The sequence below is a fragment of the Mauremys reevesii genome, linkage group 22, assembly GCF_016161935.1.
Source record: "Mauremys reevesii isolate NIE-2019 linkage group 22, ASM1616193v1, whole genome shotgun sequence".
Taxonomy (NCBI): Eukaryota; Metazoa; Chordata; order Testudines; family Geoemydidae; genus Mauremys; species Mauremys reevesii.
This window is the reverse complement of record NC_052644.1, coordinates 22,314,263-22,567,835: the sequence shown is the minus strand read 5'-3', so window position 1 is coordinate 22,567,835 and position 253,573 is coordinate 22,314,263. Positions and strand designations below refer to the sequence as shown.

Sequence of the window (253,573 nt, the reverse complement as noted above, 5' to 3'; positions counted from 1 at the left end):
GCTGTAGAGAACAGGGAGCGGAGAGAGAGGCTGGGAACCAAGGGGAGAGAATTCCCTGCAGCAAACACCCCGTAGCCTGACAGCGAGGCCGGGGAGAGGGGGACCGGTATAGCCCACGACCGGGCCTTCCTTTGGGCCAGGCTGAGCCCCAGCGCCTCCGGGCCCGGCCGCTCCGAGCCCCCCGGCACCTCCGGGCCCGGCCGCCCCGAGCCCCCCAGGACCTCCGGGCCTGGCTGTTCCGAGCCCCCCGGCGCCTCTGGGCCTGGCCGTTCCAAGCCCCCCGGCCCCTCTGGGCCTGGCCGTTCCGAGCCCCCCGGCGCCTCTGGGCCTGGCCGTTCCAAGCCCCCCGGCACCTCTGGGCTTTCTCTCTCGGTTAGGAAAGTAACCAAATAAAAATGGCTTGAGCCGCGGCCCTGCTTTCCTTGCAAATCAACCTCTGCCCAGCTCCAGCTGGGCAGACGGGAAGCGGCTGTGGGGGGGAGGAGGGGGCTGCCGAGCCCAGCACATTCGGGGGGTGGGCGACTGGGGTGCCCCATTCCCGCTTCCACAGGCAGGCGGCTGAGACCCCCCCCCCCGCCTTCCCACTTCCCGCTCTCCCGAAAGGCAGGTGGTGCCTCTGCAGACCACAAGGTCGCAGGGAGGACACGGCCCAGCCGGTCACTGGAGCATACGGGGGGGGGGGCGGGGGCTGCGGAAGGAGGGAGCAGGCCCCTGGGGGGGGAGCGCAGTGGGGAGCTGCCCGGTGGAGATGCCAGAGATGCTGAGAGTGCCCTTCCTCCCCCCCCCGCCCACCCACCCCCTCAGAGCAGTATGGTGCCGGGGGCACTCAGGCCCTATGCTGGAGCCCTGGGGCTGGGGGGGTGGAGGTAGCTCTGACTCAATCTCCCCCAGGCCCAAGTATTCTGCTCCCTGTGCGTCTCTCTGTCCTCCGGACACAGGCGCCCATTGAAGAATCCCCCCCCACACACACACACACACAGGGACACACATGCACGCACACACACATACACCCCACACACAGACACACACACGCACAGAGACACACACACACACACGCCCCTCTCCCCCACACCCCAGCTGGGTTTTGCAGACAACAGGGCCTGCTCCCGGCTGCAGTGTTGCTACCACCTGGAGCCTGTGGCGTTGCCATGGTGATAAGGATCTGCAGCCGCAGTTGCCATGGCGATGGGGATCTGCAGCAAAGAGGTTACCCTGGTGACCGGGATCCACAGTGCTGCCCCCCCCCCCCCCGCCCGGAGTTACCACGGCAACTGGGATCCACAGTGATGTTGAGCATCACAGCCCCCTGGCTGGGGGCACATGGGGGGGGGGTGTCTTGGCATGGAGAGACACTTACCTCCCGTTACAGCTGGGGCTGTGCCGGGGGGGTGGGGGGGCAGGGGATCTGCAGAGGGGCCCCAGGGCCCCGAGGGGCAGGCAGAGAGCAGAGCCTGGGGGTCCCACGCTCCGCCCGGAGAAGCCGGTTCACACCGCACACGGCACCGGCTGCCTGCCAGTGGGAAACGCCTGGCTCCCCGCTGGGGGCCTGCCAGCGGGGATTTAAACATTGTGTGTCCCCCCCCGCCCCGGGGAACCTCTCCCCAGGAGACACAGAAACGCTCTCCCCAGCCCCTGACCTCCTGCTTCTCCCAGCCCTGGGAATCGCCAGGCCGGCGGGACGGCCCCCAGGCGCTGGGCTGAGATCACTGCGGGGGCTTGTTCCCTTTTGACCTACGCCAGTTTGGGAAGCCAGAGGCCAGAGAACAAGAGCCCCCTTTGTGCTTCCCCCCCTCCCCGTGCCCCCTGGCCGATTCCTGGCCCGGCTCCGCAGGGACAGACGGGCCTTGAGGCAGTGCCTGGCGGGAGCCAGCAGAGGGGGAGTCATGGGTCAGCACGGGAGGGGCTCTGCCCCCCTGCTGCCAGAGCCAGAGATAGAACCCAGGAGTCCTGGCTCCCAGCCTGCCCTGCTCTAACCACTAGACACCACTCCCCTCCCAGGGCCAGGGATAGAACCCAGGAGTCCTGGCTCCCAGCCTGCCCTGCTCTAACCACTAGACCCCACTCCCCTCCCAGGGCCAGAGATAGAACCCAGGAGTCCTGGCTCCCAGCCTGCCCTGCTCTAACCACTAGACACCACTCCCCTCCCAGGGCCAGGGATAGAACCCAGGAGTCCTGGCTCCCAGCCCCCCCTGCTCTAACCACTAGACACCACTCTGGCCAGTGATAGAACCCAGGAGTCCGGGCTCCCAGCCCCCGAGCTCGCTGTCTCCCAGCTGACTCTTGCAGGGCTGCGGCGCTCATTGCCAGGCTGCAGGCAGTTCCTGGCCGCGCTGCCAGGCCGTCGCTTTCCCTCTGCTGGGTTTATGCGATGAGGAGGAGCTCAGAGGGAAAGGAGGCTGCACCCGCCGCACGGCAGCCCAGCCCGGGAGCGGGAGGCCGCGACGCAGCTCGCTGTGCCAGGCTGCAGAGCAGCAAAAGAGATGGTAATAGAGGAAAACATCTGCCACAGAGAAACCCCCCCCACCCCAAAACACCTGCTCCTGGCAGCCCAGCGCCCACCTCGCGCCGTGCCACGGCATTGGGGCCTGGCCTGACCACCAGGGGCCCCCGACCTGCAGCCCAGCGCCCCCTAGCGTTGCCTTAGGGCATCAGGGCCTGGCCTGACCCCCCGGGGTCCCCGACCTGCAGCCCAGCGCCCCCTAGCATTGCCTTAGGGCATCAGGGCCTGGCCTGACCCCGGTCCCCCGACCCCGACCTGCAGCCCCTGCAGCCCAGCGCCCCAGCTGCCTTAGGCATCGGGCCTGGCCTGACCCCCAGGGGCCCCCGACCTGCAGCCCAGCGCCCCCTAGCGTTGCCTTAGGGCATCGGGGCCTGGCCTGACCCCCAGGGCCCCCCGACCTGCAGCCCAGCGCCCCCTAGCGTTGCCTTAGGGCATCGGGGCCTGGCCTGACCCCCAGGGGCCCCCGACCTGCAGCCCAGCGCCCCCTAGCGTTGCCTTAGGGCATCGGGGCCTGGCCTGACCCCCAGGGCCCCCGACCTGCAGCCCAGCGCCCCCTAGCGTTGCCTTAGGGCATCGGGGCCTGGCCTGACCCCCAGGGCCCCCCGACCTGCAGCCCAGCGGCATCGGGGCCTGGCCTGACCCCAGGGCCCCCCGACCTGCAGCCCAGCGCCCCCTAGCGTTGCCTTAGGGCATCGGGGCCTGGCCTGACCCCCAGGGCCCCCCGACCTGCAGCCCAGCGCCCCCTAGCATTGCCTTAGGGCATCGGGGCCTGGCCTGACCCCCAGGGGCCCCCGACCTGCAGCCCAGCGCCCCCTAGCGTTGCCTTAGGGCATCAGGGCCTGGCCTGACCCCCAGGAGCCCCCAACTTGCAGCCCAGCGCCCCCTAGTGTTACCTATGGGCATTGGGGTCAGTCCTGGCTGCCAGCGAACACCCCCAGCCATGCTCCCTGCAGCCCAGCGCCCCCTGGTGTCTCAGTGAGGGTGGGAGCCTGGGGGGGGGGCTGTAGTGAAGCTGGTGGGGGGAACTTTGGGGTTTTGCACCTGCGGCTCCAAATCCCCTTCCAAGGTGCGAATCCCAGCCTGGCCGAGGGGACTGACATTCCCTGTTCTCCGCTCCTGGCCCGCAGCCCCCCGCCACGCCCACCAAGCACACCTCCGCCCCCCTCCACCCCCCAAAAAACCCCTCACTTCGCCAGCCACAGAGAGAGGGCGGCGTACGGGAAGATTCTCCATAGCAACGCCGCTCACCATGGTGACAGAGGGATGCTGCTGTCTGGATAAAATACATATATTCTACGAAGGAAAGAGGAGTGTGGGGGTATCCCATAATACTCAGCTCCCCTGGGATCCCACCCCACCGACTGGAGAGCGAGATGGGGTGGGATAGATAGATAGATGGATGGATGGGGTGGATGGGGATGGATAGATAGATGGGGTGGATGGAGATGGATAGATAGATGGATGGATGGATGGATGGGGTGAATGGGGATAGATAGATAGATGGGGTGAATGGGGATAGATAGATAGATGGGTGGATGGGGATGGATAGATAGATAGATAGATAGATAGATAGATAGATAGATAGATAGATAGATAGAGGGGGTGGATGGGGATAGATAGATAGATAGAGGTGGTGTATGGGGATAGATAGATAGATAGATAGATAGATAGATAGATAGATAGATAGATAGATAGATAGATAGAGGGGGTGGATGGGGATGGATAGATAGATAGATAGAGGGGGTGAATGGGGATAGATAGATAGATAGATAGATAGATAGATAGATAGATAGATAGAGGGGGTGGATGGGGATGGATAGATAGATAGATAGATAGATGGGGTGGATGGGGAGGGGGGCTGGATGGGGATAGACAGACATCAGTAAATAGGTGGGGGGTGACTGGAGAAACACAGAGCTCCCCCCATGGCCAGCGCTCCTGCCCCGCTCCCCACAGCGCCCCCTGCTGGGAGAGGCCGGGACTGGCCTAGGCGGGAGCTCCCCCCCCCCCACACAGTGATTTCTCCCACTCGCGCCTCTGAGGCTATTTCCCTTTAGTCCCAAATTCCCCTTCCCTCCCCCCGCCCCCGGCCTGTGACGCGTGGAAAACCCAGTTTCACTCCGCAAACACAGTCTAAACGCAGCCCGGAGCCTGGTGTCACCACCTGTGGTGCAGGATGGGGGATGGGGAAAGGCTGGGGGGGCTCTCAGGTGGGGGCTGGGTCTGACTGTCCCCTTCCACCCTAGGGGTACATTGCAAAGGTCACCCCCAAAGCCTGCCCCCCCGGACAGCATCTCCACAGCTCCCTGCCCTAATCCACCCCCCACCCCCTGGCCCCGGGGAGGGGGCAGCAGACCCACTGCCTCCCGGCATAGACCCCCACCCTGCCCCGAGCAGAGCAGACCCAACTGCCTTGGACACCCCCCACTCTGCAAGCCCCAAACTCCCAGCAAGGCATGGGCCCCTCACAGAACAGCCTCCCTGGGTGTGTCATGCTAGCCACGCGGCTGGGAGCCCCAGGACTCCTGGGTTCTCTCCCCAGCTCTGGGAGGGGAGTGGGGTCTAGTGGTTAGAGTGGGGAGTGGGCTGGGAGCCAGGACTCCTGGGTTCTCTCCTTGCACGTGAGTGGCAAAGGAGATATGGTGGGGGGGGGCCTAGTCCAGTGGCAGGTCCCTGGGGTCAAACCTGCAGCACAATTGGGGGCTGGGAAATAGCTAATAACCCCCTCCAGACTGGGCACCACCCCACATCCTGCACAGCCCTCCCTGTCTCTCCCTGACCCCCTCCCGTACTTTGGAGGTCTTCCCCCCAGCCCCAGCCGCTTCGAGAGGGTGGTTTTGCCTCCATTGGCTGGGGCTCCCCGAAGGCAGCTCCCTGGCCGAAGTGTGTACGCTTCCCCTCTCACCGGGGGGGGCGGGTGTTGAGAGAGAAGAGACACCCAGCCTAGGCAGACCCTCTCCTCCACCCCCTCTCTGCTGGCCCCAGAACGGAGCATTTCCCGCTGCAGGCCTCCATGTGTGAGGGCGGCTGTGGGCACATGCATCCGGTGGGGGGGCAGGGTTGGTGCCGAGGGAGGTAGGTGTGAGAGTGGGTGTGCTAGCTGCTGCATGTGAGGGTGGGTGTGTGAGCGAGAGTGAGCGTGCGAGCTGGTGCATGTGAGGGTGGCCGTGCGAGCTGGTGCGTGTGAGGGTGGGCGTGCGAGCTGGTGCATGTGAGAGCGAGCGTGCGAGCTGGTGCATGTGAGGGTGGGCGTGCAAACGGCTGCATGTGAGGGTGGGCATATGAGCTGGTGCACGTGAGGGAGGGTGTGCGAGCTGGTGCGTGTGAGAGTGAGCGTGCGAGCTGGTGCGTGTGAGGGTGGGCGTGCGAGCTGGTGCATGTGAGGATGGGTGTGCGAGCTGGTGCATGTGAGAGTGAGCGTGCGAGCTGGTGCATGTGAGGATGGGTGTGCGAGCTGGTGCATGTGAGAGTGAGCGTGCGAGCTGGTGCATGTGAGGGTGGGCATATGAGCTGGTGCGTGTGAGGGAGGGCGTGCGAGCTGGTGCATGTGAGGGTGGGTGTGCGAGCTGGTGCATGTGAGGGTGGGTGTGCGAGCTGGTGCATGTGAGGCTGTAAGGGTGGGCGTGCGAGCCAGTGCATGTGAGGGTGGGCATATGAGCTGGTGCGTGTGAGAGTGAGCGTGCGAGCTGGTGCGTGTGAGGGTGGCCGTGCGAGCTGGTGCATGTGAGGATGGGTGTGCGAGCTGGTGCATGTGAGAGTGAGCGTGCGAGCTGGTGCGTGTGAGAGTGAGCGTGCGAGCTGGTGCATGTGAGGGTGGGCGTGCAAACGGCTGCATGTGAGGGTGGGCATATGAGCTGGTGCGTGTGAGGGAGGGCGTGCGAGCTGGTGCATGTGAGGCTGTAAGGGTGGGCGTGCGAGCCAGTGCATGTGAGGGTGGGCGTGCGAGCTGGTGCATGTGATGGTGGGCGTGCGAGCTGGTGCGTGTGAGGCTGTGAGGTGGGCGTGCGAGCCAGTGCATGCGGCTGGTGCACACTCCCTCCTTCCCCCATCCTCTCCCCCACCCCCACCCCTGCCAGCTCTCGGAGAGACGCTTGTAAACACCTTTATGGATTTTATTAAAATAGGAAACTCGGACGAGACCCAGAAATGGTTGGGATCACAGGCTCCGGGGGAGGGGGGCAGGAGTGCACCCCCTGCAAACCCCCCCCCTTCCCGGCTCCGCCCCTCCCAAACCCCGCCCCTCCCCAGATTATTACAAATTAAAAAATACCTCTGCTCTGCGTTTCGCGCGAGGAGCAAGGGCTGGGGTGCCCGGAGTCACATAGTCATTAAAAAACCCCACAGCCTGTGCCAGCCATGGCCCCATGGCTGAAAATAGACTCTCGACCGAAACAGCCGCTACCACAAAATAATATTTTGTCGTCCCCCCCTCCCCCACCACCTCTTTCTCTGGGTGCCGGGTTTTTTTCCACCCTCCCCCCCACCCCGTTTAATCCCACGACCACCAAAAAAAAAAAAATTATTCCAGGGTTGGTTGGTTGGTTGGTTGGGTTCCTTTTTTTCGCTTTTAGTAACCTGGCAGCCCAGGCAGGGCCGGGAATGCCCAGCGGTATCAAAAGAGTTTCAAGTTTTGGGGAGCGGCGCGGGGTGGACACGCACCTTCCCGGCCTTTGATTGGGGCGAGGGGGAGAAACGGAGACATCTTGGTCAACTGGGCCCTGAGAAAACTGCCAACGTAAAAGCCAAAGGGTAAACCAGAGAGAGGTGGAAATCTCAGGGCAGGGGAGGGACAGACAGATAGGGAGGGGGACAGGGACGGGGCAGGAGGGACACAGAGGCAGTTGGGGTGGGAGCCAGCGGGGGGGGACATGGCGTCCAACGGGAGCCGATCCGTCATGGGCGGGTTGCGGGGGGGTCTCTCTCCCCGGAGGCATTTCCCCGCTCCCCCTCCCGGGGCCGCCGGGGGGCGGGCGGGCCGCGTGGTCGGGGCGGGCGGAGGGGGGAAGGCAGGCCGGCCGCAAGGGGCGTCCCCGTCCTCAGATCTGCGTCTCCTGCACGTTCTCCTTTGAGCTGCTCTTGAACAGCAGAGGTTCGTGGATGGAGTTCAGCAGCGGGTTCTTGGCGCACGCCAGGGCCCCCGCGTTGTTGTTGTAGTGGGCCTTGAAGGCCGCGTAGTGGTTGAGGTGGTCGTGCTCCAGGGCCGGCAGGGCCAGGTGGCTGTCGCCGGGGGCGCCGGCCGCGGCCGGCAGCTCGTCCTCCACGTTGATGATCTCGATGGTGCGGGTGGGGCCGTGGTGCTTGTGGAACTGGTGCTGCTTGCGCAGCTTGTAGAAGACGATCAGCATGACGGCCGCCATGAAGGTGATGGCCACGAAGCAGCCGATGATGATCTTGGTGGTCTTCATCACGTCGTCCAGGTCCTTCATGCCGCCCTCGGCCGCGTCGGTGATGGGCACGGTGTAGGGCTTCTCCGTGGAGCGGGTGGAGCGGGGCGTCAGGGAGGTGGTGGAGTAGGTCACGTCCCAGCCCACGGCGGGCGTGGGGCCCGGCTCCTTCTTGGTGGGCAGCGCGTCCTCCTGGGCCGTCTCCAGCGTCTCCACGGTGACGGTGGTGAAGTAGGTGTAGCCGGTGGCGGCCGGGTCCACGGCCGAGACGTTGAGGGTGGCCGAGGCCGTGGTGTTGCCGGCCGAGTTGGTCACCATGCAGGTGTACTGCCCCGTGTCCTGCACCGTCACGTTGGTGAAGTTGAGCGTGCCGTCGTGCAGCACGGAAATCCGCACCCGGTACGAGCCGTGCGTCATCAGCGTCCCATTGGGCGTCAGCCAGTTGACCGAGGTCATGGAGGTGCCCGTCCGGCACTTCAGCTCCGCCGCCATCCCCTCCGTCACGTTGAGGTCGGTGGGCGGCTCGACGATGACCGGCGCGTAGCAGGTGAAGTGGCTCTGGTCCAGCTCGCCGATGTAACGCCCCTTGAGGTTGGCCGGGGCGTGGCAGCGGGCGCAGCAGGTGGTGTTGTTGGGCACCGTCTCCTTCAGCCACCAGCTGAGCCAGAGGACGTCGCAGTTGCAGTGCCAGGGGTTGTGGTTCAGGTGCACCCGCTCCAGCCGGTGCAAGGGGGTGAAGAGGTCGTGGGGCAGCGACATGAGGTTGTTGTGGGACAGGTTCAGCTCCTCCAGCGACTTGAGGTCGTCGAAGGCGTTGCGCTCGATGGTGGACACCTGGGCATGCATCAGCCACAGCTTGCGCAGGCTGGTGAGGCCCTGGAAGGAGCCGGGGCGGATCATGTCCAGCCGGTTCCCCGACAGCTCCAGCTCCTCCAGCCGCACCAGCGCCGTCAGGTTGGGGATGTCCTTGAGGTTGCACATGCCCAGGTTCAGGTACCGCAGGTTCACCAGCCCTTCGAAGGCCGCCTCGGAGATGTACTCCAGCTTCTTCAGCTCGCCCAGGTCCAGGCGGCGCAGGGAGGGCACCCGGTTGAAGGCGTAGGACGGGATGCTCTCGATGGGGTTGTTGCGCAGCCACAGCTCCCGCAGCTTGGAGAGGTACTCGAAGGCCTGGGTGGGCACCGTGGCCAGGCGGTTGTCGAAGAGCTCCAGCGTGTTGAGGTTGGGCAGCCCGTTGAAGGCGCCCACCTCGATCTTGCGGATCAGGTTCTTGCTCAGCTGCAGGATCTCCAGGTGCCGCAGGTGCTTGAAGGTGTCGGTCTTGATGAGCTGGATGTTGTTCTCCTGCAGGTTGAGGTACCGGGTGTTGATGGAGATGCTCTCCGGCACCTCCACCAGCTCCCGGCGCGTGCAGATCACCCGGCTGGCCTGGTTGCTGCAGGAGCAGGCGGCCGGGCAGGAAGTGGGCGACGCTCCGGCCCACGCCAGCGAGGGCAGCCACAGGCCCAGCAGCAGGACCGGCTTCCAGAGCATCCTAGAGGGACGGGGAGGCGGCGGCCCCCTCCGGGAGCAGCAACGGGGGGCAGCCATGTCCAACGTTCATGCTTTAATGGGCAAAACCTCCTCTGGGCAGGCTCTTGAATACCTAGAGACTGGAGACACAACGGAAGAGAGAGACTCGTTAGCGTCATCCCTGCGCCTCGGGGCCCATCCCCACGGGGAGAGACCAGGTAACATCGTCCCTGGGCCCCGGGGCCCATCCCCACGGGGAGAGAGACCAGGTAACATCGTCCCTGGGCCCGGGGCCCATCCCCACGGGGAGAGAGACCAGGTAACATCGTCCCTGGGCCCGGGGCCCATCCCCACGGGGAGAGAGACCAGGTAACATCGTCCCTGGGCCCCAGGGACCAGCCCCCCGGGGAGAGACCAGGTAACATCGTCCCTGGGCCCCAGGGACCATCCCCAGGAGGAGAGAGACCAGGTAACATCGTCCCTGGGCCCCGGGGCCCATCCCCACGGGGAGAGAGACCAGGTACCATCGTCCTTGGGCCCCGGGGCCCATCCTCACGGGGAGAGAGACCAGGTAACATCGTCCCTGGGCCCCGGGGCCCATCCCCACGGGGAGAGAGACCAGGTAACATCGTCCCTGGGCCCCAGGGCCCATCCCCACAGGGAGAGAGACCAGGTAACATCGTCCCTGGGCCCCAGGGACCATCCCCAGGAGGAGAGAGACCAGGTAACATCGTCCCTGGGCCCGGGGCCCATCCCCACAGGGAGAGAGACCAGGTAACATCGTCCCTGGGCCCCAGGGACCATCCCCAGGAGGAGAGAGACCAGGTAACATCGTCCCTGGGCCCTGGGGCCCATCCCCACGGGGAGAGACCAGGTAACATCGTCCCTGGGCCCTGGGGCCCATCCCCACGGGGAGAGACCAGGTAACATCGTCCCTGGGCCCTGGGGCCCATCCCCACGGGGAGAGACCAGGTAACATCGTCCTGGGCCCTGGGGACCATCCCCACGGGGAGAGAGACCAGGTAACATCGTCCCTGGGCCCCAGGGACCATCCCCAGGAGGAGAGAGACCAGGTAACATCGTCCCTGGGCCCCAGGGACCATCCCCAGGAGGAGAGACCAGGTAACATCGTCCCTGGGCCCTGGGGACCATCCCCACGGGGAGAGAGACCAGGTAACATCGTCCTGGGCCCCAGGGACCATCCCCAGGAGGAGAGAGACCAGGTAACATCGTCCCTGGGCCCCGGGGCCCATCCCCACGGGGAGAGAGACCAGGTAACATCGTCCCTGCACCCCAGGGACCATCCCCAGGAGGAGAGAGACCAGGTAACATCGTCCCTGGGCCCGGGGCCCATCCCCAGGAGGAGAGAGACCAGGTAACATCGTCCCTGGGCCCCAGGGACCATCCCCACGGGGAGAGACCAGGTAACATCGTCCCTGGGCCCCGGGGCCCTGGTTGAATTTCTCCCTCCATCATATATGCCCTGTGGATCCCAGGCCCGTCTTTTTGTGCCCCAGTTTCTAGCTGAAGTGCAGGGACCGTGCTGGGTTCTGGGGCTGGGGTGGGGGGAGGTACATGAAAGGCCCAGTTATTCTGGCAGGGGGGTGACAGAAGGGGCCAGCTATAGTTAGCCTGAGACGCGGGGTGAGGGCCGCACCACCTCCCTCAATGGCCCAGTGACCTTCCCCGCCACTCGCCACAATGCTGAGATCAATATCGCAACAGGATCCACAATTCCCTTGGGGCTAAAATCACCTGCAACAATATTTCCTCCCTCCGCCATCCCCCTTTTAAAAAAACAAACACAAAATTTCTCTCCGTGAACAGTCTGCAAAGGCCCCAAACTTTCCCCCCCTAAATCCTTATGGAAACCCGAACACCTGCCCCCCCCACCCCGCCCGCTCCAAAACACGGTTTTGGAATCTCAACGTTTCTTGGTTCCGCATTTTAAAAAATGGAAAGTTTTCGATGGAACGAGGAGGAAACCAACCCTCAAGTGTTTTGAATTTCCCACAACGAGCAACTGGCCCGTTGTGGGCAGCTGCGTCGCCCAGAGGAACCAGGACTCCGACGGGGACTAATCCGACGCCCAGGACGGTCCCGTCCCAAGCTGGAAAACGCCTGGCTTACCCCCTAGAACCAGGGCACCGTCCCTCTTCGAACCCCCAGTGCTAACGGGTTTGCCTCTGAACATCCCCGCGACTCTGGCTGAATTCTTGGCTTCAAAGCCTCCAGCCCCACAGATGACCCATAGCTTCATAGCGTTTAGGGCCAGAAGGAATCATCCAACCATCCAGGAGGTCTTGGATATCACAGGCCATGAGATCTCGCCCGGTTCCCCCACTACTGAGCAGGGGCGGCTCTAGCCATTTCGCCGCCCCAAGCACGGCGGCACGCAGTGGGGGGTGCTCTGCCGGTCGCCGGTCCCGCGGCTCCGGTGGCCTCCCGCAGACGTGCCTGTGGATGCTCCACCGGAGCCGCCTGCCGCCCGACCGGCAGAGCGCCCCCCATGGCAGCCGCCCCAAGCACGCGCTTGGCGTGCTGGGGCCTGGAGCCGGCCCTGCTCCTGAGCCCAAAGTCTTGACCTGCGGTTCTCAAACGGTGGGTCGTGACTCCGTGTCGAGCAGGGGGCTGAAGCCCCGAGGGACTACACTATTGTGCACCACAGGGCCCCGTCTCCTCCTCTCACCCTCCCCAGCCCCTACTGAGATATAGACACGACACACGGGATAACAACCTACCATACCCACCAGACCAACCCACGGTAGAGCAGCAACCCTTCAGTAACAACCGGCTCTTCACAGGGTATATCGCAACAATGCTACGGGAACAACTACCCCAACACACAGTGTATGTATACCAGCAACCCGACCTTAGCCACCATCCCCACACCCAGCACACAGCAACACCCCCCACGGGAACAATCGTGCTCACGCAGGAGGTATATAGGGTGACAGCAAATGTGAAAAATCGGGACAAGGGGTGGGGGGGTAATAGGAGCCTATATAAGAAAAAGACCCAAAAATCGGGACTGTCCCTATAAAATCGGGACGTCTGGTCACCCTAGAGGTATAGTAACACCCCAATATTAAAACCTGTCCCCAGGCAGGATGTAGAGTAACAACCGTGGAGTAAAAATCATCCCCACACACACAGTAGACCATCAACCCTCAGACTTCCCCCAGGATCACTCCATAACCAACCATACACACACACACACACACACACACACACACACACACACACACACACACACACACACAAGCAACAATCCTACATTATCAACCATCACCACAGTATATAGCAACACCTCTACGGCAGTAAACACACACACACACACACACAAGCAACAATCCTACATTAACAACCATCACCTCAGTATATAGCAACACCTCTACGGCAGCAAACACACACACACACACACACTAGCAACATCTTACATTAACAACCATCCCCACAAACAGCATTTAGCAACAATCCTACATTAACAACCATCACCACAGTATATAGCAACACCTCTACGGCAGCAAACACACACACACACACACACACACACACACACACACACACAAGCAACATCTTACATTAACAACCATCCCCACAAACAGCATTTAGCAACAATCCTACATTAACAACCATCACCACAGTATGTAGCAACACCTCTACAGCAGCAAACACACACACACACACACAGAGTGCATATCGGCCGCACACACTGCATATTGACTTCTTAGCAATATAAGCCATCTCTATATACTGGGTTACAGCAACAATCTGACCTTAAATACCACCAGGGGGTGGGTGGGGGGGTGTAGCAACATTCCTACAATATCAACCGTTCCCCCGGTTATTGCATAGAAGCAACCACACGTTCACCACCACCACACCCACAGTGTGGAGCAGCGATCTGACATTAATAACTATCCTCACACACAGGGGATAGCAACATCCGTCCCATAGCAACCCTCCCCACGTGGACTGCAGAGAAACAACCCTACACTACTAACCAGCCCCACACACAGGGGATAGCAACAGCTCTACAGTAACACACATTTGCACACACAGTACAACAACCCAACATTAACAACCATGTATACACACACTATACCTGATGATAGGGAAAATTTGCCCCCCCTGTCCAGCCTAGGTTATTATTTGCTTGCAGCATTTATAGTATTAGGCCCAAAGGCCTATAGTCTAGACAACTGTTATATATAAAGCCAAGGTTTGCATTTCTGCTTTTAATATGTTTATCTGTACAGAGGGCATTCAGGGAAAATGAGGAACCAAAAGAAGGAAATAAGATAGGAGTGTTCAGCTTGTTTTTGCTTTCTGTATGAATTTTAGCTGGCATAAGTAACCGCAGAGAAGGGGTCTTAAGACTGGCAGACCACCAACGAAAACTGCCCAAAAACAATGAAAGGAAAAACCATATATGGAAGAAGATTGCAGTAGCTTGCTTATGTTATAAGTGTTACTCCCAAATAAGGGAATTTTAAGAAAATGCTAATTTGCGGTTTTAACCTATATAAGTGTGATAAGAATTGAAACAGGCAGAGGGGAGCTTAACCCTTATAGGGGAATACGCTACCTCTCTCCCTGCATGCATGCTTGTACTCCAATAAAGTGCCTCAGGCTGCCTGATTCTAAATTCAAAGGTGTGGTCAATTTTTCCACAACAATTTGGGGGCTCGTCCGGGATCCACAGATGACATCCCTGAATCGGAGGACTCCTTCCAGACCCGGGCCCATCTAACAGGTAAGAGACCTTTTGAAATCTCAAGAGGGGTCTGAAGGAGGACTGATCCGTAGGCTCCGGCAGGGTAAGTCACAAGCTGGATCTGAACTTTTAACATCAGGCAGGCCAGACGCCTTTTCTTGAGGTTGGTTTGACCGTGTAAATCCCGGCGTGGTAACGAGTCCGGAGTTGGTTGGTTGGTTGTTTGGAAGTGCCGGCAAGCTCAAGCCTCGGACCCGCTCCTTTTCGTCCGAGGAACTGATAGCCTTTTTTGGGGTTCGGGGGTCCCGGAGCCACCAGGTTGGGAGGGACCAGAGCAGTATTCGCCCTGGCGACTGTGCCAGGAACGTGCCTGTATGTGTGAAGGCCATGCGGCCAGTGTGATTGTCAGTTGTGGGAAGATGCCCCACAACCCTGCTTGAAGAGAGACTGTGGAAGCTTCCCCGACTGGCAGGCCTTGGTGAGTGGCTAACCAGTCAGGGTGCTTGTGTGTTCCCCATCCTGTTGCCCTTTACCCCTCCACGTCCCCATGATCCTGTGACCGCTCTTTGAGCACTGCCTTCACCGAAGGCCGCAGGGTCCCTTTGTTTCCCCCCCGGAGCTATAAGCTCCCTTCCCTTCTCGGAGAGGAGGGAAGCCCCAGGGAAACTGCACCGTCAGCTCGGAAGCTGCTGCAGCACCGTTGGCTTGAAGGCTGGTGCTCAGGGCTGAAGAGAGACGTGCGGAGACCACGGGCTTTTCTGTTAGCCCGCCCCCCTTACCCGCTCGCCCTGTAGGTTTGGCAGAGGTGGTATCCCGAGCCTCGGAACCTGCTCCCTTGTGTTCCTGCCATGGGCAGGTCGGTGGGCCACTGGTGATAGAACCGGGGCAGTCCTAATAAGCATTCCTTGTGTGATTGGCTTGAGTAGAAGCAAGAGCTGGAGTGAGAATGCGGTCCGGAGGGTCAAAAGCCATTCCGGTCCCACCTAAAGGCACGCCTGCTGCTTATATGTATGTACATTATGGTTCGTTGACGTGTGAATATTTAGAGAAATGGAATTGGTATACTAGGGATGATTTGAAACTGCAGTTTCCCCTGGAGGGAAGTTTTGACCTTGACAAGATTGTACACCTCAGGGGTGCACTCCTTGTCAACGCCATGCTTGTGTTGTGAAGGTTGTTTTGTGTTGGTTATAGGTTTGGGGTTAGAACCCCCTCCGAGGTAGAAGCCACTATGGACCCTGGGAAGTGAGTAACCCCAGAGTGGCCCTAGAGATAAGGTTGGCCAAGGCTCTCGTCAGTAATAGGCAGACAGTGGAGGGGCCGTAAAACTAGCTGCCAGTAATTGGAGCTAAAAGCCCGTAGGTGTGTCAGTGAATCCTGAAATAATTAAGAGTTACACCCTGACTGATGGTGACAGGGGCGGAAGGGCACATGGTAAATGTGGTATGTTTTATTGTGTGTTTTGTCTACTGTGCTAGCATGTCTGTTAGGTGTTTTATATTTAGCCCTTTAGGGATGCCTGTCAGCTGGGTTGTAATTGTCTGCCCGGTATCCATAATGGGGGCATGGGGGAATCTAAGCAGATTCCCATGCCAGAGAAGGGCACTCCTGCCACGTATATATACCCAAATTATGGTCCTAGGAAGTAGATAGGAAGCTGCTGCCCAGCCCCCACAGGCCCCGAGGGTAAGAAATATCAAAAAGATTTGTTTTGTGAATTAAATTCTGTAATCACCAAATGGTGTGTATCTGGATGTGTCTGATCCCGCTCACAATGAGGTCCTGACAGGTTTTCAGAAGGATACTCTACAGGAGCAGACCGACCCCGGCCCTTCCTCGTTGCAACAGGAACAGCTGGTGAAGGTCTCTCCCTCCCTGCGGGCATTGTGAGCTGATCATGCCAACCAGGTTGGGCACATTAGGGCTGCCCAACTGGCTGAAATTTTGCCTAAACCCAGCAAGACCACTTCCCAAAGTGTAGTAGAACCCTCTCTCAAAGTGGACCGAGAAGGGAATTTTACTATGCTGTTGATGCTGTTGTTTTTTTTACCTTTCCCATTGTCTGTAGCCCTGTTATTATTCTTTCTTATAATGTACCGGTGCTGAGGTGTTGTTATCGCCTCAAAAGAGGATTGTATCAAGTCCGGACATAGAAAAATGTTGTTATTAAATAAAATGCATCAAGATGTAATGTGGGTATGTAAATAGCTGTATATAAATAGATAAATGGGGGTTCAGTCAAAAGGCCCACCCTCCTTGCTAAATTGGTAGTGAAACAATGCCTGTGCCCATGAAAAGAACTAACGTAGCAAGAAAAAAAAGGATCGGGCCCATATAAGCAGGCAACCGCAGTTTGAGGAAGTTAAAAGAAGGAAAGTTAAAAATTAACTCTGTAGTTATTGGAGGAAATTAAGCAATAAGACTGTCTGTGAATAATCCAGGCAAGAGGTTATTTAAGTAAAATCATTTGACTGTAAAAGATAGTAAATTTTGTTAAAACCACGTATGGTAGGTACAACCTGTGTTTTATAATAAATTGGTGTTGTTTTGGGGTTATAAAAACAAACAAACAGAAACTAGTGTTAATTTTGGAATTTAGTATTTAATCCTTAAGGTAATGTAATGTGTTATAAAATTTTGGTAAAAGATTTTAAATCTGTTTTGGTAACAAATAGCAAATAAAAGCTGTAGTAAGTACCCCACACTAAGCCTTAAGGTGGCTCTATGCAATCAACGGTTACGTTGTCAAGGGAAAGCCAATATGGATTGTGTTTTCCATTTAAAAATCAACATGTATTTAAAAACAGAAGTTAAAAGATAAAAACCATTAAAACCTGACCTGTCTATAAAACAAATACAGGAAATATGGGGAGTAATTTGAGTAATTCCTCAGTTTTGCCTACAATCAGTACGGGTATTTATAAAGGAAAATTATTTAGATTAATTATATGTTTAAATGTTTTAATTGTAAGTATGTGTTAATTTTAGTAAAGTATTTTCTGTAAAAAGACAAATGCCAAAACTGCTGTAAAACTTTGGCATACCTGTGAGTAGCAACAGTGATTGTGAACTTAATATATTGGACAAATTGTAATAAGTTATGTGCAGCTTCATAGATCTAGTATGGTAACATGCCTTTTGAAGGCCACTCCCAATTGAAAGGCCTAATTAAGCTTTTTTACAATTTGTACCAGGGCACCTAATGCAACTATCAACAGTGCCCTGCTGGCTTTGGCTCAGATGGACATTTATTTAATACATAACACAATGCTTAATTATTGCAAGAGACTAATGAAATGTGTTAGGTCTTTTTATATATAGTAGCTCTGCTGCTTGCTGAAACCAGAAGGCTGAATCTACATGGAGGTCCACCAGTGAGAAACTACCCTGGCCTCATTCTGAAAGACCCTTATCAAATCCTGTTAATTGCCAACACCGCTGTGAAGTGTCGAAAACTGACTACCTGCCCATGTTTCTCACTGTAATGGCTCTCCGACTGATGATCGGTCTATCCTTCCTTCTGGCGTTGTTGCTCCTTCTAAACAGCAGGAGTGAAGGACAAGGTAAAAATGTGGCAACCTTTCCTTTGTCGGCTGACAGACCCACTGAGCCTTTGAATCTTGCTGAGAAAACAACCTCTCCACCTAAGGACATAATAAAGCCTCCAAGCAGGCAAGGTGATTGTACTAGTAACCTCTCCCTTGCCGCCTCACTGCCGGACAGCTAAGTGAATTAAGACTACGAAATCTCGAAGAATAGCTTGCGGAAGCTAGCCAAAACTACCTGAAAATGAAACTTGTTAAAGACACCCTGCCTGAACCTGCGGATACTTCATGCCACCTGTTGCAGCCAGGAGATTGGGTCTACCTTAAAGTGCACCAACGGAAATCCTCCCTGGCACCTCGGTGGAAGGGCCCTCACCAGGTGCTGTTGGTTACTCACATGGCAGTCAAGTACCAGGGATTCCCACGTTGGGTCCATGCCTCTCACTGTAAAAAGGTTACCCCACCTCTGGATCCCACTACGGCACCCTTCGTTCCTAAGGTTCAAAATCAAGTCGCTAAAAAGGACTATAATCCAGTAGGACATTCTTTAACACCTAAGCCCCAGGACGAGGAGCCAAGATATAATCTCAGGAAAAGACTTTAACGGAGAACTAGGAAAAGACTTATTTCCAATCTGTTAAGAGACTCATTGCAATGGCTGATCCAAGAGCAAAAATCAAAGAATCAGCCATGGTGCGAAAGTGGCTTATGCCGTCCCTTTGGTTTATTTGTGTAACTATGTTTTTTTATTGCTTTTGAATCTTCATGATACCCTTATGTTTTTTTGGATGTCAGGGAAAGTTAATGCACCCGTTACCCCGATCCCTATAACATCTTTAAGTCCCCCCTTACGGAAGACCGAACCGATCTTGTACAAAACAAAACCAACCCCACCCACAAAGCCATGTCCAGCCCCAGTAAAGAAAAGGATAGCGCGGTCGGCTGAGGTGAGGAAGGGAATTACACCTTTGACCATGAAAGATATAGAGAATTGGCCCTGGTATAAAGGACGCAATATAGTCCACTGGCAGGGGGGAACATGTGGAATATATTCTTGGGAATGTGGTACCGAATGGCTGGCAGGATTTATCCCACAAGCTGCACATTGTACTAAGGGCCAAGTACCATACCCATGTCAAACTATTCCCTACTTGTTATCGGAACCTAATCCTTCCTTTTTAACAGCCCCAACAAGACAAATTGTTCCTACCCTCCATCCCCGCCCCCACCAAGAACACAACATGACCTTTGACGATTTTACATGGCCTAGGCCCTCTTCTATTAGCAATTTATTTTCTTATTGTTCAACCAAATTAGTTTTTTGCTCAAGGCCACCTTTACCAGCGGGTAATGGAGTGGGAACCTTTGGGAACTGTACGTGTTCATTCTATTAACGTTTCTGTTTATTATACTACCACACCCACAAAAACCGTTTCCTTTATGCAACAGTGGGGAAAGGATACAGATGCAATGTTATTCCCTGGCCTGTGTCAAACCCTTAATACCCAGGGTACCTTTTGTTTCCTAATCACCCAGGTGACAGTAGATGCTGTAACCACCCATAGACGATGTTCCACGCAAACCAAATTTTTGTGCAAAGAAACTTTCCCTCTCACTGAAAATATTATATGTACTCTTGTTCAATTTACCCCTACACATACTGTTAACGAGACCATATCTAAGCAGGGTGTACAAGTCCACCCCCAACAGTTGTGGTATGAACCTTTGGAAACTATTGATCCCGAGGGATTTAAATGGACTATACTTAATGCCACATTAGGGACTATTAGGTTTATATTGCTTTTGACATTAGGGACTATTAGGTTTATATTGCTTTTGACTCATTTTCAAATTGCCACCATTTATCCTAATTGTACCCGGGGGGTGGCCATCCCACTAGTATTATAACGTGTTTGGATCCATAAGTCTAGGAAAAGGAGGGATCTTCCTAACGCATTGTGGAAGGGGGCAAATAGTGTTGCCTCCGCTTGGAGTGTCTATAAGACCTATCAACATGAAAATAGATTGGGACAATTGGAACAAGCAGCGGGTTTTATTACCGGGGCACAGATCACTGGGATCAAGGCCGGGGTTGGAGAACTACATTTAATCTCCACCCTTAGTGTCATCACCCACGACATGTTAAGCCAAATGATCCGGAGCGTTTCTGAAGCTGGGAAGGCATCGCAGTGGGACCACGCATGTGCAGAGGTACAAGAATTCCTTAATGCCCAATTAAATTCTATTCAAGAAGACCTCAAGCACCAAACTTGGCCCACTGCCCTTACAGATACTTCGGGCGTGCCACCTGACTTATGACCATGGAAACATACATGGAGATTCTCAGGATGGAATTGCTTAAGCTCATATTGCTCCTTCCAGGCTTATGGTCCTGTGAAAGGTGTTTGGGCCCCCACTTACCGCATTCTCCCTGGACCTTGGGGAGGTTGCTTGTGGGACTGGGTAATCCACCGAGATGTGTGGGAAGTTAAGCCACCCCACGGCCCCAATCGGTTTTTGCTCGGTGCCACGGAAATAAGACCTGATCTTTGGATAAGATTGGGTAATTTGTGGACTTTATGGCCTTTAGAACCGCCCCAATTGCAGTGTATTCGTAAGCTTAGCCCTGGAGAGATTATTACTATACATGAGCACATATGTTGGGAAGGTAGCGGAAACTTAACGAATCTCGCTCCCCAGCCCATTATCCAATCCAATAATAGTTGCATAATAGTTAACTCATTTCACTTAAGGGATTCAATTTTTAATTTAATTACTGACTCTGGCACGCATGCAATTTATTGGCCGGCGGAAAAAAAAAATATCAACTTTTTTTGTCTTTTATTATTCCAGTTAATTGGACTGCCCTAGTATATGATCGATTTTCCTCTTTAATGTCTCTTTTATCACAAATTCAACACATTTTTTAACTACAAGGGCGGATTTACATCCTTGAAAACATATACAACACTGAACTGCATGCCTTTCAAACAACTCATAGAGTTACAACTCTCTGTACAGACACAGATATCCTTTGTTTTATTATTCAAATTTTATACTCCCGGACCCATAGGTACATTTTATGGGGTCTCTTAGGCGGATTGTTGTTGTGTTTTTGTCTTTGTTTTTGTTGTTTTTGTTGTCCCCGTTTAATACCCATTTTTTATAAACCCTCTCCCCGGGTGACCCTCGTTCCATTGAGAGAAATAGATGTGGACCTTTGCCCCCCTGACTCCCTTCTTAACCTGAATATACGCCCCATTGCTGAAAGTAATTTTTTAGAGAACCTTCAGGAAATTGAAGTTATTAACCTAGACATTCAGGACCTAATGCATATTCAGGTCTAAATGGGTTGATGCCTATGAAAATAGGCATCAAAAAGGAGGGGATGATAGGGAAAATTTGCCCCCCCTGTCCAGCCTAGGTTATTATTTGCTTGCAGCATTTATAGTATTAGGCCCAAAGGCCTATAGTCTAGACAACTGTTATATATAAAGCCAAGGTTTGCATTTCTGCTTTTAATATGTTTATCTGTACAGAGGGCATTCAGGGAAAATGAGGAACCAAAAGAAGGAAATAAGATAGGAGTGTTCAGCTTGTTTTTGCTTTCTGTATGAATTTTAGCTGGCATAAGTAACCGCAGAGAAGGGGTCTTAAGACTGGCAGACCACCAACGAAAACTGCCCAAAAACAATGAAAGGAAAAACCATATATGGAAGAAGATTGCAGTAGCTTGCTTATGTTATAAGTGTTACTCCCAAATAAGGGAATTTTAAGAAAATGCTAATTTGCGGTTTTAACCTATATAAGTGTGATAAGAATTGAAACAGGCAGAGGGGAGCTTAACCCTTATAGGGGAATACGCTACCTCTCTCCCTGCATGCATGCTTGTACTCCAATAAAGTGCCTCAGGCTGCCTGATTCTAAATTCAAAGGTGTGGTCAATTTTTTCCACAACACTGTATAGTGCCCGTCATCCACACCCACAGCATAGAGTTACAATCCTATATTAGCCACTGTTGACACGTACAGTTTATTACAACCGCACCCACACACCATCTGTAGCGGCAACCCTACAGTAACAACCGTCCACAAAGTGTACATGAGAACAGCCAGACTGGGTCAGACCAAAGGTCCATCCAGCCCAGTGTCCTGTCTGCCGACAGTGGCCAATGCCAGGTGCCCCAGAAGGAATGAACAGAACAGGGAATCATCAAGTGATCCATCCCCTGTCGCCCGTTCCCAGCTTCTGGCAAACAGAGGCTCGGGACACCATCCCTGCCCGTCCTGACTAATAGCCACTGATGGACCTGCCCTCCATGAATTTATCTAGTCCTTTTTTGAACCCTGTTATAATCCTGGCCTTCACACCGTCCTCCGGCGAGGAGTTCCACAGGTTGTCAGTGTGTTGTGTGAAGAAATACTTCCTTTTATTTGTGTTAAACCTGCTGCCTGTTCATTGGGTGACCCCTAGTTCTTGTGTTATGAGCAGGAGTAAATAACACGTCCTGATTTACTTTCTCCACAGCAGTCATGATTTTATAGACCTCTACCAAGCCCCCCCCACCCCAGTTGTCTCTTTTCCAAGCTGAAAAGTCTCAATCTTATTAGTCTCCCCTCATACGGCCGCCGTTCCATCCCCGTCACCATGTAGAGCAAAGACCTTACCATAAAAGTGGTGCAGCCACGCGGCTGCCGGGCATCGGGTTTGGATCATTTTTGGTGGTGCCCAGAACGGGTCCAAGCAGAGCCGTCCCGTCCACAGGACGGAACAGGGCAACCACCCCGGGCCCCACGCTTTGGGGGGATGTGGGGTCCAGGACGGCCTGGGGGCTTAGCGAGGGCAGCAGCGAGTCGGCCCCAGCCCGCCCCTGCTCTGCTCTCTCCCCGCCCCCACTTCCCCCGTTCCCCCAAAGCCCCCCCTCTTTCCGGTTTCCGCCCCGAGTGACACCAGGAGCCGGCAGGGCGGAGCGGGGCAGGCTGGGGCTGGGTCACTCGCTTGCTGCTCCCCCGCTAACCCCCCAGGCCAGAAGGGACCCACTAGATCGTCTCCTCTGACCTCCTGTCCCACCTCACAGGGCCCCACACGCTAAAGCCAGCGACCGAATCGAGACCCAGGGGGTCTCCCAGGCCACAGGAGACTGGGCTACGAGGCGCCACAGGCAGAGACGGGGGGACCGAGGTGACCCAGTGTCCGAGGCAGGGAGAGCCGGAGAATCCTGGCACATGTCCCGCACCCAGGGGAAGGCGAAAAGCCCTCGAGGCCACTTCCAATCTGACCTGGGGAGGGCGCGGGGGGGTGAGTTAGACCCTGCATGCCAGCAAGTCCCACCCAAGAGGGACAACGCCCTGGGCCACCCCGCCCAGCGTCCCGTCTCCAGCCATGGGCATCCCTGAGGTTTCAGAGGAAGGAGATTTTAAAAAAAAAAAAGTTACCCCTCTTCCACGCCCCCACTGCCTCAGAGGGAAACTGAGGCAGCGGGTGGGGCCTGACCCTGGATGAAGAGAGACCCTGCCCCGGACACAGTTCCAGGGCAGAGTGTCCCTCCGTCCCCTTGCAGGTTTCAGCCCCTGCATCTTCACTGCTTACGGAGACCGTGCCCAGGGCTACCCCCCCCCCCGGGTACCAGTGCTGCGGCCCCCGTGGGTCCGACTGGGACTGGCCCCCGTGGGTCTCCCCTCTGTGCCCACGGGGGAATCCAGTGCCCCGGGGCAGCCTGCTCCAATCAGAGCCTCCCCACCCCGCAAGGGGAGGACCCAGCCGGTCCAGCTCCGTCGGCCCCACCAGTGGTGTCCGTGCATCTGTCTGTCCCCCCCTCCCCGCCCCCACCTCTGGACACACAGGGCCCTTTTAACGAGTTATCCGTCGGGTTCACGGCCTCGCCGAGGCCGGAAGGGTCTTCCCAGCGGCGAGCTCCGGGCTCCCTGTTCACCCTCCCCCCACCCCCCAGCCCTGGACGTTTAACCCACTATAACCACCCAGCCGCCACTTGCCAGATCCAGCCGTCCGGCGACCTGCACCACTATCAGACCACCTAGCAAAACGCCCCACTATTTAACCCGAATTCAAGCACCCCCAAAACTTCACCCACGACAGCCCTCACCCCCCCCCCGAGGGATTCGGCGACTGTTTCACACCACAGTCCATCGACTCACAGGAGCCCCACGGCGGTTAGCGCACGGCAAGCTAGCGGCGGGCCATAGATTCACTCGCTGTGCTCCATTGACAGGGTCTGGAAGCCGCTCGCCAGACCCAGGGTCTCCAAGAATACAGAACGGGAGGTGGGAGAATTTTCCGTTTCGCCCCCGGGATTCGCATCCAAAGCGACGGGGGCGATTCTTCCTCTTTGCCAAAGAGCAGGGGGAGGAGACCAGGGAAGACCCCTGTCTCTCTGGAAAAAAAATCCAAACTTTTTAACAAGGGGGAGCTTCAAACCGAAAGGGAAAACTCTGCATGGCGTTTGCCCCCTTCTCCAGCGGCGAAAACAATGGAGAAAAGTTTTCCTTTTGTTCTCCAGTTCGTTCGCAGTGGCCCCCTCTCTTTTTAAAAAAGTTTTGATTCAAACTTTTTCCTTTCTTCTTTTACAACAAAATAAAAAAAGAAACTTCTGGAGGGAAAAATGAATTTTCTTTGTTGACAATTGGTTTTTTTTCCCAGCAGCCCCTGGGATAGCCATCAGCCCCTGTCACCGTTATCAGCTCAGCTCACCCTGTCTGGTTCGACTCCCATTAGATCCTCCTCCCCACCTCCGACCCGCTCCATTTTCAGCCCTTTTCAGCCCCCGGTAGCCACCAGAGCCAGGAGGGACCATTAGCTCAATCTAGTCTGATCGCCGCTGTGTCACACAGGCCGGAGAGTCCCACCCAGTTCCCCCTGTGCCGAGCCCAACGACTTCCCGAGAGGCCCCCAAGTCTGGAGCTGAAGACGCCAAGAACCGGAGAATCCTTAACAAGCTCACAGCCAAAGCTGCGGCTTTAAACCCATTTCGTTCAGCCGCTGCCAACCCTGGGCGGACGCCGCTTAATCCAATTGAAACCCGGCTTAGCCGTATCGATTTAATCCGATTTCTGCCAAGCCCGGTTGAGCCAGGTTTAAGGGATCTCGAAGCAGCTGCACTTTTCGCCGGGGGCTTTGTCGGCGCGCCGCGCCCGCGTCGTTTGCCACGCAGCCCGCCGGCGTGAGAGGCGGCATCCTCGCGGTTTCAGGCTCAGGGGAGAGCGACCCCACGTGTGTGTGAACGCAACCCAGATCCACCCGCAGCCCCCGCCACGGCTTCCCTCAAATTGGCTCAGAGGTGAAAATCTGCGCCTGGCCGACGCGCCGCTCCATTTCCAGCGGTTCGCTGGCGCGACGCGGGTGCTCTGGCAGCTCTCACGCAGTATCTGGTGCTCTTCCCGCCCAGCCCTGGGCTCCATATCCTTAGAGAGGCCCAGAGCCCAGAAGGAACCATTAGATTATCCAACCTCCTGTACATCTCAGGCCATAAAATTCCTCCCATCTTCCACGTCGCTGCGAGACGGAGGGGGGTCCATCAATCCCCATGGGAGTTCAGCCCAGCGGTGAATCCCCCCTGCCCTGCCCCCGGTTCAAAATTGCACCCAATTTCTTTTTAGATATATATAAATCTCGTGATTTTTAACCCAACTTGTGGTTTTCAGGGACGCCATCACCGACGCGAGCTATCCCACCACCGCGAACCGGATTCACACCGGTTTGCGAGTCCACACTCAAACCGGGGCCAATGGCCACTGAGGCAAGGTGGGGATAGAGGGTTGAGGGTCCCCCTGGGAGGGGAGACCCACATTGTGGGGTATTGCTGGGGGCAGCACCCTAGGGTAAGAGGCACCGGGGTCCGGGAGGGACACGGGGCCCTGAGGCAGGCGAGACTCCGGACAGCAGAGGGCGCGCTGAAGCTGCTGAAGAGCTAATTCCCAAGACGACCAGCAGGAGGCGCCGCGGCAGTGAGTCTCACTTCGCCACAGCAAGACAAATCAGCCTCCTGAAAGGGGGAGGGTGGTCTGGACAGGTTGAGAACCACTGTGCTATGGTCATACAAAGAGTTAAATAATAACAGTAAGGTAGAGAAACCGCAAACTTTAGCGCTACGAGCCCTTCATGCGGATATTGGCAAGCAAAGAGCTACATTAAAAAAAAGTTAAGGTTGCAAAATCAAGCCCTGCAAAGTTTGGGGCTGCCAGCACGAAGGTGAGTACCCTTAACTCTGACCCCCAGAGCGTCTGCATGATCATACAGTCAGTAATGCCACGGCCACGTACCATATTTTCCACAAGGCCCCTGCCCGATTCAGGGCACAGGAGAGAGAGGCCTCGCGGAATGAGCAGCTATTCAATAGATCTTTGCATCCGCATTTCTCAAGACCAGATTTACTGCACACCATTCCAGTCCCATTCTGAGGACAGAATTATTCAGGGTCCGACAGGTTTTCCAATGGCCTTCAGCACGCCCATCCCAGAGCGCTCCGTGAGCACGAATAAATGCACGCTGTGGGGCGAGGGGTGGCATTCACCCCATTTTGCAGACGGGGAGCGGCGAAACGCCAAAATCTGCCAAAGCACTCGCTGATTTCGGGTGCCCCATTTGTAAACCAGAAATTTCCTCGTGTGTCGCCTCACAGACCATCCCTACAGGAGACCACCAGCAGGGCTGGGACCTTCAGAGCCACCCCGCGTGCCTCTGCACTTGAGCTGACCAAGTGACTGGTAGCACTAGAAGGCTGTTATCCTCTCCGTGGGCCTCGTCTCCAGAGGGTGACGGAGACACACACGTGGCCAGGGGCATTCACAGCCACCTGGGAACGTGGGGACTCAGGACTAGGGGTGGTCGATTCCCAGGGCTGGAGGGGAGCATGCTCCAGTGGTTACAAACCCTTCTGCCCGAGTTCCCCCCACCTCTCCCTGTTCCCTTCTGCTCCTAACCCACCGCCCAAGGTCCTGCCCCTGTTCCCTTCCCACTTGTACCCCTCTCCGCTCCCCTTATTCCAAAGCCCTCCCGCAGACTTCTGACCCTTCTGCTCATCCCCTTGTTCCTCACCACGCCAGATTGGGCCAGGTTCTCACCGCAATGGCAAAAGGCACTTCCCTGGCCCCAGGGCAACCCCAGCCAAATGCTCCGAAGCGTGGTGTTCCTGGGAAAATCCATCCAGCTCGGCCGAGTGATTAGGCTCTGAAAATCGCTGTTCACACATAAAAATGGCCATAATGGATCCAACCGCTGGTCCATCTAGCCCAGTGTCCTGTCTTCTGACAGTGGCCAGTGCCAGGTGCCCCAGAGGGAGTGAACCGAACAGGGAATCATCAAGTGACCCATCCCCTGTCGCCCATTCCCAGCTTCTGGCAGTCAGCGGTCTAGGGTCACCCAGAGCATGGGGTTGCCTGCCTGGCTAATCACCATGAATTTATCTAATTCTTTCTTGAACCCTGTTATATTTTTGGCCTTCACATCTGCCAGCAACAAGTGCGCCAGGTTGCCTGTGCGCGGTGTGAAGAAATACTGCCTTACGCTTGTTTTAAACCCCGCTGCCTGTTCATTTCATTGGCTGACGCCTGGTTCTTGTGCTGTGTGAAGGCGTAAATAACACTTCCCGGTTCCCTCGCTCCACGCCAGTCATGGTTTTACAGCTCTCGCTCATATCCCCCCGTAGCCGTCTCTTTTCCAAGCTGAGCCGTCCCAGTCTTTTTAATCTCGCCTCACACGGAAGCCGTTCCGCACCCTTGATCGTTTTTGTGGCGCTTCTCCATACGGTTTCCAATTCTGATATATCCTTCTTCGAGATGGGGCGACCAGAACTGCACCCAGTGTTCAAGGTGTGGGCGTATCATGGATTTATAGGGTGGCAATATGACCTTTTCTGTCTTATTCTCTCGCCCTTTCTTAATGGCTCCCAATATTGTTTGCTTTTTTTTGACGGCCGCTGCGCACTGAGTGGATGTTTTCAGAGAACTCTCCACAGTGACTCCAAGATCTTTCTCGAGTGGTAACAGCCAGTTTAGACCCCATCATTTTGGATGTGGCGTTGGGATTCTGTTTTCCAACGTGGGTTATTTTGCATTTATCAACACTGAATTTCATCTGCCATTGCCCTGCCCAGTCACCCAGCTTTGTGAGATCCCTTTGTCGCTCTTCGCAGGCTGCCTGGGACTTAACTATTGTCAGTAGTTTTGTATCATCTGCCAACTTTGCCACCCGTTTTTCCTGTGCATTTATAAGTAAGTGAAGCAGCGCTGGTCCCGGTACAGATCCTTGGAGGACTCCGCTGTTTACTTCTCTCCACTGTGAAAACTGACTATTTCTACCTCCTATTTCTCATCTTTTAACCAGTTACTGATCCATGAGGGGACCTTCCCTCTTACCCCCAGGACAGCTCACTTTGCTTAAGAGCCTTTGGTGAGGGACCTTGTCAAAGTCTCTCTGACGGTCTAAGTCAGGGGTGGGCAACCTATGGCATGTGTGCCGAAGGCGGCACGCGAGCTGATTTTCAGCGGCACTCACGCTGCCCGGGTCCTGGCCACCAGGGTCCAGGGGCTCTGCATTTTAATTTAATTTTAAATGAAGCATCTTAAACATTTTAAAAACCTTATTTACTTTACATACAACGATAGTCTAGTTCTATATTATAGACTTATAGACAGAGACCTTCTAAAAACGTTAACATGTCTGACTGGCATGTGAAACCGTAAATCAGAGTGACTAAATGAAGACTCGGCACAGCACTGCTGAAAGGTTGCCGACCCCTGGTCTAAGTACACCATATCCACCAGATCACCCTGGTCCACGTGGGTGGACCCCCCTCAAAGACTTCTAGTAGATTGGTGAGGCGTGATTTCCGCGTACAAAAGCTGTGTTGACTCTTCCCCACCATATCATGTTCATCCGTGTGTCTGGGAATTTTGTTCTTTACTAGAGTTTTAATCAATTTGCCTGGTACTGAAGTGAGGCTTATCGGCCTGTAATTGCCAGGATCACCTCTGGAGCCACTTTTTAAAATCAGTATTACAATAGCCACCTGCCAGTCATCTGGTACGGAGCCTGATCTCAGCGATAGGTTAAATACCGCGGTCAGTACTTCTGCACTTTCCTATTTGACTTCCTGACGAACTCATGGGTGACACCATCCAGACCTGCTGCTGGCTAATGTGTTGAATTGTTCCCAAAGCACCTCTATTGGCAGGTCAATCTGGTACAGTTCCTCGGGTCTGTCACCTTACAAGAATGGCTCAGGTGTGGGAATCACCCCCAGACCCTCTGCAGCACAAACCGACGGAAAGAATTCATTGAGTTTTTCCACCACAGTCTCGTTTTCCTTGAGTGCTCCTTCAGCCCCTCGATAGTCCAAGCTTCCTCCATCTGAGGGACTTACAGCAAACATTGTTATTTTAGTTTTTGCATCTTTTGCTAGTTGCTGTTCACATTCTTTTTCGGCCTGCCTAATTATACTTTTACACTTGACTTGACAACGAGCTTTTTGTTCCTTTCTCTTTTCCTCAGGAGCATTTGACTTCCAATTTTTAAAAGATGTCTCCTTGTCTCTAATCGCCTCTCTGACTCTGTTGTTTAACCGTGGCAGCATTTTTTATTTATTGTTTTGGTCCTCTTAGAGAGAGAGAGAGAGAGTGTGTGTGTGTGTGTTTAAATCTGAGATACATATACAGTTTAAGCCTCTTTTATGGTGGGTTGTTGGGTTGTTTTTAAAGTTTCCATGCAGCTTGCAGGCATTTCACCCTGGCGACTGTCCCTTTTCATTTCCATTTAATTAGCCTCCTCGCTTTTGCGTAATTCCCCTTTTTGAAGTTAAAAACGACTGTGGTGCTTTTTATTTTCGTATTTCCCCCCCTACAAGGATGTGAAATTTAAGTCCATTTGGTGGCTATTACCGAGTGGTTTAGCTACACTCACCTCTTGGACCAGATCCTGGGCACCACTTAGGACTAAATCAAGAATCGCCTCTCCCCTGTTGGGTCCCCGGCCCAGCTGCTCCAAGCAGCAGTCATTTCGGGTGTCTAGACATTTTCTCTCTGCCTCCCGGGCTGAGGGAGCATGTGCCGTCAGTCTGGGGCTAGCTGAAATCCCCTCTCTAATCTCCCTGAGTCACTATCACCCTCCTGCTAGGTGGTCAGTCGTATACTCCTGCGGCTGCACGCTTGTTATTCAAGCACAGAATTGCTATCGATATAGATTCGACGGGACACTTGGATTCATTTACTATATGACTCGATGTTTTCTTTCACGTGTAGCGCCGCCCCCCCACACCCACTCTGTCATTCTGAGATATTTTTAATCGCTCTGCCCATGCCGCAGGGATTATCGTCAATCCACCAAGTTCCTGGTACATCAGTCGCCTCACGATGCCAGGCACTCAACTTCACCCCTTTTAGTATTTAGACTCCTTGCACTGATCAGGTGGGTCAATATGTAGTTGCCTGCCTTCCTGTGGGGTAATCAAAGGGGACTCTCACGTTTGACGGTTTGTCTTCAGTTCCTACCTGTTCTTTATCGACTTCTCTCCTCTCCTCTTTACTAGGAGCGAGAGATTCCCTTTTAACAGCTCATCCCCTAAGGGTGCGTCCACCCAAACCACATGCACCTCCGCACCCGTCGGCCCTTAGTGTCAAAACTCTTCTGGACTCATACGACCTCAGGGTTGGAAGGGACCTCAGGAGGTATCTAGTCCAACCCCCTGCTCAAAGCAGGACCAAGCCCAACTAAATCAGCCCAGCCAGGGCTTTGTCAGGCTGGGCCTTAAACACCTCTAAGGAAGGAGATTCCCCCACCTCCCTAGGGACCCATTCCAGTGCTTCACCACCCTCCTCGGGAAATATCCAACCTGGACCTCCCCCACTGCAACTTGAGCCCATTGCTCCTTGTTCTGTCACCTGCCCGCACTGAGAACAGTCTAGATCCATCCTCTTTGGAACCCCCCTTCAGGGAGTTTTTAATTTGACATGACAAGAATCTGGCTCCAGTTTGGTTTAGGTGGAGTCCATCCTTCCTGTCAGCGGTGGCTCCAGGAACCAGCGCTCCAAGCGTGTGCCTGGGGTGGCAAGCCGCAGGGGGAGCCCTGCTGGTCGCTGTGAGGGTGGCAGTCAAGCTGCCTTCGGTGGCTTGCCTGCGGGAGGTGCCCGGTCCCGCGGATTCGGCGGCAATTCGGTGGCGGGAACACTGAAGCCGCGGGACCGGCAGACCTCCCGCAGGCATACTGCCGAATCCGCGGCACCGGGGACCTCCCGCAGGCGCACCGCCGAAGCCGCGGGACCGGGGACCTCCCGCAGGCGCCGCGGCCATGGGACCGGGACCTCCGCAGGCGCGCCGGCCACCGGACCGGGGACCTCCCGCAGGCGCGCCGCCGAAGCCACAGGACCGGGGACCTCCCACAGGCACGCCGCCGAAGCCGCGGGACTGGGGACCTCCCGCAGGAGCGCCGCCGAAGCCATGGGACCAGGGACCTCCCGCAGGCATACTGCCAAATCCGCGGGACCGGGGACCTCCCGCAGGCACACCGCCGAAGCCACAGGACCAGGGACCTCCCGCAGGCTGCCACCGGCCGCGGGACTGGGACCTCCGCAGGCTGCCGCCGAAGCCGTGGGACCGGGGACCTCCCGCAGGCGTGCCGCCGATGCCGTGGGACTGGGGACCTCCGCAGGCATGCCACCGGCCGCGGGATCGGGACCTCCCACAGGCGTGCCGCCGGCCGCGGGACCGGGACCTCCCGCAGGCGTGCCGCCCGAAGCCATGGGACCGGGACCTCCCGCAGGAGCGCCGCCGAAGCCTCGGGACCGGGGACCTCCCTCAGGCTCGCCGCCGAAGCCGCGGGACCGGGGACCTCCCGCAGGCTGCCGCCGAAGCTGCGGGACCAGGGACCTCCCGCAGGCTGCCGCCGAAGCCGCGGGACCGGGGACCTCCCGCAGGCTGCCGTTGAAGCCATGGGACCGGGGACCTCCCGCAGGCGCGCTGCCGAAGCTGCGGGACCAGGGACCTCCCGCAGGCTGCCGCCGAAGCCGCGGGACCGGGAGCCGAAGGCAGCCTGCCTGCCGTGCTTGGGGCAGCGAAAAAGCTAGAGCCGCCCCTGCTTCCTGTACAGGTGCCTCCTTTCCCAAAAGGTTCCCCAGTTCCCTAATATACCTAAACCCTCCTCCCTACAGCATCGTCTCATCCACGCATTGAGACCCCGCAGGTCTGTCTAACTGGCCCTGCGCGTGGAACCGGGAGCACTTCAGAGAATGTGCCCATGGAGGTCCTGGACTCCGATCTCTTACCTAGCAGCCTACATCTGGCCTCCAGGACGTCTCTCCTACCCCTCCCCATGTCGTTGGTACCTACACGTCCCACGACCACCGGCTCCGCCCCAGCACTGCGCGTGAGTCCGTCCAGACGTCTCGGGAGGTCCGCAACCTTCACACCCAGCCGTCAATTCACCCTGCAGTTCTCCCGGTCATCGCGAACCCAACTCTCTATATTTCTGATGCTCGAATCGCCCCTGAGTACTACCTGTCTCTTACCTAGCCTCAGTGTGAGAGGACACCATGACCATCCGGAAGGAGGGGCCCAGCTACTGGACTGTCTCCCTCTGCTCCAGCTAGATGTTTTCCTTCCCCGAGACTTTCATCGTCCTCCGCAGCACAGAGGGTGTCAGACCGGGGGTGGGTGAAAGTCTAGGTCCCTCTCTGTCTCCCTCAGCTCCTCCAGTTCAGCCACTCGGGTCTCCAGAGCCCGACCTCGGTCTCGGAGGGTCATGAGCGGCTGGCACCGAATGCCCACGTCCGCCCCCTGCCCAGACGGCGGGTAAGCGGACTCTGCTTTCAGTGCTATAAACCGGACGGGCCCTGCGCTGCGGCTGGACGGCCGCCTGAGTTCAGTTTACTCGTGCGGGGGTTTGTGGGTTTGTGTTCTTTGTGTGTGGGGGGGGGGGGTCTCTGCAAGGGCAGGAAGGGGGTCATTGGCCTAAATTTAGAGAATGTTTATTAGGTGTCTCTGGCTCGCATGCACCCTCTCTCAAGGCCGGGTCTGGCTGCTAAATTGTCCAAAAATGATGTCTGCACGGAGCATGCTCCCGCCCTACAGAGCTCCATCAACCCCACAGAGCATGCTCCTGCCCCACAGAGCGCCCTGAAAGCTGCATGGAGCATGCTCCCGCCCCACAGAGCTCCATCAACCACACGGAGCATGCTCCCGCCCCACAGAGCGCCCTGAAAGCTGCATGGAGCATGCTCCCGCCCCACAGAGCTCCATCAACCACACGGAGCATGCTCCCGCCCCACAGAGCGCCCTGAAAGCTGCATGGAGCATGCTCCCACCCCACAGAGCTCCAACAAGCACACGGAGCATGCTCCCGCCCCACAGAGCGCCCTGAAAGCTGCACGGAGCATGCTCCTGCCCCACAGAGCTCCATCAACCACACGGAGCATGCTCCCGCCCCACAGAGCGCCCAGAAAGCTGCATGGAACATGCTCCCACCCCACAGAGCTCCAACAAGCACACGGAGCATGCTCCCGCCCCACAGAGCGCCCTGAAAGCTGCTCGGAGCATGCTCCCGCCCAGGGGTGAAAGTAACTTAAGGGACTTACTGGTCCGCAGGGCGGCCAGGGGTTCTGAGCAAGGGGGAGGGGGGCTCAAGCAGAAGGGGCGGGGCTTCAGGCAGAAGGGGCGGGGCTTCAGGCAGAAGGGGCGGGGTGGGGCCCTAGGCTGCCCAGCTGGTCTCGCTACAGCTGCCCCTGCGGGTGGCACCAGGCACCAGAACTCAGAGCCCAGACGCCCTCGCCCCGGGGCAGAGGGGAGAGGAGCAGGGGGGCAGGAGAACAGGGCGACCTCTCCAGAATCTGCAGCCGAACCCAGGAGCGGAGGTCAAAGGTCCCAGCCACAGGATGAAATTTCCATTTCCCCCCCACCCCAGTTTATTTTTAACAACCTAGGAAATTAAAGGCAAAGAACCACGTCGCCGAGCGTTACGGCGGCAAAGTCAAGCCCCCAAAAGGTGGGGGAATTCCAGGGTTAATAATAGGGAGTTAACTCTGCCCCCCGCCGCCCCCTCGCTCCGACCTGCTCCGGGGCCTCCACCAGGATCTAGTCTCACATCCGACTTCTCTGCAGGATCCCAAACCGCGGTGAGCGCAGAGCGCCCTGAGATCAGGGTCCCCCAGCTGCTGCCCGGACGCGCCCCCCCCGCCCCCGAAAATGAGATACCAGCCCCAGCGAGCGCTCGGTGACGCGACAAAGAATCTGACCGGCGCTCTCTGTGCTGCCAGCTAGCGTCCCGTGGAGCGCGGGCCAGAGCCCCCGACCCCCCCCCACCCATCTCCCCTCATCCCCCAGCGGGGGAACATCCCTGTCCCTCTCCCAACCCATTTGGAAAGGGCAGACGCTCATGCGGGGCTGGGTTCCTGAGGGAGGGGCTGGGCATTGGGGCTGGGGGGTGTAGGCTGGGTGGGATGGGGGAGGGGCTGTGCAGCAAATCCACGCTTCCTGCCCTCCCTCTGAACCCCCCAGACGTGCCCTGCCCCAAATAGCCACCTGTCGTTCTCCTCACACAGGGGACCCTGATCCCAATACACGTCCCCTCTGCCCCCCGTACAAGCCCCACACCCTCCATCCCCAATACACCCCCCACACCCACTGTACAGACGTGTCCCCTCCCCAACCAGTACAGCCTGCACTGCCCACCCCCAGCCCCAATGCACAGCCCCTCCCCCCCCCCACACAGCCGACACCCCCAGCCCCAATGCACAGCCCCTCCCCACCCACACAGCCTACACCCCCAGCCCCAATGCACAGCCCTCCCCACCCACACAGCCTACACCCCACCCACACAGCCTACATCCCCAGCCCCAATGCACAGCCCCTCCCCACCCCACACAGCCTACCCCCAGCCCCAATGCACAGCCCTCCCCACCCACACAGCCTACACCCCAGCCCCAATGCACAGCCCTCTCCCACCCACAGAGCCTACACCCCACCCACACAGCCTACACCCCCAGCCCCAATGCACAGCCCTCCCCACCCCAATGCACAGCCCCTCCCCACCCCACCCAGCCTACCCCCAGCCCCAATGCACAGCCCCTCCCCACCCCACCCAGCCTACACCCCAGCCCCAATGCACAGCCCTCCCCACCCCAGCCTACACCCCCAGCCCCAATGCACAGCCCTCCCCACCCCACACAGCCTACACCCCAGCCCCAATGCACAGCCCCTCCCCACCCCACACAGCCTACACCCCCACCCACACAGCCTACATCCCCAGCCCCAATGCACAGTCCCTCCCCACCCCACACAGCCTACCCCCAGCCCCAATGCACAGCCCCTCCCCACCCCACACAGCCTACACCCCAGCCCCAATGCACAGCCCTCCCCACCCCACACAGCCTACACCCCAGCCCCAATGCACAGCCCCTCTCCCACCCACACAGCCTACACCCCCACCCACCCAGCCTACACCCCAGCCCCAATGCACAGCCCCTCCTCACCCCAGCCCCAATACACAGCCCCTCCCTCACCCCCAGCCCCAATACACACACACACACACACACACACACACACCAGAACAGTTTGACCGCAAACCCATTAATCTCTCTCACACACACACACGTGCTATTCTGGGGCCTATCAGCCCCCCTCCCCTCAGCCCTGCCCCCCCCTCCCGGAGAAGATACCAGCCTGGGAGGGGGAGGATTAGAAGCAGCTGGGGTGGCGGGGGGGAGAGGAAATGGGGGGACGGATCAGTGGGGGAAGAGGCTTCAGTGCAGGAAAAAAGGAAGGAGAAACCCCCCCTTCCCCCACCCCCACAGCTCAATGGGTCGGCCCGGGCCGCGCTCACCGTCCCCCCCCCCCGGCTCCTCGCAGGGCTCGGGGGCAGAAAGGATGGAGGGATGCGGGGAGGGGGGGATGGAGGGAAGGATGCAGGAAGGAGGGATGCGGGGAGGGAGGGAGGGAGGGAGGGGGGCTGCGGTGACGGAGGGAAGGATGCGGGGGGGGAAGGATGCAGAAATCAGCACCTTGTTGGGGAGGAGGAAGCGGAGTGGCCCCCCCCAGCCCTGGTCCCTCGGATCCTGCTTCTTCCCCTGCTCCGACCCCGGATCCTGCCCGTCTTCCGACGACACAACGCGCCTCCGTCCCCCCCCTCCTCCTCCGACGCTGCTCCCTCCCCTCCTTCCGCCGCCCCCGTCCCCCCCCCCGCCAGGAGCCCGAGCCCCCCCCAGCCCCGAACCCCGCTCCCGCCCGGCCCCTGCTCCGGGCGCTAATTAGGGTTTCCAGTCACACTGCGGTGCAGGGGCCTGCGCTGCTCCCCGCCCCCCCGCCCAGGGCACGTCCCCCCCCAGGCCCTCCCACCCCCGGTTCTCCCCAGCCCAGGGCACGTCCCCCCCCCGGCACTCCCCCCCCCGGCACCTCCCCCTCCCCCCGGTTCTCCCCAGCCCAGGGCACGTCCCCCCCCCAGGCACTCCCCGGCACCTCCCCTCCCCGGTTCTCCCCAGCTCAGGGCACGTCCCCAGGCCCTCCCCCTCCTCCCCCGGTTCTCCCCAGCTCAGGGCACGTCCCCCAGGCACTCCCCCGGCACCTCCCCTCCCCGGTTCTCCCCAGCCCAGGGCACGTCCCCAGGCCCTTTCTCCCAGCCCAGGGCACGTCCCCCCAGGCACTCCCCGGCACCTCCCCTCCCCGGTTCTCCCCAGCTCAGGGCACGTGTCCCCCCAGGCCCTCCCACCCCCCGGCACCTCCCCCTCCCCCCGGTTCTCCCCAGCTCAGGGCACGTCCCCCCCCCAGGCACTCCCCGGCACCTCCCCTCCCCCGGTTCTCCCCAGCCCAGGGCACCTCCCCCAACTCAGGGCACCTCGCCCTCCCCACCCATGGCATCTCCCACCCATGCTTCCTCCCCAGCCCAATGTGCCTTCCCTCCACCCACCCCGCTCTCCTGCCCCCATGCCAGCTCAGGGCACCTCCCCCCCTCCATTCCCACATGCTCCATCCCCCTCCCCAGCTCACTCTCCTGCCCCCGTCCCCCAGCTCCAACCAGGACATTTCCAAGCCGATTAAAACGCAGCACCCCGACCCCAGGCAGGGCCCGTCTGGCCCAGCCCTTTGCCTCAAGCTCTCAGAGTAACCGGGCTGCTCCCCGGTCCTTCTCCCCAACCCCCCAGGCAGATCAGTCACTGGCGCGGCCCCCAGCCCCGGAGGAGCCGGGTGACTCACTCTCCTCACAACCCCGCAGGAGGCAGGGCAGCACCACTAGCCCCGTGTACAGGTGGGAAACTGAGGCAGGGGGAAGGCTAAGGGGGAGCCGAAGGTCCCACCAGAACAGCAGAGCCCCAAATCACTGGTCTCCGCTTCCTCTGGCGACCTTGGCATTTTGAACCCAGGACCAGACACAAGCCCCCGAGTCCCAGGCCAGCTCAGGACTGGGTCCCGCTCTCTCAAAGTGCCTCCCTGCTCGACCGCCCGATATGGGCTGGAGGCAGGAGGCGCCGGGCGACGTTCCCCGGCCGAGGGCTACGGAGGCAGCCAGACTGGATGACGCTATCATCACCGTGAGCTGGGTCGAATTTCCCAAAGCGCCCGCGCGGCTTCGGAGTTTTGTTTGATGCGGGCACCTGGGGCGGGAGAGGGACACGGGCCCCTAGGGGACGGGGTCACAACGCTCCGGCCTGCTGGCTGAAACGGGACGTCCCGCTCACTCGAAACCAGCGAGCCAGCAAGCCCGGGCTACCTACCTCCGGGAGAGCATCCCATCCCATCCCATCCCATCCCCTCAACCCGGGGCCACCAGACCGTCCCTAGCTCTGCGTCTCACTCCGGCTCTGCTTGCTGGCTTCGGAGGAGCCGTCTCCCTACAGGAGCCTCCCGGGCCCTGTTCTCCCATAATCCCGCTCAGAAACATCACCAACTCACCCTTAAAACCAGCTCAGCCCCATGTCCCCACCCAGAACCTCCCCCCGGCCCGGCTGCAGGTTAGAAACCTGCTCATTTCCAGCCTAAACTTCCTCCCGGCCGGTTCTTGTGCCAACGGAAAAGACAAAAGGCTCCTCCACTTCCCTGGTGTTTCCCCCACCTGATCCCTTTCCCAGGGCTGCTCTGCACTAGGAACTCACGTCCATCCGGCTGCGTCCCTCCGGTGCAAAAAACCCACAGCCCCAAGAGACGGAGCTAGACCGACCAACCCCCGGCCCTGGGTCCGACTTCTTCTGCCGCCCTAGCTAGCGCCTCACCGGCATAGGTCGCGCCTACGCGGCACCAGGCGGGAGCGTTTTAAGTGTAGACACACTGTTAGGTCCCCACACCGGGGAGCTGAGGATCACACTAGGCCGTGGGCTTGTCTCCACTCAAAACAAAAGTGCAGAGCCACCGTAGCCGCGACTTATGCCAATTCTGCCCTCAGCAGAGGTAATCCGTCACCCCGAAAGCCAGGAGCTAACTCGAGTGAATGCGCCCAGCGGCGTAACACTGTCTGCACCAGAGCTGCAGTGCGTCCAGCCCCGTCTCTCAGAGGCGGGTGGGTTTTTCCCCGGAGCGATGCCGCTATCAAACCCTCGTGCAGACCAAGGCCGCAGGTTAGGCAGCATCGCGCCAAAGTACCTTTTGTGCCGCCAGCCCTTATCCGCCTTTGAAAGTTACTTCCCGTGTGGACCCCACCCCAAAACGGGAGGAGACCCTCGCCCGACCCAGGAGAGTCTCTTTGAATTGTTGTTGTTGTAATCACGTCCCCAGCTGTGTCGGACGACTTTTTAAACACACACAGAGTGGGTGCGTGGGAAGGGGGGGGGGAAATGAAACAGTTTTGCCACCTCTCACCCATCTCTGGAGAGGGAGGCACCCTACCAAACCCATGTCCCCGAGGGGACCCCCAAGCAGCCAGGAGGTGGGAACAGCTTTTTAGCTTCTGCTTGACCGGGCAGGATTCATCCCGGGGCCCTGCCCGCTCCGGGCGTGTCCCCACATGCACCCCCACCCCCGGGAGAGTGACAAAGTTCTCGGGACACAGGAGCAGCATCTCCCACACACTGACACCCCGCTCGCACCCCCAGGCCAGCTCCCCTTAGTCAAGCGCAATTCCTGGGAAAGCAGCCGCGAGAAGCCTAAGACCACAACATCCAAAGCCAACCGTTTGCCACCCAGAAACCACTCCAGCTACTATGAATATGGATGAGGGCTGCGTAGGGCTGGCACAGGCCTGCCGGCTGATCGCATCTGGGGCTGCCATAAAGACACCTAATAACAGGTTCAAACTCAACCTGATTCAGAGATGAGGGTTTGGTTTTTTTCCTGGAGAGAATCCCAACCCGGTCTGGCGATCGGAGCTCAGGTGCTGGAATCTGGGGCCCCTTCCCGCTGGTTTCATACAGAACCACGGTCCAACTCCCGCCCCCCATCGCAGAAGGGACTGAACCAAGGGGGCGTCGCCCTGAGCAAGTCTCACTCGCACCGCGTCCGGTGTCTTTCATAAAGCCCCAGCTCCCGGAGTCAGGGGATGACACGAGTTGCTCTGCGGCCACTTTTTTAAGCGAGAGTCATTGTCTCACGCGCGCAGCTGCAGAAAGGGGCTTGGAAAGCTGACGTGAGCACAGCCTAAAGCCTCAGAAACCACACGGCACGGAGAACACACTCCGAAACTGTACTGCTTTCTTAAAAATAAAACTCTTGGGCTTGACAACGCCGCATCCTCCTCGTTTCTTTTTCACCTTCTTTAAACCACAACCAAGCTGCTTGTCTGACTCCTCGGGAGCAGCGCACCATGACTGACGAGCCCTCGACTGACCCCCGTTTACCCCAGCCGTGACGGCAGTCCACAGCACCCATCAGCCCCCTGTCCCGCAAACACTCTGACGTTTCTCCCGTGGGGGCACTTCAATCTCCGCAGCCTCCCCGTGCTCGTGAATCATGGGTCAGGCCACAGAAATCAAGAGATTGGCTGACAAATCATGAGATTTGAAAAGACACCAGTAAGAACACTGTGTCCGTCTAGCCCAGGGTCCTGTCTTCTGCCAGTGGCCAGTGCCGGGTGCCCCAGAGGGAACGAACAGAACAGGGAATCGTCAAGTGATCCAGCCCTCGTCGCCCATTCCCAGCGTCTGGCTAACAGAGGTAGGGACCCCATCCCTGCCCAGCCTGGCTAGTAGCCATCGATGGACCTGTCCTCCGGGAACGTCTCTAGTTCTTTTCCGAACCCTGTTCTAGTCTGGGCCTTCACAACTGTGACAAAGTTGGGGATTTGTGTGGTGTTGTACATGAATCGCGGGTGCGCGCCTCAGTTTCCCTGCCTGCTGCGTGTTTAACAAGGTGGTGGGAGAGGGTTTGTTGCTGCAGAGGACCAGGGGTGACCTCGTCTAGCGGCTGGGACCCCCAGACAAGGGCCTGGGGATGGGGGACCCTAGCGACTGGTGACCAAGGGGCCCGCCCCAGCTTGGAAGGCAGCCGGTTCTGGCCAGTGGGAGGACAAAGGGCTGAGGAGACAGGACCTCGGTGAGCTGTTTACCTGGGACAAAGACAAAGGACAGGGGAGGAGCTGTTGGGGCCGGGGGTATCAGATGCCAGCTGGGAAGCAGGGGGGCTCGTGGCTGAAGAGGGGGAGCAGGCAGAGCCCACCTGGCTGCAGGGGGACTGGGACGTGCTGGGCTGAGGGGGGCCAGGCCTGAGGCCAGAGAGTTTCCTGTGCTGGGTTCAATGCTCAATAAACCCTCCGGTGTTACACTGGCTGAGTCGCTCCGGGCTAGAGAACAGGGGGCATCGGCCCCTTCGGAGAGTGGAGGCTCCGGGGGGTCCAGAGCGAGGGGACTCCCTGAGGGGGCCCACGGCAGAGACGGACGCGCTGAGGCTCAGAGAGGGGCGGCTCCAGGAGGTGGAGGGGCCTGACCCCAAGAGAGAGTGGAGCCCCGGGAAGGGGTGTCGCACTGAAGGGGGCACCCCCCAGGGGCCGCACAGGGCCAAGAGTGGGCACGACCTGTGAGTCCGTGACAACAACATCCTCCGGCGAGGAGTTCCACAGGTTGACTGTGTGTTAGGTGAGAAAATACTTCCTTGTGTTTGTGTTAATCCTGCTGCCTGTTCATTTCATGGGGTGGCCCCTAGTTCTTGTGTTCTGAGCAGGAGTAAATAACACGTCCTGATTTGCTTTCTCCGCACCAGGCATGAGTTTATAGACCTCAACAATATCCCTCTTTAGTCGCCTCGTTTCCAAGCTGAACAGTCCCAGTCTTCTTACTCTCTCCTCATACAGCAGCCGTCCCAGACCCCGATCATTTTTGTTGCCCTTTTCTGAACCTTTTCCAATTCTAATCTATCCTTTTGGAGACGGGGCGACCACACCTGCACACAGTATTCAAGGTGTGCGTGTCCTGTGGATTGATATAGAGGCAACATGATAAACACTGGGTTCATTTAATTCGTCTTCTGTTTTCAGGTCCTGTTTGTAAACTTCTCTCTCCCACCCCCTAATTCCTGAGTCTCCTTAAATCCCAGGACTCCAGCACCTGGCACTTTAGGAAACCCAAAAGACCACAAGACTCCCAACCAACCTGCGCCCCTCCCCTCTAAAATCCCCTGCAGATTCACCTCCGCCTCGAGTCTCATTCCCTGTCTTGCGGCTGCGCCTCGAGACCCCGACTGAGATCAGGGCCCCCGTCACACCAGCTGAGATCGGGACCCCACCATGCCGGGGGTGGGGTTCCCCCCGCCCCCTCTTATGTTTAAAAATACCATCCTCCTTTTTCGTCTGGCACCAGCTCCCATTCCCCCGCCAGCTTAAAGAGCCCCGTAGTGCCCCGGGAAAGTACGTCCTCAAAAATCTCCTTCGCTGGATACCGACGAAACCCCAGCAACGCGCAGCCTACGTCACTACGCACGATGCCAACCACCGTCGTCTCACAGGGCGGGAAAGGAGCTCGAGACGTCATCTATCTAGTCCCCCACCCTCAAGGCAGGACTATGTATTCCAGTGGCTTTCAGCCAGGGGGACGCACCCAGGGGAAGACCTCTGCATACCCCCAGGTTCGTAACAAGGGCGAGGTGACTGAGGCACTTGCCTCAGGCACGCAAAGCAGAGGGGCGCAGCTCTACCGCGATCGGCGGCAGCTCTCCCGCTGCCACTTCTTTGGCGGAAATTCGGCAGCGGGTCCCTGAGTCCATCTCGGAAGGAAGGACCCGCCGCTGAATTCCTGCCACAGCTTCATTCATTCTTCAGCGGCGGGTCCTTCTCTCTGAGAGGGACTCAGGGCCCTGCCAGCCCTTTGCCTTGGGCACAAAAATTTCCTTGTTACGGCTCTGGCGTCAAGTCCTCTAGAGAGTCACCTAGTTTTACAACCAGCGACGCAAAAAGCCCGAGCGAAGTTTGCACAAACTAACCTTTCATCCGGGCCCTGGCTCGTCCGTACTGCTCAGTGCACTCGACACTGGAACGGCAGCCCAGGATTTCTGTGCCAAGGGATTTCTTTCATCGTTTTACGGTAAAACTGAGAACGTGAGGCACTTCTCAGCACGAGGGTGGCTGGGACACGTCTGTATTTCGACGCCGGGTTTTGTAAGGAGGTCGTTTTTCAGGGGGAGAAACTTGGGGTACGCAAGACAAATCAGCCTCCTGAAAGGGGGGGCAGCCATCTGCAGAGGTGAGAGCCGCTGACAGGGGTTTGTCCAACCTGCTCTTAACGATCCCCAACGACGGCGATTCCACCACCTCCCCGGGCGATTTATTCCAGAGCTTCCCCACCCGACAGGCGGGACGTTTCTCCAGCCGAACCCTCCCTGGCTGCAGGTTAAGCCCGTTGCTTCTTGTCCGATCCTCAGACGTTAACGAGAACAATTTTTCTCCTTCTCGTAACCACGTTTTCTGGACTTGCAAACTGTCCCCCCCCCACCGGCTTCTCTTGTCTGATATTTTGTCGGCAGGCTCCTTGGGGCAGGTTCTGTGTCTGAACGTGCCCAGCGCAACGGGGTCCTGGCGCGTGACCCGAGCGCCGAGCCCCAGGCACTGCCGGGAATAACCCCCCAGCCCCCTCCCCATGGGCCCTGAGACTCACAGGCACTGACTTCTAGTTTGCTCCACCCCCACTGCAGCCTGAGGCTCCGCCCCTCGCTCCGCCCCTCTCCTGAGGCCCCGCCCTCTTCCCCACACTTATTCCAACCCCCTCCCCGGGGCGTTCAAATGGGAGAAGAGACATGCAAGTGCCCTCCCCATTACGCCTGGTTGGGGGGGGGTCTGACTCCCCCTTTCTGAATTGTTGGCGAGGGGGTGCAGCCGATGGGTGGGGATGGGGGGCAGGGAGATGGGGATGGGGATGGAGTGGAGGCAGCGGGGGGAACCCGTGTAGCAGGTTAGTGGTGGGGCCGGATCTGTTGTGGTTTGGGCACATACTCATCTGAGGAGAAGAAACGGCGGGGGGGGGGGCAGAGGATCAAAACGTAAATGAGTTAATTAAACAGCCAATGAATTATCCAGCCAATTGGTTCTGGGGCCGGCGAATGACCAGAGGGAGGCGGCTGGGAGGCTCGATATCGAAATAATCGCTCAGTGGGGCTGGGGGGGCAGCGCTGGCACCGGTCAGGGGAGGCTGCGGGGGGAGGGGGCAGATGTTTCCCCCAGGGTTTCTACCCTCGCTCTGGGGTCCGGACGCTGTGCACCCAGCAGGACCCGCCCCGATCCGCACAGGGTCACAACGCACCGAAACCCGGGGCCGCTGCCGGAGAGGATCGGGGGGACGAGCGCGGACCAGAACGGGGTCCCTGCCGGGGACCAGAATCTGGCACACGTGCCCCCCCGCCCTTGCCCCCGGTCACCATGGACCCTCAGCGCTAAGGGGAGCCGCTCGGGGGATCTGGCGCAGGGCAGATAGTGGGTTTAGGGGGGTCAGGAGTCCTGGAGACTAGGGTCCATGAATGTGGGGTTACAGGCATCAGGGCCGGGCACTGGGGGCTGGGAGTTCAAGGGTTTAGGGGTTTGGGGGGTCAGGCACCCGGGTTGGGGGTTAGGAGGGTGGGGGTTGGCGGGGGTTCGGGATGTCCCCCTAGGGCACCAGGCGCTCCCTCGCACGTGTCCCCACACGCTGGTACACAGGGAACAACGGCGAGCACAGGTCCTGCCGGCGGGTGGCTCCGTTACACACACACACACGGCCACGGCCCGAGAGCTTACAGCGAGCCCACAGGACCCCCGGCAGGGTCACCCGGTGCCGTGTTCTCTGCACAGCGATCCCACGAGGAGCAATCCGCACAACGCGTCCTCCGCATCGTCACCCGCAGCACATTAACCACACAGTAACCCAAAGTACACGTTAGCCACATGGTAACACGCAGCACACGTTAGCCACACGCAATTCCTTGGGCTCAATCTCAGACACCTGTTAGCTACAGGGTCACCCACAACGTATTATCCACACAGTAACCTCAGTACGCATATCCACACACAATACATCGGGATCGGTGTCAGACACGTGTTAGCTACACAGTAACCGCAGTACACGTTATCCACACACAATTCATCGGGATTGGTGTTAGCTACACGGTAACCGCAGTACGCGTTATCCACACACAGTGCATCGGGATTGGTGTCAGACACGTGTTAGCTACACGGTAACCGCAGTACACGTTATCCACACACAATTCATCGGGATCGGTGTTAGCTACACGGTAACCGCAGTACACGTTATCCACACACAATGCATCGGGATCGGTGTTTCGGTGTTAGCTACACAGTAACCGCAGTACACGTTATCCACACACAGTGCATTGGGATTGGTGTTAGCTACACGGTAACCGCAGTACACGTTATCCACACACAATGCATCGGGATCGGTGTTAGCTACACGGTAACCGCAGTACACGTTATCCACACACAATACATCGGGATTGGTGTTAGCTACACGGTAACCGCAGTACACGTTATCCACACACAGTGCATCGGGATTGGTGTCGGACACGTGTGTTACTCACACACCTTCTGTTGCGCTCGACTGCAAACACATGTTATCCACACGCAAATCCCCAGCTCCCGTGTTCCCCGCACACCAATCCCCAGTGGTTCCCCACTCGGCGGCCGCCTGCCAAGCAGGGTGGGGCACATCCAACCCCACTGCGATACCGGGCCCCAGTTCCGCTCCCCGTCGCCCGCCATCTCTCCCTCTCCTTTACTGCCAGACCCCCGGCCGGCTGCTCCCCCGTCCCGGCAACAACTCGGCAGGACACAGCACATCCCGTGGCGGAGTGCGGAGACCTCGGCCCAGCACAGTCCTGGGAGGGGAGTGGGGTCTAGTGATTATAGCGGGGAGGGGCACTGGGCGCCAGGACTCCTGGGTTCGATCCTGGCTCTCAGAGGGGAGGGGGGGTCTAGTGGTTAGAGCGGGGAGAGGGGGCTGGGAGTCAGGACTCCTGGGTTCTAGCCCTGGCCTGATCTCCCCGACCTCACACACGCAGGTCTGTGTGCAAGAGGACAAGACAACACCTGCGTGGAGTGGGGGGTGCAGCAGTGCGCCTCCCCCCATTGCCAACCCCACCCTCCTCGATGGGAGACGGGAGCGGGGTGAGATGCCAGGGAGCAGGTTAGCCCCCGAGCCAGGAATCAGCATCTGATCCGGTGCCACGCTGGGGGCGGAGCGAGGGGGGGATGAAGAACCATCAGAGAAGGGATGGTGGGGGTGGGGGTGGGGGTGGGGGGGTCATCAGGATTTAGATGGGGGGGGTTGGGTGGAGCAGTTACCGAGCCCGGCCTGGGGGGGGGAGCGGGTTCTGTAACTCGGACCACAGCCAGGCTTCCCACTTTCTACCCTCCCCAAAGCTGTGTGGCCAGACGCGTGACAGGGTGACAGAGCCGGGGAGAGAACCCAGGAGTCCTGGCTCCCAGCCCCCCCTGCTCTAACCACCAGCCCCCACTCCCCTCCCAGAGCCAGGGAGAGAACCCAGGAGTCCTGGCTCCCAGCCCCTCCCTGCTCTACCCACCAGCCCCCACTCCCCTCCCAGAGCCAGGGAGAGAACCCAGGCGTCCTGGCCCCTCCGCCCCACTCCCCTCCCCTGGCAGTGCTGAGGCAGAACGGGAGGATTCCAGGCTGGCAGAGGGGACTGGGGGGGCTGGGCAGGAGGCAGAGGGGAGGAGGTGGGGGGGGGATTCCCTCGCTGTGGGGCCCATCCCCCCCTCGCCCCCCACCCCGTCTCAATGTCAGCGGCTGGAGCAGGGCTGCCTGGCAAACAGGACGTGAGGAGCCTGCAGATGCTGCACGATGCAGAGAAACTTCTCCCAGAACACGGCTCCCCCCGCCCCCGCCGCCCAAGCCAGGCAGTGCGGGGGGGGGGGCAGGGGGAGGGCAGGACGCCTGGGTTCCAAACCCCTTCCCCCAGTTCTTGTCGGATACCAAACACCTGAACCCCCTGCCGGTGCCCCTCACTCCGGACCCGCAGCCCCCTGCCAGCCCAGCCCTGCCGGTGCCCCTCACTCCCGACCCGCAGCCCCCTGCTAGCCCGGCCCTGCCCCCCCCAGCCCTGCCAGTGCCCCTCACTCCCGACCCGCAGCCCCTGCTAGCCCAGCCCTGGGCTCCCCTCAGCCCTTCCGGTGCCCCCCACTCCCGACCCGCAGTCTCTATCCCCAGGCTGTTAGCCCCAGATTTGCCACTTCTCACACTTGTGTCTCTATGGACACGTACATTCCCCCCACCCCACCCCCCGCCACTCACAGCTGCCCCCTGCTGGAGTGTGAGGCCAGCCGGGGGCGGCTCCAGCGCTGGGCCCAGGGACTGTTCCCCAGAGCAGAAACCGTCCCCGCCCCCACTGGTCAGCCCCTGCCCCTCCCCAAGACCCCAATTCTCCCTTCCCACTGCCCCTGGGACCCACCAGCCCTCCCCCACCTCTCCCTTCCCCACTGCCCCTGGGACCCACCAGCCCTCCCCACCTCTCCCTTCCCCACTGCCCCTGGGACCCACCAGCCCTCCCCCCCCCACCTCCTCTTCCCCTGAGCGTCCCCTCCCCCACTGCAACCCCCCCATCTGGTCCCAAATATCTCAGGCCTGCCTGATACACCCTGCCCCCAACACACCCAGTTCCCTGCTGCCCCCCGGTCCCTCCCACTAACCCCCCCAATGGCCTCTGACCCCCCCAACCCCTCCCCCCAGCTACTCCCCCCCAAAACCTCCCCAGCCATCCTCAACAGCTGCCCCTCCCCCCTCCACTGATCCCGGGGGGATTCCCGCCCCACCGCCTGCTCTGTTCCCCGGCACTGCGGGGTTGGTTGGGGGTGTCCCTGGGACTGGGGGGGCAGCTCCCATCTCAGCCAGATTCCTGGTGGAGGGGGGTCTCAGAGGCGCCTGCCGGGGGGGGGAGGGGGAGTCAGGTTGTGATTGCACCAGTCCGGGGGGGGCTGCTGTTTAACTAATGGGGGAGGAATGGGGGGCGTGGGGCCCATTGCCCAGCAGCGAGGGGGGGAAGCCCGACTGTTTGGGGGGCCCCACTGCAGCATTGCCGCCCCACACACCATGTTTCCATTTTCTGTCCCAACCCCATTTTCATGAGCTCCAGTTGCCGTGGAAACAGCTGCTGAGTAGCACATTGGGTTCGCCCTGGCGACTGCTGCATCCCCCCCGCCCCCCACCCCGACCTGCCCCCCATCCTCCCATGGACCCCTCCCCCAGGTACCCCTGACCCTCCGATCCTCCCCGTGTACCCCTCCCCAGGTACCCCCGACCTGACCCCCCACCCATCCTCCCCTGCGTGCCCCTCCCCAGGTACCCCGATCTGCCCCCACACAACTGCCAATCCATTGGATCCGAGACAGAAAATCTGCCCCCCCACCCGAGGATGCACTTCCAGTCTGCCCAGCCCCCCAGGCTCCCAGACACATGGACTCCCCCACCCCCAATCCAGCCTCTGAGACAGGGTCCCCCCACCAGAAGGCCCAGGAGCCCCCAGCTGCCCTCCCAGTCCCCGTCCCCCAGAACTGACTCAATTCCACCATCATCACCCGCACAGCCCCCTCAGATGTCTCAGTGTCCCCAGCTCGCCTCCCCTACAGGTCACCCCCAGCGATAGGTCAGTCCCCACTCCACCAACATGGCACCCCTCAGCTCATGGGCACCTCAGCTCATGGGCCATACCCCAGTGTCCCCGTGTCCCAGCACCCTCAGCTCATGGGCCGTAGCCGCAGTCCCCCGTGTCCCAACACCCCTCAGCTCATGGGTCGTAACGCCAATCCCCCATACACAACCGATCCCCCCCCCAGCTGGCCCTGATCCCTCCCCAATGGGTCACACACACCCCTGGCATCCCACCACTCCCCACCCCAGCCCCACCCAGCTTCCACTCTCAGTGGGTCCCCTCGCAGCATCCCCCATCTCCCCACCATGGATCACTCCCCCACTACAGGCCAGACCCCCCCTTCCCCGCCAGCAGGCTCAGCACCCCTGGACGGATCACACTCCCCCACCATGGGTCCACAAGCCCTGATCCCCCCCAACCTGAACATCCCGCCCCCCCCACACACCCACTTCCCCGCTGCTGCACCAATGAGAAGCAAGACCAGGCTGCCCCCTTCTGGAAGCCCAGGGACCTGGGGCAAGAGGGGCCAGGGCTCACTGGGGGGGGAACGGGGGGCGGGGTGCTGAGGCAGCAGGAAGGGAGAAGCAGCTGGCAGGCTGGTGGGGGAGGGGGATGCTGCGGGTTGTGGGGGGCGGGTGTTGGGCCAGCCGGGGGTGCAACACAGAGATGCTCGACTGCGGGGGGCAGGGAGGCTTGGGGGGACAGAGGCCTGGTGGGGAGTCTCCGGGGTGCAGGGGCGGGAGGGGTTAGGGATGCAGGTGGGGGCCCTGGTGCAGGGGCGGGGGCAGGCAGGGGCCCCAGGGTGCAGGGGCGGGGGCAGGCAGGGGTCCTGGGGCAGAGGGCGGGGCAGGGGCAGGGGTCGGGGGCAGGCGGGGTCCCGGGGGCAGAGGGGGCAGGCGGGTCCCAGGGGCAGAGGGCGGGGCCCCAGGGGTGCAGGGGACGGGGGGGCAGGCGGGGGCGCCAGGGGTGCACGGGGAGGGGGGGAAAGAGGGGGTCGAAGGCGGGGGCCCCGGGGTTGCAGAGGGCGGGGGCAGGCGGGGTCCCGGGGGCAGAGGGCGGGGCCCCAGGGGTGCAGGGAAGGGGGCCGGGATGCGGGGGCTGCCGGTCTCCGCTCCAGGCGCAGGAGCCGGGCACTCACCGGGGCGGCGGGCGCGGCGGGGAGCATCCCCTCCCCTGGGGCCGGCGTGGGGGGTCCCCGGCCCCGGCCACTCAGCGGGCGCTCGCCAGGGGGCGGGGGCGGGGGGCGCGGGGCGAAGGCGGCGGAGCAGCTCCCCGGCCCCGCCGCGCAGCGCTGGATGCGGCAGAGTCTGGCAGGGCCGCGGGGACGGGAGGGAATGTTAATGGGGGGGAGAGCGAGAGCGACGGGGGAGGGAAGGAGTGAGAACAAGGGGAGAGGGAATGAGAGGGGAGAGAGAGAGAGAGAGAGAGGAGAGAGAGACCCAGGGGAGAGAGAGAGAGAGACCGAGGGGGAGAGAGAGAGACCGAGGGGAGAGAGAGAGAGACGGGGTGGGGGAGAGAGACCGAGGGGGAGAGGGAGACGGGGAGGAGGGAGAACAAGGAGAGAGGGAATGGGGAGAGAGAGAGACCGAGGAGGGAGGAGAACAAGGGAGGGGGAATGAGAGGGAACCGGGAAGGGGAGAGAGAGACAAGGAGAGAGATGGAGGAGGGGAAGGAGAGAGAGGGAAGGAGTGAGGGGGAATGAGAGGGAATGGAGGAGGGGCGCTAAGCACACAGACGGTGGGGGGGGACCGGAGGAAGGGGTTGAGCCTGCAGCTCTGGGTCCCCCTCAGCTACAAACCCTCCCACCCCAAAGGCCGTTAACTTCTGGTGGCGCTGGGAGAATGGGGGGAACCCGGCCTGTCAGACCCCTGGTTGCTGCCACCAGTAATCCCCCCCGACCCAGCCCAGCGCCCCATTCCCTGTTACCCAGAATCCCCCGGGGCCCTGCCCCAGCGCCCCATTCCCTGTTACCCAGAATCCCCCGGGGCCCTGCCCCAGCGCCCCATTCCCTGTTACCCAGAATCCCCTGGGGCCCAGCCTGCCCCAGCACCCCATTCCCTGTTACCCAGAATCCCCCGGGGCCCAGCCTGCCCCAGCGCCCCGTTCCCTGTTACCCAGAATCCCCCGGGGCCCTGCCCCAGCGCCCCGTTCCCTGTTACCCAGAATCCCCCGGGGCCCAGCCTGCCCCAGCGCCCCGTTCCCTGTTACCCAGAATCCCCCGGGGCCCTGCCCCAGCGCCCCGTTCCCTGTTACCCAGAATCCCCCGGGGCCCTGCCCCAGCGCCCCGTTCCCTGTTACCCAGAATCCCCCGGGGCCCTGCCCCAGCGCACCATTCCCTGTTACCCAGAATCCCCCGGGGCCCTGCCCCAGTACCCTACTACCTTTTAGCCACAATCCTCTAGGGCCTGCCCCAAGAGACCCATTTTCTGTTACCTAGAGGCTCTGGGGCTCTGCCAGCTGTAGTGGTCCATTCCCTGCTCCCAGAATCCCCCAGGACCCAGTGCCATATTCTTTGTTACCCAGAATCCCCTGGGGCACCCATTTTCTCTTACCCGAATCCCCCAAATGACCTCCCCCGTCCATGTGACCCCAGGCCGAGAGCCCCCCCTTGACGGAGGGGACAGGGCTGCTCCGGATTTACACTGAGTCCCTGTCGCAGCCCCGGGCAGAGCTGCAAAGAGCAGCCACGCGGCGCAAGGTGTGAGCCGGAGCTGTTGTTGACGCAGAGCATAAATTAGCAGGGCCGGGTCCCGTGGTCGGGCCCAGCCCAGGGGCAGAGTCAAGCACAAGAGGGCAGCTGGCTCTGGGGGGGGGGAGCGCAATACAGCATGAAGCCCTGGCACCGTGGGAGGAACGCCTGGGACCACCACAAACCGCAATAAACGAACAATGCAGGGAGCGGGGTTCAACCGGGGGCATGCTCCCCTCGAAGTCACTGCTGACCCCCATGTCCCAGTGAGGCACTAGGGGGCGCTGTGCTGCAGGGAGCGGAGCGGGGGGGGGGGGTTCGCTCCAGGTGTAGGGGCTGCTGTGCTGTTGCTGTAGGAAGGGAAGTGGGGGGGGTCAGTCTCCAATGGGGAACCCAGCCTGTCAGACCCTGGTCGGTGGCACCAATAAATCCCCCAGAACCCAATGCCCCAGTCCCTGTTACCCAGAATGCCCCAGGGCCCACCCCATGCCAGCACCCCATTCCTTCTTACACAGAATCCCCCAGGGCCCAGCCTGTGCCAGCGCCCCATTCCCTGTTACCCAGAATCCCCTGGGTCCCCAGCCTGCCCCAGCGCCCCGTTCCCTGTTACCCAGAATCCCCCAGGGCCCAGCCTGTGCCAGTGCCCCGTTCCCTGTTACCCAGAATCCCCTGGATCCCCAGCCTGCCCCAGCGCCCCGTTCCCTGTTACCCAGAATCCCCCGGGGCCCAGCCTGTGCCAGCGCCCCGTTCCCTGTTACCCAGAATGCCCCAGGGCCCCAGCCTGCCCCAGCGCCCCGTTCCCTGTTACCCAGAATCCCCCGGGGCCCCAGCCTGCCCCAGCGCCCCGTTCCCTGTTACCCAGAATCCCCTGGGGCCCAGCCTGCCCCAGCACCCCATTCCCTGTTACCCAGAATCCCCTGGGGCCCTGCCCCAGCACCCCGTTCCCTGTTACCCAGAATCCCCTGGGGCCCTGCCCCAGCGCCCCGTTCCCTGTTACCCAGAATCCCCCGGGGCCCCAGCCTGCCCCAGCGCCCCGTTCCCTGTTACCCAGAATCCCCCAGCACTTTTCCCAAAAGCCAAGGACAAAGTCCTGGCCAAACTCTGTCTAGCAAGAACAGGGCTGACCCACGTCACAATTGTGTGGCTGGGTAAGGGGGTGCCTCTGGCGGGAGGGGAGGGGGCTGCTTCCCACTGAGTAGAGGGGGCCGTGCACACTGCCTGCTGCGAAGCTGTGCTCTGGCTGTGTGTGTGGAGTGGTGTCTAGGGCTGTGTTGTGTATCCATTCATGCACGTGTGTTAGCGGGGGGGGGGGGGGTTTGCAAACTTCATCGCACCACGACTCCCTTCTGACCACAAGGTTACTGCATGTCCCCATATGGGGGGGAGCGAGAGGGGGGCCAAGCCCGAGCCCCTCGGCCCCAGGTCAGGGAGCAGCACAACCCCAGCCCTGGGCCCCAGCACGTCTAATGGTGGCCCTGGTGACCCCATGAAAACGGAGTCGTGACCCACTTTGGGGTCCTGACCCACAGTTTGAGAGCCGCTGAGTTAGCGTGTGGCTGCTCAGGGTGTGCGGCCCTCAGTGTGTGTGTGTGTGTGTGTGTATACACACACACTCTGTCTTCTGCACACTGCTCTGGGTGGGCCAAGGGGAGCTGGTGGGTGTGTGTTTGTGAGTGTGTGCACTGGCACAGGACTGGGGAGGTGTGCAGGGGGGGGACTCTGTTACTCTCTGCCCCTTCCCCCCGCCCTCCTGCCTCAGGACCCTCCGGCCCCCCCCTCCATTGCTCCCCATAACCCTCCGCCTCCCACCCTGTCCTCTGCACTATTTCCCCTCTGCCCCCCCTGCACCCTCGCTCTCAGCTCAGAGACCCCCATTCCTGGGGCCCTTCGACCCCCTGCCAGTGGGTCAAGTTCGGTGCCAGCCCAGCCGAGGGCCCCCTGGCCCCGGGACGCGATCACACCGTGACCCCCACCCCGCCAAGGGGCCGGGCCCCGGGGTTAGGGTCTGCGCCCACCGCAGCCGCCCCATGGCTGAGGAAGCAGCGACACCTGGTGGGCAAATCGCTCCTCTGCAGCTACCGCCAGGATCCCGCATGCAGCGAGTGAACAGTGGCGCAGTGTCATAAGCCCCCACTTCCCCCAGTGGGGCGCCAGGGGGCGCTGCAAGGAAGTGGGGCAGGGGCTCCCTAGGGGGCGCTGGCCCCCAGTGCCCCACTGCGACGCTAGGGGGCACTGTGCTGCACTCTCCTCCCAGAGCTTGGGATAGAACCCAGGCGTCCTGGCTCCCAGACCCCCCTGCTGTGCACGCACACACCCACACACACCCACACACACACACACTCTGCACCGTGGAGTGTGAGGCTCTCACATGCCGTGTTAGCGATAGTGGCGCCAACCGGGCTGGGGTGAGGGGTGGGTATCCCCCATTCGACTAACGCTGGGATCCAGAGTGGGGTCCCGGGATCAGCGCCGTGGACTTTCACTGCGCAAGGCCCCCAAGGCTCGGAGCCCCCTGACACCATCCAGCTAAAATTCGTCCCCAAATACCCCTCTACCTACTCAGCCATCTATCCCCTTCACCCATCTAGCCATTCCCTGCACCCATCTACACCCTACACCCATCTATCCCCCTCACCCATCTAGCCATTCCCTACACCCATCTACACCCGACACCCATCTATCCCCCTACACCCATCTAGCCATTCCCTACACCCATCTACACCCGACACCCATCTATCCCCCTACACCCATCTAGCCATTCCCTACACCCATCTACACCCTACACCCATCTATCCCCCTACACCCATCTAGCCATTCCCTACACCCATCTACACCCTACACCCATCTATCCCCCTACACCCATCTAGCCATTCCCCTACACCCATCTATCCCCTACTCCCATCTATCCCCATGCACCTATCTATGCATCTATCTCCCCATAAACCCATCTATCGCCCTACACCCACCCATCTATTCATCTATCCCTCTACATCCATCTATCCCCCTACACCCCCATATCTATCTGTCTATTGCCATAAGCTGGGAACGGGCGACAGGGGATGGGTCACTTGACGATTCCCTGTTGGGTTCACTCCCTCTGGGGCACCCGGCACTGGCCACTGTTGGCAGACAGGACACGGGGCTAGATGGACCCTTGGGCCATTCTTACGTATCTACACACATGCACACACGCACACACACGTCCACACTTCCAGTGCGTGTCTGTCTGTTGAGCACATCCTGGGCCTGTTAGTGGAGAGAGCAACAGCCCGTGTGTGTGTCAGGGAGGCACCTGTTACTCTGGGGGGTGTCTGGGCCTGTCTATAGCAGAGGCCTTGTGTGTGTCGGTACAGACAGTGCTGTGCGACGGGGGGGGGGGGGTTGGAGAGGGGCCAGGGCTCTTTGTCTGTTCCTGTGTCTCTCCCCACAGCGCTCTGGCTCTCTCTCTCTCTCACACACACACACACACACACCGTCTCTTAGACAGGAGCAGAGCCCCACGCTGAGCAATACGCGGGGGGGGGGGGTGCATAGCCCCCGCCCCCTCCCCGCGGGGGCTGGGGACAGAAAGCGGCGCCCCTCACCGCAGCGCCCAGAGAAGAAATGCCTGGCGGCGGGGTGGGGTGGAGTCCGTGGCTCTGGCCGGAAGCCGATGATTTGCCGGGGCGGGACAGACAAGGAAGCCCTCAGCCGGGGGTGGGCGGAACTGGGAACCCCCCCACACACACACACACAAACACCCGCCCCAACACACACACACACACACAGGGGTTACCGCTGCGCCTCTGGGGGGGGGCTCGCTCTGGAGATCCGCATTGTGGGGGGGGGGATACACGGAATAACCCCCCTTCGAGGGGGGGGTGTCCTCCCTTTCTCCTCCCCCCTCCAGCGCCTGGGCTTTCCCCAGCGCGCAAGCAGCCAGCTCTGGGGAGGAGCGCAGGTTCCTCTCCGCCCCCCCCCCCCCGCGGAAGGGGGGCAGGGCGAGTCCCAGCGGCGGGGCGGGGGGGGGGGGCTGATGACAGCGGGGAGCGCAGGGCGCAGGTCTCCCCATATAAGCTATAAACGCTGGGCCGGAGGAGACGCGGGAGTCCATGGGGGTCCACTGCCCGGAGAACTAGGGGGGCCCTATGGGGCAGGTCTGGAGGGAGTCCCGCAGGAGGGGTGGGACTGATCTCGGGGGCAGGTCCTGAGTGGTGGGGGCGGGGACGCTGGGGGTCGGGGGCGCTAGGGGGAAGCTGCTGGGTCACTTTTGGGGAGCTGGGCTTTCTGGCTCTGCCCAACCGCCGTGTCAGACAGCCCCCCCCGACCCCCCAAAACATTCGGGGTTGCACGAGGGCATCGCTGGAGCGGCGGCGGGGGGGGGCACGATGTTTGGGGGGGACTAGGGGGGTCTCCTCCCTCTATGGATCAGTGCGGGGGAAGATTAGGTGGAGCCCAAGCCCTGGGGAGCCCCCCCCTTCCCCCCGCCGCTCGTCTGCGCGGGTTTTAGGGACGCCCACCCTGATCTCATCTGAAAATAGCTCACCCCTTGTGCGCCTTTCCTGCGCTGCGGCTGCGCGCTATTTTCAGCTGAGTCCCCATCCCCCAGTGTTTGCGACGGGGGGTGTGTTTCCTGGATCTCTAGCCCGAGGCAAATTTTTTGGCCCAAGGGCCACATCCGGGTTGTGAAACTGTATGGAGGGCGGGGAGGGGAAGGCTGTGCCCCCTTCCGCCTTTCCACCCCCGACTGCCCCTCTCAGAACCCCCGACCCATCCAACACCCCCCCTACCCCCGCTGCTTGTCCTCTGACTGTCCCCTCCTGGGACCCCCGCCCCGATCGCCCCCTCCCGGGAGCCCCAACCCATCCAACCGCCCCGCACCGCTCCCCACCCCTGACTGCCCTGCCCCTATCCACACCCCTGCCCCGGACCCCACCCCATCCAACCCCACTCCCCGCCCCTGACTGCCCTGCCCCTATCCACACCCCTGCCCCGGACCCCACCCCATCCAACCCCGCTCCCCACCCCTGACTGCCCTGCCCCTATCCACACCCCTGCCCCGGACCCCACCCCCATCCAACCCCACTCCCGCCCCTGACTGCCCTGCCCCTATCCACACCCCTGCCCCTGACAGGCCCCGGACCCCATGCAACCCCACTCCCGCCCCTGACTGCCCTGCCCCTATCCACACCCCTGCCCCGGACCCCACCCCCATCCAACCCCCGCTCCCCACCCCTGACTGCCCTGCCCCTATCCACACCCCTGCCCCGGACCCCACCCCCATCCAACCCCCACTCCCCGCCCCTGACCATGCCGCTCAGAGCAGGAGCTCGCAGCCCCACTGCCGAGAGCACTGACGGGGGCAGTGGGGGAGGGGCTGGGAGCTCAGGGGCCGGAGTTTGCCACCTCTGGTCCAGGCCCAGGATTCCAGACGCATCAGAGCCCCCTCCCCGCGCCGAGACCGGCCTCACTGCAGCCTTGGGCTGCGCCACAGGGCACTGGAGATGGTTCTGCCTCCCCCAGCCCCTGCCGGTGCCCCTCCCCCACAACCCGCAGCCCCCTGTCCCACCCCAACCCTGCCGGTGCCCCTCACTCCCGACCCGCAGCCCCCTGCCTGCCCTGCCCCCCCCCCAGCCCTGCCGGTGCCCCTCACTCCCGACCCGCAGCCCCCCTGCCAGCCCTGCCCCCAACCCCGCCGGTGCCCCTCACTCCCGACCCGCAGCCCCTGCCAGCCCTGCCCCAGCCCTGCCGGTGCCCCTCACTCCCGACCCGCAGCCCCCCTGCCAGCCCAGCCCTGCCGGTGCCCCTCACTCCCGACCCGCAGCCCCTGCCCGACCCGCAGCCCCTGCCAGCCCAGCCCCTGCCCCAGCCCTGCCGGTGCCCCTCACTCCCGACCCGCAGCCCCCTGCCAGCCCTGCCCCCAACCCCGCCGGTGCCCCTCACTTCCGACCCGCAGCCCCCTGCCAGCCCAGCCCTGCCCCCCCAGCCCAGCCGGTGCCCCTCACGCCCGACCCGCCGCCCCCAGCCCCCCCACCCCGGCCCGTGCCCCACACTCCCGACCCGCCGCCCCTGCCAGCCCTGCTTCCCCAGCCCTGCCGGTGCCCCTCACTCCCGACCCGCAGCCCCCTGCCCCCCCAGCCCTGCCGGTGCCCCTCACTCCCGACCCGCAGCCCCCTGCCAGCCCCGCCCTGCTGGTGCCCCCCATTCCTGGTGTGGGGGGGCAGGGGGGCTGCTGGCCTGGTGGGTATTTTTAGTGCCTGGGCCTCAGCCCCGCCAGGCAGGAGGCGGGGGAGGGGCGGGCGCTGGGCTATTTTGGGCTCCCACGTGTCTCGCGGCCTGGAGCTCTGGTGCGTGGGCGGCCCCACGCCTCGGTCACGTTTCCTGCGGCAGCCACAGAAAGTGCCCCTCCCCCATCCTGGGCCTGGGGGCGGGGCAGAGGGAACGGGCGCAGCCCAGGGTATCCGAGCAGCCAGGGCAGAGAGCCCAGATTAACGGGGGGGCGGAGCCCAGGGCTGGGCGAGCAGGGGCTGCGGGTCCGGAGTGAGGGGCACCAGCAGGGCTGGGCTGGCAGGGGGCTGCGGGTCCGGAGTGAGGGGCACCAGCAGGGCTGGGGGGGGCAGGGCTGGGCTGGCAGGGGCTGCGGGTCGGGAGTGAGGCACCGCAGGCTGGGGGGCAGGGCTGGGCTGGCAGGGGCTGCGGGTCGGGAGTGAGGGGCACGCAGAGCTGGGGGCAGGGCTGGGCTGGCAGGGGCTGCGGGTCGGGAGTGAGGGGCACCGGCAGGCTGGGGCAGGGCTGGGCTGGCAGGGGCTGCGGGTCGGGAGTGAGGGGCACCGGCAGGACTGGGGGCAGGGCTGGGCTAGCAGTGGCTGTGGGTCGGGAGTGAGGGGCCAGGGCTGGGGCAGGGCAGGCAGGGGCTGCGGGTCGGGAGTGAGGGGCACCGGCAAGGCGGGGGCAGGGCTGGGCTGGCAGGGGCTGCGGGTCGGGAGTGAGGGGCACCGGAAGGGCTGGGCTAGCAGGGGCTGCGGGTCGGGAGTGAGGGGCACCGGCAAGGCGGGGCAGGCTGGGCTGGCAGGGGATGCGGGTCGGGAGTGAGGGGCACCGGCAGGGCTGGGGGGGGCAGGGCTGGGCTAGCAGGGGCTGCGGGTCGGGAGTGAGGGGCACCGGCAGGGCTGCGGGGGGCAGGGCTGGGCTGGCAGGGGCTGCGGGTCGGGAGTGAGGGGCACCGGCAGGGCTGGGCAGTAAAGCAGGCCCGCGGTGCTGAGGTCAGGCTGGGGGGCACGGCTCCCACCCAGCTCCACACAGTCGTCGTCCTGGCTGGATCCGAGTCCCTGACTCTGGGGATGTACGTGTCCAAGGGGGGGGTGCCCCGTGCAAGGCTGCGGAGCATTGGGGGGGCACTAGGCTGAGGCCTGGTACATAGACTCGTGGGGCAGGAAGGGATGTGGGGGGGTCACTGGTGGGGTCCGCCCCACGCCCCCTCTGTGCTGAAGCAGGACCAAGCAAACCTGGCCCAGCCCTGACAGGGGTGTGTCCGACCTGGCCGGGGACCCCCCAGCTCCCCCTCCCTTAGCGTTCGCTATTAGGAATCCTGCCCCGCTGCAGATCACAGCCGTGGCCTCTCGTCCTGCCGTCAATGGGCACCGCGACCCGCTGGTCACCAGCCCCCGCAGAGAACCTGCCACAGATTCGCAGACCAGATCCGGATCCGGATCCCTCCCCCTTTCTCCTCTCCCAAGGCTCAGCTGGAAGATTTGCTCCCGCAGCCGCGTTACGCCGCCAGGAGGGAGCTCGCCCGTCGCCTGATCAAACCAGCTCTGGGCCCCCGAGCGCTTATATCGGCAAAACTTATGTCGCTGGGGGCGGGGGGGGGGGTGTTTTCTCTTCATGCCTCAGCGACAAAAGTTTTGCCGAACTAAGTGCGAGTGTCGGCGCGGGGCTGGGCGAGCCGACCTGCCGTGGTCCCCTCCCGTCCTACACCCGCTCAGGGGGGCCCCCCCGCCTCGGCAGCCAGGTTTGCTAAACCTTCGGTCGGTTTGGGTTGCTCTTCTCTGGACTCCCAAGGCCCAGCGCCCCGACCCGGACACGCTCCTCGAGCCGAGCGGGACAAGGAGCCACGCGCCGGGTACGACAGCCCAGCTTCTTGGCACCACGGTGACTCACTTCCGCCTGTGATTCGCCCGGACGCCGGGGTCCCGGTTCTGCCGCCCAGCTCCCTCGCCAGGCCTCCGTCTGCGGGCAGGCGCCAGATGCCTCCTTCCTTCCCCGCGGCGTTTGGCTGGATCGCGTCGATTTCACGCCTAGAGCTCCAGGACCCTTTCGAGGGCTCGGCCCAGACGCCAGAGTGTTTCTGGTCCCAGTGCTGCCTACCCCGCGGCAGCGCCAGGGCCAGGTGGGCGAGACGGGGGGTCTCCCCTCCACACAGGAGTCCCCCGCCTCCCCCGAGGGGTCGTCGTCCAACGGGGACGGAGCCGTGTGCTCCCGGCCTGGGGGGTCCCCACCCAATGCACGGCCAGAGATGGAGCAGGACCAGCCCCCTGGCTGGTGAGGGTGGGGGTGAATCCTCCCCCCGGTAACCCACAGCCAGTGCAAAGTCTCCCCGCACCCCCCGGCACAGAACTGTCCCAGGGAAAGATGGAGCAACTCTGCCCCGGTGGTGAACCGCACCCAATGAAAGGGCCCTGCCATGAACCAGACACTCCTCCTTCAAACCAGCCCCCCAACAAATGAGTGTTAATTAAAGAATCCCCTCCCCCCTGAGCCAGCATAGAACCCAGGAGTCCTGGCTCCCAGCTCCCCCAGCTCTAACCACCAGCCCCCACCCCCCTCCCAGAGCCGGGGAAAGAACCCAGGAGTCCGGGCTCCCAGCTCCCCCAGCTCTAACCACCAGCCCCCACCCCCCTCCCAGAGCCGGGGAGAGAACCCAGGAGTCCCGACTCCCAGCCCCCCCCCCGCTCTTTGCAACCCAGGGTGGGTGGGGCAGCAGGGGGCAGTGTCTTGCTGGGGGGGGCAGGGGAGGGAGGGCCCAGACACACCAGGCCCAGCCATCACCTCTCACCAGGTTTATTGTTAAGGTCACATTAGCAGCAGCTCCGAGTTCCCGTGAGGCTATTGCAGAATGTTATGGACAGAGCCCTGCCCACCCCCCCGCCCCCCGCCCGGGACGCGGGGTGCCCTGGCCCCGGGGCTGGGGGGCGGGCAGGGGTCTATGGCTTTTCCAGGGCGGTTTCCACGTGGTCAGGTGGGCCTGGGCGGGGGGCGGGTTTTCCCCCCCACAGACACTTAAAGACCCAGGCCGGATCATGGGGGGACGGACAGACAGAGAAACACAGACGGACAAAGGTACAGACATGCGTGGGGGGGGATAGACCTGGACTGGATGTCGGGGTTCTCCGAGATGGATTCCCCCCACACCACCGTCCCTACACTCTCGGGGGGGGGGGGATCCAGATGCCTGGGTTCTCCTCCCCCTCCACACCCACCCACCACGGCTGGGGGAGGGTTCATGCAAACCACCGAGACACGTTGTGGGGGGAGACACTTTCCTACCCCCCCAAGTCCAGATCAAGCATGAAGTCCCCTGGGGGGGGGGCTGACCCCCATTTCAGTCAGGGGAAGCCAGGTGCTTTGGGGGTCGCTGCAGACAGCCCTGCCCCCCCCATGAGTCAGTCTTTGGGGGGTGACGCAGCCACCACACAGTGCAGGGGTCTCCTCTCAGCACTGAGGGGGGCAGCAGGAGCCCACGGCTGGTGGAGCGCGGGGGGGGCGGGGGGGAAACCAGGCCACAGGCCCTTCCTCTTCAGGATGAGAGGCAGATCCCCGGACGCCTGGGTTCACAGTGCGTGGGTGCGGCTAAAGCCAGGCGACCGGGCCCCCCCACCCCACAACATGCAAGTCACTGAGGAGAGGGGGGGCGCCCAGCCTGTGCCCTCCCCCGCAAATCAGTTCCAGGGAGGGAGGGGCGTTGGGAGACAGCTCAGTCCTGGCTTCTCCTATGGCTTCGAGAAAAGATGTCCCCCCCGCCACAGCCCCCCTCCCAAAACACACACGCAGCTCCTGACAGCGCCTCCCCCTGGACACGGAGAAGAGCGCAGAGCCAGAGAGACCAGCCACGATCCTGGGGGGGGAGAGAGAGAATCCACTCAGCTCTGCCGGTGCCCCTCACTCCCGACTCGCAGCCCCCCAGCCCTGCCGGTGCCCCTCACTCCCGACTCGCAGCCCCCCCAGCCCTGCCAGTGCCCCTCACTCCCGACCCGCAGCCCCCAGCCCTGCCGGTGCCCCTCACTCCTGACCTGCAGCCCCCGCCCCAGCTCTGCCGGTGCCCCTCACTCCCGACCCGCAGCCCCCCCAGCCCTGCCGGTGCCCCTCACTCCCGACCTGCAGCCCCCCCCCCACAGCCCTGCCGGTGCCCCTCACTCCCGACCCGCAGCCCCCGCTAGCCTGGATACTCACGGCCCCTGGGGGTCTCGGGGGGGCTAGTCCGATGGGACACTCTGCACGACGATGCTGGGCTTGTCGCGCTGGGCGCTCTTGGAGATGTAGCTGTTGAGGGTTTTCTCCTGGGGGGGGCAGCGGGGTCAGAGATGGCACCAGCCCCTTCTCCCAAGCCCCCATCCGAGCTCCACAGCCCCCCCCCGCATCCCTCCCTGACCCCTTCCCCATGGTACAGCCCTGCCCGTCCACCGCCCCTCTGCCCCAAAGCCTGCCCCCTCCCGACCCTTCCCCACCCCCTCTCCCCTGCACCCCCAGGGCCAACCCATGTAGCACGACCCCCCCATGTGCCCCCAATGCCCCACAGCACAACCCACCTCTCCCCTGCCCCCTCCCCCACCCCATTACCTCCACCAGCTGGTGCCAGTGCTCGATGGGTTTGCGGGGGTTGGCCAACATCTCGGCCCAGTGCTCCCGGCCCGGCCCCTCGGCGTCGCTCCCCACCCGGCACATCCCGATCACCTCGTTGTGCCCGATGCTGGGAGAGAGACTGACCGGTCAATGCTGGACCCCTCCCCTGCCATGGGGACCCAGAGCCGGGGGGAGAACCCAGGAGTCTGGGCCCCAGCCCCCTCCCCCTCGGACCCTACTTCTCTCCTCCAGAGCCAGGGCCTAGAACCCAGGAGTCCTGGCTCTCAGCCCCCACCCTCCCCCCCGCTCTAACCACTAGACCCCACTCCCCTCCCAGAGCCAGGGAGAGAACCCAGGAGTCCTGGCTCCCAGCCCCGCCCCCCGCTCTAACCACTAGACCCCACTTCCCTCCCAGAGCTGTGGCCTAGAACCCAGGAGTCCTGGCTCCCAGCCCCCACCCTCTCTAACCACTAGACCCCACTCCCCTCCCAGAGCCAGGGAAAGAACCCAGGAGTCCTGGCTCCCAGCCCCCGACGAGCGGCTGTGCTCCGGGCTCACCAGTCGTAGTCCATGACGGTGATGGTGAGGCTGACGTGCTCGGCGCTCTCGTGCGGGATGTCGAAGACGAGGGCCTCGTTGTAGCTGGGGTTCAGCGTGTTCTTCTTGATGGACGTCTTGCGCTTCTTCAGCCGCCGCCCCTCGCACATGAGCGAGGCCTTGACGTAGGGGTCTGGGGGGACCAGACATGGCCCGGATGGGGAGGGGAGGGGGAGTCCCCAGCTCCACCTCTCCCAGTGCCGGCAGCCCCCCTCCCCAGCCACCCCTTCGGTGCCTCCCCCAAGCCACAAGCAGCCCCATCTCCCCCTCCTGTAGCACCCCCAGCTGCCCCTCCGGCACAGCCCTGCCCTCCCCCAGCCCCCCCACTTCCCCGAGCGCAGGCCCCCGGCCCCTGACCTGAGAAGCCGGTCAGGTCCATGGCTTTGAGGTTGGAGGCCCGGATGATGGTCACGGTCAGGCGGCCGGCGGTGGGCAGGTAACAGAGGGAGAAATTCACCTCCCCCAGGTCGGCCTTCTCCTGTGGGGGGGGGCGGGGGGGTGAGTGACCCCAGGCGCCGGCAGCCGCTGCTTTCCCCAGCCTGAATATTTCATGGCCCTTTACCAGGCTGGAGCCACTTCCTGCCCATGAATATTAATGCCCCTCTGGCCCCGGGCACCGGCCCAGCCCGCGTGTTACAGCCCCTGGCGCCCGGCCACCACCGGCCCCCGGGAACGGGCCGCGGAGCGAGAGGCAGAGAAATGACGGGCCAGATTTCCTGAGTCAGAGCTGACCCGAACGCGGTGCCCCTCACTCCCGACCCGCAGCCCCTGCTAGCCCAGCCCTGGGTTCCCCCCAGCCCTGCCGGTGCCCCTCACTCCCGACCCGCAGCCCCTGCTAGCCCAGCCCTGCCCCCCCCCCAGCTCTGCCGGTGCCCCTCACTCCCGACCCGCAGCCCCTGCCAGCCCAGCCCTGCCCCCCTCCCAGCTCTGCCGGTGCCCCTCACTCCCGACCCGCAGCCCCTGCTAGCCCAGCCCTGACCCCCCCAGCCCTGCCGGTGCCCCTCACTCCCGACCCGCAGCCCCCTGCTAGCCCAGCCCTGGGTCCCCCCCAGCCCTGCCGGTGCCCCTCACTCCCACCCGCAGCCCCTGCTAGCCCAGCCCTGCCCCAGCTCTGCCGGTGCCCCTCACTCCCGACCCGCAGCCCCTGCTAGCCCAGCCTGGGTTCCCCCAGCTCTGCCGGTGCCCCTCTCTCCCGACCCACCGCCCCTGCTCGCCCCGCCCTGGGCGCCCCCCGCCCAGCCGGTGCCCCTCACTCCCGACCCGCCGCCCCTGCCAGCCCAGTCCTGGGCTCCCCCCAGCCCTGCCGGTGCCCCTCCCTCCCCACCCACACCCCACCAGCCGGGAATGGGGCAGGGACTCAGTAGGGGGTGGTCTCCCCTCAGCTGCTGCACTGGCTCCGCCCCCCAGAGCGGCGCTAGGGGGCGCTGTGCTGCAGGGGTGGATGCTGCCCCATGGGCTCCGTGGGGGCTTGTGGGGCCGGAGCTGTAGGGAGCAGGACCAGGGACTGTCTGGGGCTGGTTCCCAGCTCAGAGCAGTGGGTGGATTTTCTGGTGGGGAGGGCGTGGGGGAGGGGGGACAGTAGGGGGCTCAGATCCTGCTGCCCCCACCACCACCCCAGGGACCGACACAGCACCGTGGGGGAGGGGCAGGGCCCACCCCCCCCAACCTGCTCCTTACCCTCCCCCGCCCTTTCCCTCACCTGAAAATCAGCTGATTTCCAGCAGCTCAAACCCCAAACAGCCTCCAATTGATACCGGAGCGAGCGCATTATGGGACAATAATAACGGCAGAGCGGGGGGGCAGGGCCGGGCTAGCAGGGGCTGCGGGTCGGGAGTGAGGGGCAGCAGCAGGGCTGGGGGGGCAGGGCTGGGCGAGCAGGGGCTGCGGGTCGGGAGTGAGGGGCACCAGCAGAGCAGGGGGGAGCCCAGGGCTGGGCGAGCAGGGGCTGCGGGTCGGGAGTGAGGGGCACTGGCAGGGCTGGGGGGAGCCCTGAACTGGGCTAGGAGGGGGCTGCGGGTCGGGAGTGAGGGGCACCGGCAGGGCTGGGGGGAGCCCAGGGCTGGGCTAGGAGGGGGCTGCGGGTCGGGAGTGAGGAGCAGCAGCCGCTCTGGGTGGGGGAGGGGCGCACACATACCTGGCTGCCCTAATTACCCGACAGTTTCATGAACAACAAATTCAGCTGAAATATTCAAAAACACCCAGGCCGGAAATCCAGGCAGAATTGGGTGGAAGGCACCAGGCGCTGGGGGGAGGGGCAGGGGTGGGTGCTGCGGGGGCAGGGCAGGGTCCGGGGGAAGCTGGATGGAGGGTCGTTACCCCACCCCCCACTCGAGGCCGCCCCCTCCCCGAGATTGCATCTCTCCCGCCCTGGCCTGGGCCCCATCCCATCTCCCTGGGGTCTCACCACGCTGGCCTCCAGGGGGTCCCTCCAGACTAGCCACCTGCTTCCACTCCAGCAGCTCCAGCAGGACGGCTGGGTGTGCGCACTGGGGGCTGGGGCATGGGCTTGGGTAGAGGGGCTGGAACGGAAGGTGGGTCGAGTCGAGTTGGTTTGAACGTTGGACGTTGGGTTTGAGTTGAACTGGGTTGACACGGGGTTGAGTTGGGTCAGTCTCCCCTACGCCCCCTTTCCCCAAGGGGTCTCACCCATCGGGGTGGCCTGCAGGATGCCCCTCCAGATGGGTTCTGCTGCCGCATCTGAAGCAGGTTGAGGTTGGGGGTTGAGTTGAGAGTGGAGTGCGGCTTAGAGTGCAACTGAATTGGGTTGGGTTGGGCTGAGTTAAGGCTGAGTTGGGCTGAGTTAAGGCTGAGTTGGGTAAGGGCGCAGGTTGGGGCCGGGTTGAGAACTGGAGTTGAATTGAGAGTTGAGTCTGGGCTGGATTGAGATGAGTTGGGGTTGGATTTGGATTGGGTTGTGTGACGAACTGGGACTGTTCTTACTGTGGTCTGTGAATGCTGGGTGGGGGGTGTCGGCCTGGGAGGACGGTCTGCATTGGGGGATGGGAGACTGGCTGGAGGGAGGAGACCTGAGCATGTAACGTGGGAACCCAGGAAGGGGTTAGAGGCCAGGTGACACCTCTGCCCGGGAAGCTGAACAAAGGCTGGGGGGGGAGGAGACGCTGGAGAGTGGGAGAGTTTCAGGAGCTGGCTGGGGAATGGAGGGAAGGACAGACAGGACTCTGACCCCCCAAGGGGGCTGTGGTGCTCCTGGGACCCCAAGATGGACCTAATTGGGGAGGATCCTGTTGTCTGTACCGGCTAGACCTGTCTGGGACTGTGTTCCTGGTGTCTAAATAAACCTTCTGCTTTCCTGGCTGGCTGAGAGTCGTGGTGAACCGCAGGAAGCCGGGGGTGCAGGGCCCTGACTCCCCCACACTCCGTGACAGGTTGATTTAAGGTTGAGTTGCATGGAGATGGGTTGGGTTAAGGTTGGGTTGGGGTCAACCTGTGGAACTCCTCACCAGAGGATGTAGTGAAGGCCAAGACTATAACAGGGTTCAAAAAATATCTAGATACATTAATGGAGGATACGTCCATCAATGGCTAGTAGCCAGGCTGGGCAGGGAGGGTGTCCCCAGCCTCTGCTTGACAGAAGTTAGGAATGGGCGACAGGGGATGGGTCACTTGATGATTCCCTGGTCTGCATTGGCCACTGTCGGAAGACAGGATGCTGGGCTAGGTGGACCTTTGGTCTGGCCCAGTTGGGCTGTTCTTATGTTCGGGTTGGGATAAGGCCTTGCTGGGATTTGGATTGGGTTGGTTTGAGGTTGAGTTGCACTGGGATGGGTTGGGTTTGGGTTGGGATAAGGGCCCATTGGGATTGAATTTGGATTGAGTTGGTTTAAGGTTGAGTTGAACTGGGATGGGTTGGGTTTGGGTTGGGTTAAGGGCCCGTTGGGACTGAATTTGGATTGGACTGATTTAAGGTTGAGTTGAACTGGGATGGGTTGGGTTGGGTTGGGATAAGGTCCCGTTGGGACTGAATTTGGATTGGACTGATTTAAGGTTGAGTTGAACTGGGATGGGTTGGGTTTGCGTTGGGTTAAATTCGGGTTGGGGTGAAGAGTTGAGCTGAATTGAGACAGACTGGGGCTGAGATAACAATTGGATCAGCCTCCCGTCCGGCTCACCCCTCCCACAACCCACCCGTGATCTCACTCACCGAGCTGCCCTCCAGGATATCCCTCCAGATGGGCGCCTCCTCATCCCGCTCCGCCATCTCCAGCAAGTTGTCCAGCACCACCTGCCCGATGAGGTCGTGGCGGGAGAAGCGGTCGAAGTCGTAGACGCTGAAGTGCAGCTTGCGTCCCGGCAGCTCGGCGAAGGGGACGTTGAAGTTGAAGGTCTCGTTGAAGATGGGGTTGAGCGTCTTGCGGTGCACCTTGGTCTGGAACTTCTTCTTGCGGTCGGGCAGCAGGTACATCTTGACGTAGGGGTCGGAGAAGCCGTTGGCGTCCTTGGCCGGCAGGTCCAGTGCCCGCAGGATCTTCACCACCAGCTGCTCCGAGGCGTAGGCGTAGCGCAGGGCGAAGCAGATGCGCCCGCAGGGAGGACCCTCCGCCTTCCGGTGCTCCGCCTCGCCCGCCCGCTGCTTGTACAGCTCCGGCTTGATCTGACCGATGCTGGTGGCCTGCTCCGGCTTGTCCTCCCCACCGTGGCCAACCACCTCCGGGCTGGAGAGCTGCTGGGTCAAGGGGCGCGGCAGCGTGTTGTACCTGCGAGGGGTCGGGAGTTGGGAGGGGCGTACCGAGACACGGGGAGCCCCCAACCCACCTGGGACAGGAGCTGTGGGGCTGGGCGGGGGGGCATTTCCCCTGAATGCACTCCCCCAGGAGCCCCCGCACCCCAGGGCTCCCCTTGGGAAACCCCAGCTACGCCACCGGCCCCCCTGAGACAGAGCTCCCCTTCGGTTCCCCCTCCCGAGCCAGGCCCTCCCTGCTGCCCCCTAGTGGGAGACGAGAGCGGCCCCGGGCCTCACCTGGGGGCAGGCGCCAGGGTGGCCACCTGCTGGTGGGAGTGTGCGTTGGGCATGCCGCCGCCGCCGCCCTCCTTAGGGCCGACCTGCCCCTCCACCGGCAGGTCGGGCGAGGTCTGGCTCAGCTTGAGGGTGGCCTCGGGGTAGGAGTCCATGTCGAGGTAGGAGCGTTCGGGCATCTCGGGGCCCAGCTCGACCCGCTCCACCAGCAGGTCGCCGTAGGGCGAGTGGTGCAGGTGGCCGTGGAGGCCGTGGTCCTTGCGCGGCGCCAGCGAGGCCCCCTTGTCCCGCCAGGGGATCCAGCAGAGCTTCCAGGAGACGAAGAGCGAGACGCCGAGCAGCACGATGCCGCAGAAGGTGACGATGACGGAGAGCAGGCTGACGGAGATGTCTGTGCGGGGCAGAAGCTGTGAGCGGCGGGAGGGGACATGGGAGAGGCAGGCTGGAGACCCCGTCCTCCCACCGGTACCCCAGACCCCTGGGCACAAAGACAGAGCCGTGCCCCCACCCCCAGTATCCAACCACCACCGCCTGGAACGTCGACGTGACCACGTGTCCCCCCATATCCCATCACCCCCTGCAACGTAGACACGACAACGTCCCCCTGTAATATCCCATCACCGCCTGGAACGTAGATACGACCACGTCCCCCTGTAATATCCCAACACCCCCTGGAACGTAGACACGACAACGTCCCCCTGTAATATCCCATCACCACCTGGAACATAGATACGACCACGTCCCCCTGTAATATCCCATCACCCCCTGCAACGTAGACACGACCACGTCCCCCTGTAATATCCCATCACCGCCTGGAACGTAGATACGACCACGTCCCCCTGTAATATCCCATCACCCCCTGGAACGTAGATACGACCACGTCCCCCTGTAATATCCCATCACCCCCTGGAACGTAGATACGACCACGTCCCCCTGTAATATCCCATCACCGCCTGGAACGTCGACGTGACCACGTGTCCCCCCATATCCCATCACCCCCTGCAACGTAGACACGACCACGTCCCCCTGTAATATCCCAACACCCCTGGAACGTGACACGACCACGTCCCCTGTAATATCCCAACACCCCCTGGAATGTAGACACGACCACGTCCCCCTTTAATATCCCATCACCGCCTTGTACGTAGTCTCGTCCACGTCCCCGTGTATTATCCCATCACCGCCTGGAACGTAGACACGACCACGTCCCCCTGTAATATCCCATCACCGCCTGGAACGTAGACACGACCACGTCCCCCTGTAATATCCCATCACCGCCTGGAACGTAGACACGACCACGTCCCCCTGTAATATCCCATCACCGCCTGGAACGTAGACACGACCACGTCCCCCTGTAATATCCCATCACCGCCTGGAACGTAGACACGACCACGTCCCCCTGTAATATCCCATCACCGCCTGGAACGTAGACACGACCACGTCCCCCTGTAATATCCCAACACCCCCTGGAACGTAGACACGACCACGTCCCCCTGTAATATCCCAACACCCCCTGGAACGTAGACACGACCACGTCCCCCTGTAATATCCCAACACCGCCTGAAACGTAGACACGACCACGTCCCCCTGTAATATCCCATCACCGCCTGGAACGTAGACACGACCACGTCCCCCTGTAATATCCCAACACCCCCTGGAACGTAGACACGACCACGTCCCCCTGTAATATCCCATCACCGCCTGGAACGTAGACACGACCACGTCCCCCTGTAATATCCCATCACCGCCTGGAACGTAGACACGACCACGTCCCCCTGTAATATCCCAACACCCCCTGAAACGTAGACACGACCACGTCCCCCTGTAATATCCCAACACCCCCTGGAACGTAGACACGACCACGTCCCCCTGTAGTATCCCAACACCGCCTGAACGTAGACACGACCACGTCCCCCTGTAATATCCCAACACCCCCTGGAACGTAGACACGACCACGTCCCCCTGTAATATCCCATCACCGCCTGGAACGTAGACACGACCACGTCCCCCTGTAATATCCCAACACCCCCTGGAACGTAGACACGACCACGTCCCCCTGTAATATCCCATCACCGCCTGAAACGTAGACACGACCACGTGCCCCTGTAATGTCCCATCACCGCCTGGAACGTTGACTGAACAGGACCCTGGCACCTTCCCAGCCGTCACCGAATGCAGACGTAACCCCGCCCCCCTGTAGCCTGCCCGCGCCCCCGTGCGCTTACCCGAGTCGGTGGGCGGGGGGTGCCCCCGGTTGCGCAGCAGGTCGGTGAACTCCAGGCATTTCTCGTGTTGCTCCAGCGCTCGCAGGGAGAAGCAGAGCTCCTTGAGCAGGGTGAGCGCACCGCGACACACGTCCTCCTCGTAGTCACCTGACATGGTGCCGCACCATCTGGCCACCGCAGGGAGAGAGCCGGTGAGCTGCCCCCGGGCCGGCCCCCGCCAGCCCAGCCGAGAGCCCCAGGCAGCACAGCCGGGGGGCGCACACCCACCCTGCCTCACACACTCGCACGGGCACAAACACAGGCCCCTTTGCACGCCCATGCCCACACAAACACATGTGCATTTGCACACCCACACCAAGACACGTTTGCACATGCACACCCATGCAAACGTGTGTATCTGCATGCCCATACCCACACAAACACAAGCATTTGCACACCCATGCACATATCATGTCTGTATTTGCACAAGTGTGCCCATGAATACATGTACACACCCACTCACACAAACATTTGTGCATTTGCACACCCAAATGTGTGTTTACATGCCCTCACCCACACAATCCCAAGTGCATTTGCACACACACTAACATGCACCTTTGCACACCCATGCCCACCCACACCCATGCGCATTTGCACACCCACACGAGCATGTGTGCACTTGCACACCCACCCACACAAACACATGCCCACAAGTTTCCACCCACAGGGCCATCCAGTCTCCCGTGCGCTGGCACTTGTCCGCCCTCCTACGGGCTGAAGCAGCTACGCCCACGTGCAAACCCTTGTGCACTGACACACGGCTTGGGCTCCGCCGCTCACAGCTGCGCACCAGCCAACTGACTCGCGTTGACGCAGAGACACGTGGGCCCCCCCTCCTCGCCCGCAGACCCGCACGTGCCCCCTCCCGCCCATCCTCCCCACCCCTCCCCGCTCACCTGCTCAGCAGCCTCCGTCTCCTGCCGGCTCGGGGTGCAAGTGGGGTGGCTGGTTCTGGCGGAACCGGAGGCAGGGCGCCGGCCCGGGGAGGGGCTGGGGGTCAGTACCAGTTCTGGGGAGTCTGTGCTGGACGGGGGCAGGCGCCCAGGTCTCCCATGCTGGACCCTGCCAAAGCCATGCGGGGTGGGGGACAGGCCCTTGAGGGTGCCCCCTCCAGGCGGCTCCAGGATCAGCGGTAGAGAGCAGCCACCACCATGCTCCACGGGGCCTGGGGTGCAGGCACCCAGCTGGGAAATCAGGGGCCAGGTGTTTCCATGGAGGGGGGGCGGGAGGGGGCTCAGAGATTCTTCTCCTGGGGGCAGGGGGTGTTGGTTGGAGCCTTGGTATGGGGGTGGATTGCCCCAGATTCACAGGCACCTGTTGGAGTGGGGGGAGATCATTAGATGGAGGCATCTGCACCCCACCCCCCAAGCCCTGTCCCTGCCCACCCCCCTCGCCAGACCCCAACCTTCCCACCCCTTCTTCCAGCCCCATAACTCCATCCTCTGGCCTGACCCCACCTTTCCACCAATATCCCCTCTGCCCCATCCTACCCCTTTCTTCTCTGCTCGGCCCTGGAGACCCTCCCCTCCCCAGAGCCCGAAGTCACCCAGGGTTAGAGAGACAGGAGCTGAGAGCCAGGACTCCTGGGTTCTCTCCCTGGCTCTGGAAGGGGAGTGGGGTGTGGTGGTTAGAGCGGCGGGGGGGGCAGTCTGGGAGCCAGGATGCCTGGGTTCTCTCCCCAGCTTTGGGAGGGGAGTGGGGGCTGTTGGGTTAGAGCAGGGGGGGCTGGGAGCCAGGACTCCTGGGTTCTCTCCCCGGCCCTGGGAGAGGAGTGGGATGTAGTGGTTAGAGTGGGGGAGCTGGGAGCCAGGACTCCTGGGTTCTCTCCCTGGCTCTGGGAGGGGAGTGGGATGTAGTGGTTAGAGCAGGGGGGGCTGGGAGCCAGGACTCCTGGGTTCTCTCCCTGGCTCTGGGAGGGGAGTGGGGGCTGGTGAGTTAGAGCAGGCGGGGGGGGGCTGGGAGCCAGGACGCCTGGGTTCTCTCCCTGGCTCTGGGAGGGGAGTGGGGTCTGGTGGTTAGAGTGGGGCGGGGGCTGGGAGCCAGGACGCCTGGGTTCTCTCCCCAGCTCTGGGAGGGGAGTGGGGGCTGGTGGGTTAGAGCAGGGGGTGGGGCTGGGAGCCAGGACTCCCGGGTTCTCTCCTGACTCCTGCTGTCAGGGGGACGGGCGCTGTCTGTGTCTCCGGAGAGAGACGCCCCCCCACAGGGTCACTCCCGCTCCCCCCCCCCCCGCCCGCAGCAGCCTGGCCACCAACCAGCACGGTGCCAGCGTAGGTGTCGCTGCTGCAGCCACATTGGGCTCCGCTCAGGTTCTCGCCTGCCCTGAATACCAAGTACCAGGCCAGATTCCTCCCCGTCATCGCCCGCTCCAGCCAGCTCCCCCCCGCCCGCCCAGCACCCCCCTGGCCCCCCAGCCAGCCTGAGCCCTCCCTGGGCCAGAAGATGGGGGCAGGGCAGAGCTGGGGGGGCCCTGGGGGGGCAGTGGAGCTTGGGTTAAGGACCAGTATGGGGGGTGTTGGGATCAATGGGGGGGCGCCTGGCTGGCACAGAAGCACCAGGCCTGCCCGTGTCACTGTCTTTTCCCCGCCCCTGCCCCCAAGGCCAGGCCAGGCAGCTGCTCCTTGTCACATCGCGTCGGGGCGCCAGCGCACACGGCTTGGCCACGCTCCCACACGCGTGTGCCGAGACGGGCCGGGAAAGGTGCAATGCACACACACCTACACACCGCTCCGGGGCACGCGCTTGTGCGACACGGGCCGGGAGCCGGGGGGCACCCGCATGTGAACCCAGAGCAGGCTCGCGAACGCCCCGGCCCCACCCCACGCCCCGGGCTGGGATTTCTCCGCTCCGGCTCCCCCTGTCAGTCCCACGGCTTCTGCCATCGCTCCCCCGCACGGTGAGTCACCAGCGCCGCACGGGGGGGCTCGGCCAGGGAAACCCCTGTAGACAGACGCGGGCGGTCAGAGCAAAACACAGACCCCCCCCCGGCCTCGCCCCCAGGGGTCAGGGGATTTAACGCTGCTGCGGATTCGCCTGAGGCCCCAGCGTGTCGGAGGCTCGCCGGGGGGGAGTGCAGGGGGGACGCAGAGGGGCAGGGGCGTGTGGGGAGCGGGGCGTGGACGCAGCTCTGCGAGAACCCAGGAGTCCCAGCTCCCAGCCAGCCCCGGCTCCAGTAACCGGAGCTGCCTGTGGGGCACACCCAGCCATGCCCGGTCGATACGTCGCCTGGCGCTGGCAGGAGCCGCGATCCCCCCCCCCACCCACACCCCCCCCCAGGGAGATCCTCCAGTGGCCCAGCCATTGGGGGGGGCGGGGTAGGGGCCAGCCCCTCCAGCAGTGGGGCCAGAACCGATTCCCAGCATTCAGGCCTGACAGGTTTGTAGATAAGGAAGGTCAGGGGGGCTGGTGAAAGGCAGCCAGGCCTGGTGGTGGACAGAGTGGCAGGACTCCTGGGTTCTCTCCCTAGCTCCAGGAGGGGAGTGGGGTCTAGTGGTTAGAGCAGGGGGGAGCTGGGAGCCAGGACACCTGGGTTCTATCCCTGGCACCTGGAGGGGAGTGGGGGCTCGGGGGTTAGAGCGGGGGGGGGGTCGGGGAGCCAAGACTCCTGGGTTCTCTCCCTGGCTCCTGGAGGGGAGTGGGGGCTGGTGGTTAGAGCAGGGAGGCTGGGAGCCAGGACTCCTGGGTTCTCTCCCTGGCTCTGGGTGGGGATTGGGGGCTGGTGGTTGCGGCGGTGGGGAGAGCCAGGACTCCTGGGTTCTCTCCCCGGCTCTGGGAGGGGAGTGGGGGCTAGGGGGTTAAAGCGGGGGGGAGTGCTCTATGCCCTCCCCCTCCAGTACTGAACAGTTCCCCTGGCCTGGCGAGTCCCCAGCCCCAGCTCCGTGAACAGGCCTCAACCCCTCACAGCAGAGACCTGGGATGCGGCTGTGGGGCCCAGCACCCTCCCGCCATGCGCCGAGAGGGGCAGGGGAGTGCACCCCCCAGGGCGTGTCACCCACTATCCTGCCACATGCCAGCCCCAAGGGAGGTTTCTCTTGCAGGGACCCAACCGGGGAACCCCAGAGCGTGAGCAGCCGGGGGCGTCGCACACTCACCCCCTCCCTCTCGCACACCCAGCGTGAGCAGTGCTGGTGTCACGCACGCACACAGAGTCTTTGTCTCGCGTGCAGCCAGCCGGAGCGGCGCTGGTGTCGCACACTCGCTGGGGCGCTCGCACACTCACGTCCGGGGCTGGCTCCAGTTCTGCTCCTAATCACATTAGTGTGTTGTTGGCACAACAGCCGCCGGGGAGGCTGCTCCCTTGTCTGTGAACCGCCCCCCCCTTCCCCCCCCCCCCCCCGACAGGCGACTGCCTCCTAATTACACCCTGCGCTGGGGGGGAGGGCAGGGGAAGCCCCCTGCACGCAGCTACGCCGGGAGCGGCTCCCACAGCCCCCACTCCTGCACATCTGCCCCCCCCAGGGGCCAGGAGACCTGAGCCCCCCTCCAGCCCCCCTAAGCATTCCCTTCCCCCCCCACAGCTCCCTCCCCCTGGTCCTGGAGACAAGCGGGAGCACACGGGGGACTAGGAGACCCTGCGTCCCCCACACATTTCCCGGGTCTTGCCCGACCCCCCCCCCAAAACCTACAGACCCACCAGACCCCAGCACCCACTGCCCCTGGGCTAGAGAGCCTCCAGCCCCCCCCATCACACTGCTCCTCACTCCTATCCGCTAGAGACCCTGCACCCCTCATCCCCCCTCAATGCGCCCCAAATCCTCCCCTCCTCCACCCCAGCCCCTCAATGCACCCCCAAATCCTCCTCCTGCAGCCCAGCCCCTCAATGCACCCCCAAATCCTCCCCTCCTCCACCCCAGCCCCTCAATGCACCCCAAATCCTCCTCCTGCAGCCCAGCCCCTCAATGCACCCCCAAATCCTCCTCCTGCAGCCCAGCCCCTCAATGCACCCCAAATCCTCCCCTCCTTCACCCCAGCCTCCTCAATGCACCCCAAATGCTCCCCTTCCTGCACCCCACCTCAATTCACCCCTGAATACTCCCCTTCTGTACCCCAGCCCCATTCAATGCACCCCCAAATCCTCCTCCTACACCCCCATCTCCCTCTCCCAGTACCCCAAATCCTTCCCTACCTGCACCCCGAGCCCCCTCAATGCGCCCCAAATCCTCCCTTCCCTGTACCCCATCTCTCTCTGCCAGCCCAGCTCCCCCCTCAACCCCCTCCTGCACCCCCATCTTCCCCCTCAATGCACCCCAGTTCCCCTCTCCTTGCACCCCTGAAATCCTCCTCCTGCACCCCAGCTCCCCTCCCTGCACCCCATCTCTCTCTGAAAATCCAGCGCCCCCCGAGCCCCCATCCCTGCGCCCCACGCGCCCCCTTCAGCGCACCCCCAGTCCCCGGGCTGGATTCCCCACCTCCACCTCCTGGGCGCTCCCGTCCGCTCCGGTCCCTACCTGCCGGGGCCGCCAGCCCCGCCGAGCGACCCGAGCCGGCTGCGCGGGGACGATGCGCCTCCGCCCGCCTCCCCCGCGCCTGGGAGCGCAGCAGAGCCGAGCCGGTGCCGGGTCCCCCCGCAAAGCCCGCGCCGGCCGCCAGGGGGCGCCCGCGCCCGGCCGGAGCCGCCAAGAGATTGGGGCGGGGAGCTGCGGAACCCGTTCACTCCAGCCAAGGGGGGGGGGGACAGAGGGGAATGACACGGAGTGGGGGGGTTTCCGGATACCCAGCCCCCTGCGCCCCACCCCAGAGCCGGGCGAGGGGTCCCCGGATACCCAGCCCCCTGCGCCCCACCCCAGAGCCGGGCGAGGGGACCCCGGATACCCAGCCCCCTGCGCCCCACCCCAGAGCCGGGCGAGGGGTCCCCGGATACCCAGCCCCCTGCGCCCCACCCCAGAGCCGGGCGAGGGGACCCGGATACCCAGCCCCTGCGCCCCACCCCAGAGCCGGGCGAGGGGTCCTGATACCCAGCCCCCGCGCCCACCCCAGAGCCGGGCGAGGTCCCGGATACCCAGGCCCCTGCGCCCCACCCCAGAGCCGGGCGAGGGGTCCCCGGATACCCAGCCCCCTGCGCCCCACCCCAGAGCCGGGCGAGGGGATACCCAGGCCCCTCGCCACACCCCAGAGCCGGGCCAGCCCCTGCGCCCCACCCCAGAGCCGGGCGAGGGGTCCCGGATACCCAGCCCCTCGCCCCACCCCAGAGCCGGGCGAGGGTCCCGGATACCCAGGCCCCTCGCCACACCCCAGAGCCGGGCGAGGGGTCCCCGGATACACAGGCCCCTGCGCCCCACCCCAGAGCCGGGCGAGGGTCCCGGATACCCAGCCCCTCGCCCCCACCCCAGCCGGCGGAGGACCCCGGATACCCAGGCCCCTGCGCCCCACCCCAGAGCCGGGCGAGGGGTCCCCGGATACCCAGGCCCCTGCGCCCCACCCCAGAGCCGGGCGCCACCCCAGAGCCGGGCGAGGGGTCCCCGGATACCCAGGCCCCTGCGCCACACCCCAGAGCCGGGCGAGGGGTCCCCGGATACCCAGGCCCCTGCGCCACACCCCAGAGCCGGGCGAGGGGTCCCCGGATACCCAGCCCCCTGCGCCCCACCCCAGAGCCGGGCGAGGGGTCCCCGGATACCCAGCCCCCTGCGCCCCACCCCAGAGCCGGGCGAGGGGTCCCCGGATACCCAGCCCCCTGCGCCCCACCCCAGAGGTGGCTGCATGCTGGTCATGGGGTCTGTCTGAGGTTCCACAGCGGGGCGGGGGGGATCCTGGCAAGGGTTGGGGAGAGGCCCCAGGTCTGTTACACGCACACGCATGTGCCAGGCTTGTGTGTCCCTGCCTCTGGCACACACACACCTCATGGGGGACCCGCCCATCGCTATCTCTGAGCCACCGGGGGTCACGGGAACCACAGTGCAAAATCCCTGGGGCGGGGGGAATCTCTCCGCCCTACGATCCCCAGCGCCAGACACGGGGGTTCACCACAGCAGGATGGCAGCTGGGGGGTGAGGAGTGAACCATGGGGTGAGGCCACAGGCCTTGTTCGTGTGACTAAGGGGCTGTGGGGGCCAAATCTGACGGGGGGCATCGGGCTAAAGGCGGCCTCGTGCACACATAATCACACCCACCCTCACACACTCGTGTGTCGCACGGCTGAGGATTCAGGAGGGCATGCATGGAGCGCGGGCACCCACGCCCGCACTGCTACACACCCCTGGGTGCTGCTCCCAAAGGCAGGGGGAAGGGGGGCACCCTCCAGGCCAGAGCAGGATCTGGGGCAGCCCAGGAATCTGGATGCGGGGGGAGCCAGACCGGCGGGGGGGGGATCTGACCTTGGCAGGGGCACAGGATGGGGGCTTTACAGACAGGCAAGGGGGAGGTGCTAATGGAATGAACTGAGAGGAGGGACCCCCATAGGTGGGGCCTTGGCCAGAGGAACCAGGAGGTGAGTGTGCGAGTGATGGTGAACAACACACACGTGTGCGAGGCGGCCGTGTCGCTCCGGCAGAGTGGGGAGCCGCCGGCCCGGCAGATCACGGCCTGTCTCCGTCTCGGTACCAGACGCTGATGCCAAGCGACAGCCAGGCCTGAGGGGGCAGCCTGGATGAGAAAGAGCAATTACCCAGACCTGGGGCTCTGGGAGGGGGGGGGATATCGGGGGGGCTGGCGGGGCGCAAGCTCAGATCCAACCCAACAGCCAGGACCAGACGGATCAAACCACCCCACCCCCAATCTGACAGAGGACCCAGGTGTAATGGCTCCCTGCCCCCCACCCCCACTCTAACCCAGCAGACTCTAGTCCCCCCAGAGCTGGGGAGAGAACCCAGGAGTCCTGGCTCCCCGCCCCCTCCCCCAACCACTAGCCCCTCCCCTCGCGCCTCTCAGAGCCAGGAGAGAACCCAGGAGTCCTGGCTCCCAGCCCCGCCCCTGCTCTAACCACTGGCCCCCTCGCCCCACTCAGAGCCAGGAGAGAACCCAGGAGTCCTGGCTCCCAGCCCCTCCCCAACCACTAGCCCCTCCCCTCGCGCCTCTCAGATCCAGGGAGAGAACCCAGGAGTCCTGGCTCCCAGCCCCGCCCCCCCCGCGCGAACCTCTAGCCCCCCTCGCCCCTCTCAGAGCCAGGGAGAGAACCCAGGAGTCCTGGCTCCCAGCCCCCCTGTTCTAACCCCCAGGAGTCCTGGCTCATAGCCACACCCACTCTGCTCCAGCAGCCGGGGAGAGAACCCAGGCGTCCTGGCTCCCCGCCCCCCTCCCCACGAGTCCCCCCCTTTCCTGCACCCCTCCCACCCCCCAATTCAGCCCCAGATCCTCCAGGAAGATTGGCAGCAGGGGGTGAGGACCAGCCATCGCCATGGAAACAGTCTCCGTGGCAATGGGCCTATTCAGCATCTTTCCCCATGCTGCGCCAGGCAGCAGGGCCAGCGGAGAGCGGGGGGGGGGCAGGGTCAAGGGGGGGGACGGGAGGTGGGGGGGTGGGGCGGTCAGGAGAGCTTGGGGGCCCAGGGGTAGGTGGCGGGAGCAGCAGGAAGCTCTCACCTGTCTGGGGGGGTCACTTCTCAATGGACCCCCCCCAGTCCCTGTCTGGATCGCACCCCCACCCCCACCCTCAGTCCCTTCCCCACGCCCCACCCCAGAGGTGGACGCAGCGTCCTGGCCCCGGTCCCTGAAGATACATTAACGGGGTCCCAGCGGCCCCGTGTCCCCGGCACCCAGCCAGACGGGCCATTTAATTAAAAGCAGACAGCAGCGCAGAGCCCGGGCCTGCCGGGGGGCGGGGGCAGCGCAGGCCCCATGAACCAACCCTGCCCCCTGGAATCCCAGCCGTAAGCAGCCCCCTCTGCACCCCATGGCAGTACCTGAATGGGAGCCCCCAGTCACTAGGGGGCACCAGCCCCCCCGCTCCCCGCCCTGGCCCCAGGGCAGGGACTGGCTGGCTCGGGGGGGGGGGGGCAGGGAATGGGGCCCAGGCCTGTCCCCTCTGGGGGTGGCACCAGCTCCCACCTGGCCCCAGGGCAGGGACTGGCTGGCTCAGGGGGGCAGGGAATGGGGCAGGGGCCTGTCCCCTCCATGGGGCCCTGGCTTTGATCTGGCCCCAGCCATTCTGCGGTTCAGTCTCCTGCTTCAGCTTTTAACTTAATTAGCCAAGTCGCCAATTAATCTCCTGAGCTGCAGAGAGAATTAATGCGGGGGAGGGGGCTGAGGCGCCTGCCAGTTTGGGGAAGGGGGGGGAGCTGGAATACAGAGGCCCTGGCAGCTGGAGGGGGCGTTGCAGGGTGCTCCGTGGGGGTGTAGCTGCTCGCAGGGGTGCTGGGGGAGTGGGGGGGGGGCTGAGGTTGTGGGGCTGCTGTAGAGAGTTCTAGGGGTGCAGGGGTGAGTGGGGTGCACAGGGGGCGCATGGAGATTTGGGGGGGCTGTGTATGCCTGGGCCCTATGGACACCCATCCCATCCCTGCCCCCCCCGAAAGTTTACCCCCCCCTCACTTTCCACCAGGCGGGCTCATTAAGGAGGAGGCGCCGACGCTAATTACCCAGCTGTGAATATGGGTGTGAAGGGGGGGCGGGAACTCCACGAGTTCGAAATGCAGCAATCGCCTGGCTCCACGGAGGGGCTGGGAGCCAGGACTCCTGGGTTCTCTCCCTGGCTCTGGGAGGGGAGTGGGGTCCGGTGGTTAGAGCAGGTGGGGGGGGCTGGGAGCCAGGACTCTTGGGTTCTCTCCCCGGCTCTGGGAGGGGAGTGGGGTCCGGTGGTTAGAGCAGGAGGGCTGGGAGCCAGGACTCCTGGGTTCGCTCCCTGGCTCTGGGAGGGGAGTGGGGTCCAGTGGTTAGAGCAGGAGGGCTGGGAGCCAGGACTCCTGGGTTCTCTCCCTGGCTCTGGGAGGGGAGTGGGGTCCGGTGGTTAGAGTGGGGATGGGAGTTAGGACTCCTGGGGTGCCCCCCCCCACACGTCTCTCCGTGGCTCAGTGCTGGACAATGGGAGGGTCCCAGTTTGCGTCGGTTTTCTCTCTGGTTACCCTGCCCCCACCCCCACCTTCCTCCCTAGTTCTTAACTTCACAGGACAGGTCTCATATTAACCGGGACCCCTTGCTGCTGCCCCCCCCCCCACACGGCTACCCGTCCATTAGCAGACACCCTATCAAACAGGGGCCTAACCTGTGAAGCTCCCCTCCCCCCTCCCTGGGCACCCCTCCAAGTTCCAGCCCTGCCCAGGGGTACCCTGAACTCAGAGCTCCTGCCCCAGGGGTCTCCCCCTGCCAGCCCCAGGCGGGGGCTAAGATTCGGGTGGGTTCTTGCCCTGGGAATTGGGGATAATCCGTGAGCGGGGCAGGGGGACCCCCCCCAACTCTGGGGGAGGGGGACAGAGCCTCCCCCTCCGGGGCAGTGTGAAGGGGGGGCGGAGCCCTCTAGCAGTGAAGGGGTGGAGGTGGGCGTGACCACGCATGAGACTCCGCCCACCATCTCGCTCGGGATAGGCTGGGCGAATCACATGGTGCTGACCCCCCCCCCAAGTCCTGATTGGATGGATTAATTTCCCACTAAAACATTCCTGCTGGTGGGTGGAATATTGGCGGGCGGGGGGGCTAGGGAAAGGCCCGGACACCTGGGTTCCATGCGTGGATTCCCCCCTCCCACCCCGATGTTTCCATGGTTGGGGAGGGGGACAATGTCCTGCCGCAGGCAGCAGTATTAGGTTGTTACCCTCCCCGGCAGGGGGAAGACGGGCAGGCAGGAATGAGGGGTAGTTCTGGGGGGGTGGGGGGAGACACAGCACCATCCTGGTGGATGGGGGACAGACAGACACACAGTCCTTTCCCCATCCCCCCCCGCACACACTCTCCCGTGGTGCAAAGCCACCTTGCACACGCGCTCACAAACTCACGCTTGCCGTGAACCGTATCCCCATAGAGTTTATATTTGCAAATAAAATCAGTAAAATACATCGGTTCCTCTATACACAGGTCGGAGTCTGAGATGGGGGCCACCGGCTGGTGGGGGAGGGAAGTAACGACATTGCGGGGGGGATCAGTGGGGGGGTGGGAGAGGGGACAGCAGAAAGGGGATATTTGGCAGCCGAGGGGGGGGGAGACTGAGGATCAATTGGGGGACGAGGAGGGGGCGGCGAACGCATCGGTGGCGGGGGACAGACAGGGTGATGGGGACAGATGACAGCAGGAGAATTTGGGGGGAGAGGGAGTTTAGGCAGCTGCTCTCATCTGGAAATTGGCACGTTTTATTACATTCAGCCTCCGAGTCTCTGCTGGGGGGAGGGGGCTGGGAGCCAGGACTCCTGGGTTCTCCCCCCAGCTCTGGGAGGGGAGTGGGGTCTAGTGGTTAGAGGGGGGACTGGGAGCCAGGACTCCTGGGTTCTCTCCCTGGTGCTGGGATTGGGGGGTGGGGGTCTGGGAGCCAGGACTCCAGGGTTCTCTCCCTGGTGCTGGGATTAGTGAGGCTGGGAGCCAGGGACTCCTGGGTTCTCTCCCTGGCTCTGGGATTGGGGTCTGGGAGCCAGGACTCCAGGGTTCTCTCCTGGTGCTGGGATTAGTTCTCTCCCTGGCTCTGGGATTGGGGTCTGGGAGCCAGGACTCCAGGGTTCTCTCCCTGGCTCTGGGATTGGGGGGGTGGGGGTCTGGGAGCCAGGACTCCTGGGTTCCCACTGTAGCTAATTCCCTAGGCAAGGGTCTGAAGGGGGAGGGGGGCAGAAGCCTGGCTTGTATTGGGGGTGGGCGGATGTAATTATACCTGACACCCAGGTGCTACAGGGCTGGGCGCTGGGGCAAAAAGAGCATGAGGATCCTGCCCCCCCCTTCACACGGGGGATCTGGGAGGGAGCAGTCAGTGAGAGGTGTCTTCCCCCAGCAGCCCCTTCCTGGGAATCAGCCCCGCAACCCGGAGACAGACAAGCTGGAGAATTCAGCCCCGTCCCCTCCTGCTCCAGGGCCACAAGGTGGTACAGCGAGCCCCCGTCCCCGAGCCAGGACGAGAACCCAGGAGTCCTGGCTCCCAGCCCCCACTACTCTAACCACTAGACCCCACTCCCCTACCAGAGACGGGAGAGAACCCAGGAGTCCTGGCTCCCTGCCCCCCCTGCTCTCACCACTAGCCCCCCCCCCCCCGAGCTGGGGAGAGAACCCAGGCGTCCTGCTGCACTGTCGGGGAGGCGCTGAGTCCCAGCACTGGGGGGGCAGGGGAGGGGCAGTCGGGGGGGTCTGGAAGACATTCTAGTGTGTGTCGTTTCGCTCCCTCGCGGGGTTGAGGGGAGGCCGGCGCAGAGAGTCCGACGAGATGAGACGAGACGAAAGCCCTTATTGGTGGCCAGGAGGCCGGGGGAGGGGGGGGAGAGGAGAGCCAGGGGGCCACAGTGGGGGGGGCATGTGGGGGGGCCCCCAGCAGGGAGGGACCCAGCTTTGCAAGCCCTGAAGTGGGGAGAAGTGGGGGGGAGGACCCCCCTGGACGGAGCTGCACGCTGGGGATCACAGCAAAAAAACATAGCCCCCTCCCAGACACACCCCCCCCAGCAGTCACAACAGAGCCGCCCACGGTCCAGAGCCGTCGATCCCTGTGGTGCCGACCCAGCTGCAGGGCAGGTGTCCCGGGTCCCCAGCGACTCCCCAATTCTTTGGCAGCTGAGCATCGGCCGGGGGAGGGGAGCCCAGGGGCCCTGGTGTCCCCCCCCCCAATTCAGGGGGAACAGAACTTCAGAGACCAGTGAGTGTGTGGGGGGGTTAGAAACAGGTGAGGGTCCCCCTGGCCAACAGTCCCCCCTCTACCCCAGTTGGGATCACCCTCAGGAGCCCCCCCATCTTGTGCCTGTCCCCCCCACCCTCAATCCTGCTGCTCCCCAATTCACCCCTCCCCCTTGGAGCACTAGTGAGGGGTGGTTCACCCCAAACCCACAGACAGCCCAGCAAGGCACAGGCACATGCAGCCCCTGACACGTGCGTGAGAAAGCGTGACCCGGTCTGGGTAGAGCAGGGGCTAGCGTGCAAGGTGGTGGGGGAGAGTACGGTGATGGTGCACATACAAGCAACGGCAACTGTCCTCGTGCAGGCAATGGTGCAAGCCAATGCTCCAAACGTGCACGTGTGAGTGATGGTGCAAGCTGGGGCCCAGCTAAGTATGCTTGTGTGGGCAATGGTGCAAACTGGTGAGTAGCTGAATGTGTCCATGTCTGATGGCACAAGCAGATGAGCACATGGACAATGGTGCAAGCAGATATAAAGCTGAATGTGCAGACAAGCATTGGTGCAACCCCACGTGCAACTAAGTGTCCACATGAGCAATGGTGTGATATGGCAGTGAGTGTGCACACACAAGTGACAGTGTACGCTGATTTTCAGTGTGCAAATGTGCAAGCTAGCGCATAGCTGAGTGTCCATGTGCAACAGATGGTACATAGAGCATGGGTGCACTAGTGATGATGCAAGGGGGTGCACACGTGAGCATGCACGTGTGAGCAATGGTGCAAGCCGGTGCATAGGCAAATGTACACACGTGAGCAATACTGTGAGATGGCGAGTGTGCATGCACAAGCGACAACGTCCGCTGATTCGCAGTGTGCTAATGGGCAAGCTAACGCCCAGCCGAGGGTACACGTTGCAACAGACGGCACACAGAGCGCGCACACACTAGTGATTATGCTGGTGGGTGCACAGGGGAGCGTGCCCACGTGAGCAACGGTGCAAGCCGGTGCACAAGTGAATGCACACACATGAGCAATGGTGCACGGCGGCACGGAGCCAAGCCATTACACAAGGTTCCCTCCCTCGCCTGCCAGCCCCCTCCCCGGGATCCAAGGCCCCTTTCTTTCCAAGGGGGGGGCATCGCCGGGGGCCCCTCACTCTCTGGGGGGTGGGGGGGCATCGCCGCCCAGCTTCTCCTTGCTCCTGGCGTCATCTATTCGGGCCTCCGTGGCCTGGGGGCGGCCTCCCCTCTCTCCTGGGGGGTGGGGGGCTGGGGGCTCCCCTCTCCGGGGGCGGGGGCTTCTCTCATCACCTCTCCAGGAAGAGCTTGAGGGCGCGCTCAATGTTCATGCGGTGCCCGACCCGGGTGACGCCCAGGTCGATGTAATCCTCCTTGGTGAGCGAGGGCAGGTGGGAGCCGTCGATCTCGTTGTCCAGGAAGCGGTCGCGGTGCTCGCCCAGCTTCAGGTACTCCAGCCAGTCGGCCACGTCGAATTTGGTCCAGAAGGGCAGGGGCTTGGCGCCGAAGGGCTTGTCCGTGGCCGGGGGCAGGAAGTGGGTGGGCGAGAGGGAGCGGCTGCCGGAGGGGAAGTCGGGGAAGGGGCCGGGGCCGGAGGGGGGGGAGCCGCGCAGGTCGTAGAGGCCGCCGTAGAGGGGGCCGGAGGGCAGGATGGGCAGGGAGGAGGGGCGGGGGGCCGGGCTGATCTTGTGCTCGCTGGGCAGGGCGGCGGGGCTGGGGGCGCGGCGCAGCGCCGGGCGGATGTCGAACTCCACGCTCTTCGGGGGCTTGGGGCCCGGCCCCGCCTTGGGCCAGTTGTGGAACAGGCTGCTGGGCGGCTTGGAGGGGCCCGGCACGTCCTCGGGGAGCCTGGTTGGGGGGGGAGAGATGGTCACAGGGTGCTCCTCCCCCCCCAGCAGTCCTCCCCCCTCCTGCACCATGCAGAGGCCAGGGCGGGACGGCCCCGTGCCCCCCAGCTTGGCACGAGCAGCCATGGGGCAAGCGGCACACTTGTGGCACACGATGACGGGGGCTCGTCTGCAGAGCAGAGAAATTCACCACCTCTTGCACCCACGGCGGGGACCGGGTCCGGCACGGGGATCTGCTGCGTCTACCCCCCCCCCCGCCCGCCCCTGCTGGGACTCGGCCCAGGGCCCCTTCCAGCCCGGCTCTGGGAGAGGAGGAGGGCTGGAAGCCAGGACTCCTGGGTTCTCTCCCTGGCTCTGGGAGGGGAGCAGGGTCTAGTGGTTAGAGCAGGGGGGGGCTGGGAGCCAGGACTCCTGATTTGCCAATCTTTGCCACGTCTTCTCCCCAGGGTTACTCCCGTGGGGTTGCACCCCCAATACCCTGCCCCATGGGTGGGGGAGGGTCCCCATCTCCCACAGGTGAATTCTCCCAGTGCAGACAAGCCCTCGGACACACAACACAATGGAGCAAATTAAAGGCAGCAGCGCGGGCCTGGTGAGCGGCTGGGGAGTGGGAGCAGGAGGGGGCCTCTGTGGGTGTGCAGCGGGGGGAGGGGGGTACAGACTCCTTCGGGGGGGCTCAGTGGAGTCCCACGGCAGGGGGGGTCTGGGACAGAAGGGCCCCCTCTCAACCCGGGAATCGCTAGGAAACCGGGCACAAGGAGTGGCAGGATGTGGGAGGGCACTGGGGGGGGCGGTCGGGCATGTGTGCAGGGCGTGATGCCCCCCCCCCCCAATCCCTGACCCCAGCAGCCTCCTGGGAACCCAGCCCTATGGGTGAGTGCGTGCGTAGGAGGGAAGGTGAAGGGGTGGCCACATGCAGCGCCTGGCACGAAAGGGTCCTGCCCCCCCCCGCGCACGCACACACACACACACACACACACACACGTGCCGGGCGTGGCGGAGCGAGAAACCAAAACAAACCCAAAGCAAACATGAGTGACGGGCACGGCGGCGTGAGGCATGCACGGGCGCTGCTGGCTTCCTCCATCCATCCATCCATCCAGCCGGCCTCCTCCGGACGCTACCTTTGGCGCTGCAGGGAGCCGGGCCGGTCGGCGCCGAAGGGGCCCGTGGCGTCGGGGGGCCGGGCCCACGAGACCCCGCTCATCTGCTGCAGCTTGGAGCTCAGCTCGCTGATGATGCTGGCTTTCATGGCCGAGACGGGCGAGGGCTTGGCCGCCCCGCCCTCCTCCCAGGGCAGGGTGGGCGAGCGGCGGGGCGGGGCGGGCGGCTCCTGGGCCGGGGCGGGCGTGAGGGTGAAGACGCTCTCGGCGCAGGCCGCCACCGAGATGGTGGAGCTGGTGGGGGTGGCGGGGTCGCGGCGGGCGGGGAAGGGCCGGGAACGCAGCTTGCCGGGCTTCTCCGCCGGGCCCCCGAAGGCTTGGCCGTCCAGGTAGGTGACGTAACTGTCCAGCAGCTCCACCCCCTCGCTGGAGAGGCCCGACATGCTGGACAGGGTGGAGACGGAGCTGATGGTCTCCAGGTGGTGGTCGCTGCTGCTCCGGCTGTCGATCTCCTCGATGCCCGAGTCGGTCACCGCCTCGGGGGGCTCGGGCGCCGGGATCTGGATGGAGGACACCACCGAGGAGAAGTTGACGTGGGGGGCCTCCCGGGGCTCGGGCGCCCCGCCCTGGGTCAGCGTGGCCACCTCGCTGTCGTAGGAGGTCAGGCTGGAGGTGGTGGAGTCCAGGGCGGCGGTGGCGGGCGGCGGCGGCGGGGCGGGCGCCGGCTCCGGGGCGGGGACGGCGGGGGGCTCCCGGCCCGCCTTGGGGGAGTCGGGCTTCTCGAAGCTGTTGGAGAACTCCAGCGGCGGGGCAGCGGCTCGGTGAAGAGGAACTCGTCGTCCACGTCGATGGAGGGAGCCGGCGGCGGGAGGACCAGCAGGGGCAGCCCGTTCTCCTCCACCCCCTGGGCCGGTGCCGGCTCTCTCTCCTCCCGGGGCCGGCAGTTCTCCACGAAGCGCACGTGCAGCTTCTCGGCCCCGGCCCCCTCCTCCCCCCGCTTCTCCCCCGCCCACGGGCCGCCCTTCGGCTCGGAGGGGGCCCGGCGCCGGGGGCTCTCCGGGCGCGGCTCGCCCGCCGGCGCCCCCCACAGGCGCAGGATGGAGCCGCCTCCTCCGGAAGGCTCCGGCGCCACCTCCCCGAACCGGGGCGAGGACGGGCGGGACCGTCGCTCCTCCGCCTCCGCCCGGCCTTGCTGCAGCTGCTGGGAGTGCGATTCCTGCAGCGCCCGCTCCCGGGCGACCAGCGCCAGGCCCAGGGGCGAGCCCGGGTCCAGGATCTTGCCCGTCAGCGGGTGGATGAGGGGCGGGACGTTCCCGCCGCCCGGCCGGGGCTGGAGCTGGGGCAGGAAGCTGGAGCAGACGGTGGTGAAGGCGCTGGTGGTGCTGGTGCCCCCATAGCCCTTGGCGGGGCGCGGCTGGTAATAGGTGCCCGGCGGCAGGGGCTGGGCGTAATTCAGCTGCAGGTAGGGCTCGGCCGAGAACATGCCCTCGTCGATGCTCTTCGAGTGCCGGAGCCGGGGCGCCGGAGCCGGCTCGGGCGCCTCGTCCTCCGGCACCTCGGTGGAGAGGAAAAGGGCGGAGCGGCGGCGGGCCTCGCTGTGCCACTCCCGGTCCCGCCGCGCCGCCCCCACCAGGGCCGCGCCGAACTGGCTGGTGAAGTCCATGCTGTTGTGGAGCGGCAGGGCGGGCACCGGGGCCGGCTCCGGCTGCCCCTCGGCCTCCATGCTGCTGCCCTGGCTGCTGCGCCCGCTGCTGCTGGTGGAGGGGGCTTTGATGACGATGGTGGGGATGGCGATGGAGTTCTTCTCGGGGGCGGGCGGCGCCGAGGCGGGCGGCGTCGGGGGCGGCTGAGTCTGGGGGGCAGCCCCTTGCTGCCTCTGCTCATCCTCCACCTTGGTCTGCTTCACCAGCGGCCCTTTCCGGCGCAGCGGCTTGGCCGGGACGTACATGGCGGCGCTGGCCGCCCGGGCCGGCAGGTTGTAGTAACGCAGCTCCGGGTGCGGGTGGTGCCCGCGCCAGCCCCGGGCGGGCCCAGCCTCGGCCCCACGCTCCAGCTCCTGGCGGTACATGGCCAGCTTGTCGCGCCGGGCCGGGCCCTCGAAGGCGGCCGGCTCCTGGTGCAGCGAGGCCGGGTAGAGCTTGGCCTCGGCGGCCGGGTTGAAGGTGGAGCGCACGCCGGGGGTGAGGCGGCCGGTGGCGGAGGGGGGGGCGCTGTAAGGGGGCTCGGGAGGGGAGGTGGTGGGGGGCGGGGGGATGTCCTCCGAGCCGGGGACCGACAAGCTGCGGCTGAATTTCATGGCTGGGGGAGCCAGGTAGGGCTTCTCGTCCTCCACCGAGCCTGCGAATGGACAGACGGACAGTGGTCGGCCAGAGCTCCGGAGTCCCAGCTCCCAACCCCCCCGCTCTAACCACTAGACCCCACTCCCCTCCTGGAGCTGGGGAGAGAACCCAGGAGTCCTGGCTCCCAGCCCCCCTGCTCTAACCACTAGACCCCACTCCCCTCCTAGAACTGGGGAGAGAACCCAGGAGTCCTGGCTCCCAGCCCCCCCACTCCAATACACTGGGTCCCACTCCCCTCCTGGAGCTGGGAAGAGAACCCAGCAGTCCTGGCTCCCAGCCCCCCCTGCTCTAACCCCTAGACCCCACTCCCCTCCTAGAGCTGGGGAGAGAACCCAGGAGTCCTGGCTCCCAGCCCCCCACTGCTCTAACCACTAGACCCCACTCCCCTCCTGGAGCTGGGGAGAGAACCCAGGACTCCTGGATCCCAGCCCCCACTGCTCTAACCCATAGATCCCACTCCTCTTCTAGAACTGGGGAGAGAACCCAGGAGTCCTGGCTCCCAGCCCCCCCCCCCCGCTCTAACCCATAGATCCCACTCCTCTTCTAGAACTGGGAGAGAACCCAGGAGTCCTGGCCCCAGCCCCCGCTCTAACCCATAGATCCCACTCCTCTTCTAGAACTGGGGAGAGAACCCAGGAGTCCTGGCCCCCAGCCCCCACTGCTCTAACCCATGAGACCCCCTCCCCTTTTCCGCATGACAGACGGACCCCAGGAGTCCGGCAGTGACAGACGCTCACTGCCCCAGCCCCGCTCCCCGCCCAGCCCGGCCCACCTCACCGATGGATTTCTGGCGCAGCATGAGGCCCTGGGGGGCACCGGGGGGCAGGTACGACGGGCGCTCGTAGCTGGGCTGCCCCATCCGATGCGGCTCGAAGTTCGACTGCAGAGACATTGGGGTGGGGGGTGTCAGCGGCAGGCCAGTGAGGGCATCACCCGGCGCAGGGAAGGGCTAAGGTGGCACCACAGGGCAGGGTGATGGGGGGGGCAGTTAAGAGGCCAGGATAGGGGTAGGTGGGGGGTGACAGGCAGGGATAGGGGGATGGGTAGAAATGACCCACTCCCCTCCAAGACCCAGGGAAGGAACCCAGGAGTCCTGGCTCCCAGCCCCCCCCCCACTCTAACCACTAGCCCCCACTCCCCTCCCCGAGCCAGGGAGGGAACCCAGGAGTCCAGGCTCCCAGCCCCCCCTTCCCCCTCAGCGGGGCCCAGCCGTAGGGCCCGGGGGGGCCGGGCCCGTCCTACCTCGGAGGTGAAGTAGCCCTTGGGGCCTCGGGCCTTCCCCAGGGAGGGGAGCCCGCCGGAGCTGGGCCCCTCCCCCACGCTGATCGTCTGCTGAGCTGCAGCCAGGATCTCGTCCAGCTTGTCTGCGAGGGGCAGAGAGACGGAGGGTGAGGGGGGCTGGCCGGGGGGGGGGGGCAGAGAGGAGCCTAGCCCTTCCCCCACCCCAGGCCCAGATCCGGGACTTGGGGGGTCACTAAACACACACTGCAGCCAGCTTGGACTGGAGACAAGAGACCCTATGGATCGTCTGGCCACTCCCGGCACCGCTGAGGTGACATAGAACCCAGGAGTCCTGGCTCCCAGCCCCCCCTGCTCTCACCACCAGCCCCCACTCCCCTCCCAGAGCAGGGAGAGAACCCAGGAGTCCTGGCTCCCAACCCCTCCTGCTCTCACCACCAGCCCCCGCTCCCCTCCCAGAGCAGGGAGAGAACCCAGGAGTCCTGGCTCCCAACCCCTCCTGCTCTCACCACCAGCCCCCGCTCCCCTCCCAGAGCAGGGAGAGAACCCAGGAGTCCTGGCACCCAGTCCCCACCCCCCCCCCACGCTCTGACCCCCTGGACCCCTCCCTTACTCAGTGCCATCTGATAGACCGTCCTCTTCTTCTCCGTGGCCAGCGCCGGCTCGTAATCTGCAGGGACCGGAGGAGGGAGACAGTGACGCGAGGGGCGTGGGGTTGGGGGGGTCACTCTGAGTAGCGGGGTGGGGGGGAGAGTGAGACGGAGGAGCTGGCATGGGGGAGGAGCAGCGGAGCGGGGAGCGTGAGCTGGGGGGGCTTGTGCGTGGAGATTGGGGGAGGGTGAAGCAGGAGGAGGGGGTGCAGGGTGGCGGGGGGGGCACAGGCACAGGCAGGTGTGGGAGCGGCCAGTGGGGGCACAGAGGCTGGCGTGGGGAAGCAGTGGAGGAAGTTCATGGGTGGGGGGCTGGGGGGGGGCTGTGCCCGGCCCCAGCTCACACTCACCGCTCCTCTTCTTCCAGGGGGAGACTGGGGGAGACACCGAGAGGGGACAGCGTTAGAGGGGGGTGGGGGGCCCTGGTCCCCCACAGCTCTGGGGCAGACCCCTCGGCCCCCCTTGCTGCCAGGGCCCAGAGCCGGGGAAAGAACTGGGGCCCTCACCCCATCCCACCCACCAGGCCGGGCGTCCCCCTCCCACCGGCCTCCCCTCAGCCCCCCCGCTGCCCCCAATCCACACCAGGGATTCGGACAGGGGTACCCCGGGCGGAGATGGGGGGCACTGACCAGGGGGAGGGGACATACCTTTCTCCACTGCCAGGTGCCAAGGGGGTCCCGGGTCCCAGAGGGCCAGGGGGTGGGAGAGACAGAGAGTGTGAAAGTCCTGCCCCAGAGCCCTTCCCCCACCACAGACCCCTGCCCCAGCGGAGATCCCTCCCTCCCCCACACCAGGAGACCCCTCCCCCCCAACAGAGACCTCCTGCACCCCTCCGGGGGATCTCCCCCGTCCCACCACAGACCCCTCCCCCATCACCTCTGGGGACCCTCCCCACTAGACCCCTCCCCTGCCCCCACCACAGACCCCTCCCCATCCCCTCGGGACCTCCCGCCCCACCACAGCCCCCTCAGCCCTCCCCACTTCCAACACAGAGCCTTCCCCACATACCTCCCAATTCCCCCACCCCCACCCCTCCCGCTTACCCATCTCCTCCAGCTCGGAGGTCATGGATTTGGAGCGCAGGGAGATGGCTGGGGGGGGCAGTCGTTTCGTCTGCTGGGGAGCCGCTGTAGGGGGGCAAAGGGGCTCCCAGGTGAGGGGACAGAAGGAAAGACACTGAGATCCACCCCCAAGCACAGGAGCCCACTCCCCTCCCAGAGCTGGGAGAGAACCCAGGAGTCCTGGCTCCTAGCCCCCACTCCCCTCCCAGAGCTGGGAGAGAACCCAGGAGTCCTGGCTCCCAGCCCCCTCCTGCTCTAACCACCTGACCCCACTCCCCTCCCAGAGCTGGGAGAGAACCCAGGAGTCCTGGCTCCTAGCTCCCCCTGCTCTAACCACTAGACCCCACTCCCCTCCCAGAGCTGGGAACTGGCTCCTAGCTCCCACCCCTCCCAGAGCTGGGAGAGAACCCAGGAGTCCTGGCTCCCAGCCCCCAGCTCTAACCACCAGCCCCACTCCTCCCAGAGCTGGGAGAGAACCCAGGAGTCCTGGCTCCCAGCCCGCCCCTGCTCTAACAGCTAGAACCCACTCCCCTCCCGGAGCCGGGGGTGGAACCCAGGAGTCCTGCCCCCCCCGTGGGAGGAGGTAATGGGGGGCGGGGGAGGCGGCACCTTTCTTTCTCATGGCCTCTTCCATCTCAGGGTTCCTGGTTACCATGACGACCTTCACCATCAGGTTGTTGCCCCCCTGGCGAATCATGTTCACAACCTGCCGGTGCCCGACCTTCACCACGTTCTGCCCGTTGACCTGGGGGGCAAGGGACAGGGACAGGGTCAGGGGAGACGGTGCCCCTCACTCCCGACCCGCAGCCCCCTGCTCCCCTCCCCCAGCCCCGCCGGTGCCCCTCACTCCCGACCCGCAGCCCCCTGCTCCCCTCCCCCAGCCCTGCCGGTGCCCGACCTTCACCACGACCCGCAGCCCCTGCTCCTCCCCAGCCCCCGGTGCCCCTCCCCCAGCCCCTCCCCAGCCCCCCCACTCGTGACAGGAGGGGGTGGGGAGTGACCCCCCCACCCCCGTTACCTCGATCAGGAAGTCCCCCATGCGGAGGCCGGCGCGCCAGGCCACGCCCCCCTCATCCACGGACTCCAGGTACTGCAGGGCGGGGAAGGCCGGGGTGGGCGTGAACTCCTCGATGGGGGTCTGCGCTGTGGGGAGAGCGCGGGGTCAGCGGCGGGAAGGGGAAGGATGTTTGGGGAATCCCCCTGGGCAGCTCCTCCCACTGCCCCCTGCCCCCGGGACAGACGCCCCCATGGGCCCCCTCCGAGGCTCCCTTCTGGGCTGCTCCCAGCCCCCAGCACAGTGACCCCCTCACCCTTGGCTCCACGCAGGACGAAACCGAACCCCTCGTTGTCTTTCTTCTGCAGCAAAACCGTCTTCTCCTTAATGATGTAGTCACTGCAAAAGACAGGGGGCCTCATCAGCACTCATCGCCCCCGCCCCACACCACAGCTATGGACCCCACTGCACACCAGGGACACTGGCTGGAGCCTGGCTGCATGCAGTGCGCTCTCACTGCGATCACCCCTCCCTGCGTGCAGTGCGTGCTCACTGCAATCACCCCCTCCCTGCATGCAGTGCGCTCTCACTGCAATCGCCCCTCCCTGCGTGCAGTGCGCTCTCACTGCGATCACCCCTCCCCACGTGCAGTGCGCGCTCACTGCAATCGCCCCCCTCTCCATGTGCAGTGCGCGCTCACTGCAATCACCCCTCCCTGCGTGCAGTGCACGCTCACTGCAATCACCCCTCCCTGCGTGCAGTGCGCGCTCACTGCAATCGCCCCCTCTCCACGTGCAGTGCGCGCTCACTGCAATCACCCCCTCCCTGCGTGCAGTGCGCGCTCACTGCAATCACCCCCATGCGCGAGCACTGCAATCACCCCTCCCTGCAGTGCGCCACTGGATCACCCTCACATGCCGGGAGCTCACACTGCAGGGACAGATCCCACATGCTGCATGCAGTGCACTCACAAGACCTCCCAGCTGTGTGCAGTGCCCTCTCACTGCAGTCACAGACCAGCACAGTGTGCTCACACTGCAATCAGATGCCCCCGCTGGGTGCAGTGAACTCTAACTAAAAAAAAAAATGGGGGGAGGGATTGCTCAGTGGTTTGAGCATTGGCCTGCTAAACCCAGGGTTGTGAGTTCAATCCTTGAGGGGGCCACTTAGGGATCTGGGGCAAAAATTGGTCCTGCTAGTGAAGGCAGGGGCTGGACTCGATGACCTTTCAAGGTCCCTTCCAGTTCTAGGAGATTGGTATATCTCCAATTATTACCTTTTTTAACTACAATCACAGATAACCACTGCATGCAGTGAGTTCACACAGCAATCACAATCCCACCATGTTCCAATGTCCCCAACTCACACTACAATCATAGCCCCACACATGCGGTGTGCAGGGTGATCACAGCCCCTCTCCCGCACTGCATGCAGTGCCCTCACCCTGAGACTGTAGGGAAGATGGTGTCCATGCTGCCCACTGCTGGGCCAGAAGCAGTTGTGTGCCGAGCGCTCACACTGCACACAGACACCATGTGCTGCATACAGTGTGTTCACTCTCATCACACAACCACACTGCAATCAGACACCCACCCCCTTTTGCACTGGAATTACATGTCCCCCTCTATTTGCAGTGTGCTTTCACTGCAATCAAAGATACCACACACAAATGCTCCCTGCGATCAGACCTCCCCGCCCCACACACTGTTAGCAGTGCACTCAATCACAGATGCCAGACACGTTTTGCAGTGCGCATTCACTGCAATCACAGACCATCCGCTGTGCGCTCCTACTGCAACCACAGATCCGAGGAGGGTCCCGTGAACTCTGCTATCACACCTTCCCCCTCCTCACTGCTTGCAGTGTGTTCTCACTGCTTCCATGGCTAGCACACCTCCCCCGGGGCACTGCCAGCCCACACTGGCAGCCCACACTGGCATCACACTGGCATCACCGCCTTGAACTGCCAGTAGCCTCACCCCTAGGGGACCCCCAATCTGCATTTCCCTCCTGTCTGAGCAGGCCCCCAGGCAGCCACCTCCAACACTGGTTGCACAACCTGTGCACCGACCCGTGCATATTTGTGACCCTCCCCCCATCCCGAGACTTGTGCATTCTGGTATGTTCACACACACCCCTACCCCCACATAGGGCACACACACACTCACATCCCTCCCTAGAAGCTCACACACACACACAGCATCTTCCCACCCAAATCTGAGCACACAACTCAGTTAAGCAGCAGCTGCAGAAACAGAGTCTCTGAAGCAAGGAGGAGAGAGCTGGGCCCTCAGGAGGATGCACACATACAAAGGTGTGTGTGCACGCAAACACACACAAGTTACACACCCACTGTAACGCTGAGGGATACACACACACAGCTACACACAGAGAGCTGGCTATGCGCATGCACACACACACAGCTACACAGAGAACTGGCCGCACACACACACAGCTAGCTACACACACACACACAGAGCTGGCTACACACACACACAGCTAGCTACCTACACACACACACACAGCTGGCTATGCACACACACACACACACAGAGCTACACAGAAAACTGGCCACACACACACAGCTGGCTACACACACAGAGAGAGCTGGCTACATACACACAACTACACACACACAGAGCTGGCTATGTACACACACACACACACCTGAGCTACACACACACACAGACAGAGCTGGCCATGCACACACACACAGAGCTGGCTACACACACACGGACACCTGGCTACATACACACACACACAGCTACACACACACAGCTGCCTACACACACAGCTAGCTACATACACACACGCACACACCCCTGAGCTACGCACACACAGCTACACACACACAGAGCTGGCTATGTACACACACACACACCTGAGCTACACACACAGACAGAGCTGGCCATGCACACACACACACACACACACAGAGCTGGCTACACACACACACACACACACGGACACCTGGCTACATACACACACACACAGCTACACACACACAGCTGCCTACACACACAGCTAGCTACACACACACAGACAGAGCTGGCCATGCACGCACACACACACAGAGCTGGCTACACACACACACACACACACACACCTGGCTACACACACACATACACACACCTGGCTACACACACATACAGCTGCCTACACACACAGCTAGCTACATACACACACGCACACACCCCTGAGCTACGCACACACACACACACCTGAGCTACACACACACAGACAGAGCTGGCCATGCACGCACACACACACAGAGAGCTGGCTACACACACACAAACACACACACACACACACCTGGCTACATACACACACACAGCTACACACACACAGCTGCCTACGCACACACCCCTGAGCAACGCACACACAGCTACACACACACAGACAGAGCTGGCCATGCGCGCACACACAGCTACACACACACACTGGCTACACACACAGAGCTGGCTACGTGCGCGGCGCGCACACACACACACACACACCGGGCTGCGCAGACCCCAGGCCGCCAGGCCCGCGGGTGGGTGAGTGGCGCGGGGGGGGGGTGATGGTGCTGGGGCCGCGGGAGGCGCAGCGCTGCGCCGAGCCTGCGCTGCGCGTCCCCCCCCCCGGGTGCGCAGCGGGCGGGCGGGCAGCGCGGGGGATGAATGACTGGAGTGAATGGAGCTGGCTGTGAATGGCGGGCGGCGCTGCGCGGGGGGGGGCGGTGCTGCGCGGGGGGGGGAGGGGAGGGGAGGGGAGGGGGCGCTGCGCTGCGCGGGGGGGGCCCTACCTGTAGATGTACCAGACACTCCGGCGCCGAGGCCCCAGCGCGGGCCAGCTGGAGGAGAGCGGGGCTGGGTCCTGCATCGCGCCCCGCCATCGCCAGCAGCGGGGGCCCGGCGGCGCAGGGGGCCCGGCGGCGCGGGAGGGGGGGGCGCACAATACTCACATCATGGCCCCCACCGGCTGCGAACTGGGGCCGGAGCCGGGCGGGCAGCGCCGGGACTGGGGAGGGGAGTTGGGCTGAGTGGGGGCAGGACGCGCAAGGCAGAGACGCTGCTGCGCCGCCGCTGCGCTCCGGCTGGCCGGCTCCGTTAACCCCTTCGGCTCCGGCGGCGGCGGGGACCGACCCGGCCGCGGGGGAGGCTGCGGGGAGACGGAGGCGCAGAGCCGCGGCTGGGGTCCCCGGATATCCAGCGTCCCCCCCACACACAGAGCCAGCCCGTCCCGGCGCCGGGCGAGGGGTCCCCGGATATCCAGCGTCCCCCACACACAGAGCCAGCCCGTCCCGGCGCCGGGCGAGGGGTCCCCGGATATCCAGCGCCCCCCCCCACACACAGAGCCAGCCCGTCCCGGCGCGGCGGAGGGCCCCTCCCCAGCGCCCCCACACCCACACACACAGAGCCAGCCTGCCGGGCGCCGAGGTCCCCGGCGCCCCCCACCCCCACACACCACACACAGCCCCGTCCGGCGCCCTGCGCCCGGCGCCCCGTGCCCCACAGAGCCAGCCATCCCAGTGCCGGGAGGGGTCCCGGATATCCAGCGAGCCAGCCCGTTGGCGCCGGGCGCGGGGGCCCCGGATACCCAGCCCTGCCCCACCCCAGTGAGATCGCATCTCGGCTCAGCGGGGGGGGGGGGGGGAAATGTGCTGGATTCAGGCATCCACCCCCACACTGGCTGTCCCCATCTGACTCCCCCCTGCCCCCCTCACAAGCTCCCGGTCGCCCGGCCCCACTCCCACGCCTGGCCTGCCCTTTCTAGCCCCTGTTTGTTACTCTCTGGGCCGATCCTGAGCCCCTGCGGGCCCTCAGAGCCCCAACACTCAGCCCGACCCCACTGACACACATACCCCTCACAGAGGGGCGGGGCAAAGACCAGAGCTCCCTGGCCCCCATCTCGCTGTGCCCCCCACACGCCCCTCCCCCCAAACACACCCTGTGCCCCTCACCCCCCAGCCAGCCCCTACTCACCTAACTACCCCCCTCACTCCCCGCCCCAACTCCACTCACCCAGACACCTCTGGCCCCATCTCACCACCCTGCTGGGTCAGAGCATCGCCCGCGTGGTCGTGGGTTGGCTCCCGGATGCCCCCCGCGCCCTGGCCTCACGCGCTGTCCCCTGGCGCCGGGTGAGGGGGCCCTGGGGGAGAGGTTCCCCACAGGATCGGGGGGGGAGGAGGGGGGGTCTCGGCCTGGAGCCCAGCTGGAAAATCCTTTTCACCAAATGGGTGAACACGAACTGGGTCACACGCCCCGTGGTGCAAGGAGGGGTGGCACACGCTGGTGCAAAGGGGGCGTCCGGGGCAGGGTCTCCCCAGGGGGCGTCTGACCCCAAGTGACACCCCCCTCGCTTTCCAAGAGGCCCAACCACCCCACCTCCCCCCCACCCAGCCCTAGATTCAGCAGCAGCCCGAGCGTCAGCTCGCCTCAAGGACGTTTGCCGGGATATGGTGCAGAGACGGTGCCCGCGCCCGAAACACCCGAGCCGGGATGTGAGAGTCCTTGGGGGGTTGGGGGGGGAGGAGTGCAGAGCAAATCAAGGTGAACGCACAGCTTGGTGCGGGGGCAGGGCGAGCAGGGGGCTGGGAGTGAGGGGCACTGGCAGAGCTGGGGGGGCTGTGGGTCAGGAGTGAGGGGCACTGGCAGAGCTGGGGGGGCTGCGGGTCAGGAGTGAGGGGCACTGGCAGAGCTGGGGGCTGCGGGTCAGGAGTGAGGGGCACTGGCAGAGCTGGGGGCTGCGGGTCGGGAGTGAGGGGCACCAGCAGAGCTGGGGGGGTCAGGGCTGGGCTAGCAGGGGACTGCAGGTCAGGAGTGAGGGGCACTGGCAGAGCTGGGGGGGCAGCGGGTCGGGAGGGAGGGGCACTGGCAGACCAGGGGGGGGAGGGCTGGACTAGCAGGGGCTGCGGGTCGGGAGTGAGGGGCACCAGCAGAGCTGGGGGGTCAGGGCTGGGCTAGCAGGGGGCTGTGGGTCAGGAGTGAGGGGCACTGGCAGAGCTGGGGCTGGGCAGAGCTGGGGGCTGCGGGTCGGGAGTGAGGGGCACCGGCAGAGCTGGGGGGGTCAGGGCCAGGCTAGCAGGGGGCTGCGGGTCAGGAGTGAGGGGCACTGGCAGATCTGGGGGGTCAGGGCTGGGCTAGCAGGGGCTGCGGGTCGGGAGTGAGGGGCACAGGCAGAGCTGGGGGGGTCAGGGCTGGGCTAGCAGGGGCTGCGGGTCGGGAGTATGGGGCACTGGCAGAGCTGGGGGTCAGGGCTGGGCTGGCAGGGGCTACAGGTCAGGAGTGAGGGGCACCGGCAGAGCTGGGGGGGCAGGGCCGGGCTGGCAGGGGGCTGCAGGTCAGGAGTGAGGGGCACTGGCAGGAGCTGGGGGGGTCAGGGCTGGGCTAGCAGGGGCTGCGGGTCGGGAGTGAGGGGCACTGGCAGAGCTGGGGGGGGCCTGGTGGAAGCAGCATTTCTGGCTCCCCTCCCAACACCAGGTTCGGGGTGGGGGGCTCCCTGCTGTGTCCCATCTGCGCCGGCAGATGGCGAGCGGCCCATCGGCCCTGCCAGGGAAGGGGGGGGAAGGTCCCCGATGCCCTTGGAGGACGGGACACGGTGGGGCAGACAACCCCCCCACACCAGAGACACCCCCCCCCAGTCGTTCCCCTGAGCTGTGGGCCAGGCCCCCTCCCCACTCTGCAGCTTGTGGGGTGATCTGGGGATAGAACCCAGGAGTCCGGCGCCCCTGGTCCCCGCATGGACGCCTGGCACCTGCCCTGCCCCCCGGATGGGGTGTGGGCGTCTGCACTATGGGGCGGGGCTGCCTCCTTGCCCCACAATATGGAACCCATGTTCTCCCGGTTCCCAGCCCGGGGCCCCTTCCGGGATCCGGGGGGGGGGGGGTCTCTGAGGTGCCGCACGGAGCGGACACCATGCTGGGCTCCCAGCCAGATAGAAAGGGGCACTGCCCCCCCCCCAGCCCCTAGGCAGACACTGCAGTACCGACCCCTAACCCCCAGCACCCCAAACCTCCGTTCCCCCCACACCCACCTCTGACTTCCCAGCCCCCCACCCTGACCCCCCGCTCCTGAGTGACCCCCCCAGAGCCGGGGTCTCTCCTCGCTGTCCCGCAGACCCGGCCCGGCCTGCGACCGGCCCGGCAGACAGGGCCTGGGAAGAGGGGCTGGGGGCGGCGGGGGGGGGTGACCCGGGGGGGGGGATCTTACCTGGGGGCGTCGAAGCTGTCGTAGGACCCCACCGTGTAGTGTCGGAAGAGGCGTTTGGCCTTGTCGCTCCGGCTCTCTGCAAGGGAATGGGGGGGTGAGCGGGGGGGGGACACCCCCAGCCTCCCCCATTTCCTGAACCCTGCCCCCCATCCCCATGCATCGGCTGCCCTCTGCCCACCCCCATGCGCCATCTCTCTGCCCCCGTCCCCCCACTCCTGCTATCCTCTGCCCCCCCCCAGCTGACAGCCCAGGGCTCCCCCCTGCCACGTTGTTCCCCCCAGAAGCATTTCCCCCCTCAGCCACCAGGTGCCAGCAGAGGCTTGGTGCTGGCCGGGGGTGGGGGGCTGGGGGGGCTGGCCGGGGGGGGGGGGCTGGGGGGGGTGGCCCGCCCCCTGGGGCCTGGCGGGGGAGGGGGCAGCTGGGAGCGGGGGGGAGGGGGGAGAAAGGTCCGAGTGGTGGGGAGCAGGAGGGAGGGGAATGGGGGCAGCTGTTGCGGGGGGCAGGGGGCTGGTACCTTGTTTTCCATCCTGTGCCTTGGTCTGCACCTCCTCCACGCAGTCCGAGGGGAACCAGCCGACCCGGCCCTTCACCTGCCCCTCCCAGAACCCGCCTTCGCCCACGCTCAGCACTGCGGGGAGAGCGCGGGTCAGCGGGGGCCCCCCAAAACCCCCATCTGCCCCCCTGCACCCCACACGCCCCCCTGCACCCCCACACGCTCAGCACTGCGGGGAGAGCGCGGGTCAGCGGGGCCCCCCAAAACCCCCATCTGCCCCCCTGAACCCCTACATGCCCCCCTGAACCCCCACATGCTCAGCACTGCGGGGAGAGCGCGGGTCAGCGGGGGCCCCCCAAAACCCCCATCTGCCCCCCTGCACCCCACACGCCCCCCTGCACCCCACACGCTCAGCACTGCGGGAGAGCGCGGGTCAGCGGGGCCCCCAAAACCCCACCTGCCCCTAAACCCCACATGCCCCTGCACCCCACACGCTCAGCACTGCGGGAGAGCACGGGTCAGCGGGGCCCCCAATCCCCATCCACCCCTGCACCCCACACGCTCAGCACTGCGGGGAGAGCACGGGCCCGCGGGGGCCCCCCAATCCCCATCCCCCCCCTGCACCCCCACACGCTCAGCACTGCGGGGAGAGCACGGGTCAGCGAGGCCCCCAATCCCCATCCACCCCTGCACCCCCACATGCTCAGCACTGCGGGGAGAGCGCGGGTCAGAGCGGGGCCCCCCAAATCCCCATCCACCCCCCTGCACCCCCACACGCTCAGCACTCCCCAAAATCCCCATCCACCCCTGCACCCCCCCACGCTCAGCACTGCGGGGAGAGCGCGGGTCAGAGCGGGGCCCCCCAAAATCCCCACCTGTCCCCCTGCGCTTCCATCCACCCCCCGTGCCCTCATCCACCACCCCCCGCACCCCCACATGCTCAGCACTGCGGGGAAAGCGCGGGTCAGAGCGGGGCTCCCAAAACCCCATCCACCCCTGCACCCCCACACGCTCAGCACTGCGGGGAGAGTGTGGGTCAGAGCGGGGCTCCCCAAAACCCCCATCCACCCCCCTGCACCCCCATTTGCCCCAACAACCCCCAGCCTCCCCGCACACTTCCCATGGCTGGGACAGTCTCTCCCCACAACAGCCCCCCTTGCTGCCCTCAGCCCCCCCAAACCCCCGCAGGCCCTGACCCAGGAGGCACCACACCCCTCCCATGCAGAGAGCGCGCCTAGAACCCACCACACTCCCCCAGACCAGCAAACACGCCCAGCGCCGCCTCTCAGCACAGAGCTGGGGAGAGAACCCAGGAGTCCTGACCCCCGGCCGGGTCCCCCCCACCCCATTGGACCCACTCCCTTCCCTGGGGACAGACCCCAGGTCCCAGTCCTGCACTCAGAGCACGTGCCCCCTCCCCGAGATAGAACCCCGGCGTCCGGGCAGCATACCCTTGATCTTCTCGCCCTTGCTGAGGGACAGCTCGCCCTCTGCCTGGGCCTGGTAGGGTTTCATGGCCATGAAGGTTCGGCCCGGCACGGCCGAGTAAAGCTTCCGCTTCATTCCCCGGCTGTTCAGGGTCCCACCCGCCGCCGAGTCCCTGGGGAAACCGCTAGAACTGCAGAGAGACAGAGACAGCGTGAACCCAGGAGTCCGGGCTCCCAGCCCCCCCGGCTCTAACCACTAGATCCCTCTCCCCTCCCAGAGCCAAGACGAGAACCCAGGAGTCCGGGCTCCCAGCCCCCGCCCCCCCGGCTCTAACCACTAGATCCCTCTCCCCTCCCAGAGCCGGGATGAGAACCCAGGAGTCCGGGCTCCCAGCCCCCCCTGTTCTAACCACTAGACCCCACTCCCCTCCCAGAGCCAGGGAGAGAACCCAGGAGTCTGGGCTCCCAGCCCCCCCTGCTCTAACCATTAGACCCCGCTCCCCTCCCAGAGCCAGGGAGAGAACCCAGGAGTCTGGGCTCCCAGCCCCCCCTGTTCTAACCACTAGATCCCTCTCCCCTCCTGGAGCCAGGGAGAGAACCCAGGAGTTCTGGCTCCCAACCCCCCCTGCTCTAACCACTAGATCCCTCTCCCCTTCCAGAGATGGGACGAGAACCCAGGAGTCCTGGCTCCCAGCCCCCCCTGTTCTAACCACTAGATCCCTCTCCCCTCCTGGAGCCAGGGAGAGAACCCAGGAGTTCTGGCTCCCAACCCCCCTGCTCTAACCACTAGATCCCTCTCCCCTTCCAGAGATGGGACAAGAACCCAGGAGTCCAGGCTCCCAGCCCCCCCCCCCCGGCTCTAACCACTAGATCCCTCTCCCCTCCTGGAGCCAGGGAGAGAACCCAGGAGTCCTGGCTCCCAGCCCCCCCTGTTCTAACCACTCCCCTCCCAGAGCCAGGGAGAGAACCCAGGCGTCCGGGTACCTGGGGCGTCCACGCTGCTGCCTCTTGCCGTCCTCGGGGTGGCGCCCGCGGGAGGGGGAGCGGGTGCGGGCGCCGCGGGGGCTGCTGGCGCTGCGCAGGGTCCCCGTGGTGACCTTTGGGGCCTGCCCGGCCCCCGTGGCCGGCGGCGGGGGCGCGGCGGGGGAGCCGTACAGCATCCAGTCCGGCACGGTCATGCTGGTGTCACTATTGGCCCGGAGGAGGAGGTGGGGGACCCCCAGGCTGCGCCCCCCGTCTCGGCGCCGGGCTGCGTACTGCGGGGACTCCTGGAACGGGACTGCAGGGCACAGCGTCAGGGCGGGGCACCGGGGATGGGGAGGGCAGGCTTGCGGGGAGTCAGTCCTGGGGAAATACTCAGGGGTGGGCAGCCAATCACAGGGGCTGAAGGAGGCAGGCAGCGCTCTCCCTCCCTGCCGCTCCGCCACAAGCCAACCCCGTTCTCATAGGCGGGGTGAGGCGCTGTCCCCCAACACCAACCTGGGAGGGGGGACCCCACTACCGCCCCAGGCCTGGGAGAGGGGGGTGAAGATCCCCAGGGGCTGCAGGAGGGACGGTGGGGCTGGGGGGGGGGCAGAATTGTGGGGTGGACGTGGAGGCAGGAGCAGTATTAAGGGGGGGCGGACCTGGGGACAGGAACAGAATTGAGGGGGGCTGGGGGCGGAACTGGTGGGGGGCTGGGTGAGGGCAGAGTGATTTGCTGAGCAGGGGAGGGGCAGATGTGGGGTGAGGTCCTCCCACAGCAGGGGGTCCAGATCCCCCTACCCGATACATTTGACCGCCCACCTGCAGGGGTCGGGGGGGGTCAAACATCAAAACAGGCCCCTCCCTCCCCGCTCTCATATCTTGGTTTTCCCATTGTCCCCTGACGGCCGGGGTGCGGCACCTGATTTTTTAACGTTGGGGGGCTCTCCACAGAGGGGGTTCGGGGGGGTGGGGGTGGGGCTCTCCCTGGGGTGGGGGCATGGTCGGTGGCTGAATGCTGGGACCCCCCCCCCCCCGACTCACCCACATCAGCGTCTCGGTGGTTCTTGATCAGCTCCCCCAGCTCGAAGTTCCCAGCAATCACAGCCACCTGGGGGGGGGGGGACCATGGGGGGGAATGGATCAGAGCTTCCCCCCCCTTACATGTCCCCCCTAATACCCCCCCTGCACCCCTAAAGCCAGGCACCCTGCCCCACAACCTCCCCCTGCACCATGCTGTGTACCCTCCGTTCTGTACCCCATTGCCCACCCCCTCATCCTGCCCCCCCCACACACACACCTGGAAAGGCGTCTGGCCACCGTTGTTCTTAATCTCTTTGTCGGCCCCCCGGTAGAGCAGGATCCGGGCGCAGCTTTCCTGCAGGAGGATGTGGGGTGAGAGGGGGCGTGTTCCGAGGGGGAGAGGACAGCGGGGGGGTTGTGCAGTGGGGGACGGGCACGGTCTCACACACGCACCTTGTTGTAGAGAGCACAAACGTGCAGCGCCGTGTTGCCGGAGGCGTTCTGGGCTCCCGGCTCGGCCCCGTAGAAGAGCAGATGTTCCAGATGCTGGGAGTGCCCGTGCTGGCAGGCCTGGGTGGCAAGACAGACACACGTCAACAGAGGTGTGGGGGGCGTTGAATGGGTCACACCCCGCCCCCCTTTCCCCACATGGGCCGGGCAGCTCCAGGCCAAGGGGTGAGTGAATGTGGGCTGGGGTTCCTGAAACGATGTGGGGTCCGGAGTGGGGGGGGGCAGGGGTTCCTATCAGAGGGAGGTCCTCGTCATGGGGGTGATCCTACTGGTGTGGGGCGGAGGATGTGGCAGCATTGCAGGGGGGCTGGCTGGCTGGGTTCTCATGAGGGGGTCTGGCTGAGAGGGTCTCTTTTTGGGAGGTGGGGGGTGTCCTCATCGGGTGAGTCCTGGGACCCACGGGGGGGGAGGCGATTCTTGATTTAGTCCCAAGTGGTGCACAGCCTCTGCTCCAAGAGCCGAATGCAGCTGAACTGCTCAGCGCCCATAACACGGTTACATTTCACATCCTCGAGAGGTGGAGGGGAAAACACCAGAAAAAACCCACCGCAGTATTAACGTGAAAATTAAAAAGTACAGTCGCAGGAGTGAAATGCCTGCAAACTGCATGGGAACCTTTTAAAACCACCGTAATACAGGCTCACACTATATACACACCCCACATTCAAGAGACTAGGAGGACCAAAAAATGCCACCCTGGCTAAACATCAAAGAGAGGCGATTAGAGACAGCTTTTAAAAATTGGAAGTCAAATCTTCCTGAGGAAAAGAAAAAGGAACATAAACTCTGTCAAGTCAGTTGTCGAAGTATAATCAGGCCAAGATAGAAGTTGAAAGCAATTACCAACACACACACACACACACACACACGTGTGCTGTAAGTACATCGGAAGCGGGAAGCCTGGACAATCGAGGTGCTGATGGAGCACGCAAGGAAGACAAGGCCCGTTGCGGAGAAGCTAAATGAATTCTTTGCGTCGCTCTTCACTGCAGAGGGTGTGAGGGAGATTCCCACACCTGAGCCATGCTTTTTAGGTGACAAATCTGAGGAACTGTCCCAGATTGAGGTGTCAATAGAGGACGTTTTGGAACAATTCCAGTAACAAGTCACCGGGACCGGACAGGAATCACCCAAGAGTTCATAAGGAAGTCAACTATGACACAGCAGAAGTATGGACTATGGGATGTAACCAATCAGCCTCTCTACCAGGTCACTGGAGGACAGCTAATGTAACACCAATTTTTTTAAAAGGCTCCAGAGGCGATCCTGGCAATGACAGGCCGTTAAGCCTGACTTCAGTAGCAAATTGGTAAAAACTCTAGTAAAGAACACAATGATCAGACACACGGATGACCATGATTTGTTGGGGAAGAGTCAACACAGCTTTTGTAACGGGAAATCGCACCTCACCAATCTATTAGAATTCTTTGAAGGGGTCAATGAATACGTGGACAAGGGGGATCCAGTGGATATAATGTACTTAGATTTTCAGAGAGCCTGTGACAAGGTCCCTCACCGAAGGCCCTTAAGCAAAGTGAGCTGTCCTGGGATAAGAGGGAAGCTCCTCTCACAGATCAGACACTGGTTAAAGGATAGGAAAGGGAAAAGAATCAGTTTTCACAGTGGAGAGAGGTAAATAGTCGGGGGGGGGGGTCAATGATCTGTACTGGGACCAGTGCTGTTTAACATACTCATAAATGAACAGGAAAAACGGGTGGCAAAGTTTGCAGCCCATACAAAACTACTCACGATCGTTAAGTCCCAGGCAGCCTGCGAAAAGCTACAAAGGGATCTCACAAAATTGAGTGACCGGGCAAGAAAATGGCAGATGAAATTCAGTGTTGATAGATGCAAAGTAACGCACGTTGGAAAACAGAATCCCAACGCCGCATCCAAAATGATGGGGTCTAAATTAGCTGTTACCACTCAAGGAAGAGATCGGGGAGTCATTGTGGAGAGTTCTCTGCAAACGTCTGCTCAAAGTGCAGCGGCAGACAGACAAGGGAACAGATTGTTAGGAACCATTAGAAAAGGGATAGATAATAAGACAGAAAAGATCATAATGCCTCTATATAAATCTGTGGTCCGCCCACATCCTGAATATTGCGTGCAGTTCTGGTCGCCCCATCTCAAAAAAGATACATCGGAATTGGAAAAAGTAAAGAAGGGTAACAAAAATTACTAAGGGTACGGAACGGCTTCCACGTGAAAAGAGACAGTTAACGGGGGGGATACAGCAGAGATCTATAAAATGGTGACTGGCGTGGAGAAAGGGAGTAGAGAAGTGTTATTTACCCCCATTTGCGTAACACACAAATGAGGGGTCACCCGATGAAATTGACAGGCGGCCGGTTTAAAACAAACCGAGAAGTGGGTAGTTCTTCACGCAACGCACAGTCAATCTGTGGAACTCCTCGCCAGGGGATGTGGTTGTGACGAAGTGGGGGGGGGTTTCTGGGTTTTTCTGTGTTTTCCAGTGGGTTGCATGCAGAGGGAGGGGAACTTGGGACCCCGGCCGACGGCCTGGAGGATGGAGACCCAGCTCAGGAGTCACAGCCGGTTCTGGCCAGGGGGAGGACAATGGGCTGCGGAGAGAGGACCCTGGTGACCTGATCAGCCGGGTCCAGCCAGAGGGGCCAGAGGAAGGCAGAGAGGAGAGGAGTCCCAGGCCTTCCTGTTTACAACCCTGTTTCCCTGGAGAGAAGACAATGGACAGAGGGGGGGGCTTGGGGCCGGGGGTATCACATGCCCAGCTGGGAAGCAGGGGGCTCGGGGCTGGAGGGGGGGCAGGCAGAGCCCACCTGGCTGCAGGGGGACTGGGACGTGCTGGGCTGAGGGGGGCCAGGCCTGAGGCTGGAGAGTTTCCTGCGCTGGGTTCAACGCTCAATAACCCTCCTGTGTTACGCTGGCTGAGTCGCTCCGGGCTAGAGAGCAGGGGGCATCCGCCCCTTCGGGGGGGGAGGCCCAGGGGTCTGGAGCACGGGGACTCCCCGAGGGGGCCCACAGCAGAGACAGACGCGCTGAGGCTCAGGGAGGGGCGGCTCCAGGAGGTGGAGGGGCCGGACCCCGAGGGAGAGCGGCCCCCCGAGAAGGGCTGTCGCACTGAAGGGGGCACCCCCCACTGACCGCACGGGGGGGATCTGTGAGTCCGTGACAGTGGTGAAGGCCAAAAGCAGAACTGGGCTTCAAAGATACATTCACGGAGGGTAGATGCACCAATGGCGATTAGCCAAGACGGTCAGGGGGGCGAGTCCGTGCTCTGGGTGTCCCTAAACTCCTGACTGCCGGGAGCTGGGACTGGACGACAGGGGACGGGTCGCTCGCGGGGTTCCCTGTCTCGGCTTGTCTTTGCAGGGAAGGGGGTGTCCCCGTCTGCGGGCTCTGACCTGGTGGATCTCCTGCCAGCCGTTCTCGTCCACGGTGCCGATGTCGGCTTGGTTGTAGAGCAGAAGTTCGCAGCAGCGCGGGTCGCCCCCCACCATGGCTGTGTGGTACAGGGGGGTGAGGCCCCGACGGTCCTTGTAGTTCGGGGAGCCCCCAAGGTCCAGCAACGCCTGGGGAGGCAAGGAGCAAAGATGTGAGTGGGGGGGGTGAGATGGGGTGGCAATGTCCACCCAGGCACACTGCAGACACGGTACACCCACTGCATCAGCGTACGTGGCGCACACAGTGCAGTGCACTGAACACGCACTGCACAGCATCCACTGCATTCTCTGCATGCCCACTGCCTCATCGCTCACTGCACAGCGCACACTGTATTTGCTGCGTGCCCTCTGAGTCAGCAACCACTGCATTCGCTGTGTGCCCATTGTGCAGCGCACACTGCAGACGCGCTGCGTCAGCACCCACTGTATTCATTACATGCCTGCTGCGTCAGCACGCACTGTATACGCACTGCGCCAGCACACACTATGTTCATTCCATGTTCACTGCACAGCACACACTGCTGACACTACATGCCCAGTTGCCAGCCCATAGTGCACTGCACACCCACAACATGCATTGCATACACTACACTGCATATGCACAAAACCCACTATTCGCTGCATGCCCACTGGCAGCACTCATGGCACATCCATCCCACACTGCGCACAACCAGCACACCCTGCATACACACTGCACACGCAGCATTGCACACGCGATTCGCTGTCACTGCATGCCCACTGTGCCGGCCCACACTGCACTGCATGCGCACTGCGTGCCCGCCATGTCATACTTTATTCCAAGACAGAAAGGACTCGGTTAATGCAGAGCCCTGGTTGGCTGGGTCCAGAGCAACAAACGCAGTGACACTCAAACGTCTGACAGCCAGGAAATGCCATGGTACAGTTCGTGCCCACGCAACCTCCACAACGACTGCCTGGGTGTAAATCATACTGGTAGAATCTCTCGACCTTAAGAAATGCTGGGGTGTTTCCAGGGGACTGTGTCTGCAGACCCCCCCCCCCCGAGGCACGTTACCAGGGCACCCAAGTAAGCGTGCAGATTTGAGAGCACTAAAGAAGAGTCATCATTGAAACAGAAACAGCTTGCCCGCCTTAGCTAGAGCAGAATGGGTGCTCCGCAATAATACACAAACACACACACACAGACCAACACTCCCTGCACCATCACACGCTGCACACATCTGCTTCGTCCACACTGCGGGCACACCGCAATGACGCACACTGCAACAACCTGCCCACCGCACGCTGGGCGTGCGCACACTGCACCTGTGTACTGCACACTGTGTGTGCACACAGCACCTGTGTACTGCACACACCCCGCAACAACGCACACTCCAACAACCTGCCCACCGCACACTGTGTGCACACAGCATCTGTGTACTGCACACACACCGCAACAACGCACACTGCAACGACCTGCCCACCGCACACTGTGTGTATGCACACTGCACTCATGTACTGCACATGCACTGCAACGGCCATTGCAACAACCTGCCCACTGCATGCTGCAGCCACCACACAGTTCCATCCACACGGCACCTGCTCTCCGCACAGATCCTTTAGCCACACTCATCCCGCTCTGGGCCCCCCAGCGCCGGGCGCAGGCCGCCCCGGTGCAGCGCGGTGAGGGGACGTGGCGGGTTCTGTACCGTCAGGGCCGCGTAGCGCCGGGTGCACACTGCCCGGTGCAGCGCGGTGGCTCCGTCCCGTGCCCGGAAATCAATGTGGGCACCCCCGAGGCAGAGCAGCCGGATCACGTCGACAGTCCCCTCTAGCTGGGCTGCCAGCGTCAGGGGGGTCTCTGCAGGGGAGGAGCACAGGGTGGGCGTCACCGCCGAGGCAGGGAGGGCGGGATGCCCCCGCCCCCTCCCTGCACCCGGCCGCAGACCCCCAGGCCCCGATCCCTACACTCACCCCCCGTGTCTGAGTCGTGGTAGTTGGGGTCTAGGCCCTTGTCCAGAAGCCGCGCCACCTTCTCCGCTGCCCCGTGCTGCACGTACTCCAGGAACTTCTTCAGGCCAGTCTGTGGGGTGGGGGTGGGGGAGCAGGGACCGGTGAGAGACTGGGGGGGCGTTGGGGGGACCCGGTTCTCAGGACGGCGGCTGGGTGACCACAGAGGGCAGTGCCGGGTCAGCACGGTCGGTACCAGGCTGCCAGCCCTGGTACCAAGCTGGGGCGGACAGAGGTGAGAGGGGGGCAGGGAGGGGGAATGCTGGGGACACTGAGGCGCAGGGAAAGGTGAGAGCGGGGAGGAGGGACAATGGGAGGACAAGGGTGAGACCGGGGGTGGGGCACCGTGGGTGTGGCCAGGTATGGGGCCAGGGGGCGGGGCCGGGGGCGGGGCCAGGCCAATCACCGTGGTGGGCCATTTCGCCAGCGGCTTCTCGTCCAGGTTGGTCTGTTTGTAAACCCGGGTCTTGTAGCGGAACTGGGGGGGGAGGGGGGGAAGAGGGGAAACGGGGGGGTCACCTCAGCTGGAGATTCTGACCCTGTGACCCCATAGCCCCTCCCCCGTGCCTACGGCCTCGCCCGCAAAGCCTCTCTCCCTTGTGCCCAGAGCCCCGCCCCCTTTGTGTCCAAAGCCCCGCCTCCTCTGATAAAGCCCCTCCCCCTTGTGCCCAGAGCTCCGCCTCCTCCCACAAAGCCTCTCCCCGTGTGCCCAGAACCCCCCACACCCCTACCCCTTGGGCCCAGAACCCCCCTCCTCCCTCAACACCCCTACCCCTTGGGCCCATAGCCCCACCCCGGCCCAACAAGCCCCGCCCCTTGCTCCTGTAGCCCCTCCCCTGCCCATCCACCCCCTCCCCTTGCACCTGTAGCCCCTCCCCTGCCCATCAAGCCCCTCCCCTTGCACCTGTAGCCCCTCCCCTGCCCACCTAGCCCCTCCCCCTTGTGCCCGGAGGCCTCCCCCCGCTGCCCCGGCGGGGCGGGGCACCTCGAGGTAGGGCACGCCCTTCTCGAAGCTCTGGGGGTAGTCACGCAGCAGCCGCTCCTCGTCCAGGAACTTGGCGTCCCGCCCGTTGGTGGCCGGCTGGAAGAGCCCGTAGTTCAGCACGTCCTTCAGGCTCTCGTTCAGAGTGCAGAGGATCTGCTGCTTGGCCACCCAGATGGCCGCGTCGGGGTTGAACCGCAGGCATTTCTGGGGGGGGGGGGAGAGAGTGGGCAGGGAGGCCTGAGTCTGCAGGGGGTGTGTGTGGAGCACGGCAATGCGACCACCTCTGGGGTGGGGGCTGCTTAGATGGGGATCCCGACTCCGGGAAGCGGCCCCTCTGGGGTGGGGTCCAGGGGCTGAGTAGACAGGGACCCCTCGTTGGTGCTGGGCCGCGGCCCCTTTGCAGTGAGGAGCTGGTTATACCTCTCACCTGGTGCTGAGATGCAGCTGGCTCTGGGGTGGGGCACAGGGGCTGCGTATATGGGGCTCCCTCGTCATGCACTGGGATGCGGCTGGCTCTGGGGTGGGGCGTGGGGGCTGTGTATATGGGGATCCCTTGCCCTGCGCTGGGCTGCAGCCCCTCTGGGGTGGGGCACAGGGGCTGCATATATGGGGCTCCCTCACCCTGCACTGGGATGCGGCTGGCTCTGGGGTGGGGCGTGGGGGCTGTGTATATGGGGATCCCTTGCCCTGCGCTGGGATGCAGCCCCTCTGGGGTGAGGCACGGGGGCTGCATATATAGTGACCCCTCACCTGGCACTGAGATGCAGCCCATCTGGGGTGTGGAGCTGGTTATATGGGGACCCCTCGCCCAGCGCTGAGACGCAGCCCCTCTGGGGTGGGGTGTGGGGGATGGGTATACGGGGACCCCTTGCCTGGTGCTGGAACGCGGCCCCTCTGGGGTGGGGCATGGGGGCTGGGTATACGGGGACCCCTCGCCCGGCGCTGGGACGTGGCCTCTCTGGGGTGGGACGGTTTACAGGGGGACCCCTCGCCCGGTGCTGACTGTGAGGGAAGCGCCCCCCTGCTGGGACCCCACCCCATTCCCTACAGCTGAGGCCCCCTAGTGGGAGCCTGTCCCAACCCCCCCCACGGATGCCTCCCCCCCAGGCTCAGGCAGGGGCCTAGGCAACCGGCAGTGCCAGCAGGACCGGACCCGTCGCCAGGGAGATGACAATGGGTGATCCATAGCAACCGTTTCCATGGTGCGCCCGTGAGCAGAGAGGGGACGGATTTGGGGGTCGGGACCCCCCCCTCCCAGTGCCCGGGGCAAGAATGGGGCCCACCCCCTGCCTGTGCGGGAGGGGGGAGTCGGAGACAAGGCCCAAGCGGGGGGGCACATGACAGACAATGGGGGGCAGGTGCCCGTGGGGAGAGGGGAAGGGGGGCAGGCACCCGCAGGGGGCACAGCTCCCCTGCACTGCAGCTGCCCCCCCCCCCAGCCCCAGATCAAAGGGCCCGGCGGGGGGGGTTCAGCTGACACTGGCTCAGTGCCCTGAATTCTCAGCTGAGGGGGGGGGTGAGTTTGCTCCAGATCCTGCTGAGCTCAGGATTCATCCAGTTCCGCTAATGACCCCCCCAGGGAATGGGGGGAGGGGAGAAGGGGGGCGGGGAGCGGAGAATGGGCGGGGGAGGGGAGAAAGGAGCCATAAGGGTGGGGGGAGATACAAGGACAGAAGAAAGATGGAGATGGGGGAGGGGGAGGCTGGGGGGAGGGAAAGGGGGAGCGGAGAAGCTGCGGGAGGGGAGGGGGCTAGTCAGGGGGAGGAGGAGCTGGGGTAATTCTCCCCCCCCCCACCCCCTGTGGTGGGGGGCAGTGCAAGGGGCATTTTCCATGGAGGACCCTCCTCTCTGGTTCCTTCCTCCCCCCCCCATGCACCGTGACCCCCCCGCCCATCACCACGTGGTGCAGATCAGGGATGTCCCCCCCATATCCCTGTCGTCGGGAGCGGGTTGGGGAGCCCCCCCCCAGCCAAGCCCCCCCCCCTCACCGTCTGGTGCAGGTCGGGGATGCCGATCCGAAAGACCATCATACTGAAGCGGGCGTCGTCGGGCACCGACATGGGGGGCCCCTGGGTCCTGTGGTCCAGGGGGCCGGGGCTAGCGCCGGGGGGGCCGTCGCGGGAGCTTTCGGAGTCCGACTCCCCCTCGGGATACTCCGAGACCCTCTCCTCCTCGCTGGACCCGGGGCTCCGGGGCATCGTCCCGCATCACAGGCCAGCTGGTGGGGGGGCAGGAGGGGGCAGAGAGAGAGATGGGGGGGTCAGCATGGGGGGCAGAGGGGAGCAGGCTGCCCTCCCCGACACAGACCCATGCACTGAGCCATAAACCTGTCCCCCTCTGCTCTCCCCTGCCCCCCTTCACCTCTCCCTGACCCCCCCCCCCAGTCCCCTCAGTCCTGGCGAGTGACTTTGTGGATCCTTGTCCCAGTTCCACTCAGCGCCTGGGGCCCAGCAATCTGGAGCAGCCCCTCCCCGAGTCCCGCCCCCCCCCCCACGCCCTGGGACATCTGCCCCACTTTCCTCGCTCCCGCCACTGGCTAAAATTAGCCCGGGAAGGACGGAGGAATCGGAGCGGTCAGAGCCCTGGGCCCAAACTCCGCTACCACCTGCTGAAAGACACCTGCCTCTGGGGTGGGGGCTGGGTACACGGGGACCCCTCGCCCGGCGCTGGGACGCGGCCCCTCTGGGGTGGGGGCTGGGTACACGGGAACCCCCCGCCCGGCGCTGGGACGCGGCCCCTCTGGGGTGGGGGCTGGGTACACGGGGACCCCTCGCCCGGCGCTGGGACGCAGCCCCTCGGGGGTGGGGGCTGGGTGCACGGGGACCCTCGCCCGGTGCTGGGACGCAGCCCCTCGGGGTGGGGCTGGGTACACGGGGACCCCTCGCCCGGCGCTGGGACGCAGCCCCTCGGGGGTGGGGGCTGGGTACACGGGGACCCCTCGCCCGGCGCTGGGAGGCGTCCCCTCTGGGGTGGGGGCTGGGTACACGGGGACCCCTCGCCCGGCGCTGGGACGCGGCCCCTCTGGGGTGGGGGCTGGGTGCACGGGGACCCCTCGCCCGGCGCTGGGACGCGGCCCCTCTGGGGTGGGGGCTGGGTACACGGGGACCCCTCGCCCGGCGCTGGGACGCAGCCCCTCTGGGGTGGGGGCTGGGTGCACGGGGACCCCTCGCCCAGCACTGAGGTAACATTCTGGGGATCTCGGACTCGTATCTCCCAGCACTCAGCCCAGCCAGGCACAGCTCAGAACGGTGTCCGCAGCCCCACCCCATGGGAACGTCCCTGGGAAGGATCCTGGGGATGGATGTCAGGGTGTGTAAACGGGAGAGAAGATTAGGTACATGCACAGGCAGACACAGACAGACATAGGACGGGGGGGGTATAGGATGGCTCCATGTAAACAGAGGACTAGAGAGATGGGTGCGGGAAGGGACAGCAGGAGGGAGGGAGGGAGGGGTGCGCACAGGGGCGGAGGGGCAGATACAGGGTGCAGGGATGGAGGGTGGACGGAGGGAAGGATGGAGGGAGGATGGATGGAGGGGTGCGCACAGGGCGGCGGGACAGACAGGGTGCAGGGATGGCGGGATGGATGGAGGATGGATGGAGGGAGGGACAGAGGGATGATGGGGGATGGATGGAGGGAGGGACAGAGGGATGATGGGGGATGGATGGAGGGAAGGACACAGGGATGATGGAGGGAGGGGTGCGCACGGGGCGGAGGGGCAGACACAGGGCGCAGGGTGAGAGGGAGGGATGGAGGGACGGAGGATGGATGGAGGGAGGGAGGGACAGAGGGATGATGGAGGGAGGGGTGCACACAGGGGCGGAGGGGCAGACACAGGCAGGGGGGGGAGGGACGGAGGATGGATGGATGGAGGGAAGGACACAGGGATGATGGATGGAGGGATGCGCACAGGGGCGGAGGGGCAGACACAGGGCGCAGGGTCAGAGGGAGGGAGGATGGATGGATGGATGGAGGAACAGAGGAGGGATGGATGGAGGAAGGGAGGGAGGATGGATTGACAGAGGGAGGGATGGACGGAGGGAGGACCGTGCATACGGACAGACTGAGGGTCGCGCATAAGGACAGACAGGCAGCCCTGACCCCTCGCGCCCCCAGTTCACTCTATGCCCCCCCAGGTCCCCAAGTGCAATTCAGAGGCTCATTTTGCACCCCAGCTGGGCCTGGGGGGATTATAACTGACCCATGCACCCCTCCACCCCCACCAGCACCCCTGCCTCTCCTCCCCCCCACTGGCTTTGGCCTCTGCCCCCCACTCAAGACACCTAAGACCTCTCCAGTGACACTACAGCCCCCCCTGCACCCTCCATGACAGCTCAGTCCTGGCCCCCCTCCAGCCACTAACCTCCCCACCCGTGCAAATGCCGTGCAAATATCCTGCCCCCCCCGCCATGTGCCTTGGGGACCAGACCCCCCGACCCACATACCTCAAGTGCCCTCCTGCAGGCCTGGCTGCCCCCACCCTCGCCCGCCAGCCGGGCTACCCCCACTCCAGCCCCAGCCTTTCCCACCCCCACCCCCCAGCAGGCCTGGGGCCTGGCTTCTCTCCATCGCCTTGCGACGTTTCCATGGAGACAGACAGCCATCAAAGCAGCTCCCCTCGCTCTGCCTCTAGCATGTCTCAATCCAGAGGGAAAACCCCACCCCGACCCTGGGAGAGAACCCAGGAGTCCTGGCTCCCAGCCCCCACCCCACAACCCCCTAGGCCCCCCTCACCCCCTGACCCTGGGAGAGAACCCAGGAGTCCAGGCTCCCAGCCCCCCCACCCCACCCCACTCGGCCCCCCTCACCCCCTGACCCTTGGAGAGAACCCAGGAGTCCTGGCTCCCAGCCCCCCATCCCAACCCCACTCCCCTCCCAGAGCTGGGGAGAGAACCCAGGAGTCCTGGCTCCACCCCACAACCCACTCTCCATTAGACCCCCCTCCCCTCCCACCCTGGCGAGGTCTGAGCACTGGGGACCCCCCTCCCCAGGATGGGTGGGGTGGAACCCAGAGCGGGGATCCCGCTCCCCTGACAGCAGCCCCCCAGCTCCTGGTCACTCGCTGCCAGCAAACACGCCCCACAGGCGGTCCCGGGGGGCTGGCCCGATCTGGGGGGGATACCCGGGGGTGCCCCAGAGACCAGGGGGTGGGTGGGCCATGGGGCGAGCAGTTCCCCCGAAACTCCCACTGATGCCACTGCACGCCCTGACCTCTGACCCCTTTGACCTTGACCCTCTTCATCCACTGACCCGACCCTCTTTGACCTGTGACCTTAATCGCCCCCTGACCTCTGACCCCTTTGACCTGCGGCCCTATTGCCCTCTGACCCCACAGGGCCCCAACTCGCTCCAGCTGCTGGGCTTCAGGCCTCCCCTCCCCCAGGGCAGGACGGAGTGGGGGGGGCCTGGTCCATTTTCCCTGGGTTTAACTGCTCCCCCCGCACCCCAGCCAGGCAGATTATCAGCCCCCTACACACACAGTGCGGGGCCGGCCACCCCCTCTGCCCTGCTAGACACAGACACGTTCACATCGCTACACACACACACACACACACACGCTGGCACGCTCACGTACACACCTGCACAAGGTGTGCACGCGCACACACTGCCGCACTCGGCGCTCACACACACAGACACTGCTGCGCTCAGTGCAGGCTCACACACACACACTGCCGCACTCAGCGCTCACACACACACGCACACACACAGACACTGCTGCGCTCAGTGCAGGCTCACACACACACACACACACACAGACACTGCTGCACTCAGTGCAGGCTCACACACACACACACACACACACACACTGCCGCACTCGGCGCTCTCACACACACGCACACACACAGACACTGCTGCGCTCAGTGCAGGCTCACACACACACACACACACAGACACTGCTGCGCTCAGTGCAGGCTCACACACACACACAGCCGCACTCAGCGCTCACACACACACACACACACACACACACTGCTGCGCTCAGTGCAGGCTCACACACACACACAGAGACACTGCTGTGCTCAGCGCTCTCACACACATGCACACACACTGCTGTGCTCAGCGCAGGTGCACACACACACACACACACACACACTGCTGCGCTCAGTGCAGGTGCGCGCACACAGACACACTGCCACACTCAGCGCTCACACACACATGCACACACACTGCTGTGCTCAGCGCAGGTGCACACACACACACACACACTGCTGCGCTCAGTGCAGGTGCGCGCACACAGACACACTGCCACACTCAGCGCTCACACACACATGCACACACACTGCTGTGCTCAGCGCAGGTGCACACACACACACACACACACTGCCGCACTCAGTGCAGGCGAGCACACACACACACACACTGCCACACTCAACGCTCGCACACACTGCCGCACTCAGCGCTCACACACACATGCACACACACTGCTGCACTCAGTGCAGGCGAGCACGCACACACACACACACACTGCCACACTCAACGCTCGCACACACTGCCGCACTCAGCGCTCACACACACACTGCCGCACTCAGCGCTCATACACACATGCACACACACTGCTGCGCTCAGTGCAGGCGCGCGCACACACACACACACACTGCTGCGCTCAGTGCAGGCGCACACACACACACACACGTGCTCTCAGAAGCATGAATCAAAGGCGCGGCAGCTAAGAATAGCGCAGCCCGGCTGGAGCACAGAGAACTAAGGCCTCGGCGCAGGCGCCTGCCAAGGGCACAGAGCACCTGGTGGGGGGGAGATGGGACACAACCTGCCCCCCCACTCAAGCCCAGAACTGGAGAAACACAGTGCTCAGGGGTGGGGTTCACACTGAATGGGGGGCACAAAGAGAGAGTGTAAGGGATAGATAGATAGATAGATAGATAGATAGATAGATAGATAGATAGATAGATAGATAGATAGGGTGGATGGAGATAGATAGATAGAGGGGTGTGTGGGGATAGATAGATAGATAGATGGATGGGGTGTATGGCGATAGATAGAGGGGTGTGTGGGGATAGATAGGGTGGACGGGGATAGATGGATAGATAGATAGATAGATAGATAGATAGATAGATGGGGTGGATGGGGTGGACGGGGATAGATAGATAGATAGGGTGGACGGGGATAGATAGATAGATAGATAGATAGATAGATAGATAGATAGATAGATAGATAGATAGATAGATAGATAGATAGATGGGTGGATGGGGATAGATGGATAGATAGATAGATGGGGTGGACGGGGATAGATAGATAGGGTGGACGGGGATAGATGGATAGATAGATAGATAGATCACTACCCTGCTTATACATCCAAGGATTCCTCTCACCCTTTTCACCCCAGCATCACACCGGGAGCTCCTGTTCAGTGCCCCCGAAGTCAGTTTCCGCCCTGGCTCTCCAGGACACAGCCCCCCGGCCGCTCTCTCTGTTCCCGGCGGGGTGACCTTGCCTCTGTCTCTCTGCACACAGCCCAGCCCGCTCTGTGGGACTGCCCCGTGCTCCCCGGTATTGGCCCCGTGGGCCTCACCGCCCCTGTTATCCGGGGGGATTTTCTATCCACTCCCAGATCACCAAGGGAAATGGTGCGTGGGGCTGGGCCTCGTACCGACCCCTAAGCACCCACCCTTGGCCTGGCCTCCCCGTGGGTTAGCCAGGCAGAGGGGTGTGAGTCAGGCCGGCTCTGGGGGGGTGGAGCCGGGGGCAGGAGGAACGGGTGGGTGCAGGGTGTGTATAGAGATGGATGGACGGAGAGGATGGTGTGGGGCCGTGGACGGAAGGTGGATAGACGGACGCCAGGGGTGGATGGACGGGTGGATAATGGGGTATGTGGGGAGATGGACAGAAAAGTGACTGTGGAGAGGTAGGGAGGGATGAATTACACAGGACACAGAGCCGGGCGGGGGTGTCTCTACAGGACACACAGAGCCAGGCGGGGTGGGGTCTCCTACAGGACACACAGAGCCAGGCGGGGCGGGGAGTCTCTCTACAGGACACACAGGGCCAGGCCGGGGCGTCTCTACAGGACACACAGAGCCAGGCGGGGCGGGGGAGTCTCTCTACAGGACACACAGGCCAGGTGGGGGGCGTCTCTCTACAGGACACACAGAGCCAGGTGGGGGTGTCTCTACAGGACACACAGAGCCAGGGCGGGGGTGTCTCGCTACAGGACATACAGAGACAGACTGGGGGTCTCTCTACAGGATACACAGAGCCAGGCGGGGTGGGGTCTCTACAGGACACTCAGAGCTGGGGGGTCTCTCTACAGGACACACAGAGCCAGGCGGGGGGTCTCTACAGGACACACAGAGCCAGGGTGGGGGGTCTCTCTACAGGACACACAGAGCCAGGCGGGGGGATGTTGTGACAGAATGAGAATTTTCTGTACTATTGTTACCACCACAATGGGTGCCTCAGTTTCCCACTGCCCTTTGCATTGCAACTCAGTGGGTCCACAGGGCGTCAGACTACTGCCCCCGGGGGAACAGCAGGAGACAGAAGGGCTGGGGGGGGGGGGTCACACCTGCCTGGGGTGGGATGGGTGCGGTCGCTAGAGGACTGGCTGAAACGGGCCCCAAGAGACAACGGAAGCCCCACAAGCCGAGGGCCGGCTACTGCTCGAGGGAGACGGCAGCTCTCACGCCTGGGACTATATATGGGACACACAGGACCAGGCTGGGGGGGCAGGGTCTATATATGGGACACACAGGGCCAGGCTGGGGGGGCAGGGTCTATATATGGGACACACAGGGCCAGGTGGGGGGGGAGTGGTCTATATATGGGACACACACAGGGCCAGGCTGGGGGAGGGGTCTATATGGGACACCCACAGGGCCAGGCTGGGGGAGGGGTCTATATATGGGACACACACAGGGCCAGGCTGGGGGTCGGGGTCTATATATGGGACACACACAGGGCCAGGCTGGGGGTTGGGGTCTATACATGGGACCCACAGGCTGGCGGGGGACGGGAAGCTGGGGGGCCATACAGGGACACAGGCTGGCGGGGGAGGGGAAGCTGGGGGCCATACAGGGACACACCGGCTGGCGGGTGAGGGCAGCTGGGGGCCACATAGGGGACACAGGGAGGCGGGGAGGAGCTTGGGGGCCATACAGGGACACAGCCTGGCGGGGGAGGGGAAGCTGGGGGGGCCACACAGGGGACACAGCCTGGCGGGGGAGGTCCAGGCCGTACCAGCTGCCTTTATTCCCCTCAGTTTCCTCCTCCTTGCTCAGTTTCTCCCTCGGCCTCAGCCGCCCCCCCCACCCCCCCGCGCCTCCTGGGTCTGAAATGAGGCTAAAGGCAGCGCCCCCCTTCCCCCCGCCACTCACACGCCCGCAAACACCCAGGGCCCCACGTGCACAGATTTACACCAACACCGGCAGGGCTGTCAATCCAAGAGACACACCCAAGCACGAACGCACGTGACACACGCCCGTGCGATGACACCAACACTGCCCTGTGGAGACAAGCCCCCACTCTCCCTGCACTGGCACTAAATTCACACCTGCACTGATATTCTACACCTGTACGTGTGCACAGAGGGACACCCGTGGATACACGCCCAGGCACCCCCACAAAGCCAGGTAGCCACATGTGCTGAGATAACGCGGATGCACAGAGCCAGTGCATGCACACACAGAGAGACGCACACACGCTGAGATAATGCATGCACACACCCAGAAGGAGCACACACACACACACAGGTAATGCACGCACACACACCCAGAGATGTGCACACAGATAAAGGTGTGTGGGTGGGTGTGTATGCACACACACACACAGAGGCACACACACCCAGAGATAATGCACACACACACACACACACACACAGAGGCACGCACACCCAAAAATAATGCACGCACAGACACACAGATATATGCATGTGCATACACACATACACAGAGACATGCACACATACAGATAATGCATGCACACACCCCCAGAGATATGCACACGTTCCCAAAGATAACACATGCACACACACACAAAGAAATGAACAAAGGCTGCATGCACACAGAGATATACACCCTAGCTGGCCCTCTCTCTCACACACACACTAATAGATGCGTGCACACCCACTCACAGAGATAGTGTGCACACACACAGGTAATGCACACACACACACTCACAGAAATAACACACACAGAGATAATGCACGCACACCCACCCACATAAAGCGCGCACACACACACACAGATAACACACTCATAGGCATGCACACACACGGATAATGCACATCCACCCACCCACCCAGATAACACGCACACACACAGGCTCACATGCCTGCAGCACATGTGCACCGGCTGCTGTTCCCAGACAGCTTCCTGCATGGTTCTCCAGCACCCATTCAGCTCCCCCCACCGCATGGCGCTGCTCCCTGCCCCCCACCCCACCGCCCCCAGAACAGTTTCTGGAGTTGGGGGGTGGGGGATTCTGCTCTGAGCCACAAGCCAGGGACCAGGAGAAACGGGGGTGGGGGAGACCCCAGAGGAGCCAGGGCAGAGGGACTCGCCCCTCCCCCACCCCGAGTGTGCCCCCCAAGGCAGCCGCTCTCCGGGGTCCCCTCGCTCCCCAAATCTCCCGAAAGTCACCGCCAAGGCCATGCAATCTCCCCTCCCCCGCACAGGGACCCCGGCCAGCCCCTCTCCCCACGGGGACCCCCCCTTCCATTCAGCCCCCAGGGATATCAGCCAGCCCTTCCCCCTCACACCCCGCGGGACCCCCTCCATCCCCCAACCCCTCCCCTCATGGAAACCCCATCCATCCAGCCCCCTACCATTCCCCTATGGGGACCCCAGCCAGCCAGCCTCCCGCCCCTCCTCCCCAGGGATCCCGGCCAGCCCCACTGCAGTCCCCACCACATCTCTAGCCCCACATACACCCCAGCGATCTGACCCCCGCCCCCCACGGAGCCTCCATTCATTCAGTGCCCCCGAACACAGGGACCCCAGGCCAGCCAACCCCTGCCCCTCCCCACACAGGAACCCTGGCCCCCTGCCCTTCTCTCTACAGGGCACCCTGGCCAGCGAGTTCCCTGCCCTCCCCACACAGGAACCCCAGCCCCCGCCCTTCTCTCTACAGGGCACCCCTGGCCAGCGAGTTCCCCTGCCCCTCCCCACACAGGAACCCCAGCCCCCGCCCTTCTCTCTACAGGGCCCCTGGCCAGCGAGTTCCCCTGCCCCTCCCCACACAGGAACCCCGGACGAGATCCCCCTGCCCCTCCCCACAAGGGCACCCCGGCCCCCATACCCCTCCCCACACAGGGATCCCTGACCAGCCAGCCCCCCTGCCCCTCCCCACGCAGGAACCCCGGCCCCCCGTGGGCTGCCTGCCCCTTACCTGCCGATGGCGGGGGGGGGGGGCTGGGGCGCGCTCAGCACGACTGTCCTTTGGGGGGGACCATGGTGGTGGCCCCCCCCGTCTCTGCCCCCCCCCGGGCGATGGGCGGGTGTCTCAGCCCCACGCGCGGCGCGGTCCCGTCCCCTTCCCCATCTCCGTCCGCTGGCGCCTGGTCCCGGCTCCCGGGCTGCGCGCTCGCCCGGCTCCCCCCGCTCCGGCTTAGATGATGCTGATCTGCCCGCCCCCCCGGTACCACCCACCAGGTGCCACCCCCCCAGCTGCTGCTGTTCAGGAATGCACGGGTCCGCCCCGCCCCCCATTCATGCCCCCGGTACCGCCCCCCCCGGTACCATCCACTCGGTACCGCCCAGCATCCACCCGGTACCACCCCCGGTACCATCCACTCGGTACCGCCCAGCATCCACCCGGTACCACCCCCGGTAGCATCCACCCGGTACTCCCCCCCAGTACCGCCCAGCATCCACCAGGTACTGCCCCCCCGCTACCATCCACCCGGTACCGCCCCCCCCCGGTACCATCCACCCGGTACCGCGCGCCCCCTGCTGCCACCCAGCATTCACCCAGTACTGCCCCCCGGTACCCTCAAACCGGTACCGCCCAGCCTTCACTCGGTACCGCCCCACCCGGTTCCGCCCAGCATCCACCCGGTACCATCCACCCGGTACCGCCCCAGCATCCACCCGGTACCGCGCCCCTGCTGCCACCCAGCATTCACCCAGTACTGCCCCGGTACCATCAAACCGGTACCCCGGTACCGCCCAGCATTCACCCCGTGCCGCCCAGCATCCACCCGGTACCGCCCGGTTCCGCCCAGCAGCCAGCCGGTACCGCCCCGTACCATCCACCTGGCACCGCCCGCCCCCATTCATACCCTTGGTACCGCCCTCCCCAGCTGCCGCTGTTCAGGAATGCCCGGGTCCGCCCCCCCCCTCCATTCATAGCCAGCTCCGCCCCCCCCCCTCCACTCCGTTACCACCCACAATCCACCCGGTTCCAGCCCCCCACCCCCACCCCCAGCCTGCTGCTGTTCAGGAATGGGTCCGCCCTGATCCATTCACAGCCCCCCCTCCCCCCCATCACCTGGTCCCAGCCCCCTCCCTCCCCCCCCCACAGCATCGCTGCTATTCAGGAATGCATGGGGGGCACCCCACTCCCCCCAGCACTATTCACAGCGAACCCCTCCTGTACCATCCAACCCCCACACACACACCTTGGTACTACCCCCCCACACCAGCCTGCTGTCCCCTACTCAGGAACACAGATGGCCGCTGCGCCCCCTCCCCCTGCATTCATGTCCAGCACTCCCCGCCCCATGCCCCCCCCCCGTTGTTCAGGGACCCATGGGGCCGCCCCACTCCATTCACGGCCAGAACATCCCCCAGACACACCTCCCCATGCTGTCCACACCTATGAGACAGGGCACGTAGCGTGATATACCTGGGACATGCAAACACAGACACGGGGCATGCACTGTGACATGCATGGAACACGGAAATACACACAATACAGGGCATTTGCTGGGACATGCCTGGGACACACAAACACAGACACGGGGCATGCCCTGGGACATGCATGGGACACACGAATACATGTGGACACAGGACAGCAGCGCTGACACACCACGACACATGAGAAAGGCCGCACTGCCATGGAAATACACATGCCATAAGACGCCCGTGGGCTGTGGAAGTCCACACGTGGGGACAGGCAGATGCTTTGACATTCATCGGACATGCCACCGCCCTCCCAGATGTGGGGCCCAGGCTCCCAGGGGTATGGGATGGGCAAAGACACATGTACCCACTGTACGGCGGGGAGGGACTGGGGTTACACACACACACACACACACACACACACAAAACCAGCCTGGCAACCTCAGCCCCACACATCTGGTTTGGATCAGCTGCTCTTGGCCGGAGTCCCAGCCCCTCCAGCCCTCCCGCCGGCCCCAGCGGCGCCGCCCGGGCAGGCGGGACCAGTGTGTCTGGGACGGGGGGAACGGAGCGGGCATGGCCGTGGGGTGCGGGGTGCTGCTGCTGCTGCTGGGGTCACTGCTGGGGACCGGCCGGAGCCGGGAGCTCAGCTCGGAGGAGGAGAGACAGGCCCTGATGCTGAAGGTGAGGGGGGGGGCCGGCCGGGGGATGGTCAGCGTGTTCCTAGCCCCACAGGGTCCCTCCCCTCTCACCCCCCATCCCGATGTCCCAGCCCCTCCTTGGGGGCTCGCCCCTACACCCCCACAGCTCAGAGTCCCTTCCACTCCCTGCCCCACAGCTCGGGGTCCCATCCTCTCCCATCACTCGGCCCCAGGTCCCCATTCTCACAACCGCTGGCTCCGGGTCCCCCTCCGCCCCTGCCCAACCCCCCTGAGGTTCCCCTACCCTCATTGGGGTCCCCCCTCTCCCCGGGTTCCCACCCCCTTCCCGGGACAGCGACTCAGAGCTGCACGCAGCTGCCTTATGTAAGAGCCTCACCCGGCCCAACACCATACATGCGCTTCACAGAGCCGGGGGAGCCGGACACCACCCGGCACTGGGGGGAGGCTCAGACCCCAAGGTCACAGAGCTGGGAACAGAACCCAGGAGTCCTGGGCCCCAGCTCCAACCCACTAGACCCCACTCCCCTCCCAGAGCTGGGGAGAGAACCCAGGAGTCCTGGCTCTCAGCCCCACTCCTTCTTCCACACTAATCGACTGACTCTTAGGGGGAGACAGGGAGTCCCACATATCAATTCGCAGACACCACCACAAAAGGCACATGTCCCCCCCCCACACACACACACACACAAAACACATTCTGTGCAGCAGCCGTGGGGCAGGCCAAGGAGGAGGGATGGAGGGCGGGGTCTGGCTGACAGGAAGCTGGACAAGGGGGTAGAGGGGAGGCTGGCAGGGGATGGGGATTGGGGCAGGGGACGGATGGGGTGGGGGAGGCTGGCAGGGGACGGGGAGCGGGGCAGGGACGGATCGGGTGGGGGAGGCTGGCAGGGGACGGGGGAGCGGGGCAGGGGAAGATTGGGGGGCAGGGGAGGCTGGCAGGGCACCAGGGCAGGGGAACATTGGGGTTCTGGGCTGGCGGGGCACCAGGGCAGGGGAACATTGGGGTTCTGGGCTGGCGGGGCACCAGGGCAGGGGAACATTGGGGTTCTGGGCTGGCGGGGCACCAGGGCAGGGGAACATTGGGGTTCTGGGCTGGCGGGACACCAGGGCAGGGGAACATTGGGGTTCTGGGCTGGCGGGGAACCAGGGCAGGGGAACATTGGGGTTCTAGGCTGGCAGGGCACCAGGGCAGGGGAACATTGGGGTTCTGGGCTGGCGGGGCACCAGGGCAGGGGAACATTGGGGTTCTGGGCTGGCGGGGCACCAGGGCAGGGGAACATTGGGGTTCTGGGCTGGCGGGGCACCAGGGCAGGGGAACATTGGGGTTCTGGGCTGGCAGGGCACCAGGGCAGGGGAAGATTGGGGGCAGGGGAGGCTGGCGGGGCACCAGGGCAGGGGAACATTGGGGTTCTGGGCTGGCAGGGCACCAGGGCAGGGGAACATTGGGGTTCTAGGCTGGCGGAGCACCAGGGCAGGGGAACATTGGGGTTCTGGGCTGGCGGGACACCAGGGCAGGGGAACATTGGGGTTCTGGGCTGGCGGGAGGGCTGGGGGCAAACCCCAGGGCAGGAGGGTCACTCTCCCCCTCTCTCCCCACAGCACCTGCAGGAAGTGCTGCAGCTGCCAGAGGAGGAGGGTGAGGGCCCCCCCGAGATGACGCTGACGGAGCTGGCCCCCGAGGGGGGCGAGGGAGAGGAGGAGGGGGAAGATGGGGAGGGGGCACCCGTCGAGGGGGACGTTGAGCCCACCCAGCCAGCCCCGACCACAGCTGCCCCTCAGCCCGAGGAGGACGGATTCACTTACGTGTGTGAGTATGGGGGGCCCTGACCCCCACAGCCCAGCCTGGCCTAGGCCTGGCACCCTGCCCCCCACAGCCCCAGCTTCTGGCTCCGCAGGTCCCATGTGTGGGTCGGAGTTCGGGAGGAGAAGGGGAAGGATTGGTCTGTGGGGGATGGGGGCAGGGATGTCGGGGGGCTCCGGGGGAGGGGCTGCGTGGCTGTGGGGGATGGGGGGCTCCGGGGGAGGGGCTGTGTGGCTGTGGGGGATGGGGGCAGGGATGTCGGGGGCTCCGGGAGGGGCTGTGTGGCTGTGGGGATGGGGCAGGGATGTCGGGGTCTCCGGGGAGGGGCTGCGTGGCTGTGGGGATGGGGCTCCGGGGAGGCTGCGTGGCTGTGGGGATGGGGGCAGGGATGTCGGGGGCCCGGGGAGGGCTGTGTGGCTGTGGGGATGGGGGCAGGGATGTCGGGGCTCTGGGGAGGGGCTGCGTGGCTGTGGGGATGGGGCAGGGATGTCGGGGGCTCCGGGAGGGGCTGCGTGGCTGTGGGGATGGGGGCTCTGGGGGAGGCTGCGTGGCTGTGGGGATGGGGGCAGGGATGTCGGGGGGCTCCGGGGGAGGGGCTGCGTGGCTGTGGGCGATGGGGGGCTCCGGGGGAGGGGCTGCGTGGCTGTGGGGATGGGGGCAGGGATGTCGGGGGCTCCGGGGAGGCTGTGTGGCTGTGGGGATGGGGGCTCTAGGGGAGGCTGCGTGGCTGTGGGGATGGAGGGCTCCGGGGAGGGCTGCGGGGCTGTGGGGATGGGGCAGGGATGTCAGGGGCTCCGGGAGGGGCTGCGTGGCTGTGGGGAGGGGGCCTGGGAGGCTGCGTGGCTGTGGGGATGGGGGCAGGGATGTTGGGGGCCTGGGAGGGGCTGCGTGGCTGTGGGGATGGGGCAGGGATGTCGGGGCCTGGGAGGGGCTGCGTGGCTGCGTGGGATGGGGGCTCCGGGAGGGGCTGCGTGGCTGTGGGGGGGGCCCGGGAGGGCTGCGTGGCTGTGGGGATGGGGGCTCCGGGGAGGCTGCGTGGCTGTGGGGAGGGGCAGGGATGTCGGGGCTCTGGGGAGGGGCTGCGTGGCTGTGGGGATGGGGGCCCGGGAGGGGCTGCGTGGCTGTGGGGATGGGGCAGGGATGTCGGGGGCTCTGGGAGGGCTGCATGGCTGTGGGGATGGGGCTCTAGGGAGGGGCTGTGTGGCTGTGGGGATGGGGGCAGGGATGTCGGGGGCTCCGGGAGGGGCTGCGTGGCTGCGGGGATGGGGGCTCCGGGAGGGGCTGCGTGGCTGCGGGGTTGGGGGCTCTGGGGAGGGCTGCGTGGCTGTGGGGTGGGGCTCCGGGGAGGGGCTGCGTGGCTGTGGGGATGGGGGCTCTAGGGAGGGGCTGCGTGGCTGTGGGGATGGGGGCAGGGATGTCGGGGGCTCCGGGAGGGCTGCATGGCTGTGGGGATGGGGGCTCTAGGGAGGGGCTGTGTGGCTGTGGGGATGGGGCAGGGATGTCGGGGGCCGGGGAGGCTGCGTGGCTGCGGGGTTGGGGGCTCTGGGGAGGCTGCGTGGCTGTGGGGGTGGGGGCTCCAGGGAGGGCTGTGGCTGTGGGGATGGGGCCCGGGGAGGGGCTGCGTGGCTGTGGGGATGGGGGCTCCGGGAGGGGCTGCGTGGCTGTGGGGATGGGGGCTCCGGGGAGGGCTGCGTGGCTGTGGGGGATGGGGGCAGGGATGTCGGGGGGCTCCGGGGGAGGGGCTGCGTGGCTGTTGGGGATGGGGGGCTCCGGGGGAGGGGCTGCGTGGCTGTGGGGGATGGGGGGCTCCAGGGGAGGGGCTGCGTGGCTGACGCTCTGTGCCCCCCCCCCCCGGCAGTCTCGCGGCTGGACAGCCTGGACGCGGCCGTGCACCGGCTCAACGTGCAGTTCTACACCATGGACCTGCGCCTGGCCCAGTTCTCGCAGGGCCTGGCCGAGCTGCGCGGGCGCCTGGCCGAGGCCCAGGAGGGGCTGAGCCTCGTCAGCCAGACCAGCACCCGCAACCAGCAGGACCTCGGCAAGATCGACGGTGAGCGCAGGGCGGGGCAGAGGGCAAAGGTCAGAGGGGTGGCCCCATCCATGGGGTCAGAGGGCAAAGGTCAGGGGGTGGCTCCACCCTAGGTCAAAGGGGAAAGGTCAGAGGTGGGTCAAAGGGGGAAGGCCAGCCAGATAGCCACGTCCCAGGGGTCAGGAGGCAACAGTCAGGGGGTGGCCCCACTCCAGATCAGAGGGGAAAGGTCAGAGGGTGCCCCCCACCCTCGGTCAGAGGGGAAAGGTCAGCGGCACAGTCACATTCCAGGGGTCAGAGGGGAAAGGTCAGAGGGGTGCCCCCAGGTCAAAGGGAAAAGGCCAACAAGACAGCCACATTCCAGGGGGCAAAGGGCAGAGGGGTGGCCCCATCCCAGGTCAGAGGGCAAAGGGTAGAGGGCGTAGCCTCGCTCTGGGTCAAAGAGGAAAGGTCAATGGGGGCTGGGTCAGGGGTCAGCAGAGAGGGGGACCCAGCTGCGGACCGAAAAGGAGTCAAAGGGGACAGCAGCCCACCCCGGGTCAGAGGGCAAAGGTCAGCGGGGTGAGCCCACCCCTGTGTTACGTGGATCAGGCCCTGGGTCAAAGGGCAAAGGGCAGTGGGTCAAGCTGCAAAGGTCGCCCTCTCACCCCCTGCCCCATGGGGCGAGAGGGGTGAGGTTGTGGGGCAGGGCAGAAGAGATACTCACCTGTGGGTTGCAGTCCAGGGACGGGGGAGGAGGAAGGTCAGGGGTCAGAGGTCACACTTTGCAGAGCTGGGGGGCAATCAGAGGTCACAGACCCCCCTCCCCCCCATTGCAGGCTGCCTGCGGGGCCGGAGGCTCCACGCCAAATGCTTCCTGATCGTGAAGCAGTTCGAGGGCTACGATGGGGCGCAGGAGCTGTGCCGGCTGCGGGGCGGGAACCTGGCCATGCCGGCCGACGCCGCCGAACTGGCCACCCTGCGCCGCTACCTGCACGAGGCCTTCCAGCCCTTCAACTGGCCGGCCTGGGTGGGCATCCACGACCGGCGGGCCGAGGGCCTGTGGCTGTACGAGAGCGGCCAGCGCGTCTCCTTCTTCGACTGGTACCAGGACCACCTGGTGAGCCAGCCCAACGGGGGCGCCCGGGAGAACTGCGTCTCCCTCTCCTCCGACGACGGCAAGTGGTGGGACAACGACTGCGCCCGGCGCATGTACTACGTCTGCGAGTACCGGCTCTAGGGGAGGGGGCGCGGACGGGACTGGCACCCTGCACCAAGACACCCAGCACCCCCCCACACCCCAGGACCCTGCATCCCCCAGCCCGGAGACCCAGCAACCGCCCCCGGGACCCTGTGCCCAGAGACCCAGCACCTGCCCCCTAGGAACCCAGCACCTGCGCCCCCCCAGCCCAGAAACCCGGCACCTGCCTCCCCCAGAGACGCTGCCCCCCCCAGCCCAGAAACCCAGCACCTGCCTCCCCCTGAGATGCTGTGTCCCTCAGCCCAGAGACCCAGCACCTGCCCCTAGGAACCCAGCACCTCCCGCCCACAGCCCAGAGACCCAGCACCTGCCCCCCCCCCCGAGCCCCTGCACCCCCAGCCCAGAAATCCAGCACCTGCCTCCCCCAGGGACCCCATATCCCCCAGCCCGGAGACCCAGCACCCTCCCCTCCAGGGACTCTGCACCCAGAGACCCAGCACACACACCCTGGGACTCTGCACCCCCCCAGCCCAGAGACTCAGTAACCGTCTCCCCCGAGAAAATCAGTTCCCGAACCCCCATCACCCACCCATCTACTCCTGACAGGACAATGACTGCACCTATCCGTGAGTAGTACCAGCTCTGGGGGACCATGACCCCCAGCCCAGAGACCCAAACCCCCATGCCCCGACACCTGACAATCTATCACCACATGTATTTGCTCAAGGGGAAACTACTCCCACCCCCAAGAACCACCTCTGGGGAGCCCCCCTCCCCCAAAACCAGCTTTCATGAAGGAGGCAGCTGGCTGCCTGCTGCAGCAAGGAAAGGGTTAATCCCTCTCCCCCAGTGCCCCCCACCCAAGTCACAGGCTGCCAGGGCCACACACACACCCCAGGTCTGATGACCCATCACCCAGGTGCTAGGGGGTCAAAGGTCGTCACTGTGGGGGGACACACATGCTCCGGTCCCCATGTCTGGCACATGCGAATCCCTGGCCCCAGACACACACACTGGGACAGTCCTCCCCCCTCCCCACCCTTACACAGCCCCTTGGGCTGGTCCTGCTTTGACCTCGGCTCCCCCCCCCAACACAGTGCCCCCCCCAGTTACATTCGCCCCCCCCAGGGCAGCCCTCCCCCAGTTACATTCGCAGGCCTCGCTGGTAAAATAGAAACTCTTTTATTCGTTTTTAGTTTGGTTTTTGGTTTCTTTTCCTGCCATGGGCAGCCCAGGTCTGCGGCCGGCGGTGAGGGAAGGCGCCACAGGCTCCCCACCCACCCACCCACCAACCCGCAGGCCGGGCCTGGGCCGGGTTCAGACTCGTGGGAACGTTTCTGCTTGGACTTCAAAACTCTGGGTGCACAATCTCAGCATTCAGCTACACATGCGGGGTGGGGCTGGAGCAAAGGGGCCGGGGGTGAAAGGGACTGGGGGGGCCAGAGAACTTGAGGGAGGGAGCTGGGGGGGCTGGGGGTCTCCTGGGCAGGAACGGGGCAAGCGGGGGCAGGGCTGGGGGTCACAGGGGATGGGGTGGGGGAGCTCAGGGGGCTCCATTCTTTGGTTTGCAATTATTAGCTGCAGCCTGGTGCTGCTGCTGCAGAGGTGGGAGAGGGGTGCATGGGGAGTCCCCCATTGAGCCTGGGGGCAGGGGGATGCTGGTGGGGTTGGGGGGGGCACGACATTCAGTCATCACAGTGCAGGCGCAGGGGGGGTATCAAACACATCCCCCCCCCAGGGCTCCAAAGGAAAGTGGGGGAACCTCTGGCTCTGTCCTTGTGCTGTGACCCTCCCTCCAGGCACCCATGGACTATTCCTCCCTCACCCCCTCCCAGCTTACATGGACTATTCCTCTCTGCCACACCCCCTCCCCTCATGGTGTATCCCCCTCACCCCCCTCCCTCAGCACACATGGAGTGTTCCTCCCTCACCCCCCCTCCCAGCTTACATGGACTATTCCTCTCATACACCCCCCCTCACACACATGGATTATTCCTCTCAGGCACACACACACACACACCGCACATGGACTATTCCTCCCTCCCTCCCAGCACAAATGGACTATTCCTCTCTAACACAGACACCCCCCCCCACACACAGTACATAGACTATTCCTATCTCGCCCACCTCCCATTGCCTATGGGCCCCTCTCTCACTCCCCCCCAGCTAAAGAACTTGGACGATTCCTCCCTCTCCCCCCCCACTATTCCACCCCCCCACCAGCACTGGTGGACCGGCCCCTCCCCCCGGTAGGGGGGGCTGGCTGTTTGCCACCAGGGTGGTGGGCCCATGGGGCAGCCCCCCGCCCAGGAGGCTTGGAAGCGCTGGGTATGACGTGTTTGGTGCCAGGGGGTGAACATGGAGGGGGGGGTCCCTGCAGGGGGGAGGCAGCGGGGGCTCCCACAAGTCCCCCTCCCAGGGCAGGAGACAGACCCTCCCCCCCCCAGGCAGGAGGTACAGCCCAGGATCCTCTACCCCCCACCCCAGCAGTGCAGGAGGTACAGCCCAGGGTGTCCCCCCCAGGGAAGGAGGTACAGCCTGAGATCCCTTACTCCACCCCCAGAGATACAGCCTGGGGTCCCCCCCCCAAAGGCTGGAGGTACAGCCTGGGGTCTCCTACCTCCCCCCCAGGCAGAAGGTACAGCTCAGGGTCCCCCCCACTGGGGCAGGAGGTACAGCCCAGTGTCCCTCCCCCAGGGCAGACAGTCCATCCGGGGTCCCCCCCCAGGGCAGACGGTCCAGCTGGGGTCCACCCCCCCAGGGCAGACGGTCCAGCCGGGCTCCCCTGCCCCGGCTCAGAGCACGGCCCGGTTGCCGTGCAGGAAGAGCAGCATGTCGACGTGCTCCGGCGCCAGGGCCGCCCGCTTCCTGTAGACGGCCTGGCCGGCCTCCCCGAAGAGCCAGGCGGCGGGGGCGGCCGTGGCGGGCACGCACAGCAGCTGGCGGGCCGCTCGGGCCAGCAGCGGGTACTGGGCGTGGTGCGTCTTCCACCACTGCAGGGGCTCCTGGCCCAGGGAGGAGGCCCCGGCCGTCTGGAAGCTGGCGCTCTCCTGCTCTGCTCGCTGCTGCACCGAGCCCGCCCCGGCGCCGCCCCGCACGCTGCACAGGTCTCCCAGCAGGTACTCGATGGCCGAGTCCTGCCGGGGCTGCTTGGGGGGCGGGGGCGGCGGGGAGGGGCTGGCGCCGGGCGCCTCGGCCAGGCGGGCGGCCTCCAGCGCCAGCAGCCGCAGGGTCTCCGCGCGGTCGGGCGGGCTCAGGAAGTCCAGGCTCCGGAAGCGGGGGTCCAGGGCGCAGGCCAGGTTGAGGGCGCGCTCCACCTCGGGCTCGGCGTAGCGCCGGCTCAGCTCCCGGTGGGCCGCCCCCTTGGCCGCCCGCGCCAGCTCCGAGTCCCACTCGCCCGGCGCCAGGTGCTTGTACAGCAGGGAGGTGAGGACGGGCTTGACCAGCGAGAGCCCCGCGAACGGCTCCTTGGTGAAGGTGGAGGCGGCCACCGCCAGGGGCTTGAGGACGTCGGCTGCGTCCTGGAGCGCGGCCCAGTCCTGGGGGCGCAGGGCCGGCTCCCCCTCGGGCCCCAGCCCGCCCAGCGCCTCGGCCTGCTCCAGCAGCCCGTGCAGCAGCCCGTGGGCGCTCTGCCACTGGGCCCCGTCCCGCAGGAGCCGCTTGAGCTGAGCCCGGAGGAGGGGCTCCTCAGCGCGGCCCGGCACGGCCAGCGCCCACGCCGCCAGGCGCCGGCACCGCTCCAGGGCGCTCCGGATAGGCGGCAGGGCCAGCACGGCCTCCGTGGCGCCCCCCAGGGCCTGCCCCACGCAGGGCAGGGCCTGCCAGCCCAGCGCCGCGGCCGCCTGCCAGGCAGCAGGTCCGTGGGGCCCCACGGCGTAGGCCCCGCTCTCCCTCACCCCCCACTCCTCCGCCGCCCAGCCCAGCGCCCCCGCCAGGCTCTCGGGGGACGGCTCCTCCGGCAGGGGACGGCTGCCCAGCACCCGCGCGCAGGCCTCGAAGGTGTCGTCCACGTAGTGGAGGGTGAGGGTGAGGTAGGAGAGGCCGGGACTGTGGGGCCAGAGGTCCAGGCTAAGGGCGCAGTGGGGCAGCCCCCGCGCCAGCGCCGTCACCGTGGCCTGGCCCTGCAGGTGGCGCTCCCGCAGCAGGGTGTGGGCCAGGAAGGCGGCGGCCGGCGGCTTGTAGCCGGGGTCCAGGGCTTTCAGCATCTGCCCGAAGCCCTCCCCCTCCACCACCTCCAGCGGCATCAGGTCCCAGACCAGGAAGTCGGCCACGGCCCGGGTGGTCCTGGCCAGGGGGGCGGCGGGGGGCGGCGCCCCCTTGGGCGGGTCCGGCGCCCCCACCAGCTGGTTGTACTCCCGCCGGTGCTTGTAGATGAGGTGCTGGCGCAGGTTGGTGGTGTTGCCGCTGTAGGAGAGCCGCACCCCGCAGAGCTTGCAGATGATCTTGGTTTTGTCCAGGATGCGCCCGTAGGCGTCCCCCTGGAAGCCAAAGAAAGTCCAGTAGCGGCTCTGGGCCCGGCCCAGCCCCACCAGGTTCTGGGTGCCCTCCAGCAGCGGGAACGCCGGGGCCGGGGGGCCGGCCCTGTGCAAGTGCCCCCGGGGGGAGGCCACGTCGCCGCAGAGGTAGGGGGCGGCGGCGGGCGCCGGCTCGGGGGGCTTGGCCTGCAGGTCCTGGAACATCTTCAGCAGCAGCTCCTTCTCCCCGAACTCGTACTTGAAATGCGCCCCTGCGGGGAGGGGGAGAGTTAGATTGGGGGCGGGGCAGGCTGCGTGTGACCCCGCCCCCACAGAGATGCTCCCCCGCCCCCTGTCCCCAGGAGGTGGAATATGGGGAGGGCTGTGTGACCCCGCCCCCATGGAGATGCAGCCCTGCCCCCTGTCAGGGGTGGAACATGGGGAAGACTCTGTGACCCCGCCCCCATGGAGATGTAGCCCCGCCCCCTCTGTCCTCAAGGGGTGGGGAATGGGGGAGGTCTGTGTGACCCCGCCCCCACAGAGATGCTCCCCCACAGAGATGCTCCCCCACCCCCTGTCCCCAGGGGGTGGAATATGGGGAGGGCTGTGTGACCCCGCCCCCTGTCCACCGGGGGGGTGGAATATGGGGAGGAGTCTGTGACCCCGCCCCCATGAAGATACAACCCCGCCCCCTCTGTCCTCAAGGGGTGGGGAATGGGGGAGGGCTGTGTGACCCCACCCCCATGGAAATGCAGCCCCGCCCCCTCTGTCCTCAGGGGTGGAATATGGGGAGGGCTATGTAACTCCACCCCCATGGAGATGCAGCCCCGCCCCCTCTGTCCTCAGGGGGTGCAATATGGGGTGGGCTATATAACTCCGCCCCCACAGAGATGCAGCCCTGCCCCCTCCAGCCTCAGGGGGTGGGACATGAGGGCTGTGTGACCCCGCCCCCAAGGAAACACAGCCCCACCCTCTCTGTCCTCAGGGGGTGGGGTTCCAGGGGGCTGGGGGGGGTGCTCTGTCTCCAAAGGATTAGGATGGGGGAGGGGGGAAGCAGCCAGGACGTGCCCCGCCCACCCCGAGAACACCCCCCTCGAGTGGTTCCCCTCCCCCCCCTTACCCAGCTGGAGCCCCAGGGTGCGGGCGTACTCCTCCCCGATCCAGACGAGCAGCTCGGCGCCGGCGCCGATGGCCTGGCAGGCCCGGTAGTAGATGCGCCCGCGGTACTGGAACACCGTCAGGTTGTGCTCCTCCTCCGTGGAGGCGCAGGCCACATATCTGTAGGGGGGCGGGGGGGAGTCAAGGTCCCCCCCACCCGGTAGGAGGATGGGGGGGTCACAAGGCTGCCCCCCTGGAAGGAAGGGACTCCCCCAGCCCAGAGCAGGGACTCCTGGGCAGAGGGGGGGTAATGGGGGGAACCCCCAGGCCTGAGCAGGGACTCCTGGGCAGTGGGGGGGGTAATGGGGGAACCCCCAGAGCAGGGACCCCTGGGCAGTGGGGGTGAGGTAATGGGGGGAACCCCCGGGCCTGAGCAGGGACCCCTGGGCAGTGGGGGGGGTAATGGGGGAACCCCCAGAGCAGGGACCCCTGGGCAGTGGGGGGTAATGGGGGGAACCCCCAGCCCAGAGCAGGGACCCCTGGGCAGTGGGGGGGTAATGGGGAGAACCCCCAGCCCAGAGCAGGGACCCCGGGCAGTGGGGGGGGGGTAATGGAGGGAATCCCCAGCCCAGAGCAGGGACCCCTGGGCAGTGGGGGGTAATGGGGAGAACCCCCAGCCCAGAGCAGGGATCCCTGGGCAGTGGGGGGGTAATGGGGAGAACCCCCAGCCCAGAGCAGGTACCTCTGGGCAGTGGGGGGGTAATGGAGGGAATCCCCAGCCCAGAGCAGGGACCCCTGGGCACCCCAGCAGGGCCGGAAGTGGGGTGTCATGCGGGAGCCAGTGGGGTGAGGAGGGGGCCCCCCCAGGCCTCACCTCATCCAACTGGACTTGGAGTCATCAGAGGCATCAATGTAGAAATAAGAGCCGTTTTCCCGTACCTGGGGGGCAGGGGGAGGGGGTCAGCGCCCAGAGAGACCGACCCCCCCAGCACCCCAAGGGAGACCCCTGCTCCCCCAAGGGATCACCCCCCCCATGGAGGACGGGCTGGGGGGCCACGGGGGGCACTTACCGCCCAGGAGAAGAGGGTGCACTCCGCGTGCTCCAGCACCACCTCCCCCTGGTAGGGGCCGAAGATGCAGCCGCGGGGTAGGGCGGGCAGGGCGCTCCACACGCCCAGCCCACCCTGGGGCCGCTCCTTCACCAGCAGCCCCTGGGGCAGGGAGAGCAGGGCCCGCGAGGGCGCCCGGGCCGGCACGGGCGAGTCGGCGATGAAGGTGGGCGCCCCGTGCTGGGGGCAGGCGTCCCGGAAGTACAGCCGGCAATCCTCGCAGACTGGGGGGCGGGGAGAGAGGGTGAGACGGGGCCCCAAAACCCTGCACCTTGATCCCCGGGGACTGCGGGGAAAGGGGACCCCAAAATCCTGCACCCAAACACCCCCTGCACCCTGATCCCCGGAGACTGGGGGGGAGAGAAGGAACCCAACCCTAGTCCTTGCAGCCCGTTACACCCCTTCCACCCATGCCAAGAGGGAGCAGCAGCCCCTTTGGGGAGCCCCCCCTGCTCCTGGGGGCTTGGCATAGCTGGTCCCTGCTCCAGGGCAGGCAGCCTGGAATTGAGACCCGCATCGGGGGTGCGGAGGTCTCCCCACAGCCAGGTGGGGGGGGGGCAGGATGGACATGGGGGGTCTCAGCGGGGTCGGGGTCACACTCACCGAGCAGCTCATCCTCCAGCTGGGCACACGCATCCTCCGACACCTGCATCGCGGCCCTGGGGGAGGGGGGGCAGAGACTGGCAGGGTGAGGACGGGGCAGAGGCCGGCAGCCCCCAGACTGCCCACCCCTTTGCCCCCACAGTAACTGCCCTTCCCCATACTGAGTTATTCCCTACCCCAGGGTTATTCTCCCCACACCAGCCCCTCCCCACTAGATCAGCCCTCCCACTCAATGCCAGCCCTGTTCCCCACTGGTTAGGCCCTCCCCAACACTGGCTTAGCCCTGCCCCCTTTATAACACCCCAACTGATTTAGTCTCGCCCCTTGACACCACCCCACTGGTTTAGACCCTCCCCTTGATTCCAGCCCCGCCCCTTACTACCACCCCACTGTCTTAGCCCCGCCCCATTGATAACACCCCACTGTCTTAGCCCCGCCCCTTTGGCACCACCCACCGGATTAGCCCCGCCCCCTGGTTCCAGCCCCGCCCCTTGACACCGCCCCACCGTTTTAGCCCCGCCCCTTGATTACAGCCCCGCCCCTGCCTTAGCCCCGCCCCATGGGTGATTCCCCATCCTGCCCCCAGGTCTCCCGCCCCGCGAGCTCCCGCGGCGCGAGGCCGGCCCCGGCCCCGCCCCACCTGCTCGGCGCTCGGGCGGCACCGCGACGGGAGGCTCCGGCCCCGGCCCGGCCGCCTCATCCGCCCATATCGATCGGGAACGTGGGTCCCCGCTGACACCCCGGGCCAGCCAATCAGCGCGCTCCCTGCCTCTCTCCGCTAAGCCAATCAGTGGCCGACGGCGGCTCCGCCCGCCAATGGGAGCGCGCCCCTGGGAAGGGGCAAGGCGCTGTGACGAACCGCCAGCCAATGGGAGCGCGGGCCTGCGGAGGAGCGGGCCGAACCCCCCCCAGCGGCCAATGAGAGCGCAGAGTGGCGCGAGGCGGCGAGGAGTCCGGCAGGAAGGCGGGGCTACGCTAGGGGGCGCAAACGGACAGCGCCAACAGCCAATGGGAGCGCAGGAAATGAGACAGACAGCACCAGCCCCCACTTGGGGAGCTGGAAAATAGAAAGGGGGTGGGACCTCGCTTTATGCAGCGTAAAAAGGTGGGAGGGCGGTATGACCCAAATGGAACCCAGGCGTCCGTGCCCCGCCCCCGCGTAGCTCCCCCTCCCCTCCCAAAGCTGGTGACAGAACGCAGGTGTCACCCCCCCTCCCCCCAGGCGTTCAGGCTCCCCCACCCCCTCCAGAACTGGGGACGGAACCCAGGTGTCCTGGCTTCCCCTCCCTCAGTGCTGGGGACAGAACCTAGGTAACCACCGACCCCAGAGCTCGGGATGGAAGGAACCCAGGCATCCGGGCTCACCCCCACACGCCCCTCCCAGAGCTGGGGATGGAACCCAGGCGTCCGGGCTCACCCCCACAAGCCCCTCCCAGAGCTGGGGATGGAACCCAGGTGTCCTGGCTTCCCCTCAGTGCTGGGGACAGAACCTAGGTATCCACCCCCCCCCCCCCCAGAGCTAGGGATGGAACCCTGGCGTCCGGGCTCACCCCCACCCTAGCCCCCCACACGCCCCTCCCAGAGCTGGGGATGGAAGGAACCCAGGCATCCGGGCTCACCCCCACACGCCCCTCCCAGAGCTCGGGATGGAAGGAACCCAGGCATCCGGGCTCACCCCCACATGCCCCTCCCAGAGCTGGGGATGGAACCCAGGCATCCGGGCTCACCCCCACATGCCCCTCCCAGAGCTGGGGATGGAACCCAGGCGTCCGGGCTCCCCCCCACACCCACGCCAGGGGCTGGGGGTTCTAGAGTCCAGGCCCCAGGTTCCGGTTCTGTGTGGTTCCGGTTCCCGTGGTGCCAGGCAGCCCCCCTCCCCCTCTCCACGCAGGGGAGCGGCTCGGCATGGGAGAGCCCCCCGGGGGGGCACAGTCAGGTGGGTGCCGGGGCAGCCTCCTGGGTCCGTGGGATTGGATGGGCGGAGTCACAGCCCTACCCAGGGGTCAACCACTCCAGCCCCACAGCACCCATGGGGGGGAGGGTTTGTCGCATCCCCTGCACCCACCCCGTCACCTCTGGCAGCTCAGCCTCCCCCACGGTTTTCCCCACCCCACTCTCTCTTCTAGCCCCCAGCCCCCCATCCTCTCCACGCCCCCACCCCTCCCCAGTCTCACCCCATTCCCAGCTTCCCCTCCCCAGCCCCCCACTCACCACAGGAGACAGGAGTGGGTCCAGGACAGCCTTTATTTACCGCAATGGGGTCCCAGCCCCACACCTACACCCAGAGCCGAGGGCACGACTGGCTCAGCCCCTCCCCTGCCTTTTGGGGGTTCAGGCAGCTCCCAGGGGGCCCCCCCATTCCCCCGCAGCATAAGGGTGATCATCACCTGCCCCCGCCACCGGCTCCACCCCCATTGCCTCCACCCTGGCCCCCGGCGTCGGGCGCTCCGGACATCATGAGGAACAGCACCACAGGAATTATGTACATCCACTGTAGAGAGAGGGATGGGGGTGTTAGAGGGGGCCAGGGGACCCCCCCTGCAAGCACCACCACCCCATGGGAATAGCCACACAAGAGCCCACCCAGGACCCACAGGGGCAGGTACCAAGCTGCTCCCCCCCGCAAGTGATCAGAAAGCCCCAGCACCAGCGATTGTCACCGCCCTAGTGAGAGGAAGGGTGGGGTTGTCAGCCACCGGAGGGGGCACTGTGATCCTCCCAGGGCCAGCAGGGAGTGATGGGGAAGCCAGGGCAGTGACCCACCCCCAAGGCTGGACACCCCCAGGCACAGACAACCAAGACGGGCTGGGCCCAGGGCAGGCTCCCTGCTGGCTGGGGAAGGGGGTAATCGCAGGTGGGGAGGGGCAGCGGGGTGGGAGGGGTGGGGGGTTTACTTGGCTGCTCAGGGCTGGCTTCCGGGCTCCCGCGGGACTTTCACCGAGCCGGTGGCCAGGAGGAGCACGGCCCCACCCAGAATTAAATGCCACTGTGGGGAGAGCACATGTCAGGGGGGTGGGGCACGCCCGGGCAAGGAGCTGAGCCCCCCCACCCAGGTCAGGTTTGAGCAGGGGAGGTCCTGGGGCAGGAGAGGTTTGAAGGGGGGGTTCTGGGCGTCGGTATCTGAACTGGGGGTAATGCTGAGGGGTCCTGGGCAGCACGGTGGGTGGGGGCTCTTAATGTAGTACTGGGGGAGGGGCGGTCCCAGGCAGTGACGGGGAGGGGAGTTTCTTGGGTTTGTGTGTTGGGGACTAGATGCAGCGCTGGAGGGTAGTGGGGCAGTCTCCTGCAGTGCTTGGGGGTGGAGGGGATCCCAGGCAGTGCGGTGAAGGAGGGTGATCTGGCGCAGCGCTCGGGGGCACTGGGAGTGTGTCTCGGCACAGCGCTTGGGAGCCGGGGTCCCGCGTAGCACTTGGGAGTCCCAGTGCAGCGCTCGGGGGAGGCGGAATAGCGGTCCCGGCACTCACGTATTTAGCGAAGAAGGATTTCTGCTCCTGCGGGTTCTTGGCTCTTTGCGCCTGCTCCAGCTCCAGGCGCTCGATGAACGCTGCAGTTTCAGGGCTGGAGGGGGTGGAAACGCCCATCAGAGACTCCCCGACCCCCAACTGCCTCCCAAGGCCAGACCATTCCCCACCCCTACCCCAACTGCCTCCCAAGGCCAGACCATCCCTCCCACCCCTACCCCAACTGCCTCCCAAGGCCAGACCATTCCCCACCCCTACCCCAACTGCCTCCCAAGGCCAGACCATCCCTCCCACCCCTACCCCAACTGCCTCCCCAACTGCCTCCCAAGGCCAGACCATCCCTCCACCCCTACCCCAACTGCCTCCCAAGGCCAGACCATTCCCTCCCACCCCTACCCCAACTGCCTCCCAAGGCCAGACCATTCCCCACCCCGACCCCAACTGCCTCCCAAGGCCAGACTATCCCTCCCCCAACTGCCTGATCAGACCAGACCACGACTCCTCCTGCCGCACCCCACCCTCCGCCCCGCACTCACACGGCCGCCGGGACCGGCTGCTGCAGCTGCACCGTGGTGTTGAAGGCCTCCAGATCGACGTCTTCCACCTCGGCGCCGTGGCAGGACCCCGGCACGGTGACGATGGAGACGCCGATCACGTTCCCTGCCCCGTCCGTGTGCACCGTCAGCCGGTCCGACAGGTGGGAGTCCACCAGTGAGCACTGGGGGGCACAGGGGGTGAGCGGGGAACAGACCTGCCCAGCACCCCCCGCCCTCTCCCTGCCCCCACCCAACGGGCACTTGAGGAGGGGGGGGGGGGCTGGGACCAAGACCTCCACCCGCCCCAACCCGGTACACACGCGGGGGGGCTGGGAACCCCAAAGGGACCGGCCTGCAGGAAAGACAGAGAGCTAGGGGGGAGCAGGCCCTGGGGGGTTGGACAGGGGGCACCAGGGAGCTGGATCCATGCCACGAGGTGGGGTGGGGGCCGGAGAGGGGCATCTCTGCACAGGACCCAGGATTGGAAGAGAGGGGGAGGCAAGGGGGGGGCACTCACCGCTCGGACGAAGGAGGTGACATATTCCACTCCAGCTTCCTCCACGGCCCCGAGGGGCCGGCGCGGGATTCGCACCCGGTACAGCCCATTCAGCGCCGCCACATCCTGGGGGGGCCATGGGGATGGGTGAGAACTCGCCGCCTGCCGCCTCCTCCAGCAACTCCTCCCGCCCCCACGCCAGCAGCTGGGCTGCCCGAACCTCCCGGCTCACTCACCCTGAGCTTGGCGCGCTCCTCCTCGCACAGCTGCTTCTGGCTCAGCGAGAGGCTGGGCTCGGGCGCCGGGCTCCAGAGCAGGGTCCCCCGCTTCCGGAAGTGGATGCTGTCGTCTGGGGGCAGGCGGAGGAGCATTAGGACTGGGTAGGGACTCTCCCACCCCCACCCCCCCAATCCCTCCCCGCCACCTTCTCTACCAGAACAGCCCAGGGGCAGGAACCCCACCAACTCAACCCTCCCCTTCCAGCCCCACCCACGTGGGACACCACCCCGCCCCAAACTCCCCACTCACCCGGCTCAAATGAATGCTCCAGCTGCAGAGTGAGGACACAGGCCTCGGAGTCCCGACCGTCACCTGGCTGAGGGCAAGAGGGGACACAGATCAGCAAACCCACTCCCCTCCCAGAGCCGGGGAGAGAACCCAGGAGTCCTGGCTCCCAGCCTCCCCCCACTCTAGCCACTAGACCCCCCTCCCAGAGCCGGGGAGAGAACCCAGGAGTCCTGGCTCCCAGCCTCCCCCCACTCTAGCCACTAGACCCCCCTCCCAGAGCCGGGGAGAGAACCCAGGAGTCCTGGCTCCCAGCCCCCCCCCAACCACTAGACCCCCCTCCCAGAGCCAGGGAGAGAACCCAGGAGTCCTGGCTCCCAGCCCCCACCCCCAGGGATGGAACCCAGGAGTCCTGCCTATTCAGTCTATGTATTCGCAGACCCAGGGCCGGTGCCTGCCAGGTCCCCAGGCTCAGGGCTGAAGGCCGATGAAATGTTCACAAATATTTACAAGAGACGTATGAATATGCAGAGTATGCAAATTAGCAGCCTTTGCAAGACAGGGCTCGAGGCCCCCCCTATGAATATTAATGAACCCCTCTGGCCTGTGATTCGTTCTCTCACCTGCATGAATATTAACAACCCCCCCGGTGTGTGACTACGGCTGCCATGCATATGAATGTTAACAGCCTTATGAGTATTGATGAGAGAGTCGCACCTGTGGAGTGCGGAAGGGGGTGGGGGGATGGGAATAGGCGACCCTCATGCATATTAATATTGAATTTATGAATATTAATGAGCGTACCGTCCCTCGTGACTGGCAACCCCCTCATGAATATTAACGACCCGCTCATGAATATTAACCCCCGCTGCCGCAGCGCAGCGCCCCGCCCCCCGACTCACCCGCGGGCCCAGGCCCCGGCAGCCCCCGGCCCGGCAGCGCCCGGGCAGCAGCAGCAGCAGCAGCAGGAGCCGGCAGGCGCGCAGGGCAGCCATGGTCGCGCGCTGGCGACGTCACGGGCCGAGCCGCCGCGCGGGGCAGGCCGGGATAGGGGCGGACCGGACACAGCCCTGGGCTCGTAACCTCGCCGGGCGCCATATTGGATCCCGGCCCCGCCCCCCGCCTGACACCACAGCCCCGCCCCCTCGGATCCCGGCCCCGCCCCCGCCTGGCACCACAGCCCCGCCCCTCGGATCCCGGCCCGCCCCGCCTGGCACCACAGCCCCGCCCCTCGGATCCCGGCCCCGCCCCGCCTGGCACCACGGCCCCGCCCCTCGGATCCCGGCCTCGCCCCGCCTGGCACCACAGCCCCGCCCCTCGGACCCCGGCCTCGCCCCGCCTGGCACCACAGCCCCGCCCCTCGGATCCCGGCCCCGCCCCGCCTGGCACCACAGCCCCGCCCCTCGGACCCCGGCCCCGCCCCGCCTGGCACCACGGCCCCGCCCCTCTGATCCCGGCCCCGCCCCGCCTGGCACCACAGCCCCGCCCCTCTGACCCCGGCCCCGCCCCGCCTGGCACCACGCCCCGCCCCTCTGATCCCGGCCCCGCCCCGCCTGGCACCACAGCCCCGCCCCTCGGACCCCGGCCCCGCCCCGCCTGGCACCACGGCCCCGCCCCTCGGACCCCGGCCCCGCCCCGCCTGGCACCACGGCCCCGCCCCTCTGATCCCGGCCCCGCCCCGCCTGGCACCACAGCCCCGCCCCTCGGACCCCGGCCCCGCCCTCCGCCTGGCACCACAGCCCCGCCCCTCGGACCCCGGCCCCGCCCCGCCTGGCACCACGGCCCCGCCCCTCTGATCCCGGCCCCGCCCCGCCTGGCACCACAGCCCCGCCCCTCGGACCCCGGCCCCGCCCCGCCTGGCACCACGGCCCCGCCCCTCGGACCCCGGCCCCGCCCTCCGCCTGGCACCACAGCCCCGCCCCTCGGACCCCGGCCCCGCCCCGCCTGGCACCACGGCCCCGCCCCTCGGACCCCGGCCCCGCCCTCCGCCTGGCACCACAGCCCCGCCCCTCGGACCCCGGCCCCGCCCCGCCTGGCACCACGGCCCCGCCCCTCTGATCCCGGCCCCGCCCCGCCTGGCACCACAGCCCCGCCCCTCGGACCCCGGCCCCGCCCTCCCGCCTGGCACCACAGCCCCGCCCCTCGGACCCCGGCCCCGCCCCTCGGATCCCGGCCCCGCCCCTCGGATCCCGGCCCCGCCCCGCCTGGCACCACAGCCCCGCCCCCTCGGATCCCGGCCCCCCCCATGCCCGCCCCCAGACCGGAGCAGGACTGTGGGGTCACCCCGGCCCGGCCCCCCCCAGGCTGAGCCGTCTCGCCGCAGGGTGGCGTCCCCCGTGCGGGGCAATGTACAGCCAGTGGGGAAACTGAGTCACACCTGACCCAGGGGGCGGACACACCCATGTTCTGCCCCACCTGGGAGTGGGGCACCTGGTGCCCTTATGGGGGGCGGGGAGAAGGAGGGAAGGGAGTTTGGGGGCAGGCGTGTTGGGGGGGTCACTCTTACCAGCACTGACCTGACATACTCTTGCCTCCCCCCATCCCTGCAGGCTTCCGGCTGCCGTAACCGGGACCCCCCCAGCCTCCTGATGCCCGGGCCGCAGCATGGGTCAGCTGCAGCGCTGCCTGGCGCGCGGGGAGTACGGGCAGCTGCAGGAGTGCCCGCTCTTCGAGAGCGACTTCCTCCAGGTGAGGGGGTGTCCCGGAGTGTGGGGGCGTCCGGCCCTGCACCCCTCGTCCTGGCACTCCCAGGGACTCTCAGCCAGTAGAACAGAAGGTTTATTGGACAGCAGGAACGCAAGCGACAGCAGAGCTTGTGGGCACAGCCAGGACCCCTCAATCTGGTCCTTCTGGGGGTGCAGGGTGCTTAGACCCCAGCTTGGCATTCCCTGCGCTGCACCCCCCAGCCCCAAACCGACACTGACCCACCCCTCTCCCGCCGGCTCCCTGCCTTTGTCCAGCTTCACCCCCCCCCCCCGGCTCAGGTTACAGGCTCAGGTCCTGGCCATCACCTAAAGTCACCCCCGGCTCGCCCATGCACTGTGCAGACAGTCCCTACTCCATCACAGGGGGCACGGGCCTGCCCACGTCCCCTTGGTCCTCTGCTTTAAGGGATGTGCCACAGTATGTATTTTGTCTGGACATGTCTGGGAAAATACAGATGTACGTTAACCAGACTAAAGTTCTTTTTTTAAAAAAATGAGCCTGAACTAGAACTGAGAGGGTGTCAGATGTCCAGATTTTTTATAGGACAGTCCCGATTTTGGGTCTTCTTTTTCTTATATATAGGTTCCCCCCCCCCACTGTTCCAATTTTTTTTGCTCTCTCTCTGGACCTAGGGTGTGCGTGTGTGTGGGTCCCAGCCCCCTGCCCCCCCCCATGGAAGCAGGGGTACCTGGGAACTGGCAGCAGCAGCAGTGGGGGGGGGGCTGCTGAGCAGGGGGGCAGGGGGGGTGGCTGGGTGGAGGCTGCGGCAAGGCAGGCAGGGGGGGCTGGCTGGGGGGGGGGTGTGGGGTGGGCTGGGGGGTGTGGGGGGGGCTGGGGGCAGCAGGGCAAGGGGGGGCAGGGTGTGTGCGGACTGGCTGGGCTCAGGCTGAGCAGGCTGGGGTGGCGAGGCGGGGCGGCAGGGGCTGGGGGCAGCAGGGCGGCTGCAGGCAGGGCACTTGGTCCTGCCCCCCCAGCCCTGCCCCCATCCCCTTGGTCCTGCCCCAGCCAGGCGCCCATCCCCCAGACCCCATCTCCAACCCCACGTCCCCCAGCCCTGCTGCTCCTCTGCCCTCCACACCCCTGGCCCTACCCCCGCCCCCCTCAGCTCTCCCTGACTCCCCACAGGTGACCAAGAGCGGGGACGTGGCCAGCCGGGTGACCCTGGGCATCGCCGCCTCCAGCCCCCGCCTGGAGCTGCCCGACCTCCTGCTGCTGGCGCGGCCCGTCCTGGCGCCCGCGGCGGGGCTCTGCTGTTGCCGCTGCGCCCAGGGGCTGCCCCCGCCGGGGGAGGAGGTCGAGCTCTTTGGGTGAGTCCCTCCCCCTGGTGCTCCCCCAGCCCTACCCCTGCACCCCACCCCCCTCCTGGTGTTCCCCGACCCCCCACCCCTGCACCCCCATCCCCCTGCACCCCTGCACCCCCACCCCCCTCCTGGTGTTCCCTGGCCCCCACCCCTGCACCCCATCCCCCTCCTGGTGTTCCCGACCCCCACCCTGCACCCCATCCCCTGCACCCCTGCACCCCATCCCCTTCCTGGTGTTCCTGGCCCCCACCCCTGCACCCCATCCCCTGCACCCCATCCCCTTCCTGGTGTTCCTGGCCCCCATCCCTGCACCCCATCCCCTGCACCCCTGCACCCCCATCCCCTCCTGGTGTTCCCTGGCCCCCACCCCTGCACCCCATCCCCTTCCTGGTGTTCCTGGCCCCCACCCCTGCACCCCATTCCCTGCACCTCTGTGGCCCATCCCCTCCCAGTGTTCCTGGCCCCCACCCCTACAGCCCCATCCCCTCCTGCTGTTCCCTGTCCCCACATCCCCACCCAACAGCCCCATCTGCCCTGCACCCCCATTGTGATGCCCCCTTCCCGGTGCTCCCTGGGCCCCCACAGCCCTACCCCTGCACCCCCACCCTGTGCCCCGATAATTGATTCCCACATTCTCCCCCTCCCACCGATCCTCACGCCCGCCCCTCTACAACTACACCCCCATCCTCAACCTACTGTGAGGAAGTGGGGTTTTATTCCTCTTGTTATGTTGCATGTGAGTCTTACACTAACACTGTGCGCGCCTCAGTTTCCCTGGGTGCTGCACCAACACTAGGTGATGGGAACTGGGGGGGGGGGGTGACTTTCGCTGAGGCCCTCGGGGCAGGTGAGGCTGCCCAGCTGGGTGCCCCTGTGTGACCTGAGAGCCAGGAGGGGGTGCGGCCAGGTGCCACCTTGGGCCCGGGAAGCGGTCCAGGTCTTTGGCGGTGGGGGGCCCTTCAGTGCTGCCAAAGACGCGGAGCGACTGAAGGGCCCCCCCCACCTCCGAACCGCCGCCGGGTGAGTACAAGCGCCGCAGCTCCCCCACTTTGTCTGGGCAGCCCTGCCTGGGCCCCCGGTCCCTACGCCGGCGGGAAAGGAGCCCCTGGGGACAGGACCTGGCGGGGCTGCGGCCTCGGACCCAGCCAGCGGGAGGGAGCAGGTCCCCAGCCGCCGGATTCCAGGCCGAGCCGCGGAAGGATCCCGCCTCGGAGAAGCGGAGGGAACTTGCCGGCCACGGCGCGGTGAGGGCAGGCGGCTGGGAGAGATTCCTGTGGCAGAGGGATTCCTGTACCAGGAATGGGGGAAAGCGGAGACGTGGGGGATCACGAGGCAGCTGGTCGTCCCCCAGAGGTAACCGCCGCAAGCTACCGTCCCCGGCCCGCGATGTCCCACTCTCGGAACCAGGGCCGGGTCCAGGCACCAGCGCAGCAAGCTGGTGCTTGGGGGCGGCCGGGGCAGCTCTTCGGCGGCGGGTCCCTCAGTCCCTCTCGGAGGGAAGGACCGGCCGCCGAATTGCTCCCGAAGAATGAAGCCGGCCCGGCTCGGGGCACCAGGGGATCCGGCGCCCCAGGCAGCGGCTGCGGCAGAACTTTTCCTGGCCCCGGGTCTTTGGTGCCGTCCGGCAGCAGCGCAGGTCCCGCGCCCCCTGCCAGCAGGCGGGGAAGGCCCGGGACAAGAGACAGCGGCTTTGAGACCTTTGCCCACCCCATAGGAGCCTTTCCAGAAGGTGGCCGTGGCCGTGGGGCCCCTCTCCAAGGCAACGGCCAGGGAAAAAATGCATCCCGGTGGGGGTCGATTTCGCTCCCGGATACCCCGAGGCGGTGGCCTTGTCCTCTCTCGAGGCCGACACCGGGGCAGACCCGTTTTCAGCAGAGGGGGGTTCCCCAAGCTGGTCCTTACGGACCAGGGCTCCAATTTCACGTCAACCCTGCTCCGGTGCTTGTGGGAGAAACATGGGGTCCGACACACCTGGACCCCCCCCCAGTTCTCACCACCTAAGTATTGGTGCAGCACACAGGGAAACTGAGGCACACGCAGTGTTAGTTTAGGACTCACATGCAACATAAGATGAATAAAACCCCACATCGTCCCACCTGCCGACCCCCCCCAGGCCATCACCTCCTCCCACAGATCCACCCCCTGAACCGCCCCGCCCCTCTGACCAGCAACCTCCCTGTTCCCACCTTCCCCCGCTGGCCTGGAACGGCCCCCCCAGTGCCCCCACCTCTCCCTGAATTCCCCCACCCAGGCTGCTGCCCCTGCGCTTCGTGCGGCTCTCCATCCACGACGAACGGCGGCACCGGCTCAAGGTGCGTCTGGCCTCGGGCCGGACCTTCTACCTGCAGCTCCTGGCGCCGCCCGCCCAGCTGGAGCGAGTCTTCGGGCAGTGGGTGCGACTGCTATACCGCCTGCGCTACCAGCGGCCCGGCGCCTGGGGCAGGGTGAGTGCGGGGGGGGGCATGGGGCCCGGGCCTGCCTTAGCATCTCCTTCCCTCCTCAACTCGCCCTTCCCAGAGCCAGGGAGAGAACCCAGGAGTCCTGGCTGGCCCCCAGCCCCACCTCTAACCACTAGACCCCACTCCCCTCCCAGAGCCAGGGAGAGAACCCAGGAGTCCTGGCTTCCAACTCCCCCACAACTACTAGACCCCACCCTCCTCTTAGGACCAGGGGATAGAACCCAGGCGTCCGGGTTGCCAGCGGTCTCTCTCTCTCTCTCTCTCCAGTGATATTCAAACCCCCCGGGGAGGAAAAGGGGGCACAGGGCAGGCGCCCCCCCCGGAAACCAGACACACAGGACTGGGGGTGGGCGGAGCCTCACGCCCCTCCCCCAAGAGTGAACCCTAAGACGCAGCAGCCCCCCAATAAAAGACAAGGATCCAGCCGGAGAGAAGCTGCCTCAGAACTGTGTGTCCTGCCCCCACCGCCAGCAGCCCCACGCCCCCCCCTTCCCTCAAACTGCAGCATCCACAGGGCCCTGTGTGCCCCCCCCCATGGACAGACAGACGGACACTGCAGGGATCTGTTTATTGACACACTCGCTGCCCTGTGGTTTCCAAGCTGCGGGGGGGGGGGGTGTCGGGGCACGGCTGAGCCCCCCAACATCTGTGTGGATGGGGGTGCAGGGAAGCGATGGGTGGGGCGCGGCCTGGCGACGCCCAGGGTCCCCCCCCCCATGCCCAGTGCCCTCTGCCGAGTCACTGCTGTCTGGGGGGGGCCCGGGGCCGGCTCATTCGAGTGGGTCCTCATCTGCCGGAGACCTGGGGGGGAGAGAGCAGTGAGTGGGGGGGGGCGCCCAGAGTGCCCCTCCCCCAACTCCCCTCCCCAGCATTCATGGCTCCAGAACCCCTCCCTCCACAGACACAGCTCCCTCCCAGCCGCACTCACAGCCCCCTTCTGCCCCCCGCCGCACTCACAGCTCCCCTTCTGCCCCCCCAGCCGCACTCACAGCCTCCCTTCTGCCCCCCGCCGCACTCACAGCCCCCTTCTGCCCCCCGCCGCACTCACAGCCCCCTTCTGCTCCCTGCCGCACTCACAGCCTCCTTCTGCCCCCAGCCGCACTCACAGCCCCCTTCTGCCCCCGCCGCACTCCACAGCCCCCTTCTGCCCCTGCCGCACTCACAGCCCCTTCTGCCCCCGCCGCACTCCACAGCCCCTTCTGCCCCCAGCCGCACTCACAGCCCCCTTCTGCCCCCGCCGCACTCACAGCCCCCTTCTGCCCCCGCACTCTGCCCCGCCGCACTCACAGCCCCCTTTCTGCCCCCACAGCTATGGCTCCCTCCCCACGACCTCAGACCCCCTACTCACCAGGCCCGAGCTGTAGGGTTACTGGGGCACTGTGGGGGGCAAAGAGATGGGGTGAGGGGGGAGACAGAGACTATGGGGAGCACTTCAACCCCCCAGCCCCAGGACAGGCAGGGGCCCTCCCCGTGCGTCCCTGCTCCGATCCCAGGGTCCCCCAGGACAGTCATGTGCCCTGGCTCTGTGACCCCCCAGCTGTGGGTCCTGGGGACTCCCGCCATGTCCCCACACAGGAGCCCCCAATGTCGCCCCCCTCCCTCCCCCCCCAGGCCCCCCCAGCCCCCCCCCCAGCAGCACCTCTGACGTCCAGCCTGCGCCGAGCCCCTGCCCCCGCCCAGCGGCACCTCTGATCTCCAGCCTGCGCCAGGCCCCCTGCCCCGCCCAGCGGCACCTCTGATCTCCAGCCTGCGCCAGGCCCCTGCCCCCACCCAGCGGCACCTCTGATCTCCAGCCTGCGCCAGGCCCCTGCCCCTGCCCCCGCCCAGCGGCACCTCTGATCTCCAGCCTGCGCCAGGCCCCCTGCCCCCGCCCAGCGGCACCTCTGATCTCCAGCCTGCGCCAGGCCCCCTGCCCCCGCCCAGCGGCACCTCTGATCTCCAGCCTGCGCCAGGCCCCTGCCCCCACCCCGGCACCTCTGATCTCCAGCCTGCGCCAGGCCCCCCCGGCCCCCCACCCAGCAGCACCTCTGATCTCCAGCCTGCGCCAGGCCCCGCCCCTGCCCCCGCCCCGGCACCTCTGATCTCCAGCCTGCGCCAGGCCCCCGCCCCTGCCCCCACCCCCCAGCACCTCTGACGTCCAGCCTGCGCCAGGCCCCCCGCCCCCCCCTGCCCCCCGCCCCCCGGCACCTCTGACGTCCAGCTTGCACTCGGTCAGCGCCTCGCCCAGCTCGTTGGTGACCAGGCAGCTGTAGGTGCCGGCGTCGAAGGGGCTGGGTTTGCGGATGTGCAGGGTCAGCACCCCCTGGCTGTTCTTCATCAGGAACTTGGGGTCCTCCCGGATCTCCACGTGGTTCTTCATCCAGATCACCTTGGGCTGGGGGGCGGGGGGGGTCATGTGAGGGGGCGGCCAGACCGGCCACCGGCCAGGCCACCTTCCTGTTCGTCCCCCTCCACGGCCCCCTGCTCCCCACACCTCCTGCACCCCCTCCTGTGCCCTGCACCCCCACCTCCAGCACCCCCTCCTGTGCCCTGCACCCCTCCTGTCCCCTGCACCCCACCTCCAGCACCCCCTCCTGTCCTCCTGCACCTCTCACCTCCAGCACCCTCCTGTCCCCTGCACCCCCTCCTGTCCTCCTGCACCTCTCACCTCCAGCACCCCTCCTGTCCCCTGCATCCCCTCCTGTCCTCCTGCACCCCCTCCTGTCCTCCTGCACCTCTCACCTCCAGCACCCCCTCCTGTCCCCTGCACCCCTCCTGTCCCCTGCACCTCTCACCTCCAGCACCCCCTCCTGTCCCCTGCACCCCCTCCTGTCCCCTGCACCCCCATCTCCAGCACCCCCGTCCCCTGCACCCCTCCTGTCCCCTGCACCTCTCACCTCCAGGACCCCTCCTGTCCCCTGCACCCCGCTCCTGTCCCCTGCACCCGCACCTCCAGGACCCCCTCCTGGCCCCTGCACCCCCCCTCCTGTCCCCAACTGCCCCTGCCCCCCCCACCCCCAGGACCCCCTCCTGTCCCCTGCACCCCCCACCTCTAGCACCTCGTCCTGTGGCCCCCAGTGGGAGTAGAGGGGAGAGGGGACCTGGACGTACCTTGGGGGCCCTGGGGGTGGGGGTCCCTTACCTTGGGGTGCCCCCGCACTGCACAGTTCAGGGCCGTGCTGTACCCAGCCACCACGGTCCGATCTATCAGGGGCGTCAGGACTCTGGGCGCCATCCGGAAGTCGTGCTCCTGGTAGTCCAGCGGCTTAAAGATGATCCCTAGGGGAGGCCAGGGGGTGAGGCCCAGGGGTAGCAGCCCCTCCCGCACCCTGCCCCCTGACCCTACGTTCCCCCCACTATCTCCACTCCAAGCCCCCCCCATCTAACCACTAGACCCCGCTCCCCTCCCAGAGCCGGGGAGAGAACCCAGGAGTCCTGGCTCCCAGCCCCCCCGCTCTAACCACTAGACCCCACTCCCCTCCCCGCGCAAGGAGAGAACCCAGGAGTCCTGGCTCCCAACCCCCCCCCCCCGCTCTAACCACTAGACCCCACTCCCCTCCCAGAGCCGGGGAGAGAACCAAGGAGTCCCGGCTCCCAGCCTCCCCCCCCCCCCGCTCTAACCACTAGACCCCACTCCCCTCCCAGAGCCAGGAGAGAACCCAGGAGTCCCGGCTCCCAGGCCCGCTCCCCTGTGAGCGTGGGGGGACCCTGGCGTCCGGGCGCACCTGTTTTCTGGATGAGGGCGGTGTTCTTGGAGACGCCGGGCACCTCGCTCAGCCCGCAGATGTTCTGGCTGTACACGCGGAAGGAGTATTCGTTACCCATCACCAGGTCGGAGATGGTGCAGCGCGTCAGCCGGTTGTGCTCGTACACCGTGAACCACTCCTGGGGGGGGCGAGAGCGTGGGGGGGTCAGCGGAGAGACGGGGAGCCCGGGAGGGTGTCACCACCCGGACAGGGGTGGGGGGGTCAGGGGAGAGACGGGGAGCCCGGGAGGGTGTCACTAGCCGGACAGGTGGGGGGGGTCAGGGGAGAGACGGGGAGCCCAGGAGGGTGTCACCAGCTGGACGGGTGGGGGTCAGAGACAGGGACACCCAGAGGGTGTCACTAGCCAGACAGGGGTGGGGGGGTCAGCGGAGAGATGGGGAGCCCGGGAGGGTGTCACCAGCCGGAGGGGGGTGGGGGGGTCAGAGACAGGGAGCCCCGGAGGGTGTCACTAGCCGGACAGGGGTGGGGGTCAGTGGGAGGGGTAGGGAGCCTGGGGGACAGCACACCTGGGGGGGTCGCTCACCATGGTTTTCTTGTCTGCCTTCTGGATGGCGTAGCCCGTGATCTCCGAGTTCCCGTCGTCCTTGGGGGGCTGCCACTCCAGCAGCACGTTGAACCCCCAAACCTCCTTCACCTGCACCGACACCGGGGGGCCCGGCTTCTCTGGGTGGGGGCAGTGCGAGGGGAGGGGGTCAGCAATGGGGGGGGCATCCCAGGGGAAGAAATGGGTCCGGGGGGGGGCAGTTCCAGCCTGTGGTGCCTCCTTCCCTGCTGCCCCCCAGTCTCTGCGCAGCTGGTCCCCCCCACTCTGCATGATCCCCTCTTTCACACGGGGGGGGCACATTCCCCAGCCGGACAGTCCCCCCCCCATTAAATTCCACAGGCTGGGAGGGGGGCGCAACTGGCCATTTCCATCAGGGCAGCTTAAGTATAGAGCAGGGAATCTGAGCCCCCCCCTCCAGGCCCCAAAGGGGGCACCGGGGGGGCATCAAGGTTGGGTGGTGTCAGGGAAAGGGGGTGAGGAGGGCTCTGGGGTCGCAGTGTCCCCTGTCCCGGCTGGGGGGAGCAGCAGGCGCTTTGCCACGCTGGGGGGGCACATTAAAGCAGGGGAGATTGGGGTCAATAACAGCAGCTGCCAGTGCCGGGGGGGGACACAGCCCCCCCGCTCCTAAAGCCAGGCCCAGCCCCCCAGCGCCCCCCACTGCCCCACCAGTCCCAGCCCCCCAGTGCCCCCCCTGCCCCACCAGTCCCAGCCCCAGCGCCCCCACTGCCCCGCCAGTCCCAGCCCCACAGTGCCCCCCCACTGCCCCGCCAGTCCCAGCTCCCCAGCGCCCCTGCCCCACCAGTCCCAGCCCCTCAGTGCCCCATCAACCCCTAGCCCAGGCACCCTTAGGCCAGCCCCAGCCCCCAGGGCCCCGTCCTCACCCACGACGCGGATCTGGATGGTGGCCTGGTCCTCCATGTTCTCGATCTGCACCGAGAGCTGGTACTGGCCCGAGTGGTGCCGCGCGGCCGAGCGGATGAAGAGGATGGTGTCCAGGTCCGAGGTGCGGACGCTGATCTCCTTGGGGTCCAGCGGGTGCCCGTCCTTCGTCCATGTCAACTTGGGGCGCGGCTTTCCCTGGGGGGGGGGTTACCGGCCCCCGGTGAGCAGGTCCCTGCCCGCCTGGCCCTGACCCCCGGTGAGTGGGTCCCTGCCCCGGCTCCCCCTGCCTGGCCCCGGTGAGTGGGTCCCTGCCCGGCTCCCCCGCCCGACCTCGGTGAGCGGGTCCCTGCCCCCCCGCCCGACCCGGTGAGCGGGTCCCTGCCCCGCTCCCCACCGGGCCCCGGTGAGCGGGTCCCTGCCCGGCTCCCACCCGGCCCCGGTGAGCGGGTCCCTGCCCGGCTCCCCACCCGGCCCGGTGAGCGGGTCCCTGCCCGGCTCCGCCCGCCCGACCCGGTGAGCGGGTCCCTGCCCCGGCTCTCCCTGCCTGGCCCGGTGAGCGGGTCCCTGCCCGGCTCCACCCGCCCACCCCGGTGGCGGGTCCCTGCCCAGCTCCGCCCGCCCGACCCCGGTGGCGGGTCCCTGCCCCGGCTCCACTCCCCTGGCCCCGGTGAGCGGGTCCCTGCCCCGGCTCCGCCCGCCCGGCCCCGGTGAGCGGGTCCCTGCCCCGGCTCCGCCCGCCCGGCCCCGGCGAGCGGGTCCCTGCCCCGGCTCCCCCTGCCCGGCCCCGGCGAGCGGGTCCCTGCCCACCTGGCCCAGACCCCCGGTGAGCGGGTCCCTGCCCCGGCTCCCCACCTGGCCCCGGTGAGCGGGTCCCTGCCCTGGCTCCGCCCGCCCGGCCCCGGTGAGCGGGTCCCTGCCCTGCTCCCCACCTGGCCCCGGTGAGCGGGTCCCTGCCCCGGCTCCGCCCGCCTGGCCCTGACCCCTGGTGAGCAGGTCCCTGCCCGGCTCCGCCCGCCCGACCCGGTGAGCGGGTCCCTGCCCGGCTCCGCCTGTCTGGCCCCGTGAGCGGGTCCCTGCCCGGCTCCCCACCCGGCCCGGTGAGCGGGTCCCTGCCCGCCTGGCCCTGACCCCCGGTGAGCGGGTCCCTGCCCCGGCTCCCCCTGCCTGGCCCCGGTGAGCGGGTCCCTGCCCCGGCTCCCCCCGCCCGACCCCGGTGAGCGGGTCCCTGCCCCGGCTCCCCCCACCTGGCCCCGGTGAGCGGGTCCCTGCGCCGGCTCCGCCCGCCCGGCCCCGGTGAGCGGGTCCCTGCCCGGCTCCGCCCGCCTGGCCCTGACCCCTGGTGAGCGGGTCCCTGCCCCGGCTCCGCCCGCCCGGCCCCGGCGAGCGGGTCCCTGCCCCGGCTCCGTCCCCGGTGAGCGGGTCCCTGCACCGGCTCTGCCCGCCCGGCCCCGGTTAGCACCCGCCAGTGACTGGGTCGTGCCAACATCTTTGGCCCGTTTGTTTCATCTAAATGGACACAGAAGCCTCATGTCCCCATGGGGGGGGGGTAGAACAAGGCAACTGACCCCCCCAGCACCGCACCGCCCCCTGCCCCCCGCTCACCTGGAAGGGGATGACCAGGTTCACTTGCTCCCCCACTTTCTTGACGAAGGTCTGGCGCAGCTGGCGGGGCAGGCGGATCTTGGGCTGCTCTGTGGGGCGGGGGAGAGGGGCGTGATCCGGGGGCCGTGCCGGGGCGGGGAGAGGGCGTGAGCCAGGGGCTGTGCCGGGCGGGGAGAGGCGTGAGCCGAGGCTGTGCCGGGCGGGAGGGGCGTGAGCGGGCTGTGCGGGCGGGGAGAGGCGCGTGAGCCGGGGCCGTGCCGGGGCGGGAGAGGCGTGAGCGGGGGCTGTGCCGGGCGGGGAGAGGCGCGTGAGCCGGGGCTGTGCCGGGCGGAGGGGCGGGAGAGGGGCGTGAGCGGGTGTCCGTGCCGGGGCGGGGGCGGGGAGAGGCACTTGAGCCGGGGGCCGTGCCGGTGGGCGGGGGGGAGGGTGTGAGCGGAGGCCGTGCCGGTGGGCGGGGAGAGGCACGTGAGCAGGGTCGGGAGAGGGGCGTGAGCCGGGGCCGTGCTGGACGGGGCGGGGATAGGCACGTGAGCCGGGGCCGTGCCGGTGGGGCGGGGAGAGGAGGTGTGAGCCGGGGGCCGTGCCCGGGGTGGGAGAGGGCGTGAGCCGGGCCGTGCCGGTGGGCGGGGAGAGGGCACGTGAGCCGTGGGGCCGTGCCGGGGCGGGGAGGAGGTGTGAGCCGGGGCCGTGCCCGGGTGGGGAGAGGGGCGTGAGCCGGGGCCGTGCCGGTGGGCGGGGGAGAGGCACGTGAGCCGGGGCCGGGGCGGGGGGGGAGAGGGCACGTGAGCCGGGGGGGGCGGGGGTCCCTCACCCACGATCTCGCGGATGGTGACGGGCTGCCCCATGGTGGCCGGGACGCTCTGCCCCGCGATGTTCACCCCGATGACCCGGAAGAGGAGCCTCTGGCCCGTGGGGAGCCCCTTGACGGTGAAGCCGCAGCGCTCGACCAGCTCCGTGTTGGCCGGGACCCACTCGTCCGCTGGGGGGAGGGGGGGGACGGTCAAGGCCAGGCTGGGGGGGGTCACGTCTAGGGCCAGCCGGGGCGGGGGGGCAAGGGGGACGTTCCCCTCCCTCACTGGGCATCTCCCTCCTCTGCTGGGTCTCCCCCCGCGCAGCCCCCCGACCCCCAGGATGTCTCCTTAGCTCAGCCCCAGCAGCGGGGCCCCGTCCTCCCCCCAAGGGCCCCCTCTCCCCACACAGGGACCCCCAGCCCCCCTCAGCCCCCCCCACTCACAGCCCTCCAGGCAGTACTGGACCAGGTAGCCGTCGATGCCCCGGTCACCCCCTCTCCCCCAGCCCCCCCCACTCACAGCCCTCCAGGCAGTACTGGATCAAGTAGCCGTCGATGCCCCCGGCCCCCAGCCGGTCGGGCGGGCGCCACTTGATGGTGGCTGTGGTGTCGGTCACGTCCTCCAGCGTGAGGTGGGTCGAGGATCAGCCCCATCACAGCCAGACAGTGCTGCCCCCGCCCCATAACCCCTATCCCCAGCGCCCCTCCCCTCCCGCCCCATAGCCCCTATCCCCAGTGCCCTCCCCTCCCGCCCCATAGCCCGTCCGCAGCGCCTCCCCCTCCCGCCCCATAGCCCGTCCGCAGCGCCCCTCCCCCTCCCGCCCCATCGCCCGTCCGCAGCGCCCCTCCCCTCCGCCCCATAACCCGTCCCAGCGCCCCTCCTCCCGCCCCATAACCCCTGACCCCAGCGCCCCTCCTCCCGCCCCCCATAACCCCTGTCCCCAGCGCCTCCCCTCCCGCCCCATAGCCTGACCCCAGCGCCCCTCCCCTCCCGCCCCATAGCCCCTGACCCCCAGCGCCCCTCCCCTCCGCCCCATAACCCCTGACCCCAGATCCCTCCCCTCACCCCATAGCCCCTATCCCCAGCGCCCCTCCCCTTCTGCCCCATAACCCTGACCCCAGCATCCCTCCCCTCCCGCCCCATAGCCCGTCCGCACCCCTCCCCTCGGCCCCATAGCCCCTGACCCCAGCGCCCCTCCTCCATAACCCCTATCCCCAGCGCCCTCCTCCCGCCCCATAACCCCTGACCCCAGCGCCCCTCCCGTCCCACCCCATAACCCCTCTCCCCAGTGCCCCTCCCTCCTGCCCCATAACCTGTGCCCCCGTTCTGCTCCCCTCCAGCCCCATAACCCGTGTTCCCAGCACCTCCCTGTCCCACTCCATAACCCTGTCCCCAGCGCCCCTCCCCTCCCGCCCCATAGCCCATCCGCAGTGCCCCTCCCTCTTCTGCCCCATAACCCCTGTCCCCAGTGCCTCTCCACTCCGGCCCCATAGCCCCTGTCCCCAGCACCCTCCCCTCCCACCCCGTAACCCTCTCCCCAGCGCCTCCTCCTCCACCCCTAGCCCTGTCCCCAGTGCCCTCCCACCCTATAACTCAACCCCAGGGTCCCTCTACCCCATAACCCTGACCCCAGCACTTCTCCCCTTCCATCCCACAGCCATGACCCCTCCTGCCCCATAACCTGTGCCCCCGTTCTGCTCCCCTCCAGCCCCACAACCCGGGTTCCCATCACCCCTCCTGTCCCACCCCATAACCCTGCCCCCATGTCCCCAGCTCCGGTCCCACTCCCAGAGCACCTCCCCTCCTCCGCCCCATAGCCCTGACCCCAGCAGCCCTCCCCTCCTGCCCCACTGCCCCTCCCCTCCATCACCGTGAACCCCGCATCCCGCCCCGCCCCCGCCCCCACCGATGGGCATGAAGGGCTTGGTGTTATGGCTGGGCTGCGACACCCCGATGGCGTTGACGGCGAAGACCCGCATCTCGTAGAGCACCCCCTCGATCATCCGCGTGGACTCGAACGTGGTGTCCCCGAAGACCTCGAAATTCAGCTTCATCCAGCGCATGCTGCCTTTCTTCTTCCGCTCCATCAGGTACCCTGCGGGCACGGGGGGGTCAGAGACACCCTCCTGCCGCCCCACCGTGCGTGCCTCAGTTTCCCCTGCGGGGTACTCAAGTATCGAGGCGGTGGGACAAGGGGGACCGGGGGGGGCTGCAGTGACCCCTAGAGGGCAGGTGGGATCTTGCCACAGGGACCGGGCTGCCTGGCAACTGGGGCCTGTCCTCTGCAGGGCGCCAGCCGGCCCGGAGGTGTCGGTGCCGGCCCGGCAAAGGGACAAAGGACGGAGGAGGGGCACCGGGCGGGGGTGGGGCTGGGCTGCGGGAAGGGGTCACTCTCCTGGTTTGGGACATTGGGGGGGGGGAAGGAGTCCAGGGCTCCAGGCTCTGCCCCCCCCCCCAAGATGGACTTTGGGGTCCCCAGCTCCGCCCTCTGTTGTGTTACCCGTGGGCTGGGGGGCGGGGGCGGTATTGGGGTCACACTCACCAGTGATGGGATTCCCCCCATCGTATTTGGGGGGGTCCCAGACCAGGATGGCCCAGTCCTCCCCCACGGAGGTGATGCGAACGGCTTCGGGGGGGTCGGGAACATCTGGAAGACACGGGGGGGGGGGACTCTGAGACCAGCTCAGCATGGGGGGGGCTCCCATCCCGTGACCCCGGCCGCGACCCCTGACCTGAGACTCCCTCGCCCCCAATCAGCACCTCCCCCGCCCTGCCCCCCCAACCTCTGTGACCTCACCCCGACAGCCCCAGTCAGCGCCCCCATGACCCGGCCCAACGCACCCACAGCCCCCAAACCCCCCAAGAACCCCGGCAGGCCCCCGCCCAGCCACAGCCCCCCCGCCCCACAGCCCTGCCCAGAGCCGTCCTACCCAGCCCCTGCCCAGAGCCCTCCCACCCCACAGCCCCTGCCCCACAGCCCCGCCCAGCCCCTGCCCCCTTACCGACCACCTTGATGTGCAGGACGGCGCTGTCCTGCCCCACGGGGTTGGTGACGGTGATGCAGTACGTGTCCTCGTCGCTCCGCTCCGCGCTGTCGATCACGAAGCTGCTCTCGTCCGGATGCACCTCGATGCGGGCGCGGCCCTCGGTGTCCGTGAACAGCTGGGGGGCCGGGGGGGCTCAGCGTGAGGGGCCCAACCCCCTGGGAACCTCCGCCCCCAGACTGTCCCCAACCCCAGGAACCCCCCGGGAACCCCAGAGATTCCCCTGGGGTACCCCTCACCCACTCCTGGCAGAGCCCCGACCCCAGGAGCCCTCCAGGGACCCCACCCCTAGAGATCACCCCACCCCTGGGGTACCTCACCCACTCCTGGCAGAGCCCCGACCCCAGGAGCCCCTCCAGGGACCCCACCCCTAGAGATCACCCCACCCCTGGGTACCCTCACCCACTCCTGGCAGAGCCCTCGACCCCAGGAGCCCTCCAGGGACCCCAGCCCCTAGAGATCACCCCACCCCTGGGGTACCCCTCACCCCTCAGATACACCCCCACCCCTCTGACACCCACCCCACGTCTCGGCCCCAGCACCCACCTTGTCGCCCTTCATCCAGGACACGGTGGGCGCCGGCTCCCCGGTGATGGGCACGTCCAGTCGCACCTTGTTCCCCGCCACCACGATGATGGTGTTCTCCGCCGCCTTCCCCGAGCAGTCCAGGTGGATTTTGGGGGGCTCTGGGGGGGGCAAAGGGTGAGGGGTCGTCCTCCCACCAGCCAGGAAAGGCCCAATCCCTGCCATGGCCCAACCCCCAAGAGAGGGGGGTCCCTCCATCTGAGCCCCCAAACCCTGTCTGCCCCGAGGTCCCCCAGGCCTGCACCCCTGTACCCCCAGTCCCTCCCACAGCACCCCTAGGCCTGTCCCCCCTGAGCTCCCCCAGGCCTGCACCCCTGTACCCCCAGCCCCTCCCACAGCACCCCTAGGCCTGTCCCCCCTGAGCTCCCCCAGGCCTGCACCCCTGTACCCCCAGTCCCGTACCCCTGCACCCCTAGGCCTGTCCCCCTGAGCCCCCCAGTCCTACACCCCTGTACCCCCAGCCCCTCCCACACACACCCAACCCTGACCCCCCTGAGCTCCCCCAGTCCTACACCCCTGTACCCCAGTCCCGCACCCTGCACCCCTAGGCCTGTCCCCTGAGCTCCCAGGCCTGCACCCCTGTACCCCAGCCCCTCCCACAGCACCCCTAGGCCTGTCCCCTGAGCTCCCCAGTCCTACACCCCTGTACCCCAGTCCCGTACCCCTGCACCCCTAGGCCTGTCCCCTAGGCTCCCAGGCCTGCACCCCTGTACCCCCAGTCCCGTACCCCTGCACCCCTAGGCCTGTCCCCCCTGAGCTCCCCAGTCCTACACCCCTGTACCCCCAGTCCTGTACTCCTGCACCCCCAGCCCCTCCCACACACACCCAGCCCTGTCCCCCTCCCCAGTCCTGCACCCCTGTACCCCAGCACCCCACCTTGACCCCTGAGCTCCCCTAGTCCTGTACCCCAAGCCCCTCCCACACACACCCAGCCCTGTCCCCAGTCCCACCCCTGCACCCCAGCCCCTCCCACACACCCCAGCCCTGTCCCCTCCCAGTCCCGCCTGCACCCCAGTCCCTCCCACAGCACCCCCAGCCCTGTCCCCCCTGAGCTCAGGGCACTGGGGGAAGGGGCAACCTCGCCCCTCCACACCCATTTTCTCCCTGGGCCTTTACCCCCCACCCCACCCAGGCCTGAGGCAGGGGGAGGGGCTCACCTTGCTTAGGGACATACTCCACCTTGATCTCTACGGGAGAAGGAGAGAAAAGGGTTAACAGGGCCCCCAGACCCAGGGAAAGCTCCCCCGTTCCCACGCTCCAGACCCCCAGCGCTGCGAGCTTCCCTCCAGCAGTGCCCCAGCTGGGGATCCCGCCACGGTGCCCTCCCCCTCCAACAGTGCCCCCAAGCTGGGGTCCCCGACACTGCGAGCTTCCCTCAGCAGTGCCCTCAGCCAGGGAGCCTGGCGTGGTGAGCTTCCCCGCAGAAGTGCCCTCAAGCTGGGTCCCTGGTGCTGCGAGCTTCCCCGCAGCAGTGCCCTCAAGCTGGGTCCCTGGTGCTGCGAGCTTCCCCGCAGCAGTGCCCTCGAGCTGGGTCCCTGGTGCTGCGAGCTTCCCCGCAGCAGTGCCCTGTCCTGCACTCACCCAGGAAGTTGAGCTTGGCGGAGAGGGAGAGGGCGAACCCGTCAGGGACGAAGGTGTAATCGCCCTCGTCCTCCGGCCTCACGTCGTCAATCTCCAGCTTGTGGAACCTTAGGGGGAGGGGGCAGCGTTGGGGGGCGGTTTGGCTGCTTGGGGGGCACTGCCCCCATTCCCGGCCTTCAGCGCCGCAGGCTTCCCTGCAGCAGTGCCCCTGTTCCTGACCCCCCGAGCGTGGTGCCCCCGCTCCCTGCGCCGCGAGCTTCCCTGCAGCAGTGCCCCCATTCCTGCCCCCCCCAGTGCTGGGAGCTTCCCCACAGCAGTGCCCCTGTTCCTGACCCCCCCAGCGTGGTGCACCCACTCCCAGCGCCGCGAGGTTCCCTGCAGCAGTGCCCCCATTCCCGCCCCCCCAGTGCTGCGAGCTTCCCCACAGCAGTGCCCCCATTCCTGACCCCCAGCGCCGCGAGCTTCCCCACAGCAGTGCGCCCATTCCCGACCTCCCCAGTGCTGCGAGCTTCCCCGCAGCAGTGCCCCCATTCCTGACCCCCAGCGCCGCGAGCTTCCCCGCAGCCGTGCCCCCCGTCCTGACCCCCAGCGCCGCGAGCTGCCCCGCAGCAGTGCCCCCATTCCTGACCCCAGCGCGCGAGCTTCCCGCAGCAGTGCCCCATTCCTGACCCCAGCGCGCGAGCTTCCGCAGCAGTGCCCCATTCCTGACCCCAGCGCGCGAGCTTCCCGCAGCAGTGCCCCAGTCCTGACCCCCAGCGCCGCGAGCTTCCCCGCAGCAGTGCCCCCATTCCTGACCCCCAGCGCCGCGAGCTTCCCCGCAGCAGTGCCCACCTGCCCTTGTGGGTGATGTGGATGCGCTTGCTGGGCCGAACCTCCACCCCGTTCTTGTACCATTTGCCCGTCACCTTCTCGTCCGACACCTCGCACTTGAACTCGGCCTGCTCGGCCGCCTTGACGGTGAGATCGGCGATGCCCTGGAGCACCTCCAGCTGCTTGTCTGGGGGGCCGGGGGGCACGGTCAGGGGGCTCCCGGGACAGTCCCAACCCCCCCGCCCCGTTCCAGCCCCCTCCCTTGCCCCCGGCCCAGCCCATCTCCACCCCCACCCCGGTCCAGCCCCCTCCCGTCCCCCGGCCCCTCTCCACACCCCCAGGCCCGTTCCAGCCCCTCCCTTGCCCCGGCCCAGCCCATCTCCACACCCCGCCCCGTTCCAGCCCCCTCCCCTGCCCCCGGCCCAGCCCATCTCCACCCCCACCCCGGTCCAGCCCCCTCCCGTCCCCCGGCCCCTCTCCACCCCCCCGCCCGTTCAGCCCCTCCCTTCCCGGCCCAGCCCATCTCCACCCCCGCCCGTTCCAGCCCTCCCTTGCCCCGGCCCAGCCATCTCCACCCCCACGCCCCGTTCCAGCCCCCTCCTTGCCCCGGCCCAGCCCATCTCCACCCCCCTGCCCCGTTCCAGCCCCCTCCCTTCCCCCCGGCTCAGCCCATCTCCACCCCCCCGCCCCGTTCCAGCCCCCTCCCTTGCCCCCGGCCGGTACCTTCGACCACCAGCTCGCCCTCGGACTGGCCTCCGTTGGTCATGACCTTGTAGAGGCCGGTGTCCTCCTTGGTGGCCTCGTTGATGATCAGATAATGCTTTTTGCCGTCCTTCTTGAAGCGGTACTTGAAGGCCGTGTCGCGGGTCAGCTCCACCCCGTCCTTCATCCTGGGGGCAGGCGGGGTGGGGTGACGGACGGAGAGGGGGGTGGACGCGGACAGGCCTTGGGACAGAGCGACGGGGGTGAGGGCGTGGAGGGGCAGACGGACAGGCAGGCGGGCGGACGGACCTGTGGGGACGGCAGACTGAGGGCAGGCGGGCGGGGAGGCGAGGTGGGGAGGGGAAGACGGACGGACGGGTGGGGCAGATGGGGACAGACGGACGGGGTGGGGCAGACAGGTAGACGGGCGGGCGGGAGGGCAGACGGGTGGACAGCCGTGGGACAGACGGACGGGGTGGGGACAGATGGATGGGGATGGGGGCAGACAGGCAGAGGGGCGGACAGGCTGGCGGGAGAGCTGACGGTGGACAGGCGTGGGGACGGACGGATGGGGGTGGAGACAGACGGACAGATGGGCGGTGGAGACAGACGGATAGGGGTGGGGTCGGACGGACGGGCTGGGGATGGACGGGGCTGGGGACGGACGGACAGATGGGCGATGGAGACAGACGGACAGGGGTGGGGTCGGACGGACGGGGCTGGAGACGGATGGACAGACAGACGGACGGGGGTGGGAGCAGATGGCTGGACAGTCGGACGGGGGTGGGGGCGGACGGACGAGGTGGGGCAGATGGTGGGGCGGACGGACGGGCTGGGGACGGATGGACAGACAGACGGACGGGGTAGGGGCGATGGATGGGGTGGGGCGGACGGACGGGCTGGGGACGGATGGACAGACAGACGGACGGGGGTGGGGGCAGATGGCTGGACGGACGGACGGGGCTGGGGGCGGACGGACGGGGGTGGGGGCGGACGGACGGGGGTGGGGGCAGACGGACGGGGGTGGGGGCAGACGGACGGGGTGGGGGCAGACGGACAGACAGACGGACGGGTGGGGTGACGGATGGACAGACGGACGGGTGGGGCGGACGGACGGGGTGGGGGCAGACGGACGGGCTGAGACGGATGGACAGACAGACGGACGGGGTGGAGCAGATGGCTGGACAGTCGGACGGGGTGGGGACGGACGGACGGGTGGGGCAGATGGGTGGGGGACGGACGGGCTGGGGCAGACAGGCAGAGGGGCAGACAGGCAGGCGGGAGAGCAGACGGGTGGACAGGCATGGGGACGGACGGAGGGGGGTGGGGACAGACGGACAGATGGGCGGAGACAGACGGACAGGGGTGGGGACGGATGGCTGGACAGACGGACGGGGGTGGGGACGGACGGACGGACAGACGGACGGGGTGGGAGCAGATGGCTGGACAGACGGACGGGGGTGGGGGCGGACGGACGGGGCTGGAGACGGATGGACAGACAGACGGACGGGGGTGGGAGCAGATGGCTGGACAGTCGGACGGGTGGGGCGGACGGACGGGGTGGGGCAGACGGACGGACGCGCTGACTGGGCTCCTTCCTCCGACACCTCGACCTGCAGCTCCACCCGGTCGCCCACGAACATCTGATGGTCGTCCAGGCCCTTGGTGATCACCACGGGCGGCTCTGCGGGCGGAGGGGGAGGGTCAGACGGAGCTGGGGCGGAGCCGGGGCGGAGCCTGTTCCCCTCCCCACACCGCCTCGCGCTCACCCTTCACGCAGAGCTCGGTGAAGAGTTTCTCGTCGGCCACGGCGCACTCGTAGGCCGCGTCGTCGGCCAGGGTGCACTTGTTAATGGTCAGGATCCGCTTCTTGCCCACGTTCTCAAAGAGGTACCTGGGGCGGGGTCAGAGGAGCCAGCAGCGGAGCGGCCCCCGGCCCAGTCCCCAGAGCCCTGCACCCAGCCCCGCTGAGCCTCGCCCCCCAGCCCCGTGCCCCCAGAGCCCAGCCCCAGAGCCCTGCACCCCAGCTGAGCCGCGCCCAGCCCCGTGCTCCCCAGAGCCCAGCCCCAGCCCAGCCCCCAGCTGAGCCGCCCCAGCCCCGTGCTCCCCAGAGCCCAGCCCCCAGCCCAGCCCCCAGCTGAGCCGCGCCCCAGCCCCGTGCCCCAGAGCCCAGCCCCCAGCCCAGCCCAGCTGAGCCGCGCCCCAGCCCCGTGCCCCCAGAGCCCAGCCCCAGCCCAGCCCCAGCTGAGCTGCGCCCCAGCCCCGTCCCCCAGAGCCCAGCACCCAGCCCAGCCGCCCAGCCCCCAGAGCCCAGCCCCCAGCTGCCAGCCCAGCCCCAGCTGAGCCACGCCCCAGCCCTGTGTCCCCCAGCCCAGCACCCAGCCCCCAGAGCCCTGCACAGCCCCAGCCCAGCCCCCAGCTGAGCCATGCCCCCAGAGCCCAGCCCCCAGCCCCAGCCCAGCACCCAGCCCCAGCTGAGCCACGCCCCCAGCCCCGTGTCCCCAGCCCAGCACCCAGCCCCCAGAGCCCTGCACCCCAGCCCAGCCCCCAGCTGAGCCGCCCCCAAGCCCTGTGCCCCCAGAGCCCAGCGCCCCAGCCCAGCCAGCGCCCCCAGCCCCGTGTCCCCCCAGCCCAGCACCCAGCCCCAGAGCCCTGCACCCCCAGCCCAGCCCCCAGCTGAGCCATGCTCCCCAGCCCGTGTCCCCAGCCCCAGAGCCCTGCACCCAGCCCAGCCCCAGCTGAGCCGCCCCCAGCCCAGCATCCCCAGCTCTGCGCCTCCAGCCTGGCGCCCCAGTCGAGCTGCACCCCCAGCCCTTGGCCCCCAGCCCAGCACCCAGCCCCCCCAGAGCCCTGCGCCCCCAGCCCAGCACCCCAGACCCCAGTGTCCCCCCAGCCCTGCACCCCCCGTCGAGCTGTGCCCCCCCAGCCCAGACCCCAGCCCTGCACCCAAGCCAGGCCTGGCCCCCGCTCACTTGGCGCTGGGTTTCAGCTCCTGCCCGTTCTTGTACCACTTGATGGGCAGGTCGGGGTCGCTGATCTCCACCACCATCTTGACCTTGTTGCCCTTGTCCACCTGGTAGGCCGGGTCCAGCTTCTTCGTGAAGGCTGCGGGGGGGGGGCAGGGGGCTGAGCGGGAGTGGGGGGCTCTCGGGGCACAGGGGCTGAGCGGAGTCGGGGCTCGGGGCGCAGGGGCTGAGCGGGACTCAGGGGCTCTCGGGTGGGGGCAGGGGCTGAGCGGAGTGGGGCTCTCGGGGCGAGGGGCTGAGCGGGACTCGGGGCTCGAGAGGTGGGGCGCAGGGGCTGAGCGAGTCGGGGCTCTCGGGGCGCAGAGGCTGAGCGAGTCGGGGGCTCGGGCGCGAGGCTGAGCGGGAGTCGGGGCTCGGGGCGAGGGGCTGAGCGGGAGTGGGGGCTCGGGCGCGAGGGGCTGAGCGGGAGTGGGGGCTCTCGGGGTGGGCGGAGGCTGAGCGAGTCGGGGGCTCTCGGGGCGCAGGGGCTGAGCGAGTCGGGGCTCGGGGCGCAGGGGCTGAGCGGGAGTGGGGGCTCGGGGCGCAGGGGCTGAGCGGAGTGGGGGCTCTCGGGGTGGGGCGGAGGGGCTGAGCGGGAGTCGGGGCTCGGGGCGCAGGGGCTGAGCGGAGTCGGGGCTCGGGGCGCAGGGGCTGAGCGGAGTCGGGGCTCTCGGGGCGCAGGGGCTGAGCGGGTCGGGGCTCTCGGGGCGCAGGGGCTGAGCGGGGTCGGGGCTCGGGGGCAGGGGCTGAGCGGGGTCGGGGCTCTCGGGCGCAGGGGCTGAGCGGGGTCGGGGGCTCTCGGGGCGCAGGGGCTGAGCGGGGTCGGGGCTCTCAGGGGAGGTTCTGGAGGAGCTGGACACACAGGGGAACATGGGGCTGGGCCCTGAGGTGGCAGCAGGGGTCCCTGGGTCTGGGCTCAGGGAGCAGCGGGGGTCCCTGGGACAGGGGCTGGGCTGGGGGCAGTGGGGTCCCTGGGGCTCAGCTCAGGGGCAGCGGGAGGTCCCTGGGACAGGGGCTGGGCTGGGGGCAGTGGGGTCACTGGGGCTCGGCTCATTGGGGAAGCGCGGGGTCCCTGGGACAGGGGCTGGGTTCGGGGGCAGTGGGGAACAGCGGGGTCCCTGGGGCTGGGCTCAGGGGCAGCAGGAGGGGCCCTGGGACAGGGGCTGGGCTGGGGGCAGTGGGGTCCCTGGGACAGGGGCTGGGTTCGGGGGCAGTGGGGAACAGCGGGGGGGGTCTCTGGGACAGGGGCTGGGTTCTGGGGCAGTGGGGAACAGCGGGGGTCTCTGGGGCTGGGCTCAGGGGCAGCGGGAGGGGCCCTGGGACAGGGGCTGGGCTGGGGGCAGTGGGGGTCCCTGGGACAGGGGCTGGGTTCGGGGGCAGTGGGGAACAGCGGGGTCCCTGGGCTGGGGGCAGTGGGGTCCTGGGACAGGGGCTGGGTTCTGGGGCAGTGGGGAACAGCGGGGGTCCCTGGGGCTGGGCTCAGGGGCAGCGGGGGTCCTGGGACAGGGGCTGGGCAGTGGGGGCAGAGGGGGTCCCTGGGACAGGGGCTGGGTTCTGGGGCAGTGGGGAACAGCAGCGGGGGTCTCTGGGACAGGGGCTGGGTTCGGGGGGCAGTGGGGGGGAACAGCGGGGGGGTCCCTGGGGCTGGGCTCTGGGGGGTGTTGCTGAGCAGGGGATGGGCTGGGGGGTCGGACCATGACACGGGAAGGGATGGATCCCCCCCCACCCCAGCCAGGTGCCCCCCCCGCCCCCACAGACCTGCGCTCTTCTTGACCTCCACCTTGGCCTTCTTGAGGCGCTTCAGCATCCCGCGCAGGTCCGTGATCCCGTACTGGAAGGCGATTCGCTCGTATTCGCTCTTCTTCGTCACCCCCTTGAGCAGCTCCCAGATCTCGGGGGGGAAGGCGTCTTCCTCGTCGTCCTTCTTCTTCTTCTTCTTCTCCTCCACCTGCACCTCCCTGGGGCGAGCGGGGGGGGGGGGGCGTCAAAGCGGAGCCGGCAAAAAAAACCCTCCACCCACGAACTAGGCCCAAGTTTTGATGAAGCCGAGGCCTGCCTCAGTTTCCCTATGAGTTTGCGGGGGGGGGGGTGTCCCCTGGTGGCTGGGGGTAACACAGTCATTAACAACCCAGCTCAGCAGAGGGGCCAGTGAAACAAAGACACACACACACACACACACACACACACCCCTGGCCCCAGCTGAGCAATCCTCACCTACCAGCAGGGGCAGATGTGGGACCGGACCTGGGCACCCAGGGGTGGCTTGGCCCGGACAGAGCATCTCCCGCTCCACCAGGGAGCCCTGGGGAGGGATGGAGGGTGCTGGCCCCGGCTGGGACCGGGGGGGGGGAGGGGGGCTGCGGTGCCGACCCACTACCGGGGTCACGCCCAGGAGCCTGGGGCCGGACCAGGGCAGAGACCAGAGCCTGGGACCCTGGGACAGACAGACCCATCCGATGCCCCACCGCAGGGAGGGACAGACAGACACACCCAGTGACCCCCCCCCACCTCAGAGACAGATGGACAGACAGACCCAGCGTCCCCCCGCCCCCCACTTCAGGGACTGACAGACAGACACACCCACCGCTCGACCCCAGGGACAGACAGACAGACCCACCCACTGCCCCGCCCCAGGGACAGACAGACAGACAGACCCAGCATCCCCTCCGCCCCAGAGACAGTCAGAGCCAGCGTCCATCCCCCCGCCCACCTCAGGGACTGACAGACAGACACACCCACCCAGAGCCTCAGGGACAGACGGACAGACAGATCCACCCACCGCCCCGCCCCAGGGACGGACGGACAGACACTGCCCCCCCCCCCCCCGGCACCTACCTCTTCTTTAGCAGGCCACTGAAGTCCAGCTCCCCGGCCACGTTGTCCTTCCCCTCCCCCCTGAGAGAGAGCGAGAGAGAGAGAGAGTCTCACCCCGCCCCAGGAGTGGGGCCCAGCCAGTGGGGGGTGCTGTGGGGAGCGGGGCAGGGCACTGGCTGTGGGGAGCTGTGGGGCACTGGCATGTGGGATTATGGGGAAGCTGTGGGGCACTGGTGGGAGGTTGTGGGGGGCACTGGCGGGGGAGTTGTGGGGCACTGGCATGTGGGATTATGGGGGAGCTGTGGGGCACTGGCGTTGGGGGTTATGGGGGATGCTGTAGGGAGCTGTGAGGCACTGGCGGGGGGGTTATGGGGGATGCTGTAGGGAGCTGTGGGGCACTGGCGGGGGGGTTATGGGGGATGCTGTAGGGAGCTGTGGGGCACTGGTGGGTGTGACAAAGTGGGAATGTTGTCTCTGAATACCGCGTGGGTGCCTCAGTTTCCCCTATGCCGTTCCCAGGTGTCTAGGTCAGGGGTTGGCAGCGCTGTGCCGAGTCTTCATGGATTCCCTCGGATTGAAGGTTTCACGGCGCCCCCCGCGGCTTGGCGGGCGGGGGCCTGGAGCCGCCCCTGCCTAGGTGTCTAGGTGGGGGGATCAGGGTGTACAATCCTTGCAGAGCCCAGGAAGGCCCCTGTGATCCCGTCTGCACAGAGAATGGCCGACACTCTGTCTCAGGGCAACTAATGGCCGGGCCCCTCCCCGCAAGGGGATGCTCAAGGGGCTGGAGAACAAAGGATCAGGTGACCTCCTGGCCCGGCAAAGGGGCTGAGCAGAGGGGAGGGGCTGGAGGGTGAGTCAGTCTGGGGCTGGCTGGGGATGGGGAGTGAGGGCAGACGTGGGGGTCTGGCTCCCTGCCCCCCAGAACGGACCCGGCCGAGGGGTCCGGTTCACGGTACCTACAAGCTCTGTGTTAGACCCTGTTCCTGTCATCGAATAAACCTCTGTGTTACCGGCCGGCTGAGAGTCACGTCTGACTGCGGAGTGGGGGGGCAGGACCCTGTGGCCCCCCCAGGACCCCCCCCCCCCGGCGCACTCGCTGCGGGAAGCGCATGGGGGGACGGGGATGCTGGATGCTCCGGAGTCAGACCCAGGAAGGTGGAAGCCGCGTGAGCTTCTTGCCCTGGAGACAGTCTGCTCCCAGAAAGGGGGCTCCCCCCCCGAGTCCCGCCTGGCTTCGTGGGGAGCAGCCCCAGAGCTTTGCCCGGGGACTCCGGGGCAACGACGTCTCCGGGCTAGAGAGCAGGGCGGGGGGCGGGGGGGCATCGGCCCCTTTAGGGGGTGGAGGCCCCGGGGGGTCCGGAGCACGGGGACTCCCTGAGGGGGCCCACGGCAGAGACGGACACGTATCACCCCTGTCCCGATTTTTCACCCTCACTGTCTCGACACCCTAACTCGCTGCCTGTTTCACTTTAAAAACGGCAAAAAATAGCCCCCTCCCCTTGCCCTTCTTACGAGGCGTCTGGACGTTTCGTCTCCTCGCCGGGATCGATACGGTGGCTTTGAGCTGCTTCGCTCTTGCAAGTCCAGGGGCTCCGGGCTGCTGGCCCCGGGGTCCCCAGGGACAGGTCTCTCCGCCACTAGGGGACCTTTCCCCCGAGAACCCCCTGGAACATTTCGTGAACCCCAGTTTGGGAACCCCCGGGCTCCTGCCGACTAAGAAACCTTCTGTTTTGCGACGCTGGCGGAGGCGAGTTTGGGGAGCTCACGGCGGGAACCGGGGGGGCTGAGCGGCCCGAGGTCGGTCCCGGGAGGCTCCCCCTAGCAGAGTGGGCCCGGAGGGGAGTCACGCCGAAGAGGGTCCTGGCTGGGTCCAGAGCCCCGAGCCTCTGACCTCCGGGCCAGCGGGGAAGTTGTGTGAGACGCTGTGGGGGCCACTGGTGGGGGGAATTGTGGGGGATTCTGTGGAGCACTGGCAGGGGTTGTGGGGGATGCTGTGAGGCCCTATGGGGCACTGGCTGTGGGGCGCTGGTGGGGGAGTTATGGGGGGCACTGTGGGGGGCTGGCACTCACGTCCGTTTGAAGGCCTGGAGCACATTGTCACTCTCCTCCGTCCGTGGGGCTGGGAAAGAGGGATGGGGACAGCATGACACCTGCTCCAGCCCCCATGATCCCCCCCCGCACATATACCGCCTCTGCTCTGGGGGCATGTCCCTGCTCAGGGTGAGGTCCGGGGGTCTCCCCAGCCTTGGGGGGACTCTGGGGGGTGTCTTGCCCTGGGGCAGTTTTGGGGGTGTCCCTGCCCTGGGTTGGCCCAGCCCTGGCAGGGTTTGGTGTCTCCCCAGCCTGGAGGGTTCTGAGGGGGGTTGGGGTTTCCCCAGCTTGGGGCGGCTCTGGGGGGTTCAGGGTCTCCCCAGCCTGGGGGCTCTAGGGGCGTGTCCCTGCCCTGGGGGGTCCCTGCCCCCCGGCTCACCCTCCACGTCGATGTTGAAGGTGCAGATGTCGCTCTTCTCCTTGCCGGTCACCTCGCAGCGATAGTCGCCCCGGTCCCCGATCACCACCTTCCCGATGTGCAGCTCGAAGACGTACACCTGGGGGGGGGGGTCCGTCCATCTGTCCGTCCGCGGCTGCTCCCCCCGGCCCCGGGCTCTGGCGGGCGATCGACCCACAGGGACACCCACAAAGCCAGGGGACCCCCAGGCCGGGCGGGGCCCACGGGGGACAGAGGGGCTGGGCTGGGGGCGCTGGGAGGGGCTGGACCTGCAGCCGCAACCCCTGCTCGGACACCCCCGCTGCCGCTCCCCAGGCCCGGACACCCCCCTCCGGCCGCCCCAGGCCCGGACACCCCCAGGCCCGACACCCGCCCCGGCCGCTCCCCAAGCCCGGACACCCCCGCTCCGGCCGCCCCAGGCCCGGACACCCTCTGCCTCCGGCCGCTCCCAGGCCGGACACCCCTGCTCCGGCTGCTCCCCAGGCCCGGACACCCCCTCTGCCCGGCCGCTCCCAGGCCCGGACACCCCTCCCCCAGGCCCGGACACCCCCCCAGGCCCGCTGCTCCCAGGCCCGGACACCCCCCTGCCCGCCCTCCCCACCCGACGCCCTGCCCCCGCGCCCCCACCTTCTTCTCCTTGTCGAAGGTCTCCTTGAACTGGAAGCGGAGGCCGCTCTTGATGCCCAGCTCCAGCCACTTCCCCTTGAACCACTTCACGCCCGGCCGGGCCGAGAGCTGGGAGCCGTCCACGTGCACCTGGACCGCCACCTCCTTCCTGGGGGCGCGGGGCACTCAGCGCCCCGCCCGCAGCAGCCCCGGCCGGGCCCCGACACCCCGGCCGGGCCCCGCACCCCGACACCCCCGCCCGCAGCAGCCCCGGCCGCCCCGACACCCCGCCCGCAGCCCCGCCTGGCCCCGGACACCCCGGCCGGGCCCCTGCACCCGACACCCCGCCCGCAGCACCCGACACCCGCAGCCCCGGCTGCCGACACCCCGCCCGCAGCCGGCTGGGCCTCCGCACCCCGACACCCCTGCCCGCAGCCGGCTGGGCCCCGCACCCTGCACCCCAGCCCCGGCAGCCCGGCTGGGCCCCCGACACCCCCGCCTGCAGCCCCGGCTGGGCCCCTGCACCCGACACCCCCGCCCGCAGCCCCGGCTGGGCCCCTGCACCCCGACACCCCCGCAGCCCCGGCCGAGCCCTCCGTACCCTGACACCCCCGCCCGCAGCCCCGGCCGACACCCCAGGCCGCAGCAGCCCCGGGCCCTGCACCCCGACACCCCGCCCGCAGCCCCGGCCGAGCCCCCTTAACCAGACACCCCCGCAGCCCCGGCCGGCCCCACGTACCCCGACGCCCGCCCGCCCGCCGCAGGCAGCCCTGCCCCACCCTCCGGCCGGGGCCCACATCCCCGACATCCCCTCGCCCGCCGCAGGCAGCCCTCCCGTCCGGCCGGAGCCCCCATCCCTGATTCCCCGCAGGAAGCCCCGCCCCCTCCCTCGACACCCCCCCGCCCGCTGGCTTCAGGCAGCCCCCGCCCCTTCCCTCTCCGGCCGGAGCCACCTCATCCTCCGACACCCCCCCCCCACCTGCCCGCCGGCCTCAGGCAGCCCCCGCCCCCTCCGACCGGAGCCCCCCGCCCGCCGGAGCCCCCCATCCCCTGATCCCCTCTGGACAGTGACCCCGATCTCCTGACCCCCTCTGGCTGGAGCCCCCCCACTCCCGTCTGGCCAGCATCCCCGGATTCCCCAACACCCCCCACCCCCCAGACCTACCGCACTCCACAAGCACATGGCCTGGCTTCTGCAGGAACAGGCTGGGGGGCTCCTCCGGCTTGTCCTGGGGCTTAGCGCCTGCGGGAGACGGGGGTCAGGACAGGCTGCCTGGGGCTGCAGCGCAGCGGAGGGGGTCCGGGGCTGCGGGGGTGCTGGGAGATCCCAGGGGCTGGGACGTAGCCGGGGGGGACGGGGCCCGTCTGGGTGCCGGGTTCCCGGGCGCTGGGACGTAGCCGGGGGGGACGGGGCCCGTCTGGGTGCCGGGTTCCCGGGCGCTGGGACGTAGCCGGGGGGGACGGGGCCCGTCTGGGTGCCGGGTTCCCGGGCGCTGGGACGTAGCCGGGGGGGACGGGGCCCGTCTGGGTGCTGGGTTCCCGGGGGCTGAGATGTAGCGGGGACGGGCCCGTCTGGGTGCCGGGTTCCCGGGCTGGGACGAGCGGGGGACGGGCGCGTCTGGGTGCCGGGTTCCCGGTGCTGGGATGTAGCCGGGGGACGGGCGCGTCTGGGTGCCGGATCCCGGCGCTGGGACGTAGCCGGGGACGGGCGCGTCTGGGTGCCGGGTTCCCGGCGCTGGGATGTAGCGGGGGGGACGGGGCGCGTCTGGGTGCCGGGTTCCTGGGGGCTGGGACGTAGCGGGGGGGACGGGGCCCGTCTGGGTGCCGGGTTCCCGGGCGCTGGGACGTAGCCGGGGGGGAGGGGGCCCGTCTGGGTGCCGGGTTCCCGGGCGCGGGGACGTATCTGGGGGGACGGGGCCCGTCTGTGTGCCGGGTTCCCGGCGCTGGGACGTAGCCGGGGACGGGCGCGTCTGGGTGCGGGGTTCCCGGGGTCTGGGATGTCGCGGGGGGGACGGGCGCGTCTGGGTGCCGGGTTCCCGAGCGCTGGGATGTAGCGGGGGGGACGGGGCGCGTCTGGGTGCCGGGTTCCCGGGCGCTGGGATGTAGCGGGGGGGGGGGACGGGGCCCGTCTGGGTGCTGGGTTCCCGGGGGCTGAGATGTAGTGGGGGGACGGGGCACGTCTGGGTGCCGGGTTCCCGGGGCCTGGGCTATCAATGCCAGGAGTGGGGGATGTTCTCTGCCAGGGGCGCATGCGAAGGCCGCGTCCCGTCCCAGACCCGCTCACCCTCTGGGTGCTGCTCCACTGGGGCTTCTGAAAGGAAACCAGGATTTGGATCAGCCAGAAACGCAGTATCCAGTCGCCCCCCCCCCACAATCACAGCCCCCCCCAAACCCAGTGCTTGGCACTGCCCCCAGCGGGACGAAGTGGGTGTGTGGGGGGGGGGGGGTGTTTCCCCTGCGTGTGTAACGATGGGGGAGAGGGGGTGTCACGGAGTGTCGGGGAGACCAGGACCTGCACCCCCGGCTTCCTGCCGTTCACCACGACTCTCAGGCAGCCGGTAACACAGCAGGAACACGGTCCCAGACAGGCCTTGCAGGTGCAGACCACGGGACCCCCTCAGTCAGCTCCCTCTTGGGGGGTGGGGACCCCAGATCCAGGCTCTGGGCCTCGCCCCGTCTCCCCAGCCAGCTCCAAACAAACTCCCTCCAGCCGCCTCCCTCAGCCTCCCCCCGGCCCCTCCTCCAGCCTTTGTCCAGTTCCCGGGTTCTCATGGTGCTCAGGTATCGCCCCTCAAGGAAAGTCTCCCATCCCCCAATGCAGCCAGTCCCAGCAAAACTCCCCTGCAACCTTCCCAGGTCAATACCCCCCACTCAGGATTCAAAGAAAACATCAAGAACATTCCCAGTTCGTCACGGGGGCGGACAGGAAGGCGCTGGGCCGGAGTGGGGAGTGTTCACCTGGGAGTGGTGCAGGGGAGTTTCACTAGTTTATTGTTTTCTGCTAACACGGGGTGTGCCTCAGTTTCCCCGGGGTGCTGCACCAGTACTAGGTGGGGACGGGAAACAAGGGGGTGACTTCGCTGCGGGGTGATACCTGACGGCCAGTGGGGAAAGGGCCGCGGTTTCCCTGTAACCTGAGCCCAGGAGGGGGCTGGCGCCAGGCGACACCTTCTGCCCGGGAACCTGGACAAAGGCTGGAGGAGGGGCCGGGGTGGGGTGGCTGGGGGAGGCAGGGGGAAGGGGTTTCAGTTTGGGGCTCGCTGGGGAGATGGGAGAGGCCCAGAACCGGAGTCTGGGGTCCCCATCCCCCAAGAGGGACCTGACTGAGGGGTCCCGTTTCCTGTACCCACAAGCTCTGTGTTGGGCTGTTCCTGTCGGCTAATAAACCTTCTGTGTTCCCGGCCGGCTGAGAGTCCCGGTGCAAGGCAGGAAGTGGGGGGTGCAGGGCCCCGACTCCCCCACACTCTGTGACAGGCGCCCGGTCTATGGGTGGGGCTGAGGTCTCCGGCCCTGCAACAAAATGCCCAGGGTGCTTCCAGCGGCCACGCCGGAGGCGCGGTTTGGGTGGGTGGGAAAAGGGGTCAGAGCCGGGCCCTGGACGGATCCTTTCGACGCAGCCGAATCAGCAAGTTAAGCGGGTCGAGGTTCGGGTCCCGGTTTTATATTACGGCCCCCCCCTTTCCCGTGCGCCCGCTGGGATCTCGCCTCTCCCCCAAATCACCGTTGGCTTGTTTTCACCGCGAAGCGCCCTGAGAGCGGGGTGGGAAGCGTCACCCCCCCAAGATCCCCCCCAGCCCAGCCCCAGCTCTGACCTTTGGGGGGTTCTGGGGCCTCTTTCTTCTCCTCTTTCTTCTTCTCCTCTTTCTTCTTCTCTTTCTTTTCGGCAGCTGGTGGCAGAGACGTGGAAAAAGAAGGTCAAACGGGCTGGCTGGAGTCAACGCAGGGGGAGGCCGAATGACCTGGGCTAGCCGGGAGTCCGGCTGGATTGTCCCGTCCGGCCTGGAGCCCCGGGGCTCTGCTCAAACCCGTTCTCATCGCCAGGCCCGGCTGCCTGGTGCCCAAGAGTTGCAAAAGAACCGGCCGAGGAGCTCGGCTGTTAATCCTTCCCAAACCCGGGGCGATTCCACCGGGGTGGAGGTCTGCTAAAGGGGGCCGGGCTATTCCGGTTACCCCGCCGGCAAGCCCAGGGAGCTCACGGAACGGCTCTTTGGGACTCTGTCAAACTATTAGTCCGGCCGGGGCGGGTTGGCTCGTAGCCAGGCCAGCTGCTGTCTTTGGCCAGGGCTGCGGCGCTGGCTGGTAAAGGGATCTGTGTTCCCAGCGGAGACTTGACTTTCTCCGGCGGGCGTGATTGGGCTCCCAGCCTGCCCCTCGGCGAGCGGAGCCGTTTCGAGCGGTGACCCCCCCCACACACAGGGGCTCGGCTCTGGGGCCCTCGCTAGTTATCGCTTTATTAACGAGCTGGAGGTGAGGTGTGCAGAGGACGCACCGACTGGAGTGGGGGGGCACAGCGAGGAGGACGGGTTGGGGTTACAACCACCAGAATGGCCTTTAATACACACAAATGCAGGTGGGGGGAGGGAGACTTGGGGGCTCCGTGGCCTGGGGTGCAGCTCAGCTGGCAGATAGCTAAGGGGCTAAGACCCGGCTTTGGGGCGAGACTGATGGGGGTCTGGGGCCCTGCAAACCCCGGCTGGGGGCCCCGCAGACAGAACCAGGCTCTCCCAGGGGGCTGGCTCGGGAGGATCAGCCGGGCAGAGCTCCCGGGGGCAGCAGAGGGGGCTCAGGGGCCCTGCAGGCAGAGCGGGACCCCCCAGGGGTCTGGCACTGACGGTGCCACCCAGGGCTGGGCCAAAGCTGGGCTGCAGCCCTGAGCCTGTGCATGTGGGGCACAGACACACCCCTCCATCCACACCCCTCCATCTATCCACCCCTTGCCATCTAGCCACCCTTCCATCCACCCATCCACCCATCCATCCACCCCTCCATCTATCCATCCCTCCATCCATCCACTCCTCCACACCTCTATCCATCCCTCCACCCCTCGCCATCTATCCACCCTTCCATCCACCCATCCATCCATCCACCCCTCCATCCACACCTCCGCACCTCTATCCATCCATCCCTCTCTCCATCCATCCATCCATCCACATCCCTCTATCCATCCCTCCATCCCTCTAGGCATCCCTCCAGCCAGTCCCTCCCTCCATCCATCCACCCCTCTATCCATCCCCATCCACTCCCCCATCTCTCTATCCCCATCCACCCCCACCCCACCCCCAGCCCCTCTGGCTTATAACCTGGTCACGCCCCACACCTGCTGGGACCCCAGCCCCCGCCCCTACCCGCCCCGTCACTGGCAGGATGTTCCCCCCCCCCCCCCGCCCCCGGGCAGCTGCCCGGCTCCCCTGCCCCGAGGTGCGAACACGTCTCCCGGGGGTGCTAATCTGAGCGACAGAGGCAGCAATTACCTGCTATGTAGGGCCAGGAGGCTGGGCGGGGGGGGGGGGCTGGGCCTACCCGGCAGGGGGGAGCAGCACCTGGCCCCCCCAGCTCTGCCAGCCCTCCCATGCGCTGACTCCGGCATTCCAGCTGCTCCCGATAAAGCCGGGCCTCTGACCACCTCCGCGACCCCCCCTAATATAGCCCTGGCCGGCCCGCTCCCAGCAGGAATAGCCGGGCCCAGCTGTCGTCCCTGGGAGCCAGCCCAGCGGGAGCTGCCACTCAGCGCTGCAGGGAGAAGGGCAGCAGGCCTGGGGGGCGGGGGGAGCCCCCTGCCCCACTCCCCCCCGCCCCGGGCCGCCTTCCTACCCCGCGCCACCCCAGAGGTGGCTGCATCGCAGGGGCCCTGTTTAAACAGCCCTCCCGCTGCAGAGGGGCCGCCTCTCTGGGCCCAGAGGGGTCTCAGCCCTGGGTCCCCGTGTACCCAGTCCCTGCGCACCACCCCAGAGGTGGCTGCATCTCCACCCTATCAATGCACAGTCTCCATCCAGCCTTCCCTGGGAGTTTCTGGCCTTTAGCAGGACTTGACCTCCCCACCCCCTGCCCTCGCCACCTTTCTCGCTCCCTGCAGGTCAGACACTAGACCCGGACTCCTGGGTTCATTCCCCGCTCTGCCCCACACAGCCCGGGCAAGTCGCTTTGCCGCTCCCTGACTCAGTTTCCCCCATTTAAAAATCTCCCTCGACCGGGAGCGCATCAGGGCAGGGGCTGGGTCTCCCGCTGGGTGTGACAAGGGCCCTGAACTTGGGGGGGGGGGTCGATCTGTGCAGCGCCCCCCCCCAATCACAGTGGGAAGGGCTGGATCCCGGTGGGTCTCTTCTCCCCAGCGCTGGGGGGGGGCAGACGGGCAGCAGGATTTGATTTAGCACCTGCACCTGGGGGCCCCCCCAAGCGTGTGGCTTTTCCCGGCCCCGTCTCACGTTGCAGCTGGGGGGCACCGTGCCCTACTAGGGGCAGGGAGCGAGCGGGATGCGCTGAAAGGGGGGTGGGGGGGTTATAATTAGCCACTGGCTCGGGACCCCCCCACCCGCCCGCGCCGGAGGAGTAACCGGACCCCGGCCCGGAGGAAAAGCACCTGGGCTCAGCACATCGGCGGGCGGCCCCTCAGCTCCCCCCCCGCCGGTGGGGGGGGGCAGGTGCTAAGCTCTGAAATCCCTCCCCCCCCATCCCCTGTGGGGGGCAGAGAAACACACACACACCCCGACCCAGAGACAGAGCCCCAGACCCAGCCGGACACCTGGCCAGGCCGGGCCGCGGGGAAAGGTCGCCACAGCCCCCTACACCCCACCCGGCACGTGTGTGGGACACACACCCCAATACACACACACACACCCCTACACACACACACCCCGCCAGGCACGTGTGTGGGACACACACCCCTACACACACACACCCCACCAGGCATGTGTGTGGGACATACACCCCAATACACACACACACCTCCAGCACGGAGCACACGGCCCTGCATGAGGGGGACACACCCCAATACACACACACACACACACACACACACACACACACACGGCCACGCACGGAGCACATGGCCCTGTGTGAGTGACACACACCTCAAGACACAGACACAGACAAATCCCTCCAGGCATGTGTGAGGGACACCCCCCCCCACACACACACACACCCCTCCAGGCACAGAGCACACGGCCCTGTGTGATGGACACACACACACACACACACACACACGCATCCCACTATCCCCAGCCCCAGCGCAGGGCACACAGACAACACAGCCCAGCCGGCCCCCCGGCCCCCCACCCCCAACACACCAGCTGTTTGGCACAGAGCCCCCCCCAGGCTGTGAGAGTCCCCCCAACAGAGACACTGACACCCCAACTCACAAACCCTCTGAGCTAAGCCCACCCCAGCAGTCCAGCCAGTGGGGTGTGGAGGGGTCTCTGGGTACCTCCTGCCCCCCACCCCCCCGATGAGGGCAGCCCTGGGGCCACAGACCCAGTGGAGCATTTCGCGGGGGGAGGGCAGGAATTCACGCAGCAGCCTCCCCCCCCCGGCTCCCCACAGCGTCCCCCCCCACCTCCCACCCGCTGGGAGAGGCCGGGGCTGGAGCAGCTGGCAGCCCCTCCCCCACAACCAGCGCGCTCCCCCTGCTCCCCCCATCTCCTGGCTGCACCCCCCAAGCTTGGACTGCCAAGGGGGGTCCCTGCCCTGTCACCCCCCCACCCAGCCCTGGCACCATCCCCCTCAGAGACAGGCTGCCCCAATGGGGTGTCAACCTTGGCCTGTGCCCCCCATGCAGGGGGCACCCCCACAGCCTGTGTATTCAGGGTCAGTGCCCGCCCCCACCCCGGTGTGTGGGTGGGGGGCACCCAGGAGCTTACCAGCTTGCTTAGGCTCAGGCATGGCTGCACCCTGTCTGCGTGGGCCGGGCGACGCCGTCTCCCCGGGGAGCGCCCGGCCAGGGGCCTTTAAAGCAGGGGGGCCCCCCCTCTGGGATGGGGGGGCAGCCAAGGAGCTGTCACCTGACCCCAGGCCCCCGGCCAAATTCCTGATCCCTGCCATCAACTGCTTTAAATCCCAGGCTTGGCCTTGGGAGAAACAGCCGGGTGGGGGGATGGAGCCTGGGGCCGGCAGGGACGTGGGGTGATCGGGGGGGGGGGGGGCAGGACTAGAACACGCCAGATACACCCCCACCTCCAAGTCACCATGCTTAGGGGGGAGGGAATGGGGTCCAGGGTCTGCCCCACCGGGGGCACCGGCTCCCACCTGGGCCCCAGGGCAGGGACTGGCTGGGTCGGGGGGCAGGGACTGGGGCAGGGGCCTGTCCCCTCCGGGGGGCGCCGGCTCCCACCCGGCCCCAGGGCAGGGACTGGCTGGCTCAGGGGGGCAGGGACTGGGGCAGGGGCCTGTCCCCACCAGGGGGCGCCGGCTCCCACCCGGCCCCAGGGCAGGGACTGGCTGGCTCAGGGGGGCAGGGACTGGGGCAGGGGCCTGTCCCCACCAGGGGGCGCCGGCTCCCACCCGGCCCCAGGCTGCAGTACCCAGGGGGGCAGGCCGGGGTACGACCGTCCCCTGGGCGCCCCCCTCCCCGCTCTGAAGCCCGTGAAACCCGAGCCGAGCGCCACGTCCCTTCGTCCGTCAGCGCCGGGATCAAGGGCCCGGGGCAGGCCGGCGAGCTGGTAATTCCAAGGCACCTCGGCCATCTGCTGCCTAATCCCCGGGCTGGGGGCCAGGATACGCCGCATGCCGCAGGGTGGGGGGGGGTCTCTGTGTACCCAGCCCCCGTGCCCCACCCCAGAGCCAGCCGCATCCCAGCACCGGGCGAGGGGTCCCCGGAGACCCAGCCCCCGTGCCCCACCCCAGAGCCAGCTGCATCCCAGCACCGGGCGAGGGGTCCCTGTACACCCAGCCCCCGCACCCCACCCCAGAGCCAGCCGCATCCCAGCACTGGGCGCCCAGCCCCCGCGCCCCACCCCAGAGCCAGCCGCATCCCAGCACCGGGTGAGGGGTACCCGTACACCCAGCCCCCGTGCCCCACCCCAGAGCCAGCCGCATCCCAGCACCGGGCGCCCAGCCCCCGCGCCCCACCCCAGAGCCAGCCGCATCCCAGCACCGGTGAGGGGTCCCGGACACCCAGCCCCGCGCCCCACCCCAGAGCCAGCTGCATCCCAGCACTGGGCGAGGTCCCCACACCCAGCCCCGTGCCCCACCCCAGAGCCAGCCGCATCCCACCACCGGGCGAGGGGTACCCGTACACCCAGCCCCCGCGCCCCACCCCAGAGCCCGCCGCATCCCACCACCGGGCGAGGGGTCCCCGTACACCCAGCCCCCGCGCCCCACCCCAGAGCCAGCCGCATCCCAGCACCGGGCGAGGGGTCCCCGTACACCCAGCCCCCGTGCCCCACCCCAGAGCCAGCCGCATCCCAGCACCGGGCGAGGGGTACCCGTACACCCAGCCCCCGCGCCCCACCCCAGAGCCAGCTGCATCCCAGCACTGGGCGAGGGGTCCCCGTACACCCAGCCCCCGCACCCCACCCCAGAGCCAGCCGCATCCCAGCAGTGGGCGCCCAGTCCCCGCGCCCCACCCCAGAGCCAGCCACGGCTCAGCACCGGGTGAGGGGTCCCCGTACACCCAGCCCCCGCTCCCCACCCCAGAGCCAGCCGCATCCCAGCACTGGGCGCCCAGCCCCCGCGCCCCACCCCAGAGCCAGCCGCGGCTCAGCACCGGGTGAGGGGTCCCCGGATACCCAGCCCCCACGCCCCACTCCAGAGCCAGACGCATCCCAGCACCGGGCGAGGGGTCCCCGTACACCCAGCCCCCGAGCCCCACCCCAGAGCCAGCTGCATCCCAGCACCTATTTTTTAAGAAGATTTTATTAGGAATTTACAAAATTATACAGACTCGATCGCTTAAAAAAAAAAAAAAAAAGACCTGATTTTATACAAACTCTGAGGTGCCCGTGCGGAACATTAAATATACACCCGACTCTCTGTATTCACCCCCCCAGGGGCCGAATCCTCGCAGAGAGAATTTAAAATGAGCTCTGGCCAGAGCCAAGGACAGAACCCAGGAGTCCTGCCTCCCAGCCCCGCCAAATCCACTAGGCCCCACTCCCCTCCCAGAGCCAAGGAGAGAACCCAGGAGTCCTGCCTCCCAGCCCCGCCAATCCACTAGGCCCCACTCCCCTCCCAGAGCCGGGGAGAGAACCCAGGAGTCCTGCCTCCCAGCCCCGCCAATCCACTAGGCCCCACTCCCCTCCCAGAGCCAAGGAGAGAACCCAGGAGTCCTGCCTCCCAGCCCCGCCAATCCACTAGGCCCCACTCCCCTCCCAGAGCCAAGGAGAGAACCCAGGAGTCCTGCTTCTCAGCCCCATCCCCCCCCCCAAATCCATTAGGCCCCACTCCCATCCCAGAGCCAGGGAGAGAACCCAGGAGTCCTGACTCCCAGGCCCGCTCCCCCAAATCCATTAGGCCCCAGTCCCCTCCCAGAGCCGGGGAGAGAACCCAGGAGTCCTGGTTCCCAGCCCCACCCCCCCTAATCCATTAGGCCCCACTCCCCTCCCAGAGCCGGGGAGAGAACCCAGGAGTCCTGGCTCCCAGCTCCCCTGCTCTAACCGCTAGCCCCCACTCCCCTCCCAGAGCCGGGGAGAGAACCCAGGAGTCCTGGCTCCCAGCTCCCCTGCTCTAACCGCTAGCCCCCACTCCCCTCCCAGAGCCGGGGATGGAACCCAGGCGTCCTGGCTCCTGGGGAGAGCTCTGTGGGGCGGCTTTGGGGGTGGGGGGCCAGTCCGTTCCCAGCGCCCCCCGCAGGGCAGCTCAGTGCACTGTCCAGTCCCGCCGCCCGGGGCCCTACGAAGGGGCGTTGGCGCCCGGCGGCCCCAGCAGCGCCTGGCCGAACTGGTAGGTCAGTTTCTTCTTGACCTTGCGGATCTCGCCCGTCTTGCCGTAGTTGCGCAGGGCCCGGGCCATCTTCTGGTAGGTCATGGCCTTGCGGTTCCCCTTCTGCCGCCCCCAGCGGTGGGCCAGCAGCTCCTTGTGCTTGGAGGAGAACTGGAAGACGCCGGCCTCGCGCTCCACCCACCACACGCACTCCCGCATGGCGCCGCGTCGCAGCAGGTCCAGCAGGAACTGATAGAGCCGCAGCTTCCGCCGGGAGCCTGCGGGGAGCAGGGCGTCAAGGGGGGCTGGGGCGGGGCCGCGGCGACGGGGCGGGACGTGCCCACGGGCGGGGGACGGGACGTGCCCACAGGCAGGGGACGGGCGGGACGTGCCCAGGGACGGGGCAGGGGCGGGACGTGCCCACAGGCGGGGGACGGGCGGGACGTGCCCAGGTCCCGGGGCGGGGACGGGACGCGTGCCCACAGGCAGTGGGGACAGGGCGGGGACGTGCCCACGGGCGGGGGGACGGGGACGTGCCCACGGGCGGGGGGACGGGGACGTGCCCAGGTGCTGGAGACGTGGAGCAGGACGTGCCCACGGGCGGGGGGACGGTGACTTGCCCCGGTGCTGGAGAGGTGGAGCTGGACGTGCCCACGGGCTGGGGGACGGGGCGGGGACGTGCCCAGGTCCCAGGGGCAGGGGGACGGGGACGTGCCCACAGGCGGGGACGGGCGGACGTGCCCAGGTCCCGGGCGGGGGACGGGACGTGCCCACAGGCAGGGGACGGGCGGGACGTGCCCAGGTCCCGGGGCGGGGGACGGGACGTGCCCACAGGCGGGGGACGGGCGGGACGTGCCCAGGTGCTGGGGCGGGGACGGGACGTGCCCAGGTGCTGGAGACGTGGAGCAGGATGTGCCCAGGTGCTGGGGTAGAGAACGGGACGTGCCCACAGGCGGGGCGGGGACGTGCTGAGGTGCTGGGGGTAGAGAACGGGACGTGCCCACAGGCGACGGGCCGGGGCGGGACGTGCCCAGGTGCTGGGGCGGGGACAGGGACGTGCCCAGATGCTGGAGACGTGGAGCAGGACGTGCCCACAGGCAGGGAGACGGGGCGGGGACGTGCCCAGGTCCCGGGGGGGGGGGGACGGGGACGTGCCCACAGGCGGGGCGGGACGTGCCGAGGTGCTGGGGCGGGGACAGGGACGTGCCCACAGGCGGGGGACGGACACGCCCAGGGGCCGGGGACGTGCCCAAGGGCTGGGGGACCGGGACGTGTCTACGGGCCAGGAAGGACGGGATGGGCTCGTGTCTACGGGCGGGGGGGAGTTGGGGGGGACACGTCTACGGGCCAGGAAGGACGGGATGGGCTCGTGTCTACGTGCTGGGGGAGTTGGGGGACACATGTCTACGGGCCAGGAGGGATGGGACAGGGACATGGCCACGGGCTGCGGGGGGTAGACGAGGTCGTGTCCACGTGCCGGGGTGGTGGGACGGGGTCGTGTCTACAGGCGGAGGGGTTGTGTCCATGTGCCGGGTGGGATGGGGGGGGCGTGGGAGACGGGGTCACATCCGCATACCAGGCAGGATGCGGGGGTCACATACATGTACTGGGGAGGATGTGGCCGGGAGGGGACGATAGGGTCACCCCCGCGTACCGGGCGGGATGTGTGTGTGGGGGGGGCGGATGATGGGGGTCACCTCCACGTCCCAGGTGAGACATGGGGGGTGACAGGGTCCTGGCCATTCCCCCACGGGCCGGGAGCTGGGCACGTGGGGCACCCGCCCAGCTGGCACCTACCCGCCTCGTAGCCGGGCGACCCCTCCGCCGAGAGGTTCTCGTCTGAGTCGCTGTCGGACACCTCCAGGGCCGGGCTCTCCAGGGGGAACTCCTCGTCCTCGGAGACCGGGGGGCTGGCCAGGGCGCCGGCCGGGGGGCAGGCCCCGTAGGGGGCACAGGGCTGCAGGGAGCAGGAGAAGGCGTTAACGGGCCCAGCAAGGGGAACGTGCCTGGGGCAGCCCACAGAAAACCTTCCCTGCCCCCCATCCCAGCCCCCCCTTCCCTGCCCCCCCCCACTTCCCCCAGCTGGGACCTCTTCAGTGAAGCCCCTCACATAGGGCACACAAATCTGCCACCCAGAGGACACCCCCCCCCATACCCTGCTCTAACCACTAGACCCCACTCCCTGCCCAGAGCCGGGGAGAGAACCCAGGAGTCCTGGCTCCCAGTCCCGCCTGCTCTAACCACCAGCCCCCACTCCCCTCTCAGAGCCAGGGAGAGAACCCAGGAGTCCCGGCTCCCAGCCCCCCCACTCTAACCATTACACCGCACTCCCCTCCCAGAGCCGGGGAGAGAACCCCGGAGTCCCGGCTCCCAGCCAGCCTGCCCCAGGCAGTGCCCCTCACCTGGGTGCTGTAGTTGTCCACTGGGAGGTGGCTCTGCCCCGGTGGCGCCCCCTCCAGGCTGTAGACGGCCTCCAGCGAGAGCTGCGGGTAGAGGCCAGGCGTGTAGGAGACCTGGACATTCTGCAGTGGGGCCAGCTGCCCCGAATCGAAGGCCTCGTAGCCAAGATCCTGTAGCTCCAGCCAGTTCACAACAGGATCTGCCAAGCAATGGGGGTGGGGGGGCAGCATGAGAAAGGGAGAGAACCCAGGAGTCCTGGCTCCCAGCCCCCCTGCTCTAACCACTAGGCCCCACTCCCCTCCCAGAGCCAGGGAGAGAACCCAGGAGTCCTGCCTCCCAGCCCCCCTGCTCTAACCACTAGGCCCCACTCCCCTCCCAGAACCAGGGAGAGAACCCAGGAGTCCTGCCTCCCAGCCCCCCTGCTCTAACCACTAGACCCCACTCCCCTCCCAGAGCCGGGGAGAGAACCCAGGAGTCCTGGCTCCCAGGCCCCCTGCTCTACCCACTGGACCCCACTCCCCTCCCAGAGCCAGGGAGAGAACCCAGGAGTCCTGGCTCCCAGCCCCCCTGCTCTACCCACTGGACCCCACTCCCCTCCCAGAGCCGGGGAGAGAACCCAGGCGTCCGGTGCCCAGATGTGGGGGGCCCGGGGGGCAGGAAGCCCAGAGAAAGGCCCTTTGTGCCCCTCGGGCCTGCGGGGCTGGAAATACGCAAATCCCCGAGCCAGGTAATTTGCATGATGCCTGGACCTGCCCCTTCCCCTCCCCTCATGGGGGGGAGCCGTGACGTCAGGGGGGAATCCCTGAGGCCCTGCCCCCTCTCCGCCAGGGGGCGCTGTGACGCGCCGGGGGAAACCCGTGGCGCCCCAGGGGGCAGGGTGAGCAGGTGGGAGATGGGGGGGGTCTCACCTGTGGGGCCCTCGGCGTCGCTCAGGTAGTGGGGGAAGCTGGGGGTCTGTTTGCAGGAATCCAGGTCATAGAAGCTGCCTTCGGGGTACTGGGGAGGGGCACAGAATGAGAGCAGCCGACCCCCCCTCGGAGTACCAGGACCCACACCCAGCCCCGACCCCGACCCCTACCCACTAGCCCCCACTCCCCTCCCAGAACCCAGGAATCCTGGCTCCCAACCCCCCACCCCCATCCGCTAGACCCCACTCCCCTCCCAGAGCCAGGATTGAACCCAGGAGTCCTGGCTCCCAGCCCCCCTGCACTAACCACTAGACCCCACTTCCCTCCCAAAGCCAGGATAGAACCCAGGCGTCCTGGCTCCCAGCCTCACCCTGCTCTAACCACTAGACCCCACTCCCCTCCCAGAGCCGGGAGAGAACCCAGGAGTCCTGGCTCCCAGCCCCCCTGCTCTAACCACTAGACCCCACTCCCCTCCCAGAGCCAGGGAGAGAACCCAGGAGTCCTGGCTCCCAGCACACCCTCTGCCTGGACCCCGGTCCTCTCCCACAGGCCAGACAGAACCCAGGAGTCCGGAGGGGAGGGGAGGGGTTTTCACCACAGACGATGTCTAAGGGGATGGGGTAGTGGGGGGGAGGGTGTCTGGGTTTTATGTAAATGAGGGGTGAAGGGAGCTGGGGCGGGGGGGGGCCGAGCTGTGGGGCAGAGGGGGACAGAGACAATTCGGGGGTGCAGGGGTCTTACCGTGTAGCCATAGTGGGACCCATCGAACCTGCGGGGACAGGGGGCAGGCAGGGGTTAAAGTGGGGGGTGGGGGTGGCACTGAACCCAGCCCCCCCAGCCCCACAGGGGGTCCAGCCCAGCCCTCCCCCCACCCCCAGCAGGTGGGAACAGCCCCAATCCCAGCCAGGGGGCAGAGCAGCTGCTGACAGTGCAGGGGCCTGGCCGGGGCGAGGGGGGGGGCAGCAGCCTGGCTGGGGGGGGGGGAGCTGGCAGGTGGAGCCCCCCCTTCACATGCAAATGAGTCGTCTCTGTTCCACTTTCCCCAGAGAGAGGAAATATTCAAATCCCCCCCCGAATTTGCATGGGGGAGAGAGAGAGAGTGAAGGAGGGGCACCTGCCACTGTGCTGGGGGGGCACCTGCCACTGTGCTGGGGGGGGCACACGCTTTGGTGCATGGGAAAAGACCCCCCCAAACCCTTCTGCATAGAGACCCCCCAGCAGTGCCCCTCACTATCCCTCCTCTGATTCACCCCCCCACACGTCAGCTGCAGGCCAGGGGCGGGGGGGGCTGACCTGTCTTTGGGGTCAGGACACTGGGCGGGGGGAAGAGGGGCCAGCCCCATTGACTTGCCCTGTGGGGAGGGACGCACCCCCCATGCTCCCTATCCCCGCCTGGCAGCTGCCCCACACCCAGCCCTGGGGCAGACCTGGCCAGACACCTCTGTCCTGCCGGGGTGAGGGCCAGGTGCCCCCCCCCCAAATATCACACCCGTCCCCCCACTCCCCGGAGGGGAGCCGGCGCCCCCCAGAGGGGACAGGCCCCGTTCCCTGCCCCCCTGAGCCCGCCAGTCCCTGCCCTGGGGCCAGATGGGAGCTGGTGCCCCCCGGAGGGGACAGGCCCCTGCCCCATTCTCCACCCCCCTGGGCCAGCCAGTCCCTGCCCTGGGGGTGGATGGGAGCTGGTGCCCCCCAGAGGGGACAGGCCCCATTCCCTGCCCCCCTGAGCCCGCCAGTCCCTGCCCTGGGGGTGGATGGGAGCTGGTGCCCCCTAGAGGGGACAGGCCCCAGGCCCCACTCTGCCCCCCCCCCCACTTACTGTGCCGATTCAAGTGCGAGCATCCTCGGGGCTGGGGGTGGGGGGATCTGTGCGCGCCTGGGGGGGATCGGGGCGTCTCTGCTCTGGCCAGCGGCTGCGACTCGGTTTTATTTGGCACGGAGGGGTGGCCAGCGGGGGCGGGGGTGAGCTCACAGCAGAAATCCCCCGGTGGGGCGGGGCTGAGCCTTGCACAATCAGACACTTGTGCCAGGAAAGAGAGAGGCACGGACCGACCGACGTGAGGGGGAGGGCATGGGAATGGGACTAGTTCCTCCCCCTGTGGCCATGGGATGGGGGGGTAAAGCCCAGAGGGGGTCCGTGCAGGGGGGCAGCCCAGTTCCCTGCTGCTGGCCCATGCCCCCCACCCCAGACACCCCACAATCCTGCCCCCTCAGGCAGGAGCCTGTTCACCAGCCCCCCCCGCGATTCCTGCCCATCCCGGAGCACAGGAACAGGAAACTTCAGCCATGGGGCCAGGGCGGGATCCACGCAGCCCCCCAAGACTGGCCTGGCCCCCCCTGCAGGACTTCAGGGTGTGAACCCCCCCACTTCCAGCTCTGGGGACTGGGGGTGGGGTGACACCAGGATGTGGGATTCTCCTTCACTTCCTGTCCCAAATGGCTGTGTAACCAGCCCCCCCGCCCCACCCCAGAGGGGTCCCGGCAAGGGGTCCCCATGTAACCAGCCCCGCACCCCACCCCAGAGGTGGCTGCACCTCCCATGAGCTCAGCCCCCCTCGTGAGCTCACGTGAATCACTTGCGAAAGGAGCTTTTATCGGCTGCCCCTTATCTCCCCCCAACATCACATTGAATCCGGCATGTGGGGGGGGCCTGCTGGGGGGCACGGGGGGGTGAGCCCAGTGCTGCAGCCCGGGCAGGGAAGGAGGGGGGCGGAGGGAGGAGCTCCCCCAGCAGCCCTGGGGTGGGGGGGTGCTATGGGGCAGGCTGGCACCCAGCTGCAGGTGAGAGGGAGGCAGGTGGGGGGGGAGATGAGTTCCCAAACTCCCTGTGGGGCTTCACCCTCCTCATTCTATGGGGGAGGGGCCTAGGTGGAGTCCGGAGAGAGAACCCAGGAGTCCTGGTTCCCAGCCACCCCCGCTCTAACCACTAGACCCCACTCCCCTTCCCAGAGCCGGGGAGAGAACCCAGGAGTCCTGATGCCCCATAAACCAGGAGAATTTCCCAGCATTGAAAATAAGAGTCTTTATTCCAGGTAGAAAATAGAAAATTACAAAGCTCCCGATGGCCCCCCCCCAGCCCCGCCCGGGGAACCTCCCTTGGCGAGGGAGGGGCTGAGCCCCCCATGTCCTGCCCCCCTGCCGGGGGGGGGCCCCGGTCACCACGTGGGGGGCCCGAATCGAGCCACCAGCCGCTCCTGGTCATCCAGGTCTTTCTGCACCTTCTTGCGCATGTAGAAGATGGGGCAGTCCCGGCTGGGGGGGGGAGAGAAGGGGGGTGTCAGTGCACAAGGGGGGGACCCGTGGAGGGAGATTTTTGGGGTGCTCGGGATGAACTGAGCCCCACCCCCTGCAGCGGGGGGGGGGGGGGCGGGAGGCCGCTGCGGCAGGTGCTGGATTTATGGGGTTATAAAGACGCCAGCCGGGGCCCGGCCGTTCCCACCCCCCCGGCCCCCCCCGTGGGAGCCGGCTGTTTACGCAACCCGATAAGCGGCTGTAAACGCCCGGGGGGGGCGGGGGGGCCGGGGCATAAAACCATATTTCAGCCCCCGGCTCCCGTGGGAACCGGCTGCGCCGAGGGAGGGGCTGGGAGCAGAGCACCCGCCTGCCCCACTCCCGACCGTCCCTGCCTGCCCCCCCCAGTACCGTCCTGCCCCCCCAGGGCCTGGCCAGCCCCCAACCATCCCTGCCTGTCCCCGCCCCCACAACCTTCCTGCCCGCCCCGTGCCTGGCCAGCCCCCCCCAACCATCCCTGCCTGTTCCCCCGCCCCACCAGAACCTTCCTGCCCTCCCTGAGCCTGGCCAGCCCCCGCCCCCAACCATCCCTGCCTGCCCCCAGGGCCTGGCCAGCCCCAACCATCCCTGCCTGCCCCCGCCGCCCCAGAACCTTCCTGCCCTCCCGAGCCTGGCCAGCCCCCCAACCATCCCTGCCTGCCCCCAGGGCCTGGCCAGCCCTGTCGCCCCGTACCTCCTGCCCCGGCGCCATACCTGGTGCACAGGACGTCCTCGTGCAGGCTGCCCTGGCAGCGCTGACACTGGGTCCAGAGCCGAGAGAACTTCTCCTCCAGCGCCGAGAGATGAGAGATCTGGGGGGGAGGGGGGAATCCGGGGGGGGGGGTTAGACAGGGCATCTCCCCCAATATGCAGCCCCCCCCCACCTCAGAACAGGGGCTGGGCCTGCAGCCTTCACCTCAAGGCTGGCACAGGACCCAGGCATCCTGGCTCCCTGCCCCCCTGCTCTAACCACTATCCCTCACTCCCCTCCCAGAGCCAGGGAGAGAACCCAGGCGCCCTGGCTCCCTGCTCTAACCACTATCCCTCACTCCCCTCCCAGAGCCAGGGAGAGAACCCAGGCGTCCTGGCTCCCTGCCCTCCTCCATGCTTTAACCAGCAGACGCATAGGCCTGTCCCAGCCCCACAGCATGTTTGCTGACCCCCCCCCCCGGCCATGGTGAGACCCATACCTGCCCCCCAACTCACCTCCTTCTGGTACAGTTCTGACTGGTGCCCCACACAGAACTTACACACCGCGCCTGTGGGGAGACACGTCAGCGACCCGCCCTCCAGGGCCCCCCCGGACCCAACCCCTCCCCACTGACCCTGGGGCTCCCACTAGCCCCCCCAGCCCCAGCAGCCTCCCAGCTCTGCCCCCGGTGGGAGGGGGGACCCCCAGTGGGACTCAGGTTACGGTCCCCAGCAGCACTCGGTCCCCAGCAGGAGGGCAGGGGGACTCAGGCTTGGGGTGAGGACCCCCAGTGGGACTCAGAGGTTACTTGGGGGGCAGGGGGCTCAGGGTCCCCCAGCAGCACTCAGGTTACCCTGGGGGGGGCGGGGGCTCTCAGCAGGACTCAGGCTCGGTGTGGGGACCCCCGAGGGACTCAGAGGTCACCGGGTGGGGGGCAGGGGAGTTTGGAGAACCTGGCACGGGGCTTTTCTCCGGTTACAACACCCTGGAGACACCCCCCCACCCCCCGCCCCACAGGATCTTGCGCCACCCGCTGGCCCGGAACCACCAGCTCCCCGCCCACCCCACCCGGGCAGGGATGTGGGGGAGGGTTATCACATGCTCTGACGGGGGGGCAGCGGGGGCTCGGCCGGCTGGGGGGTTAACTTGGCATGGGGGGGTCACCGTAGGGGGCAGGATGGGCTGGGGGGGACAGGGGAGACACAGGGCTGGTAACTCACCGTGGTGGGGCAGGGGGACGCGGGGGTATCCCGGGGGGCGAGGGCTGGGGAGGTGCATGGGAGGAGACTCACCGTGGTGGGGCAGGGGGATGTGGGGGTCAGGGGGTCACACAACGTGGGGACGGGGCACACGGGGGCCCCCAAGGGGGGACAACAACTCACCGTGGTGGGGCAGGGGGACGTGGGGGTCAGGGGGTCACACAACGTGGGGGCGGGGCACACGGGGGCCCCCAAGGGGAGACACCGACTCACCGTGGTGGGGCAGGGGGACGTGGGGGCCCCCAAGGGGGGACACCGACTCACCGTGGTGGGGCAGGCTGGCCCGGCAGCCCAGGCAGGTGCTGCGTTTGGTGGCGAAGGCCATGAGCCCCCCGACCCGGGAGGTGAGGACGGTTTTGCAGCGCGTGTGCTCCCCTCCTGCGGGGAGAGACGGGTCAGGGCCGGGCCCCCCAACGCTCAGGCCCCCCAGCCCGGAGACGGGGGCCGAGCACGTCCCAGGAGGCAGTGGGGGCGCCGGGGGCAGCGGGGGCACCGTGGGGGCAGCGGGGGCAGCGGGGGCACTCACGCAGCAGGACACTCAGCCCGGCCCCGCCCAGGATGGGCTCAAGACGCGGAGCAGGGGCTGCGGGGTGGGGGCACCGGGGGCAGCGGGGCCCGGGGCGCCGCGGGGCAGCGGGGGCACTCACGCAGCAGGACGCTCTCGGCCCGGCCCTCGCCCAGGATGGGCTCGAAGACGCGGAGCAGGGGCTTGGCCAGCTGCTGCTCCAGGTAGTACTGGGTGTCGATCGGCATGTTGTTCTCCAGCACGTAGATGGGGTCCTGCAAGGGGGGCGGGGGGGGTCAGAGCAGAGGGGCAGCACGGACCCCCCCATCTGCCAACGCTCCCCTCCCCCAGCCCCCCCCCACTCACCTCCGATTTCAGGTAGGCCGCCACCCCCTTGGCCGCGCTCACGATGACGTAGGGGACGCGGTCGCCCAGGCTGGGGGCGCTGCCCGGATCCCGCCGCCGCATCCTGCGGAGATTGGGGGTGAGAACAGGACTGGGGCCGGGCGAGCAGGGGCTGCGGGTCGGGAGTGAGGGGCACCAGCGGGGCTGCGGGTCGGGAGTGAGGGGCACCGGCAGGGCTGCGGGGGGCAGGGCTGGGCTGGCAGGGGGCTGCGGGTCGGGAGTGAGGGGCACCGGCAGGGTGGGGGGGGCCAGGGCTGGGCGAGCAGGGGCTGCGGGTCGGGAGTGAGGGGCACCGGCAGGGCTGGGGGGAGCCCAGGGCTGGGCTAGCAGGGGCTGCGGGTCGGGAGTGAGGGGCACCGGCAGGGCGGGGGGAGGGGGGCAGGGCTGGGCTGGCAGGGGGCTGCGGGTCAGGAGTGAGGGGCACCAGCGGGGCTGCGGGGGGCAGGGCTGGGCTAGCAGGGGCTGCGGGTCGGGAGTGAGGGGCACTGGCGGGGCTGGGGAGGGGGCAGGGCTGGGCTGGCAGGGGCTGCGGGTCAGGAGTGAGGGGCACCGTGGGGCTGGTGGGGGCAGGGCTGGGCTGGCAGGGTGCTGTGGGTCGGGAGTGAGGGGCACCGGCAAGGCTGGTGGGTGCAGAGCTGGGCTAGCAGGGCTGCAGGTCAGGAGTGAGGGGCACCAGCGGGGCTGGGGGAGCAGGGCTGGGCGGGCAGGGGCTGCGGGTCGGGAGTGAGGGGCACCGGCAGGGCTGGGTGGGGGGGCAGGGCTGGGCTAGCAGGGGCTGCGGGTCGGGAGTGAGGGGCACCGGCAGGGCTGGCGGGGGCAGGGCTGGGCTGGCAGGGGCTGCGGGTCGGGAGTGAGGGGCACCGGCGGGGCTGGGGGAGGAGGGCAGAGCTGGGTGAGCAGGGGCTGCAGGTCGGGAGTGAGGGGCACCGGCAGGGCTGGGGGGGCAGAGCTGGGCTGGCAGGGGCTGCAGGTCGGGAGTGAGGGGCACCGGCAAGGCTGGTGGGTGCAGAGCTGGGCTAGCAGGGGGTGCGGGTCGGGAGTGAGGGGCACCGGCAGGGCTGGGGGCAGGGCTGGGCTAGCAGGGGCTGCAGGTCGGGAGTGAGGGGCACCGGTGGGGCTGGGGAGGGGGCAGGGCTGGGCTAGCAGGGGCTGCGGGTCGGGAGTGAGGGGCACCGGCAGGGCTAGGGGGGAAGGGCTGGGCTAGCAGGGGGCTGCGGGTCGGGAGTGAGGGGCACCGGCAAGGCTGGTGGGTGCAGAGCTGGGCTAGCAGGGGGTGCGGGTCGGGAGTGAGGGGCACCAGCGGGGCTGCGGGGGGCAGGGCTGGGCTGGCAGGGGGCTGCGGGTTGGGAGTGAGGGGCACCGGCAGGGCGGGGGGAGGGGGGCAGGGCTGGGCTAGCGGGGGGGGGAGGGTTGGGCGCCCGCTTGCTGCTGCCCCGCCCCCCCGGCCAGGCGGCGGAGGCCCCCGGAAGTGCCGGGGCTGTTTCAGGGGTGGGGCCGGGGCCGGCGCAGGTGGGCCGGGGCAGCTATTTCTGCCTTTCCCCTGGGTCACGCCTCAGCGCCCCCCCCCAGGGAGCTCCCCGCGGGGGGGCTCAGCTGCAGGGCTGGGGCCCCAGCGAGACCCGGCTGCTGGGTGGGGCCCGGCCCCAGGGGTCTCACCTCTCGGCCAGCTCCACGTGGGCCTGGTGGCCGGCGTACTCGTGGGCCGTGCGGGTCAGCTCCTTGGTGATCACCAGCTGGGAGATGTCCACCCGGTTACACAGCAGGTCCGAGATCACCTCCTTGGCGTGGGCCACCGCGCCCGCCGGGTCCCTGCCGGACGCCGGGTCAGAGCAGGACGCCTGGGTTCCCCCAGCAGCCGGGGGAGGGGCTGGGGCTAGAGCAGGGGGCGGGAGCCAGGACGCCTGGGTTCTCTCCCTGGCTCTGGAAGGGGAGTGGGGCCTAGTGGATAGAGCTGGGGGGGGGCAGGGAACCAGGACTCCTGGGTTCTCCACCTGGCTATGAGAGGGAAGTGAGATCTAGTGGTTAGAGCAATGGGTCTGGGAGCCAGGACTCCTGGGTTCTCCCCCCAGCTCTGGGAGGGGAGTGGGGGATAGTGGTTGGGAGGGGGCTGGGGTCAGGATTCCTGAGTTCCCTCCCAGCTCAGGGAGAGGAGTGGGGCCCAGTGGTTGGAGCGGGGGCGGCGCAGGACTCCTGGGTTCTCTCCCAGCTCTGGGAGGAGTGGGGATAGTGGTTAGAGCGGGGCTGGGGGTCAGGATTCCTGAGTTCCCTCCCAGCTCAGGGAGAGGAGTGGGGATAGTGGTTAGAGCGGGGCCTGGGGCGGGGAGCCAGGACTCCTGGGTTCTCCCCCCAGCTCTGGGCAGGGAGTGGGGGATAGTGGTTAGAGCGGGGGGGCCTGGGGGCTGGGAGCCAGGACTCCTGGGTTCTCCCAGCTCTGGGCAGGAGTGGGGATAGTGGTTAGAGCGGGGGCCTGGGGCTGGGAGCCAGGACTCCCAGCTCTAGCCAGGACTCCTGGGTTCTCCACCTGGCTGGTTAGAGCAATGGGGCTGGGAGCCAGGACTCCTGGGTTCTCTCCCCAGCTCTGGGAGGGGAGTGGGGCCCAGTGGTTGGAGGGGGGGGGCAGGACTCCTGGGTTCTGCCCCAGCTCTGGGCGGGAGTGGGGCTGGGGCTGGGAGCCAGGACTCCTGGGTTCTCCCCCCAGCTCTGGGCGGGGAGTGGGGGGCTGGGGGCCGGGAGCCAGGACTCCTGGGTTCTCCCCCCAGCTCTGGGCAGGGAGTGGGGGGCTGGGGGCCGGGAGCCAGGACTCCTGGGTTCTGCCCCCAGCTCTGGGCGGGGAGTGGGGGGCTGGGGGCCGGGAGCCAGGACTCCTGGGTTCGCCCCCCCCCACCTGTCGATGAGCAGCTTGCGCAGGCAGGTGTTGATGAGGTTGGCCACCAGGGGGCAGTTGTCGCGCCGCACGGTCTCGATGCCCTTGCAGTCCATCTTGTCGTGGGCGCGGGCGCTGGAGGAGAAGTAGAGCCCGGCGTAGCGCTTCTTGCTGATCAGCAGGTAGGGGAAGTACACCTGGGGTGAGGGTGGAGGCCTGCACCCCCCGGCCGAGCCCCCCCCCCACTCCCCGCAGAGCCCTGCGCCCCCCGAACCGGCCCCCCCGGCCCCCTCCACTGCAGAGCCCTGCGCCCCCCCAAGCCACCTCCCCTGCAGAGCCCTGCGCCCCCCGAACCCGCCCCCCCCCGCAGAGCCCTGCGCCCCCCGTACCTGCCCCTCCGGCCCCCTCCACTGCAGAGCCCTGCGCCCCCCGTCCTCCCCCGAGGGCCACGCACGGCTCCAGCCCCAGGCTCCAGAGGCGCTGCCCTGTGTGGTCGGGGGTTAGATGACCCCCCCCCCACACACACTCACCTTCTCGAACTCCAGCTTGATGGGGGGCGGGAAGTGGCCGGAGACCCAGGTGGCGGCTTCCCGCCCGATGCGCATGGCCTCCGCCACCGAGGGCACCCCCAGGCGGCACATCACCGAGTCCGTGTCCCCGTACACCACCTGGGGGGGCAGAGGGGTGAGAGATCCAGCACCCCCCCCCAGCCCGGGTCCCTGTACACCACCTGGGGGGGCAGAGGGGTGAGAGAAATCCAGCCCCCCCTGCCCCCCACGACCCAGCCCGGGTCCCCATACACCACCTGGGGGGGGGGGCCGAGGGGTGAGAGAGATCCAGCCCCCCCCCCCCGACCCAGCCTGGGTCCCTGTACGCCACCTGGGGGGGGCAGAGGGGTGAGAGAGATCCAGCCCCCCCACACCCCAACCCAGCCCGGGGCCCCATACACCACCGGGGGGGTGCCAGGCAGGGTGAGAGACCTACCCCCCCCACCAGGTCCCCATGGAGCACCAGGGGGGTGGGGGAGTGGGGTAAGAGCCCCTGCCCCACACCAGCCAGCCCACAGACCCCTCACCTTGGCGTCGGCGCTGTACCCATTGGCCAGGGTGTATTTCGACTCCACCAGCTGCTTCGTTTTCTCAATCATCTGGCGCCCAAAACCCGTCACGCTCTGGGGGGGGGACACACAGGGGTAATGGGGTTGGGGGGGGGAAGAGACCCCCTCTCACCCGGGCCCGACTGCAGAGCCCCCCCCCCAGCCCTGCCAGTGCCCCCCACTCCCGACCCGCAGCCCCCTGCCAGCCCAGATCCCCACCCCAGCCCTGCCAGTGCCCCCACTCCTGACCCACAGCCCCTGCCAGCCCAGATCCCCACCCCAGCCCTGCCGGTGCCCCACTCCTGACCCACAGACCCTGCCAGCCCAGCCCTGCCAGTGCCCCCACTCCCGACCCACAGCCCCTGCCAGCCCAGATCCCCCACCCCCAGCCCTGCCGGTGCCCCCCACTCCTGACCCACAGACCCCTGCCAGCCCAGCCCTGCCAGTGCCCCCCACTCCCGACCCACAGCCCCCTGCCAGCCCAGCCCTGCCGGTGCCCCTCACCCCCTACCCATGCCCCCATGTGATGGGCACATGGCCTGGCCTGACTCACACACAAAGGGCTCCTGTTCCGGTGCCAGCCCCCCCCGAGCAGCGGTACCTGCAGGAAGCAGGGCGGGGCCCAGCACAGCCCCTGTCCCGAGCTGAGCAGGGATTGGCCAGTGCAGGGGCCCCACAGACTCAGGCAGGGGGCCTCTGCCCAGCCGGGGGCCTGGCCCCACTGCCCCAGGGCGGCGCTACGGGGGCTGGGCTGCAAGGGGGGGGCGGGGGGCAGTAGGAGGCGCTGGGCACTGGAAACTTTCAACCCCAAAGCTGTGCAAAGATTTTCAGCAGTGGGTGAGGGGGGCCCTGTGTACCCAGCCCTTGCGCCCCACCCCCGAGGGGCTGCGTCCCAGCGCCGGGCGAGGGGTCCCCGCGTACCCAGCCCCCACCCGAGGGGCCGCGTCCCAGCGCCGGATGAGGGGTCCCCATGTACCCAGCCTCCACCCGAGGGGCCGTGTCCCAGCGCCGGATGAGGGGTCCCCATGTACCCAGCCCCCACCCGAGGGGCCGCGTCCCAGCGCCGGGCGAGGGGTCCCCGTGTACCCAGCCCAGACGCGGCTGGTGAGGACGTCTCAGGCTGCGCCCAGCACCCGGCGTTCGGGAAGCCCGGGGCGGGAGCGCTGCCGGGGCGGGGTGTGGTGGGCGCGGCTCTGACCCTGGCTGGGCCGGGGGCGGATTGAGGAAGTGCCAGGGAAGCCCCTGGAGCTGGGCTGGGCACAGAAAGTCCCTGAGTCCCCCCAGCCGGACAGACAATGGGGCAGCAGTGCCAGCCCCAGCTGGGAAATCCCCCCAGGCCCAGGCTGGGGAGGGGGAGGGAGCCCAGCCCCCCCCCGGCTCACCTGGGAGATCTCCAGGCAGGGCAGCTTGCCCACCTGGGCGCCGGTGAAGCCGTACACCGAGTTGGCGCTGACCTTGAGCGCCAGCTGCCGCCCGTCCAGCACCTGCCGCCTGAAGGGGTCGGTCTCCCGCTGCAGCTCCACCTTGGCCCTGCGCCAGGGAGGGGTCAAGGCCATCAGCGGGGGGGGGGGGGGCCAATGCCGAGTCCCCGCGACCCCCATGTTCCCCCCACGCAGCCCCGGCCCCGCCCCACAATCCCAGTGCCTCCCTCAGCCCCCCCGCCAGCCGCCTTCCCAGCACCTCCTGCGCCCCCCCGGCCGAGCCCCCCCCCTCACCTCTTGCGGGCGGCCAGCAGGCTCTCCAGGATCTCGGGGAGCAGCCCCTTGCGCACGGAGGCCTTGACGAAGAGGTCGCCCGTGGGGGTGCGGATAAACTCCTCGGGGGACAGCCTGGGGGGAGATGGCGGGGGGGCTCAGGGACACCCCTGGTGGCCCCCCACCGTCCTGTCCCTTCCCCCTCGCAGAACCCCAGCCCAGACACTGCCTGGGGGGCAACCCCAGCTCTGCTCTGCCCCAGCTCCCCCAGAGCTGGCGTGGGAGGGGGTCCCCATCTCCACCCTGCTCCCCCTCCCCCTGGGGCACAGGGCCCCCTGCTCCCCCTGCCCCTCACGGCCCAGCCCCCTGCATCTCCCCCACCCCCCTGCAACCCATTCCCCTTCCCCCCCGTGTAGCACAGGGACCCCACAGCCCAGCCCCTCCCCGGCACCCACCCCCTTCCCCACCCCACCTCCCCCATGTAGCACAGGCCCCCCCCCCCACTTCCCCTGCCCCTCATGGCCCAGCCCCCTGCCATCTCCCCCACTCCCCCTGCAACCCATCCCCCCCCCGTGTAGCACAGAGCACCCCACAGCCCCCTCCCCCCTCACCCAACCCCCTTCCCCTTCCCCACCCCACCCCACACCCGTAGCGCTCCGGCGCCCCCTGCTGCAGCAGCGTGGTGTAGCAGAGGTTGTGAGCCATCATGATGGAGGGGTACCGGGAGGAGAAGTCCAGCGTGGCGATGGGCACGTCGTAGTACCTGGGGCGAGAAGGTTATTGTCTCCTGGTGCCACCCCGAGAACCTCCCAGCACCATTCCCCATGGGGACCCCGCCCGCAGACCCACCAACCCCACCCCCCTCCCCACGGCATCCCCCCACGCGCTCACCCCATCTGAGGCTCGATGACCGTGGCACCGGCGTAGTCCTCGCCCCCTTCTGACTTCACCACGGGCATCACCAGGTCCTGCTTCATGGCCTGTGGGGAGTAGGGACATCAGGGCCCTGTGTGTGTGTGTGTGGGGGGGGGGAGAAATCCAGCCATAGGATCCCCAACCCCCTCAGCCCCCCACCTCCGCAACGGCCCCCTCCCCTGCCTGGGCAGGAGCTGCCCTGGTACAAAGTGGGGGGATTTTCTTAGCGTTGTGCATGAACACGGTGTGTGCCTCAGTTTCCCTGTGTGCTATGTGTATAACAGGGGGCAGCGCGGGGGGGTCGTTACCGCAGGGGGCCAGGTGTGACCTTGCCCAGCAGCCGGGACCCTGCCAACAGCCTGGAGATGGGGGGCTCGTCTGGGAGCAGCCGGAGGCCATGGGCCTGGACAGACCCAGCTGGCCGGGGCGGGAGGTACAATAACCACCCCCTTGCGCTGGCTGAGGGTCCCTGCAGGCTGCAGCCCGGGGGAGGGGGGGCAGAGCGAGGGGACCCCCGAGGGGCGTGCGGCAGAGCCAGGTGCTGGGGGCTCAGCGCTGGGGCTGGACCCCCGAGAAGGCGTCGCACGGACAGAGGCTCTTCCCAGGGGCCGGACGCAGCCGGGCGAGCCCGAGACACCCCCCCCCCCGGGGCCCCCCTCACCTGGCGCAGCAGCTGCGACACCACCTTGACCTGCTGGCCCCGGGAGAGCAGGTAGCCCAGCGGCACCCCGGTGACCCGCGCCATCTCCATGTAGTTGATGACGCACATCAGCTTCTCCAGCAGGCGCAGCGGCAGGTAGGCGTCCTTCAGGCAGTACACGGCCAGGCGCCGGCGCGTCTGCTCCGACCCGTTCTGGGGGGACAGGACACGGTGGCGGGGGGCTGGGGACCCAGCGGGGGGCTGGGCCGAGCCGGGTCAGGTGTGGGGAGCCCAGGGTGGGCCCGTCAGGTGGGAGGGAGAGAGCAGGGGCGGGGCGTGCAGAGGCCCCGCCCTCACCTGCAGAGGCCCCGCCCTCACCTGCAGAGGCCCCGCCCTCACCTGCAGGTCGGTGATGATGGAGTGTTGCACGTCCTCCTTCTGCTCCTGCAGGAAGTGGAAGCTGACGGCGTTCAAGGTGTACGAACGCAGCTTGTATTCGCGCAGCAGCACCTGGGGGGGGGGGGGGACCATGAGACCCCTGACACGCGGCCCCCACCCCCCGGCGCTCCTCCCCACCGGTACCCCTCATTACTGACCCACAGACCCCACCCCCTGGCACCGCTCGCTCCCGCCCAGCGACGAAATGGGACTGTTCTTAAGGTTTTCCCTGAATACCGTGTGTGGGTGCCTCAGTTTCCCCCATGGAGGCGGTGGGACAAGGGACCGAGTGCTGCAGTGACCCCTAGCAGGCAGGCATGGTACTGCCGCCTGGCCACAGACAATAGCCCGACACTCTGGAGCCTGAGGACTCACGGCCCGGCCCAGCCTCTGCTGGAATCAACGGGGTGCTGGAGAACAAAGACCAGGTGGCCGCTGGCTCGGGAAAGGGACAAAGGACGGAGCGGGGGGGGATTTTTGTGGCTTTGTACATGAACCGCGGTACGCGCCTCAGTTTCCCTGAGTGTTTAACAAGGTGGTGGGAGAGGGTTTGTTGGTGCAGAGGACCAGGGGTGACCTCGCCTAGCAGCTGGGACCCCCGGACAAGGGCCTGGGGATGGGGGACCCTAGCGACTGGTGACCAAGGGGCCTGCCCCAGCTTGGAAGGCAGCGGAGAGAGGACCCCAGTGACCTGACCAACCGGTTCCAGGCCGGTAGAGAGAGGGGCCCTGTGATGAAGTGGGGGGGTTTCCAGGTTTTTCCATGTTTCCCAGTGGGTTCCAGGCGGAGGGGGTGGGACTCAGTGTCCCCGGGTGTTACGGGTTAACGAGGGGAGGGGGGAGGGAGTTTGTGGGCACAGAGGGCCGGAGAGGGAACTTGGGACCCCGGCCAATGGCCTGGAGGACGGAGACCCCAGCGACTGGTGCACTGAAGGGGGCACCCCCCCCAGCGAGCCGAGAGCCCACGTCCTGAGTCTCTGACAGAGGAGCACCGGGCGGGGGTGGGGCTGGGCTGCGGGAAGGGGTCACTCTCCTGGTTTGGGACATTGTGTGTGTGTGGGGGGAAAAGAGTCCAGGGCTCCAGGCTCTGGGTCCCCCCAAGATGGACTTTGCTGTCTGTGCTCCCCAGCTCTGCCCGACGCTGTGCTCCTGTCGGCCAATAACCCTGCGGTGATACCGCTGGCTGAGAGTCCCGGCTGGCTGCGGGGTGGGGGGGCAGGGCCCTTTGGGGGCGGGTGAGGTTTCCTCGGGGGCCCCGTCCGGGGGGGCGCTGGGCTCGCAGCAGGGAGCCCGTGGGGTGACCGTGGGGGCTGAACGTGCCGCGGTCGGACCCAGGAAGCGCCGACGCCGAGCCCTGAATGCCTGGCTTCGCTCAGAGCGGTTCCCGAGCACCCGGACTGTGACCCCCCGTGACGCCCCCGCCTCGCAGCCCCCGCCCCAACCAGCCCCCCAGAGCCCCCCTCGCAGCCCCCCGCCCCGCAGCTCCCTTAACCAGCCCTGCACAGCCCCCTGCCCCTCCAACCAGCCCCCTCGGCCCCGCCCCACAGCCCCCCTCAACCAGACACCCTCTTCCCTGTCCCCACAACCCCCCCAACCAGCCCCCTCGCCCTGCCCCGCCCTGCCCCGCAGCCCCACCTGCAGCAGGTCGAACTGGATGCGCCCCTCGGCGTTGATGACCTTGTTCTCCCGCCGCCCCATCTGCTTGGACTGGAAGGACGAGTCCCGGATGAGGGATTTGCGCCCGAGGATGCGGCCCAGGAAGGGGAAGGTGGAAACCTGCCGGAAGGGGGGGGGGGGGGGGAAGGGGGTGAGCTGGGGTGTCAGGCCCGGGGGTGGGGCTCCTTGGGGAACACGGGGAGCGAAGCAGGGCCAGGGAACACCCCCACACAGGGCAGGGGGCGTCCCAGGCGCCCAGCACTGTCACAGGCTGCACCTGGCTCAGGCGGGGGGGACCCTGACCCCCCTCGCTGGCTGGAGGGTGGGGGACAGGTCCCATGCTGCGGGTCAGGGGGTGGGGTCCCCATTACTTTGAGGGCCTGCAGCAGGTAGGGCAGGTTGGTGGGGGGTCCCCGCAGTTCAGAGAGGGGGCGGGGGCTGTTGGGGGTCAGTGGAGAGGTCGGGGGCAATGGGGGGCAGGGTCCCCGCTACCTTGAGGGTCTGGGAACGCTGCAGCAGGTAGGGCAGGTTGGTGGGGGGGTCCCCGCAGTTCAGAGAGGGGGCGAGGGCTGTTGGGGGTCAGTGGAGGGCTCGGGGGGCCATGGCGGGCGGGGTCCCCGCTACCGTGAGGGTCTGGGACCGCTGCAGCAGGTAGGGCTGGTTGGTGGGGGGTCCCCGCAGTTCAGAGAGGGGGCGGGGGCTGTTGGGGATCAGTGGAGAGGTCGGGGGGTAATGGGGGGTGGGGTCCCCGCTACCTTGAGGGTCTGGGAACGCTGCAGCAGGTAGGGCAGGTCGAAGTTCTGGATGTTGTAGCCGGTGACGATATCAGGGTCCACGATCCTCACAAACTCCGCCCAGGCCTGCCACAGATGAAAGGGGATCAGGGGGGGACAGCCAGAGACCCCCCCAGCCCCGGGCCCCTCATGCCCCCCTGCTCCCCCCAACAGGGCCCCCTAGCTCCTAGTACCTTGAGGAGCTCAGCCTCCTGGGAGTAGCACAGCACCTGGGAGCCCACGATAGGGGCGCAGCTCTGGAGGGTGAAGACATTGCGGATGAAGGGGTCGCGCTCGCCCTGACGCAGCACCATGTTGGCCACCTGGATCACCGGGTCCTTGTCCGGCTCCGGGAAGATCCCTGGGGACGGAGGGGGCAGCGGATAGGGGGGCGGGTCCACAGCGAGCCTGGAGCTCGGCGTTCACTCTGACCCCTAATGATGGCAGTGCCTCTTTCGCTGCTGACTGTGACCCAGCCTGCCTCCAGCTCACTCGTCCCTCCACTCCCCCGGCAGCCATCCTCACCTCCTGCTGCCCCCAACCGCCCCACCGGCTGCCCCCACTCCCCTGCCCCTTACGCCCCGGGACACAGTGGGAATTTTCTGTAGTATTTTGACCAGGCCTGTGTGTGCCTCAGTTTCCCCATGTGCTGCATTGGTTCCTAGCAGGTAGCAAAGGCCTGTCTGCTTGCAAGGCAGGCGGCGTCCTGGTGCCTGGGCCTCATAACTGCACCTTGGGCTCAGGACCAGCTGCCCCGACATGGCTCCCCCACCCCTGGGGTGCGATTCTGTGGGACCGGCTTGCCAGGGCCCACGGGGGCTGCAGGGCAAGGGGTCTCACCTAAGGATCTGCAGCAGCCCCCTCCCCAGCTTCCCCCCTTCCCCCCCACCACACCGGGCTGCCCCCCACCTTTGCGGCCGGCGCACTCGATGTCGAAGCTCAGTACCCGCAGTGGGGCGATGCCCTGCCAGTCGCCCTCGGGGGGGTGGCTGATGAAATCTGCCCAGCCCACGTCAGCCTCCAGCTGGCACAGTGAGGCCTGGGGGGGAAGGGGAAGTGGGGGGTCAGCTGGGGGGTTATGCACCCCGACCCCAGCCCCATGAGCCCCCACACCTCAAACCCCAAATCTTCCACAGCTCCCCAACTGCTCCTTCCCACCCTGGCGGCAGCAGCCCCACTCCATTGGGCCCCCTGTGCCCCACACCCAGGCCAGAGACCCCTCGCACTACACGCCCTGCCCACAGACCCCCCCACTGGAGACACTCCCCGCACAGATCCACCCCACGGGGGTACCTTGGCCAGCTCCTTGGGGGGCTCCCCCGTGAGCTGCTCGGGGCGCAGCCGGTATTTGCCAGGGGGCAGCTCAATCCAGTTACAGCCCACGACGTCCCGGTCCACCATGAACCTGGGTGGGGAGAACGAGTGAGCCAGGGTGGGGGGGTGGGGACAAAGCAGGGGGCAGGACCCAATGCTGAGGGAGGGGTCAGGACCCAGGCTGGGGAGCAGATGGGGCAGCCAGAGGGCTGCATGGGGGGCAGATGGGGGAGAGGGCCACAGTGCATGGGGAGGACTGGGATGGGGGACCCCACCCCAAGGCATGGGGTGGGGGAGAGGAGGAGAGGCCCCACACCAAGGCAGGAGGCAGAGGAGGGGGCCCAGGATCGGTGGGGGAGCGGGGGCGGCCCCAATGCAGGAGGCAGATGAGGAGGGCCCAATGCCTGGGGGTGGAATGGGGGGACTGGGACCCAGTGCGGAGGGATCCAGGACCAGCCGCCCCGACTGGGTGAGGGGGGCATGGCTCCCCCACCCCCGGGGTGCAAAACAGTCAGGGGGGCTGGGACGGGGGCCCGGCGGGGCAGGCGCAGGTGGGGGGCCTGGCAGGTCGCGGGGGGGATGCAGCACGTGGCAGGGGCCCGGCGGGGCAGGCGTGCGGGGGCCTGGCATGGTGGGGCGGGGCAGGTGGCGTGTGGCAGGGGCCTGGCATGTCATGCGTGCGGAGGGGGGTGGGGAGGTGGCGCATGGCAGGGGCTCGGTATTGCAGGCGTGGGGGGGGGGGCGCCCCTACCGGATCTCGAAGTCGATGTTGGCCTCGTAGGCCGGGTAGCCCAGCACGCCCAGCCCCTCGCAGCGCAGCCCCTGCTCCAGCAGCCGCTTGGCAGGCGCCACCAGCCGTGGCAGCGCCAGGGTCACCTTCAGGAAAGGCAGGCGGCGCTGCCCGTGGTACCCGTACATGCCTGCGGGGGGGGGGGGGGGGAGGAGAAGAGAAATCAGATGGGCACCCCCCCCCCCAACACACTCCCACATCCCTCACCCCTCCCTGCTCCACACCCCCAGGGGTCAGGTCAGATGGGCACGACTCCCCCAACCCCTGCTCCCCAAGCCCGGGGACCCCTCACGCCACCCATGACTGGGGGGGGAAGCTCCCAGCCTGCCCCCCATCCCAGACCCCCCACACACACACACACACTCACTCTCCTTGCTGCACATCTCCACGGCCAGCACAGCCCGGCTCAGCCCCTCCCGGTTGGAGCGCAGGTCCCGCAGCACGGCCCCGTTCAGCTCCCGCTGGAAGTCACTCAGGTGCTGGGGCTGGAAGCCTGGGGGCAGAGATGGGGCAGGGGGTCAGAGGGGGCTCGGACAGCTGCCCACTCCCCTCCCCACACCAGGAGGCAACTCACCGGCCGGGGCGGGCACGTAGAAGTAGGGGGCGAAGCCGTGGATGTGGCAACAGACGCTGTTCCCGGCTGCGGTGACGCCGAACATCCGGAGAATGGGCACTGGGCCCTGGGTGGCGCCGGGCATGCCTGGCACAGAGACGCCTGGGGAAGGGACAGGGTCAGAGACGGAGCCCCCCAACCTCCCACCCCCAGCACAGGCACCAGGCCCCCAGTCAGGGAACAGCCCAGCAGCCCCAGAGAGCTCCCCCCAACCCCGAAAGCAGCCGCACCCCAGAATCCCCGGGGTTCCCAGCGGGGCAGAGATCGACCCACGACACCAATTAACCAGCCCAGCCAGACTGGAGCCAGGGGGTCGTGAATCCCCACAGCGGGGAGAAGGCACAGCCAGGGCCGAGCCAGCAAAGAAACCCAGGAGTCCTGGCTGCAGGGCCCCCTCCCCAGCCACTCTAACCCACTGGACCTGCTTCCCCTCCCAGAGCCGGGGAGAGATCCCAGGTGTCCTGGCTCCCTTCCCCCCACCCCCTGCTTCTACCCATCAGGCCCCGTCCCCTCCCTGAGGTGGGGAGAGAACCCAGGAGTTCTGGCTCCCAGGCACCCTGCTTTAACCCACTAGTGCCCCCCCAGCTCACTGGGGGGAGCGGGGGCAGGGGCAGGGGCTCACCCACGTAGTAGTCCAGCTCCACCTGCTGGAAGCAGAGCGCGTCCTGGGTAGGGTTTATCCTGGGGGGTGGGGGCCTCTGCCACTTGGGGTTCCCCACGGAGGAGATCAGGCTCCCTGAGGGGGAAGGAAACAGGCATCAGACGGGTCTAAGGTGTCCCCCAAGCCAAGCCATCTGCTGCCTGCAGCACCCCGCTTCCCACCTCCCGCAGCGCCCCCTTCCCGCCTCCCCTGGCACCCCACTTCCCGCCCCTCTCCCCGCAGCACCACACCCCTGCTCCTCTTGGCGCCTCCCGACAAGCCCCCCACCCCGCTGCACCCCCTATCCTGGTCCCCACGGCACCCCCGCCGATCCCCCTCTCCCCGCAGCACCGCGCCCCCCACGAGCCCCCCTCCCACAGCACAGCACCCCCTACTGAGGCTCCCCGGCATTGCACTGGGGTCAGCTCCACGTCTCACCCAGGGGCACCGTGTCAGGGGCCGGCTGCGACTCCTTCATCTCCAGCGCCATCTCGGCCTCCACCTCGTCCAGCAGGGCCAGCTCCTCCTCGAAGTGCGAGGGGCCGTCGTCCTCCCAGTCGGCCCCCTTGGGCCGCTTCCGTGGGGCCGGAGCGGGGTCCCCCTCGCCAGCCCCCACCACGGGCACCTTCCGCTTGGACTCCATCCTGGCTCTGGGGGGCGGGGAGATGGGGTGAGCAGAGACCCCCCCCAGGGTGCGCCCCACACCTCCAGCCTGAGCCACCTCTCACCCAGTCACCTGCCCCACCCCATACTCGGTCGCTCCCCCCGCCCAGCCAACCCCCCACTGCCCCACACCCAGCCTTGCCCCCACCGCCACCCCAGCCCCCGCTTTATGTCCCACCCACCAAACTACATCCCCAACCAGTAACTCCCCACCAATCTGCCCTACTCCATATCCCCAGCCATTACCCTCCCTCCCCACACTCCCAGCCCTACTGCTAATGCTGTTCCCCATTGCACGGCTCCCCAAAACCTCCCCTCTCCCTCCATGGCTCCCCACCAGCCTCCCCACACCCCAGGGGTCCCCATCACCCCTGTAGCCCTCACCTCCTTCCCCTGCCCCCAATGGCTCCCCATGGCCCTCCACAGCCCCCACCTTTCCCCACCCCTGGTCCCTCCATCCTTCCCGCTCCTCCATAGCTCCCAACCCCTCCCTCCTCCCCAACTTCCCACGCCCCCAACGGCCCCCAGCCTCCCTCCATAGCCCCCACCTCCTCCTCCTCCCTCCCCCCATGGATCCCCCAGCCTCCCTCCATAGCCCCCACCACCTCCTCCTCCCTCCCCATGGATCCCCCAGCCTCCCTCCATAGCCCCCACCTCCTCCTCCCTCCTCCCCATGGATCCCCCAGCCTCCCTCCATAGCCCCCACCTCCTCCTCCTCCTCCCTCCCCATGGATCCCCAGCCTCCCTCCATAGCCCCCACCTCCTCCTCCTCCTCCCCCATGGATCCCCCCAGCCTCCTCCATAGCCCCCACCTCCTCCTCCTCCTCCTCCCTCCCCATGGATCCCCAGCCTCCTCCATAGCCCCCACCTCCTCCTCCTCCCTCCCCATGGATCCCCCAGCCTCCCTCCATAGCCCCCACCTCCTCCTCCTCCCCTCCCCCGTGGATCCCCCCAGCCTCCCTCCATAGCCCCCACCTCCTCCTCCTCCTCCCCTGGATCCCCCAGCCTCCCTCCATAGCCCCCACCTCCTCCTCCTCCTCCCTCCCCATGGATCCCCCAGCCTCCCTCCATAGCCCCCACCTCCTCCTCCTCCCTCCCCCATGGATCCCCCAGCCTCCCTCCATAGCCCCCACCTCCTCCTCCTCCTCCTCCCTCCCCCATGGATCCCCCCAGCCTCCCTCCATAGCCCCACCTCCTCCTCCCTCCCCCATGGATCCCCCAGCCTCCCTCCATAGCCCCCACCTCCTCCTCCCTCCCCCCATGGCCCCCCAAGCCTCCCCCCGCTCACCTCAGGCCGCTCAGTCAGTCTCCGACTCTCCCGCCAACACAGGCGGGGGGGCGGTGACCGTTGAGCCCCGCCCCCCCCCGTTCCCATGGCAACCCTCCTCCCATTGGCCGCCGCCGCCTCCACGCGCCACCCCTGAGCCGGGCGCTTCCGGTTGCCACCCTGAGCGAGTCACGGGGCGCGTGGAGAGCGCCCGCGCGACAAGGCGCCAGGGGCGGGGTGTCCAGAGACCACAGAGCGCATGTGCAAAGCCTCGGCCATCTTGAGAGGGGCGGAGGAGACGCCTCCTGTGCGATGAGTACGCATGCGCAACGGAGATACCGCCATAGTGAATGCGGCGCGCTGTGGGGACAACAAAGCGCCTGCGCGGGAGGTCCACCATGTTGGGTGTGGCCGACGAGGGCCATGTTGATTGCGGCAACCGAGCCCGTTGATATCAACCGCACATGCGTAGTAGGGACACCGCGTCCGACTGCCATGTTGAATGTGGCAGCCGCGGGCGCTCACACTACGCAGGCGTAACTGTCTGGCACCCGCTAGACGCCATTTTGAGTGTGGCAAAAATTGGTGGGGGTGCCAGTTTCGGTCCATTGCGAAAGAGGACACCTCCCATCATGCACCTCACCAGCCCCCCCCCTCCCCAACAGGGGAAAGTCACCAGCCCTCAGGACAGCCTAGTCCAGCCCCCCCCTCCATGGGGGAGTCATGTCACCCCAGCCCCCGCCCCCCCCCGCCCAGCCCCCCCCCCGGAGGAGTCACCGCCCCAGCCCCGCGCCCCCATGGGGGTCATGTCGCCCCGGCCTCCGCCACCCTCAGGGACTCCCCGTCCCCCCCCGCCCAGCCCCCCCATGGAGGAATCATGTCGCCCGGCCCCCGCCACCCTCAGGGACTCACCGCCCCAGCCCAGCCCCCATATGGAGGAATCATGTCGCCGGCCCCCACCACCCTCAGGGACTCACCGCCCCAGCCCAGCCCCATGGAGGAGTCACCTCCCAGCCCAGCGCCCCATGGGGTCATGTCGCCCGGCCCCGCCCCCCTCAGGGACTCCCCGCCCCCCCCGCCCAGCCCCACTCCATGGGGGAGTCCCCCCCCCACACACCCCCTTTCCCGGCTCTGGGCGGGTAGCCCCCCAAGGCAACCCGGAACCCGGCTTTTGTCTCCCCCCCCCCCCCATCTGCCAGGCCCCCTTCTGCCCAACTCCTGCCCCCACAACTCCCAGGCCTGCTGCCCCGCATGGGGCCGACTCCTCGCTCAAGGGGCCACATGAGGGGTATTGGGGAGAGACTAGAGGGGGTTCAGCCAGCCCCGAGTTCCCCCCATGTATCCCCACCTCCCCCGCTCTTTGGATCTCATCTGGACCGAGTCAGGAGAGAACCCAGGAGTTCTGGCTGCCAGCCCCCACCCCTGAGCCAGAGCCAGGAGAGAACCCAGGAGTTCTGGCTGCCAGCCCCCACCCCTGAGCCAGAGCCAGGAGAGAACCCAGGAGTCCTGGCTCCCAGCGCCCTGGCCCACTCTGACCACTAGCCCCCACTCCCCTCCCAGAGTCAAGGATCCTGGAAAGTCCCCCTGCTCCATCCTGGCCGGGCTGCCCGTGCCCTGCTGGTGGGGCGGGTGGGGGGGAAGCAAAGGAACGGGCATTTCTCCCCCCCACACACACACAACTCCACCCTCCCAGGGTTTCCAGCTCCCAGCCTAAGAGACGGAGATTCCCCTCTTCGAGGTGCCAGAGCGGGGGGGCAGGCCGAGGGCACTCCATGGGGTAAGGGAACCTAGCATGCTAGCTGCCAGCCCCCCAGTTCCATCTGGGGCTGGAGCGGCTTGGCGCTCCCCCCCCCCCCGCCCCCAGGGACCTCTGCATCGCACATTTCTCCCCAAAGCCAGCGCCCCTGCCCTTCCCACCAGCTCCCCTCACAGCCAGTGCCCCAAGCTCCCCACAACGACCTCTGCACCCTCCAGTTCCCCTTACAACCAGCACCCCAAACCTTCCCCAGTGACCCCTGCCCCCAACTCCCCTACAGCCAGCACCCTCCTCTCCCCAGAGACCCCTGCCCCCCCTCCCCAGAGCTGCCCCTGCAGGGAGAGGCCAGGCCTGGGGTAGCCTGGGGCTGGGAGTCAGGGCTGCCGGGTGCACGGAGCCGCAGCGCCCCTGCTGGCCGGTGCCGGAAGCCAGGCTGGGCCCAGCGGGAATTCCCCAGATTTCCAGGAACCAGGAGGATTTTCCCATCAGGAGATTATTGGGAGGGGCGTGGAACTGGAGTCTGGCTCTCTGCAAACACCCCCCAGGGCTGCCTTCCTCCGCCCCCCTGATTTCTGGGGAGAGAACCTAGGAGTTCTGACTCCCAGCCCCCCCCCAACCACTAGCCCCCACTCCCCTCCCAGAGCCAGGGAAAGAACCCAGGAGTCCTAGCTCCCAGGCCCCCCCCTACTCTAACTACTAGCCCCCATGCCCCTCCCTGGGAAATAACCCAGGAGTCCTGGCTCCCAGCCCACCCTCCCCTGCTCTAACTACTAGCCCCCACTCCTTCCCAAGGAAAGAACCCAGGGTCCTGGATCCCAGCCCCCGCACTTACCACTAGCCCCCACTCCCCTCCCAAGGAAATAACCCAGGAGTCCTAGCTCCCAGCCCCACCTACTCTAACTACTAGCCCCCACGCCCCTCCCAGGGAAATAACCCAGGAGTCCTGGCTCCCAGCCCACCCTCCCCGCTCTAACCACTAGCCCCCACTCCCCTCCCAAGGAAAGAACCCAGGGGTCCTGGCTCCCAACCCCGCTCTTACCACTAGCCCCCACTCCTCCCAGAGCCAGGGAAAGAACCTGGCTCCCGGCCCCCCCAGCACACACACACACACACAAACTGCTGTGCCATGATTTGCTTTATTTGGGGCACCCCCAGCCGCCCCATCCATGCAGCCCGAGTCCAGCGGGGTGGGCGCTCACGACCTGTGCACAGCAGGAAGCAGCGTGGGGGGCAGGGTCCTGTCTGCTGGGGGGGACCCAGGTTAGGGGGAGGGGTTACTGCGCCGCCCCTGTGAGGACCTCCCCAATAAATACAGCTCTTGGTGTCGGCAGAGGGGGGGCCCCCGGCTCCACGCTCCAGCACGGGGCTGGGGCCAGCTCAGCCCTGAAGCCCCCACCCCACCCCCCCCCGGCAGGCTCCCCCGGGGCAGGTAAGTGGGCGTGGGGCAGAGAAAAGTGCTTCGTAGCCCTCCCCAGATCGGGGGAGGGGGCTGGGCCGACCCACGGCAGCCCCCCATAGTCTCTGAGGCTGCCCGCCCACTCCCCCGGCTGGGGGGCTCCCCGGTTTGGGGGGAATGGAGCACACAGTGCCCCCTGCAGGCGGTGATGGGGATGCTCCATCCATGGAGGCCCCGCGGGGGGGTCTGGCTGGGAGGGGGGTCCCTGCAGTCTGCGTTGGGGGGGGAAGGTCCCGGCCCCCCCTTACTCGTGCACATCCCAGATTTCGGAGAGCAGCGGGGGCAGCTTCTTGTCCTGGAGGCGCAGGGCGAACACCTGCTCGGAGTGGACGCTGCTGAGTGTGCGCAGGGCGACCAGCTTCATTAGCATCCGTGGGAACATCAGCCGGTCCTGGGGGGATGGGTCAGTGTGTGGGGGGGTCTGCAAAGCCCCTGCCCCACAGCTCCCCCCACCTCCCTTCCCGCCACCCCACAGCTCCCCCCACCATCCGTGGGAACATCAGCCGGTCCTGGGGGGATGGGTCAGTGTGGGGGAGGGGGGTCTGCAACGCCCCTGCCCCACAGCTCCCCCCACCTCCCTTCCCGCCACCCAACAGCGCCCCCCCCCGCCCCCAGCATCTGCGGGAACATCAGCTGGTCCTGAGGGGACGGGTCAGTGTGGGGGGGGGGGTCCGCAAAGCCCCTGCCCCACAGCTCCCCCCACCTCCCTTCCCGCCACCCAACAGCTGCCCCCACCGCCCCCAGCATCTGCGGGAACATCAGCCGGTCCTGGGGGGATGGGTCAGTGTGTGGGGGGGGGGTCTGCAAAGCCCCTGCCCCACAGCTCCCCCCACCACCCGCAGGAACATCAGCCAGTCCTGGGGGGGCGGGTCAGTGTGGGGGGGGTGTCCCAGAACACCCCCCGCCCCAGGGGAGGGGCAGGAGAGCTCCGTGCCCGCGTGGCAGGGCCCCCCGGCGGGTACCTGCGGGCGTTTGATGAGGGTGTAGGCGTGCAGGGCCTCGACATAGGGCTGCTGCAGCGCCTCCACCTGGCCGTGCTGCTGCACGTTGGGCCGGTCGGCCGAGAACATGTCGATGGCGATGAGCAGGGCGAACTCGGCGTCGTCCAGCTGCAGCCGTCGCATGGCCCGCGAGAACTCGAAGATGGGGTTGATGAATTCCACCTGCAGCCCTGGGGGGAAGACACACGGGGGGGGGGGTGTCAGACCCTACACCCTGGGAGCCCCCACGACCTCCCAGAACCTGCAGCCCTGGGATTCCCCCCCCCCTCCTCTGGGGAGGTTCCTGCACCCCCACAGCCCCCAGGGAATCCCCAGCCCCCCCTCGCACCGGCACGGTGGAAGTCGTCCTTGCTGTAGGTGAAGTCTTTCAAGAAGGTGATGCTCTCCGTCTCATGGTTGTAGCGCCGAGCCGTCTCCAGCAGCATGATCTGGGGGAGGCGGGGGCAGGTGTGAGACCCCCCTGGCGTGGCAGAGCCCCCAACGCACCCATCTCCCCCCCACACACCACCACAGAGAGGGAGATGTGACCCCCCCGGACCTGGAGGCTTTAAGCATGATCTGCTCCCCCGTCCCCTACACACGAGCGTCCATCTCGTGAGGCATCGTTTGCACACGCCCAACGGTGCCGCTCGTTACTGTCCTGGGGCGGCCGTGATGAAGTGGGACTGTTCTTAATGGTTCCTCTGAATATTGCAGGGTTGCCTCAGTTTCCCCTGTGCATTTCTTAAGCCTCTAGGTGGTGGGATAAGGGGGTGTGACTGTTGCAGAGCAAAGGGCCAGTGCACATAAATGGCGGACACTCTGTCTCCTGGCAACTAATGGCCGGGCCCTTCCCCCTGCAAGGGGATGCTCAAGGGGCTGGAGAACAAAGGATCAGGTGACCTCCTGGCCCGGCAAAGGGACAGAGCAGAGGAGAAGGGGCTGGAGGGTGAGTCAGTCTGGGGCTGGCTGGGGACGAGGAGTGAAGGGCAGACGTGGGGGTCTGGCTTGCTGCCCCCCAAAATGGACCCGGCTGAGGGGTCCTGTTTGCTGTACCTACAAGCTCTGTGTTAGACCCTGTTCCTGTCATCGAATAAACCTCTGTGTTACCGGCCGGCTGAGAGTCACGTCTGCCTGCGAAGTTGGGGGGCAGGACCCTGTGGCTCTGCCAGGCCCCCCACCCGGCGCACTCGCTGCAGGAAGCGCACAGAGGGGCAGAGGATGCTGAATGCTCCGGGGTCAGACCCAGGAAGGTGGAAGCCATGTGAGGTTCTGGCCCTGAAGACAGTCTGCTCACAGAGAGGAGATTTCACCAAAGTCCTGCCTGGCTTCGTAGGGAGCAGTTCCAGAGCAGCGCCCGGGGACTCCGTGACAGCGGTGCCATGACAGGTTCCCCCGGGCGGTGTTATTCACCCCCGTCCCGCACAGAGCGGAGGCGCAAACCGGCCGCACTCAAACCGAGGGACACAAGCACTGCTTAGACACAGCAGGCAGGGCACCAAAGGGCGCTCAGGGAGGGGAGGAAAAAGCAGCAGGGAACATCCTTCCACCATCTCCTGCATCGTCGCTGGAAATGGTTTTCACGAGGGAGACGGACACTCTAAAAACAGGGGGACAAGCCCCCCCCTCCCCGCCCATCGAGTTCACAGTCTCTGGAGCAATAAGCAGCCGGTGAACCAGAGAAGGGACCCTGGCCTGAGAAGCATGATCCGGGAGAGCACGGGGTGAGCATCTCTGCTTGCATCTGATCCGGTTTGCTCACTCAGGCACCAGCAACCATCTTCTCTTGGCTTTCCTTGTAACCGTTCCTGACCCTCATGCCTCTGAACAGCGGGGTCCCCTTAACACTCAGGCCCGGAGCCCCTTTTACACTGCTCCGAGATCAGGCCCACTCCCGCCGCCTTCAGCCTCCCAGCTCAACACACGGGCCCTCTAACCGGTCACAAGGGGCCACCCCCGCCAATTCTGAGGCCCAGCCTCGTTCCCGCAGAAATGTGCGTCTTGTACGACCCAGCGCCCCGCTGAGCTCAAAAGTCCACAGAGGAAACAATGGCTGCCAAGGGCTCTCTGTTTTCAGCTTGGATTTGATTGCATTTTCCCCGGGAACGTCTCGGTGTTTCTTTCCACAGCCACCACAGCAGGGCAAAAAAGCGATTCATTGTTCCCGGTAAATGTCGGGGTTTATTGCGGTGGACGGAAAGATGTGGGGGAAAAAAGTATCCGGTGGATGAACGCGTTGAATTCCGTTCAGCAACGTGCTTTGCCGCAGAACTAAAACCGAACTCTAGACCCGCTCCCACCTGGGAGCTTTTTTGGTAACTTTGGGATACTTCCTTGTGTTGTGAACCGGATCCTGAGATCGATTTCCGGCTTCTTCCCGTTTTAGGGCATCAGCTCTTTACTCCGGTCTCTGCCACCAGCTTGAAGCGTGGGCGTGGTGGGCGTGCGATGCAGCGTTGCGGTCACAGGCGCATGCACGTCCGGGCTTGCATGCAGGCGCGTTTATTGTGTGCATCTTCTAGACTAATCATAGACTCATAGAAGATCAGGGTTGGAAGGGACCTCAGGAGGGATCTAGTCCCCCCCTGCTCAAAGCAGGACCAACCGCAACTAAATCAGCCCAGCCAGGGCTTTGTCAAGCCTGACCTTAAAAACCTCTAAGGAAGGAGATTCCCCCACCTCCCTAGGAACCCATTCCAGTGCTTCACCACTCTCCTAGTGAAATAGTGTTTCCTAATATCCAACCTAAACCCCCCCCGCTGCAACCTGAGCCCATTGCTCCTTGTTCTGTCATCTGCCACCACTGAGAACAGCCGAGCTCCAGCCTCTTTGGAAACCCCGTCAGGGAGTTGAAAGCAGCCATCAAATCCCCCCTCATTCCTCTCTTCCGCAGACTAAACGATCCCAGTTCCCTCAGCCTCTCCTCGCAAGTCACGTGCCCCAGACCCCTAATCATTTTCGTTGCCCTCTACTGGACTCTTTCCAATTTGTCCACATCCCTTCTGTAGTGGGGGGCCCACAACTGGCCGTGATATTCCAGGTGTGGCCTCACCAGTGCCTGATTTCAACAGGCAGCTTCGCATCTCCACACAGCTTAACCTGTTACCGTAACACATCGATCGTGTGCAATGCCTTGTATTTTCCTAATAAAATAAGTTTTTGATATATATTGAATGATAAAAAAGTCGGGTGAAAACTGGGGGAGGGGGAGGGGGAATACTTTTTGTAAAACCCGGGAATTTTTCGGTACAAATCGGTTTGAACTGAAAGCGAAGGGGCGGATGTATGCCCCAGCCTCGTTATCCCCAAACGGAGTTTTCCCGCGCACGCCCGTCCGAACCCGCTGGTTCACATAAAACACAAGGTACGTCTGGTAATTACAGAAAACCCGATTTGAAGGGATTAGATGTGAGGATGCATAAAAGTCAGAACCGGTTAGAAAAGAAACTCAACGAGTAAACCGCAAGCTCCTGCCTAACTCCACAAGCGACGTGGCCTTAACAGCAAAAGTTCTGTCTCCCCAGACGCTGCTGTCAATGTCACAGGCTGGGTTTCCTTCCAGTCTGCGATCACTCCCACTGAGGTCAGTTTTTTGGAGAGTCACTGATGTCATGAGCCAAGAGAGAGTCGCAGGAGCGGGGCGGGCGGAGGTCAGTGTCTTCCTCTCCCTTCTTTGAGGGTTACCCCCGCTGGGGTGCAGGCGACAAGCCGTCTCTTGCGGACGGGCCGTTTGATACGCTCCTGTGATGCAACGTACATCTCTTAGGCCGGGGCTATGCTAGCACTAATGTTGGCAAAACTTGTAAGTGTCGACACCTTCCTTCCTGCCAACTGAACAACCGTCTCACTAGGTGATTGTCCAAAGGACGATAAGGCCATCGCAGAGAAACTAAACAAATTCTTTGCATCGGTCTTCATGGCTGAGGATGGGAGGGAGATTCCCACACCTGAGCCATTCTTTTTAGGTGACAGATCTGAGGAACTGTCCCAGATTGAGGTGTCAGTAGAGGAGGTTTTGGAAAAAAAACGATACACTAAATAATAATAAGTCAGCGGGACCAGATGGGATTCACCCAAGAGTTCAGAAGGAACTAAAATGTGAAACTGCAGAATTACTAACTGTAGTTTGTAACCTATCATTTAAATCAGCTTCTGGACTAGGTGACTGGAGGGTATCTAATGTGATGCCAATTTTTAAAAAGGGCTCCAGAGGTGATCCTGGCAATTACAGGCCGGTAAGTCTGACTTCAGTACCGGACAAACTGGTTGAAACTATAATAAAGAACAAAATTGCCAGACACATGGATGAATATGATTTGTTGGGGAAGCGTCAGCGTGGCTTTTGTAAAGGAAAATCATGCCTTACTAATCTACTAGAATTCTTTGATGGGGGATCAACAAGCGCGTGGACAAGGGGGATCCAGTGGATATAATGTACTTAGATTTTCAGAAAGCCTTTGACAAGGTCCCTCACCAGAGGCTTTTAAGCAAAGTGAGCTGCCCTGGGATAAGAGGGAAGGTTCTCTCATGGATTGGTAACTGATTAAAAGACAGGAAACGACGGGTAGGAATAAATGGTCAGTTTTCAGAATGGAGAGAGGTAAATAGTGGGGTCCCCCAGGGGTCTGTACTGGGCTGAGTCCTATTCAACATATTCATAAATGATCTGGAAAAAGGGGTGAACCTTGAGGTGGCAAAATTTGCAGATGATACAAAACTACTCAAGATAGGTAAGTCCCAGGCAGCCTGCGAAGAGTGACAAAGGGATCTCTGAAAACTGGGCGACTGGGCAACAAAATGGCAGATGAAATTCAACGTTGTTAAATGCAAAGTGATGCACGTCGGAGAACATAATCACCATACGTATAAAATGATGGGATCTAAATTAGCTGTTACCCCTCAAGAAAGAGATCTGGGAGTCATTGTGGAGAGTTCTCCGAAAACAGCGGTGTCAGAAAAACGAAGAGAATGGTGGGAGTCATTAGGAAAGGAATAGATAATCAGACAGAAAATATCACGTTGCCTCTATATAAATCCGTGGTCCGCCCACACCTTGAATACTGTGTGCAGGTGTGGTCGCCCCATCTCAGAAAAGCTAGATTGGAAGTGGAAAAGGTTCAGAAAAGGGCAACAAAAATGATTAGGGGGATGGAACGGCTTCCGTACGAGGAGAGATTAATAAGACTGGGACTTTTCAGCTTAGAAAAGAGACGACTAAGGAGAGATAACATTGAGGTCTATAAAATCATGGCTGGTGCAGAGAAAGTAAATCAGGACGTGTTATTTATTCCTTCTCATAACACAAGAACTAGGGGTCACCAAATGAAATGAACAGGCAGCGGGTTTAACACATACAAAAGGAAGTATTTCTTCACACAACGCACAGTCAACCCGTGGAACTCCTTGCCAGAGGATGTTGTGAAGGCCAAGACCATAATAAGGTTCAAAAAAGGACTAGATAAATTCATGAAGGACAGGTCCATCAATGGCTACTAGCCAGGATGGGCAGGGGTGGTGTCCCCAGCCTCTGTTTGCCAGAAGCTGGGAACGGGTGACAGGGGATGGATCACTTGATGATTCCCTGTTCTGTTCATTCCCTCTGGGGCACCCAGCACTGACCACTGTCGGAAGACCGGATACTGGGCTAGATGGACCTTTGGTCTGACCCAATCTGGCCGTTCTTAATTGATTACGCTGATACCTGGCTGGGGACACCAGTGCGTCTTTGTCTCTGAAGAACTGCTTTGAGCCCACTTTTCTAACCTTGGAACATGTTACAGGAATGTTAAACAGTGGACACTTATAGCTTCACATACAATGTCGATACACATATTTTACCATGACACTAATGTTCAGCAGATTATGAGGTTTTTTAAAAAATGATACCTAACGAGGCAAAGTTTGTACAAAATTTATCATAGGCTCGTAACAGTGAGGACCATAATAGTACAGACATCACGGTCTCATTACTCAGACTCACTTAAAATCTCTCAGTCCTTAACGAATGTGTTTTACTGTTTTATCTAATCCAGCGTGTTTGAACTGAAGCGTTGGGGAAACTCCATTTGGGGTGGCAAGTTACGTGTGTATTTTTTTCTGTTAAAGCAATAACGGACTTTACATAAAAGTGTATGGTCCAGGGGAGGGCTGGCCAGTACAGGACGCACATTTCAGGGGGCGGAAAAATCTAGTGTAACCAAGGCTGGTAGGAGGAAAGTTATGGCTCGCTGCAGTGCACACAGACAGAGATGGGAAGTGACCTACACGCTGCCCCCCTCCCCACCCCCCACCCCCCCACTCACCTCAATGGTGCAGGCCTTGAGCAGCGCGATCTGGTCCTCCCTCGTGAGCTGCAAGAAGCCGGGCACCTGCTTGGCGAAGTCGACGATCTCCTGCACCGAGATGATGGCCAGCTCGGTGAAGTGGGCGAAGCGCTGCTGTCGGGCCTCCCGGCTGTTGGGGTCGGTGCCCAAGGGCCAGGGCTGGAGGGGGGTGAGGAGGACAGGGGGGCAGTGAGACACACAGCATCCCAAGGGGCACCCAGTCCTGGATACCAGGGACACCCCCGACCCTGCCCCGCGTTGGGAGCACCACAGGGCCTCCCAGACATGGAGGCAGGGGGCTGATGCCCCAGTGATGCCCAGATCTGGGGGGGAAGCCAGGCACAGCACCGTCCCCATGATGCCCAGATGGGGCGCTTGGGGGACACCCTGTAACAAAGTGGGAATTCTTGGCAATATTTTTACGCCACCCCTGCGTGCCTCAGTTTCCCTCCATGCTTTGCGGGACGAAGGGTTAACGGCGCTCGTGGGGCTGAGTGGGGTGGGGCTGAGTGGGAGACACGGCGGGTGCGGGGGGTGGAGGCTGGTTGCGAGCTGGGGAGCCCCCCCCGGCCCCGGCGTGGCCCCTCACCGTGACTTTGGGCTGGTCGCTGAAGGAGCGCTTGTTGCACTGCTGCTGGGCTGCCACCAGCTGCTGGATCATGAGCTCCTGCTGGGGGCTGAGCCGGGCTGGCTCGGTGAGGGGCGTGGGGGGCAGGGGGGGCACCCGCGGCAGCGGCGCCTCCCCCCCCGCGCCCTTCTGCTGCTGCTGCTGCTGCCGCACCTTTTTCTTCCGCAGCTGCTCCTCTGACAGCACGCCTGCAAAGGGGGAGAGCGGGGTCGGGGGGGCCCAAAACCTCCACAGAGCCCCCCCACCCTCCCCAGTGCTTCCTGCCCCCCTACACCCTCCCTGGTGCCACCCAATCACCCCCAAAGCCCCCCCACCCTCCTCAGTGCCCCCCAATCTCCCCTCCTACCCTCCCCGGTGCCCCCAATCTCTCCCCAAAGCCCCCAGTGCCCCCTGCCCCACCCTCCCCAGTGCCCGCTGCCCCCAGACCCTCCCTGGTGCCCCCAATCTCCCCCAAGCCCCTCCTACCCTCCCTGGTGCCCCTTGACCCCCCCATCCTCCCTGGTGTTCCCCAATCTCTACCCAAACCCCCAGGCCCCTGCCGCGCCTCCCCAGTGCCTCTGTCCCCACATCCTCCCTGGTGCCCCCAATCTCTACCCAAAGCCCCCAGTGCCCCTGCCCTCCCAGTGCCTCTGTCCCCCACATCCTGTGCCCCCAATCTCTACCCAAACCCCCCCAGGCCCCTTGCCACGCCCTCCCCCGTGCCTCGGTCCCCCACATCCTCCCGGTGCCCCCAATCTCTCCCCGGTGCCCCCCAGGCGGGACTCACACTGCTCGCGCATGCCGGCCTGGTGGCACTTGCGCAGGCGGCAGAGCTGGCACTTGCGGCGCATGTACATGTCCATGTGGCAGTGCCCGGCGCCCCGGCACACGTACTGCGCCCCCTTCATCACGCTGCGCCGGAAGAAGCCCTTGCAGCCCTCGCAGCTCAGCACGTTGTAGTGGAAGCCCGAGGCCTTGTCCCCGCAGACGCTGCACAGCTCCGTGCCCAGCATCTTGGGCGCCGGCCCCTTCTTCCGCCGCCGCTCCGGCTCCTCCGGGGGGGGGGCGGGGGGGTGAGAGCCGCCGGACCCCGGTGCCCCGCCCAGCCCCCACTGAACAACCCCGCCCCGCCCCTTCTTCTGCCGCTGCCCCGGCTCCGCCCCTGGCAGGGGGGGGGGAGAGCCACCGCCCCCCCCGGTGCCCCCCACCCCGCCCAGCCCAGCCCCGCCCCACACCTAACACATCGAGCCCTCCAGCCACCCCCGCCCAGCCCCGTCTTCCGCCGCCGCTCCAGCTCCTCCACTGGGGGGGGGAGAGCCGCCGGACCCCCCCCTCCATGCCCTCCCACACAGCCCCACACTAAACCACCCCTCCATGGAGCCCCCCGGTGCCCCACACAGCTTCATGGGGACCAGTCCCTTCCATGCCAACCCCACTCTGTCCCCCCCCAGTGCCCCCCCAGCCCCCTCACCAGCACTGTGCGTCGACCCCTCCCCATCAGTGCCCAGCACATCGGTCTCTGGGGTGATTGCTGCCTCCGGCCTCGACTGGGGCCCCTCCTCCTTCACCTGGGTCCGGGGGGCTCCCGGGGAGTTGGGGGGCGGAGGCTCCCCATCCTCTGGGGGCAGGGAGAGAGATGGGTTACTGGGGGGTTCTCGATCGGGGCATGTGTCTGCAGCTGCCTAGACACGTGGGTTCCTCTGTGGGGGCTGTGCCTGGGGGGAAGTGCCCGGACGCCTGGGTCCCTCAGCACAGGAGGTGACACCAGGGAATTGGCCTGTAGCTGCCCGGATGCCTGGGTCCCTCAGCAGGGGAGGTAGGACATGGGCAGGGAGGAGGCAGGGATGCCGGTAGCTGCCCGGACGCCTGGGTTCGCCAGCAGGAGGCACTGTGATATGGTGAGGCTGTAGGCATCCGGACGCCTGGGTTCCCCAGTAGCTCCCCCAAACTCCCCGTGTGCCGGTCACTCACCCAGCGGCAGATCAGAGCCCGGCGTGGCCATGTCAGGATCCAGGGGCTCCCAGCTCCGCGGGGACGGGGCGCTAGGCACAGAGACAGACGGGGCGTCACGTTCCCCAGCCACTACCCCCTCCCCCGGGGCACCGAGGCCACCAGGCGACTGGGGAACCTCCCCCCAGCCCCCAGAACCCCCCATCTCACCATGTTCCCCCGCGGGAAGGGGGCTCAGCCGGCCGGGGCCCAGATGCTGCTGGCTGCCTCCTGGGCGCGGGGACCAGCTGGCGGCGGGGAGGGGGTGGCAGTGACCAGCTAGGGGGCTCTCAGAGAGGGGCTGGGGGGGTTCAGAAGGGGGGGCTGGGCAATCTGGGGCAGGGAAGGGCTGGGGGCTCGGAGAGGGGGACCAGGGGTCAGAAGGGGTCTGTACAGCTGGGGTGCCAAGAGGGGCTGGGGCGCAGGCGGGGGATTGGAAGGAGGGGGCTGGGCGGGCAAGGAAGAGCTGCGGGCGCCGGGGGCAGGGAGGATCAGGGGCAGAGGCCTGGGAGCCGGAAGGGATCGGGGGCCGAGGGATGCTGGGGGCAGGGAGGGAGGGATCGGGGGCGCACGGCCGGGGGCAGGGAGGATCGGGGGCAGATGCCGGGGCAGGGAGGGAGGGATCGGCCGGGGCAGGGGAGGGATGTGGGCAGATGCCGGGGGCAGGGAGGAGGGATCAGGGGCACGGCCGGGGGCAGGGAGGGATCGCGGGGGCGCACGGCCGGGGCAGAGGAGGGATTCGGGGCGGAGGCCGGGGGGGCAGAGAGGAGGGATCGGGGGCAGAGGCCGGGGGCAGAGAGGGAGGGATCGGGGGCGGAGGCCGGGGGCCCGGAGGAGGGATCGCGGGGGCGCACGGCCGGGGGCAGGAGGATCGTGGGGGGCAGATGCCGGGGGCAGGGAGGAGGGATCATGGGGGCGCACGGCCGGGGGCAGGAGGGATCGGGGCAGATGCCGGGGGCAGGGAGGAGGATCGCGGGGGCGCACGGCCGGGGGGGCAGGGAGGGATCGCGGGGGCAGATGCCGGGTCCCCTGTAGCTCGGGTCCTCCGGCGGAGCCGAACCTGGAAGGAAAGAGACCGAGTGAGGTGACGCCCCGCCGGGCGGGGCCCCCCCACTCCGCGCCCCCGCGGCCCCCCCGGGCCGGCTGCCCTCGCTCGGGCGCCCCCTGCGCAGCCGGACCCAGACGCTTCCGGGAACCCCCGTCCCACGTCACTTCCTGCCCGGCAGCCCCGCCCCCCTATCTGGGGGGGACCCCGGCAGGAGGCGGCCCCCCCCCACTCATCCCCGCAGAGCCCGGTTCCCAGCGCCCCCCCCGGGAAAGGCCCCACGCCCCGGCGGGGTGGGGACACTGGGTCCCTGCTGAGCTGGGGGGGGGGGATGCTCTGTAATATCCGTAGGGAGCCTGCGTGTGCCTCAGTTTCCCGCTGCACTTGGAGTTGACCCCTCCCCGTGGGGGGCTGAGGGAGGGGCTAAGAGCCGGCTGTGGGGAGAGGCTGAACAGCTCCCCCCACGGGCCAGGGGATGAAAGGCCCCCCCCCAAACTCCGGCTGGGGCTCTGGGCCCCCCCATAACAAGGTCCGGCAGGGGCCTGGGAAAGGTGGGCAGGGGAGAGGGAGCCCCAGAGGGAACCAGCGCCCCGGCCAGGAACCCAGCCCCCCGCCCCAGGCATCCGCTGCCACCCCCCACCCGCTAATCATAGAACCACCCGCAGGCTTGGACGGGACCTCAGGAGGGATCTAGTCCCCCCCCCCTGCTCAAAGCAGGACCAATCCCCAGACAGATTTTTGCCCCAGATCCCTAAGTGGCCCCTCAGGGATTGAACTCTCACCCCTGGGGCTAGCAGGCCAATGCTCAAACCACCGAGCTCCCTGCAGTGAAATCCTTCCCTGAGCAGGAACCGAACCCGGGGCGGCGGCGAGACTCCTAACCACTAGACTGTGCCACCTCCTGCCCCCCCCACCCCCCAGGGGCTGGCCCCAGAGCAGAGGGGCAGGGCTTGTGTGAGATTCTCCCCTCCCCCCACGACTTTTACTTCCATGAGCCGGGCTCTGCCCAACCTGGGCTCCATATTGCAGCCCCTTGCCTTGACAGGGATGGGCACCTGCTGCCCAGCTGAGGGGTGGCAGTAACTTCCCCCCTCCCCCAGCGGCTCTTCACAGCCGAGGCTTTGCCCCCAGCTGGGCACCCCCCCCCCCAAATCAAACACACGGGTGGGGGGTGCTCTTCTCCACCCATGAGTGCTGACAAGCAGCACCATCCCGCTGGGCAGTATCCCCCTACTGCCACCATTTGGTCACCAGCTGGATGGGTGGAAGGCAACCCCAGCACACACCAGGGCAGAGGTTCTCAAACTGGGGGTCGTGAAGATAGGTGAGGGGTCACGAGCTGTCAGCCTCCACCCCCAACCCCACTTTGCCTCCAGCATTTATAATGGTGTGAAATATATTTTTAAAAGTGTTCTTAATTTATAAGGGCGGGGGTCACACTCAGACACTTCCTATGTGAAAGGGGTCACCAGTACCGAATCACTGCACTAGGGGCACAGCTGGCAGCAGCCACCCCCACCCTGGGTGCAACACCCTCCCCCCCCACCCAGGGCATGAAGGGTGGGTTCGTGGTTTGGCGCTCTCAGAGCCTGAGTAACTAGTTCACCCAGGGTGGGGCCCAGCTCCACCCCCCCTACACATCAAGCCAGGCCTGGGGGCCTGCAGTGCCCACCCCCCCTTTCTAGGCCAACAGGTTAAGGCAGAAGGGCTCAGACACCCCAGATAGCGGAGATCCCTGCCAACCTAATGGGGGAAGGAGAGAAGCCTCGCTGGACCCTGCATCTGTCAGCCCAGGCTGGGGCAAACCCCAGCCCCCCCCCCACCTGAGTGGAGGGCGAGAAGTCTTAGCTAGACCCAGGCAATCTGCCCTGTCCTACACCCCCACCTGCAGCCCCCTCCCTTTAGTGCACTCATCCCCAAGGACCCCACCCACATAGGCCTGTGGCCTCCCACTGGGCTTTCAGCACCAGTGCCCCTTGTCTCCCTGCTGAGAATCCAGCCCAAGGGGGAATTTACAGACACCCCCCAGCCTTGGGGCAACAAGGTGAAGCCCCTGTGCCCCCCAGCCAGCTGAGGGGATTCTCCATGGGCCTGGTCAGTTCCAGCTCCCCTGTGTCTGACCCATTGCTGCCCTATGGCACAACCCCCAAGGGGGGAATGGAGGCACACAGGAGACTCAATCACCCCTGCTGCTCTTCTACACAGGCAGGGAGTCAGCCCAGTGAGGGGCAGATTCCTTGTGGTTGGGGGAGGTCCCCCCCGCCCCATGGCAAGGGGGCACAGGGCAGCGGTAAGCAGCAAGGTACCCGCTCCCCACCGTACCAAGGCCGAGCAGCCACTGAGCAAGGTCCCAGCCCCAGAAGTCATTTTTCCCCAGCTGATGTGAGAGGGCCCTGGGCCACCCCTCTCCAATCCCCCCCAGGACCACAAGCAACTCAGCCCAGGGCTCCATTCAGACCAACACGACTTTATTGGCAGGACAGGAGCTGCTGGGGGATCAGCAGGGAGAGTATGTGAACCCCACACCCCCGATCAGCAGGCCTCAAGGCGGCGGCAGGGGGCGCACTGGCAACAGAACCCAAGAATCCTGACTCCTCAGCACATGCAGGGTCTTGGCACCTGGAAGAGAAACACGGGCTGCATTAGCCTCTGTGCAGCTCCCTGCCCCCCAATCCATCACTGCCCCACAATCCCAGCCGCAGCCCCCTCAGTCCCCCAGGGTGTCAAGTCCCTGGGAGGCACTGATTTCGTCACAGGAGTTCGGAGCCCAGTGCTGACATCATTGGGGACCCCCAGCCTCCCCACTCATCCTCCTTCCACCCTGCATCAAGCCCCAGCCCCACATTCTCCTCCACCCCCTAAATCACATACCCCAGGACCCCCATTCAACCCCACCCCCAGCTGCTCCCAATATCCCTCCCCCACACCTCATAGCATTTGGGGAGGTGGGACCTAGGCTGCTTCCCCCCACCTCCGATACTCACCAGTCTGGGGGGCTGCAGGGAGGTCCTTGCAGAAGTGTGGGGTAGGTCACAGTCTTGGTGAATTTTTACCCCCACAACGCCAGCACCACCCCATGGTCACTGCACAGCACCTGGTGGAAGAGCAGACCCACAGTCAGCAATGCACCCCAGCTCAGAGCCCCCAGAACAGGGTCAAGCTGGAAGGAGGGGTGCACTGCCCCCCCCTCCAAGCCCCCTCAGTCTCCCAGGGTGTCAAGTCCCCAGGAGGCACTGATTTCGTCACTGGAGTTCAGAGCCCAGTGCTGACATCATTGGGGACCCCCCCTGCCCCAGGCTGGGGTTCCCCAGAATTTGGGTTCTATGGGGGCACAGGGCAGCATCAGCCCAATACCTACCAGCCAGGGGGCTCACTGCACCCCAGTGAGCATGGGTCTCTGCAGGGCAGTATCGCAGCTCCATTCCTCCAGCCTCCCCCAGGTCAGATCACGGTGTGTGTGTGGGGGGGGGTCTCTCCCCAGGGACAGCAGCCCCGCCTGGGCACCCCACCACTCATCCATGGCGGGATCACTGCTGAGCAGCTAGAGAAGAGAGGAGCATTAGCAGGGCACCTCCACCCCAACCTTGCTCCCCCTCCCAAGTCCAGCCCCCTCAGTCCCCCAGGGTGTCAAGTCCCCAGGAGGCACCGATATCCTCAAAGGAGTTCGGAGCCCAGTGCTGACATCATCGGGTACCCAGCCCCCCCAGTACAAACCCAGCCCCCCCTACACCCCCAACCCTCGCCAGCTCTCCTTAATACCACCATTCCCTTCCCCCAAGCCTCCCCGCTCACCCCATCTCCAGGTCACCCCACTTCTCCTATCACTCCTGACCCCAGGGCTCCCCATTAACTACCCCGCCCCTGGCCACCGCCCCCAACTTCCTCCCAGATCCCCATTCCTCACATCTATCCCGCCCCAGCTCCTCAATCCCTCCCTCCCCAGGCCACCCCCAGCGCCTCCCCGGATCCCCATTTATCCCTCCCCAGCTCCTCCCCATCTATCCCTCCCCAGGAGCCCCCCAACCCCCAATCCCTCCCTCCCCAGGCCACCCCCAGCTCCTCCCCCAGCTCCCCTATTTATCCCTCCCCAGACCACCATCCCCGCAGCTCCCCCCAATCCCTCCCGGGCGCCCCGCACCGCTCACCCGTCAGCCCGCACGTGGCCCCAGCCAGCCCCGCTCTGCTCCACGTGGGGCGGTCCGTGCTGGGGCCTCGGTATTTAAAGCTCCCCGAGAGGACCCCCGGGCCGGGGCTGCCCACTGGACGCCTGACGGAAAGGCCAGGACCTCGCCTCTCCTCTCCCGGCGCGGGGACGGGGCTGTGGGGAGGGGGAGGAGGAGAGCCCTAGAGGGAAGGGGCGGGAGGGGAGGGGGTATCTCTGTGCGAGAGCGGGACAGGCACCTGGAAGGGCAGCCCTCCGGGGGCGGGGCCCAGGAATAGGGTGAGGGGAGGGCCCGGGAGTGGGGAGCGGGACTAGGAACGGAGAGGGGGCGGGGCCTAGGAATGGGGTGGGGATGCAGAAGGGGCGGGACCTAAGAGGGGTCTAGGGAGGGGTGGGGCCTAGAAAGGGAGGGGCAGGGCCTGGGAGTGGGGAGGAGCCTAAAGTGGGGGAGGAGCCTGAGAAGGGGCGGGGGAGAGGCCGTGGTGGGGTGTGGGGAGCAGGAATCCCCAGAACGGAGACACGTCCCTGTCTCCCCTCCCCCGCTATATCCCATCCCCCAGGAACCCCCAGAACTGAGACACGTCCCTGTCCCCCCTCCCCCGCTATATCCCATCCCCCAGGAACCCCCAGAACTGAAACACGTCCCTGTCTCCCCTCCCCCGCTATATCCCATCCCCCAGGAACCCCCAGAACAGAAACACGTCCCTGTCCTCCCCGCTATATCCCATCCCCAGGAACCCCAGAACTGATACACGTCCCTGTCTCCCCTCCCCCGCTATATCCCATCCCCCAGGAACCCCCAGAACTGAAACACGTCCCTGTCTCCTCCCCGCTACATCCCATCCCCCAGGAACCCCCAGAACTGAAACACGTCCCTGTCCCTCCCCCGCTATATCCCATCCCCAGGAACCCCAGAACGGAGACACGTCCCTGTCCTCCCCGCTACATCCCATCCCCAGGAAACCCCAGAACTGAGACACGTCCCTGTCCCCCTCCCCGCTATATCCCATCCCCCAGGAACCCCCAGAACTGAGACACGTCCCTGTCCCCTCCCCGCTACATCCCATCCCCAGGAACCCCTGAACTGAGACACGTCCCTGTCCTCCCCGCTATATCCCATCCCCAGGAACCCCTGAACTGAAACACGTCCCTGTCCCTCCCCGCTATATCCCATCCCCAGGAACCCCAGAACTGAAACACGTCCCTGTCCCCCTCCCCGCTATATCCCATCCCCAGGAACCCCAGAACGGAGACACGTCCCTGTCCCTCCCCGCTATATCCCATCCCCAGGACCCCCCAGAACTGAGACACGTCCCTGTCCCTCCCGCTATATCCCATCCCCAGGAACCCCAGAACTGAAACACATCCCTGTCCCTCCCCCGCCATATCCCATCCCCCAGGAACCCCCAGAACTGAGACATGGGCCTGTCTCCCCCATTGTATCCCAGCAACCTAGATCCCAGCCCCTGGGCACCCCCAGCCCTGAGCCTGGCCCCAGCCCCCGGGGGTCCTTCTCCTTGAATTGCTACTAGCCCTGGAAACAAGACACCGGGCCCAGGAGCCAGAAATATCCCTGGCCGAGCCGGGCCTGGGCGGGGCTGGCTGCGGGGGCCGCGCTGGTTATTTTTACAGCTCTGCCTGGCACGGGATGTCCCAGCCCCACGCCTGCCCCTGGGGACGGCTGGCTCTGGGCCCCGAGCAGCCCCATGGCAGCAGTGTGGGGGGGGGAGCTATGCCTCCGTCCAGGCTGCCTGGAAATAACCCAGGGGAACAGCTGCCACAGCTGCTCGGGGTGGGGCGGCCGGGGCATGTCGGGAGTGGTGACGTGTGTGTGAGAGCTTTGCAGTGCTGCGAGCTTCCCCGCAGCAGTGCCCTCAAGCCGGGGACCCCGGCACTGCGAGCTTCCCCGCAGCAGTGCCCCCAAGCCGGGGACCCTGGCGCTGTGAGCTTCCCCCCAGCAGTGCCCTCAGGCCAGTGTCCTCAGCGCTGCGAGCTTCCCCACAGCAGTGCCCCCAAGCCGGGGACCCCAGCACTGCGAGCTTCCCCACAGCAGTGCCTCCAGGCGGGGACCCCAGTGCTGCGAGCTTCCCCACAGCAGTGCCTCCATGTGGGGACCCCAGCGCTGCGAGCTTCCCCACAGCAGTGTCCAGCCAGGCCCTTTGAGCTGTGCGGGGCGCTGAAGGGGTTAACGGCCCATGTGTGTCAGGAGCCCCCAGCCCCCTCCCCTTGAAATCTGACATTCCCTGCCCAGGAATCCTGGAGCCGCAGTGCAGAGAGGGAGAGACACCCAGAGAGAGGAAGGGGTGAGTGAAAGGGAGGGGAAGTGGGCTGGGAGCCCCCCACCAGCGCCGCCCCCCCCCATGTCCCAGTAGGGAGGAGTGGGGTGTGGGGGAGGACGGGGGGGATTCAGGAGCATTGGAGGGCTGGGAGGAGAGGGGTGGGGGAGGAATTGGAGGGGGCTCAGAGGATGGGGTGGGGTGGAGGGGAAGGGAGTGGGGAGATGGGAATTGGGGTGGGCAGAGGGGGCTGAGGACAGGGCCGGGCGGGGGCTGGTGGTTGGGAGACGCATCTGCACAGCTGCTGAGAGAGGAGGGGTTTCCATGGGGTGGGGAGAGGTGGAGGGGGCAGAGAAGAGAGGGGGGAAGGGGGGGCACCAGAGTTGGGAGGGAGCAGCCAGGATGGGGGAGAAACTCACCCATGGCCCTTCCCCCGTTGCTGCCCCCCCCAGGGTCATGGCGGGTCCTGGCCCCCCCCCAGTCTTCCCTTCTGCCTTTATTTTCCCTTCTTCCTGGCCCGGGCAAGTGGCTGGAAAATCCCGGCGCAGATGCCAGGAGCGTGTGGGAAGGAGGGGGGCAGGGCCAGAGGGGGGCTGAGGGGAGGGGACAGGCCTGGGAAGCCTGTTCTCTGTCCCTACCCCCTCCCCTTAACTTTTTTCCAGTTTCTCACCCAGTGTCAACCCTGGTCCTGGCGGCGGGAGGGGGGGGCAGGGGGGGAGACTCCAGGGAGGGGAGAGGGAAGAGCAGGGGGGCAGATCCCTGGGGGGTCCGAAGCAGAGGCCCATGGGGAGGGGGGAGCGTTTCCAGGCAGCCCCAGTCAGGTCTTATGGGGCGCCCGAGACACTTGCCCTGCTGCGAGGGGGGGGGAGCAGCCCCCATGTGGAGCCAGAATCTCCCCCCCCCCGCAAAAAAAAGAGCAAGGCCTATCCCACTAAGGCGGGGACTTGGGTCCCCGCATCCGGGCTTGGCTGCCATGGAAGGAGACGCCACGACGACCCCTAGCGATGCCAGCAAGGCCCTTGGCGGTGTCATGGCGACCCCTAGCGACGCCAGCAAGGCCCTTGGCAGTGTCATGGTGACCCCTAGCGATGCCAGCAAGGCCCTTGGCACTGTCACGGTAGCCCCGAGCGACACCACGGCAACCCCTAGTGACACCAGCAAGGCCCTTGGCAGTGTCATGGCGACCCCTAGCGATGCCAGCAAAGCCCTTGGCAATGCCACGGCGACCCCTAGCGACCCCGGTGCAGCCCTTGGCAATGCCACGGTAGCCCCTAGTGGCCCTGTGGTGACCCCTAGCGAGGTGGGGGAGGCTCCTGGGAAGGCGGGCGATGGTGGAAGCAGGGTGCCCCCTGACAGCCGCCCTGGTGACAGGCGGGCGGGGGGGGGACCCGATGCAGGAGCCGCCCCATCGGCCTGCTGGCTGGAGCTGCTCTGTGGCGCGGCTCCATCTTCCCTAACTGCTAACACATGTTCCCTGCGCCGCCCGGCTCCACATCAGCGCCCGACACCCCCCCACCCCCAGCCGCCCCGCGCTGCAGCCGGGCTCTGCTGGGCCCCGGGCAGCACCAGCCCCACAAGGTACCGGCCGAGGGGATGGCGGGTGTGGGGCGTGTGGGCCTGGAGCGTGGTCTGGGGTTCCCTGTGCAGCTGGGGGTTTGCTGTGGGGCTGCGGCTGGGCCGTGGGGCTCCGACGCACTGACCGGGGAGGGGAGCGGGAGGTTTGGCCGTGGGGAGAGAAGGTCATTGTGGGGGTGCTTGGGAAGGGGACGCTAGTCTTCCTGTGGGGGCCCAAGTGGGAGGGGACCCAGGAGGGGGGGTCAGGCTCGGGGGGGGGTCCCTGGAGGGCTGGGGAAGGGACCGTTCAGGTAGATCTCACCCCCCCCCCCCACAGGTTGGACCATGTCGGAGATCTACAGTGAGGTGGCCGGGGATGAGCCCCCCAGCGACAGCTTCTGGATGGTGAGCGGCTGGGGGGGCCACGGGATGGGGGCTCGGTCCCTGCACTTGGGTTCTGGGTGGGGCTGGCTCTGCGGCTGGGGGGGGGTCAGCGTAGGGGAAGGTTGCACCACTCACACACCACATCCCCCCGGGGTCGGGGCGACATGGGATGGGGGGGGTGAATTGGTGGGGGGGCTCCAGCTGCGTCTGACCCCCCCATGTCTGGGCCCCCCCCCAGCCGAACCGGTACCAGCGCACGGTGCGGCGGCTGGAGGAGGGGTCCCAGGTCTGCGACCAGCTGGTCGGCTGCTTCCGGGACCGGGCGCGAATCGAAGGCAGCTACGCCCGGCACATGGGGGCCTGGGTGCAGAAGTGGCGCCCCCTGGTGGATGCGAGTGAGTCCCCACCCCGTGACCCCTGCTGCGTGGTGCCCCCCACTGAGCCCCCGCCCACCTCCCTGCAGTAGGGCACCCCACACCGAGCCCCCACCCCATCCAGCGTGGCGCCCCTACCGAGCCCCCAGCCCACCCCCCTGCAGCCCGGCGCCCCCTACTGAGCCCCCCGCCCCACCCCCCTCCAGCACGGCGCCCCCTACTGAGCCCCCCACCCCCCTGCAACCCAGCGCCCTCCACCGAGCCCCCAACCCACCCCCCTGCAGCCTGGCGCCCCTACTGAGCCCCCACCCCACCCCTTCAACCCAGTGCCCCACCGAGCCCCCAACCCACCCCTGCAACCCAGCACCCCACACCGAGCCCCTGCCCCACCCCTGCAGCAGGGCACCCCTACTGAGCCTCCTGCCCCACCCCACTCCAGCGTGGCACCCCTATTGAGCCTCCACCCCAGCCCCTGCAGCAGGGCACCCCTACCAAGCCCCCAGCCCCACCCCTGCAGCCCGGCGCCCCTACTGAGCCCCCGCCCCACCCACCTCCAGCACGGTGCCCCTACTGAGTCCCCACCCCTGCAACCCAGCGCCCTACTGAGCCCCCACCCCACCCCTGCACCCTAGTACCTTCTACTGAGCCTCTGCCCCACCCTCCAGCATGGCGCCCCTACAGAGCCCCCATCCCCTGCAGCACGGCACCCCTACCGAGCCCCCCGCCCCACCCCCCTGCAGCCCGGCGCCCCATCTCCGCTCTCCCGCAGGCCCCCTGTACGGCTCGGTGCGCCGGGCCTGGCAGGCCTTCCTGGACACCACGGAGCGGCTGGGCCGGCTGCACCGGGACACGCAGCGGGCGCTGCTGGCGGAGGAGCTGGCTCGCCTGCGGGGCTGGCAGCGGGACAACTACCACCGCAAGCTGCTGGGCGGCTTCCGCGAGGCCCGCGATCTGGAGAGCGGCTTCCGGCGGGCCCAGAAACCCTGGGCCCGCCGCCTGCGCAAGGTGGGTGCTGCGGGGCAGGGGGTGGGGCGCCACGCTGCGGGGTGCTGCCCGGGAGGGGCAGGGGTGGGGGCCACATGGGGGTCAATGCATGGGGGTGCATTGGGGCCCAGTGTATGGGGGGTGCATTCAGAGTGGGGGGCGCTGCACAGGGGGCACTGGACGGAGGTTGCCGGGGGTGGCTATGGGGATCAGGGAGGGTCGTGGGGGGTCACTGGGGTCCACGGGGTGGGAGTCAGCGGGGGCTGCGGAGTGGGGGGGGGTCAGAGGCCCTGGGGGTCCCAGCCCCGGTTGCAGCCCCTGGTTTCGCCCCTCCCCCAGGTGGAGAAGGCCAAAGCCTCGTACCACCGGGCCTGCCGCAAGGAGCACGCGGCCGCGGGGCGGGAGCAGCTGGCCCCGGGGGGGCCCCCCCTGGCCCCCGACCGCCAGCGCGCCCTGCGGGAGGAACGCCAGCGCCACACCCTGGAGACACACAAGGTGAGCGCGCCCGGCCGCGGCCCCCTCTCCCCGGCACCGGGTCCAGCCTCGGGGAGGCTCCCGTCCGTGGGTCGGACCCCCAGGGGTCCCGCTCTTCCGCCAGGGTCAGCCCCACGGCTTCCTCCCGCCGCCCCCCCCATCCTTTGCTTCCTGGCTGCTCAGATCCGGCCGGCCACCCCTCCACGGCCGCTAGCTGCCAGGTAGCCAATGTCCAGGTGATTGGGTCTCCGGGGCCAGGCCCCAGACACCCGGCGCAGGTCCCAGCTGCATCTCTGGGCCCCTCAGGGAGTAACCAGCCCTGCGCCACCCGCAGGGCACAGTGCAACTCACAGGGGAAACTGAGGCACCCGCCGTGTTCCTCCAAATTCCCCCTCCTGGTTAACGAACCCCCCCCCGCCCTCCTCGTTCGTCCAGACTGCTGGGCTCCCGCCCCGGCACAGAGCCTCCCCCGGGTCCCAGGGAGGCGCGTTCTTCTCCCGGCCTTGGGGCTGCCCCGCCCCCGGTGCCCCCCTGACGGCCCTGCCCCCCAGGAGCGGCAGCACTACGAGCAGGCGCTGGCGGAGCTGAGCCGGGCCAGCCCGCGCTACGTGGAGGAGATGGAGTCGGTCTTCGAGCAGGGCCAGGAGTTCGAGCAGAGACGCATCGAGTTCCTCAAGGAGGCCTTGGCGGCTCTGCAGCGCCGGCTGGACCCCACCGCCCCCCCGGGGGAAGAGAGACACCCTCCCGCCAGCTGGACCCCCGCCCACCCCGGGTAAGAGAGACACCCTCCCCGCTGGCTGGACCCCGCCCACCCCAGGTAAGAGAGACCCCTCCCCGCTGGCTGGACCCCGCCCACCCCGGTAAGAGAGACACCCTCCCCGCTGGCTAAACCCCCGCCCACCCCGGGTAAGAGAGACACCCCTCCCCACTGGCTGGACCCCGCCCACCCTGGGTAAGAGAGACCCCTCCCCGCCGGCTGGACCCCGCCCACCCCGGGTAAGAGAGACCCCTCCCCTGCTGGCTGGAACCCCACCCTGGGTAAGAGAGACCCCTCCCCGCTGGCTGGACCCCGCCCACCCCGGGTAAGAGAGACCCTCCCCGCTGGCTGGACCCCCGCCCACCCCGGGTAAGAGAGACACCCTCCCCGCTGGCTGGACCCCCGCCCATCCCGGGTCAGAGAGACCCCTCCCCATGCTGGCTGAACCCCACCGCCCACCCCGGGTAAGAGAGACACCCCTCCCCCGCTGTCTGGACCCCCCGCCCACCCCGGGTAAGGGAGACACCCCTCCCCCGCTGGCTGGACCCCCCGCCCATCCCGGGTAAGAGAGACCCCTCCCCCACCAGCTGGACCCCCCGCCCACCCCAGGTAAGAGAGACTCCTCCTCCACTGGCAGGACTCCCCACCCTGGGTAAGAGAGACCCTCCCCGCCGGCTAGAGCCCCCGAGTAAGAGAGATCCCCACTGGCTGGACCCCGCCCACCCCCGGTAAGTGAGTCTCCTCCTCCACGGGGATGACCCCCCCCCACCCTGGGTAAGAGAGACCCCTCCCCCCGCCGGCTAGAGCCCCCGAGTAAGAGAGATCCCCGTCAGCTGGACCCCGCCCAACCCGGGTAAGAGAGACACCCCTCCCCACTGGCTGGACCCCCGCCCATCCCAGGCCAGGGGAGGAGTTGGGGGGATGAAGGAGGCTGGGTTGGGGGGGGTGTTGGACTCAGACAACACCCCCCCGTTGGGGGAGCTGATGCCCCCCACCCCCCCCCCCACCGCAGGGTGCAGGCTGCGCAGACCCAGCTCCGCCAGGCCATCAGCGACATCAGCGCCCGCCAGGACCTGGACTGGTGGCGCCGCCAGCGCGGGCCCGGCATGGCCATGGCATGGCCCGAGTTCGAGGTGAGACCCCCTGTCACGGAGTCACGGGGGCGATGCCCGTAGGGAGCCAGGCGGGACTCGGGGGGGGGGGGGCTCTCTGTGAGCTTCCACCTTCCTGGGTCTGACCCCGGAGCATCCAGCATCCCCCTCCCCCCGTGCGCTTCCCGCAGCGAGTGCACCGGGGGGGGGGCCGGGGGAGCCAGAGGGTCCTGCCCCCCCCTCCGCAGCCAGACGTGACTCTCCGCCGGCCGGGAACACAGACCCGCCAGCACCACAGCGTGGGGCAGAGCTCGTTAGCGCAGAAATCAGGGAGTCCATCTTGGGGGTCGGGGAGCCCAGAGCCATGGCCCTGCCCCTCCCCCAAGCCCCCCGAGCCTGACTCGCTTCCAGCTGCCTGGCCCATATCCCCACCACCTAGACCCTGGTGCAGCCCCCAGGGAAACTGAGGCACACACGGCCTCCATGCAAAACAGCAGGACACACAGGGCACAAGAAGGGAAAATCCCCATTTCATCAGCCCCCCACCACCCCGAGCCCAGCTCGGCAGATCCAGCTCTGGGCCCATCTGCATGGGACCCCCCAGAGCTCCCCCCACCCCCCAAGCAAGTATGGGTCTGGCTGGGAGCCCCCATTTCCACCCCCACAGGCGTGGAGCCCGGAGTGGGAGCAGCCGAGCCCCAAGGTGCCGCCACCGGGGCAGGAGGAGGAGAAAGTGCCGCTGCAGAGCATCCGCCTGGCCCCGGGCAGGTGAGCGGGGGGGGGCGGGCGAGCAGGGGGGGGCGGGTCAGGTGAGCGGGGCAGGGCAGCAGGTGGGGCAGGTGAGCAGGGTGGGGGGCAGGCAGGTGGGGGCAGGTGAGCAGGGTGGGGGCAGGCGGGTGGGGGACAGGTGAGCAGGGGGCAGGCGAGCAGGGTGGGGCAGGCGAGCAGGGCGGGGGCAGGCGGGGGCAGGTGAGCAGGGGGCAGGCAGGGGCAGGCAGGGGCAGGCGGGCGAGGCAGGTGGGGCAGGTGAGCGGGGGCAGGCGAGCAGGGCGGGGGGGCAGGCGAGCAGGGAGGGGGGCCCGGCAGGGGCGCAGGCGAGCAGGGCGGGCGGGCAGGCGAGCAGGGAGGGGGGGCAGGCGGGGGGGCAGGTGAGCAGGGCGGGGGGGCAGGCGAGCAGGGTGGGTGGGCAGGCGGGGGGGCAGGTGAGCAGGGGGGGCAGGCGGGGGGGGAGCCAGGGGGACCCTGCCTCATTTGCTGCCCACAGCCCCCTTGGGATGGCAACAACCCCCAGGACACCTACGATGACCCACCAGCCCCGCTCCCCCCCCGGGAGACCCCAACCTCCCGGCAAACCCTGCCCCCCCCAGCAGGGCCCCCAGAGGGTTCGGGGGCCTGGGGCAAAGCGTTGCAACCCTACAGAATACGATATTCTCGGGGGGGCCCTGTGGGGCCCGGGGGGGCTCGGGTGTGGGCGTGTCCCCCAGGAGCTCCGCCCCGTCTCACCCCCTCCCCTGCCCCCGCAGTGCGGCCGAGGTGCCGGCGCCGGTTCTGGGCCAGCGGGTTCGGGCCATTTACGACTACGCCGGGCAGGAGCCGGACGAGCTGAGCTTCACTGCGGGTGAGCGCGACCCTGCCCCCAATCCCGGCTGGGCCCTGCGCCCAGACCCCAGCCCATCCCCACCTGGGCCCTGCCCCTGCCCCCGAGACCCCAGCCCATCCCCGGCTGGGCCCTGCTGCCCTGCCCCCGAGCCCCCAGCCCATCCCCACCTGGGCCCTGCCCCAGCCCCAGCCCATCCCGGCTGGGCCTGCCCCTGAGCCCCACAGCCCATCCCCGGCTGGGCCCTGCCCCTGAGCCCCACAGCCCATCCCCAGCTGGGCCTGCCCCAATCCCCCAGCCCATCTGCCCCGCCCCCAGCCCATCTGCCCTGCCCCCAAGTCCCCAGCCCATCCCCGCCTGGGCCCTGCCAGCCCATCCCCACCTGGGCCCTGCCCCTGCCCCCGAGACCCCCAGCCCATCCAGCCCATCCCCACCTGGGCCCTGCCCCCGAGCCCCCAGCCCATCCCCGGCTGGGCCCTGCCCCACCCCGAGTCCCCAGCCCATCCCGCCTGGGCCCTGCCCAGCCCATCCCCGGCTGGGCCCTGCCGCCCTGCCCCTGAGCCCCACAGCCCATCCCCGGCTGGGCCCCAGCCCATCCCCAGCTGGGCCCAGCCCATCCACTCGCGGCCCCCAGCCCATCCCCGGCTGGGCCCTGCTGCCCTGCCCCTGAGCCCCCAGCCCATCCCCGGCTGGCCCCAGCCCATCCCCGGCTGGGCCCAGCCCATCCCCGCCTGGGCCAGCCCATCCCGGCTGGGCCCTGCCGCCTGCCCCTGAGCCCCACAGCCCATCCCCGGCTGGGCCCTGCCCCCCCCAGCCCATCCCCGGCTGGGCCCTGCTGCCCTGCCCCTGAGCCCCCAGCCCATCCCCGGCTGGGCCCTGCCCCTGAGCCCCCATCCCATCCTCCGCCTGGGCCCTGCCCCTGCCCCCAAGTCCCCAGCCCATCCCCAGCTGGACCCTGCCCCCTGCCTCCACAGGACCACCCCAGCCCATCCCCAGCTGGATCCTGACACCCTCCCGGACTCCCACACGAGCCCTTCCCTGACACAGCCCACCCCACCCCACATACCCCCTCCCCAACAGACCCCATCCCCTGAATGGACCCCAACCATGCTCCACTGCCCATCTGCTGACAGACCCAAGACACCCCCCGTTGGACCCCCCACACACATACCCCACTCCCGACAGACCCCACCCTGCACTGCCCCCAATGGATCCCCTACCCCCATGGACCCCATGCCCTTAACGGATCCCCACCCCACTGAGCCTATCCCCAACAGACCCTCCCGATGGACCCAATCCCCACTGACTACCCCCCTGACCTCACTCCACACCGAGCAGACCCAATGAGCCCCCCCACCCCCTAACGTGCTGCCTGTCCTTGCAGGGGAGGAGCTGACGAAGCTGGAGGAGCAGGACCCCCAGGGCTGGTGCAAGGGGGTGACGGACGGGGGGCGCGTGGGGCTGTACCCCGCCAACTACGTGCAGCCGGTGCCCTGACCTCGGAGCCCCTCTCCGCGGGAGGCTGCACCCCGCCACCCACCGTCAGCTGCGGCAGGGATGGGAAGGGGGGGCCCTGCCCAGCCCCCCCCAACAGCCAGCCCTCCCTTTCCCCAATCCACAGGCCCATCCGCCCAGGGGGGCTGTTGGGGGAGAGATCTCAGGGGAGCCCTGATAGCAGGTGACCCACCCACCCGCCCCCAGACTCCATCTATGATTTCCCCCCCGCCCAGGTCCCCCGTGTCTGGGGCTCCCTCGGCTCCTACAGAAACAACAATAAACACTTAACCCCCCACCCCCAGAGTCTGAGTCCATCCCTGACGTGCAACCCCTCCCGGACCCCCCACTCCCCAATGCGCCTCGCTGCAGGGGCACCAGCAGAGCCGGGGGGGGGGGCAGGACTGGGCTAGCAGGGGGCTGCAGGTCGGGAGTGAGGGGCAGACAGATGTGGGGGGCAGTAGAGGGGGCAGGGTAGATGGGCCAAGGGGGCTATAGGGAGGGTTATGGTGCAGGTTGGGGGGCTTCAGGGAGGGGGCAGGGAGAGTTATGGGGCTGTGGGAAGGGTTCTGGGTCAGTGGGGAGGGGGAGACTTATGGCGCTGTGGGGGAGGGGACGGGAATGGGGCTGTAGGGAGGATTATGGGGCAGTGGGGGAGGGGTAGGGTTAAGGTACAGGTTCGGGGGCTGTGGGGAAGGGGGAAGGGTTATGGAGCTGTGGGGAGGATTATGGTGCAGGGAGGGGCTGGTGGGGAAGGGGAAAGGGAGGATTATGGAGCAAGTTGGGGGGCTGTGGGGAGGGCTGTGGGGAAGGGAGCAGGGTGGGGGATATGCTGCAGTGTATGGGGCTGTGGGCGAGGGGGAGGAGGCTATGGGGCCATGGGGAGGGTTATAGGGCTGCAGGGGAGGGTTATGGTGCAGGTTGGGGGCTGTGGGAGGGCTATGGGGCTGTGGGGAAGGGGGGCGGGGAGGAGCTGTGGCAATGGCTATGGGGCTGTGGGGAGGTTTATAGGGCTGTGGGGGTGGGGAAGGCTATGGTGTAGGTTGGGGGCTGTGGGGCTGTGGGTGTGTGGAGGGTTATAGTGCAGGTTGGGGGCTGTGGGGAGGGCTATGGGGCTATGGGGTGGGAGCGTTATGGTGCTGGCTGTGGGCTGTGGTGAGGGCTATGGGGCTGTGGGAGGTTATGGTGCAGGTTGGGGGCTGTGGGGAGGGCTGTGGGGCTGTGGGGGGGGGGAGGGTTCTGGTGCAGGTTGGGGGCTGTGGGGAGCTCTGTGGGTCTATAGAGCTGTGGGAAGGGGGCAAGGGGGCTGTGGGGAGGGCTATGGGGCTGTGAGGAGGGTTATAGGAAGCAGGGGAAGGGGAGGGTTATGGTGCAGGTTGGGGGCTGTGGGGAGGGCTATGGGGCAGTGAGGGGAGGGGAGGTCTATGGGGCTGTGGGGAGGTCTATGGGGAGGTTATAGGGCTGCAGGGGGGGAGGGTTATGGTGCAGGTTGGGGGCTGTGGGGAGGGTTATGGGGCAGTGAGGGGTTGGGGAGGTCTGTGGGGGTGGGAGGGTTATGGTGCAGGCTGGGGGCTGTGGGGAGGTCTGTGGGGCTGTGGGGTTGGGGAGGTTATGCTGCAGGCTGGGGCTGGGGAGGGTTATGGTGCAGGCTGGGGGCTGTGGGAGGGTTATGGGGCAGTGAGGGGAGGGGAGGTCTGTGGGGCTGTGGGAGGGTTATGGTGCAGGCTGGGGGCTGGGGGGTGGGGAGGGTTATGGTGCAGGCTGGGGCTGTGGGAGGGCTATGGGGCAGTGAGGGGAGGGGAGGGCTGTGGGGGTGGGGAGGGTTATGGTGCAGGCTGGGGGCTGTGGGGCTGTGGGGAAGGGGACAGGGTTTGAGGGGGGCCGAGGGGCAGGAGCCCCCCCCGATACCCCCCCCCAGGCCCAGCGCCCAGCTCCCGCCCCCAGCCAGGCCGTGGGGCGCCCCGGTGACACCCCGCCCACGGCTGCCTTGCTGGCAGAGCCAGGGCCAATGGGGTGCTGCACCCCAGGAGGCCTGGGCCAATCTGAGCCTGAGCCCCAGGGGCTCCCGGCCAATCAGGCGCTGCACCCCAGGTGACCCAGCCAGTGGGAGGAGGCGGCTCCCGGGCCTGGGGCCAGACGGACTGACAGCCGCCATCGCACCGGACACGATGGGGGCCCCGGGCTGGGCCACCCTCCTGCTGCTGCTGGCGCTCAGCACCCAGGCACTGATCCGGTGAGGGCCCCGGACGCCTGGGTCCTGTCTGAGAGGGGAGGGGAATGGTTGCGGGGGGGGGGGCGGGGAGCCAGGACTACTGGGTTGTCTCCGGGGCACTGGGAGGGGGGTGGGGTCGAGTGGTTAGAGCAGGGGTTGGGAGCCCGGATGCCTGGGTTCTCTCCTGGCTCTGGGAGGGGAGTGAGGTCTAGTGGTTGGGGGGGGCTGGGAGCCAGGACTTCTGGGTTTTCTCCCTGGCTCTGGGAGGGGAGTGGTCTCTAGTGGTTAGAGCAGGGGGGCTGGGAGCCAGGACTCCTGGGTTCTCTCCCTGGCTCTGGGAGGGGAGTGGGGTCTAGTGGTTAGAGCAGGGGGGGCTGGGAGCCAGAACTCCTGGGTTCTCTCCCTGGCTCTGGGAGGGGAGTCTAGTGGTTAGAACTGGTGGCTGGGAACTAGGACACCTGGGTTCTCTCCCCGCCGAGGGAGGGAGGGGGTGAGCGGGGTCACGGCTGGGATGACGCAGGTGCCAGCGTGGGCAGGGGCTGCCTGGCACAGCAGATCAAAGGCTCCAGGTGCCCCACACACTATGGGAATTTCTGAGCTTGCCCCACCCAGCCAGTCCCCCGACCAGTCCGGCCAGTTCCAGGCCCCTGCGTGGGACTGGTACCTCCACTGCTCCCATCCGGCCCCAGGGCAGGGACTGGCTGGCTCAGGGGGCAGGGAATGGGGCCCAGGGCCTGTCCCCTCCGGGGGGCACCGGCTCCCACCCGGCCCCAGGGCAGGGACTGGCGGGCTCAGGGGGGCGGGGAATGGGGCAGGGGCCTGTCCCCACTAGGGGGCACCGGGTCCCATCTGGCCCCGGGGCAGGGACTGGCGGGCTCAGGGGGGCGGGGAATGGGGCAGGGGCCTGTCCCCACTAGGGGGCACCGGGTCCCATCTGGCCCCAGGGCAGGGACTGGCTGGCTCAGGGGGGGTTCAGGGAGGTCCCGGGGGGGGTCCCGTGGTTTCCCTGCACTGACCCCCCCTCTCTCTCCGACAGGATCCCCCTGCGGAAGTTCCCTTCAGTCCGGAGCCGGTTCGGCGGGAGGGGGCTCCCCATTGCCGACCTGGGGGCTGGCAGGGGGCGGGGCAGGGGGTCCCACAGCCGCTCAGCTGCCCCCCAGCGTCTGCACAATTACATGGACGTGAGTGACCCCCCCAAACCCAGCCCTAGGGCCACTCAGCCTGGGGGGGCTGCGCTGAACGGGAGTGGGGAGAGGATGTGGGGGGCAGGGGGCTGTGCTGGGGGGTGGTTTGTGGGAAGAGGCTGACGCTGGGGAGGTTTGGGGCTGGGAGGAGTCTGTGGGACAGGGGATGGCACTGCAGGGCTGGGAGGGGCTGTGGCACTGGGGCCGGGCTGGGGGAGAGCAGGGGCTCTGTGGGGATGGCACTGGGGGCTGGGAGTGGCGGGGACTCTGGGGGCTGTGGCTGGGGCAGGGGATGGCACTGCAGGGCTGGGAGGGGCTGTGGCACTGGGGGCCGGGCTGGGGAGAGCAGGGGCTCTGTGGGGATGGCACTGGGGGCTGGGGTGGGGCGGGGCTCTGGGGCAGGGGATGGCACTGGGGGCTGGGAGGGGCAGGGGTTCTGTGAGTCTGGGACTGGGGGCAGGGGACGGCACTGGGGGCTGGGAGGACAGGGGTTCTGTGGGGCTGGGGCTGGGGGTAGGGGATGGCACTGGGGGGATGGGAGGGGGCTGTGGCTCTGGGGGCCCTGGACTGGGGGGCAGGGGACGGCACTGGGGGGCTGGGAGTGGGCAGGGGCTCTGTGGGGCTGTGGCTGGGGGGTAGGGGACAGCACTGGGGGGCTGGGCGGGGGCGCTGGGGGGCCAGGCTGGGCGCTGACCCTCGGCGCTGACCCCCCCAGGCCCAGTACTATGGGGAGATCGGGGTCGGGACGCCCCCCCAGCGGTTCAGCGTCGTCTTCGACACGGGCTCGTCCGACCTGTGGGTGCCTTCGGCCAGCTGCTCCCTCCTGCACCTGGCATGCTGTGAGTGGGGGGGCTGGGGGGTGTCCGTCCTGTCCCCCCTCTCCCCAGGGGGGCTCTGTCGGGGGGGGCTGTGTCTGTCCTGTCCCCCCTCTCCCGCCAGGGGTGCACGGGGGCTCTCTTGGGGGGGAGCTGTGTCTGTCTCTCCTGGCCCCCCCCACCCAGGGGGCTCTGTTGGGGGGGGTTCTGTCAGGGGGGCTGTGTCTGTTTCTCCTGACCCCCCCTCTCTGCCCAGGGGGCTCTGTTTGGGGGGGCTCTGTCAGGGGGGCTGTGTCTGTTTCTCCTGACCCCCCCTCTCTGCCCAGGGGGCTCTGTTGGGGGGGCTCTGTCAGGGGGGCTGTGTCTGTCTCTCCTGACCCCCCCCTCTGCCCAGGGGGCTCTGTTTGGGGGGGCTCTGTCAGTCTCTCCTGACCCCCCCTCTCTGCCCAGGGGGCTCTGTTTGGGGGGGCTCTGTCAGGGGGGCTGTGTCTGTCTCTCCTGACCCCCCCTCTCTGCCCAGGGGGCTCTGTTTGGGGGGGCTCTGTCAGGGGGGCTGTGTCTGTCTCTCCTGACCCCCCCTCTCTGCCCAGGGGGCTCTGTTTGGGGGGGCTCTGTCAGGGGGGCTGTGTCTGTCTCTCCTGACCCCCCCCTCTGCCCAGGGGGCTCTGTTGGGGGGGGTTCTGTCAGGGGGGCTGTGTCTGTTTCTCCTGACCCCCCCTCTCTGCCCAGGGGGCTCTTTTGGGGGTGCTCTGTCAGGGGGGCTGTGTCTGTTTCTCCTGACCCCCCCCTCTGCCCAGGGGGCTCTGTTGGGGGGGGTTCTGTCAGGGGGGCTGTGTCTGTTTCTCCTGACCCCCCCTCTCTGCCCAGGGGGCTCTGTTGGGGGGGCTCTGTCAGGGGGGCTGTGTCTGTCTCTCCTGACCCCCCCTCTCCCCCCAGGGGTGCACAGGGGGCTCTGTCAGGGGGGCTGTGTCTGTCTCTCCTGACCCCCCCCCCTCTGCCCAGGGGGCTCTGTTTGGGGGGGCTCTGTCAGGGGGGCTGTGTCTGTCTCTCCTGACCCCCCTCTCCCCCCAGGGGTGCACAGGGGGCTCTGTCAGGGGGGCTGTGTCTGTCTCTCCTGACCCCCCCTCTCCCCCCAGGGGTGCACACTCACTACTACTCGCTCTTCTCCTGCACCCACAAACGCAACCACAGCAAGTTCTCCATCCACTATGGGAGCGGCAGCCTGAAGGGTTTCCTCAGCCAGGACACGATCACCGTGAGTGGGGGCCCGGACGCCTGGGTTCTCTCCCCGGCTCAGGGAGGGGAGTGGGGTCTAGTGGTTGGAGCGGGGGTGGGGAGCCAGGACGCCTGGGTTCTCTCCCCGGATCTGGGAGGGGATTGGGGATCTAGTGGTTGGCGGGGAGGGGCCAGGAGCCAGGACTCCTGGGTTCCAGCCCAGCTCTGCTCCCAGGTGTCCAACCTGACGGTGGAGAACCAGACGTTCGCCGAGGCCGTGGAGCTGCCGGGGCTGGTGTTCGTGGCAGCCAAGTTCGACGGGATCCTGGGGATGGGGTACCCCGGCCTCTCGGTGCGCGGGGTCACCCCCCTCTTCGACAGCATGATGGCGCAGGGGCTGCTGGACCAGAACGTCTTCTCCTTCCACCTCCGCAGGTCAGAGCCCCCGGCGCCCTGCGTCCCTCGGTGCCCTTCGACCCCAGAGCCACCGGTGCCCGGACCCCGAGTCCCTTGGTGCCCGGACCCCGAGTCCCTCAGTGCCCTTCGACCCCAGAGCCCCCCAACGCCCAGACCCCAGAGCCCCCGGCGCCCTTCGACCCCAGAGCCACCGGCGCCCTTCGACCCCAGAGCCACCGGCGCCCGGACCCCGAATCCCTTGGCACCCGGACCCCGAGTCCCTCAGTGCCCTTCGACCCCAGAGCCCCCCAGCACCCAGACCCCAGAGCCCCCAGCGCCCTTCGACCCCAGAGTCACCGGTGCCCGGACCCCGAGTCCCTCGGCGCCCTTCGACCCCTGAGCCCCCCAGCACCCAGACCCCAGAGCCACCGGTGCCCTTCGACCCCAGAGCCCCCCAGAGCCCAGACCCCAGATCCACTGGCACGCAGACCCCTGAGCCCCTCCAGAGCCCCCCAGCACTCAGACCCCTGAGCCTCCCAGCACACAGACCTCTCAGCCCCCAGACCCCGAGTCTCTCGGTGCCCTTCGACCCCAGAGCTCCCGGCGCCCTTTGACCCCTGAGCCCCCCAGGACCCAGACCCCTGAGCCCCTGGTGGCCGGACCCCTGAGTCCCTCAGTGTCCTACCCCAGAGCCCCCCAGACCCCTGAGCCCCCAGCACCCTGAGTCCCTCAGTGTCCTTTGACCCCCAAGCCCCCCAGGACCCAGACCCCTGAGTCCCTCGGTGCCCTTTGACCCCAAAGCCCCCCAGCGCCCAGACCCCAGAGCCACCCGGTGTGCTTGAACCCCCAGCGCCCGGACCCCTGAGCCCCGCGGTGTCCTCAGATCCCCGGCACCTGGACCCCAAAGCCCCCCAGTACCTGAGTTCCCCAGCCAGCCCCCCGCCCCCTCCTGCCTGAGATCCCCAGCCCCCCACTCTCTCTCACCCCGGTTGCAGGGGCTCGGCGGAGGACGGGGGCGAGCTGCTGCTGGGGGGCACGGACCCGGGGCTGTACGAGGGGGAGCTGCATTATGTGCCCGTGTCCCGCAAGGCCTACTGGCAGGTCAAGGTGGACAGGTGAGTACCCCCCGGACCCCCCTAAAGCCTCTGGAGCCCCCCCTGGAACCTCCCAGACCTCCCCAACTCTCTGGACTCCCCGGGACCCCTCCCAGTCCTCAGTACCCCCCCCCCAAGCCCTTGGACCCCCCCCCCCGAACCTCCAGACCTCCCTCTGATTCCCAGAAACCCCCCCAGACCTCCCCAACCCCAGGATCTCCCTGAACCCCCCAGATTCCCAATATCCCCAAGCCTCTGGATTCTCCCTGACCCCCTGGGCCCCCACCTGACCCTCCGATCCCCCCTGGACCTCCCCAACCCTCTGCACCCCCCGGAACCGCCCCATGAGCCCTTCGACACCCCCGAGCCTCTGGACCCTCCCCAACCAGCTGGCCCCCCACCTGACTCCCAGAACCCCCAAGGGTCCCCCAACCCCTCAGGATCCCCACCCAACCCCCAGAACCCCTGGACATCCCCCCCCAGCCCTCAGTACAGCCCTGGACCCCCACCTGACCCACAGGCCCTTGACCCCACCCAACAGACAGCTCCTGACCCCCAATGCCCCCAACCCCCAGAATTACTCCTGGACCCCATAGATCTCCACCCAACCCCGCTGGGACCCTGATCCCCTGGCCCTCCAAACCACCCCTGCTCGGTCCCGAAAACCAGGCCCGGACCCCCACACTCAACCCCCCGAAGCCCACCCTTGAACCCTCATCCAGCCCCCAAATCCCTCCCCATCCCCTGTACCCCCATCCTCCCCTTGACCCCCCTCCCGGCCTCCCCTCTCCGCAGGATCCGGGTGAAGAAGGCCCGGGGGGGGCACCAGTGCAAGAGGCCGTCTCTCTGCCGGGGGGGCTGCCAGGCCATTGTGGACACAGGCACCTCCCTCATCGCGGGCCCCAGCAAGGAGATCAAGACGCTGCACAAGGCCCTGGGACCCTTCCGCGCCCTCAATGGGCAGGTAAGGGGGCCGGACGCCTGGGTTCTAGCCAAGGCGCCTAGGGGTTAGAGCCGGGGGGGCTGGGAGCCGGGACGCCTGGGATCTCCCCCCAGGTCTGGGTGGGGAGCGGGGTCTGGTGGTTAGAACGGGGGGGGCTGGGAGCCAGGACTCCTGGGTTCTCTCCCTGGCTCTGGGAGGGGAGTGGGAGCTAGTGGTTAGAGCGGGGGGGCTAGGAGCCAGGACTCCTGGGTTCTCGTGCATGCTGAGCCCCCTGCTGGCTGTGGTGGGGGGGCTGTCTAACACCCCCTCACCCCCCGCGCTCTCCCCCAGTACCTGCTGGATTGCGACCAGCTCTCAGGCCTGCCCGAGGTCTCCTTCGTGCTGGGCGGGAAGCCCTTCAGCCTGACGGGGGAGCAGTACGTGCTGAAGGTGAGGCCCCCCCGGGGGCGACACTGGCACAGGCTGGGCCCATGGGGGGCGGGGGGCCCATGGGGAAGGGGCAGTGCTGGGGGTGCTGGGCCCATGGGGGCGGGGGCCCATGGGGGAAGGGGCAGTGCTGGGGGTGCTGTGACTTGGGCAGGGGCATGGGGGGAAAGGGGGGTGTCATGCTGGAGGGTGCTGGGCCCATGGGGGCGGGGGCCCATGGGGAAGGGGGCAGTGCTGGGGCGCTGGGCCCATGGGGAAGGGGCAGTGCTGGGAGGCGAGGGCCTGGGGGCAGAGGGGCGTCGGATGGGCCCATGGGGGCAGGGGCCCCATGGGGAAGGGGACAGTGCTGGGAGGCGCGGGCCTGGGGCGAGGGGGCGTCGGATGGGCCCATTGGGGCAAGGGGGGCCAGGGGGTGACACGGGGCTCACGGGTGAGGGGGCATGGGACCATGGGGGCCAGGGAGGCAGTTCTGGGGGGCGCTGGGCCTGGGGGTGGAGGGGGCCCATGGGGGAGAAGGGGGCCAGGGGGTGCCGTGCTGGCCCCACAGGGTCCGTCCTAGGCCCGGCCTGACCCCCTCCCCCATCTCCCCCCCCAGGTGACGCAGCTGGGCCTCTCCGTCTGCGTCAGCGGGTTCATGGCCCTGGACGTGCCCCCGCCGGCCCCCTCTGGATCTTGGGGGACGTCTTCCTGGGCCAGTACTACACGGTGTTCGACCGGGACCGGGACCGCGTGGGGCTGGCACGGGCCAAGTCGCCCCCTCCCCCGGCACCGCGAGAGACGCCCCCACCCAGCACCACAGCCAGCCCCAAAACCCACCCCCCAGCCCTGAGCACCCCCCAGCCCACGACACACACCGGGGCCTCGGGACGCCTGGGTTCCACCCACAGCTCCGGGACGGGAGGGGGGGTCTAGTGGTTAGAGCGGGGGTGGGGGGGGGGGGCTGGTGTCATGGAATGTGGGGGAGTCAGGGCCCTGCACCCCCCACTTCCTGCGTTGCACCGGGACTCTCAGCCGGCCGGTAACACAGAAGGTTTATTAGCCGACAGGAACAGCCCAAAACAGAGCTTGTGGGTACAGGAAACAGGACCCCTCAGTCAGGTCCCTCTTGGCGGGTGGGGACCCCAGATCCCGGTTCTTGGCCTCCGCCCCATCTCCCCAGCCAGCCCCAAACTGAAACCCCTTCCCCCTGCCTCCCCCAGCCACCCCACCCCGGCCCCTCCTCCAGCCTTTGTCCAGGTATCACCTCCCCGCCACCTTCAGGTTACGCAGGGCAGCTGCCATCCCTTACACGCCGGCCATCAGGTATCATCCCCCAGCGAAGTCACCCCCTTATTTCCCATCCCCAGCTAGTTTTGGTCGGCACCCCAGGGAAACCGAGGCAGGCCCCGTCTCAGCTTGCGGGGCAGGGGTTTGCCGATCCGAGAGGGGAGCCAGCTCCTGTCTCAGGGAACAGATCTTCTAACGGGTCATCTCCCTGCTCCTCCCAGTGCCCACACACGGCTTCATCACCTTGACACGGTTCCACAGCTCCACCACATAGTTCACCTCATTTCGCTGCTTGACAACCTTGAAAGGGCCTTGCCAGGCGGCCTGGAGCTTGTTTTTCCTCACGGGGATGAGAACCATCACTTGATCCCCGGTGGCGAAGGCGCGGGCCCACCAGACCTTCTGCTTCCTCTGGGCTCGGGCCAGATTCTCCTTGGCCGGGCCCATGAGCTCGGCAAGTCTCTCTCGGAAGGTCAGGACGTTCTCCACCACTGATTGTCCATCGGGAGCGGCCTTCCCCTCCTGTCCCTCCCCAGGCCAAGCTCAGCTCACAGGTTGAAATCCCTGCATCTCACTAAAACCTCTGGCTCTCCCTCCAGACAGTCCCTCCCATTCGTCTCTCATCAGGTCCAGGGGCCCCCTTACCCGCCTTCCATACAACAGTTCGAAAGGCGAGAACCCGGTAGACTCCTGGGGCACCTCCCTGTACGCGAACAGCAGGTGGGGTAAATACTTGTCCCAGTCCTGCGGGTGCTGGTCCATAAAGGTTTTCAGCAGCATCTTTAGCGTCCCGTTGAACCTCTCCACCAGCCCGTTGGACTGGGGGTCATGGGCTGAGGCCCAGGTGAGCCGGACCCCACATTTCTCCCACAAGCACCAGAGCAGGGTTGACATGAAGTTGGATCCCTGATCTGTCAAGGCTTCCTTGGGGAACCCCACTCGGCTGAAGATGGTCAGCACCGCGTCCGCCACGGTGTCGGCCTCGATAGAGGACAAGGCCACCGCCTCGGGGTAGCGCGTAGCGAAATCCACCACCACCAGGATGTGTTTCTGCCCCGACCGGGTCGCCTTGCTGAGGGGCCCCACTATGTCCATGGCCACCTTCTGGAAAGGTTCTTCTATGATGGGCAAAGGTCTCAAAGCCGCTTTCCCCTTGTCCCGGGCCTTCCCCGCCCTCTGACAGGGGTCACAGGTTCGGCAATATCGTTGGACCGTAGTAAAGACCCCAGGCCAGTAAAAGTTCTGTAGCAGCCTCTGCCTGGTGCGCCGGATTCCCTGGTGCCCTGCGAGGGGGATGTCATGGGCCAGGTACAGGAGCTTGTGGCGATACTTCCAGGGTACCACCAGCTGCCTCTGGATCCTCCACGACTCCACGTCCCCTGGGGGAGCCCCTTCTCCCACAGGAACCTCTCCTGGCAACCTCCCCCCGTGGCCTGTGCCGCGCTGAGGTCGGCCAGGTCCCTGAGCTTCTGCAAGGAGGGATCTTTCTGCACCGCGGCCTGGAACTCAGCAGCTGGGGAAGGGACGGGGACCGGCTCCCTCTCGCTGGCTGGGTCTGAGGCCGCAGCCTCCTTGAGCCGTGTCCCTTGGCACCCTCTCCCCACCAGGGTCCTGCGCCTCCAGTGAGATACCCTCCCCGTGTCAGGGCGCAGTGCCCCTCGCCGGCTCTGGCTACGGCTCATGACTAGGGTGTTCTGGGGGTTGCTTGGCCAATCTAGGCCCCCCCCATCAACACCTCAGTGGGCAAATGGTGGTGCACCTCCACGTTCTTGGGGCCCTCCTTGGCCCCCCATTTCAGGTGTACCCTCGCCACGGGCACCTTGAATAGGGTCCCGCCCACCCCCGTCAGGGTCAGGTAGGTATCAGGCATCACACGATCTGGGGCCACCACCTCGGGCCGGGCCAGCGTCACCTCTGCGCCCGTGTCCCAGTACCCAGTGACCTTCCTCCCATCCACCTCCAGGGGAACAAGGCACTCGCTCCGCAGGGACAGCCACACGGCCCCCCCGTCAACTGAGGAGCCGGCCTGGGGCACTCCCCCCTCCCGAGCAGTTGGGAAGCTGCCAGCCCCCCCTGCCTGGGCAGCCGGCCCCTCGTCCCTAGCCCGGTGAACCCGCTGTGGGTTGGGTCTGCTCAGTCTGTCCGTCAGCCTGGGGCACTGGGTCCGGATGTGGCCGCTCTGCCCACAGCGATAACAAGTCCCGTCCCGTGGGTCCCCTCGAGCCGGGCGGATGGGACTGAGGGGGTTCCCCTTGGGAGGGGTTTCTCCATATTCCCCCCTTGGGAGGTCCCAGGGTGACTCTCTCTCTGCATCGTGGTGGGTCTGTTGCTTTGGGGCTCCTCCCTGCCACCCCCCAACCGGCTCTTAACAAACTCGTCGCCCAGCCGCCCTGCGTGTCGCGGGTTCTCCGGCTTTTGGTGCCTCAACCACAGCCTCAGGTCGGGTGGGCCCCGCTCGTACAGCTGCTCCAGCACCAGCCGTTTAACCAGGTCCCCCTTCGTCTGGGCCCCAGCTGCCCACGTGTGGGCGTATCCCTGCATCCGGAGGGCCAGTTCCAGATACGGGACCTTGGGGGTTTTACGCAGACCCCGGAACGTCTCCCGGTTCGCCTCGGGCGTCAGCCCCAACCCGCGGAGCAGGGCCTGTTTGAACAGTCCATAGTCCTCTGCCTCCGCCCCTTCCATTCGGCTGTGCATCCCCACGGCTTTGGGGTCCAGTAAGGGGGTGAGAAACCGGAGCCTGTCCGCAGGGTCAACCCTGTGCAGCTCGCAGGCCTCCTCAAAGCCGTCAGGAATTCATCTACGTCCTGCGCTGAGCAAAGCTCCAGGCAGTCCTGGGTCCCCCCTCGCTCACCGCAGCGGGGGGCTCTCTGCTCCTCAGCCTGGCCAGCTCCAGCTCATGCTGCTCCTCAGCCTCCGGCTCCTTCTCCCCATCCGCCGGCTCCTTCTCCTCATCCGCCAGCCCCTTCTCCTTCCCCTCATCCGCCGGCTCCTTCCCCTCATCCGCCGGCTCCTTCCCCTCATCCGCCGGCTCCTTCTCATCCACCGGCTCCTTCTCCTCATCCGCCGGCTCCTTCTCCCCATCCGCCGGCTCCTTCTCCTCACCCGCCAGCTCCTTCCCCTCATCCGCCGGCTCCTTCTCCCCATCCGCCGGCTCCTTCTCCTCACCCGCCGGCTCCTTCTCCTCACCCGCCGGCTCCTTCTCCTCATCCGCCAGCCCCTTCTCCTTCTCCTCATCCGCCGGCTCCTTCCCCTCAGCCTCCGGCTCCTTCAGTTTTAACTCCCTCTCCCATTCCAGCCACCTCAGCTCCAGCGACGGGGAGCTTGGGCGTGAGGATCCCCTGCTGGTCGCGGGGGTCACGGTGCCCCCAGGGTTCGCCTGGCTCCTTCCAGCCCCGCCCCAGGCACAGGTCGGAGGGGCCCTGGGGTGCCCTTGGCATCAGTCTGACCCCTCCCAGCCGGGACAGACGCCGGTGCCCAGCCTGCATCTGCCGGGCGGCTTCCCTCAGAGACAGGGACAGGGCCAGGGACATCGTCCTCCTGCAGCCGGGCGATCAGCTGGGCTTTGGTGAGCTTCCCTCTGCCGGCACAGCTCCCCCAGCTCCCCCGTAAGGCGCTGCTGATACATCTCCCCGCTGGACACGCGCAGGCCTGGGCGCGCTCAGCTCCCCACGGTTTCCAGGAAGAACCCGACTGTCCCACCCTGCTCCAGGTCACCACCTCTCCCCCAGGGTCAAGCCGCCGACTCCTCCGCCCCGGAACCGCTCGCCGGGGGGGCCCTTCTCGCTGGGCCCCCACCCCCAGGGGCTCAGCCTGGCTCCACTCTGAGCCTTCAGCAGGCCTGGTCCTCATCACCCCCCCTTCGTTTGCCTGCTCCCCAGTCGCTCACTGCAGGATGCTCCGTCCACAGGGGGCAGGAGATCCCAGCGCTGCCACCAGTTGTCCCGGAGTGTGGGGGAGTCGGGGCCCTGCACCCCCCAGATGCACCGGGACTCTCAGCCGGCCGGGAACACAGACGGTTTATTAGCCGACAGGAACAGCCCAAAACAGAGCTTGTGGGTACAGGAAACAGGACCCCTCAGTCAGGTCCCTCTTGGGGGGTGGGGACCCCAGATCCCGGTTCTTGGCCTGCCCCACCCCGTCTCCCCAGCCAGCTCCAAACTGAAACTCCTCCAGCAGTTTCGCCCAGCCACTCCCCGCCCCTCCTCCGGCAGAAGGTGTCACCTGGCCCCTGCCCCCTCCTGGGCTCAGGTTACAGGGAAACCGTCACCCTTTCCCCGCTGGCCGTCAGGTATCACCCCGCAGTGACGTCACCCCCTTGTTTCCCGTCCCCACCTAGTACTGGTGCAGCACCCCGGGGAAACTGAGGCACACCCCGTGTTAGCAGAAAACAATAAACTAGTGAAACTCCCCTGCACCCTTATCAGGTTAATACTCCCTACTCCCTTCTCCGTCTCAGCTGGGAGCCAGGACCCCTGGGTTCTCTCCCTGGCTCTGGGAGGGGAGTGGGGTCTAGTGGTTAGAGCGGGGGGGGGAGACTGGGAACCAGGTGTCACAGAGTTTGCGGGAGACAAGGTCCCTGCGGTTCACCACGACTCTCAGGCAGCCAGTAACACAGAAGGTTTATTCAGCCGCCAGGACACAGTCCCAGACAGGCCTTGCAGGTACAGACCACGGGACCCCCTCAGTCAGGTCCATCCTGGGGGGCCGGGGAGGCCAGAAGGTCTGTCTGGCCTCCCCTCCATTTTCCCAGCTAGCTCCAAGCTGAAAATTCTCCCTTTGTCTCTTTCCCGGGCCAGGAGGTCACCTGATCTCTTTGTTTTTTAACACCTTTAGTTGGCAATTTTGCAGGGGAGGGGCCCAGGCCATCAGTTGCCAGAAGACAGGGCGTCACACCGGCCCCCTAGGGCTCTGCAACAATCACACCCCCCTAGAAACTCGAGAAATGCATAGGGGAAACTGAGGCACACACATGGTATTCAAAGAAAACATTAAAAACATTCCCATGTTGTCACACCAGGACTCCTGGATTCTCTCCCTGGCTCTGGGAGGGGAGTGGGGACTAGCGGTTAGAGCGGGGGGGGTTGGACCCAGGACTCCTGGGTTCTCTCCCCAGCTCTGGGAGGGAAGTGGGGTCTAGTGGTCAGAGCGGGAGGAGGGGTTGCTTTGGGGTGAGGCCTTAACGTCTGAGCAGCTGGGGGAGGAGCAGGGTGGGGGGCCGGGGGAGGCGGCTGGAGGGGGTTTCAGTTTGGAGCCGGCTGGGGAAATGGAGGGGGGGCAGATGGGGCTCTGGCCTCCCTGCCCCAAGAGGGACCTGACTGAGGGGTCCTGTTTCTGTACCCACAAGCTCAGTTTTGGGCTGTTCCTGTTGGCTAATAAACCTTCTGTGTTACCGGCCGGCTGCAAGTCACGTCTGGCTGCGGAGGGGGCAGGCAGGACCCTCTGGCTCCCCCAGGCCCCCCGGTGCACTCGCTGCGGGAAGCGCACGGGGGGACGGGGATGCTGGATGCTCCGGGGTCAGACCCAGGAAGGTGGAAGCCGCGTGAGCGTCTTGCCGGGGGCCAGTCTGCTCACAGAGAGGGGCCCCCCCCCGAGTCCCGCCTGGCTGCGTGGGGAGCAGCCCCGGAGCGTCGCCCCGTGACTCCAGGCCACGTCCCAGCCTTGCGCAGACACCCGGCTCCGCAGCCCTGCCCGGCACTCGCCAGAGAGGCCCCAGGCTCGGGTCGGGCAGCGCCCCGGCTCCGTGGCTACAGGCTAACACGTCGCCATGGAGCAGCTCGGTCGGCAGCGGGACTTTCTGTTCCCCCCTGGGCCGGCCAGAGACGCCCTCCCCCCGTCTCTCCTCTGGCCACCGGTATAATCACAGCCCGGTGCAGTGACTTACTGGCCCGGCCCCTCCAAAACCTTCCTGGCCTCCGAGGAGGGGTCAGGGTGTCCGTCGCTCTGGGCTGGCGTCGGTTTGTGGCACCACACGGTCCCACGAGCACTGGGCCTTTGCCACGTTCCCGGGCCAGACGGGGAACCGGCCGCCGCTCCACGGCAGGGCCTGACGTCGTCGGGGAAACTGAGGCACGCACCGTCTTCATACAAAACCGTCAGAATTCCCGCTTCCGAAAATTCCCGCTGGTTCGGAACCCGGCTTCTGCTGACTTTGGCGGGCTCCCTCCTGGGACTGCTCCCCCCGTCAGCCAGCCCCCTCCCCCATCACCCGCACACCCACCCCCACACTGATTCTCCAGCAGAGCCCGGGGGCCCCAGGGCTGGACCAAGCCATCAGTAAACAGCACTGGCTACCACGGGCCTGACTGGTCTTCATTGCTGGGCAGGGCAGGGGCCTGGGGGGTTGGGGGTAGGGAGTTGGGGGAGCAGGCGGGGGCTGGGTTTTGGGGGCAGGCGGGGGGCTGGGGACTTGGGGAGGTAGGGGTTGGGGAAGCAGGTGGGGCTGGGGATTTGGGGCAGGCGGGGCTGGGTTTTGGGGCAGGCGGGGGCTGGGGATTTGGGGGTAGGGAGTTGGGGAGCAGGCGGGACTGGGGATTTGGGGGTTGGGGAGCAGGCGGGGACTGGGGATTTGGGGTTGGGGGAGCAGGTGGGGCTGGGTATTTGGGGGTAGGGGTTGGGGAGCAGGTGGGGCTGGGGATTTGGGGGCAGGCGGGGGCTGGGGATTTGGGGGTAGGGAGTTGGGAGCAGGCGGGGCTGGGGATTTGGGGGCAGGTGGGGCTGGGTTTTTGGGGCTGGGTTTGGGGGCAGGCGGGGCTGGGGGTTGGGGGAGGTAGGGGGTTGGGGATGCAGAGGTCAGGCCATACCACTGGATTGGGAGATGCAGGGACTCAGGGGTTTTGAGGGTCCCCCTGGGTACCCCCCTCCCATCCCCGTCAAATCCAGCCATCTCTGCAAACCCCCACCCCACCCCTCCCCTAGCTGGTCCCCTCCCCATGGCAGGGGCTCCGTGAACCCCCATCCCCCCTTTCCTGCAGAAAACCTGCCCCAGCGTGAGAGACGCCAGGACCCCCAGTTCGGCCGCTCCCCCCAGGGCAGGTGAAGGGGGGCGGGTTGCTGCAGGCCGGAGCCGGCCTGGGAAGGAGCAGGGGGAGGGGGAGGGGAGCTGGGTTGGCTCCAGCCGGCTCCAGGTCAAAGGGGCAGAGAATTCGGGGCGTGTGGGGCCTTCGGGGCTGAGAAGCTGTGAGCTTGGGTTGTAGAGCCCCTGCCCCCTCTCCCAGTCACTATCCTTGTGTAGAGCCCCCCCCCGGTCCCTATCCCCATGTAGAGCCCCCCCCCTCCTCCAGTCACTATCCCCGTGTAGAGCCCCCCCCCCGGTCTCTATCTCCGTGTAGAACCCCTCCCCCAGTCACTATCCCCATGTAGACCCCCCCCCGGTCTCTATCTCCGTGTAGAGCCCCTCCCCCCTCCTCCCGTCCCTATCCCCGTGTGGAGCCCCCCCGGTCTCTATCCCCATGTAGAGCCCCTCCCCCAGTCACTATCCCCGTGTGGAGCCCCCGGTCTCTATCCCCATGTAGAGCCCTCCCCCAGTCACTATCCCTGTGTAGAGCCCCCGGTCTCTATCCCCATGTAGAGCCCCTCCTCCTCCCCAGTTGCTATCCTGTGTAGCGCCTCCCCAGTCACTATCCCTGTGAACCGCCCCCCCACCCTGGTCTCTATCCCGGTGTAGCGCCCCTCACCTTCAGTCTCTATTCCTCTGTAGAGCCCTCCCTCCCCAGTCACTATCCCCACGTAAAGCCCCTCCTCTGGTTTCTGTCTCTGTGTAGAGCCCCTCCCCCTCCCCCAGCCTCTATCCCCATGTAGAGCCCCTCCCCCAGTCTCTATCCCCGGATAGAGCCCCTCCCCCTCCCCGGTCTCTATCCCCGTGTAGCGCCCACATCCGTTGCCCTGGCCTGCTCTTCTGGATGCTGCATTTCTGAATCCCAACAATGAAGGGGGGGTGGGGGGGGCCTGGAACAGGAGCTGCTTGGCCCGGCCCCATCGCCATGGGACCCCCCAGCACAGGCTGCTGAGTGCGACAGGTGGGGGGAGGGGTTACTCTGATTTGGGGGGATGGGGGGAATGTTTGGGAACGGGGCCCCCAGGGGGCAGGCGGGGAGTCTGTGGAGGGGGAGACCTGGCGCTCTGGGGGGGCATAGAGCACATTTCCCCCCAATCTTCAGGAGCCCCAAATTAATCCCGAAAGATCCACAAAGGGGGGGGCTCGGCCTGTATGAATTATCAGCCCAGGAGCCCCCGTCACCCCCCAGAGCTCTGCCCAGCTGGGGGCGGGAGGGGTAACTAGTGACATCCAGGGGCCCCAACCCCGGGCCCCCCAGTTACCAGCCCGCTTAGGGGCAGTTTGAGGGTAGGACCCGAGCAGCTGCGAGAGGCTGTGGGTGTGTATGTGGGTTACCTGTGCGCTACCCATGTTTGCACATGCGTGTGTGAGAGACGTGGCTTTGCACGCGTGTGCTACCCATGTGTGCGTGTCACCAGCGTGTGCACGATGCTGGTTCATGTGTGAAACGTGTGGGTTTGGGTTGGTCTGCGAGGCCGGCCGGGGGAAGGGGTTAGTTGGGGTCCATCTGTCTCCTCCCCGCAGCTCCCCCCCTCCTGACCCCACAGGGTTAATGCAGCCACTTGCTGCCCCCCCAACCCCGATCCTGTCCCACTGCCAGTCTGTGTGGTCCCCATTATCCCCCATCAGTCTCCTCCCAGCGCCCCCTTCCCCAGCGACTCCCCTTCCCCAGCGCCCCCATCCCCAAAGACTCCCCCTTCCCCAGCCACTTCCCATCCCCAGCGACTCCCCACCTCTTCCCTCCCAGCGCCCCCTTCCCCAGCGACTCCCCATCCCCAGCGACTCCCCACCTCTTCCCTCCCAGCGCCCCTTTCCTCCAGCAACTCCCCTTCCCCAGTGACTTCCCATCCCCCAGCGACTCCCCACCTCTTCCCTCCCAGCGCCCCCTTTCCCTCCAGCAATTCCCCTTCCCCAGCGACTCCCCATCCCCCAACGACTCCCCACCTCTTCCCTTCCAGCGCCCCACCTTCCCAGCGACTCCCCATCCCCAGCGACTCCCCACCTCTTCCTTCCAGCGCCCCACCTTCCCCAGCGACTCCCCTTCCCCAGCGACTCCCCATCCCTCCAGCGACTCCCCATCCCCCAGCGACTCCCCACCTCTTCCCTCCCAGCGCCCCCTTTCCCTCCAGCAATTCCCCCTTCCCCAGCGACTCCCCATCCCCAACGACTCCCCACCTCTTCCTTCCAGCGCCCCACCTTCCCCAGCGACTCCCCATCCCCAGCGACTCCCCACCTCTTCCTTCCAGCGCCCCACCTTCCCCAGCGACTCCCCTTCCCCAGCGACTCCCCATCCCCAGCGACTCCCCACCTCTTCCCTCCCAGCGCCCCCTTTCCCTCCAGCAACTCCCCTTCCCCAGCGACTCCCCACCTCTTCCCTCCCAGCGCCCCCTTTCCTCTAGCAACTCCCCTTCCCCGAGACTCCCCTTCTTCCCCCTCCCTCCCAGGAACTCCCCGCCTCTTCCCCAGAGACTCCCCTTCTTCTCCTTCCCCCCAGCAACTCCCCAACGCTTCCCCCAGAGCCCCCTCATCCCCAGCGACTTGCCTCCCAGCGCCCCCAATTTCTTTGCAGGGTCTTTAAGGTGGCCCCGCATTCAAAGCAACGGCCCCACATTAACTGGCCCAGCGCCCCCGCCGCCCCCATAGCGTAAGGGGTTGCAGTTACTGACCGTGCTCCCCAGCAGCCGCCACCTGCGCCCCCACTGCGCCCCACTGACCTCTCGTGC

General features: G+C 66.2%; 13 protein-coding genes, 2 long non-coding RNA genes and 3 other non-coding genes across 27 annotated transcripts; 5 read left to right on the top strand and 13 right to left on the bottom strand.

Annotated features, from left to right (window-relative positions):
- Nucleotides 1-7,396: 7,396 nt before the first annotated feature.
- On the bottom strand, nt 7,397-35,721 carry LRRC4B (leucine rich repeat containing 4B). The gene is made up of 2 exons (XM_039510605.1): nt 35,662-35,721; nt 7,397-9,536 (listed from the first exon to the last, which is right to left on the bottom strand). The coding sequence occupies exon 2, from the start codon at nt 9,472-9,474 to the stop codon at nt 7,537-7,539; it is 1,938 nt and encodes a 645-aa protein (XP_039366539.1). The 5' UTR covers nt 9,475-9,536; nt 35,662-35,721; the 3' UTR covers nt 7,397-7,536.
- LOC120388644 lies at nt 17,478-21,589 on the top strand. Its single transcript, XR_005590622.1, has 2 exons — nt 17,478-19,451; nt 19,485-21,589. It is a non-coding gene; the product is annotated as an uncharacterized LOC120388644 (long non-coding RNA).
- A 23,707-nt stretch (nt 35,722-59,428) lies between the features above and the next one.
- On the bottom strand, nt 59,429-74,512 carry SYT3 (synaptotagmin 3). The gene is made up of 11 exons (XM_039509877.1): nt 74,444-74,512; nt 73,088-73,241; nt 69,896-70,313; nt 68,961-69,127; nt 66,739-67,126; nt 65,923-66,475; nt 62,118-62,238; nt 61,722-61,893; nt 61,161-61,290; nt 60,774-60,880; nt 59,429-60,438 (listed from the first exon to the last, which is right to left on the bottom strand). The coding sequence occupies exons 4-10, from the start codon at nt 69,112-69,114 to the stop codon at nt 60,797-60,799; spliced, it is 1,602 nt and encodes a 533-aa protein (XP_039365811.1). The 5' UTR covers nt 69,115-69,127; nt 69,896-70,313; nt 73,088-73,241; nt 74,444-74,512; the 3' UTR covers nt 59,429-60,438; nt 60,774-60,796.
- A 7,298-nt stretch (nt 74,513-81,810) lies between these two features.
- Nucleotides 81,811-120,376, bottom strand: SHANK1 (SH3 and multiple ankyrin repeat domains 1). Its single transcript, XM_039511076.1, is given in 25 exon segments — nt 81,811-83,520; nt 84,644-85,433; nt 85,436-86,959; nt 87,739-87,841; nt 88,204-88,325; nt 88,814-88,870; nt 89,201-89,224; nt 89,894-89,977; nt 90,521-90,656; nt 90,930-91,054; nt 91,222-91,304; nt 98,099-98,174; nt 98,613-98,726; nt 100,043-100,209; nt 101,003-101,297; nt 102,026-102,092; nt 102,282-102,359; nt 102,458-102,574; nt 105,901-106,068; nt 107,610-107,761; nt 107,875-107,983; nt 108,317-108,388; nt 108,896-109,099; nt 110,884-111,113; nt 120,240-120,376. Coding segments are annotated over 24 exon segments (5,436 nt in total). The 5' UTR covers nt 111,094-111,113; nt 120,240-120,376; the 3' UTR covers nt 81,811-82,961.
- A 1,838-nt stretch (nt 120,377-122,214) lies between these two features.
- CLEC11A (C-type lectin domain containing 11A) lies at nt 122,215-127,429 on the top strand. The gene is made up of 4 exons (XM_039510731.1): nt 122,215-122,377; nt 123,955-124,162; nt 126,015-126,206; nt 127,004-127,429. The coding sequence occupies exons 1-4, from the start codon at nt 122,270-122,272 to the stop codon at nt 127,402-127,404; spliced, it is 909 nt and encodes a 302-aa protein (XP_039366665.1). The 5' UTR covers nt 122,215-122,269; the 3' UTR covers nt 127,405-127,429.
- A 2,140-nt stretch (nt 127,430-129,569) lies between these two features.
- Nucleotides 129,570-135,398, bottom strand: LOC120388667 (E3 SUMO-protein ligase ZBED1-like). Of its 2 annotated transcripts, XM_039510667.1 has the most exons (6): nt 135,270-135,398; nt 134,630-134,685; nt 133,988-134,250; nt 133,792-133,856; nt 132,940-133,097; nt 129,570-132,091 (listed from the first exon to the last, which is right to left on the bottom strand). In XM_039510667.1, exons 2-6 carry the CDS (start codon nt 134,676-134,678, stop codon nt 130,161-130,163), a joined length of 2,466 nt encoding a protein of 821 aa, XP_039366601.1. In that variant the 5' UTR covers nt 134,679-134,685; nt 135,270-135,398; the 3' UTR covers nt 129,570-130,160. The 2 variants fall into 2 exon arrangements, with proteins under 2 accessions (XP_039366601.1, XP_039366602.1); XM_039510668.1 differs by lacking the exon at nt 135,270-135,398 and having other exon boundaries at nt 134,630-134,752.
- A 1,073-nt stretch (nt 135,399-136,471) lies between these two features.
- FAM71E1 (family with sequence similarity 71 member E1) lies at nt 136,472-146,521 on the top strand. 3 transcript variants are annotated; one of them, XR_005590550.1, is made up of 5 exons: nt 136,472-136,565; nt 142,176-142,314; nt 143,458-143,639; nt 144,728-144,986; nt 145,885-146,017. XR_005590550.1 is itself a non-coding variant. In XM_039510187.1 (5 exons), exons 2-5 carry the CDS (start codon nt 142,231-142,233, stop codon nt 146,360-146,362), a joined length of 462 nt encoding a protein of 153 aa, XP_039366121.1. In that variant the 5' UTR covers nt 136,472-136,565; nt 142,176-142,230; the 3' UTR covers nt 146,363-146,521. The 3 variants fall into 3 exon arrangements, 2 of the variants coding, with proteins under 2 accessions (XP_039366121.1, XP_039366123.1); XM_039510187.1 differs by lacking the exon at nt 144,728-144,986 and adding an exon at nt 146,360-146,521 and having other exon boundaries at nt 145,885-146,077; XM_039510189.1 differs by lacking the exons at nt 136,472-136,565; nt 144,728-144,986 and adding exons at nt 138,656-138,787; nt 146,360-146,521 and having other exon boundaries at nt 145,885-146,077.
- Nucleotides 136,855-140,697, bottom strand: EMC10 (ER membrane protein complex subunit 10). 3 transcript variants are annotated; one of them, XM_039510125.1, is made up of 8 exons: nt 140,529-140,697; nt 139,651-139,717; nt 139,359-139,471; nt 139,144-139,248; nt 138,627-138,808; nt 138,094-138,187; nt 137,524-137,615; nt 137,034-137,120 (listed from the first exon to the last, which is right to left on the bottom strand). In XM_039510125.1, exons 1-7 carry the CDS (start codon nt 140,619-140,621, stop codon nt 137,532-137,534), a joined length of 738 nt encoding a protein of 245 aa, XP_039366059.1. In that variant the 5' UTR covers nt 140,622-140,697; the 3' UTR covers nt 137,034-137,120; nt 137,524-137,531. The 3 variants fall into 3 exon arrangements, with proteins under 3 accessions (XP_039366058.1, XP_039366060.1, XP_039366059.1); XM_039510124.1 differs by lacking the exon at nt 137,524-137,615 and having other exon boundaries at nt 136,855-137,120; XM_039510126.1 differs by lacking the exons at nt 137,524-137,615; nt 140,529-140,697 and adding an exon at nt 140,250-140,330 and having other exon boundaries at nt 136,855-137,120.
- A 132-nt stretch (nt 146,522-146,653) lies between the features above and the next one.
- MYBPC2 (myosin binding protein C2) lies at nt 146,654-177,213 on the bottom strand. Its single transcript, XM_039510199.1, has 30 exons — nt 177,146-177,213; nt 173,105-173,179; nt 171,577-171,603; nt 170,458-170,535; nt 169,314-169,462; nt 168,669-168,786; nt 168,269-168,317; nt 166,220-166,279; nt 165,143-165,342; nt 163,352-163,484; nt 162,149-162,273; nt 161,967-162,063; nt 160,401-160,567; nt 159,699-159,864; nt 158,868-158,974; nt 158,444-158,473; nt 157,248-157,387; nt 156,660-156,819; nt 156,200-156,304; nt 155,555-155,752; nt 154,177-154,302; nt 153,678-153,845; nt 152,867-152,955; nt 151,264-151,459; nt 150,362-150,501; nt 149,797-149,956; nt 149,214-149,350; nt 148,280-148,466; nt 147,441-147,469; nt 146,654-146,893 (listed from the first exon to the last, which is right to left on the bottom strand). Exons 1-29 carry the CDS (start codon nt 177,165-177,167, stop codon nt 147,459-147,461), a joined length of 3,420 nt encoding a protein of 1,139 aa, XP_039366133.1. The 5' UTR covers nt 177,168-177,213; the 3' UTR covers nt 146,654-146,893; nt 147,441-147,458.
- Nucleotides 177,214-179,937: 2,724 nt separating this feature from the next.
- Nucleotides 179,938-185,333, bottom strand: SPIB (Spi-B transcription factor). The gene is made up of 6 exons (XM_039510113.1): nt 185,268-185,333; nt 184,193-184,220; nt 183,452-183,539; nt 182,546-182,742; nt 181,941-182,100; nt 179,938-180,421 (listed from the first exon to the last, which is right to left on the bottom strand). Exons 1-6 carry the CDS (start codon nt 185,288-185,290, stop codon nt 180,114-180,116), a joined length of 804 nt encoding a protein of 267 aa, XP_039366047.1. The 5' UTR covers nt 185,291-185,333; the 3' UTR covers nt 179,938-180,113.
- A 1,122-nt stretch (nt 185,334-186,455) lies between these two features.
- On the bottom strand, nt 186,456-205,092 carry POLD1 (DNA polymerase delta 1, catalytic subunit). Of its 2 annotated transcripts, none has more exons than XM_039509951.1 (27): nt 204,961-205,092; nt 203,448-203,659; nt 202,992-203,105; nt 202,331-202,471; nt 202,124-202,249; nt 201,718-201,886; nt 200,946-201,057; nt 200,562-200,691; nt 199,847-200,013; nt 199,635-199,739; nt 198,859-198,999; nt 197,186-197,296; nt 196,808-196,999; nt 196,123-196,211; nt 195,878-195,994; nt 195,253-195,366; nt 194,920-195,067; nt 193,517-193,612; nt 192,972-193,109; nt 192,463-192,638; nt 191,235-191,387; nt 189,540-189,642; nt 189,316-189,448; nt 188,933-189,046; nt 187,925-187,977; nt 187,433-187,530; nt 186,456-186,700 (listed from the first exon to the last, which is right to left on the bottom strand). In XM_039509951.1, the coding sequence occupies exons 2-27, from the start codon at nt 203,650-203,652 to the stop codon at nt 186,604-186,606; spliced, it is 3,342 nt and encodes a 1,113-aa protein (XP_039365885.1). In that variant the 5' UTR covers nt 203,653-203,659; nt 204,961-205,092; the 3' UTR covers nt 186,456-186,603. The 2 variants fall into 2 exon arrangements, with proteins under 2 accessions (XP_039365885.1, XP_039365886.1); XM_039509952.1 differs by having other exon boundaries at nt 194,992-195,067.
- A 2,705-nt stretch (nt 205,093-207,797) lies between these two features.
- Nucleotides 207,798-219,202, bottom strand: NR1H2 (nuclear receptor subfamily 1 group H member 2). 2 transcript variants are annotated; one of them, XM_039510048.1, is made up of 9 exons: nt 219,111-219,202; nt 218,033-218,103; nt 217,533-217,679; nt 216,849-217,118; nt 216,044-216,270; nt 215,434-215,613; nt 209,481-209,580; nt 209,114-209,322; nt 207,798-208,542 (listed from the first exon to the last, which is right to left on the bottom strand). In XM_039510048.1, the coding sequence occupies exons 2-9, from the start codon at nt 218,061-218,063 to the stop codon at nt 208,396-208,398; spliced, it is 1,311 nt and encodes a 436-aa protein (XP_039365982.1). In that variant the 5' UTR covers nt 218,064-218,103; nt 219,111-219,202; the 3' UTR covers nt 207,798-208,395. The 2 variants fall into 2 exon arrangements, with proteins under 2 accessions (XP_039365982.1, XP_039365981.1); XM_039510047.1 differs by lacking the exon at nt 219,111-219,202 and adding an exon at nt 218,222-218,401.
- Nucleotides 219,203-221,341: 2,139 nt separating this feature from the next.
- On the bottom strand, nt 221,342-223,371 carry LOC120388391. Its single transcript, XR_005590551.1, has 4 exons — nt 223,241-223,371; nt 222,454-222,636; nt 222,080-222,189; nt 221,342-221,714 (listed from the first exon to the last, which is right to left on the bottom strand). It is a non-coding gene; the product is annotated as an uncharacterized LOC120388391 (long non-coding RNA).
- On the bottom strand, nt 221,796-221,886 carry LOC120388974. The gene has a single exon (XR_005590698.1). It is a non-coding gene; the product is annotated as a small nucleolar RNA SNORD88 (small nucleolar RNA).
- Nucleotides 222,288-222,378, bottom strand: LOC120388975. Its single transcript, XR_005590699.1, has one exon. It is a non-coding gene; the product is annotated as a small nucleolar RNA SNORD88 (small nucleolar RNA).
- LOC120388976 lies at nt 222,700-222,790 on the bottom strand. The gene has a single exon (XR_005590700.1). It is a non-coding gene; the product is annotated as a small nucleolar RNA SNORD88 (small nucleolar RNA).
- A 2,076-nt stretch (nt 223,372-225,447) lies between the features above and the next one.
- Nucleotides 225,448-234,531, top strand: LOC120388291 (protein kinase C and casein kinase substrate in neurons 2 protein-like). 3 transcript variants are annotated; one of them, XM_039510065.1, is made up of 10 exons: nt 225,448-225,560; nt 227,425-227,492; nt 227,710-227,866; nt 228,615-228,850; nt 229,169-229,324; nt 229,855-230,030; nt 231,073-231,193; nt 231,819-231,919; nt 232,675-232,769; nt 234,133-234,531. In XM_039510065.1, exons 2-10 carry the CDS (start codon nt 227,433-227,435, stop codon nt 234,243-234,245), a joined length of 1,215 nt encoding a protein of 404 aa, XP_039365999.1. In that variant the 5' UTR covers nt 225,448-225,560; nt 227,425-227,432; the 3' UTR covers nt 234,246-234,531. The 3 variants fall into 3 exon arrangements, with proteins under 3 accessions (XP_039365999.1, XP_039365998.1, XP_039366000.1); XM_039510064.1 differs by having other exon boundaries at nt 229,855-230,020; nt 231,063-231,193; nt 234,133-234,530; XM_039510066.1 differs by lacking the exon at nt 225,448-225,560 and adding an exon at nt 226,979-227,111 and having other exon boundaries at nt 229,855-230,020; nt 231,063-231,193.
- Nucleotides 234,532-236,410: 1,879 nt separating this feature from the next.
- Nucleotides 236,411-243,439, top strand: LOC120388483 (cathepsin D-like). The gene is given in 10 exon segments (XM_039510306.1): nt 236,411-236,475; nt 237,491-237,635; nt 238,354-238,477; nt 239,590-239,708; nt 239,904-240,125; nt 241,073-241,179; nt 241,954-242,122; nt 242,432-242,530; nt 243,123-243,174; nt 243,177-243,439. Coding segments are annotated over 10 exon segments (1,365 nt in total).
- The last annotated feature ends 10,134 nt before the right edge of the window (nt 243,440-253,573 follow it).

Coding starts and splice junctions, on each gene's coding strand:
- NR1H2 (XM_039510048.1), bottom strand. CDS start 218,063: ATGGCCACGCCGGGCTCTGATCTGCCGCTGG. Junction 216,271..216,848: donor GGCCGGCATGCGCGAGCAGT/GTGAGTCCCGCC, acceptor CCCCCTTTGCAG/GCGTGCTGTCAGAGGAGCAG. Junction 209,581..215,433: donor TCAAGGCCTGCACCATTGAG/GTGAGTGGGGGG, acceptor CGCCTCCCCCAG/ATCATGCTGCTGGAGACGGC.
- LOC120388291 (XM_039510065.1), top strand. CDS start 227,433: ATGTCGGAGATCTACAGTGAGGTGGCCGGGGATGAGCCCCCCAGCGAC. Junction 227,867..228,614: donor GCGCCCCCTGGTGGATGCGA/GTGAGTCCCCAC, acceptor GCTCTCCCGCAG/GCCCCCTGTACGGCTCGGTG. Junction 231,920..232,674: donor ATCCGCCTGGCCCCGGGCAG/GTGAGCGGGGGG, acceptor CTGCCCCCGCAG/TGCGGCCGAGGTGCCGGCGC.
- SYT3 (XM_039509877.1), bottom strand. CDS start 69,114: ATGTCAGGTGACTACGAGGAGGACGTGTGTCGCGGTGCGCTCACCCTG. Junction 61,291..61,721: donor ACCGTCATGGACTACGACTG/GTGAGCCCGGAG, acceptor TCTCTCTCCCAG/CATCGGGCACAACGAGGTGA. Junction 60,881..61,160: donor ACTGGCACCAGCTGGTGGAG/GTAATGGGGTGG, acceptor TGCCCCCCCCAG/GAGAAAACCCTCAACAGCTA.
- FAM71E1 (XM_039510187.1), top strand. CDS start 142,231: ATGGGTCAGCTGCAGCGCTGCCTGGCGCGCGGGGAGTACGGGCAGCTG. Junction 142,315..143,457: donor TCGAGAGCGACTTCCTCCAG/GTGAGGGGGTGT, acceptor GACTCCCCACAG/GTGACCAAGAGCGGGGACGT. Junction 143,640..145,884: donor GAGGAGGTCGAGCTCTTTGG/GTGAGTCCCTCC, acceptor TCCCCCACCCAG/GCTGCTGCCCCTGCGCTTCG.
- POLD1 (XM_039509951.1), bottom strand. CDS start 203,652: ATGGAGTCCAAGCGGAAGGTGCCCGTGGTGGGGGCTGGCGAGGGGGAC. Junction 195,068..195,252: donor CTGCTGGCCGCCCGCAAGAG/GTGAGGGGGGGG, acceptor TCCCTGGCGCAG/GGCCAAGGTGGAGCTGCAGC. Junction 189,643..191,234: donor CACGTGGAGCTGGCCGAGAG/GTGAGACCCCTG, acceptor CAATCTCCGCAG/GATGCGGCGGCGGGATCCGG.
- MYBPC2 (XM_039510199.1), bottom strand. CDS start 177,167: ATGCCTGAGCCTAAGCAAGCTG. Junction 162,274..163,351: donor GAGCTGAAACCCAGCGCCAA/GTGAGCGGGGGC, acceptor ACCCCGCCCCAG/GTACCTCTTTGAGAACGTGG. Junction 152,956..153,677: donor CACCATCCGCGAGATCGTGG/GTGAGGGACCCC, acceptor CCCGCCCCACAG/AGCAGCCCAAGATCCGCCTG.
- SPIB (XM_039510113.1), bottom strand. CDS start 185,290: ATGCTCGCACTTGAATCGGCACA. Junction 182,743..183,451: donor CGACGCCGAGGGCCCCACAG/GTGAGACCCCCC, acceptor ATTGCTTGGCAG/ATCCTGTTGTGAACTGGCTG. Junction 182,101..182,545: donor TGGACAACTACAGCACCCAG/GTGAGGGGCACT, acceptor TGCTCCCTGCAG/CCCTGTGCCCCCTACGGGGC.
- LOC120388667 (XM_039510667.1), bottom strand. CDS start 134,678: ATGCAGGTGTCGGAGGATGCGTGTGCCCAGCTGGAGGATGAGCTGCTC. Junction 133,098..133,791: donor TCCAAGTCCAGTTGGATGAG/GTGAGGCCTGGG, acceptor GCCCCCCTACAG/ATATGTGGCCTGCGCCTCCA. Junction 132,092..132,939: donor CACCCTGGGGCTCCAGCTGG/GTAAGGGGGGGG, acceptor CCCTCCCCGCAG/GGGCGCATTTCAAGTACGAG.
- LRRC4B (XM_039510605.1), bottom strand. CDS start 9,474: ATGGCTGCCCCCCGTTGCTGCTCCCGGAGGGGGCCGCCGCCTCCCCGT.
- EMC10 (XM_039510124.1), bottom strand. CDS start 140,621: ATGGCTGCCCTGCGCGCCTGCCGGCTCCTGCTGCTGCTGCTGCTGCTG. Junction 139,472..139,650: donor GGAGCATTCATTTGAGCCGG/GTGAGTGGGGAG, acceptor GCCTGCCCCCAG/ACGACAGCATCCACTTCCGG. Junction 137,121..138,093: donor AATCCTTCTTCGCTAAATAC/GTGAGTGCCGGG, acceptor CTCTCTCTACAG/TGGATGTACATAATTCCTGT.
- CLEC11A (XM_039510731.1), top strand. CDS start 122,270: ATGGCCGTGGGGTGCGGGGTGCTGCTGCTGCTGCTGGGGTCACTGCTG. Junction 122,378..123,954: donor GACAGGCCCTGATGCTGAAG/GTGAGGGGGGGG, acceptor CTCTCCCCACAG/CACCTGCAGGAAGTGCTGCA. Junction 126,207..127,003: donor GGACCTCGGCAAGATCGACG/GTGAGCGCAGGG, acceptor CCCCCATTGCAG/GCTGCCTGCGGGGCCGGAGG.